Below are 234,673 nucleotides of genomic sequence, written 5' to 3'. Positions count from 1 at the left end.
TCATGGCTCGTCAGCTTCCCAGCTGTGCTGCGACCCACCTCCACCCCTTCTCCGCCTCTTCTGTCCATGCTTCACACTGCATGAAAGACATCCTTAACGCTAGCTATAATCCATATATCGATTTCTACTGCCGCAGCCCAAAATATTTATGTCAATAAATCTTTCCAATCACTGCTTTTGTCTATCCAGATTGAAATATCCACACAACTGAAACCTCCAAAACCCATCTTTCATTGTGAGACAGATTTGGCATTGAGGTTCCGAAGCAAAAATAAAGGTATTGAGAACGTTTTAAGCCTCTCTTAAGTGCGTCCATTGGATGTTTTTCATTATAATCTACAGAATGGCAGCACTTGTGTTTCGAGTCTCCAGTGGCGCTCCGACTGACAAGCTATTTAGTTCTGGCATGGAAAAAATGCTGAATATTTTCACATTTAGAAAAATAAAATGTTAAGCCTGTTCTAATTGCCCATGTGCACACATGAACCAAATTGTTCTAAGAGACCACTTTTTATTGAAAGATTCTGTGGCAATTGCGTGGTTTTTGGACGGATATGGGTTTGGCTGTTGGTCATGTAAAGCTTTCAGAGATCCCACCGTCTGTTTCCACTTATCTGCCAACACAGTCCAAATCGCCCCACATTTTATGGTAGCCTATTGAGTGGTGGTTCCTTTAAATGCACCGCTTGCTTATCATTGCAGATTACAATACTTTTTAATAAAGCAAATAAAGCACATTTAGTTAGGTTTTCTTTTTTTCCTTCCCATGTCTGTTTCTTTGATGATAAGGGGCAGACTAATGGACGCTATATAGTGAGCTAAAGCTGATTACATATACTAGGGCTGCCAAAATTCACTTCACAGTCAAATGTTTCAGGAAATGAGTGTTGCTTATAGGCAGTGTTTAAAGCCACACTGCACAACATTATAGATTATATAAAGCTAAGAGCAAATCAACAATAGTAAACATACAAACATGCCCGCAGCGTATTTCTTTAATTTTACAGGGTGTAATAAAAGTAAAGCATTTGGAAGAGTACCTGATGTATTGAAGGCTAATGATCGAGTCATGCAGCACCATCTCCTTGGAGACGAGCAGATGACTTCACACCCCCACAAAAGTTACGAGTCAGTTCTGAGGAGAGGCGAGCCTGCTCACAAATGACAGATTATTCAGGTGCTTTTCTACAAACAACCCTGACAATTAAATCAATCCCTGTATTTTATTGTATATTTGCTTAAAATGTGTTAAGCAGTATGGCTTTAAGAGTCTTCTCCAGTGAGCCATTGATTGTGCAAACAGCATTTTGCCAATTTGCGCCACTACAGGTGGGAGGAGTTTGGAAATTGTTTCGAGCAAACAGGCAGCTATAGGAAGAGTTGGGGAGCGTGCTGCAGAAGCATATACTGTGCGTGCGTCCGGAAGCGACACTGTAGTAGGAGACGCGCTAGGGAGGAGAAGAGGATACGAGCAGAAGGGGTGGGGGGCGGGGAAAGGGAGAGAGGATGCGAGGAAAGTTGTGAATGTTTCGCCTCGCTGCCAGGAGCTTCGCGCGCGCAACTTGGGACCATCACCATGAACTCATCGGCCGGAGCTGGCAACTACCGCCGGGGGTCTACCAAAGGCGACAGGGTAATGTCAAAAATCCATGCTCTCTCTCTCTCTCTCTCTCTTTTTTTTCTCCCTTTTTTTTGGAAGGGAGGGCTGCTTTACGCTGTGTCTTATGTTGCAGAAAAACGACAGCAGAGTTGTGTTACGCGCAGTTGTTTCACCGGTTTTAAGTTCTGTCACATCAGATCATATTATTCCCGACCACGATTGGACAAAGGAAAATGGTGTGCAATGTGCATGTTGGATTGTAAAATGTCAGTGGGAGTGTTGGTTGTGATGTCATATCTTTTAACCCTCTGGAGTGATTGCTAAATGTGTTTTAGGAACCTGCAAAAGGCTAAACTTTCGGCTCTTCAGATTATGAGAGTTAAGGCACTTCCTTTTGGCAACACATCATTAGTACAGCACCATCTCCGGCAAAAGCTTTATAGAAAGTGAAAAGAGTCCTTAACTTTGTAAAGATTAGGCTTTATGCATGGCTCTATCATTGTGCGTCTTTGGGGTAGTGCACTTTGCAGAGTCCCTTGACTTTTCCTCCTCTCTTTTCCTGTGTATCGCCCTTTCTTTTTTTTTTTTTTTTTAGACCCACCCATAATAGAGTTAGTTTGCCCTCTGCTGGACGCCTGAAGTCCTGCAGTGACCATACATTGAGCTTCGATTCAAGGTCCTCTTGGCACCGCATTGTTATATAGAGTGTATTGAATAGACTTAACATATTCAGACATTCACACTTCATTTTTCATGGACACGTCTGAGGCGGACTATGGCACGAACTCAAAATCTTGCCTAAAGCCTGCAATATTTACAGAGAAATTTACCTGCATATGTGCCGCCTGCTCTACCAACTGGGACATACCTGCCTGGCATTCTGCATTTAGTTAGCAAAGTAATTAATTACAGTGTCATGAAAAGATGAAGCTTTCCACTGGAATTTGTTGCATGTTGCTTTTAAAGGTGGCATATCGGAATAGCTTTGCCGAGTCCTCTCTCAAACTTTCTGAAAAACATATATACAATTTATGAGGATATCTTGACAGCAGGAAGTGTTCGAGTGTACAAAACAACAGTGGCGCGGACGTGTCACTTGCGGTTGTGCCTCATTAGCTTATATGGCACTTGGTGCACGATAGCAGTCGTTATCATCTTAAAACCTGTTTTCTTGTGCTATTCCTTTCCCCCCTGGCTCGCCTCAGGCATTGCCACCAGGAACCGTCTGCCTCTACCCATTTTCACCACATTTTGTCGCTGTGTGTGGATGACATGATTTGGCATACATAGGGTTTGATTCCTTTTTAACCCGCTTCCATGTACACAGGCTTTTGTCCAGCACTAAAGGAATATTGGCCAGTGAGCCCTTGTGATGGGGGCCCAAGTAAAACAAAAAAAAAGAGGGCCGTTTCCATGGCGATAACAATTCGAAACAAAATATGGAATCTTTTCAATAGTAAAAAGCACTCCAAGTGGCATCCATAGCAGGTAAAGGTCATGCAATTGAAACCCATAGATTAATAACAAAAACAATAGTCAATTCCATTCCGTTTTATGTCCAAGCAGTAAAGGCTAAGTGGACTTCCTCTGTGTGCTTACTCAAGCACTGCTCACTTCCTGATACAATGTAGATCCGTCCCTTGCAAGTGGACAGTACACAATGTCTTGACCTTTTCAAACTACTGTGCAGTAATAAGCAATTAGTATGATCAATATCCAGCTGAAACCAGCGCAAACAACTGCGGCACATTCGGGAAAAAAAGCTATAAGCTCAATTACCAAACTTTATGCGCGCCTAAGGTATAGTGCCATGTTTTCACACCCGTCTTAGCCATTTCTCCTTTTATTTGATTAGCGCGGTGACCAGTGTGTGTGTGTGTGTGTGTGTGTGTGCGGAGAGGAGATAGAGGGATTGAAGCAGACAGGAGCCGCAGGGCAACTGCCGCAGCCAGTCTAGAGGGCTTAAGCGTCTGTGACCAAAAGTTGGACTTTTCGAGCACTCCCCGACACGACCTATTAAATTAAACCCTAATCTGGAAGTAATTTGCATAGAAAAGAATTCATTAGGTCCAGCAGTGGATATTGGCTCTGCTCATCCTTCTCTGGGAAAATGCGGACCTGACCTTCCCCTCCCTTAGACCCAAGCTTGTTATGATACGCTCCAAAATTCATAATTATAATTTTATCCACTGTGAACTTCATGTGTGCGTCAAGACAGACCAGACGGTGGGTGGTCCAAAGAAAACTTTTGCTGAACTTTGTGCGTCTTTGTGAAATAATAAGTGGGAGGCAGACAGTCAAATCCAATAATGTAATTCCTTTAGATACTACAATCACGGCTGTAATGTGAGATGTTTCAAACCCGATACAGCTGGCTTAGTGCTGCTGTGTAAGTGGGAATTGTAAGACTTGTTTTTTGTAGGCTTACTGAAACATCAAAGTAATCAAGACTGGTTATCCACTTACCCTGATCCATTCCAGTTCCAGCTATCACTGTTGTACGCTTCATCCACCTTTGCTGCTTGTGTGGATGTCGTGCGGGTGCGTGATTGATTGAGGTCCAAGAGGCTGCTCGAGCAGTTGGGGCGGCATAGTTAATCGCAAGCAAATCAAAAGCACTGTTTGAATGGCTGCTATTAGCAAATGACAGAAACGGCGATGATAAAGTTGAGTATTCTTTGCAGAACATCAGATGATCTTGTCGCTGTGAGGTCTTGTGATGTAAATAAATCTGCTGATCCCATATTTTTGACCAGGGGTTTCCAACAGGCGGTCTGCGGGCTACTTCCAGCCTGCGAGATGATTTAATCCGGCCCATGACTTGACTTGTAGAGCACAAAGTTCTGAGTATGTAAAGCAAAAGTGTAAGTCTCAAGCCCATACCTGTGTAGAGTTATGCTTTTTCTAACCTCTTAACCAAGTGCATTTTCCATATCTAAAAGCTTCTCCACTGGAGTGTACAGTCTATAGTCCAGGGTACCGCCTCATTTGAAAACTAAGACTGACAAAAGTGATCGTGACATTTTTGTTGCGTTGTTGCTGCATTTTTTTAGTATTTTTTCATGTCTTTTGTCATGTTTTCATCACATTTTTGTCACTTTTTAGTCGTGTTTTTGTCTCTTTAAAGGGTCTAGATGCAAGTTGGCCATTTTACACTCACTACTGCCACCTCAGGTCATACGTGTAACTGCACCTTCTATGGACCCGAAGTAACAACTTTTTGAGTGACAGTGCAGGATTTTAGAGACAATTGTGGTGAACAGGTCTGGGCTCATCCTACACATTAGGGCATTGCTGGAACATGTAGGGGAGGAAAATTCTTAATTTTTTGTATAGTCCCTTTAAAATTGTGTTATTGTTGCTTTAACGGCACATTTTGTTGCTTCTTTTTTGTGGCTCTTATTTGTCTTTCTTTGTTGTATTTTCATCCTCGTTTTCTTCGCAGTTTTGACACTTTTTTCAAGCTTTTAGATTTGGGTAAAGCCGAACTGGAGAAAATGTGCTCGGTTAAGGTGGGGGTTAAGAGGTTTAGAAATAACCCAAATTCTCACTCCAGCCACTAGGGGGCAGCTTAAATTAAAAAAAGGAAAGAATTTCACACGTGTCCAGCAGAGGGAACTGACATAAGAGATTGGGATATAAACAACACATTATAGCCACATGGTAAATGGACAGTCTGCCCTAGGGCGGCTGTGGCTACAATAGCAGCTTACCACCACCAAGTGTGGAGTGAATGAATAAAGACTAAACTTGTGACACAGTTTTGAAAAGTGCAATACAAGTGTAAGCCGTTATTATGAGGTTACAATCCTGACAGGCTCATTATTATTCATTTATTAAGTTTCCTCAACAGTATTTTCCCAATCAAAACATATTTTACTGGAGTTTTGTTTATGGACCCCGGCAATACACTCCTGATATAGTTTGGCTCCCAGGGAAATTTACTTGGAGACCCCTGGTTTAGACCTTTGAAAAACCGATTCCTGTATTACTTTTGCGGTTCAGGTTTGTCTTCCTCAAACGTTAATGCTCCTAGAATTGTTTCAAAGGCGCACAGGAAGGGAACCGAAGCTTGACTTTGAAACATAAATCGCAATCGCCGCACAATCCCACCTTGATTCAAGTCAGCTTTCGAAAGGCTCTATGTAGGTGTCAGGCATTGTTTGTTTTTTATTATATTGTATTAATTGCATTTGTCTCACTCATCATCATTGGTATGTATTTATGCGTAGCCGAGATTAAATCATTGCCATTCACTGCAGCTCCACTGACACCAGCGAGCAGAAAATGTGCTTCTTTCTTATTAGGAACGTCTTGTCTCATCTTTAGTTTGATGTTCCCAAGGCCAGCTTCCCTCGCGAGTCGCCTTTTCCATCATTTATTGGCATTCATCTGACAACACGCCCCGTTTCTGAGATACAAAATGTACTTTATGTTAACTACAGAGCGCACTGAAGATAGAAATTCCAGATATTTGGGAGCCGCTGAGATGTTTGTTCATCATCAAGAAGTATCTTTTTTTTTCATCCAGCAGGTGATCTTCCAAGTTAAACTCCGCTGAAGATCTTGAAAGCGTGTGAAGGTTTCTCTGACTCTCCGAGCTGAATGTTAAGTGGTATTGTACAGACAAACTTTGACTGAAATGATCTGTATGCAGCGGGAACATATACAGATAAAATGTCTTTCAAAGGCACTCTGTATTCATCTGGCGAGCCCCTGTGTTTTTCAGAATTGAACTATTGCTCTGCTCCAAATGCTCCATAGCCACTATTAACCTACACTCAATGACTTTCTTCTGTTCCCGTCCACAACCGTCCCGTGCACGTGTGTCGATACCGTCTGTTTACTTTATCTGCGCGCCACAACGAGGCTGACAATGCGGCGTCAAACAATGCCGCATTGTGGAGCGAAATGAAATTTTAGAGACGGTGGAAGCAACCTGGGAGCGCTCGGCAAGGGACCGTTGAGCGGCAGTCATTTGTCAGCGCTAACTGCCGTGCTGAGGTTTCAACTCTCAGGTTTATGAAGTCAGTCTGTGTCTGCGCAGCTGCGGGACATCCCAGAACACACCCGGAGATGTTCATTGTGGCAGGTTGTTGCGTTGCTCCCTTGGGTTTAGAAAGGCATCCAAACTGTTCACGCTGTATGTAACATATGGCTATGTGAAGCCTCGCGTTGCGGATATTCCGGGAAAATCTCTCTAGCTTTGGCTCCAGGGAGATCCCCGCCTTTAGGGCAATGCTATACAAGATGGGATTGTCTGACAAATGCTCAGAAGCGTGCCTGGGATATTGCATTTGTTGCTTCTATGGGTGAATTTATTTGGATTTGGAAAAGTAATGAACAGCTTCAGATCCAAATCTCTCCATCTTCTTCAGAAAGTCGTACATTTTTTCGGAAAATGGGAAAAATAAGAGAGAAAGAAGTAGCTTTAACAAACCCTTCTCCCATCCACAATCATTAACTGTATAGCAGTGTACGGAGACACAACAGTACACACTAGCAGCACTCAGAATTGATCCATCAACCTTGAGATCAGCAGGCGAAACTTGCCTGGTCAAAGTTATAAATATACATTTCGCACAGTAAAATGCACCGTCCGAAGAAAGGCAAATCAAAAAACATCATATGGCATGTCGAAAAACCTGTTGATAAAATGTCTCGACATGAAACATGGACCGGTCTCATTCCCATTTCATCTTCTCGGCTCGACCCGCGCACCGGTGCTCTCAGCTGAACCGAGGGGCATACCAAATCAAGTGCTTGGATCTTCGAGAGCAGATGGAGGAGGATGTTAGTCCCAGCGAGTCCATTAGGGGCAGCGGCTTGGCTCAAGGTTGGCGCTAAAGCTCAGGACACGAGCGTTTGTGAGGAGGGGGGGGGGGGACTGGGAGTAGAATTGATTTGGAGTTTGTTATATACACAGAGGTCTTTTCCACGGCAGCTCAAAAAGAAGCGGGTGTCACGAAAACCCTGGTGATCTTGCCTCCATCTGGGGGCTCCACACAGGCCCGCCACTTTGATCTGTGTGATGGAGCTGTTGGCTGAATGAAAGAGAGTGAGGTCCTACTTGGCTCAGAACGATATTTGATTTCTTTATCGCTGTTGCTACTGCGTCTCTCCACTCAGGAGCAGCACGGAAAACCTTTTTCTTGAAGAGTGACATTGGTTTGGTCCTGGTTTTTGATTTTGAATTTGCAAACAATACTGCCTGAGCTTAACTGGACTTGTCAACATTTACTCTATTAATCTCATCTAATCTTGAAGGGAAGGAAAGTATAACCGGGTCTAGTATTTTATTAGTTCTTGACTCAATCATCAATTGTTTATACATCGATGGATAAGATGAGATACGATTTTCTGATCGTGCCGATGAAAGGAGCTGAATTTTCTTTCACTGTTGTGGGAAAATCTTAACGCTCTGGTCATGCACCGAATCCCCCCCCATTCCTCACCAACTTTATTGATGATATTGTTTTGACAGCGACTCCTAAATGGTTTAATGGTGGCTCACCTTCTGCAAGATCAGCAGCGAATGACAAATGGAGGGAATTAGCAAGCCACGGAGACAACCCCGGTGCCGGGAAAACTATTGTTAGGAAGCGGCGCACATTGTTAAAACCTCCAGCATTTTGGGGAGGAAAAAAAAAAATACAGCATCATCTCACGCCTCAAACGCAAGCGATGGCTGCGACCTTTAAACTGTGATTGCAATTACTCTGAGTTACGGTGCCCTCGCGTAGCTCCCAATCATTGCGGAGTTCGCCACGACTGTAAAATGTGACAAAAACGGAATACCTGAGGCGTCCAATCAGGGGCATCTTTCCCGGGGAGATGTCACTGTGTAAAAATCAGCTTGTTAAAAGCGTAGCGAGAAACTACACCGCCCCTATATGTAGTGAGCGCTAAACGAGTCGACACTAGACAGCCATTAAGACATAGTGCATTGTGGTGTTTCTCAAACTGTGGCAGAGGGACCATTGGGGGAAGGTGGGCGGCTTCATGTGGTATGCACTATTGACACTCCGCTGTAGTGTTTGTTTTATTCATGTTTTGGTCGTCTTTTAGGCTCGTCCTTGTTTAGCACTACTTCAGTCACACTGTTTTTGACCTAGTGTGGCCCTCATTCAGCCTTGGGTTTGATCATAGCCCTGTTAGAGACCGGATGTCGAGCCACTTCTTGTTCTTTTTATTGGAATAGAAGATTGTAGACCCGCTGATATACTGTGGCGTTTAAATCAAATGCTGATCATCGGAAATGAGCTGTCAGCTGCTTTTTGAGTAACAGTATTGCCGTCTTCCAAATTGACTGGAGAGAAACCAGTTTTCCTGAATCGTGATAAACCACCTGGAAACAAGAAAGGCTTTTTTTTTTTATGTTTGCATCAATGGCCAATTTTCCACACAAAATAAACACATTTTTACTTTTACAGCCAGAGTAAATATCCACGGGGTGAAGTAACTACTGACAGGAATGCACCTCGGATTTTTTCGAGTTAAGATTTCATTCCATCCTAGTTGTTTTTGACCTTCTTCATTCTTCATGCAACTTGGGCACTTTGATTCCACACGCAAGACACATACCAGTGGCAATTTAAATCCTCTCCCTCCATCTGACCAAGGATTGACGCCCGGCAGCCTTGAGATTCAGTGCTCTCTCCCAGACCCTTGATGCATCATTTTTAATGAATGTTCCCAGTCAGCTGAACAAATCACGTCCAGCCTCGCCACAAAGGGAGCAGCCTGTGTTTGTATTTGAAGGGGGAAAAAAAAAGAAAAACATCCATACTTCTTTCATTCTCATTCTCCCGTGTGCTTGCCTGGCTTCGCTGGGGGAAAACAGTTGCTGTGTCTCAGCTCTGGGATGCAATAGGCACAAATAGCCGTGCAAGCCAGTGCCAGGCTTCTGTCCTGTTAGCGCCGCTTGATGGCTGTGTGAGCGATTGTTAGTGATGGTTGGGGGTTGTATTTTATGATGCGGGAGACAGGGAACATAAATATTGCGTGTGCTTAATCACAACCGGGCCCGCAAAGCTGACTCAATTGATCCATTTCTTGGTAATAAGTTTATCCACTTGAAGTTGACACACACTCACTCGCGGGCACAGGAACCTGAGTGGGAAGATTGAAAAAAAAAAAAAAAAAATGCCCCGCCAGCACTATTGGTATGGATAAAGTTTACAGTAGTTTATATAAGACATGGCTTAAGTGTTTATTTGTGTGCATTTCTGGAGCGTTTAGCATCTCATTTGCCTGAACTCTTTTGGCCTGTGTAAACTCCTGCTGAGTGAGTGCGCGGGTGAGCGAGCCAAAGAGGCAGGGCGCGAGGACAGGGGAGATAAGTAGCATTTGGAGGAGGCTGAGTGGAGGAGATGGACCCCCCTCCAAACGTATAACACCCCCCCCCCCCCCCCCCACACACACACACACACACGCAGGCACACACACCCCTCCTGCGGATTTGATGCCAGCGCCTTGTATGATTGATTCAGCCTGTACGGAGAGAGGAGAGAGAGAGAGAGAGAGAGAGAGAGAGAGAGGTAGAGAAGTGGGAGGCGGTCCGGTCGGGGCTCTCCTCGGACCCTGGGGTCAGCCTCTCCTCTGCTGCTGCTGCAAAGGGAGGGGAGGGAAGGGAAGGGGAGGGGAGAGAGGCAAGTTCCTCAGGCGGACACCTCCAGCTAAAACTTCACAAAGGTGCGAGGCAGGCAGGCAGGAAGGCAGGAGGAAGAAGAGGAAGAAGAAGAAGAAGAAGAAGAAGAAGAAGAAGAAGAAGAAGAAGAAGAAGAAGAAGAAGAAGAAGAAGAAGAAGAAGAAGTGGCACCCTCTCCTCAGCATGTCAGTGTTCATAGCCACCCAGCTGAAGATAGACACCAGCGCTTCCACCAGACGGGTAAGCGGGCCTGTTTTGTATGCATGGCACGTGTCAGGGGGTTGGGGGGGGTGTCTGTGTTTATGGCTAAGGCTCCCCGCTCCTGATGCAAAAGCCTGCTGGCGCTTTGCGATAGCAGCACGACAGGCGAGAATGAACTGACTGCTTCAGGTACGATTTCATCAGCTTCAAGTAGTCTCTTAGCGTGTTCTAGAATGTATCTGAATTTTGACATTGTTTATGAAAGATTGCTTGGAATGTCTCAGTTGCTTTGGGATAAGGTCATGCAGCATGTAGACTCAATGTGGAACTTTCTGTCTCGGTACAAATGACCACAAAAGTTGAATTCGGGACACAAGAACTTTTTGTTCCAAGACGGTGGATGAAATAATTGGGCTTAAACACTTAATCTTATTACTGACTGAATAATGCCCAACTCTGTGTCTGTGCAGTTTATTGTCAGGAAAGAAATCCCGGGGCAAATAAGAATGATTAATTTGACATTTCTGAGAAGCTGAGGTCCAGGCTGTCTTTTAGATTGAATAAATGAATGTAGCAGTGGCTTGTGGAATAATAAATTAGCTAAAAGGGTGTTAGTACTTTGTAAGGAAAGCCATCAAAAATGATTGAATGCGAGGAGCTCGTGTGTGTGTCTCTGTGTGTGACGGGGGTATTCTAGGACTCCGGGCTTGCTTTTGCGCCTCAGATATCTCGACAAAAACATCATGGGTCCGACAGGGATTTTTGGCACTCGCCTAGTTTCTTTACCCCGCGCAACTATCCCACCACAGTCTCTTCTCCCACATCAGCCAGCATTAAACTCCATTTCCTCACTGACTTATCTGCTGCCATTTCAATTTGGGCTCACTACATAGCGTCCCTTCATCCCTAATGTAGTGGAAGATTCAGCACTTTACTCAGCATGGACGATAATATGCAAACTCCAGTGGGGGGACATGCTAGTTCAAGGAAGTGGAATCTCATGCCTTGGCTGTTTGAAAAACACGCTCAAAGAAGTTTGGTTTTATGTGAATTGAAAGTTAATAAAACATTTTCTACTTGTTGAAAGAGTAAAGTGTATTGAGTGGCTTTCTGAATTGGTGTTGATTTTAAATAGTTTGTTTTCTCAATTTTGTCTAAATTTCAATTTTTGTCTAAATTTACTCTTTGCACCTTTCAGAAAATAGAGTGTTTAGGATTAAAACCGCTGTAGACCACACTGATGTCTCTTTTGGCTCTACATTTTTGTGTTTATTGTAGAGGTCGACTGATATGGGTTTTTCTAAGGCCGATGTCGATTTCTTGGGAGTTTTATTGGCTGTTGCCGATATGCTTGGCCGATATTTTTAGCCGCTTTTTTCAAAAGGCCTATAATCCAGTACACTGCCGCTTCAGTAGTTGCCTATTTAATTGTATTACTTTAGGTGATTCAATCATAGTTCTGTCCCAGCTTTGATTAGTTGCCGTTAGCATTAGCATTCTGCTGTTAGCATTAGTATACTGTTGCTAGCCGTGGCATTTTGCGTATCGATCAAAAATAGGTTTGATCGATACAAGTTCCACTGAGGTTTAGTGGAACTTGTAGCTATTTAACAAACTTGAAGCTAACCAATTTTCATTGTGATGTTTCTCTGTTCCCCTGAGGCCTAGGCAGTTGTGGGAGGACTCGTTTTAAAGCCCTGACATTGCTCTTTCACCTTTGGTTCTCGATGATATTGTAATATTGTAAACTCCCCAAATATCGGCCCGATATATCGGCTGTTTGATGTATCAGTCGGCCTCTAGTTTATTGTGCAAAAACGACTGAACTACTGCCCCTTTCAGTAAATGTTTCTGATGATCCTGATTTCGGCTGGTTCTGGTTCTGCCCGTTGGGTTCATGCGAATGCGAAAAGTGCCTCAATGACACACGGAGCTGCTCTGCTTTGTGCACCAGACCACCGCCGTAATAAAATGCTGTGACTTGCAGCACACAGTAATTGAATCCGCCATCGTTACACAGGCTGAAATGAGCCGGGCGTTGTAACGTAGCGTCGGGGTGCAGCGCCGAGATAAGGCACGCGTTCTCCCACTCTGTCCCATTGACTTCTGGCGTCGGTGGGGCATAATTAAATTTTGATAAACACTGACAGAGGAAGATGTTTCTTTGCCAGGATGAATGGGCGTTATATCTGCGCACCCGGCATTAGGAAAATATCAGACTGTAGTCTCCCCATCTCTACGTAGCCGCCTGTCAACTTTCATCTGCACTGGCTATAAAGTTGGTTAATTGGTTATGCTTGCAGTTTGCTGGGTGGCTATGTTGTCATTCAGATGGTTGGTCTCAAAGTATAGTGTTTCTTCTTAGCCCTTTTAGCTACTGTTATTAAAGAATTCTTCCTGGTGCAGCTACAACTCATGCACACCCATTTTGGATATAACATAAATCACTTTTGTACATTATCAGCAAAAAAAGGATAGAAGTAGCTCATTTATGGACCTAGTTTTTGCTTGATAGTGTCTGCAAACACTATCTGCGTGTTGGCTCTAAACATTGAAAGGGTTTTATAGCCAAGTGTTAGCGCGATGCCTATCGGATTACAAAGCCGTCAGATTGAATAACAGAATAATGGTCTAAATAAACAAGTGTGGGATAATGTGATATTCTAACTACGAAGGGGGAGGCGTTTGCTGCTGTTGGAAAAAAAATAGTGACTCTTGCATTGAATTCAAATTAAGCTCTATACAGCTACCTCAAGTTACACGGTAATAGCTTATGGCCTAATTGGGTATTCAGGTAGCTTGTTTCGAGCGCAATTAGCTTGTCGGCTCTTAAACTGGTCGGCTCTTTGGTTACATAGGTTACACCACAACAGGTGGTCAGTGTGTGTAAGGATTTGAAAAGAAGAAGAAAAGAAACATTTGCTGCTTCATGATGCAGTTATTAATCAGCTTTACTTTTCTATAAACCGAAGAACATCTGTCTGAGAGCAATGGCAAAGAATGAGAAAGCGACTTTATTCAAATCAAGGCACAACGACAATAACAACTTGAAAGCTGTGATAGCTGTGTCCGCTAACAAAACTAACCAGCGTGTGTGTAGCACATTTGGACTGACTGTAATTATTCAACATAATGATATTTGGAGGAAATTAGATATTACATCGATCCCAATCTGTGGCATTGACTGACTGATGACTCTGCGCTTCTATCTAATTACTCTGTGTCGTTTGGATGCAGTGTATAGGACGCTGATGGAAACAAGCCCTTTAATATGGATAAATAAATCTGCGCATTGTGATGGTAAGCTATTACATCATTTATAAGCATTATGAATCATACATGAGTGGCACACTCAACATGACCCAGTGGGGCTTACCTGACAGAAAACAGTTATGAATTTAGATGATGGTTAATTCAATACTTCCGCACATAGGATCATTAGTGACGACAACTGGGCAAGCGGAAAAACGTTTTTTTTTTGTTTTTGTTTTTTACGCATCAGTAATTTCCAGGTGGAAGCATTATATAGTGGCAGGCACTAGGGGAAAGAAATGTTGCAAGCATTCATTACAAAGTGGACACACTAATAGGTTTACATTAAATAGGTGTTTTTTTTTTTTTTTTTTTAAGAAGTTAAGTTCTTGTGAGCCTTTCTAATTAGGATGTGATGTAATGTTTTGTATTGCCAAACTGGAGCATAGGCATTGAAAGTAAAATGTAAAACTCTGCCAAGACCAAGTGCTGCCATTAAAAAAAAAAAAAAAAAGACATAATTGGAGCCACATCAGAAGCTGTTGACAAGGTTGTTCATTAAAATTCCTGCACTGGTCCCGGCTCTAAAAGCAAAACGAAACTTTTCCGTCTTAGTCCAATTGACCTTGTGTGAACATCTTACAGTTTTCTTGGTGAAATATTTTTCATACTGCACATAGAAGTGGAAGGGAATAAGATTTGAACATGCCTTGCCTTCTTTCACTGCCTCCCTCATTCCTTACACAATGTGTGAAATGCTGCTTTTGTGCTTCCATCACTTCTATGTTTCAGCAGCATGTACAGTACCTACAGTGCATTTGAAGGTGCCGGTGGCTTTACCCCAGAGGTTTCGGGCATGCGCCACATATCATCATCATTACACTGGTTATTACACGGCTTTTCACACTTCTCCACCTCCTACAACACGGCGCCGTGATGCAGTGATGTCTGTGACAGCGCTCCAGTCAGCCACTGTATCTGCGAGCGGGCGATAGGGGGGAAGTCAAGCTGAGCCCGAGCTCCCGGGCATGCTCCTGTGGGGGACGTTAAAGCAGCCAGCCGATTCACAATAGCTAGCCCAACAAGGTGACGGAGATTGGGAGGCATCTATCAAAGCGGCCTGGATGGTTGTCAAGCTCCTCGGACCTATTTCCCTCGAGCGCGCACACCCAGCAAAAGGCATTTATGAACTAGAGAAACAAATGATGACAGGGACCGCGGCTGGCCTCGGCGGAAGAGGAAGCTGTCCGTGCAATGGTAGGCAACCGCCATAAATCTCATTGGAAATTAAATTGCAAGTGAAAACTTCAAAGAAAAGCAGTACAACTAATTCATGAATCATTTCCCAAAGCCACGGAAAATTGATTTGAAGTGCGGAGTGGAAGCACACACAGACAGCTTTAATTAAAAGTAGTAATGGTCTGCGCTTTTGTTTTCCAATGAATGTCCGAAACCTTTTGAAATCAATATTTGGTATTCCAGATACACATCCCATTATGGAATCGGTAACATTTATAATTCATGACGTGAATCATTGCGCCGCGGCCCTTTTCAAAGACTTAACACTATGGAAAAACCTTATATTGTTTGCGGTTTTACACAGTCTATATCTGTACCCATCTTGTGATTACTTTTTGAACTGCACTCTACAGAATGGCTGTTTGTGGCTGTACTTTCGCGCTGTGCTTTGAAGTTCCAGCCCCAGTGAAGATGACCCATTTCCCACAATTCAACACGGTGCCCCAGCGGAGTGATAGTTCGACTTGTCACCGTGAGATGGCGAGGGAGGGTTCGCCACCAGCGGCATTCGGGACAAAAGACGGCAGCGACTTGGATACAGAGCGTCCATTTGCACCATATAAGCCAATATTGTGCCATTTCAAGATAGCTGCACTGCCCTGGCCTCGGTAGATGTGCCGTGCTTGAAATCAGTTGGTAATGCGGTGCTGAATGAGAAGGGTTGTGGAAGTGGAGGTAATGGCACGATTTAGGTCAGCGCTGGCTTTTGGTTGAGATGAGAAATCTGGTTAAAACATGCAGAAAGACTTAAATTTGTAAGTACTGGGAGCCTTGGGATGGGAGCTTTAATATGCTTTCAGCTCACAGTGGAATGTCCAGTTCTTTCTTGTTCTTTTTATTGGCACAGTGGAGAGGGCGGCACGGTGGCACTGCAGTTAGCATGCCTGTTTGTTTTTGAATGAATTCATGGACTTGTATCTTCTTATTTATGTGAACTGCTCATTGCACATCAGCCCAGTAGAGCGTTGGGGTCTGCAGGACAACACCTGCTGCTGGTCCGAGGCTCTGGAACTCTCTGCCTCTTGAGTTACGAGCCATCACTGACCTGACACCTGGTTGAAAACATGCCTGTCTAGATCTGCGTTTGACTGCTAATTGCACATGTGAAATGCATATGTTGTTTATATTTTGTGTTGAAACTGTTGTGCTATACAAATAAAGGTTGACTGATTGATTAGCGCAGCTAGAAGGTCCCGGGTTCGATCCACTTCTGTGTGGAGTTTGCATGTTCTCTCCGGGTGCTCCAGTTTCCCCACCACTAAAAACATGTATAACAGGTTAATCCTTCTGCCAGATGTTTCTGACGATTAGCCTGGCTCTACATCTGGAGATGGCTCCCCGAGTGCCGGCCCACACTGGCAGCTCACTGCTCTTACAGGTCGCCCCAGCGGCATTGAGGATGGGTCAAATGCAGAGAGCAAATGTCCCTACAGGGATTAGTATAGTAAACCTAATAGACAAGTGAGTGCTATACATATTATGGGTTTTCAAAAAGCTTTAACGAAGAAGCTTTTACCATGTTGTAGCATTTTCGCCAGCATAAACAGAGTGGTCTGTCTTGCTTCATGTGTGTATGTTTAAATAATTCTACTACTTGATTTGTTGATCTGCAGAGCTGTGTCTAGTATTTTTTAATATCTGGAATGAAGTTGTGATTTTGGCTATAGCTACTAAGCTTCTTTTAGTGCCATCTCTAAAGATCTACACATGGGTGTCTAAACTTATTTCCGCATATTGAAGTGTACAGTATGGAGGGCCACAGATCGGTGGTCAGTGTAGTCAAATATTCAACTGGGTGCATTTAAGAGCAGTTTAAAACCTCCACGCCTTTATTTAGGCTTAGAACCTTGAAAACAACTCTGTCTCACAATGAAATTTTAGTTTTTGAGGTTTTAATCATGTTGAACATTAAACTTGCAGTAAAAAATGCCATCTGTAGGGATGTGTGTTTGGTTAATAAGAAAGCTGAGGGCCAGCACAAATTGGTCTGAGGGCCATATTTGACCCCGGGGCCGCACTTTGGGCACCATTGATCTATCCATATTTAGTGTGCAATACACTGAAAATGTTGTTACATTTTCAGTGTATTGCACATGCCTTTTAGACACCCACCGTTTTCTATAATTGTGTGTTAAAAATGCGTCTTAGGAGAGAAAGAATAACATAAAAAATCACTAAAGTGACTTTGATCATGATTATTAATACATTTGTCAGGGTTTAGATTAAAGTCAAGCCTCAAGCCTAATTGAATATACATCTAATACACATCCTATTGCGCGCCTGCAACACAGAGGTCAGCTTGCCCTTATTCAAGACGCCACAGAGAGGCACTCGAGCGCCGTCCTGGGGGCGCATCTCTATATCCTAGTCAAAATGTCATGGCCTTTCTCAAGACATCAGACGGATACGGATACAGCCTCTGTGTGAACAATAGCTGTTCAGGTGTGGTTGGTGTTTAGTGCGTAGAGCGCGAAGGTGACAGCGCCTCCGTAAGGCTCGGTCACTTCACATGCACAGCGCGTCTGCTCACACATCAGCGGTCTCTCCCTCTCTTCCTCCTTCCTCTCTGCGTCCTTCACACTCTCTCTGCGCGTGAGGACAGCCGGCCAAAACAAACGCCCAAAGTGTTGAAACATTATCTGCCGCGCTTTTGTCTTACGCGGACAATCACAGCCGGAGTCCGACGGGGACCGGTTGGATCTGATCGGAAACTCATCCGCCTGCTATCTCTGTGCGAGCAGACACCGGGAAACTGAAGAGGAGAGACAACGTGTTATGAATACTGACGAGACAACTATTGACATCTAGCTGTGCCCCACCGTTGTGCCGCGCGTCAGGACGAAGCTGAACGGAAACTATCTTTGTGTCGTTTACAGAGGGAGTCATTATCTTTGCCAGATGCTTATTTACTAACTGTCAGCTCATCTTTGCGCTGAGAAGAGACTGAGAGAGAACTGTCCGTGTGCCAGCGCTCCCCACAGATAAGACCAGATCGCGCCCGCTCGGCTCTGTCATGCTCTAAGTTATTTTATCCGGACTATTATGGCTTCTTTGTACCAGAGATTCAGCGGGAAGATCAATACCGCCAATTCGTTCCCGCACCCACCTGAGGCCAGCCACCTCCTGGGAGGACAGGTCGTGGACGAGGACAACGCAACCAAGACCTCTCAGCCTCACGCCGACGGCCGACCTCACGTGCAATACCGCAAGAAATGCGTCAGAGAGGACGAGGATGTAAGGCTAATATCACACCTAAATAATACACATTCACACTATATACACCTCTGCTTACAACTCTTGTATTTTGATGTTTTATTTAGTCTGTTTTACTGAGATTGACATGTGACATTTATAAGACAAACATGACCTGACATAAAGTGGTGCTAAAATCCTTCAAGCTTCTCTATTGCCTAAATTTGCCATTTTAAGCCGGGTTCAATATTACTTGTCTATTGCCAATACCTTCATACTGTGCAATTCGTCATGATTACCGATATTGACAATGGGGAACTCTGACTTCATTTGACAAAGATGAACTGTGTGCCCTTTGAATTGATGTCAAAACATTACAAGACCATATTGTCGCTCCAAGGATGTATCAGGCAGTCTAAAAATACATCACTATTTAGACAGGTGTGTGTTTGTGTTGGTTTAGGTTGCTGGCTCTCCTGTCGTCCTGTGATCTGCTTTGATCAAGTTGCATCACAAACACAATACCAGCCTTATAACTTTCCCTGGAATTGCAGTTGGAAGCACTGGTACAGGTCCACTGCTCACTGTCATCTTGGCAGCCAGAGGAAACCAGAACTCTACGTATAGAGTGGGTGTGTACTTTTCCGCTGGCTTGAAAATGGCACGCCCAGGCTTTTTAGGTAGATTCACTTTCAAAGGCATCGAAAGATCACATGTTGGTATCCGTGATTTGCGTTTTTTGTATAGTTGACCGTTTACAGCTCCATCTATTGTGCAGCAGCTGCCTTAAGTCTGTCCAAGTGCTTGAGCTCGATTAGTTATGCATGTTGTTTACAGACACGATTTCAAAAATGTCTTCGGGGTTGAGCCTTGGCTGCCAACGCCGCGATGTTCCCTTGAATTATTGATGCTAGTCACATTGAGAATTGACGGATGAGGTTGGCAACAGGCTGCACGCGCCGACAGCAACACCTTGGATAGACGCACCGAGGAGAGCCTCTCAGTGCTATCATATGGCGCCCCTTAAAAAAAGAAAAAAAAGAAAAAAACCCATATGCTCATGTAGTTGGCTGTGAAATTTTGGAAATCACTGCCGTGTGCGCTGGCCCCAGAGCTCCAGCCACTGTGTACTCCGATTGCCACCGCTGTTTCTTTTTCTATTTACGAGGTTTGCGGTGTTAACCTTGGGGTCACCTCCAGTCCTGATGTCCCCCGGAGTCGTGCTCGAGCATGAAATTGCCTTTTTGCCTCAGGAGATGGGGGGGAGACCAATTCGAGAAATATCCACTTGGAGCCACCGGGTGTAAAAGTTTCCACAAGCTATTCTTGTTTATTTGGCTTTCGGGGGTGGGGGGGGGGAAGGAAAAAGGCACAAAAGAAAATTGACTTGTTTAATTCCGTCCTTCCCAGATATTTACCTATATGATTATGCGGTTTGTTTGGCCAATCCCTCGGCTCTCAGAGGACGCAGGCCGAGCGCTGCATTATCCGGCGCTGCGAAAATGGAAGGACTTTCTGAATGAGATTTTTGTAAACACTGTTTAATTTGTTTACCGCGTCTCTCGGGCTCTTTGTTTACTTGGAGGGGACTCTATATAAATCTGCGCATATTGGATTAGTTAATAGTTGCCGAGCTCAGAGTGTGTACCTTTTTCCTTTACGACTTTGCGGACTTCCCAGGAGATAGCAACAGTAATTCCTATTCGCTGCAAATAGAAACCCCCTTAATTATTTGTTGCAAGGGTTTCTCACGGTGTTGAGGGATGACATTTCGCACACACTTGGGACTTGAGGTTGTGCTTTTTTTCTGAACCGAACTGCATCGATATTTACTTTCCACTGTATTTTCTGTAGCCTAATGAATGTAGTTAACAGTGAAGAGCTTAGGGGCAGGTCACGGGCAAAGCTAAGCAAGCAAAGTGATTATTCAGCCTTTGTCTAAAAAAAGTCATAGCTGGCAGTCAATTTGTGAAGCGTAAGTTTAACTAATTTGCACTTTGAGGCTTCCCGGTGTAGAAATTATCATTCCAAATGTACTTATACATGCATGGAAGACCTAAGTCACATTTTTGCTTGCCTAGGTACAACTGTAGTGACAGGGTAGGAGCTGCTGTCTGTGCTGAAAAGTCTCACTTTCCCCATATTAGGAGAACAGCAAGTTTCGCTTTCAAATTAATATTTACACATGCTATTTTTTCGCACGCTGACTACATTTCATCGTTGTTTGCTCAAATTATTTGTTGTCATTACTTTTGAGTCACTGATGAGTCATTGAGTAATCAGGATGTGTGACTGCCATTAAAATGAAAGCAAATTAGTCAGACAGACTGCTATCTGTTAATGACTTTTTTACAATGGAATACACAAGCTTATGCTAAAAATCCACACTATCTGTTTTGTGACCACAAAAGCTAGGCCTGCACCATGTATCGCCGAAATCGTTATTGTGATATCGACTGAGATTTATATGTTTTAAGAAGAATGTGGAAAAAGTTGTTTGAAATTAATTGAACTCACTGTGTTGACGTGGTTTGGTAAAATATTGCAATAATATATCTATCTATCGATCTTCGAGAAGATGGCAATGGCAACTTTATTTATAATGTGCATTGAATCTTTGAATCTTTGAAAAAGATTCATACTGTCTTCTTAGATTAAGCTACTACTGGTGGAGGTGACGTGTTGTAAGCTGCTTACATGGATTTTCTATGTATGAACCGGGACGACCGAGCGTACGCCTTATCCCACACCTGGGATGCCGTCCTGGAGAAGGCGTCAGACAGTAGGGGGCGTAAGCTCTCCCTACTGACTGAAAAATCCATGTAAGCAGCAGCCTACGACACGTCACCTCCACCACCAGGTGATGCTTCTGAGGAAGATCACAGGAAGTCATCGTAACTATTAAAGCAGGAAAACAAACCTTCAGTCTTACTAAAAGAACCATCAGTAGAGATAGCACATACTAGTAGTTGAATTGAATGTTGCCGTTTTTCACATGTTGTGCAGTCCTAGAAGTTATCCACGTATCAGAAATAAAACTAAGTAAAATCCAGTTTAACCTTGAAGCAGAGGGTCACATGTTTATTTGGAAGTAACCGGCTAATGCAGATTTATTACAATCCATGTTGGGTGTGCAGGCATGTTGTTCACAGTCATAAAACCCATTATACTGCATTCTGAATCCATTAGCCACTGGATCTGCTGGCCTTTGAGTAACCATTTAACTTTTTTAACAGTAGAGTGGCGAGCCGTTGCAACCCATTGCAGCCATAATTGCTTTTCTCTCCAGTTGTTTATTTTCACACAGGCTCAATTTGCCAAATTGTGCCCCTTTGTCCTGGCAACTGCTGTTTTTTTTTGTTTGTTTTTTGTTTTTGCTTCTATTACATTTCAAACCTTCTCTCTCGCGTACTGATTGACTGACTGGTCACAGTGCATATATTGGAAGCTTTTAATGTTTTTATTTTCCTGAGCAGGTCTGAAATGCCACATGAGAAGCCGCTGTAATAGATCATTGACACTTGTGCGTGCGGATGGCAGCTGTGGGTTCATATTTTATACGGAGTCGTTAGTGCAAAGCCTCTTTCCCACAGGGCCACCTTAATCTGGAACTGGCATCCTGCTCAGTGATGTATTAGTCATTCTCCCTCCTCCTAGGCTACATATCTTTTGATTAAAAGTATAGCGGCTTTTAATATTACTTTTGATGTGCTTCTTGCTTGAAATTTACACAGCCAACGGCGGTGTTCCAACGGACAAGGTGCTGTTTCATTGTTTGTGCCAAAAAGCCGGAATTACGAATCTTCATCATCAAAAGAGTTTATTATTTAACTACCGACGCCGAATATAATAAATGTGTAGCAGTTCATCTTTATCATTGCAAAAGGGTCACCGCTTTTGTTGCTTTTTTCCCCGTATAATACCATTTAAACCATTTCTGCTATTCTTATCTGCATTTGCCTGTCCTCATTTGATCTTCCCTATCCGCCGTTTTACTCCAAATCTGGGCAAGTCTCCCTGGCCCGTTTCCCAAGTTTGAGCTCAATGTGTTTTCTTTCGGGGGTCCCAAACTTGATAGATGAGCTAGACAAAACTCAGTAGGAGCTGGCACATACGAGTAAGAAATGTGATTTGAATGTGACACACTGTGGTAATGGTGTTCTGGATGACAAGTGCTCTCCATAGGCTGGCTGCAGTTCAATATGTTGCAGAGAAGATGACTTACATGATTTGAGAAAAACACCAGAGCAACGTGTTGACATTGATATCTTCGCTTGCATCCTCCGTGGGAAGTGTTGCATTCTCACTTCAAGCAGATGTGAAGGAACGGCAATTAACGTGTGGGAAGAATGGTCAAAATCAGCCTTGTTTTAGAGTCTGCTTGATCAGAGTGGAGCCGCTGTGAAAATATAGTATTACAATCTTTTACATGATAATTATTGGCACCAATTAAAGAGATGATGAAAGAGTACATAAGCTCCATGAACATTTCACACCTTATTTTTAGATGTGAAGGGCCCAGCTTTATTTACTTTTTTTTATATGTATACTGTATATTCATTTGTCTTATATTACTGCATTATGTTCAAGATTTTTAAAAGGGTTTGTTATGCAAAATCGACTTGTTTGCTTTTCACCAATGTTTTAATGTAGTTCCTTAATCAATAACCAACTTGCAAATCACCTCCAGTGATGCCTGCTCCTAAAAAGCTCCTCCTTTTCCCAAACATTTCCTCCTGAGGTCCTACGTACCCAGGAAACACTTTCCTCACCTCTCCATCGCTAAGCTTAATCCTTACAAACACTTGCCATAACTTCCACGGCTGCACGAGCCACAAGATCTTTTTTTCCCTCTATGTTGAAACAGCTGTGCAGCGAAGGGGAGCTGGAGCGTGGGAAGGGCTTATGGGGACTGCATGGAAACCAGGAAGTGAAACAACTGGATATTTTTGTTTCATCTGTTTTTGATCAAAATGGCATTTTCAAACCAACAGCATGTAAAATAGTGATAAAGATTTGTCTGAAATCTTAGCCCAATACCTGCAAAAAGCAAGAAACCCTATCTGTGTTTAGTTTTGATTCTGACACTGATTGTATTTCAACAACCATTACATCTATTTTGTTTAAATCATTGTATAATAATGTACTGCTTGGAGTATATCCAGTGCTCCTATTCCTTGCCTGTCTCATATCAAATTTAGTGTGTCCTCTTCACATTGGCCACATCTTCACAGTGCAATCATGCAATCGATGACCTAGCGTATTTTCTCCAGCTTTCATGTTTAAGTGTAAGAAGAACTCATGGTTGTATACAACATATCATCCACATATTTTATTTTTGTGATAATGTCGCACTATACAAAACCACTGGAGACGAATGATTCATCAGCATCATTACACAGCATCTCTAAGTGTCCCCAAGGGTTTATTGGGCTTACGCAGCGTGTGAGTGAGCGCCACTGAGCACAGCAGCAGTGCCAGATGCCAGTGCAAACCAAGGGGAAATGCAGCCCACTGCAATACAGGATTATTTACGGTTCTTGTTGTTGTCCATACCTGGAACTGGCGCGTCAATATGTTGTTTATGTGTAGTTTGTTGAGGGTGAAGTAAATAAGTCCTCGCTCCAGGACAGAATGACACTGAGGCAGCTGCAGTTCTGTTGGTGCATTGCAAGCATAATCCATTTTGCCTTTGTTCCGCACAGTCCATTTACTGAACTTGTGCTAGTTCAGCTATGGGGAAGTTCTTTGGGTTCACAACGAGAATGACGACATGTTGAAAACGCAGTGTTATGAGTGGACTGTGACGCAGCATGAGGCAGCTCAATGGCATAATGATCCCTTCTCACAGCAGGAAGGTCGCCTGTTCAATTCCCAGGTTGTGAAGTTTTGTCTGAAGCAATTACATCCCAGCAGAAATAAACTGTTGATATGTCTCCAACTCATATTATCTTCATTTTCTGTTTTCGAACCAGTTTTGCAAGGCCACTCGTGCAAATGAATAGAGCCCTCAACGCACCTTTGCACTATGTTGTGTTATGAAAAAACAGGAAACGGTTTCCTCTCTCCACGAAACAAGCTCCAATAAACCACCAAACTGAATGCTATCGGAGTAAACAGCCATTAAGGGGCACACAAAGCCGACGCGCACCACCCAGCCCCAGCGCCACTCACCCCTCCCCTCCAGACGGCCCCAGCATCATCCTCGGCAGGACCTCTGTGGCTCTTCGTTGCCATGGTTGCAAAGGTGGAGCGGGCGAGGCTGTGTACGAGAGTGACGCACACACACTGGTGCCTCTGACCGCCATCTGGAGATAGGCCGCTGTGGCTACACTCTAATCTATGAGGAAAAAAAAGATATGTAAAGAAATATTAGAGCCACCAGTAACAAAACAAATGCTCACAATTTCAGTGATAGCTTTTTCGATAATTGACCCTATTACCCTGCATGTGTCGCGCAGCGTGCGGGCTCGAGCGTCACGGGACCTGCCCACTAATTGAAGATTGTGTTGTATTGAAAGCTGCTTATTGCTCCCAGTGTAATATCGACCTGTTGTTTTGCCCAGCCTGTCCGTGTTGCGTTGGGTAAATCTCAACAGGTCGTCCCCTCCACCCCCAACTGTGTATTGTGTGGACACGCCATCGATCATCCCACTCACCACTGTCTCCACCTGTCAGCAGCCTGCCATTCCACTTACCGACGCGCTGACTCTGTGATGATTTACAGGAACACACAGCGGACATTAGTCACCGGTTAGGGACAGTATGCTACAAAAAATGGTCGCTTCAAAATGGGTGGAGACAAGAGGCAGCAGGACAAATCAGTTTATTTCTGCGTACATATTCGCCTTCTCTGTTGCATGTTTGGATTCGCTTTCAGGCATTCAAGCGCGTTCCGTCATAGCAAAAAGTTTTGAAAACGTCACCTGGGCTTGGTTGTTTTGTTCAGTGGTAGCGGTGTAGGGTCCTGGATGTGTGTACGTGAAAGTGGATTTTAGTGACATGAGGATTAAAATGTCAAACCAATCATTGTCTAATTCATTTGGGGGAAACTAACCTAATTTCTATGATTACACATGTGGGCAGTGAGCAGACAAGGAGCCACTGGTCAATGCACAACTTGCCAGAGAAGACTCAAACATTGAGCAATTCTTACATTCTTTACACTTTTTTTTCATCATTTTGTAGAGTTGTGTTAAGTTTGTCTGGAGTGTTTTAATTAGAACAATACAAAAAGTTGTTTAAGCACTCGCCTTTAGTGCCTGTAAAGCCACAGTTTTACAGTTTCAAAGCAATGATCATTGTGAAAAAGGCTTCACATTCACCATAGTTACTAATCACAATGAAAATATACAAGAAAAATATAAAGTCACACTGCATGCCGTCAAACATCAACCTGTGTATCCTATCTGAGGGATTGTCAGGGTGTCACTGCTTCTTTCAGTCATTTTATGCCTAATTTCATTTGCTATTGTTGTATTCCCCTGTCACGAGCAAACATGTGGCCTGCCAAAAATCAAAATGGTTTGAAAACAGTGGTCTGATCTATTACTTTTTTTTTGTCTGTGTCGGTGGCGCAGTTGATAGAGCGGGTCGTCTCGTGGTCAGAGGGTTGGGGGTTCAAATCCAAGTTCATGAATATGCATGCTGACACCAATGCATGCAGTGTCTGTGTGCATAGGTGTATGAATGAGAGAGTGAATGGGTGACTGGTTCCTTCGCTTTGGGTAGAAAAGTGCTGTGGATGGATAATCCTGCATTTATCAGTGCACAGACATGAATGTATTAACCTGTGTGAAGCATCGGTATAGCTCTGTCTTGCATGTCGAAATGGGCCATGCTGCTGTAATATATTTATATGGATTTAATGCTCTGGGTAAACATACTGCATACCAACCAGCAATGAAAGTCTGATTCAAAATGATGCTAACAGCTAATATCCATTCCTGAAGGCCAACCCAAGTTAAATATTTAGACCTCGCAGTTTTAATATCATTTAGAGTGAGCTGCTTTAGTTTGCAGTCAAATCTAATCCAATCTGTGGATAGGAATTGAGCTGGTAAAATATTAAATAATATTCCTCAGTGAGAGTTCATTTTAGTTCACTTAGCTGTATTATTTTCAATGCTACCACTTTTAAACCACTTACAGAAAATCAAAAATGTACAACTCTTTAAACCCTTGGAGCAAAAAAAAACAACCCAAAACAATAGATTGCATTATGCACAGTGCGTTGTCAAATATGTCCAGAATGAGGGCAGCCTGGAGGAATGAAGCTGCGTCCTTCAGACAGCTGGACCTGGCACAGATTGAGACTCCGTCGTCTTCTCGCCGATGGCAGGACAGAAGAGGCTGTACGTTGCTATTCTCAAACTTTCATCCTGTTTTTGATCCAGCGTCTGCGTGGCTATTTATAACGGCTTTAAGACGGCTTTTGTCTCAGCACCTCGGTTTTATTTTTAACTTCAAACATTCTTTTTTAGAGATTTCCTTTTAAGACAAGCTTTCTTTGCTTGTCACACTGATACGGTCGAAAGAAAGAAATCATTTCACGTTTCCTCAACTCTGGGTTCATTAGCAGTGAGAGCCAATCAAAGTTTTTTTCCCCCTTCATTGGATTTTTGGACTGTGGGTGGTGGTTGTATGCGACAAAGCGCGGGTTCACTTTGTGTTACCGAAACCAGCTTACATCATCCACGATCTCCGGCAGACGCGGACAATGTCACTTCTCATTAAATTTAGAAGGATCCAGACTCTTGCTTGACAAAGTGAGCGTAAGAAGAGCGATTCTCTGCAGAGTCGCCTTGAAGGGCTTCTAAGACAAAAAGTAATGTTTGGAGGAAAAAACACTAGACTTATGTTAGCTGTTTAAGACAGTGGAAAACTGAGTAACAGGCATACAGCAGCCAGCAGGACGACCATATAAGGAAGCGGTTAAGTTGTAATTGAATTATTGAGTGATGGATTTACAGGTGCTCGTCATATAATTAGAATATCATGAAAAAGTGCATTTACTTCTGTTATTCAACTGAAAATGTGAAACTATTATATGATATAGACTCATTACATTCAAAGTGACATATGTCAAGCCTTTGTTATAATTTTCATGATTATGGCTTACAGTCCATTTCCAAAATATTCAAATTTTCTGAGATTTTTAATTAGAGGTTTTTGCAAGCTGTGACCATAATAATCAAAATGATAACACATAAAGGCTACTACCTGAAAATAAAATCAGCAAAAACAAGCTGACCGGGTTGTTGTTAATTTGATGGAATGGTTTTGTACTTCAACGCCATGGGAGCAATTTGAGTTCACACGGTCATGCTCCAAAGGAAGATTAAAAACACAGAAAACACTACAGGCACAATAAAACTAAACTAAATCACTACAAGGACACAATCCTGTGCAAGTAAGCCATAATGCAAAGTGTTCTAAAAATGCCATTGAGGTGGAGAGATGAGGAGCTGTAGAAATGAAATTACATTCCTGTTTCCCTCCCACACCCAGGAGCTCTGTAACGCCACCTACAGGACAAAAGGTTGAACTGTGCTCCAGGAGGATGGTCCGGACTAATATATTCTTGTACCTATTTATTCTTTCTACCTGCCCCACCTCATGACCGTGGCAGAGCAGAGCATGTTGTTCTACATTACAATACAAACCATAGTGAGACCGATCCTTCAGGGGTGAGCGAATGAAAGAAACATAAAAGTGTTTTCCATTCAAACTATATATGCCTCCCATATGCTATAGCGACCACTCCCATGGGGTCCCGACCCACAGATTGAGAAACTGTGGGTAAATCCTAAATTCATAATGTTTCCCAAAATTGCAATACAGAAGCTTCACATTGTTTTAAAAAGTGGTCGTCTCAAAGAGCAAACAAATCAATACAAGCCTTAAGAAAGTGAAGGATATTTGCTGTAGCGCTCGTGTCACCCTGTATTAGCCCAGCCGAGCGGAGCTGCCACTATCTTTGATTCCTGCGTATTTTGTGTGAGTGCAGGCGGCAGTAATGCGTTATGACACAGCGGGCAGATTCTGTTATCGACCCCGCCATGATCCAGCCGAGACACGCCCTCGGCCTCTCTCTCTCTCTCACACCATCACAACATCTCGCCGGCGCCCGCATGGACAAGCGCGCAAACAGCAGATGTGAGAGGCAGCGCGGCAGAGTCAACAGGGCTCTGTTAGAGCAGGGTAAACACGAGGACAGCAACAGGTGAAGAGAGAGAGGATGTAGGGCTCTCAGGGGCGACATAAAGCAATGGGGCATGAGAAGTGGAGGTAGTAAACCAAATAAGATGCTCAAGGGAGGGGAATGGGTGAATTTATTGAATACTTACAGAGGGTTCAGGAAGAAGTTCTACTGCTATGAATCATGTCTGTTTCATTATGTTAAAGTTTCATCTGGAAAAAAAAAATAGCCCTGGGTTTCAAGATGGACAAATGGACTGATTTCAATCACGCAAAAATCCATCTTGTACTAGACTTTTTCCGATACCTATACTAAAATATATTAGTTCATTATTTTATTTGTTTGAGGTGAAACAACAAAGAAACTTCCTTTAACTACAAAAAGGCACGTTTTTCATATTTCCCCCCCCCTATTTTCAACCAATCTGTCCCCCCCCGACCCCCCAAATTTTCCAACAAATTTTACAAATTGTTTTTCAATTTGTTCTTGTACTTTAATGAATTTTCCCCCCACCAATTTTTCCCCCAAATCTTCCCACTGTTTCCCCCCCCAATTTTCCCTCTTTTTTCCTCACTTCTTCCTTTCACTTTTTTTTTCTTTTAACTTTTGATTCAACCACATCAAAGCTTGAATATAAAGATGCTATATTTCTTTTCGCTACTTGCTTTCGATGCTTTTATTTTTCCGATACCAGTAGTAACTAAACATTTTTTCTGATACCAGACTGATATCGTTTAACTGTAATCAGCCCTATAGTCTCGACTCCAGTCGTCTGGTGTTTCTGACCAATTGCCGAATGTGGCCAAGAATATGAATATTATAAAACAAGGTGTGCTGCTACATAGTTGCAAACAAAATACAATTTATAAAACTAATTAGTAATTGCTTTACTGTGTTGTAGCAGTATGAGTGAACAAAGACACAGTATTATACTTCAACAAAATAAAGAAATAGGAATATTACTTAGTTAACCCGCTGTAACGAAGTACCGGTATGTGCGACCACCATTGTCCAAGCTTGAAATTTGGATCAGATTCAGAATAGATTTATTTCCATTATCAGTGAACATGTTATTTAAAATATTTCTCTCAAAGTAGTTTATAACAATGGTTACGTCATTTTTATTTTAAACAGAAGCTTCAACAAATGTGCTTTTGTGAAATCAAAGAACACATTTTACCTCACTGTTGACACTCATTTGGGACATACCCTTTATGTAGAATTGATAAAATGTCTAATATCAACTACAGCCTTTTGCAATAGACTCCAAAAATATATGAGGCAAAGAATTTTCACCAGTGAACGTTTAAATAAAGGTCCCGGCAGACACTGGGTAGATTTACACACTGCCGTGCTCTAGTGGAGCAGAAAAGAGCCACCGAGGCACATGCAGTAGAAATGTTACTCATGAGGTTGTCCGTGGCAACCATAGTCCCCTTAGCTGACTCCGTGTCCTTTGTGAGGTTAATGATAAGAGCCTTTTACAGGTACATTGGGAAAGTGGCTTTTCAGACCTTTTCAGCTTCAGCTCAAGTGAAAGGAGGATTACATATCGCTCCTCTTCCGTAATAGCCGCCATTAAAAAGACATTTTATCAAGTACCTGATGACGTATGGTATAATGTGCTTGGCAACTGTGTACCGCTCTTGCCGGAGACTCAAAGTTGCGTAAAGACACCGCAGCAGCAGCAGGTTTACCTCGCTGTGCAAACCCTTAAAAAGTTGATTCACCCAACAGTTACAATAAGCACAGAAAGCCAGCTGTGACCAAGGTGCATAAGCTTCTCTCTTTTCACCCGCAAAACGGTGGCGCGACTCCGCTGGGCCCTGTGCCGCCTCTTCCTCCCGCGTGTCCCCAGGCTCTGGTTTAGTCTTCTGATGCATTATGGATGAGTTAGGTTTTCATGTTGCATCCCCAGCCTAGACCTTTGTGCGCACTCGCTTTGTAGTCTCGGCAAGAAGCTACGGGGAGGCAAGAAGAAAAAAGTTTTCTGCTATGAAGGTGGGTTGTTTTGAAGCATGTTACCTGGTCGGGCCTTTCCTTTCCTTGCTGGAGGTTTTGAATGAGACAGTTCGGGAGACAGTTCGGGAGGGGGATAGGAGCGAGTAAAATAAGATTGCCTCTCCAGGATTATGGCGCCGTCTTTTGTGATGAGAACAGAGTTTTTAGGGGAGAGATAATGATTGTTTGGATGTGGCGGAGGTGGGGAAAAAAATGAATGGGGGGGGGAACGCTATTGAGTGATGCAGTGTTGTGAAGCAGCCTGTCAGATTGTAGCCTTTGAATCCGACATGGAAAGAAAAACGAAGAAAAAAAAAGATGAGCTGTTGGTGATTGATGTTCCCTCATTGGCTTAGGCTGGCGGAGCTGGCGCTTTGTGGAAATACAGGGAGGAGATTGGCAGATGTGTTCAGCAAGGAAAGTTGCTTGTCTTTGTGTTAAAAATACAACAGCTTCTATTTTCAAAGTGATCTGAAAGACCTAATACAGGGCCTCTGAATATTTAATTAAAGTTATTTTCAGCCTACCTTGGCCAACCTTGCCACCAAAAAGAGATTTGCTCACTTATTTTTATCACAAAGTTAGCTTTTTCTTATTAGACTGTTGCATAAAAAGGTCTGTTTTTGAGCTGCACAATTACCAAATGGCTTAATACCTCGCCGTGTGCCCTGTGGCTGTAGTCATGCCTGTTGTCCCGGCCGTCCGATATTTATGAGTGAAACAGTTACAATAGTTCAGCAATTTTTCCTTTGGATTTTGGCTCTTTTTTAACGGTTGTGTGAGTAGTGACTCAGCTGGTGCAATGTGGGGTTGGGTGTCACATGACTGACACAAAGTGATAGAGCCTATTACTTAATGGCTTCTCTTTTTTATTTTGTGCAACCATTAAAGATCTAACAGTTCAGGATCAGTGTGATTAATTGTGTTTGATTTTCGTGTCCCATTGAGTGCATAGTGTTTATTGTCGCTCTCGTTTACACTTCAGAATAGGCTATATATCACTAAAACAAATAGGCTGCCTGTCACTGGTGCTGGACCTGTGTAAATCATTCACAGTGAAGGTGTTGGTGTTGTTTGACAAGCCCATAATGTAACAGCACTCTTCATTTGAGCCCCATCTGACGGACACTTTCAGGTAGTATCTCTTTCTCATGGTCCGAGCCTCATGGCCTCTTTTGACCTTTTGTGACCTGAGGAAATTCTATCCCTCCGTTGTCTACATACTTCTAAATGTATCCAAAGCTTTTATCAATCTATAAATGTGTGGTTGTTGGGTATTTACAGCAAGATGCCGGATAAACAAGTAAAAAGCTTCATAATGTACCCTAACTGTGTGGCGGGGAATGCTGATGTGGCTGTTAGTGTAGCTAAGTGCTGTGGGATCTTCCCTGATACACTCTGTATGGGTTGAATTTCACAGAGCAAAGCAGCTGTAAAACATCTGTCAGACACTTTTAAATGGCCACGTTGTGAAAGCTCAATGACCCCCTGCTACGGTCAGCAGTGTGGTAAACCGTGTCATGTTCTCCAAGACATCCCGCGGTCTATTGGATAACAATGTCTCTACCTGAGAAAGCAGGGCAAAGTTTCAGTTTGGAAAACGATCATGTAAACATTTTGATTTAAAAACAAAAGAGAGAAAGAAAGATTTTATTTGCCCTGTGAGGCAACTCCTGTTGTGATTTTGGGCTATACAAAACCATGGATTGATTGATTGATTGATTGATTGATTGATTGATTGATTGATTGATTATTTGATTGATTAAGGAATGTATAGAGCTTGATACAATGATATAGGAGAAGTCTATTTTTAGTAATATGTGACTTAAAATGTCAAAACAGCACTGTATACTTTTGCACTATAGTATATACACAGTCACTAGCCTGGCTAACGCCAGACTAAAATCACAAGTGATATGTAGTCTGGGGGCCACCAATTCATTTTCTCGTAGGAGAGGTGTGGTTAGCCGTTCATTGGGCACTACGAATTTCTATCATGTGTCTGCACGTAGCCACAGCCAATCGTATCATCATGTCTGATGACGTATGACATACCCGCTGTAAACTTTCGAGCTAAACTATTTAGAACACAAGCTAAAGCTTGATCTTGATCGAAAGATGGCGTTGCTTCTGCTGCTGTCATGTTGGATTCGAAAATAAACTTGCATTTTTTTTTAATCCGTAAACAAACTACAAGCTTCCATATATCGAATAGTACATCATCATCTTCCCATCCCTCCTCGTTCTGTGATTGGTCCCCAAATCCATGCGAAGATTTCGGCCATGCTCCCCAGACTGCTGTGCTGTTCGAAATGATTCGAGCGCACACAGCAGCATGGTGTTAGCCAGGCTACACAGAGCAAACCTATTTAAAAGTTTGGGAGCCTAGACTTTCCAGTTTGGTCCAAACTCAAGTTTCTTTGTTGTTTCACCTCAAACAAATAAAATAATAAATAATAATAAACTAATATATTTTAGTATAGGTATCGGAAAAAGTCGAGTACAAGATGGATTTTTGCGTGATTGAAATCAGGCCATTTGTCCATCTTGAAACCCAGGGCTATTTTTTTTTCCAGATGAAACTTTAACATAATGAAATAGACATGATTCATAGCAGTAGAACTGGTTATTTTATGCTTGTGTTGCTATTTTTGTCTGCACTGCTTCAGCTGTCATGTACATCTGTTATTGTTTTTTTTTTTTTGTGAAAATTGAGGAACCCCTTGAAAACATGCTTGAAAAGACACATTTTAGATGCATTTACTTTTCTTTCTGAATTTGTTAAACACACTTTCCAAACATTTAAGAGGAAACCTATGCCATTGTAAATGTTGTCTATATAGTATCCTGTAGTGCATTATACTTGATGCATTCCTGTAAACATCCACAAAACTTGGACGTGTCACTACCTAAGCACTCCAACACAGCCCCTCTTCCTCTTACCACTCAAACTGAACTTAATGCGTGCGGTCGTGGAAGTTGGTCCAGTTGTGCTGACTCTGGCGTTATATGGCGAGGTGTGTCTAATAGTTGATGACTTCACTCAGCCTCCTCACTCCTCACTCAGCTCTTTTCCAACGTGGGACATGACACACGCGCTGCGGTCGCCGCCGGGGTCGGTCAGGATGAAAACACGCAAGCTCTCCCGAGTGGAGCGCCTCTGGAAGGTGAGCCATCCCGGCTGGAAAACAAAACAACGCCGCTCTTTTCAGCGTTTTAATTAATGCATGCCCTGATCAATGTGTAAGTGAGCGACTGACAGGGAAATTACAGGCTGTTCGCGGGAAGTGTCAGTGTGGATATTTATTCATTTATTTATTCACCTTTCAACCTGTCTCTGGCTTGAATTAGTGCTGTTGAAACTATGTTGTCACTTTTGAGGAAATACTATGTTGTCTCATGATGCTAACAGCTTTAATAACATGGCATTTCATATTTCTACTTTAAGATATGTCTACTGGCCAGAACATACAACATGCAGTATTGTAACTTAATTGTGTTGGTGGGATGCATGGGACAACTTTCACTTTGTCACTAGATTTGCAATTTACGCATTAAAACTCACTTTTTAAACATGTCCGGTGGCATTAACAATGGTGTGCAGGGTTTACACATAATGACTCCCTATATGGAGACTTGGATATTCAGTTTTTTGCAATGTTCTTTCCTCAATAATTGCAATTTGCAGTCATAATTTGATTGCAATCCATTGTGCGGCCTTCCTTTGAACAGGTTTGATAAGAGTCAAACTATAATAGTTGTGGAATGGGTTTGAAGAAGGAGGAGAAGTTCATTCCCAAAAAAGATGTGAAAAATCAAAGCGTCCTGTGCTTTGTGTACGATCCTAATAAGCATATGGAAGGTGGAATAATAAGGTGCTGTTGATGTGAAAATGCAAGCTTTCTTGTTTTTTTATGATTTGGTATGTGTTGCAAATTCTTAATGCACCCGCTCATGTGCTCCTCTGTGCAATAATTGTGGTTAAGCAGTGGCCGTCCTCTAAGTGCTTCCCCAGCCACATAATGCGCTATCAGCTTCTTTTTTTTCCTTCTCTCTACCTTGATGCATATTTCATATTCTATAAACTCAGCATGACAAAGTTAGAAAACAGCAAAGCCAGGTTTTTCAACACATTTGGGTAAATAGTGTGGACTATGAATAGGATTAACATAATGAGAGGAAAATAGTTGTGAGTGCCGGGATACTGCAGAATCCCTGCTCGGACCTTTTATGCTTTGGTGAGGGAAGTGGGTCTGCCGTCCTAACCTCTTTGACGATAATGGACACACTTAATAGTATTACTGTCATATCTAGACCAGCTGGATCCCTTTGTTTTGACAGGCGCGGGGCTGAAGGGTTAGCTGCTCGCCCTGATCGAGCGGCGCGTCCTGGGGTTTGCTCTCATGGCTGCCGTGATGCCTCAAATCTGCATCAGTTTGATGGAATACGAGCGTGACACGAGCGGTCTGAGAAACAGAGCCCACTGCACTCGAGAGGGGCCGTTGTAGAGAACTGAGGCTTTGCAAGCTGTCACTTTGCATTTCGCAACATGTTATTACAGTGCTATTGTCAAATGTCTCAGTAATAGGTTTAAAATGACTCTGGGATACCTGAGAAAGTATTCAGTTTGAACTGCCAGTGGATCTGCTCATTTGAACATTGCCATCAGCAAACTGCATAAATCTGCAAATATTTTGTCCATTGCAACCAACAAATGACCTCTGCAGACATATTTTGAAATGCATGGGATTCTTGTACTTAGTCGTGCATGTTTGTTTACACGGGACAGGTGAGGGGTGCGGTGGAGTGTACTGCGAGGCGGGGAAGGTGCTTTGCTCGTCTCATCTTTGGCTGGACAGAAAGCACACAGTTGCAACGATGGCATAACTAGTGTGGTGTAATAATACAACAGGGATGCTGGAAGTGTTTCAAATGCGCACAATGAAATTAATCTTGATTTTAAAATATAAATCACAAATCTAATTGCAATAACAAAAATCGCAAGTGGAATTGTCATAATTGTTAAATCCCACTTGCATGGGACACCATATTGCACTATGTGTTGTGTCCACCCTTAATGCACCTGCACATCACACTGTTGTTCTATGTCAAACTGTTGTTGTCTTTATCATATTTTGATTTATTTTTATCTTATTTATGCATGCCCTTATAGCCTTATAGTTTTATGGTTTATTTTTATCTAAACTATGTGTTATATGTTTTGCATTTCATGTTGCATGATTGAACTGAGAAAAATTCATAGTTTGTGAACCTCTTCTCAAACAATGGCAATAAACTATTCTGATCCTGATCCTGATAAACCTGGAGAAAGGATGAAAGCTGTGCACACTGCAAGCCAGCATTCGAGAGAACTGGATTAAAAATGATTCTGCCTATGTAGGCATTCACATTTTTAGATGAATTTGGATCCAATTACAAAAATGAAGTAACTTGGGGACATTTTTGGTATCTGATATTGCCGCATTTACAGATAAGATAAGATAAGATAAGATAAGATAAACCTTTATTGATCTCACAAAGGAGAAATTCACTTGTTACAGTCGGCGTTACTTCACAGTCTTATTGTACAGTCTGACAGCAGTGGGGATGAAGGCTTTGCGGTAGCGCTCCGTCCTGCACTGAGGGTGTCTCAGTCTGCCACTGAGAGAGCTGCTCAGCTCTTCTACAGTCCCGTGCAGTGGGTGGGAGGTGTTGTCCATGATGGAGGTGAGCTTGGCTAACACCCTCCTGTCCCTCACCTCCTCCACAGAGTCCAGGGGGCAGCCCAGGACGGAGCTGGCCCTCCTGACCAGCTTGTTCAGTCTGTTCTTGTCCCGCTCTGTGCTGCCCGGGGCCCAGCACACGGCAGCGTAGTGGAGAGCAGAGGCCACCACAGAGTCATAAAAAGATGTAAAGTTGATTACTTTTTTCCCCAATGTTTTGCATTTTTTGTTTTGAAATAAATGAAATACATATAATATTTTAGCCTATTGTCTTATGAAAACATTTTTGATGAATAATTGTTTATTCATTGGGATTCCACAATGGCTGAAATACAGTGCCGAGAAAAAGTAAGTACACCGTCTGGGATTTCTCACATTTCTGCCTAAATTGGTCATAAAATGTGGTCTGATCTTCATCAAAATCACAGGAATGATTAAACAGTGCCTGCCTGAAGTAGTAACACCCAAAGATTTACATTTTATCATATTTTTATTGGCCACAACATGTAAACATTCACATGGGAGCGTGGAATAAGTGAGTACACCGCCTGAATCTCACTGAACTGAAACTGTTCAACTTTGGGTCCATCAGTCCACTGAATATTTTTCCAGTAGTGCTATGGAGCATTCAAGTGCTCTTTCACAAACCAAAGTTGAATAGTTTGGGAGGAACACAGAATGTCATGTGTGGAGGAAAAATGGAACAGCACATCAACAACAAAGCCTTGTCCTCACTGTGAAGTCTGGAGCAGGAGAGTCATGGTGTGGGGCTGATGCCATGCCTCAGGGCCTGAGATTCAGGTGGTGTACTTACTTATTCCACGCTCCCCTGTGAATGTTTACATGTTGTGGCCAATAGAAAAATTATCCAATGTAAATGTTTGGGTGGTATTAGTTTATGAAGACACTGTTTACTCATTCCGGTGATTGTGATGAAGATCAGACCACATTTAGTGACCAATTTAGGCAGAAATGTGAGAAATTCCACACAGTGTACTTGATTTTCTCGATTGTTTTGTTACTGGATGTAAAATTTTAACTTTTGATAATAAAATTCCAGCTACTGTTCTTGAATTCTTACTTTCAATGGCAGCAATAATTGTGAATATCATCATAATCTATTTTTTAGTTTTTACTATTATCGAGCAGGTCATTGAACAGCACAGTCTTACTCACGTTGCTCTCCTTCCTAGCGGATTTCTAGTTTGTAATCGACTAAACTAAATAATTATCCTCTGAGAGATCTATCGCAGCTCTATCTCATAATCCATGCGAAACCGTTGATTCACATTTAAGCCTATAGTAACACCTTGATCTGTGCTTGCACTTAAGCATCAAGCCTATCACCTTATTTCTCACTCGCAAAGCAAAGCGCGATGTCGAAAGCCTGTTTTCCCTCTCCTGTGTGTGTGACCTTGCATGTAATAAGCCTGATTTGGGCCTCAAGTGCAATTAGCCACAAAACAACATTATTAAGCCAGAGTTCGGGATGGAAATGTTGCTTCTGGCTGCAGCCCCTTCACGCCCCTGCCTCCATCACACAGCCCACTCCTCTCCTCACCATCTCTCTCTGCAATCAACTCTTTAATTGCTATCTCCGTCCTTAAGAGAAAACATCATCGCTGCTATTTGATCCTTTTATGAGATTAATTATGAGCTCAGCTCGCCCCACTAAATCATACATTTAGACTCTGATTACTCGCAGCCAAATAATGGGGAATTTTAAGTCCATAATCGTAAACATTTGGCTTTTGTTTATTTTACGAGGCACTTGTATGGGCTCTTGATGAGTGCGCATAAAGTGTAGAGGGGTAATAAGTCTGTCACCGGGGGACAGCGTCAGCAGATGGGTTAGTGCTCTGTAAAGATCGTATATACATCTGCAGGACCTAATGAATATGTGTATAATGTGTTTCTCCTTCACACCGTTTGTCCGCTTTGGCACTTTTCAGCAGATGCACTGAAGTTAAAATGCCTCGGGACCTGGTGATTGGAAGTCAGTTTACACATTGTTATTAGTATGTTTTTGCACTGGAGGAGCACGGAAACAAACAAACGGCAAACGTACAGTAACCTACTATTGCACACCGGGATTGAAACTTTGAATTCTCTTGTTGTTGTACAGGCCACAAAACATGTCATTGAGACAAAGGTAAAACATCTCAACTGAAGCGACATTCCTGAATAGAGTGTTCAAAACTGACCTTTTTCTTTTGAGTTATCCAGCTGAGAAGTAGACAAGAAAAACATGACACTTGACAAAGGAACTGCTTTCCGAGTTTGATGGCTGCTAAAGCATTTCATTTCTATTTCGAATATTGAGACACTTTTCACTTTCACGATTTTTTTTTTCTTTTTAAGATTTTTTGGCTAACAGGTTTTGATGAGCAAAGTGCTGTGAGATTGAGGGTGAAAACTGTGAAGAGTCAGCATTTTTTTCCGTAGCCAGAAGTCGGAGCAGTGCCCAGAATGCAAGGTTAAGGTGTAACTTTACTGTCCTTGTAGGAAAATCTGTCCCCTGCTTTTGACCCACCTTCAGCCCTGGGATACATCTTCAGATCATGAGCTAGGCCCGTGGTTAGGTACAGTACCTAGCTGGAGGATGTTAGCTTATACTGTGCATCTTTTGGGCATTTTCAAATCAGTTTTTATTTTCTAAGCAGTTTTTACATCATGTGTCCACATTTGATGTTAAATTGCTTTTTAAAATACTAACTGCCTTTTGCCTTTACTGTAAGGTTTTACTTTGGGCAAAGGGTTGTGGATACCTGGTGTCTTCTATCCATCTACCATTTGTTGCCGGGCAGCTTCCTGCTGGGCTGAGCATGGTCTTTTATTCTCCGTCCTCCTCCATCATTTTCTCCCAGCGGGCACTTTCTTAGGGAGCAGTCACAAAGTGGCCAAGGGATCGCTCACTTTCTGTCAGATAAAAATCCATATATTTTCCGTCCTATTTGAGTTTCTGAAGGCTGAAATATCCATTTGCCGCTTGTCTGTGGTGTGTCTGTGCACATAATCGGCTTTCCCCAGAAGGCGCGGCAGCTTTGATACAAGTGATAATACTGTTGAGCTGCTGAAAAGTTGTACTTTTGAGCAAAAATAACTTTATTTGTAGAGTGATTAAACTTCCAAAATATAACTGTTGTTCAAGGGTCAACCTTTACACAAATATAATAATTATGCCTGAGAGTGTGTATAAAAGCAGTTTCTATTTAATGAAATATTTGAAAATAAAACTTTTCATTCTGCAGTGAATCAGGTCAGCTAGTGGGAGGCTTTTACTTATTAGATTTAGTGCAAATGTCAAAATGCAGACAGGAGACGTCAGATCGCTGCAGGTAATTAGAAGCTGAGAAATGCACACAGAGCTATGCAAAAGGCACATAACAAAAATAATTGAATAATGAAAAAAGGCGAGCTTGGGTCATCTTGGTTTATCAAGTGCTTGTGGCAATTTTAAGAAATATGTTTAGTGTAGCAATGTCAGTGTACTCTTTGGGTCAATACAGAACTAATATTCTTTTCCAAAGTACTTGGGCATCTTGGCTTAGGGACTTTCTGTTTTGTTTTTCATTTAGAATAATGCAAATATGTATATAGAAAAAAGGGCCTGACCAACATGGATTTTTGTGGTCTGATACCAACATGAAATTTTCTCCAGTTTGTCATGACCCAAATCTAAAAGCCTCTCCACTGGAGAGCTATAGGCCGATGTAACGCCTCATTTGAAAGCTAAGACTAACAAAACTGATCTAAACGGATCTCTTTGCTTGCGTTGTTGCCGTGTTATTGTCATTGTTTAGAATTTTTGTGCCACTTTTTCCATTGCTTGCGTTTTTGTTGTGTTTTTGTCACATTTTTGCCACTTATTCCATGTCATTTCTTTGGTCACATTTTTGATGTTTTTTTCAAGAAGCTTTTAGATTTGGGTAATGACAAACTGGAGAAAATGTGCTCGGTTCAGGCGGGGGTTAAGAGGTTAATTTGATGTCATTTTTCAATCATAGAAATATAGAAGAAATAGAGGTCAAGCCGATGCAGGTTTTTCTAAGGCTGATGCCGATATGCATATTGTTAATTCAATTATTTTTAAAGTAGTGTCTTGTCTAAAATCCTGTGTATGAAGCTAAACGTTGTCAGTGTTGAAGTGTGACAGCAGGGGGCGCTGTGGGGGGTATAGGTCTTCAGTAGGTACTTCAGAGGGAGCTTGTTTGACAGTCAAAAAACAGTAGATTCTAAAACAAAATGGTAAGTCTCCATCTCTTATGGTTCTGAAATTAAACGGAAAAAAAGTCTGCAACATAAAATATCTCAAATAGGTTCAAACTGGTGACCGATTTTCACCGCAATGTTTCTCCGTTCCCAAATACCCAAATACCAGCCTGCCGATACATCGGTCAGGCCCTGATAGAAAACAGGGGAAAGTGTTATCTGAGCTTTCAACAATCCAGCTCAGAAGCAATGCATGAGTGAATCAAAACACGGCTCAAGTATGCAGCTTAATAGCATGTTTAGTTTGACAAAAACGATCCTGTGGAATCAGGGCCCTTTCACATGTGCAGCGATAGTCTGCAATTGTGGTAAACATTACATTCAGTAAGTGCTTTTAAGATTTTGAGCAGGTGTGAAAACCGCTTCCAAACACAAAATTATACTCAGCTAGTCAGATTGCTTTTCCTTTTTTCATCGTTGCAAGTACGTAAGTAAGTCTACAAGCCTGTTTGTGAAATGTCCTTGTCCTGAAATGACCACTCGCTACTTTTCCGACCCTAGTGCAACTCCCTATACCTTAGAGGGCATTGCCACTCCAACAGCGTGCATGTTCGCTCCTGATTGGACAACACTAGATTAATAGTTGCCCCTCTAAAGTCCTCTCTGTGTAGAAGCCCAATAATGAGTTTGATTAAAGACTGGCTCACTTGTTAATTACCTTTCTGTTCTGTCCCAACAGTGAGAAAGTGCTCTCCGCCTCTCATCATGCCACAAAGCGCGGGGCGTGTTCCCTGGCTTTATCGACGACCGCAAAAAAAGTACATCGCGGCTGATTTGATGAAGTAGAAAAACCTCACCCTCTGATCTTTCGCAGTTGTTTCGGACACGGACCTTTCCCCTCCCCCCGGGCCCTCCCCCTCCCCGTGTCGGGCTCGTTGTGCATTTCCGCGTTAGGCCAAAGGGGAATGAGTGCGATGACGATGATTGAGATGGCAGGACTTGCAGATGGCGCCATGGCTGAAGGGAAACAGCTTGTTCCTAAACAGGCAGATTGATTGAGGGTTTTGCGAATGCCAACTCATTTGAATTTCAGGCTCGATGCATGCGTTTCCATCGCAAAGTAAAGTCATATTTGAAACATCGATGGAGAATGTAGGTCGTGTTGCCTCGGAGATTTGGAGAAATGGCGAGGAGTTTGACCGGCAGCTGTTTACCGCTCTGACCTGCCAAATGTACAAGCTCAATAAATGTTAGAAGCGTGTTAACATCTGTTCTACTTCATTTAGATACTGTAGGTCTTGTGTTTTGTCAGGACTATACTTGTCAGAAAAATACAAAGATGTACAAAGATGACATCAATCAAAACATTGAAATTGTAAAGTTGTATCATTTATTGGACTGCTTTTGTGTTTTAGTCTGCTTTGAACTCTGTTTGTAAGTGGTGTGTGAGTGATTAGTGGTAGTGTCAGTCTACCCAAGGGCAGCCTTGGCTACATACATAGCTCGCACCACTGAGTATGGAGCAGTGTTGGGCAAGTTATTTTAAAACTGTAATATATTCTGTATTAGTAGTTACAGCTATAAAAATGTAATATGTTTGTACTACACATTACCGTTTCAAAAATGTAGCTGAGTTACACTACTTTGAGTTACTTTTGATTTACTTTTGGCCAAATCCATCTATCCATTGGGGCAGCAGTCTCAGTAGAAATACCCAGACTTCCCGATCCACGCACACCTCCTCCAGCTGTTCTGGGGGGACCCCGAGGCGACACCCGGCCAGCTCGGAGACATAGTCCCACCAGCGTGTCCTGGGTCTTCCACGAGGCCTTGTCCCACTAGGACATGCCTGGAACACCTCCCACGGGAGGCGACCAGGAGGCATCTGAAACAGATGCCCGAGCCACCTCAGCTGGCTCCTTTCGACGTGAAGGAGCAGCGACTCCACTCCGAGCTCCTCCCGGGTAACTGAGCTCCTCACCCGATCTCGAAGCCACCCTGCGAAGGAAACTCATTTTGGCCGCTTGTATTCGCGATCTTGTCCTTTCAGTCATTACCCAAATCTCATGACCATAGGTGAGGGTGGGAATGTAGATCGATCGGAAAATTGAGAGCTTTGCCCCAGTCAAAGGTTTCCTTTAGGGCTGAAACAACTAATCGATTATTGAAAGCACCAAGAGCCTCCAACAAAGATTCACTTTAAGTTTACTCCATCACCATGTCCTCAAGTGATGCCACTTTAGCGTTATATGATTAAAAAAAAAAAATAAAAAAAAAAAAAAAAAAAAATATATATATATATATATATCTATAATGTTCATACACCATTCAGAGCCAAGCGATTAATCGTGAAAGTAATCGGTAGATTAATCGATTAACTTGTTACTTTTTACCCCCAACACTGGTATTGAGCGAGTGGAAAGGAATAAAGTTCGAAAATGTGATTCAAATATACCAGATGAATAGAAATAAGTCCGTCTCGTATCTCCATTGTTTACCGTCCTGAATTGGATGCTTCCATTCATTTGATTACACAAAGACAGCTTTCATTTAACACAGTTTGTCTTCTATTAATTGATTGCTCCACTGAGTGCCGTATTGACTGCTTTTCTGCTGAATCTAAACTCTGTCAGACAGGAGTAGAGACACTGAACCCCCATTCCTAAGTGGTGAGCGCCCAGTGGTGCCAAATGATGGACTTGTGTAATTAATGGTACGTATTGACACTGAAAGAAAGAGAACAATGAAAGAGAAATTGCTATTTGAATAGTTGCGATTGGCAAAACTAAAAGCCTCTTGGCTCGATGTTTTGTGTCAGCTGTGTTGGTCTATGGACAATGTTTGATAATTCACACTAAAATGCTATAACAACTTTCAATTCATAAAGCTTCAGCAAAAAACGTTCTTTCCTTTTTAGGCCGACAAACAGATAAATAAAACATCATTTGGAATAGAGCGGTTTTGCAGCTTAATAAACACGGCCAAGCTGAAGTAATCCAGGTGCTCTGGCCTTTACTACCATCATCTTTAATCTTTTACACTGCTTGTGAAACAACTGCACTTGAATGACGCAGATGTTCGCACTTTGTACACATTTCACTTGATCACCGTGTCCATATGTGGCTGAGAGAATCCCCAGGGGTGCTTTTATCGCAGAATAACACGGATAATGGCGCTATGTCTGGCTTTGTGTGATTTAAGTGGCTACGTGAGGCACTTCTGACTTGGCTGTTTCGCCCGTGAAGAGACAAATAGTGAATAGTCGCTAAACGAGGGTGTCCATATATAGACATGCATTTCCTTCAATTCAATTTCAATTCAATCGTTATGCTCTGTGTTGTAATTGTGTTAACCACTTCATGTGACTTTTTCCTCCTGTTTGTGTGGCATCTGTGTGTGGAGATGCAGGACAGTTGTTGATCACTGGGGGGAGCTAGTAAGCAGTTCTAGACTTTCACTGTGTTCAAAAAGTGGCAATTTTGTGATCACGTATTAGCAATGTGATGTAGAATGTTGACGTCTCATAGCTTTTATGATTTTATCTGATACATGCTGTCCTAATGCATACAACCATATATAATGTGTTCAAAGAGCTTAAAGATATATATTTTGTATCTCTGTCTCTGCTCTTAAGCTGCTCTTTAGTTCCACTCAGTCTGTTTATCCTACATTATGCTCGTGTTCTTTCTGCTAATTGTCAGGAGCTTCAATTCACTGACGGCCTCGTGATCAATTTGCTGAAGGACTACAGAAGCATTGTGGATGATAAGGAGAAGGGAGACAGGTAAAGGGTTTAAGATTTTAGTCACAGATACAGTAAAGCCTCTCTTAGCTCCAGTGCAGAGACTACAGTGGCAGAGGAGCTGTCCACGGTGGTGGTGCTGAAATGAGTTGTGGCAGAGAGTTGGCTGTGCGTCTGCCTCAGGCCGTGTGAGGAGCCGCTCGGTGACAGAGGTGCCAATTGCTGCGTCTGCTCTGCTTCATGGCCTTTTAAAGTCCTTTGTGCTTTTGTGTCGCTCTGAAAGGATCATAAAGCAGAACTTTTGTTTTCAACTTTAAAGTTCATTTGGTGTCATACAAGTGCAGAAAACCTCTATGTGACTTTGACTTTTATATAGTGGGGGATAAAAACTTTCAACTTGAAGTCTTTATCTATGTGCTTTATAACGGTGAACATACAATGACGCGGAATAAAGCTGTAATAAAGCTGTTTCATATATTATATTTTGAGGTATAGTCCATACATATGGTGTACTTTCAGAAACGTATAGTGTGTATTCTTACATCTATTTAGCAGTATTGCATTACCTTATATGGTAAATGCTCTCAACTTATATAGCGCTTTTCCACCTACACTAGGCACTCAAAGCGCTTTACAACAAGGAACCACTCACCCAGTTACACTCTCATTCATACCCCAATGTACGCAGACACTGGAGGCAAGGAAGGTGTCTTGCCCAAGGACACAACGATCAAACTCCCGATCTTCTGATCATGACACGACCCGCTCCCATCTGCCATCTGTGCCAGCGTCGCCCATATCCTTAACAAGATCAAAGAGCCGGTCAATGATTGGTTTGGTAGTTGCTTTTGGTGTGTGATTTCAAGTATTATGAAAAAACAAACACACAAAACAAAATCAGCAGTTTCACGAAGATATCATTAATTATGTAGTTCAAGATTTGAGAAGCAAAAAAAGTTGAAGATACAATCAAAATGATTCCCTGCAACGTTGTGTCCAGTCACCAAGGGTTGACTGAAGTTGAATTTTTAACACTTCTAGTGCTTGGCCTCAGGCCAAAAGCAACTGTGGCACAGAGTTTCACCTCCAAACAGTGGGACTGTGAGGTCGGTTTCCCATTAATATTTTAGCTTTTGTTAGCAGCAAAAGTGCCTTAAAGTTGTCCAGATTATACAATGTGTTTTCTATCAGGGACAAATTTGTCACTTGGCCACTCACTGTGAGGCAGCACAAGACCAGATGCCTTTATTTTAGCTTCCTCTGTGTGTATGCTTAATTACATGAACAAACATGCTCTCTACGTCTCATTATAACACCACTTTTCCTTGCTCTGTTTCACAAAATATTTTGACTGTGTGTTTTATATCTGAATACTCACCATGACCTGTTGAGCTAAGTTGCAGATACTGCAACACTCTTTGTAGCCGATTTTCTTGTGCCGAATCTTTCTGCGCTCTATCTGTGGCTTCACAGACTTTTGCCTCTGTCTCATCAGACATTGTCAGGTCGATTCTCCTTCAGCAGCTGACTGGTTCAAAAGGCCAGGAGCCGCACTGAGGTTGTGCATGACTTCTGAAGACACGCTCCGCATCCCGCATGTTTCCTTATATACCGGTGTGTACGCCGCTCAAATAGGCACACAAGCTGTGCTAACAAGAATAGAGATTGTGACACATGGTGAGAGAGTTAAGGCACAAACAATGTTTTGTTATAGGAACTGCACTATTTCTGCTCTATGTGGGAGGACGATTCTTCTCCAGCGCAGGGCTAGCACACAGCCTTTGTTTTATTTGCTGATTCTTCAGCATTATAGACATATGTCTGAGTCAATACTGCATCCATGGGTTCCTGTATAGATTCACTATGCAAATCTCCATATTCTTACTCCCAAAAACTGCCATTGTTTGTCCTGAATGCATTCCAACTTGAGACAGATAAAGCCAAAATCCCATCCAAAAAGAGGTGCACTGATTCTTCAAAGTATTTTGTTCTTCTCCCATTGATTCTCCTCTCCATTTCCTGTCTAATGGACTCGCCCGTAATGAGTGCCCACAGTGATCTGATCCAAACTGACAGGTCTCCATATTATCAGTTGCTCCAAGCTCAGCAGTGGGATGTGGAGCTGGCTACACCTAAATATAGGAGCAGGTGGGAAAGGACAGACCTTGAGCTCTCCTTTATGCTATGGTGCGGAGGGTGCAAAGCCGTAAAAAATGTATAAAAAGAGCTTGCAGTGGCACAGTGGGCTGCAGAAGAGTGTGAGAAACTGTATATTGACAGGCACAAAGAGCATACCCATTAGAGGAGTTAGACAGCCCCTAATGCTACTTAAGCTAATCTCTTGTTGAATAGGCGTTTTCTATAGTTGCTTAATAGGTACATGAAGGCACACGGGGATTACAAGCAAAACACGAAATGTCAGTTTTGTTACTTACAGCTTTGTGTTGTATTTCTTCTGGGGCTTCAGTCTCGCCGGAAATGCAACTGAGTCTCATTAGGTTGTTGCTTGTCAAACTATGAAGACTAGACTGGAATTTGAAATCAAACTAGGCTAGGACTTTTGAGATTTTAATGTGTTCCCACCCTGTTTTTCTCCTGAGACTGAATGTCCAACTTGTCTTCCATCCACAGTATTTTTGTTCTTGCTTGTTTCCTTTCTTTCCTTTCTTCTACTCAAAGTTTTTAAACAGACTTAGGTTTAGTTTATACATCTCCTAGAATTGTGAAGAGCATTCGGTTAGCTGCCAATCATAGCTGTTCTCAACTGTGTTAGGAGAAGACCCACCCTCAACCAATATAAACAACCCGAGACAACAACTATAACAAACATTAACCTCTCCTGAACCGAGCACATTTTCTCCAGTTCAGTTTTACCCAAATCTAAAAGCTCGACTGGAGAGCAACAGTGTAATGCTTTATTTGAAAGCTAATACCTACAAAAGTGATCGTAACTTTTTTTGTTACATTTTATTGCTTTTTTGTATGTGTGTTGCGCATGCAGACCAGGTCGCCGAGGCACCCGGCCTCGACTGCCACCCGACCCCTATGGATCCCTCTGCGGGTGGTGAGTCCACAGGAGGGCGGGCCCACGTCGTCCCTTCGGGCTGTGCCAGACGCTTGCGTTCGGGCCCCAACCCCAGGTCTGGCTCCAGGGTGGGGCCCCGGCTGTGCCATGCCGGGCGACGTCACGGTCCTTGTGTAGTGTACATCCATAAGAGTCTTCTGAGCTGCTCTTCGTCTGACCCCCGACCCCGTGTTTATGGGGTCCGGGGCCCTCTGCTAAGGGCTGTCCGTTCCCTGTATGACCGCAGCAGGAGCTTGGTTCGCATTGCCGGCAGTAAGTCAGACCTGTTCCCGGTGCGTGTTGGTCTCCACCAGGGCTGCCCTTTGTCACCGGTTCTGTTCATTACTTTTATGGACAGAATTTCTAGGCGCAGCCAGGGGCCGGAGGGTGTCCGGTTTGGGAGCCTCAGGATCTCATCTCTGCTGTTTGCGGATGATGTTGTTCTGTTGGCTTCAACAAACCAGGACCTTCAGCTGCTCTGGGGCAGTTTGCAGCCGAGTGTGTAGCGGCCGGGATGAGGATCAGCACCTCCAAATCTGAGGCCATGGTTCTCCACCGGAAAAAGGTGGTATCCCCTCTTCAGGTCGGTGGGGAGTCCTTACCTCAAGTGGAGGAGTTCAAGTATCTCGGGGTCTTGTTCACGAGTGAGGGACGGATGGAGCGGGAGATCGACAGACGGATCGGTGCGGCGTCAGCAGTGATGCAGTCGCTGTATCGGTCTGTCGTGGTGAAGGGTCATGACCGAAAGGACAAGATCGCGAATACAAGCGGCCGAAATGGGTTTCCTTCGCAGGGTGGCTGGGCGCACCCTCCGAGATCGGGTGAGGAGCTCAGTTACCCGGGAGGAGCTCGGAGTAGAGTCGCTGCTCCTTCACGTCGAAAGGAGCCAGCTGAGGTGGCTCGGGCATCTGTTCCGGATGCCTCCTGGTTCCAGGCATGTCCTAGTGGGACAAGGCCTCGTGGAAGACCCAGGACACGGTGGTGGGACTATGTCTCCGAGCTGGCCTGGTGTTGCCTCGGGGTCCCCCCAGAACAGCTGGAGGAGGTGTGTGTGGACCGGGAAGTTTGGGCATCTCTGCTGAGACTGCTGCCCCCGCCACCCGGCCCCGGATAAAGCGGAAGAAAATGGATGGATGGATGTGTGTGTGTTTTTGTCACTTTTTGTGTCTTTTTTGTTGCTTTCATGTCAGGTTTTTTGTCACTTTTTTGTTGGGTTTTCATTCTCTATTTTGTTGCTATTTTGATGCTCGTTTTTTCTTAAGCTTGTAGATTTAGGTAAAGCCAAACTAGAGAAAATACACCCGGTTCAGGTGGGGGTTAATAGGTTAATTATGTGATATCAAAATCTAACTTTTCATCACAAAATTTCATTAGGCTATTTTTCGCATTGATCAATATATGATATAATGATCAATTCGTTGGGTAAACCCACGTGTTTATGTAGATCTCGAGTCACCCAATTGTGTCTAGTTGCCAACGACTATAAAAACAAATAAATAAATAAATTAATAAGCCAATATTTTCCCTTCTTTACCCCCTCCCTTCATCCCCTCCTTATTTGCTCTTCGACCTGGTCAGGGCAATAAACGGGACGCACGCGCCTCCCACGTTGCCGCTCTGGTTGAACTCGCTCGTCTTCCCACGGACGCTGACGGTCTCCATCATTTACCGACTTTTTTCTCCCCAACTCCGTTCGTGCGTTCGCGTCTCTCCTCCTCCTCCCTCCCTCTCTCTCTCTCTCTCTCCTTTCCCCTGTCTCTCCCTCCCTTTCTTCGCTTTATTTCACCGCCTGCACCTGACTAGAGGCGGAAGCGGCAGACGAGCGCTTCTCTCCTCTCTCTCTCTCTCTCGTTTTCCTTTCTCTGTCGTTTCTTTTATTTACCGTAATGACTTCCGCCAAAGACGCGAACGGCCCCGTCAAAGCGGCGCCACAGCAGGATCAGGTAAGACGTTTTGTTCGGGTAAAAGATGTGCCATTGCGCATCGTTAATGCGAGTGTTTTTATTTAGCATCACGACGCAAAAAAGAAGAAGAAAAGAAACATCAAACCAAGACCTTTGCTTGTGCGTTGCATGATTTGTTGTTGTTGTTGTTGGGCTCTTCGTGGCGCTTATTAGACCCACGCACGTGCCAGGAACTGCACGCAACTTCCAAACTTGTTGCATTAATATTTCATGAAGTTCATTGTAATCCCAGCCCTCAGTTATACAGCACTTATGCCTCCGCGGTTTCTTTGTTGGACTTAACGCACAAAAAGCCTCCAGCCTTGCATGAGATTAGGATTTGAGAACATGTTTTTTTTTTTTTGCAGTAAACTTCACTTAAAACGTAAAAGGCGTGACTGTGAAAGGAGGTGGGCGCGTATTGCTGCGTGTTCTTGTGCGTGAAACTTGCCAAGAGATACTGTGTTGACCAACCAGATACACGATACTTTTAGACATTATGTAACGAGTCTCATGGCTTCACCAAAATGCTGGTTTACTCTTAATGGAAAAAAAAAGAAGAACAAAACTCTTAACAGATAGATATTAAGCCTATTTGGCCACTTGAGATAACAACCCTCTTCCCTTGCATACATATTTATGAAATCGAATGACCGGTGTGAAGTCATTGTCCATGGTGTTAATATGCCACACAATGCATCTTGCTCATTTCACCGTGTCCTTTTCTTCTCACAGTGAACGCAGCCTGTTCTTTTGAATATTTTAAGTGTAAAATGTTTACTTTCATGCCCTATTCAAGCCAGAGTGCAGACTTGACAGCGTAACAGTCTCCCTTTAGCCACGCTCGGAGCCAAGTGGGGCATTTCTTTAAAAAGCTAAAAGCAAAATGGAAGGCGGTGAAATTCGCATTTTTCCTTCCTCGTCCGATAAGCGGCACAATGTCCCCCACACCATTGAGTTATAATTTGATAAAGCGTGTCTCCTTTCGCCTTCTCCTTGGATTATATACGGGCAGCCTCTTCCTGATTGGATATTCTTCATCTTCTCATGTACTGACAGGCGAGGCTCATCTCTCCCTGCTCATATCAGTTTCAGACGCAAACACCCGCAGTAATGGAAGGAGACTTTCAGTACAGGAAGTAACTCGCATCCCAGACGTGAACTCTGCACAGGGGTTTTAAGGCTTCGAGGCAAAGTCTATTGCATTTAGACTCTATATGGGTTGATGCGATATCAGAAATTGCAGCTATTACTGAAACACAGTATTATGGAATTCATTCTAAGCTCAGAGAATCCATATCACACACTTTATTGGTGACTGTCATGTGCATTAGTTCAGCACCACTGCAAACAGTCTTCAAAGCGTGAATGATCATAATGCTTGAAGGCAAACATAAATTGCCTTCATGCTTTGAAGATGCAAGCGGAGACTGGATTTGTTGTCTCAGATAATATCTCTCCACGGCTAAATCAACTGTGCTGCTACTTCAGGTGTGTTCTTTTATAGCTACATTGTTCCTTCAGCTATTGTCACATTGACTAGCCTTAAAAGATTTAGTAAAGCAGGAAGCAGAGTGAACTTGCTCCAACATGCTACACCTAAACCGATGGGACCAACTGTTTTTTGTTTGTTCTTTCAGTTCAACAAAAATTTGAATTGTTAAAGGCAATAAAACAAAACTATTAAGAAAAAATAATTGGCTTTCAATGTAGGCTCTATAAAGTACAATTGCACTTTGACAATCATAACGTAATAAAAACCACACGTGTCATGCGTGCATGGACTGGCTTCTTACTTCTGCCAAGAACACTATTATTTGTATATGTAGCAAGCGTCTGTAATGTTCAGGGGCAGAGATAAAAATGGTTTTAGGTTAAATTTGTATTGTCCCTGATAGCAAACCCCCAAACAGTGCAAACTAGTCATATCCTGTAGAGGCATATGATGCCATTTCTGTCATTATATTGCTTTGCATTTCAACAGACAGAGAATTTTCCCATAGACGAGATGAAACTTTAGAATCTGAACAGTACAGTCAAATCATTTTATGACGTCCAATATTGCATGCATAGTTATGCTTCCAACTGTATTTTAATTTAACTGATCAGTTACAGTTACTTGTTTGATTTAACAGCAGTAATGTTGTGCTACACTGACAAAATCTGTCTCAGGTGTGGGCTCGATGCTGTCATTTAATACATAATAATAAGCTGCTGGCTGCACTTATCACAGGTGAGTCATGCAAAGAGCTCCACAAAGGACTCGTACTGCACTTGCACATATTCCTCCTGATTAGACGTGCTGGTTTTTGTCTGCTTCCTGTGTAATTATACTGAAAGGATAATAGCACTCTTGCTTTTTACTTTACTTTAAATTTGACTTCAATCTGAGGAACTTTTTACAGACGAGTTGCAATTAGGACTAAGAACAGCGGGGGTCACCTCAGCCTCATCTGTGCTTCTCCCACATTGTTTGTTTGAATTACATTTCGGTGATTAAAAGATACTGTAGAGAGCCTGGTGCTAACTCATTTCCTCAGAGAAAACACGTTCATAGAGTCAGCGGGAGTTAACAATTTATTATTTTTTTCTTTCATTTTTAAAAGTAAAACTCCATCCAATACAACACATGATTAATTCTTACAAAGCAGCACAAAGCTGCAGGAAATATCGCTTCATAACTTTGGGTGTTGTTCGCCGTTGTTATGGATGTCTCCCCATAGCCATTTTCTTATTATCTCTCGAGCATATGCTCTGATATTTATTAAGACTATCCAGATCAAGGCGGATTTCTTACCCATCTGCTTTTTAATTTCTACTTCCATTTGGCCCACATAGGAAATCAATATGCTTTTAATTACGGTCACATACTCCGCAAAGCCCCAACTCTTTCAATGCAAAGCTCTGCTCCCTAATGGCACCGACGCAAGTATTACTATCTTACACACACATATGTTTAGACTTTGTTGACTTCATTACCTCTGTCTGTCGCACTGACCACAGTGCAGTGCCGGCAACTACATTCTTGATATTGTAAGTGTCTTGATAATATTATTGCAGCGTTACAAAATGCAACATTGATCTAAAAGTAACAAAATATTAAGTTCAGGAAGTAGTTTAACTTCATGAATTTTGCACAATCTCCCCATTATTTACGATGCTACCATGACATTACTGGATGATACCTATGCTGACATTAAAGAGCATTTAGAAGATCTTTATTTATATAGCGCCTTTCACAGACATGGTCACAAAGCGCTTTACATGAGACAATTGTACATTCACTCCATACTCGGTGGTGTAAACTACGTTTTGTAGCTTCAGTTCCCCTGGGGGAGACTGTCAGAAGCGCTTTCGCGACTACACACGTCTGCGCCAACGGACCCTCTGACCACCACCATACAATCACTCACACACATCATTCATCCTGGCCTATTGTGCATGTTTTTAGTGGAAAACGTTTGTACTACTATGATAACTTTCTGTTGCGTCACCCATTAGGCATCTCATCAAAAGGTGTTTTTTTTTTTTTTCAATACGACTTTAAAGGGACTGTACGGAGTTTAAAAATGTTAAAATTATGTATTTTCCTCCTCCTACATGTTCCAGCCCTGTCCTAAGGTGTAGAATGAGCCCAGACCTGTTCACCACAACTGTCTCTAAAATCCTGCACTGTCACTCAAAAAGTTGTTACTTCGGGTCCGAAGTGCCGTCATGCACGAGCTTAATATAGAAGGTGCAGCTACACATATGACCTAAGGTGGCAGTAGTGAGTAAAAATGGCCAAGTTGCGTCCAGCCCCTTTAAGGTACCAATTTTTTCCCGTACCAGAAATGTGTGATGTGTCTTGCCTGACAAAAGTACGTACTTGACAACGTTGGGCTTGAACTGGGAAAGCTATAAACAACCACCCCACCTGAGCCAACGTCCCACTCGAGGCTTGCAGTAATAGATAGCACTTCTGTAGTAATATTACTTTAATTACTTCTATAGTGTGAGATTTACATGTTCTATCCCTATTGGCCCTAGAGAGTGGGATTTCTGCTTTGTTATTTTGCCGGAACAAACAGAGCTCTCCACCTGCTGCTTAATGTTGAGGGCAAAACTGTTCAGCAAATGAGTAACATTTAGTTCTAAGGCCATAAAAAGGCCTCACACGGAGCAAAGGCAGTGGATGGCATGGCTTTGTCGGTCCGCAGCTGTAATTGCTACTATAAAATGTAATGTTTATAATGTTTGCCTTTAGATATTCTCATTATATGAACTTGATACGGCTACTTTGGTTAGTATGTGCTTCGCTCTGTGTGCTGTTGTTGATGCCCGTCTTTATCTCGTTAAATTTCTCTCTTATTTGAGAGTGAGAGGCACCTCCAAGATCCACTGGCTCTGAAGCTACTAGAGGCAACAGAAGCTCCTCTGCGGCTTTGCAATAATGTACCCTCTCTGACAAACGAGACGAGATGCTGCCCATACGGACTTTTTAAAAAGAGACACTGAATGGATTTAATTTACTTTAAAAGTGACAACGCTCATGATACCATAGGGCCCTGGAAGAATTTAGTCCAACTCAGGGCTGAGAAAACATTTTATTCAACACTGAATGATTTAATCCCAAAGGGCAATCATCATGGCTTAAACGTATTGCTTTAAATCACTAAAGAGTATTAGGAGCTGGTGTTTTGCTGGTACTTTCAGCAGCACACCTTTGACCTCCTCCAGAAAGTGGAAAGTTAGTACTTGCACTAATCAATGTTTTATCAAGATACTCAGGCAGTGCATTTTGCAGGTCATATGAGAATATGAATGAACTCGTAATATCTTTACTTAAGAAACATGTTTTAACTCCCACGACCATGTGTTTTATTTCTACCAGTAGCACTACTAACATTTTTTAATTTGTGCTTGTTATGTGGCTTTTTATAGAAAGGAAGTGGCTCTGGGGTGAGAGCGTTCCTTCATGAATCCACGGCTAATGCATTATTAGTGTGTGCTTGGGGTCACACAGCATTTCCCTATTTCAATTCACTTACAAAGTCATTTATTTACCTGGTGGTGACTTTAGCTGTTATTAGGCAGATCAAGTTTAGAACTTGGACACCATTGCACAGAGAGACAAGTCAATTAGTTCAATATATTTATATTGAATTGGAAAAAACACACTTGGAATCACGCAACCATCACACATTCTCATTCTCCTAACTTCAACATAAAATGTCAACTGCAAACTTTTTGGGGGTCTGGAATAGTTTAACTCATGTTTGTGATATTTCTGGGCACATTTAGTCTCCTCATAGGGCTGCAATGGTTTTGGGGATAGGACTGTGGTAGTAGTAGTAGTAGTAGTAATAGTAGTAGAAGTAGTAATATTAGAACATTGTCAGAGCCCTGTCTCACATCCTCATGAAGACCGTTTCAGATTTTAGCTGCATGAAACTGAAGCGTGTTTAGTCCTGACTCTGGGATCCACCAGGAGACCCCTTCCTGAAGTTCTCAGGGCACGAGATGGTTCAAATGGGTCTAACATGTCAGACATGTATTTTTGTGGTAAACCATGAAAAGCAGAGCGGTTTTAAAGTATGTTCTCTGAGCGACTGGAAGCCAGTGCAGAGACCGGAGCACTGGAATAATATGGTCGTATTACCTGGTTGTTGTCAGGACCTAAAGTAATGTGTGATGTGGGAAAATACAAGCTTAAGTGGTGCTGCTCCATATGGAAAGACCGTAAGTGAACAGGGCTACATTTTAATAGCATTGCTCATAGGTGCTGCTGTGTTATTATGACCATTGCTATTTCTTATATATCTGAGTGTCCGAGTCAAAATAGCTAACGATACGGTTTCCTCCAAAAGGAAAAAAAGCTAAAAATCAATCAAGTCTGTATGTGAATGCTAAATTACTTTTTACCAGTAACATTAGCATTTTTTTTTTATCCATACTGGCATCCGTTGGAATCAGTTAATGATTTGGAAAGACACCTCCTGTCAAACATTTGGAGAGGAGGGACATTGAGGCCCCATTGCTTCTATGAACCAAAAGACAGCTTGCATTAATTCTTAATCTCTGTGATGAATGGCCATGACTTATTGATGCACGTCTACAGTGGAGGAGGAAGTTCAGCCCAATGGTGCAACAGCGTCAGGGTCTGGCATTGTCTCTTACCACATTACAGTGAGCTGACGTATTATATTTCAGATGTTCTCTCTCTTAACAGCAGAGCCTGAACTCGACAGCTCCTTGGAAGTTTCCCTTGGATCATAATTTGAGAGCCAAGGTCTTGATATATGAATTTGTAATCTGGCGGCAAATACCCTCCATGTGGCGCTCAATGGGGATTCAACGGCCGCATTAGTTCCTTTACTGTACCGCGCACCACCGAGCACCATCGCCACCGCAAATCTGACTCAAATGACTCTCTGGGTTCCCTTGGAAACCAGGTGCTCAGAGATCAGGAAAGATCCATTTCACACTCTAGCAGCGAGCAGACGAAAAGGAAAAAAAAAAACGATTCGGCAAAAGGGGGAAAGGGGGAGGAAAATGCGGCTAATCTGCACGGAAAGTGAGGGGGACACGGAAAGGGTGACCTTAAAAGATGGCCCGTTGTGACCAGGATGATTTCCCTGAAAGAGAATCGAAATGTGTCGTGTATAGATTTTGTTTGGATGTGGTGCGTGCGTTATCATTTATTGAAGCAGCTTTTATTGTTATCAGGCAAGTCAGGCGTGGATGCCAGATCACAACAAGAGAAGACGAGCCTAACTCAATACATCATGGTGTCTTGGGGAGTTAATCCAGGTCGACAGGGCTATAGTGGAACTGTGTAGTTCTTCAGAAAGGTCAGGTTTACTGATGTCGCGATGCACATGGGTGGGTAAACATCAGAAGAAGGTAGAATTATGTGGACATTTTTAACCCGATTTTTCCATGTGCGTGAATTTAGTCCAGCCCAGTAGCTCAGTGTTCATTTGTGGTTTGAGTAGGTGGATAAAACGCTCCTCATTTTACACAGGAGTGATGTCGGTAAAAGATTGGAGCACTCAGCACATTGAGCGCATTAGAAAACAGCGTGTTGTGGGGATAATGGCGCCCGTCTTGACCCTCAGTTTTCAAGCCTGGGTGATTGTCGCTAAGCTGTGCCGCCTTCAGTCTCACAAACTCATACAAACGAATGAAAATATGTACAATGTTGTAGAACCTGTTTTCATGATGCACTTAGAACTTGTTCCCCTTTGTCAAACAACTTTTAATTCAAAGCATTTGAAATACAATGGCAATGGAAATACATCTCTTTTTCAGCTGTAGACATCTGCCCAAATTTTAGTCTAACTTTAATCATTAAAAATTAAAATTAAAAGTCTGCAATGCTAAAAATGAAAGCACTACTACAAAAGCAAGTGCTTGAAACAGCTGTGGTATTCCCCCAGCATTTTTTTGTATCGCTTGAAAAGAATAGAATTATTTCTCCAAACAAAGCAACGCTGGAAGTCGTCTTGTTCGCCCTTCCTCTGCGGGCTATTTCAATAAGAATTTTACAGCAATTGCTGTAATTACCTTGATATACTGTCAATCTGCAAAAGCTTTCTGACCGTCGGTGCCCTGCTCACTTTACATTCACCAGAACTAGACCAATGATAAAAACGGTGAAAAAAGTATTGTGCCTATGTTTGAAATCACAAGCTGTTGTTTTAGGAACAAAGGAGAATTGCTTAACACGTCTTCCAGATAAGGCTGGGTACCGTTTTTCTATGCTTTAACAATACTTGTTTACGATACTGATATTATCAATACCTTTCCTAGGTACCTTTCGATACCTATACTAAAATGTTTGTCATGTAGAACCAGACAACAGAAGAGATAAAACAACTTCCTTTAATGATGTCGCTGGTCCGACAGGCATATAAAGATATATTTTTTCTGTACCTGCTTTTGATACTTTGATTTTTTCGATACCAGTAATCCCAACAAACAAAAACCTTAATAAACAGACCTTGATAAAAAATAAAAATAAAAACAGCAAATGTATCCTTTCCAGTCCAGTGCCAGTTTACATAAATGTAATCTGCCTCAAATTGATGAAAATTCAATAACGTGCACACCCCTACTTCACAGCTTTATGTCACGAAAACCCCCTGTACAATTTTGACACAAGTCAGCATTGACAGACAAACGCCTCCTCCTCTTAGTCTGAATTGACGGCGACAGTGAAGTGGCCATGTTGGGTATGGAGTGGTACTTTTCTCTCGGGCATGATTCAGCTCCCCGTACACTTATGGATTTGTACCTTTCAGTCGAGAACAGCCTGCTCCCGACGAGATACTTAAGCCTTTATTGCACGTTTGCCATTTTTATGCTGCGTATGCAAACAGCAAGAAACACAATGCCGGAATGACAACAAGGGAGGTGCCTTTTAATACGTAGTTACATATCAATGTGCCAGAGGGTTAATAGATTGTGTTTACATTTTATATGTAACAGTCAGAAAGAGGGCAGGTGGCTACAACTTTGTGGCCGATTCACTATTTTGAGCAAAATGTCGGTACTGATGTCAAGACTGATATTTTGTTGTATGATTAGCTCTACAAACTGCAAAAATCGCGTTTGAATAATCCTAGTTTTAAGGTTTCTTATGTTAATTTCAGTCTTACTTCAATTGTAAGTAAGTACTAAGTAAGTACTTTATTTGTTATTGTACAACCTTACAACAAAATATTGTTCAGGTGTTCGTCCTGAGCACGACTGGGCCGCGCTGACATTGTGGGCCAACCTGATCAACATGGTTTTGGAGGTAGTGGAAACTGTAGCACCCAGAGGAAGGGTGATGACCTGGCAAAAAATCCACCGATCCCCACAAAAACACAAAGACATACAAAAGCGTCCAGTAAAACAATGTGGAACACAAACCACAAATGCAGTTCGCAGAAAAAAGGCAAAATAAAAGCAGCTGTACCTTGAGAGGGAGGTAGCTGCTTGTTTACACGTCATGACGCATGATAAAAAAAATCGAGATGGCAGAGAAGACTTTTGACAATGAGCCAGTGTTTGCTTGATGTGGATTGACCAAGTATTTACAGAGATATTAAAGCTACTCTAAAGCGGTCGGTCCACATAGCACAACCCGACCCCGCGATGAGAACAAATGTGGACAAATGCTGCCTTCTGGTGGGACTTATGGAATCATTCAGAGGTGCCAAGCTGTATTAAAACAGAAAATAAACCGCTAAATACAACTATGAAGGTAAGCTACATGCAAATTTGGCCACAGCCAGAGGTCGGTCCCAAAACCTATAACTGGTCAGACCGGTTTGGCACTGGCCTTTGTAATGGAAAAGCTCAACAAAGCAGGTGAAAGAACCATTCGGCTGACACGCGCCTGCATGTGGAAAACCACCATAAGCTATCCCGTTTTGCCGGACCAGCATTGTTGAACTCACCTCACCTGCCCCGCACCATGTAAACACTAACACGTGTAGACATCGCAAATGTTTGAAGCAGCAGACACAGCAACAGTTAGCGGCTAGCAGCTTAGCGTTATGGCAAAAGTTTACAAAAAGATCATGAACAAACATCTGACCGACCTGCTCTGATTCAGCTGAAATCCTCATGAAATATCCATCCATCCATCCATTTTCTTCCGCTTTATCCGGGGCCGGGTCGCGGGGGCAGCAGTCTCAGCAGAGATGCCCAAACTTCCCGATACACACACACCTCCTCCAGCTGTTCTGGGGGGACCCCGAGGCGACACCAGGCCAGCTCGGAGACATAGTCCCACCACCGTGTCCTGGGCCTTCCACGAGGCCTTGTCCCACTAGGACATGCCTGGAAACCTCCCGCGGGAGGCAACCAGAGGCATCCGAAACAGATGCCCGAGCCACCTCAGCTGGCTCCTTTCGACGTGAAGGAGCAGCGACTCTACTCCGAGCTCCTCCCGGGTAACTGAGCTCCTCACCCGATCTCGGAGGGTGCGCCCAGCCACCCTGCGAAGGAAACTCATTTCGGCCGCTTGTATTCGCAATCTTGTCCTTTCGGTCATGACCCAAATCTCATGACCATAGGTGAGGGTGGGAACGTAGATCGATCGGTAAATCGAGAGCTTTGCCCCGACTCAGCTCCCTCTTCACCACGACAGACCGATACAGCGACTGCATCTCTGCTGACGCCGCACCGATCCGTCTGTCGATCTCACGCTCCTTCCGTCCCTCACTCGGAAGATCCCGAGATACTTGAACTCCTCCACTTGAGGTAAGGACTCCCCACCGACCTGTAGAGGGGAAGCCACCTTTTTCCGGTGGAGAACCATGGCCTCGGATTTGGAGGTGCTGATCCTCATCCCGGCCGCTACACACTCGGCTGCAAACCGCCCCAGTGCGCGCTGAAGGTCCTGGTTCGTTGAAGCCATCAGAACAACATCATCCGCAAACAGCAGAGATGAGATCCTGAGGCTCCCAAACCGGACACCCTCATGAAATATCCATTCGTTTAATAATCCAACATCTACAGGAGCCGGCAGGTCCTTTTTTCCCCTCATGATCACAGCAGCACCGAGAGGCTGTGAGGGGTTCAAGGGTTGCGGAGTAAAAAAGTTCTGTAATGTAAACTTAGTTCTTAATGGAAGTATTACATTCTAAATGCCAAAAAAAAGAGACTTTCATGAAAGTTGCACTTTAGCAAATAAATGTAAGTCTCAAAATGTTTTATGCTGATAAAGCCAGGTGAGGGGAGGGAGGTTGTGGTGGAGCAGAGTAGGGTTCACTGCTCCACCTACTGACAAAAACAAACCTAAAAGACATCGCTTAGGGCAGCTTTAATCCTAAACCAGGTCAAAGCATCTGTTAATCAAAAGGAAAATTCTACCATGGAATTCTTTGCTGTACAGCACCTGTATATCACTCTATGGGACGGTCAGAAGCAGCCAGTAGCCTAGCGGGATAATACCCTACTGTGAATATTGAATAAAGCCTTACTAATCTTATGGCCAAGGGTTGTCGTCAATAGCAGTAACCCCCCACAGCGTGTCTTTGTTTTGGAAGAAAGCGGTGATTAGAGCTGGATTTTGTCATAGCGGCGCAAACATGGCGATTCTTATTCCTAACATTGGCTATAAATCACTCAACCGAGGGCCCTGCTGTTTTTCCGATGTGTGCTCACCGGCTTCAGCATCGATCGCCTTCGCTGCCCGACTGTAGCTATATGACACCCCACCGCCACATAGAAAGCAGCAATTGGAAGTCTTTTAAGAAACCAGCAATCTCGTTATGTTCCTCGCTTTTCTGTCTTGTGCACACGCATATCCCCCTCATTAACTCGCCGATGGTTCACTGAGCAGCCGTGCACTTTGTAAGCCCTCGCAGTGGGCAGAGCGAAACAGGGTCTAATTGCTTACAGCCAGCTCCGCGCAGGTGGCTGATCATGGACACATTTCTTTGACTTGGGGAGATGATTGTGTCGTGGAGCGGCGTGGACACACCAAGGTCTAAGGCTATTAATTAGAGAGGGGCGGTACCTGAGCGGTGACCTTTATCTTCCTAAGGGGCTCCCAATGCAGATTTTGTCTATTCATAGCAATGACAGGTGCAGCGCCTTTCCCCAAACTCTCTTTAAAATAACATTGGGAGGAATGAGAGGATTAGAACGACCGGTGGGGAAACGGAACCTGCCCACCAGTTCTCAAACTTAGAGTTAGTATTTTAATCTGAAGTAGCAGCGAGAGGTTTTCTCTCAGGGATATTCAAGGATACACACTGAAAATGAAACAGGCATTTAGAATATTGCTCTTGACGTTTTAATATTTAATATAATGTTTTCAATGTGGTGGTTTCCATGGACACAGTTCATTGTCTAGCTGAATAAATAGAATAGGCTCAATTGTGGGTCCTTTGCAATGATTAATAATTGTTAAGAAGGCACTGGTACTGTTGCATTATAAAAATAGAGTTGGCTGCATGAGCATAGACTAGTGTTTCACATCCACAAATGGCCAGCGAAGTGCAGTCTACTTGACACTACTTGGTGCCACAGGAGTTATCATTTTCAGTTTGTCAATCTAATGTGGAACAAAATTTCCAAATATTTTCCAAAATAAAACCACATAATCTAGAACGGAATTTAAATACCTTGGATTGATCCTCGACTTAAACTAGAAAATCTCAAAAACAATACACAACCTGCAATCTAAATTGTTTCAAACTTATTAGACGCTACATCCCAAATCAGGCCGCTCTTCTGTACATGCACACTATAAACTATAACACAAGCTAAAAAAAAAAATTATGGACCAAAAGCCAATGCAATATCATCAGTGCAATATTCTTGAGAAGTATAAATTGCTAAGTTTTGACATTATATGCTTTCTCAAACTAACATCCAAATGTTTCAATAATCTAGCACCTCAGCCGCTCAGTTCATTTATCCAGAGACAAAACAGCAACAGAATCACACACTGCAGGATTTCATATGGTCAATCTGCCTTTTCCAACAAAAGTGCAAAGCTGTGGAACTCCTTACTGAGGGAACGTAAGACTACGCACTTATAGATCTGAATTAAAACATTTCAGTTTTAGGGTTTAAGTAATAGTCTGTATGTAAAAATGGTTGCTGCCTCTTGACCCAGGACACTCTTGTAAAACAGATTTTCAATCTCAATGATCTCAATTTCCTGGTTAAATTAAGGTTTAAATTAAAAAATATTTTACAGATTTTATAGAATGCATATGATTGACCGTCTGGGCCAACAATTTGTTGTAACATAAGCAATATTAATGAATTATATTTTTTTCTGAAGTCCCTCCACTCCTGGGTGATACTATTCTAGTTTTGGCTGAATATGAACCAGAACTGTACCCATTTAAAGTGTAGTGTAGGAAGGCCACACCAGGAACAGGGGTTGAAAATCAGCACCAGCTATGCACTCTTTTTGCTTAGCATGAAGTACAACTTAAGTAAGCAGGTAAGTACTTTATTTGTCATTGTACAAACGTACAACAAAATTGTGGTCAGGTGTTAGTCCTGAGCCACTGTGACTGACCAGCATGTTTTTGGAGGTAGAGGAAACTATAGCACCGGGGGAAACTTGGCCGGCTGCCTTCACTATGTTGTTCTCTGTTGAATTGCAACGTCCCTGTCAAATAAATCTATAAATAAATAAAAAATGTAACAAACATAAATCACAACTGCAATTTTTCCACCCCAAAATGGCCAGCCCTAGTTTGCCCTCAAGCTGGAGGCACCTATCCGGTTATCCAGGGTTCCTACATGTTGTACCCTGATGTTTTGTACATGCTAGTTTAACATGAGGGATATATAAAATGTCCATATGCAGTAAAAGGTAATGTGAAGCGTCTGTTATTGTTTTCACCATTGCCCCTAGAATGCACATTCCGCTTACAGGGGTCCATTTTTGCTAAGCACTTCTCTTGTTTTATGGACTGTGCAGTCCTCTGAGGCCGCCTGATGACCAGCGAGCAGCCCCACAGTTAAAATGTTGTGCGTGTCCTGTGGATTTCTTGCAGTGTCGGCTTCACACAGCACTGATTAGCCATCTACCATCTGCTGGGCCGGGCGGAGGAGAGGCCCTCATTATTCTGTGGGCTGTGCGCTTGAGTTAGGGCCATGTCTTCCCACTCACTCTCTCCCCTCTCTCTCCCCCCCCGTCTACCCGCTTTCCTGAAATCAGTGAACACGGCAGGGTGCGAGGCTTGGCATGGAGCAGCCGGAGGACGAGGTGGTGATGTTTAAGTGGCCGAAAGGTTGACGTTGGAGTGATAGAGAATAAGCTGTGCCATGTTCAGCTGCCCGTGCTTCTACAAAATGTATCTGTCATGAAACTAATGCATTTTTAAGCCTTAACAGCACTTGAAGGTCGAGCAGCAGTCTGTGTACACGTGAACAAGTTTTCCAGCTTCTTAGAAATGATAGAAAATGGTACGTTGCGATTTAATGCCTCATGTGGTCTTTTAAAATATATTGTTCTTGGTGCAAAAATGGATAGTTTTGTTGCTATGTTTTGAAGGAAAACAGCATAGACCTTAAATCCTTATATCTTGTTTTGAAACATCGCTCTGCTCAAAATTTGCCATGGATTTTCTTTGGGAGTAATAATGTTATGCCATTCATACTATTTTGATTATTTGAATCACAAAATAAGTAAATCTCTTGAGCCTAATGTGTCTAATGTAATGTGTTGTTTGACAGGACCTGGTGGGGAGCGCGCCGCCTCAGAGGAACTGGAAGGGCATCGCCATAGCTCTGCTGGTCATCCTCATCATCTGCTCACTCATCGTCACCTCTGTCATCCTGCTGACCCCTCGTGAGTACACACGAGCTTAGCTGTGACAAAAACAAACTGCTTTTTAACTTCTTGTATCAACATTGATTGTTTTTTGTCATTCACTCTGTACGAAGTATTATCGTTATACAACACTTAATATTTTTATTTATTTATTTTTTATTTGAATAGGGACAAGTATGCTATATAAGCTCATGTTACATACTACAACATTTTAGCCAAAGCTAATTCTCAATGTCTGCCCCTAGTTGGGCCATAATATTAAACAATACATAGTTAAAACAAACATATAATGTATAATAATACAGTACAGGGCCGTGCAGAGAGCTACAAAGGGGCAGGGGCTCAAAAATCAAAGGGGCACTACACAGCCCCTCACTTTTAGTGAGTGGGGCACCTTGCATGGGGCATCTTCCCAAGGCCACAAGTGTCACATCGTTTTAAGAGAACATAAAGCTGAGGATGCGGCGTTGAGCCACGGTAAACTGCGCTCGCGTCTGACACGAGGTTTATTTTTAGATTGTACAAAACTGTCGACTTGTTGACCTCATTGGTCCGTGATTATGAGGCCAACACACATTGTTTGCAAGATTTTAAAGGTGAAATAAATGCTAATGCAGTCGCTCAGTGACAGGATTCTCAAGGTTCTGAGCTTTCAAATGACATATAGTGAGAGTAATTCTGTATAACTTGATTTTGTGTCCTCAATATTAGGGCTGCACGATATTGAAGTAACTTGCGATATGCGATACCCCTTTGCAATATCGCGAAAACAACATTATTGCAATATTTCAACTCCATATGCTCCATTATACTTAAACACAAATTGGAAGTAACTTGTTTTTCAGCAAATTGTCTCAAAACAAGACCTAAAAAAACAGCATCAGCACCACAACAAGACTAAAATGTAGCAAATTAGGAAATGTTTAACTAAAACTTGAACTCGAACTTGGCTGAGTTGAATAAAAGTCAGATGAAGACGTAAGTAATGTTGCGATAAGTGATGTTGTTGGCCCTAATATCATGATACGATATTTATACGATATATGGCGCAGCTCTACTCAACATGTAATTTAAGGAACACGTGTTTTTTATGTATATCTTTCTTTTTACATACAGTAGAAATAATGTAAATACGTTTCTCATCAAGAAATCACCACAATGCGAATTACGTGCATACAGTATAAACAAATTGATTTTTGCATTTAACACTTAGCAAACAAAACACCATCACTGGAATATATCATTAAAATGAATGAGTTGGTTATTTGAAAAGGCAGCACAGGAACCATCTGTTATCACTGTAGCTTAGTGAGACTTACAATAAAGAGCAATAAAGGGAACAAAGTAGCTGCCAATAAAGCGCTTTCTTCATTCGACCTTCAAAAACATGAAACTTGTACTGACAGCTACATGTTAACGGCAGCCTACATAAATCTATCTGCTACCGTGCAGGTTTTCTGTATGTTTTTGAACAGCCTCAGCTGCAGGTGTGGGAAGAAAACCTTTTTATTATGTACTTTGAAAAGGGGAATTGCGAAAGAATGTCCCAGCAAGGCAGCTCTGCGAACGCGCTGTGTGGCATTTGGCCCTGTGGCGGAGAGTGCGGTCCTAAACATAAGGTGACATTTAGCGAGTGGTTTGGAGTGATATTTTTGATGAGAAAAAATAGATCTCTATTGGAGCAGAAGGTTAGACAGAGACTCCGTCAGCCATTGGTTCTGACGCTGGCTGCATTCATTTGTGTTGCGTGTGCATTTATCCAGGGTCACGCTGACGACAAACCACCGCAGTGACACGTTTATCTTTGTAGCGTTTTGTATTTTGAAAATGGATATGCACATTTGTAATTATATTGTGATTATGTAGTGCTTCATCATAATAGGATATGATTTGTTGAGTGGCGTATTGTCTCTTATAAGTAAGATCAGAAGTAGCTGAAGAGAAAAGCAGACAGAGCCTCCAGTTTGATGTAGAAAGTCCTCCTTAATTTTATACGTTCCCATCATTCTTTAGACCTTAAGATTTACTATAAAGGGTTTTATAGACCGTGAGCTTTCTTTGGTCGCTCATTGTTTAATACAGAATTGTCAGTGGTTGACAGAGGAAAGACTTTTGAATAACACTTACTGCGCAATTTAATTATTTTTAGTTGGCATAGTGTTGATAGCAAACTTGTGTATATTATAAAAAATGTAATGAACATAAATCAAGAAATGACAGAAATTATGCTGTATGAACAAATGAAATAATAACAACTCTGTAGTGGTGGGCGGAGTTCAGCTGATTTGCCAACCAAAATGACAGAGACTGAGAGTGGTCTATAGAATGTTGTGGTCAGTGGCTTACCAGAGATGAATGCATTACATTGTAAACCCACTCAGTGCTGTTCAATGTAGATTGTTATGCAGCATCACTTTCCGCCATTTGTCAGACTGGCTCGATATCAGAAATTCAATTTTGCTCATGTAGGAAATAAGCTCCCTCCTGTCACCGTGTAGCTCTGCGCCAAAGAGAATCTGTCCAATACTTTTCAAGTCGATAAACACTTGACAATGTCTGACGTGGTATTTACACATTCACATCTCGGCACTCAGTCGCAACGTGAAGCCTGTTTTAAAAACTGTCATGTCGGTGACTGGAGCGGACCGGCTGTCACACTGACGGCTCGTGTTGTTTCCCCGAGTTCAGGTGCACAACACGCCACGTTTTAAAGTCTTCCACGCACCTGCTCCAGGTCGCCGCGCTGTTGTCTGCTCCACCTGCAGCTGCATGACCTGCTTCAGAGCTCATTTAAAGTTTGAGAAACGGAGGGAGCCTGAGCCCCGCTGTTCAAAACGAGGCTGGCAGATGTGAACCGATGCTTTTAGATCAATAGAGCAATACCTGGGGCTCGGTGCGGGTTTGTATCTGGCTCCAAATTGCTTTACCTAAAGTGAGGAGAGCTGTTGGAGATGGTATCTCAGGACAACGCATCTGTGACAGGACGCGCTGTGAGTGTTAGGCCCCCTGAGTGAAGCAATACTGGAAAAGTCACCTAAACAAGTCACTCACTACACTAGAAGATATAAAAAAGGATGTCTCTAAAGATTCTATGCAGAATTAGATGAAATAACTCGGCACAAACATATCTAAAAGATCTTGGCACACTGTATTTCGGTGGGATACATTTATTTTTTTCCATTCCAGTTTGGAAGTATCTATTAAAGGAATGGAAAGAGAAAAATGGGTTATTCAACAGAAATAGACAGCACTAAAGAAGACACAATATTGTAATTTGGTCCAAAGGTCCAAAGTCGTGACCCAACATAACCTCAAAATATCCTGACGTTTATCTTTTTTTTTCTCAAACACAGTAGATTACACATTCTATTGAGCTTATCTGAGGGAACTTTTGAAAATTCAATAGTAAGGTAAATGTATTCAGCCCTGAAGCCCTTTAAAAAGATAATGATGTGGTTCCAACAACCAGACAACCAGGACACAAACAATATATTAAAGACGCATTGCTCAAAAAGCATCATCTGGTTATTTTCAGTGGAAGGCATTTCACTTTCCCAAGATTTACAGATTTTGTCTTTTGCTCAAATGCATACAGAATGTAAAAGCCGTTGCTGATATTTTCCCCGTTTGATGTGGCTGACAGGGGAAGATGACAGCCTTGCCCTTAAGAAGAAAGTGACTGTGGAAGACGTGTTTGGCCCCGACCTGCGGATCCATGACCCAGATGCTAAGTGGCTGAGCGGTGAGTGCACGGTCGGCTTCTGGCATTTAGCGCCTGTCTCTCTCTGGAGAAAAGTGGGCATTTTCTGACACCACCGGACAGGTGAGGCTGCCCATAACTCAGAGTGAGGAGGTGGTATTTATGAATCAGACGCACTCCATGTAAAAGCTTCCATACATCTTCTGCCACAATGGGGTTTGTTACCACAGGAATAAGGATTTTCTATAGTATAATAAACAGTTACATTTTTATACCAATAAGGTGCTCCAAAGTACAAGTAAAATCTTACACTTTGTTGGTCAGAAAATATTCATCGAAAACAGCTGAAATAAAATAGCCAGTACATTGACTTCCTAGTCATCACATGAAATCCCCACACGTTTTATGAGTGGAAGATGAATTTACTGAGTGTCCTTTACTATAGGAAAAGAAAGTGTTCAAATGCGTGTAAAATAGATGTTTTTTATGAGGTATTTCTGTTGTAAAGGCCAGCTTTGATTAAAGATATGGTTGGTGTCTTGGTTTATTTGATCTCACTCACCAACAGAATACTAACTGTCCTTGTAACATTTTATACTTGATTGGAGGATCTATACAACAGATTATGAATTCAAAGTGCAGGGTCACTGAAGTACATTCAGTAGACGAAAAGAGAGTTTTGAAATGACTCGAGTGGGGGAAAATAAAATGTACATTACAGAAATATAAAATATCCAATAGTACATTCACTCTCATAGCTGGGCTTTTCTGTATTGTAACGTATGCATTATTCATTCGACATACAATTTTCATTTGAGGCTGTAAACAAACAAGGCTGGAAAAAATGCAATTTACTCTATGTTCTTATTAAATATTCATCCTAACAGCACAGAACAGTGTTTGTACTTAAGTATAGGCTTTAATGTATTTGATGAATGTATGTATGCTACTGTTACTCACCATCATAAGGGACAATCTAGTAATGAACATGTTTTTTCATCGATTGGCCCTTCATTTGAAGACGACGATGGTTTTAATGAAGGCTCCTCTGATAATGAGGGCTTTTTGCACAAGACACTCATTTAACGCTTACAATGTGGCGTGTCGGAGACTCTTATAGCACAGTGAGAGGAGTTGCAGTATTCACTTATAAAGAATTGTGCACTGCCTGACCTTGTTCTGATATGGAGTTGCTGCAGTCGATCAGGTCTTCGTTCAGCAACGCTATGTTCCCAAAGATCAGAACATCCTGAATGACCAGGTTATTCCATCAGTGGATTTCTTCTTCCCTGATGGCACGGGCATCTTCCAAGATGACAATTCATGGGGCTCGCTTTGTGAAAAGAGTGGTCCAGGGAGCAGGAGACGTCCCTGGACTCGTCTCCTTTCACACTTGGATTGGCCATCAGAGTCAGAGTTATTCACCCCATTGAGAATCTTTGGGATGTGCTGAAGAAGGCTTTGCACAGTGGTCACACTCTCCCATCATCAATACAAGATCTTAGTGGAAAAATAATGCAACACTGGATCTTTTGAAATTGCAGAAGCTGATGACACAGCAAATGTGTGCAACAAAATATTAGATTGTGTGACTATTTTGGGGGTCATCATCATGCAGTGTATATGGCGGTAATGTTGTGCTTCTGATTTTAATTAATTGCAAACAGCCTTTACGGCACAGTGGAATGTTTTCCCCAACCATACCCATAAAAATGTGACATTTGTCTTGTTCATTTTACTCTGAAATTTGTCTTTTTCATTTTACTCTTAGCGACATTTGACGTTCAGTAATATAACAAACCATCAATGGGATATCAATTGTTGTAGATCAGTCGCAACCAGCCACTTTACTTGTTATTGTGATGATGTGTTTTCCCCAGATACAAATCCATGCACTTCAGGGGAAATTTAATCGGCCACCAAAGATCGAAATCTAACTCTGCCGCTGTCACCCCGGCTAGTTTTACAGTCAGGAGTTCATAAATGTTTTGGAGAAGTCGTAAAAGTCTGAACTTGTACTGCCCAGCTCCAACTTCACTGGCAGAAACTCTTTGCCCTTCCTGCTGTCCGTCTATCATATTCCTTGCGCTGATTATACGTACATTAGTGCCCAATTAACATGTAATTAGTAAAGTTCCTCCGTTGCTCTCGTGCCCTTCACTTTACGAGTGACTGTGATGAAATTGTCCTCAGCATCTGACGAAAGCTGCGCAATCAATCGTGTGACTTTGTGCTTCTTGTCAGTCGTGCTAATATAATCAAGTCCCACTTGGAGCTAATGACCTTCCGATAAGGATTCCGACGGGACGACCCGACTCTCCACTGGTCCTCATCAATATTTCGTGGGCTTCATTCACAGCGATGTGTAATTGATCCCCTCTGCTCTTTGATCACCGCTCGCCTCAGTAGTCTGTGGACTCACCTCACACTTTCTCACGCGTTCAGATTCAAAGGGTTTGACCTTCAAACATAAAAAAAGTGCTGCTGACAGCCCAGTAAATCCGGTGTTGGTGATGAAACAAATCAATGCTCAACTAAGTATAGTTTCAAATGCATTCATGTGTATTACAGTAAGCTTATTATTACTTAAGGTTTGCCCAAAAACATTATTTAAATTCAACCTGAAATGACTCACAGAAACAGAGTGGCGTTAGGAAATTTGGAGATGAATCGTAATTGGGGCTCAGACCTTGACGATATGAAATACATGGCAATGATGAATGATAGACAGAGGCTTACCCCGGAGCCTGGACACTGGTGGTTGTAGAGGATGAGACCCGGGGCGGCCAGTTGACAACGACGAGCTGCTGAGGAGAGGCCAGGCGGAGGGGGGCGGAAGAGGGGCCGAGGCGGGTCGCATCATGGCTAGGAAGCGACCGAATGACGGACGAGAAAGCTTAAGAAGGGGATCCTGGGTGATGAATGGCTGAAGCAGGAATGAGCAGCTGCAGTGATTGGCTGTCGCAAAGGTGCGGCTTGAGATGGGACTGTGATTGGATGATTGGTGAAGAGCTGCCGGTGATGAGGCAATGAATGAATGCTCCAGGTAGGTCTTCTAGGTTGAATTTGCGCTGAAGCTTAATTTCATTTTTACAGTGTTGCATCAATATGTTTATATATGTTAACATTTCAATTAGTATTTACCTCTGCTTCCAATCTGTGCCGTGTGTAATGCTTTTGAATTTGTACTTGGATAAATTTAGCAGTCTCAGCCAATCCAATCTCAGTGTTTTGGGTTCAGGTTCAGACAGTTTGATTTAACCAGTAAGACCTGGCTCTAAATCAATGACGAATTCAGCCATATTGGGCAAAATCTTGGACATACAAATAATGTGGCCTTTTTGAGAAAAATACAAGTCTAAAAGTATCTTGGACAAGATACGTCTCACTAAGATGAACCCAGTGCAACATTTGTGGACACTACCTAAAAACAATGATATATAATCCACCAATTCATCTCAAGTTTAGACCGGTATAGTCCTAACGTGATGAATTTGCTTAAAACGTCCTGAGTTTATTATGAACGTAGTCATAATGTGGCTTTTTCCCCTTGACGCTCTAATTTTGGCAGTGCATTTCAACAAACAGTGTCAAAATGAAAACATTTTGCGTCTCACAGGTGGCAGCAAATGGATTTGGCTCAAGGAGACTTATGCTGTTAATTTCACATTCCCATTTGATTATTTGTACAAAGACCATTTTGTCACGGCTGTTTAAAGCTTTCAAAATGTAAACCTCCAAAAGGAAAGTTGTGCGATGTGCAGTTTGCAGTAAGTGAATGTGTTTAGTTGTTTTGTTTGCTAATAGCCTTCCCCAGAGAACAAGCTAAAGGAGCAAGGGCATTACGCTGTTTTACGGAGTTATTGGTAACGCAAACCTAAGCGCCCGTTTAACACTCTTTAATGTTTATATTTGAGGAAGGTAACTCTGCTGGTGTAATGTTGTATGAGGCTGGATAAAACTTTAACATCTAACGCTGCATTTCAACATCAACCAGGGAGACGCGAGGCGAGCGCCAACTTTCACTGCAAGGGGAATTTTAATGCTTTAGTTTGTTTTATCTAAGCCTGTGATGTAGAAGTCATGTCCCTTAATAAAAACATGACTGGTATAACAAGAACCTGTCTGATGCTCTTTCACTTTTATGCCGCAGACTCTGAAGTGCTGTACCGAACCAGAGTCGGGGATGTTGTCAAGCTCAATGTCGCCACCAAAGAGACAACTATTGTGGTGCCCAGTCAGCTCTTTGTAAGTTTAATCAGTTTGAATAGACTGTCACTACGTTGATGCAAACTGCCACTAATGTCATTGTCGCGTGTGTTCAGGACAGATCCCGGGCCGCCAAGTACCAAGTGTCTCCGGATATGCGACATGTGCTTTTTGCGTTCGACGTGAAGCCTGTAAGAACGTCTGTCAACTGTCATGCTTCATTTTCCGAGGATTGTTGCTCACATCGACAAAACTTGATTTGTGTCTGTCTCGCTTGCAGATTTACCAGTACTCGTTCCTGGCAAAGTACATCATCTACAGTCTGGACACGCAGTGAGTTGTGCTCTGTTTTGGTCGCTTTAGTTCCCCTTGAGGCTTCAGTCCGAACATTACACCCTCAGCTTGACCGAATGTGGCCACTTATGTGACTCTGGCCGTATTTACCCGGCTTTGCTGCCACTTTGTTGAATTGCATTTAGGCCTGTTTTTAGCCTTTCATCCATCTATGCCTGCTTATATCCCTACTGCTGTGTCTGTGGTGCGCACAGCAAAGTCAGCCGGTGCTAAAAATGGCCTTGGATGATTGATGAAGGCTACAGTTCAGGAACAAGCCAAAAACATGACTTTTATTGCTTGAGTGCATTTGTTTGCTGATATGTAGTGTACTGTAGTGTCGAGAAATATTGAGACAGCTTGTGATGTTTTGCCTCCACAGGGAAACTTGGCCCCTGAATCCCTCTGAAGTGCAAGATGCTGTCCTGCAGTATGCTGCGTGGGGGCCGCTGGACCAGCAGCTGGTAAGGAGCTTGTACTGTGAGATTACACTCGCCAGAGCTGGCACACTGCGCCACCATGTCACAGCCAGTCTGGCATCGCAGGGAGGCTGCGGCTGATTTATGGTTTGTCACGGCACAGCGCAGAAATGTTGTAGCGATAAGAGGTTTACAACAGTAGAACTGTTATGACCCGATAAGTAGCTGCCTTTGTGCTGACCCCAGTGGCAACAGCAGCCCAAATAATTTTAAAGTGTGAACTTTGAGATAAAAAGGAAGCTTCAGGGAGCCTCAGAGCCAGATGGCATCTCGATGGCACAGGCTGTGGCCTGGCCAGTGTGGGGCAGAACACACCCCATGACATTCTTCTATTGTGGTCAAATGTCAGATCCATCACTGCTGTCAGAAATGTTGTTTAGGACTGAGAAATGTGCGTAGTTTCTCAATGCTGTTTCTGCCAGAATATTACAATACAATAATTACATTACCAATGTTCATTAGACTTCCAGATATATGTGTCTAAATATTAAACAGTTCTGTAAATAACATGGAAATACTGCTGATAAAAATGCTATTGTTAAATTTTCTGACAAACCTGATGGCCTGCTGTAAATAGTCATTAACAAACTTGGCACAAAGAGGATAGGATAGAAAGAAGATTGTTGAAGCATCTCTGTTTAATGACACCAACCAAACACATTTAAATTGGTCAGATTGTCTTGAGTTTCATATTGGCATATCATTTCTCACTATCTTATAATGAGCTACACACAATAATCCTTTGTTCTAATGTTCTACACTTTTACTTAATCTAACTATCAGTTCTGTCTTTGTTCCACTGTGCTTTTATCGGCTTACCATAAAACTTTGGTGTCTTACTAATTGCTCCTATTTGCTTAAATTATACATACTTTGTTGAGAGGAAACATTTGAAGTGCACTGCCAGACAGCGAGTGGGATTATGATGCCTAATTTGCATATGGTAATAGCGCACCTTTTGAGAGGCTTCTACTGTAAATCCAGTTTGATTAAATGAACAGTTTAGCACTTTCGATGTCGATGATTATTTTGTTATTGTCGGATGTAATTGTTATCCATCAGGAGCGGAGCAATTTATCTGAGACGTTTTGATCTGCACGTTAAAGTGGCTCCTTTCAGCTATACAGCCTACAGTTCGAGCAATGCCACGCTACTGTCATTAAGCGGCGAGCAATTACTCAAGCGTGTCACAGCTATGAGCTTGCCTGGGTCAACAAATGCAGAGCACGGTGCCAGAATAAAATAACATGAGGAGAATTTACAAAACCAAATTGAGGCGCCTATTGTTTGAACGAGAAATTGGCAAAATTCTATAAAACAAAACACAGGCTATTAGCACACAGCGTCACCGTTTGGACTCCACAGGTGTCTTTGAAGCAGCAGCTTTCATGTCTTTCCAAATGACTTTTCGCTTTCCAGCAGCCGTTTTATTCTCTTAATGCTTTGACAAACAGAGAACGGCCTTTCAAATGGGTAATTTACTCCTGCGCACACAAAATAAATTGTGTATTAAACTGGTTCAAGTCAAACTGAAGGTTGATTGTCGATCCTTTTTTGTCTTTGTTGATGTTTCTGCAACCCCTTTGTCTGCCTTCTTACAACCACAGAACGGATCGAATTGTTTCTACTCTATAAGAATTTGCATTTACTCCCAACGAGGTCATACCCAGCATGTTGCGAGTTTCTGGCTCTTTTGCTGGCTCACATTGAACTCAAGGATTTTTCCGCACACCCCACACGCACCACACGGCACTTCAGCCACAAGAGATGTCAGTCTGTCTTTTTCTATCATTGTTTTCAACAGCCAAAGACCTTCCCACTGCGAAGACCTTGCTTTGTTCACAGGTACACAGGGGCAGAAACACTAAACACCTAAAATAAAATGGTAGTACTTGTGACATTCCTTTTCAGTCTGACTCCACTGCTTCTCTATGTTTTCAAAGTCACACAAAAAGACACTTGATATGGTTCGCGCTCAAACTGCCTTCACTACAGAGCAAATGTTAATCATTGGCAGATATATAACTGTAAACTACTTCACACAAGTTGATGCGCCCTCTGCTGGCAATAATTATGTCTTAATCACTCCTACCTCATACCTATTCATATTTAGTAAAAGGGATATATGTAACAACTACAAAGAAATCCTATACCTGTCATGTTCTATCTCTATCTTTGGCCTTGCTGTTTGTAGTTCCAATCAAACGCACCCAACACTTCATCCAGCCGACACCAGCGCGTCTCAATAGGCGCGGCGGAGAGAAAATAGCATCTTATAAAGATCCGTATTCACGCTGGGCCTGCGCAACTTCAGCATTTTGATCATCATCAGAAACACTTCAGACTTTGGAGAGGAAGCCAGCGTCGACTGTAATGAGGCAAGAATGTGCCAATGTAACGCTCAAGGCGAGTGTTGATAGACTTTATTAGCTTTTAAGTGTCTTCCAGTGGGAAGCCGGACCCATATCTGGATAAAGATAGAGTCAAGTTGCGGCGGAGCGCTGCGAAATGAAGAGAAGGGGGAGACATTAGTAGCAGGAAGTCAGGTGTAGATCTGGTAGCTACATCAGTAATGGGTGTTTTTCGTCTTTTGTCTCATCAGATTTTTATCTTTGAAAACAACATTTACTACAGAGCCAGATTGGAGAAGTCGCCCATCCGCCTGGTCTCCACTGGCAAAGAGAGGGTGGTCTTCAACGGCTTGGCAGACTGGCTCTATGAAGGTAAGACTACAGGGAAAGAAACACATTGATCACTTCCTGACAAAGTTATCTTATTCGTCAGGTGTTGCTTTTGTAAAACACTGCGCTGGATTCAGTGTTGTGCTCCCGTATCTTTGTATTCCTTGAAGGCTCTACCTGGAATGAAATTTGTTATGTACTGTATATTGTAAAAACAGACATTGGTGAAAAAGACCTTTGTCTCTTGAGCGTCTGATTATGAAGCCGTTTTATTGATTGTGAACTAGCGGCTGTAGTTGTTGCTCATAAACTCATCTCTGTGTTGTATTGGGATGTTAAAAATGTGTCCAAATGAATGGGTTTGTTCCACAACTAACACGTCCTAAGAGTCAAGATGAAATTGAATCTTGGCATCAAAACCAAGGTACATGTAACGATGTATGAATATTTACCATTGAAATTGGTAATTCAGGCAATTTTATTGAAAAATTGTCTCAAAATGATATGCCACCCTAAGTGGGGATAGGGATGGGAATCGAGCAACCCTTCAGAATCGTATGTCTCCTTCATTAACTGTTCCTCTCATCGATGGCTAGAGCCTTTCTATACACTTACAATGCACTGAAGAATCTTTACAATGTGCATGTGCTGATACATGTGCATCAGAGGAGCTGACAAGATTATCCCAGGACCATCTTAAAAAAATAGAAGAAGGAAGAGATAGTTTACACAAATCACAAACCACTTAATGCTCTTCTCTGCGTCATTGTCAACAATGGCTGTCGCAAGTTGAAGGTAAGATAAGTGTTTTAAACAAACAAGTGTCTCCTGCTCCTCTGTAATAAACTTTTCTTTTAGCTCTGTGCAAATATAAAACCACATGAGCATGCACATACATGACTACATGGCCTATATTTTTTGTTTTTTTGGAATGAAAGAACCAGAGCATATTATCGATGGCAAAAACTCAATCAATTCCCATTCCTAATATATATAATGCTACCTTGTGGGTCCCCACGTACAATAACCCACCAATGTTCTTATGGCTGTGGGTACATTTCCAACTACTGCTGAACCAGAGCACCACGTCCTGCCCTTAAATTAGCTGCAGACAGCACAGTGTGTGTGTGCGCGCCGCGACTGGTATTGTGATTTCCAAGCGATTTTTTTTTTCTAAAAAGCCAAGCACACATTGTTTTGTACAAGGCGCACATTAGGGCTTCGTTCAGCTCATTTCAGGGGAAGTTTTGGGCACCATCCAATTCTCCAGTCCATTAGTTCAGGTTGATGTGCTCTGCTACAGGAGGACAGCGGTTTACAATGCCCTAATGAAGAATTTCGCATCAAGCACCATTTCAAATATTTAGTAATTGACACACACATGGGATAGAAAATGGGCAAAGAGGTACTTGTGCTTTCAGGATGCTTGAGTTACTATGGGGCTTAAGGGAAGTATACCCCGGACAGTCAGTAGCTAAGAGTATATTTCAAGCTTTCTTAAAAGAAGAGCACAGCTGATAACCAAGTGGGTAAGGCTCCTGCGCATGTACAAAATAATTTAACTTCCCCTATATACTTATTATATTTACCGAGCGTTTGCAGTTGATTCATGTTGCGAGTTGTTTTGCTAAGACAGTAATCGAATTTGTTGAAATGGAGAAAACCTAAGTACTTAACGCCAGATCCCCAGACGAACCCCTGCTGTAGATGATATTGAGAATGCTCGTCCTTTTAGGAATTTCCATGTGAGACCAATTACACGTCGTGTTTACAGCTTTGTTCAACATCCGTAAACTTTTTTTCTTTTCTTTTTTTTTTTTGAGCACGATTACAAAGTAGAATAAAAATGGAGCCGTCATGTCGAGCCTGTAATATAGTAAATGCTGGTTATTAGGACTTGCCTCAGCGCCGCCTGCTAATTGGTTTTTCATTAATGGGATTATTTCTTTGTAAAAGAAACAGAACGCGACATGAAAGGAGTAATCCCTTCTACACAAAGATTAGTCCTGCTGCGATTTCCTCTCTTGGATTTATCACCCGATGCAAACAGCTGCTCAAATATAGCGAGAGCTGCTCAGTGGTGACTCGGTTAAAGCAGGTCAAAGAGAGGCAGTTTGTCATTGGATTTAGTGGATTTCAGTGTGCAGCAGCTAAATATTTTGTCCCCGAGACGCTGTTTTTTTTTTTCATAAAGAACACTTAGCCCTGAATAAATTGCTTGTTAATCTTTCCCTGGATCATATTTTAGAGATATGTCCTCACTAATGTGGCCCTGTAACTGCTTGCATGTAACCCGAAATCATCTCAAAATACCTGAATATTAGCACCTCAACATCTGTGCCACATGTAAATCCTGTCCTCCATCTCCCTTAAATGAATGCAAACTATGCAAGCATATGTAGTGCTGACATTGTTGTGTCTGACTTGAATTTCCTTTTAAACGTGGCCTTGACTGCTCAGTGGACTCCTTTATCAGACCATCTCCTTTATTTGAAAAGTCTATTGTCTGGTCTCACATTTACTGTAGACAGCTTGGTGGTGGAGTGTGTGTTTTGGGTGAGGCTCGTGTGCCCCCTGCTGGAGAAGAGGTGTCACTGAACAGCGCTTCAGTGCCAAATTGATAAATTGCGTAGGGGAAAAAAATGTAATTGGACACTGCCTCTGACCGTACAGTGATACAGAGGGTACAATTCTATCACTGTCTGAAGATCAGGATTATGAAAGAAGATAAGGCTGTAGTGCCTGAACGCAGTGTAAAGGGAGGAAAGATTGTTAAAAGAAACAACATTTTGATATTTGTACAAGAATGTTGAACATACATTATTAAGGAGGTGACAATATTTTATTTCTTTTGTTTTTTCTTAAAAAAATAAAAATAAAAAAAATAATGAAATGTTACGTTTTATACTGAAAGAGGAATGAGACCTTTAAGATTGATAATAGGTTGTGTTCATGTTATAGGATTCTATTTCTGTTAAAGGCCAGGTGCTAATACAACTCTATGGAAACCGTTTTTGACAGAAATTTCCAAAAAGATAAAATCCCAGAAATTCCCTGATCATCATTTGATAGTGATTGGATTCACAAACCTGCCACATTATTTTTAAAGCTGAGAGTCCTTTCTACTGAAAAAATAATTAGACCATAGTTCATATGTGACAGTTTGTGATGGTTTTGGTACATGTGATTTGGCCGGATTTACAGAGAAATAAGCAATAAACTCAGACTTAACCTGTGTTTTGAGTGTTACTATGGTTACCGCAATGGAATTTTCAGCTGCCCTCCACCTCAATGTTGTGATGTTGCGTGAACGCAACCTACTGGCCTGTTGTCTTAATATGATGAAAGGAGGGTTCCCAAAGTGGGGGTCGTGATGCACTGGTTTTGGGGGTTGCGGGATTATTTGAAGATGCCCATTTTCAAAAACAGTGTCATTATTCATTCATATATTTTGTACTTTAACATCATCTACAGAGGTTTATGATGCAGTACCTATGATGGTCAAGCTGAAGACGTTAAACTGGTATATTTAAATATAACAGCTAAAATAAATATTATGAAACCAGTGTCAAAGCAGTGTCAGTAGCAGCTCACTTACAGCTCCGGTGTGTTTCTTTGCAGAGGAGATCTTGCAGACTCACGTAGCGCACTGGTGGTCTCCTGACGGTCTGCGCCTGGCCTACATGACCATCAATGACACCATGGTGCCCAAAATGGAGGTCCCCTTTTTCACTGGGACACCATACCCCAGCAGTTGGGAGTATCACTATCCCAAGGTAACAAATGTTCTGTTGTAGAGGCCCAATATTGTGTCTGAAGACGTTTTACCAATAGGATAGACAAGTATATACATAATAAAGAGGTTTGAATGTTTGACTCTGCTTATTGCAAAGTGCTATAGAACACCATCTAAACATTCTGTGGCTGATATCCTCCTTGTCCTCTATCCTGCTTCGTTCAGGCTGGGGAGGAGAACCCCGTGGTGCACCTGTCAGTGGTGAACGTTAACGGTCCCCTGCACACGGTGCTGATGAAGAAACCTGATGACCCCCGAATTGGGTGAGTGATGGGACTGACGCACCTCGAGTAACCAGCTCCCAGATACTATACTTTAGACTCTCTCATGATCTCTCCCTGTTCCTTATGAAGGCGCGAATACTACATCACCTCCGTCAAGTGGGCCACCAGCACCAAACTGGCCGTCAACTGGCTCAACAGAGGCCAGAACAACTCGATTCTTACCCTGTGCGTGGCCACCACTGGAGTCTGCATTAAGGTGGGCTAAAACTTGAATGTATACATAGTTTTATCATATCGCCCATGGATTTAGCAATTATTTACCCCACAAACATTGAGATAGCCACACTGGATGTATGAATTGATATAATGCTACAGAAATAAAGCATTGGCACATAATTTATTTATGTGCTTATGTTTGTTTGTTGGTTCGCAGAAACATGAAGATGAGAGTGAGAGCTGGCTGCACCGACAGGTAAGGGTTGCTTCTGCGTATGTGACTCAGAGGAGTAAACACTGCAGCCTCACAGCCCTAAAGCTACGTTTGGGGACATACTTCTTACTATTTCTCTCCTTCTCTTTCGTCCAGAATGAAGCGCCGCTCTTTTCCCAAGACGGACACAGATTCTTCTTCACCAGGGCCATTCCTCAGGGCGGGAGAGGGAAGTTTTTCCACATCTCTATGGCCACTTCTATGGTGAGCTATGGGTCCAAAACTTTCTCGTGTTTTTTTTTTGCCCTCCGGGAGAGCTGATGTGACTAAGTTTCTTGCTTGCGCCGCAGCCGAACAGCAGCGCAGACATTCTTCAGTCCCTGACTTCCGGAGACTGGGACGTCACCAAAATCCTGGCCCACAACCACGAGAGAAACCTCATGTACGATACTCAGTCGTTTATGCACCATAAAATCCCTTACACTGTTTTCTTGGCTGCAGAAGTTGGTAGCTTCTAAGTTCAGGCTCTGTGAAGAGGGTGGCCACGTCTCTTTGCTGAAACTTGTTTTGCATTCGCAGATACTTTCTAAGCACTGAAGATGACCCGAAAACTCGACACTTGTACAGGTACTTCATCTGACTTTGAGAGACTTTTAGTGAGAAGCTTCTTTAAGTGGTGCTCACAGTGTGCCCTGTGCTGCAGTGCGGACACGATCCCTCCATTCAACCGCTGCTGCCTCTCGTGCGAGTTCAAATGTGGCTACGTGGACGTCGCCTTCAGCCACGACATGAGCTACTTCTTACTCAACTGTAAAGGTGAGCTGCCGTGGCCGAGGATTAAAGCAGAACTAAGTAACTCATGCCCCTAGAGGCCATAAGCGCCACTGTAGTTGTCGTAGCATATTGCGTTTTTTTTATTATTAATTGTCCGTGAGAGTAAATACAACTCAATGACACAATGGAGATAACCTTTTTTCACTCAAACTTGGCTGTAAATACTGTTTAAGTGGAGCTAGCCACAGTTAGCTTTGCACGTCTGCCTGTTAGCTTCTTTTTCGTGATTTTATTAGAGTGTATTGCACCTCCGACCTGGCGCAGGGAAGTTGCAAGTGTGGTTGTCTAGCCAGAGACTCCCCCAATCATCCCATTAACACTTGTATTACTCCCAGAGGGACTACAAAAAGGATGTATTAAGGTAAACAAGTTACTTAGTTCATCTTTAAGATTTATGGCCTTAAATTAAGATCAATGAAGTGACCGCATTCAATACTAGATGAAAAATATTTGTATAATTAATAATTTACTTGAAATAAAACAGTTGTAATTGTTTTATCTTTATTTGAAAACATAAAATTAGTAATTTGTCACGATCCGATACGTATCACGTTACTCGGGCTGATTTGATTGATATGGCGATACGTAAAAAAGATAAAATACGCTGTAAAAAGAAAACAGTCATGTGTTCAAAGTTTATCAACCCAATGCCATTTGACAGTTGTGTCAGTGTTAAGATCAAAAAGTGCATTAACACATAATGTAACAAAGTGCTGCTACTGCAAAACAAAGGAGTGCAGGATAAAAATGGCACCAAACACAAGTATTGAAAGTATTGCGATACTTGAAAAAGTATCAATATTTGGTATTGCAGCACAAAGTATTGCGATCCAAATCCGATCTGATGTTTTGTCCCAGCCCTATAAATTAATAGGGATGCACTGATCCGATACTGGTATCTGATATCGGAGCCAATATTGGAAAAAATACGATAACAGGCATCAGCTGCAAATATCCGATACTGAAGGGATACTAGTTTTGGCTCTTAACGCCTTAAAAACACAACTTTCACAGATTAAATCTAAGTGAATATGAACATGCTGTATGTCATATTGAAGCTAAGAACCTGGAGTATTCGGTCAATGAGTTAGTTTTGCCAATGCTAGCGGGAGCATGCTAATGCTAGCAGCAATTAATCAAAGCTGGGTCAGAAATTATAATAGTAATACCCAAAAAATTAAATAAAATCAGCCACAAGCGTTTGTATTTAGTTTATGAAATGATGTTTTTCTATTTGTTTATTAATAGATATAATTGATGACAACTGATCTGTAACATGATGGCAAGACGAGAATCTCACAATGGAGATAAGAGGATCATTCACTTTTTCACTCAGAGAAACACACTTTTAAGAAAGTCTATTTGTTTGGAATAAATAATTGCAAATTGAAGTGCAACAAATGCCAATAGATGCTGTTCTTAAATCTAAATCAGCTTTTTAATTATTATTTTTTTCCCTCCATTTTTGGAAATGTTATTGTCAGAAAATCGTCGAAGAGCATCCCCAAGAGTGTAGCAAGGGGTACTAGTTCAACAATTGTTTTATAAGATTGAATTATGAGTGAACAAGGACAGAGCAAGTTTCTTAATAATTGGATTAGTGCTCTGAGTTGGATCGAGGGGCTTATATTGAGCTGGACATTAGCAGCTACCCTCAGACCTCTAAGGGACGGGCCGCGCTGTAACTTTGTCCTACGCGGCCTCCCGCTTTAAGTATTCAATGACAGATGATCGGAGAGCCGAGCCTGTGGTTGTTATTGTGGTTCGGTTCTGTGTTATTACCGCTGTTCCTCATGAGACTACACTGTCGACACCCCGGGAGCGCAAAAAAGCAGCGTTCCCATGGAAGTTGATTTGTTTAGGGGCTCGCTCGCAGAGAGCTGCAGCGCCACTGGCTCTCCCCATTAATTGGATCTTTGGAGAGTTGATCCGCTGTGAAATAATGGCAAGGCAGCACTCCTCCAGGGACAGAAAGTAGATTAGAAACATTAGAAAAAGCACCCATGAAATCCTGCTGCTAACATGTTTTTGGGAGTTGTTGTCAATGACCACTAACTGTGATGTCTCTTCTAGGTCCGGATATTCCGAGTGTGGCCATTTATAAGACCCAAGACAAACAAAGTGAGTTGTTTTAATGAAGGAAGTTGAGGAGGAAATGTTATTCAAAAGGGAACCACTTAAAGGCACTTTACACCTGATTTTTCTTTTTCTCTCGTAGTGGTACAACATTGGTTTTGTCCTTCTTTAGTATTCAGTGTTACAAACTCAGACATTTGTGGAAAGAACACTGTGCCTCTAATTATAAAGCATTAGTGTTCATTTCATGAACTTGAAGGCTAGTTTTTGAGCATTTCCTCCTGTTCGGCCTTACCCAGATCGAAAAGCTTCTCGGAAAAAAAGTGTCAAAATAGGGACAAGGAGGAAATAGCAACAACAAGTGCCAGAAAAGCAAACACAATAAAACAAGTGACAAAAACACGTCAAAAATGCGATGAAAAAGCAACAAAAACACAACAAAAAAGGTTAAAAAATGTGATCAAAACATGGCGACAAAAACGTATACGATCACTTTAATAGGTCTTAGCAAATGAGGCATTACGCTGTTGCTCTCCAGTCGAGAAGCTTTTAGAATTGGGTAAAGCTAATTAACAATTTAATTTAGTGGCTTCCTCTTTAATGGTTTGTTTAGAATAAAGTTGAGTAAAAGTCTGTGATGCGCAGAGTATGAGTACATGTTGCTTCTAATACTACAACTGCTACTATGTCCACTACTATTAGAAGTAATAAACTTTGTCCTAAAATTCAGCCACTGCTACTGCTCCTATCACCAAAATAACTACTATTTGTTCGAAATATTCTTCTAGATAAAGAATTACTTGTGTGTAAAATCTAAATGGCCTACTATTCCTGCTGGGGGGGCGGCTTACTACCACCACTGCTCATAATAACCTCACCCCACATTTCTACATTTGATTAACGTCTTGGTAAAAACCACTCATACTGCGTCAAGTCACATTTGAAGATGCGTTTCTCTTCGTGCACCAAAGAATTGATAACTTGTTGAACACAAGATGTAAACAGTTAGGTGAAAGGAGTATGAGTAACAGAAAACTGAATAAACGTGATTATTTTTGTGCTTAAAGTGATCTGGAGGTCTAGGTTTTTTACAAATGTTATACAATGTGCAAAATCAACCACCTGGTTTTGCATTTTGATATAAAGTAAGTACAAATATACCTACATTATTTTTTTGTAAAGTCCCTCCTTCCCAGATTTCTTAATCAGAGTCAAGCATCCTCCCGCGTTGACCAATGAGAAGAGCTTTTCCTGTGAACCGGCCTATCAGATCCAATCAGGAGGGGAGGGAGCTTGATCATTTAATTTTGAAAATTCTGTTCCCGCTCGCCTCATTTTGCAAACAAAGAAGGGCTTTCTGGTCCAAGTTTCCGGAGTTTCCATTCAAATTTCACTCCATCTCTCCTCACTTTGCAAACTTACAGACTATCACTTTAAGTATCATCTTCTGCTCTTAAATGTTCAGGCTGTACTGCAAGTTTCATAGTTACTCAAGCATCCTCAAAACATAATCGAGCTGTGTTATTCTATCTATGCTTTTCAATCCAATCCAGTTTATTTATGAAGCACTAGAAACGTAAGCAACTAGAAACACTAAATGGCTCCATTCACATATCGAACATAAATGCATTACAAACTGCAATTTCTGACCTTGTTTTTTTTTTTATTCTCACCTGCGTGTTTGTCATTTCCACAGAGGTGATGGACATAGAGACCAACGAGAAGCTGAACGTGACGTACAACAACATGCAGATGCCCCTAGTGGAATACAAAACCATCACCATCGACGACTACAGTACGTTGGGTCAGACCGGGACCTTGGCCTCAGCGCTGAGTCTGTCTCTAACTGTGCTCTGTGTCTGTTGAAGCGCTGACCATGCAGATCCTGAAGCCGGCCGGGTTTGTGGTTACGGCCCATTACCCCTTACTGCTGCTGGTGTGAGTAACTGTTCAGGGAGAGGTGCTGTTTGTGACCTCTTAACCCCCACCTGAACCGAGCACACTTTCTCCAGTTTGGCTTTACCCAAATCTAAAAGCTTCTTGGAAATAAGTGTCAAAATAGTGATGGAAATGTACGGAGCCCCTAAAGTTCCCCACAGAGAGGAAGAAATGTATTGTGTGCTCAAAAGTTTCTTTTTTTTTTTTTTTTTTTTTTTAATTAGCTTTTGAGCACATTTTGTTTTGTTCTCTCTTTTGGGAACTTTAGGGTCTCCGTAAAAATGAGACGTAAACAGGGATGAAAATGCAACTAAAGAGCTACAAAAGATTGACAAAAAAGTGACAACAGTGCGTTGAAAAAATGACAAAGGAGTGACAAAAATGCGACAATAATGCAACAAAAAATGCCACAAGAAAGTGTCAAAAAAGAGAAACAAAAAAGAACATAAAAGTGACATAAATTCAAAAACCCAGACGGCAACAACACAAGGGGAAGGTTCCGTTTAGATCAGTTTTGTAGGTCTTAGCTTTCAAATGAGGCGCTATGCTGGCCTAGAGGCTGTAAGCTTTTAGATTTGGGTAAAGCTGAACTGGAGAAAATGCACTCGATTAGGCGGGGCTAAGAAGTACAAGGTAAAAGAAGGCACATCAAGAAATGTACTTTAAAAAAAAAAATTCATCACAAAATACTAATGCTATAGAATACAAAATAAAATGCAACATTATGATTATGTTGTTTCATGCCTAGTTTGACAGATATTCGCTTGATATTATTTGGGGAGTTGGGTTTGGAGAAAGATAATAGATACTGCCGTATTTCTGTCCCGTTGCTGTAGCTGAAAATTGCTCAGCTTGAAAGGGGCTCACGGCTGTTTTTTCCCCGTCAAAATCAATTTGATGGTGTAATATTATGCAATGGTTTCGAGAGCCTTGCAATAGAAATCAATGCTGTTCTTTGCTTTGGGAAACGTCCTTGAGACTCTGGGTTCTTAACTCTATATATAAAAACAATGCCGAGACAGTTTAAAAAAACAAAAACATCTTACTTTGCAGGGATGGCACCCCCGGTGGTCAGATGGTGACAGAGCAGTTCCAGGTGGACTGGGCCACGGTTCTGGTCAGCAGCTTCAGCACCATCGTGATCCGCTTCGACGGACACGGCAGCGGCTTCCAGGGAACCAACCTCCTGCACAAAGTCCGCAGGCGGCTGGGCAAGCTGGAGGAGCTGGACCAGCTGGAGGCGCTCAGGTTTAACAACAATCACTCATACTTAATGCAGCGTCAAAATGTAAAAATGATTTGGGGATGAATTCAGATGTTTTTACTTGTTAGATCTGAGTAAATTGGCAGTGTCCAATATCACGTTCCACACAATGAGAACAAATTTCACTCAACTGGTGAATACATTTGCTTAAATATATCCTAAAATCATATACTCAAACAGGTTAAATAGTCTAGGCTTGGTAAGGTCTGCTCGTTTATGTGGATTCATTGTTGTTTTATTTTGGGAGTTCAGACCTAATATCATTGTTTTTTGTTTTTAGATTCATATCGAAGGACCCATTTATAGACAAGAGTCGGATGGGTGTTTATGGAAAAGTAAGTTCAACGTGTTTCACACACTGTATTCTAAAGTACTCTCTGTACTTTAGAATACAGTGTGTGATTAATGCTTTGTTAACCTTTTCTCATTCAGGCCTACGGTGGATACTTGGCCACGCTTCTGTTGAGCGCCACTGAATTCACTCAGCTCAAATGTGGAACAGCGGTGTCCCCGATCACAGACTTCGAACTCTATGGTAAGAATGAGCAACAAAAGAAGAGAGAGAGGGGACATGGCCAGGTTTTTAAGCCCTGTGGAAGGGCTTTAGATATCAATTAGTCCGAAGGATCACGGTTGTAGAGAAAACAATTGAACACAGCTAGAACAAAGTCACCTGCTTAATCAGAGCAGGTGCTGGTCGCAATGACACTTTTTACATTTTTTGTGGTTTTTAAGGATTTTTTTTTTTTTGTTGCCACGAGGGGCGCACATTTTATTCAACTGTTCATCGCCATTTTACATTACATTTCCTTCCTGTACAATTATGATCATTAACCTCTTACCCCCCGCCTGAACCGAGCACATTTTCTGCAGTTCGGCTTGACTCAAATCTACAAGCTTCTCGACTGGAGAGTTTATAGCCTATTTGAAAGCTAAGACCTCTCCTAAGAACTGATCTCGAGTTTTTTGTCGCGTTGTCGCCACATTTATGTCACTTTTTTTTTAAACGTTTTTTGTCATGTTTTCATCTCTTTTTTGGCGCGTCCTTGTCCTGTTCTCGTCGTTTTTATGTTATGTTTTTGTAGGGTTTTTATTATTGCTTTTGTTGCGTTTTCTTCCTCGTTTTTGACGCTATTTTGACGCTTTTTTCAAGAAGATTTTAGATTTGAGTAATGCCACACTGGAGAAAATGTGCTCTGTTCAGGTGGAGGTGCTAATTCTTATTGCTTAAAGACATATTGACTTGTATACCCTAAAAATCAGTGGCTAAATTGTATTTGTTTGCCCATAACTCTAATGTTACCCATCCATACAGCATAACGATAGTCAGTGTTTCCTTTAATCTCTCATGCCCATGATTGTGATTTATTTACTGATTTATTCCGAACAGCTCTAGGTGCTACATGTGAGGGTTTGGTGCTGGTCAGGGTAGTGCTGTATATTACACACATTACATCTGGCTGGTAGCAGTTTGTGATGAACTGTTCTCCTGCTCTGAAGTTATGGCTTTCAGGAAGTTGTGGTTACTACGCTATGCCCTATGCCAAGGGGTCTGCATTAGTATGTTTACTCATATTGTGAAGACTGACCCAGCACTGACCCAGGACTATAGTAGTTCAAATGTGGACTGACTTCATATAGCTACTTCCACAGCTGCCCTTTGCTGACCCTGCCCACAGATAACAGTGTTTTGAATTACCCTGTGTGTGCAACCCGATTTAAAATCATCCTCTGAAGAAACTTTTTTTCCCCCTCTTCTTCACAGCCTCTGCATTTTCAGAAAGATATCTCGGCTCAAAGACAGATTCCAGGGTCTACTCGGTAAAGTTATAGCCATTTAATGTCTCTAAATCATTGCCGGCTTTTCTTAATGCTCATTTAGATGGTAATTGGGGCCATTTAAAAAGCTGTGTTGTTGGATTCTGTCTCCCCCCCTGTCAGATGTCCAATTTAGCGCACAGAGCGGGTCAGCTTGTGGAGAAGCAGTACCTGATTGTTCACCCCACTGCTGACGGTGAGAGATTTACAGCACGTCTGGCAGCGCATTACCGCTTTAACGACGCCATCAGTGAAACGCTATCAGCCTAATGCCTTTGTCCACTCTCATCCTTCACAGAAAAGGTTCACTTTCAGCACACGGCCAAGTTTATCAACCATTTGATCAACCAGAACGCTAATTACACACTACAGGTGGGTGAATGTCACTATCGCTTCAGAGGAATGGCACTCAGTTCAGCTCACACTCCTTTTCCAAACGTCGGGAAAGTGTGAAATGTTGTTGTTTATTTTGTTGTTTGCAAACAATATTGCACTGATTTCAATGTGGTATTATATAATTGAAACAAATCACGATTCTGGTTTGATTGGGATTGTTGTGGTGCTTGATGTTGGTTGGATATCCACGTACGCAGTGGGCGGTTAAAGTATCTGCTTGTTTGTAACAGATACTTCAAATATTGCTCCAATACAAGCAAAAGTTGCACTATAAAATTATTACTTAAGTGAAAGCATTTGCTGTAGAAAATACTTAAGTAAAAGTAGAAAGTACAAATCCATTCATCATGTTAGGAAAAGTAACTTTGCAGCTTCTGAAACAAAAACATTGCGCCCAAATTCACCCACTGTACGGCAACACCACAGGGTCAAGACTTCGCTCTTGTTTTCAGTGGCATTTGACAGTGCATCTGCACAGCGCCACCTACTGTTCATCGAGTGTGCAACGCTAGGCTTTTAGAATGAGCAAAAACACGTGGTCAAATTAACTTTTTACTTCGGAGCCTTTTTAGAAATGTGAGTATAAAGTGTCTAGCTGTCAAGTGCAAAAAAAATGTATTTTGTTACTGAGCACCTCTGCACGTACGGCCAGTGCTTAATTTGTAAATGTGTAGTTTCAGGAACACTTTTGGCCTGATTCTGGGAACAGGCCAAAACATTTGCCGGAACACTCTCATTAACCACCATTATATCAGATCAAATCTTTGGTAGATGCTCCTAAATATTTCCCGGATCCTGAAAAAATGAAAATTGGGGATCAAATTAAGCACTGCGCACGGCATGCGCAAGGTGGTACTGCTGTGCAAAAAACGAGGTCCGGTTGGATTGAATATGTGGGAAAAAATACAAATAAAAATGCAAACTTACCGATTTCAGTTGGTTCAGTAACACCTACAACAAACTGCCCGTGCAACACGGTTTATTGGTTTATTGGCACTATACCTACATATATATTTTATTTATATTTTTACCGTCACGGTTGTCCTTCAGAGTCAAAATGTGACGACAAAGGTAATCCCCTTTTTGTCTATTTGAGTTGACCAAACAAATCAGCAACAAATCAAACAGTGCAGACTTACAAACTCACAAATGACTACTTTTATGGACCAAATTGAATGTCACCCCACTCGAGCCACTCCAGAGCGCCCCCAAATGGCTCCTCCAGTGAGTAATCGTGCTGTCCCTGAAAGGTATTGATCTGTTTTTTTTGGGAGACATTTTAGTGTAGGTAATTGATTTATACCTCCTCAATATAGAATGGGTTTAAGTCATGGCTGTAGCACTCATTTGTTTTGTGGTCCTTCACAGATCTACCCCGATGAGGGACACTTCTTGCACAGCGAGGGGACACAGCAGCACTTGAGCCAGTCGCTGGTGAACTTCTTTGGGGAGTGTTTCCGGGAGCCAGAGCTCCCAACAGAAGACCAACAGGAGGAGGAGGACAGCTAAGCCCCAGGGAGCAGCTGCAGCCAGCCCCCCACAGCACAATATGCAACATCCCTACACCTCTGCGGCTGTCCAGACTGCTTCACCGTTCACTCACAGGGGCAGAGTTGCATGTGCAAAGTGACCTTGACTACAGCCTTTTCCTCTCCTTGTGCTGGCTGCTGGCAGAGAATGGGGGCAAACAGTCGGAATGCCCTGAAATGACCATGAAACCATTGGATAAGTGGAAATCATGTAAAGGAAAAGTGCTCCCTCTTGTGGACAAACACAGATCAACATGTCTCAGTCGAGCCATGTGACTTAATACAACTGTGGCACATTAACCAAGCTCTTTGCAGCACAATATATCCCAATCACTTATGTTGACATACAACTTTGTGAAAGGCTGCCAGTATCTGATAACCTGCCAATTTACTGATATGCTCATGATTACTCCCAGTTTCTCGGTCATGTTGCTCTATGTGGATGAGTGAATGTCTGGCTGCATCGATCCATAATTGCTTTCCAAATCAAGGGCACACTGTAAACATGATTCAACTCATAACTCTCTGTACGAAAGATCATCAGTGTATTTTCCCTCTGCGTACTATGAATCTGTCACTGTGCCTTACTACTGTGGGTGAAGGTTCCTCAAAGAGCCCACTTTCAATGAGTTCATATAAATAGGCATCGTCCGAAACTTGTCAGCGATCAGAAAGACAGATCACATTTTTTTTTTTTTTTTTACGGATGCCCGGTTTGAAACTTGACACTATTTTGAAGAAATAGATTTTATTTGCTGGACAGATTAAGTGATATTTTGTGGATTATAGCCTGAGATGTACCTCTGAACTGGCACAATAGTTAACAAAGCTGAGCGACCGTTACTGTACTGAGTTTTTCCCGTCAGTGTTTCTGATGTACAGTGTATAAAACTTATATTGTTTAGGTCTTTATGTTGTATGTGCAACTTGTATAAAGCATTTTGAAATGTAAAAGTGTGGGTTTGCTGTGACATTTAAAAGTTGACGCAGGTATTGCACCCTCTGGTGGACAAGGAGAGCATTGCAACCTTAACCCACGCATAATAAACCAGGGGTCTCCAACCTGTTTCTCCAGAAGAACCTATAGCTCCTCAAAGATTTTCTACATTTCCACCTAAATGTGGATCAAAGGAATAAAGACGCCGGAGGCCCGAGCATTACAAATTTTACAGACACACAAAAGATTTGCCATTGACAAAATTTATTTCCAGTGTTTCAGGAATCCTGGTCCCTCTCACAATCAGAGGAACAAATGACCGGGCTCAATGACAGTTTTCCTTGAGCCTGGACATCAACAAAGTACCAAACCGCCCGTGCCGCCTGAGGGCTGCACGGAGTCGCCTTACAATACTGTACTTAAACCTGCAATCGTATGGGAAATAAAAACAAAAGCAGCTAAAACATGGCGCTTATATACAGTTAAGTTACTTTTCTCACAAGGAATATTTTAAAATTCAAGTTCTGTTAAAACCAACGACTGAAAAAAATGGGGAAAGTATAAAACATGTTAAGACCAAAATGGAATGCCTAAGGAATGGAAGCTCGGCATTTGATACAGAAAACTGTCGAACGGCTGTGAAAATTAACAATAAAAATGTCATTCACAGTAACAATATGGCACCCTTTACATTTCATTGTTAGGCACTTCCTGAAAAAAATAATAAAACATGATTCTGATTTACCCATTTCTTTTTGTCTCTGCAATAAAACAGTCCCCGACAAAGCGAGGGATGTTGTTCACTGCTCTTGGACCACCTCACTGATGCACAGTAACCGGTTTGGATTTGCACTGTGTTTCCAGACAGTTTTACTCTACTCTGTACCTTTGGAAAGATCCCAGCAGAGCTTGTCCACTCGCGGGCTGTACCAACACACATTTCAAGTACACAGAAAAATAGCCTCTCTACTCCTTTGAATCAACACAAGCACCTAAAGCTTTTACTTTACGGCAAGCAGTCTGTACATTCTTCATTTGGTTACCGAGACTCTGAACACTAGAACTTTCTTTGCACAAAAATAGCTCCTCTGCAAAACTAGAAAATCTGTCTATAACTGTGTCCTATTCATTCTATTTCAGTTCATCTTTAAAGCCACTTGACTAAACCTTTACACTTTTAAAATGGCACCTCCTCGTACACACTTTACTGGCTCAGGTGAATGAGCACTAGGTCCTCTCACTCTTATCAGGAATCTGAAGCAGGAGGAAGTCCTCCTGCTAAATATGTCAAACTCACAGAAAAGGAAAAAAAATATGAACAACTTTTGGATTTGTGCCTGAAACTTGAACATGACCAACAATCCCCGTGTGCGTTAAGTCAGATTTTCACACACTCCAAACATTTGTACAGCAACATGCTCACTCACATGTACTACACAGACACACAACAGTCCACATGTCCTACACAGAGACGCACTGTCCCACGCCGCTCACAGGTACTGGTAGAAGCGCGAGTGCACCACTTGGGAGCTGGTCAGTTTATGGGGGTGAGCGGTGGCGGCCAGGCTGAGGTTCTTAGTCAGGGGATGGTCTCCATTTACAGCCTCCGCCGGACGAGAGGCGGCGCTCTCCCCCAGCCCCTCCCCCTGTCCCTCTCCCTGCTCCAGGCTGACCTCTGGGTTGCTGGTGCGGTGACGCTCACGGGCAAGCCAGTCCCCAATGGAGAAGTCCTGAGAGCTGCACTTAGGCTTGAGCCGGTCCACAGCTGACAGCTCTGACCGAGGGCCGATGGCGACCGGCTGAGACCAGTCCAACACAGACAGCTCTGCAAAGTCCCTCTGCCCCCCCATCGTGTGCCGCCGCCGGATGTTCTTCTTCTTCTTACTGCGCCCCTCCGGCGTGCGCTGGCTGCCCACCCCAAACATGTCGTCCACAGACATGCGCAGGCGCACTTTGAGGCGATCAGTGATCTTCAGCCTCCATGCAGGCTCAGACTTGTCGAGCTCAGTGCGGGACGAGGAGCTGAGGCTGCCACTGGAGCGCCCTTTGGTAGAGCCCATGGCCCGGGACAGCCTGTTGGAGTCCTTATCACTGCGGCCTTCCAGAGAGGACTCACTGGTAGTCTTCTTCTTGCGGGACAGCGTGTCCCCTTCAATGAGCCTGTGGGACTGCAGCGGTCTGAGGACCACACTGTCCCTGCCCACAGTGAAGACAGACAGGTCACTCTCACTGTCAGTCTCAGCGGGACGTCCCTCACTGATGAGCTCACTGCGCTCATCGTCAGCGTCGTCCCCTCTGCTCTCAGATACAGATTGCACCTCAGGGCTCATCGCGCTGAGCTCTGCTCCGGTCAGGAAGGTCATGGAGGAGGTGGTGGAGTAATCTGAGGTGATGGAGCACACGTCTGTGCCCACACTGCCCAGTGTGCCCTCATGTCCTGCGGGCTGGTTCCGGCAGCGCCTGGCTCTGGGCACAGAGGCCTGGGAGCTGGTGCTGTTCATGGTGCCCAGGTCGGACACGGTGTCGTCATAGTGACCGGGCGGGTCACACAGAGTGGACTGGTGAGTCATGGACATGCGCTCACTCAGGCTGGGCGAGTGTGGGGGCGAGGGGGTCTGGACCTCAGGGCACATGGGCTCTTTGTCTGGGCCGTCCAGCTGATCCTCTGAGCTCAGCCTGCTCCTGCTCTGGTCCTCTTCCTCCTCCTCCTCGGCCCGACTGTCAGGTGACCACACGGGCTGCTGCAGGCACCCCTCCTCCCCAGGGGCGCGGGCCCCAGAGTCCAGGTCATCGTCCGAGCTGCTGGGTTGGCCTTTGTCCTTGGGCTTCTTGCGTTTGCGGCTGACGAAGAAAGACGAGCGCAGCATCTCTTTACTGCACTGGTCCTTCCCTGCGCTCCATAAGCCCTGCACAGAACAACGCGTTACACAAGGCTCCAGAGACAAGCCACACGTGCATCAAATGTGATCACCGTTACCTTTGATTTCGAAGAGTCACTACATGCTGAATCTGCGTTTAAGAAAAGAACACATTAGTGAGAGTTTGCCACATGATTGACGGACAGTAAACAAGATCTAGGGGAAAGCAAAGTTTGCTCAGATTTAAAGACACAACATGAGAATGAGAGCAGCTGAATGAGGAGACAGACGACATGTGACCACAGTGAGCAGAACAGGAGGAGAGGCAGAGGAGGCCCCGCAGCGGACACCAAGCAGCTCATGCTCATGTTCAGATGGAGACGACGGCACATCACGGAGATTGGACGGAGCGACAGAGCAGCTGTAGTAGATATTGAAAAGCTCACGTTACTTTCAGATGACGTTGATGCGTCCTGAGAACATTATGTGTTTTGTCTCACAATAGCACCCAAAAAAAAGTGTACTTTACTGCTTGCTATATTTAGTCCAGTCACTGTCAACAACCAAAGTTATCCAAAAACGTTTACCCTACATAAAAGGAGCATGAAAATCCCCCAACCGCAGCTAACGCTGAACTGTTCCAGGAACTATGGAGCCACTGAAACAACTTTCCCAAACAAAACAACAGTGCAAACAAAAAAGCTAAGTCTGGATGTACGTGTGCAGTGAGGCAGATGCAGGCTCAGTCTCTCTACAGAAGGCGATTGGTGAAAACAAAAGCACACTTCTACTCTCTCTAAATGGAAAGTTCCAGACTCCCTGTGAACCTTTATGTGTTATTCAAGTCAGATGGTGCACATAGAAAAAGTGAATAATGGTAACTTAAAGAATAGAACATAATAGGATACGATGTAGTGTAATGCTTGCCATAAACAGACACAGAAGCACAGAAAGACCAAGGACCACTGGAAACAGAGGTGATACATGTGTCCTTTCCACTGCCTGCGCTGGCTGTGTGGGTGTGGCCTGCTCGTGTGTAATCACATGAGTGGGAGGGGCCGCGGCGCTCGGACCCCGCCCTCAGACACAGACAGCGCCACGAGAGGTTAACCGTACCATGCTACTTGTCCTTGCGGTCAGCTTTAGAGACAACAAGAGACAGCAGAAGGGCTTTGAGACAAAGTACAGCGGCATTGCTCTGTATCCCCTCTTATCGGGGTTTGAAATATGAGACGTGCACAACCACAGGAATAAAATGACAAACATCGACTTCTCTTTCTTTCGTTTTTAGCGTTTTTCTTCCGTTTGGCCCAATTTTAAAAGAGCTGCGGGTGTAGGCAGCTACAGTGGGCACAACACTCTTCCTTCTTCCTACAGTCCCAGCTGTCCATGACTGACAGGACAGAGCCCATCAGCGACATCATGGAGTGATAGACGCCGCCCACTTGGCCTGTGTCAAGAGTGGGGCACCAGTGAATCAGGGAGAGAAACAGCACACTACACACAAAAGGGCACAGGTTACAACGTCCGGCTCGGCTCTTGGGTGTGTTTGATTGGTCTTTGGGGGGAAGAACATGCCGGGATTATGTGACACAAGGAGGAGGAAGAAAACAACGGAAAGAAAAGGAGTCGTCGTCTCAACACAAGTAAAGCACAGGGAGAAATCAACGTGAGCAAGAAAGGAAATGTAGAACGGAGAAATGAACACAAACATTTTTTTTCATTGTTGGCCAAAAGAAATGAACAAACCAGACTTTTAGACAAAATAAGTTAAGTCAAAACAATAGTAAAACAAATTTAAAAAAGGATAAAATAATACAAAATAGTGAACGTTTGAAGCATGTCTTAAAACATGCTTGTTATTTGGCGTGTAATGGTGTTGCAGGTGAGATTTAAATGATCGTCTATAGTATTTATACCAACACGGACATAATTCAGATCATTTTGTTTACACTGCGGGAAAATCCATAATAGCTTACCCGACACTTCACCCGGTGAAGCTGTGGTTCGCCCGATATTGGAGAGCAGGTGGTCAATATTTGGCACAGGCTGAGACTGCACTGTGCTCTCCTGCTCAGCTGTGGTCTGTCGATGAAACACGTTACAATACAGTAAGTGGACACAAAACAGAAACTGGGAACTGAACAATGCAATAGGTTGCGTTCACATGTCATTATATTTTAGAGAGCCTACCACAGTATACTTATTGGCCGATGATTAAAAATCCTCATGGCTATAACATGATAATAGAAAAAGATGCTATTTCAATTGCACAGCTCTAGCTTTTGCCAAAAAATAGCAAAAGTAAAACATTAACAACAACCTGTCCTCGATACAAAGTCATCAAAATCTAAACTGTTGTGTACGCCATCACGATAAAGACTCACCACAGGCTCCTCGTCGCCGTCCTCATTGAAGAACCAGTCGTATTGCTGGATCAGGTTTTCCACAATCTTGCACTGGTCGGGCATGTGGTTCACCATGTTGGTCATGTTGTCTTCAGAGGTTCTGACCAGGGTGGGACCAAACACGATCGCCAAGTTACGGGGCTCCATCTGAACACAACACCGGCCACGTTATTTAAAGTGGCGGCAGACAACAAGCCAGCTGGTTTACGAGTAATACCTTGTTCTTGTCGCAATTCTCAGAAACTCTCTTGAGATGGGCACACAGGAATTTCAGGGTTTCAAAATGGTGATCTGGTAATTCTTGGATCTGCAAAACAATGAACAGTGCTTACAACAGGAAATGACATGGTCATTTAAGTAAAGGTAGACACTCACCAGCCTTCTCAACTCTTTTAATCTTTCAACTGAATCTTCTATTCTACTTGCCTCAATGAAGTCACCGTACTTTTCTGTTGAATGCAAGAAACAAAATGTTGTAAGAATGCGCTGTGATCTGTTGTCTATTTTATCACAGACAAGACCTCACCGTTTGTAAACAAAGGTTCAGGAAGTTTACGGAAAAAAGATTTGAGTAGGCTACTGATGACATTAAGGTCCCGCCATTTCTGCAACAGATATAAAGGGAGAAGGTTAAAGCGGTCTGTGGACATGTTTATCTGCAGCTGTCACTGAGTAGCGCGCGGTGCCTCACATCCTCCTGAATGTCGATGTCCGTCATGCCTTTGGTGTTGAGCTCTTCCTGCATGTTTGAAATGGCCGCGTTGTTTCCTGGTACCCTGTAGATGCCGGTGTACTCCAGCCCCCTCTCCTCCACCACATTGCAGCACACCTCCACGATCAGAGGGACAAACTGCACAAACAAACCACTTAGAAGAGCTTTCGACATCAAAACAAGCTGTTAACTACACGGATCAATCACCCTGTTGGTCTGAGCAGGTGGACAGTCGTCAAGTCGCACGCCAAATGTGACCCCAGCAGGAGTTTTCTTCTCAAAAGGCTTCCTCATGATCCCAGCGATTCCGATCTTCCAGGCTGCTCTGTCCCGCGGTGGAGAGTCATCTGTGAGACACAAACATGAGGAATTAGAACGACCCACGTATTTGATGCACATGTAGCATAGTTACACACACAGGAAGAAAAGCTGACTCTCGTATTATCTATAAAGTAGTAACTTTTTTTTATAGTTTGGCTGGGGGTGTGACTTATACTCAGGTGTGACTTATATTTCAAAATAAATAATTCCAAATGTTTGTTCTTTTCACACTGGTAGCGCTGCAGGCTTGTGTACCAGTATCTGTTACTCCTGTACCACTGAAGATTTAAAAAACGGTAATCGAGCAGTAGAAAGAATGTTTGGAAAGAACATGAAACTTATGACGGACTGGCGAAAAGCAGAGGTTACTCTTACTGCAAAGAAGAAAACAAAAAAAGCAAAAAGCTAGATGGCCATAGCAAGAGGAACAAGTGCGCAAATGAGAGCTTGAACAATGTGATGCGGTGAGAGGCTTATAAACGGTGCAGTTATGCCTCCATGCCCAGGTAGTTGCAAAGGCTGGTGCGGCTTGTACTCCGGAGCGACTTAAATATGTATTTTTTCTTCTTCATTATGCATCTTTTGGCTGGTGCGACTTATACTCTGTAGCAACTTATAGTCCAAAAAATCTGGTACCTTTGAGGGCGCGCCGCTCCTCTCCTGTTTTCGGTGAATGGGGACTATGGCCCCTGCTCTCGGTCTTAGAGCCCAGGAAGGCCTGCTTGATGCTGAGGGACTGTCGAGACGGCTTGGGGGAAGGTTCAGACCTGCTGCTGGATGTGCTGCGTACAAGATTCACATCATTAGGATATTAAAAATCCTGGGTTCTCAAGAGGGCCGTGTGGGGGCGTGCATACCTCATCATGTTGTACTCTTTGATCTTTCGACTGATCAAGTCTTGGCTTGTTACATCAGCGTTCTGGGAAGTAAAAAAAAAAGCTTATTGGTTACAGAAATCACTGCTCTTCCACAAGCATTGTCTTAATCAGTGATTAGTCATCATGAATAATAACATGACTCCAGAAGAGCCCACACTATGACTAAAAGGAGCGTTATCTGATATGTGCGAACAGTGTTTCAAATTATTCCCGCTATTATCAAGGAATTTATCGCCAAAGCACACGAAAAACGTCATTTACTTTAAGCAGTAAATAGATGCTTAAAGGATGGGTGCGCCAGTGGTAGCCATGTAATTATGACAAAACGAATACAGAAAACTACGATTGTCTATGTCTAAACCGCACCTCTTCGTCCAAGTTGCCATTTTCCTGAATGACTTTGATCCAGGTCAGCATGTCCTCTCTTCCTTCAGCCTGGAACAGATACTCGCAGTTGGACGTCGTGAGGCGCAGCACATTTTTGCGCCTTGTGTCGCTGTAGGAAATGTCGATGAGACAGGCCTTAATACTGATTTGCAACGGGTCCTCTTCAGACTGTCCCGAAGCGTGACAAAGTGCATCCTTCCTGTCCTTGAACATGCTCAGAGTGTGGCACCGTAACACCGCATACATCTGTTTCCAGGATCTCATGCCTCCTCCGACACGCTGCCAGGGACAGGAGAGAGAAGACAAGATAAGCACAGCCGTAATCAAGTTGAACATTTTAAAACAGCCTTACCTTATTTTTATCTGTACTAAGCTGCCTAAAGTTGAGCATCCCTTCTTTGGAAGAATTTGCAAAGATGTCTGCAGAGGAATCCCTCCGAGATCCTGAGTCGCCTGAGGATTTATGACCATCCAGGGCCTAATACACACAGAAACACATTTACCACCACTAAACACAATGGCCCTCATTTATCAACAATGCGTACAAAAACGGTGTACGTGTAGGTGTATTTGCGATATACGCCAGAGTGCGCGTGGCATTTATGAACCCGTACGCAAAAGGAGCTGATGGTAAACGTCACGGAGAAATCCTAGCGTCATTTGAATGAAACGCCCCAAAATATTCATAATCAGGAGGCCTCACCCACGGGTTTTACGGCACGCACGCACGAAACACGGCAAAAAAGGAACATTTCTCCAACCAGGAAATGATTAAGAATTGTTTTAAACACAACAAATATGATATTTTTGCGCTCAGATTGATAAATGCCAAAACAGGCGGTAATTTTTCGTACACCCCACATACGCTCTCATTTCACCGTACGCAAGTTTGATGAATGGGGGCCAATGAGATTTGAGCAAGAGAAATTACACATGCGGTTATATAAGGCCTCTTCTACAATGTGTCAGCATATTTTAGCATCTACTATTCAGTGAACAAAGCTGTTTGATAATGAAGCATGTTTGTTTCCTTACCCTTCGTAATCCCCTGAGACTAGGCATATGCTTAGATGCTGATGATGTTCTCCTGGAGGAAATTAAAAAAAGAAAGCAATAAATATCAAATATTTGAATGCTAACGAAATAATAATGTCCTCATTTGACACTAACCCCCTTTGCTCCTCCTGGTAGCTGTCCAAACCTTCATCGTAAGATTTGGACCTTTCCGTTTTGTTAGAGTCTGAGTCCAACAAAGCGCTTCTCAAAGATTCTGAAATAAAGATGGAAGGAAATAACGTCAAGATCTCAGATGACGGGCAGGGGGCAATGATTTTAAAAACAGCCGTGAGTTGCAATACATCTAGAGTGTTTTCTGTGCCAGTTGTGAAATATTAACTTCCACGCTGCTTGGGTTACCTGGGCCAGTATCTGTTACCTTGGTCATGTGACAGTTGGCGGCGCATGGGGGGGCACGTGGAGGTCGGGCTGGAGGGGCCCGTGGTTATGGAAGGTGCCACGGATATGACGGCGGACGGGGGGATAGGAGCAGCCTCGCGATCCACACTGGGGCTGACCGGCTCGTCTGTAAAGAAAGTTCAAAAGACAGTCAGCGTAAGGAATGAAGAAAAGATACAAAGCTGCTCTGCGTGAACATGGGTCTTTTGGAGCTAAATTTAAAAGATGTCCTAGTTTGAGCCGACTTTAAAACAGGACAGCTGAAAAACGATGCCATGAGATTATTCTGCATTGTTATATTCGGCAATAATGAGAAGCATGAAATCAACTCCCCCACGTTGAGCTGGATAAGAGTGCGGTAGGGCCAGAAAGAACTTGATAAAACCACACGGGGCACAGTAAAGAGGAGGATGTTCTTTACCTGATATCCATCCTTTACTGTCTTAAAGGTTAATAGAAGCATAAGTTAAACCAGTTGTGTTAGAGCTGCAGGATATGACAACATACTGAGATTCTTGATAATTGTCTTCAATGTTATATTGATATGATCACAATAAAATAAAATGTAAAAACAAGTCACCCTTGTCTGGCCTGTCTAATAAAGCCAACAGGCCAAACATCCTGTGTGAATCCGTCAAGATGGAAGATCTTGGTGATTTGGGGATGCATTGTGTCTTCTGGCAGCTATATGGAAACACTGTCACCTAATAATCTAATAAGAATCATTTTGGCGATAAATAGTGCAGCCCTAATTTGTATTCAGACAAACACTTTCTTCTGACCCAGTTTCTCTGTGAAGCAGCCCTGCAAAATCAGTTGTGTTTAAGTCAATCTACCAGTATCTGAGAATGTAACAGGATGACTGGAGACGTAAAACAACTGCAGAAGATTCAAATACTTAGCATTAAAGAGAGCAACATCTAGTACTCCACTGACCAAATGTGCAAATAAAAACACATGTGCATTACTTTTGCATTTCTATTCCAAACACAAACCCACCTGTGGCCTCTCTGGCCTCCTGCATTGTAACTATAGCAATGTCCTCAGTGGGGGATATTTACAGGCTTATGACTAGCAGTAAATTATTAATAGCCTTCAGTTCTGAACTGACTCTAAGTGATTCTTTTCACTTGAGTGGATTTACGAGAGTCCCTGATGCCTTTTACTGAACCTGTTACTACGATGAGTCCAGATGACTGGCAGCAAAACCACTATGACATACGTTTCTGTAAATCCTACGCATAATGCATTGGAAAAATATAAAAGGTCAACATAATGAAGCATTTCTGTTTCTCTTCAGGCACCCAAACCCTGTTCTATATCAACATGTGAAGAATTTCTCCAGCCTTACGACTGGTTTTCAACACTGTCAGTCCCCCCATGCTTAGTGCCGACTGTTGTTGCCATGACAACAACACGGTGAGGCTGCCGGCAGAGTCTTACCGATGAATGGGATGGAGTCGAGGGATTCGTCCAGGTTGCTGGAGCAGGAGGCGTGGTGCTGTTCCCCGAGGCGCCTCATTTGCATTTCCCGCCGTGCGTCATTGGGAAGCCAACAGGCCACCACATCTGCGGCGGGGTCTGCACCATCATCGTTTACAGCCAGAATGTAGGAGGGGTGGCGCAGGGGGCTGGGGTTCTTTCCGGAAGGGGGCTTCTCTCGTAAAACCACGGCACTGTCTGTCGGACTGCGTCCATTCACTTGTGCCTGTAGCTCTGGGGGGAGGCTTGGTCTCTGAGACATTAGTTTTGGTGTGGAGCAGGATGCCGACCTGTGTGCTACCAACGCTGGCTCTTTTCTGGCCTCCACTGGCTGCATGGACTCTGCCCGGGTCCTGCTGTGGCCATGCTGTGAGGGGTGTCCTTTGTGGGAAGCTTTGATGGCAGCTCTTTGGTCAGCAAGAGACTGTTCAGCACTTGTGCTCTTCCCAAAGTGTTGCGGTCTTTCCGAGAGCATCGGTGAGGAACGGAACTTATGAGAGTCTGGCCCTTTATTGAACACAGGAGCATTTGGAGCCCCCCTCATCCCCCCGCTGTACCCGACAGAGGGCCTGTAGAGTAGGGCTTGTCTGGGCATGGACTGTCTGCTGGCCCTAGTACCTTGGTCTGCTCGCCCATAGCCTGCCATCCTGTCCATTGGCCTGGGGAGCTCTGCAGGGTCCACGTAGTCTGTGGAGTGAGCCCGCGCTTTGCTGAGAGGACCGTCCTGAGACACGCTTCGAGGGGGCCAGTTCCTCGCGTGTACAATCCTGTCTGAACTCATGCGGTCCTGTGAGGCACTGCGGGGGGGCATTTGGAAGTGGGGCGGAGGACCTGGGAACGAGCGTTCGTGTGATGTGCTTCTGCGCCGCATGCCCTTAGAGCACCAGTCTCCTCTGGCAATGTGCTGGGGAACGCTGAAGGAGTTCGGATTGGCTCGCAAACTGTCCAACCTCTCCTGGATAGTCCTGCTACCATGAGAATGGATTCCTTTGTTGTCAATGTATTCCCTGTATGTTTGGTAAGTACGCCAATCGATATTCTGATGACTTGGCTGGTAATGTGGGGGTGGCCCCCCATATGCAACCATTCCTGGTCCACTGGGATAAACATCAGCCTTACGGGGGTGGGGATACTGGGCTAAAGACCCAGGCCTCCCCCTGATGAAGCCTGGGTCCACGTAATCCATGCGGTGTGCTGGTCCCATGCGCCCCATTTGGGCTTCAGGAGGTATGACCACCGTCCTCACGGCATCATTGCGCATGCACACGGCTGTCTGGCTTTTCGGATACAGTGGTGGAGGCGGAGATGGAGGCACAGTGATTTCCTTTCTATACCCATGGTCAGCAGATGGCCCTCGGCAGACCAGGCCTGCAGAGTCCGTGGCCTGGGCCATGCCCGGGGGCTTACAGTCTACTCTGGGGTAGCATACTGAAGGCGGCTCGGGAATGTGGCAGGCGTTTCCACTGTAGCTACTGTGGCCTCGGAGGTAGGCATCCTGCGAGTAGGCCTGGGGACAGCACAGACAGTCCGGTTAATATAGCGCAGCACAAACACACATAATGAAGATGTACAAGAGCTGCAAAGCAGGAGAAGTCATACTACAACAAATGCTCAAATGTGTGGGCTGTCGATGTTGCAGTTTGAGTGAGCGGAGGCGTTAGCAGTTCATGGCTGTCGATGGACATCCTTCAGCCTGTAGTTTGAGCCTCTACAATAGTTATAGTCCAAACTTGAGCTGAACAAATTAGGAAAGACAATTGCCACTTTTCTGACGGGAAGAATTGCACTTGTGATTAGATTTCTGACTCCAAAAACTGCTATTTCAATTAAATAACAATTAAACTTGCCCACATCCACATTTGTAGTGAACTGAAAATAATGTCACTGACAAACAGCATTTTTAAGACACATTTTGACAGTAAAAAATAATATATGTTGCCAGCCAAATATTTAACTTCGACAGAAGGCTACATGCCCGGTTTTGAAATGACTTATGGACCATGGTTTTCCTGCATTACTTGTAACAGAGTGTACTAACTGACTCAGACAGTTAGGGTGGGAGAACTTTGTGCATGCTACACCTGCTGGTAATTTACTATGAGATAAAACTGTATGTGGCAGCTACATTCCTCCCGCTGCAGGCATTGGTGTGCAATTGGCTCAGGGGTCACTGGCCCTTATCACAGTAATCATACTAGGCATGGAGGAGGAAGTAGGGGCGAGGCTTCACTGAGATGCCAGCTGTACCACTCGAGAACTAAATCAAACAGGTACTGCAGCCATCATCACAATCTTCATAATCACCCACTGTAACTGCTTGTTATCACAATCTCAGCACTGAGGAAGAGCTGTTGTAAAACATCCATGTTATGACATCGCTGGCATGCATGACATCTGCACGACGAGACACCGAGCACAACATGTCAACGTCAGGCGACAGTTTTCTGTTTGCTTACCAGATGAGCCGTTTCCAGTGAAAAAGGCTGCCATTACAGCATGTGAAAATGAGAGCATTAGGAAAAGAAGAAAGAGATGATGCACGAGAAAGAGATGGCAGCAGAGAAAAATACACACACAAGGAAAACAGGAGAGAAGATGAAACAGCCACAGAGGAGCTTGGACTTGACATGCTAAAAATACACCGAGCTGCAGCGGCAGCACACAGGGATGAGGCGCAGTGATGTAGCTGGGGTTGCCACGTTACAACCTGCTGGTGTCAGTGTGTCCGGGCTGAGGTGGCAGCAGTGGAAGCGTGCCTCTCATGATGCTCTCAAAGTCTCCATGGTTCTATCCATCTGCGGCCACAATATTACGCTAAATGAACAAGGTGCTCCCTGCTCCGGTGTCTCCCTCCCTCTCTCCCTCTCTCCCTCACTGCTCACATGACACAAGCAGCAGCTGCTCATTATACATTTAGCTGTGATGGTACAGCTCCACTCCCACTCATCCCTCCTCTCTCGTTTCCTCTTCCACTAGAACAACCTGTTCAGATCACAGCTCTGTATCCCATTATATATTATCGTTATTCCTCAGTCTAAGTAGTGCCTCTGCTTCTCTGGTCAACTGTTCCCTGCCTTCTCTGCCATCTCAATGTGCACGCTGCCTTTGCTAAGCAACTGCTGCTGTCTCTAAGCACTCAGTGTGTTCCGCCTCCTACAGTGTAATGTCACTCTGCACAGATTCTAACCAACCTCTCAAGTCCATTTATTGTAGTGGTATGTTCAAGGACAACACACAAACGTAAGAATGAAACAGGAGGGGGAAAACAAACGGTGAGACTATTAGCAGATTAAAAGGGAGTAAATGGAGCAGAAAACAGAAAATGTTGGCTTCGCAATTACTGTCCCTTTAAGAGTCACTTGGGGCGGCAGCGGCTTGTGTTTGAGCTGCAAAAAATGTCTTGTTTGTAGTTGCTGTTGTAACTCATCATTTAAACAGATCATGAACATCTCTTGTAGACTTTACTTTAGCTTCTTCATTGTGCAGCAATAGCGTCATTAAATAAACATGTTTCTTTATGATATAAAACACTGGTTATCCAGCTGAAAAAGAGTTGAAGGTAGACTAATGAAAGTGCCGCTGCCAATCAGCACCATCGGCCTCTGACCACCTCCGTTAACACACACACACACAAGTCACCCAAGTTACCTGGTCTTCCCTCTGTCTACCATGCAAATCCATGCCTGCTTAGCCTCTGAGGTCTGACAGGATGGGACAGGACACCTCACACTTGCCTATGTATGACTGTTTGAGGAACTGTGTGCTGGATGAGGATTGGAGAGGCCATTGCTGCAGATTGGCAGCCACATTTTTGCTAATAAGCCCCAGGGCAGTAGCATGTGTTTGAAGAATAAAGCAAGTTATATTAAAAAGGCAATGACCATGTCCTGATTAAGAGACCCAAATAGAGCCCCCAATGGGACTGTGAGTCTGCACTTTCTGAACTAGAGCAGCACAGCCCACGTGAATGAGAGAAACTATGAGTTGCTGCAGCGTGTGAAAAGACTTATGAAGAACAACTTACAAGTTGCAGTATATCCTCATCTTTTGGCATCACACAAAGTTCGAGGAAATCACCGCTGAAGAGAAACAACATTTTAATGACAATAAAAGTTTGCTTTGCTGAATTAAAAGAAAGTACAACCTACCTCTCCTGAATTAAGGCTATAACTTCTCCATAGGCTTTGCCAATGATACTCGCTCCATTCACCTTGACAATGCGATCACCTGTGATTTCAAATGAGCAGGACCTGGTATTAAAAAGCTGTATAAAATAAAAGGGTCTATGCTTTGTATTAAGAGGCCTTACCTGTGCACAGCCCTGCCCCATGGGCAGGACCACCTTCCTTTACCTGCTTCACAAAAATGGTGTCCATAGGCTCCAGCCTATTCTTCTGTCTCCCTGATGATAAAATAACTATTACACAATGTATATTTGTGCTGCTTTACATGAAAAGCACAGATGTATTGCCTTAACAGTAAGTGTTTGTATGTGCAGCAATGCAAGTGTATCACCAAATGTGTGAATGAACCAAGTGCTAAAAGAACAGGCTGTTCTAGCCAATCCTGTGTCACTTTTAAATAGTAAGGTAATTAACAGTTTTAAAGGCATCAAAGAAACGACAAACTGAGGGGTTTAAAAAAGGCAAAAAACAGGAAACCTGTTTGCTCATGCTATACTCGTCTCCTAGCAGCTGCAGGACTGCAGAAAAGCTAAGGCTAAAATGAAGGAAAGAGAGAAGGTGGAGTGACAGTGAGCTCAGCTGCAACTCCCACTCTTCCCTTATAAAGTGAGAAACAGCTCTGGGCAGTGCCAAAGAGCGGCTCTGAGCCTGTCACATTCTGCTAGTGAGTCAGATCACGACTGTGCACTGCACTGAGAAGAGGCCTGTGTACAATCACGCTCTGTATCAGCTCCACGCCAGCACTGGTCTTCATACTGTTCATACGTCTTATGAGCATTTCTATCTCTTCGGCACAGATTACTCATCCCTACACATTATGTAATGTATTGACAGGAGCTTCAAAGGGTTGCTCCCTCTAACGGCTAACTGTGAAGATGCAGCTCTATGCTCAGTCTAGTAATGCTAAAGAGATGGTCTGGACTTTAAAACTGATAATGGGTAACAATACTCAGCAACTACTGTCTAAAATAACTCTATATAGTCCACTTTAACCGGGAACTATCCGGATTACTTAATAATAAATCCTATTGGAAGAATCCAGTCATCATTTTCGGGAAAATCCCAAGTTCAGCTGCATCTGCAACTGTTAAATGGATCATTTTTCAGAATGATGATGGCTCAAAGAACATAATGAAAATCAAGTTTGCAGCTTTGCGTAAATTATATTTAAGCCACAAACTTGAGTCGTGGACTTCACTCATGTTTACTCTGCATTATAGAAAGAAAACAGTTGTGTTAAGCTATCACGAAAAAAGCGGTTCAAACATGCCCAACAAAGTAAAAAATGAGGCCATCCCAACAGAGAAAAACAGCAAGAGTAACAAAGTAAAACAATATGAAGAGCTGGGTCTGCTGCTCTCCAAAAACCTTTTATGTGTCCACAAAGGTCAGTGACACGAGGGAGCAGCATTGTTCTCAGCACAAGGAAGCAGAGAGCATGAGAGGGATGGATTAAGAGTCATTAGAAGTCAGGGGCACTGCCTGACTCAGCAGTGCTGAAGAGACTGCTCGGTGCTCACCTCTGTGACCATGATCTTCCTCCTGTAACAGAACAAATTCAGTCACTTCAATGTTTGAGATACAAACTATCCAGTCATGTTTTAACGCTACACGTGGCATTTACCGGGAATGGATAGTGCATGGAGGACTCTGGCGGGTACACGATGAAGTGCCGCAGAGTAAAACCGAAACCTTGGGAAGTGCGGCGTAAATGGACTGTTTTTGGTCTGGGCCACGAGAAGGCCTCCTCTTCAGGAGAATACAGCCCGCCCAGAGAATCCGCAAAGTTCCTCCACTCCGCAGAGTCATTCTATAAAACACAAAACCACATGAAATCTCTACACAAATAACACACATTCACAACAAATAATACACAGTATTTTGTGTTTTGCATAGCCAATAAAAATGGAAAATCAAAAAGCACATTTTCATTCACGAATTAATCATTAATTTGGTGGGAAAAGGTAGCCTGGCTAACACCAGACTAAAATCACAAGTGATATTTAGTCTGGGGACCACCAATTCATTTTCTCGTAGGAGAGGTGTGGTTTACGAGCGTCCATAGTCGTTTATTGGGCGATACGAAAAAAAGAAAAAAAAAGTCTCATGCGTCTGCACGTAGCCCCAGCCAATCATATCATCGTATGAGATGACGTATGACGTACCCGCTGTAAACTTTTGAGCTAAATTATTTAGAACAAGGTCTAAAGCTTGATCAAAAAATACCATCGTGTCTGCTGCTGTCATGTTGGATCCGTAAATAAACTTTTTTTTTAATTATCCGTAAATAAACTACAAGCTTCCATATATCGAATAGCGCGTCATCGTCTTGCCGTCCCTCCTCGCTCTGTGATTGGTTCCCAAATCCACCGGAGATTTGGCCATGGTCCCCAGGCTGTTGTGCAGTTCGAAATAATTCGAGCGCACACAGCAGCCTGGTGTTAGCCAGGTTAGGGAAAAGGTGCTTATTCATCAACATATAAAACATACAGTGCATAATAATGCATTGTGGTTAAAAAGTGAACTCTGTATGCGTGGTTTACATCGCCCTAATGGTGTCTGTAACAGTTCAGCTCAGGACGGTGGACCTCCAGTTACTATAGCATCATACCTTTGTGACTCTGTGCTCTTGTGCAATACTACAATATCCAGGTGCTCCTCAATCTGTTTGGGATTTCCTGAGTATTTCCCGTGGCTCGGACTGTGACAGACCCTCCCCCTCGCAAACAAGGAACAGACCTTCAGCTACAATGTCAGGAATCTGATGAGCTTGCATCCACGCTACTTCTGCCTCTGCTCATTTATGTTAAAATATCACCTGTATGTCATTATGAGGATTGAGGATGTGAGACAGGCCTCAACTCTGACAATGTTCAAATCCAGGCTGAAAACTGTTCTTTTTGCCCATGACTGAAAATATTTTATCTGCACTCTTGCTTTTTACTGTAATTGATTAATTTTATGTTGATGTTTTGTTTTTATGATTCTATTTGCTTTCTTGTATTTATGCAACTGTGAAGCACTTTGAATTGCCTTCTACAAATAAACTTGCCTTGCCTAATTACTAAACTGCTATGACGACATTTAGGGAAATGCACTCAAACATGGTTCTCTATCTCCACTCCTCAAAGCATCAAAATGACACATCCGGTGCCAAAACAAAAATGTTTTACTGCGCCACAGGTAGTTGTGATTTTATCATAATAATTGGCTGGAAAAATAAAACACAGCAATAATGAATAATTTAAGAATAGAAACACATTTTTTGACATTTTTTGTACCACTGAGGTAACGTTCAATAGAACCAAAAATAGTGGTTGCCTTTCTTATCCAGTATCAAGTCTACAGTTTTGTTACAACAAGAAATATCAAGCTTTATGATTCATGTAAACTTACAAAACTGGTGTTTAAGTCCAGGTGAAAGGTAATCCTCACTTTCGGTGGAACTAAACCAAAAGCCTCAGGTGTAAACCAAGTTAAAGCATGTTTCAGTACAGCCTTTGCTTGTTGCTTTTTAGCCAAAAATATTTTTTTCTGTTAACCGCACTGGTGAAGAGTTGTCTCACAGCAGCAGCAGCAGCTCCCGGGGCTCACAGAAAGAGTTTAGACTCGACTGGGAACACTGCCGCTGCCTGCAGGTGCAGCTGACACCCATGATTTTGATAAAACAAGCAAAACAGGTTTTCCAGTGCATTAGGTGTTCTGTTATTGAACTATACAGCGTGGAAGTGTATTGAGGCTGTTTGACCCCCAGCACCTGCACAACACCTGAATTATTTAAATGTATGAGGCTTTGAACGGGGATAGTGTGGCTCATGAGAAGTAAATCCTTTTCAGACCGTCGTTTGTAGCACGAGAGAATAAACAGTAAATGATTAGTGCCAAGCTGCCACGGAAAACACACCTCTGCTCCGTGTGCCACAGTCATTACTCAGCCACTTCAGTGTTGACACAGCACCAACATGTGAAGAATCAGGTCAGCTGAGGTGCATAAGCCTTTGTTATTACTCCGTTTTATTCACACATTTCACTTGTCACATGGATTCTCCCTTCAAAATGCTGTGTGCTTTCCATCACCTGGTTAGTGTCCGGCTGTGCCAAAGTGCAACGAGACAGTGTAACGCCATTTACTTCATTTTGATAAAGACAAAGGATCAGAATGTTCTAAATGCCTGCATGGCTCCCCTCTCATCTTCAGGGTGAACCCTTCCCAGAGAGCTGGATGTGATTTCAACGTCTGTGCCCTGGGCCACTTCTGCAAGGCCTGTGATCTCAACATGTGGCAGACAGAAGGACGGTCGCCTCTTGACAGACACATGCCAGGAAGTGTTATCACTGCCATTTCAATACTTGAACCCACAGTGACATTCCACTTCCAAACTCTTTCATTTCTTCTCTTTAAAGTAGGATAGACAACAACAAAGCGTCATTGTAGTGTAAACCTGACAAACCAGGATATTTGTGCTTTCAAAACGCTAAAGAATTTACACAAAGGAAAAAATTATGAGATTATATGTGGTCAGAGGAAGAATGGCCACATCACAAACACACACCTTTGGTTTCCAGCCACAAATGTCCGCTCTCACCCACTTATGATTCACCAGAACGGCAGACTGATATTTGCCCTGGGTGAGGCGGCTGGGAAAAAAGGCACAGAGTAGGCATTTGTTCCTGTGCTGAAAATCCTTTGGAAATAAGCAGAGTAGACGGCTATCTCAGGGTGGCACGCTGACTTCTGCTCTGTGTCTGATGTTAACACCGAGTGAAGGCCAAATGTTAGTGACAAGAAACATCACATACACTAACTAGAGAGCTTTGCTATAGAACTGTTCAGCTGTCAGAAATGCACCCTTAATGTAACATTTCTATAATTATTGCGGGTGCTGACAGATCAAACCAGTTCAACAGAAGAGATCAAACAGCGTGTTTTCTGAACTTACTTACTTTACATTTAGGATTAGCTTGTTTATGACAATCCTCTAAAAAGTACAATTTGTAACAGAATGGTCCTCAACAAACTCAATCTTTTATAATTTGCTACTCGTCACTAATACTTAAGAGAGAGATTAGCTAAAAGCCTCTTGACATTAGCTCATTTCCATAGGATTTAACATGACCGCTTCAGCGGTTTCCTTAAGATTACCAGAGAGCACTAACATTAACCATTGGTGGAAAACTTGAATCCACTCAGGTTTATAAACACATGACACAAGGATGTGTGGCTAAAAAACTGGACTTTCCACTTGGTCCATTTTAAGCACATAATGAAACAAGTGTATTTTAAAAGCCTGCCGCGCTGACATCACCCAGTGACACATCATAAGTGCCACATGACATCAGCTCCGAAAACATCTGACAAGTACACGGCCTTAAAATGTGAAGGAACCTACTTCTCTGTGGACTGCTAAATTCTACACCAGGTCTCGGCCAAACCAAGCACTTAGCTGTGAAAACCCAGAGGTAATGACACCGCTGCTGGTGGTGAACCCTGGGAGTTTCAGCTGTGGAAGGACTGTGAATCTATCAGTACAGAGCATACGGCATCATGTGATTCATTCATTCCATAGGGCTTATTGTAACATACAGATGTGACACACTACCGGCCCTGGAGCTCGTAAAAGTAAAGAAAAAATTAAATATTAATGGGCCCATAACAGGTCCTTGAGGTGTCCATAAAATAAAAAGGCTTAAAGAACATCACTTGTTGAAAAGGTCTAATTATTAACCACTCAACAAAGCACATATTTAAAGAAACAACAATCCAGGGTTTATGGCACCGATTAGATTCAAAAGTGAAATATCTTTAGAAACAACCTAAATGGGTCAGTGGAGGTCAAAGGTAAGATAAATTCAGATGTTCAAAAAGCTCTATGCAACAAATTTGTTGTTTTTTTACTAAGTTGTTGGTTTTCAATGAAATCTTCAATTGCAAACAACAAGCTATACCCCGATCAAACCGACTAAATCACACATCATATGGCGACATTTCCTGGGAGACGGCGCAGACACAACCGTACAGCGAAAGGAAGCATCAGCCTCTTTCTATCCAATTGAGGGTTAATTTTCCTTCCGATTGCCATCAGTTAGGCATGTGATGTCTGTGCAGAGCTTCTGTGAACGGCAGACAGCCCAAATGAGATGAACAGCGAGCTTTAACGAGAGCGAGCTTGTTCGGGCTGGGAGGTCTGTTTGTCAATAAGTCCCTGCTGAGATGAATATGGATCATGTTTATCATAAAGCAACCCCCCCAAAAAAAAAAAAAACGATTTAATGCCACACCGTGTTACATTTACATCACTAATAGGAATTCAATAAAAGCATTCATTTTATTGCAGGTTTTCTTTTAATAACAATATAATAATGCATTGTTTTTATATTGCTCTTTCAGGACGCTTTACATTGCATCATTCATTCACTCCATTCTTGTTGTTGCTACACTAGGTGAAAATTACCTCAAAAAACATTAAATTGTGACTGACTCATAAACTAAAAAAGCACTATTAATTTTGGCTTGTTTTCTTTGGTTTAGTTGATCTTATAACGTATAAACCTGAACATTTTTCACAGTGTAGCTTCAAGTAAACCGTGCATTAAAAGGAGAAAAAAACTCTTCTCAAATGTGACCTTTGCACTTATGACCAGACACCCGGCATCGACACCATCAAATGATTGCGGAGTTGCCGAGGCATAATCAAACAGAGGAATCCCTGCCAAGGAAAGTGGCTCTGTCGCTGTTTGGCTTTGGACTGGGTATGCACCACTGAACTGATAGCAGCTTCAAAAGTACAATGTAAACAACAACTGCAAGAAAGCCCTCTGAAATTCTTGAAAACTTGCTACTTGCTCTGAGATAAACCCTTTTCAAACAAATCCTTTAGCCATTTCCACTGTGCATTCAGTAAGAACCGTATCTTATATCAGTTCCTGCTCTTTATTCACAACTGCTTTCTCTGAATGACAACAGCACACCTATTTCATTAGAATCTTCTGCTTATGATACACAGCATATTACAATGTCACAAGTTTTCCTTTCTTATCTGAGAAGGCACGACTTACAGCCTCCTCAAAGCTGCAGTCAGAAGTCAGTAGAACCTACATTCACAGTCACCATTTCCAGCAAATCTTCGGAGCAGACTCTGGGGGGTTTCCGGATCTAAATTAGCACATGAATTGGTTTGTGTGGTCAGCCCAATATAAGGATTGCTGAAAGAGGGTTCTCCACTGGTGGTGCTCCCACCGCACTACACGACATTGCAGCGTTTCTCATGAGAGGTGCTGCTCTCAATTAAACAAACCAGAGATGTAAACTCAAACATTAAGCTGTAACCATATTGTGCAACTTATTTACATACCATTCCTTTACACTGGAGGCAGTTTAATTACAGCTTCACTGGCTACAACGCTACGTGTCCGTAATTCAATATAGATTAAAAATTAATTTGGCAGAAAGCTTCTTAGATACAACAACAGGCAGCTATATTATTTACGAGCTAAACATAAAGATGCTGAGAAAGATATGAGGCTATACAAATATTATATAAGATAAACAGGAGTATTGCAGTAAAGACTAAGTAGAAAATTAGATGCATACCAGATAACAGTAAAGAGCTTCATTTTAACTAATGAAAGAGCAGATGGCGTCTCGTCTGGTGGTAACACAAGGGTCATGACTTTAAATGCATAGGATTAAGTTAGCATTAACAACAAGCCACTCAATCGCCCCCCTCCCACTACAACTAGATTTAAACACTTAAAGACAAATCTGAAATCTTATTACACGCTTATGTAACTGTGGCCTGTCTTTTCATAATGTCTCCACCTAAAAATGATCAACCCCGTCCTCCCACTTGGACAAAAAAAGTTCTGGGATAAAGAGAATACCACAACATTCAACAAGTGTTATTTTACAAGTGAGGACGACAGCTGGTAAAACTCACTACACCCCCCCCCCCCCTCAAAGCAAACTGAAAAACATGGGGTACACTCAAACAAACTCCCCATCAGTCGCTTTGAACCAATAAAGATGAACAGATAAAAAAAATGATGAAGACTAACCTCACAGAATGATGATCTGGCTTGTTGTCTGTCGCCATCCTCGTAAGAATGCGCCCAGCGTGATGCCATTATTTCACTTGACTTAAAATCCAGTTATCTGTGATGGGCCACATTGAATAGGTAGTTCCAGTACGATGCACAACACATTGGTTCTTCTGTCACGTTTTGCGCACGCTGAACCCCGTCTGCAAAACAAAAATGGAGAAGTTAATGTGACTAAAAATAAATATACGTGATTAGTGAGATAAAAACACAGCATGACGAGAATATCTAAGTTGAGCATAAACAGTCAACCATGCCTGCCTAATTCTGAATATTATGCAACAGGTTTCGGCACAACGCCTGTACTTAAGCTTCATGCATTCACGGTGGCTGGAGTGTTGCAGTGTTAATTTTGACAACATATTTTAATTTAGTTTTAGTCTTAGTCTTTTGACGAAAATGTAATTCGATTTTAGTCTAGTTTTAGTCGACTAAAATTGCAAGTCGACTAAATTTAAGACGAATTTAGTCGACTTTGCATTGATAATATTAATTATAATCATGTTTAATCTTGTCCCTCTGCTTCATGGAGCTGCTCCACATGAACAAAGCTGATCCTTTTGCAGTGAATTTACATGATCTGAGGATATTTCAGACGGTCAATAGAAGTTAGGATGATTTTAGTCTCTCTCTTTCATTTTTATTTAGTCTTATTTTAGTCGACTAAAATATCTGGACATTTTAGTCATAGTTTTAGTCTCATGAAAAACATTTAATTTAGTTTTAGTCAAATTTTAGTCGTCAAAAACATCACTTTGACTAAAATTAAGACTAAATATTTTAGTCGACGAAATTAACACTGGAGTATTGACGCTAAAACCTATAAGAAACAGGTCTATTGTTAGTGTTAGTACCTTTGTATTATAACCTATATCACAACCCACAGGCATACACTGGGGGGCTGCCCGTGCTCCACAATAGGCACTGCATTATTCACAAAACAACAATTTGAGCTTGTCACCAACAGGCAGGGCCACAACAACGTGGAGAGTCAACACTACATAATGAATGGCAGGCAACAAGTGGATCACAGACACAGGGAGGCAGGGCGAGCGACGTCCGTCACGTTTGTAGTACGACGCGCACAACAAAAACACAGTGTAAATACGTGTGACACAAAAACAAGTAATGACTGGGTATTGATAGACGAAACACTTCACTTTGCGGTCCACAAAAGCGATCATTTCTCGTTTGGGACCGACCGTGAATACGCACACAGCGCAGCGCCCTGTTGTTCTCAAGCGAGCAACAAAAGTATCTCTTCGAAACCAAAATACTACAGAGTAAAAACGCGAAAAGGGGGGAGCTGGTCCCATTTTGTTTTCTTTACATCCAAAGGGTTGAGCGAACTTCATAAAGTCGATAAACAAAGCGGTGAGTAGTGGGAAAGCGCTATCACTGCGGGTGTAGTTAGCATTAATGCTAGCCAATGGAGTTTAAACAAAGTTACCTGTGTAGTTTAGGAGGCGTCATTACTCTGGGCTCGAGCGGTAATAATTATCCATGAAAAAAAAAAGACCCCAAAAAGTGGGCTCATTCCGTGTAAACTCCCGAGCGACCTGGCGTCTTCATTGTGTGGATATATCTCCGCGTACAAACTTCCCGGTGGTTACTCCAAACCCACTCATGGGAGGCGCATGGTGCAGTTTGTAGCAGGAATTTTTTGCTTCCAGCGATCCCTGCTCTCTGGGAGTCCACCTTCGGTCAACAGGACACGCGCAGCCAATCACAGGCCGCGTTCTATTTGAGCGGACCAATCGCGTTAGGGGTTACAAACCAGCCGCTACACCGCTCGGTTAAAAGGTGGTGTGTTTAGGCTTTTTTTTTTTTTTTTCCCGATACTAGGCTTTCAAAAGTTCTGCCGAGTTCGCACCGAGTGTTAACGTGAAGTGGGACGAGATGTGTGTGATCAATTAACATTCCGCTCCACGGCGCTGCTCACTTTCGATTTATAAACAAGCAGAACAGGAGTCACATGTTTCAGTTCAGAGTGAGGTCGAGTGGTTGTTGGCATGCTGCTGCTGTCCCTCAAAACATAATAGATGTTTACTGATCATCATGAAAAAAGGAAAATAGAAAAAAAAAGAAAAGGAGGGAAAAGACCACACCTAGTGGTCTACATTACCAAGGGGATGACCAAAGAATATTTTTATTATTATTCTCACGCCTTAACAAATAGCATACTCTTAAAATAGCCAAAGTGTTGGGCTGCATAAACAAAGTCTACCACTGCAGACCGATAAAGATTTTCCCAGGGCTCCCTCAGACAAATGCCTCCTTTATTCCCCTCCCAACATAAGGAGCCACCTGTTCCTGGGATTGGCAGTTTTTGTTACAGAGGTCATTTTAGGGAGATGACTTTCACAACCCTGTACAGTCTAGTAGTTACAACCTTTACCACTAAATAACTTCAATTTGGATCATTGTTTGTTATTTGTTTGCATAGTAGTACGAGATATAGGCAATGGTAAAGTTATAATTACAGAATTGTACTTTGCCTAGAAAGTTACTCACACTACACTAAAATTCTAAAGTTCTTCTCATTTTTAAACACAGTACTCAAGTGGCACTGTGTTGATCTTAACGTGTCTCAGTTGTTTCAAAGAACAGTGCCCAACTTTCACATAAAATAAGGCTTATACACTGCACATAACCAATCCGGTCCACCTTTTCCTTGACATGAGGCAGCCTGTGGCCTGCCCTACGTGGTTGCACTGAGCTCCATAATAGCATCTTTGTATGGGCAATTTCAGTTGAAAGGTCACCGAGTCAATTTAATGTAATCCCTGGTACTCTCAGGAGAAAGGTGGTTTTGTTGTCGCTGTTCTCTCCGTTCCTTGCTTAAAGTCTGGGGGAGTCATGTGTCAGGTATATACAAAGAACGCTGCAGCTTTAAACAAGCGTCTCCATCCATTGTTTACCGGATCAAGTTCATTTTTTCCGTTAACCTATTTTATATCATCAGAATAGTTACATGAGGTTCAAATGTTTTTGCGTGATGCTATTTTGGCCCAGGAACTGTTGGAAATGTTATTCAATCTGATAAGTGGAGAAATGTAATACAGTGAAACCCCTATGGACAAGAGAGTCAGAGCAAAACCTGTTTCTATACTTGGAAGAATGCCATTTTTAAGTAGCAGCATGAAAAATATAGACAGCTTATCAAAACTTCAATTTATTATCTAAAATGTAAACATAGAAACGCAGAATGGACCACATACAGTATTATGCAAAACCCACCCACCCTTTAGAAAACATGGTTCCTGAGTTAAACTTATGGAATGACGACAGAAAGGTCTGTTTCTATAGTAAAAAAAAGAAAAATCTCCCATAAAAAAGGAAAAAGAGGAATAAAACTCCTGTGGTGTTAGTCAAATTCCAGTTTAAGTCCTATGCCTATTGTTGAGCCATAAGCCAAAAGGAATGTTAAATCAAAACAGAAATGCTTTGAGATCAAGTGTCTCGATAGCAGCTGTAAGGCAGTGGCATCTCGTGTGGCGTGTCCCGGCCTGGCTGTTCGGCGACATCTGTGTGGCAGTCTCATCTTCTGCTTGATCCCCCGTTTTAAATCTTGTACTTCAACTTTCCACTCTCACTGATGACGCAAATGTGCTGAAAGGCAGAAATAAGCAATATTACAAAATCCCCGCACAGCACTAGTTCTCAAGTTGTGGCATGAGAAGACGGAAGGAACACGGGCTGCTTCTGGCAAAACAGGATTTTTGGTTCTGATACATTCTTGGTCGACTGTTAAAATACTGGACATAAAGCCAAGTCCTAAGTTAAAGAAAATCAATCATTGTGGTAGTAAAAGCAGAGGTAAAAACAGTCAATAAATATATTATATTGGCTGAGCTCTACTTTAAAGCACTTACACTAGAATACTTTTACTTGAATGTAGATATTTTTGATTTAATTGGGAACAAATTGCAATACTGTTGGTTTTGGATGTTTAGAGCTGGTTCAGCGTAAATTGGGCCTGGGTTTGATCGTTGCTAACTCCCGGTTTTAGGTCTTGTAATCCTGGATTAGACACAAACTGGTTTTGTCCTGGATTATTCAATTAAAACGATATATTTTGGCTTTACTCCTTGTTTAAAACTAAATGTATCCACACTAGCCCAGGTGTAGTCTTGGATTAGTTAACAGTATGATATATTTAAGGATGAACTAAAAGTAAATAGCTGAGAAACACTGATTTTGCCTGTATCTTTACCTTTTTAGAGATCCTTCTAATTTAATCACACTTACATTGAGGTCTCTGAAATACTCATTGTAGTCTAAGGCGTAGCCGACCACAAAACGATTTGGAATTTCAAAACCGACATCTGAAAGATAAGAGAAATAAATCATCAAGTAATGATTCACCGAGTTTATTGTATGAACTGAGCAAAGCCCTGACTAATAAACAATAAAGTCCCAATGATACGTACAATCAGGAAGCCATGACGAGATTTTTGTAACTCGTTTGACCAGCAGTCTGTGAAAAATAAACAAAGAAAGTGCCACATGCTGTATATTATCTGAGGGCAATTTAATACAACTTCTTTTTTTTTTTTTTGCCTTTGTCTAGACTACAAAGCGGAAATGGAGTCACAAAAGCAAGCCAGTCTGGTTTTGTTTAAAATATTTTTGCAGCCGTAATTTACCCTGCAACTTTGATCATGTTGGGCTTGAAGGCTTCCACGTGCTTCAAGAGAGTTTGCATTGTCTTCCCAGTTCCTATTATGGCCTAGAAAAAATTGAGAAAGCAGCCATGTAGACGTGTAAACAAGAGCGTTTATCTCATCTGTGATAAGAAAGGTTAGTGATGGATTGCAACAACATAGTGAAGTCAGACTGATAAGTGTCCAAAATGCACAGACAGCTCAGCTTATTAGGCATTTCCGTTAGTTCAATAAAAAAAACTCCAAATGGTTAGAGACATAAAACATGCCTGAGAAACAAAATGCAGTCTTTGACGTACCTCCACAATCAGGACATTCTTTAGACAGAGCGGAGGGAAGAAAGCAGAGTTTTTATTCAGAGTTGTAAACACAAATCATTGATATCTTCACTCATCAACTCTAAACAAACAGCAATGGAAAAAAAAGGAGCATTAAAGTAATGTAGCGCACCGCGCCGTGGCCGCAGGCAGGTGGAGTGAATAGCTCATGTTATGCCTTCACTGCGGCATATAGTGGACAGAATAATAGACTAACATTTTGTCATTAAAATCTACATGTTAGAGAAGTAGGAAAATGGTCGTCTGAATTGGAGCTTGTTTGAGAAGGATTGTCAACTCAGAGTCCACTATCACTCGATCAGAACTGACCACAACACAGATTAAAATATTTAGCCCAAATCCACAAAACACTGTGCAGTTTGAATATGTTGATTCAAGGTAAACCTAGATTTTCCCACAGATTTAAGCAGTGAGTAAGACCATGAAAACTGAAATCATCAAAACAACACATTTTAACAGTTGGGTAGTGAAAGATTAGTAAAAGAAATGCCTTGCAACCCACTGAAAATGGGTTCTGTGAGGACCCATCAGTTGAGAAACACTGGCATAGAGTACCTGTATGTTTTAGGTGGATGGAGGTAAACCATTATTATTATTCATTTTACTAGGGGCCATGCACAGATGTGATAATAAGGAGTCCCCAAAAACCGGTGATCAAAATTATTTTGTTGGTTTAAATCATGTAAATATTATGTTCTCTTCACATGAAGTGCAAATGCCAAGTTTCCCATTGCTTTCTATAATCTATTTTTGCTACCAATGACACAAGGAAGTAAACGACCTCAACCATCCGCTCTGGGAATCCTATATAGCTCTAGGAAAGGGACAAAGAAATAGTTTCAATTCTGCAAATGCTTCTCTAATCAACTAGAGACAACTGTGTACTATTTATATGGAGGGCTACAGTCCATTTCTTTGCTTGGGATACTCTGTTCTGCAGCTGTATCACTCATGTATGTGCTATTTAAACAATAGATTCAGTCAAGCATGAAGGCATGCATTGTTATGCTCACTGTGAGCCCATAAAACATTATCAAAGAATAGACTTGAACTCCCTACTACCCTGAGTAACACACATCAATCTCTCTCTTTAATTTATTTTTAATATTGGGTTAATATAGAGGAAGTATCTGAAATTGTTTGAATGTTACATCATAAGAGCAATTCAAGGATTTCACAAGCGCAAAAATAGTGAAGTATGTGAGACCTTTTCTTTTCTTTTTCATTTCCTTGTACTTTTATTTAGTATTGTGTCACTTACAGTCCTTTTATTTTCATGTTCCTGGCATTTACACCCAGTGCACGAGGCATAGCTGTGTAGGATCAGGAGTATTCAAATCAGCTGATCTTTAATAACTACAAAAATGTTCGCCTTAAGAATCCTGCAAGGCTACTTATGTAATGGATCCCTGTGTGTACATGCGCGCTTAATGTATACAAATCCCTTGAGAAAAAACAGTGCATAAGCAAGGTCTAAGCACATGGGTGAGAACTGTACAATGTAAAGATTAGGTTCTTTTAGTCATTATTCTAAAAAAATAAATAAATCGTAGGAAAAAAAATAAATTTAGGGGACGGTATCTTAACGTATCAGCTTGATTTTAAACATTAATGTATTTTGGGGATTGACTACTTCAGAACTAGTAAAGCGTATTATGATGCTGACTAACTCTTAACCTGTGTGAATCTTAATTACCATAAATGTCAATAGGTTGAATAATCTTTGGGTGTTGGCTACATCTCATTATTTCATTTGAAGATGAGTAATCTGACCTACCTTTCAATAAAGACACCATCAACACGTAACAAGAAGCCTGGATGAACATGGCGCAGTGTGTGAACATAGAGAGCCTGCCCTCTTCAGGCCAAACTGTCTCACTACTGCTCTTTCAGTGACAAAACTTCAGTAAACAGCCCCTGTCTGTGTCACATCTGTTTCACGTTTTGTCTTATGTAACATGTCATTTTACCTTTCCGGTTAGAAATGACAGATCCTCCGCTCCAACTATGTGCAGATCCTCTGTGGACTGGTCATTCTGAAGAAAATCAACAAACAATCAATAATAAGCACTAGCAGTCGCCCGTATGTCAGTACGGTGCATACATTTGAGTCAATTTGAGAACATGAAGCACTGCAATGTGTAAATATAAATACAAAATACAATTTAATGTAGTGTATGAGATTTGAAGACGCAACATAGCAATTAAAATAAATCAATGAATTTCAATAGCAATAGAAACAATTAAAGGTACACTGCGTAACATTATGGACTATACTGTTGTGGCAAAACAAAAACATGCCCCTAATGACCAGCTCAACACAGAAAATGCAGCTACGGCAGTGAATAATAAAAGAGTGGATTTGGATGAAAAACTAACCTGTTTAAATCTCAAATTCTACTGTCTTTCGTCACGTCTCCATGGAGACGAGCTGGAGACGTACCCACTGCCAGTAAAGTTTACAGTCATGTCTTAGGAGGGGTGAGCCTCATAAATGTTTGTTTGTACATTTATGAGGTGTTTTTCAATGATGAAAATATCTGTCATAAAATTAATGCTTGTATTTAAATTGTATGTATTGGGTAAAATTCTACGCAGTGTGGCTTTAATACAGAACCATGTAAAAGCAGTAACCGCAAAACTACTAGTACTAAAACTAAGCTAGTAGTTTACAAGTAGTAGAACTAACACTGTCCAAATTCAATTGTTTCTTCAAAATTCAGTTGATATTTTGTCAGGAGTAACTGCACGGCTTTAGCAGTAAAATCTAAAAAACATATTTAAAGGAATAGGCCACAGTTTTTACATACTGAGATATGTTCTTGCCTTAGCTTAGATGAGTTCTTTAGTAACTGTCTGGTACCAGGAGTAGTTCGAAATCCGCGCAGTAATATCTTCACTTTACTGTGCGGACGCCGAACTACTCCTGGTATTATTACTCCTTACAATATAGTTCCCCCTTTTATCCGCTTAGAAAATCCACATTGTTTAATTTTGTGTAATTATACTTTGTAGTGTAACACTACACAACACATGTGGAGGGAGCTGTGCAGGAGGAAGAGGAAGGACGAGGTGGAGCTGACCAGTGCAGGACACCACGCTCTGAGACGGGGACAAGCCCAGGAGGCGGTGCACCGTTTCAGATGATCAGAGGAGACAGAGGGCAGCTACAGTTTCTCCATCCTCCAAGGTCATGCGGGTGGAGTGGCTGAAGGACAACGAGATCATCGACCCGGCCGAGGACAGGAACTTCTACATCACCGTGGACCACAACCTGATCATCAAGCAGGCGCGTCTGTCCGACACGGCCAACTACACCTGTGTGGCCAAGAACATCGTGGCCAAGCGCAAGAGCTCCACCGCCGTGGTCATCGTCTACGGATTTCCCATCAACCAGTGCTCCTCCTGTGACCAAAACAGTGAAGATGGCGGCCGCGACACAACGATCTTTCACCAAAGAAAAAAAAGAGTGGTGCGCACTGAATGGGTGCTGCTGCCGGATGCTCTCTCATCGAATGCAATTTCTCCATCTGTGAGATCAATAAAGTATCATCTTATCTTATCTTCACGTAACCATAAATAGGGAAAACGTGGAAGAGCTCGGTAGCTTCTATCTTGACCTTGTTTGAAGCTATAGTGGAAAGGAGGAGAGGCTGAATGCTAACGCCTTCTGCGCTGTGTTTACGTGATAGAAGGCACGGGGGAAGACCAGACAGGTCCTAAATGTCTAAGCTAAGGTAAGAACATATCTCAGTATGTAAAAACGGTGGCCTATTCCTTTAAGTCATGAGCCTCTGACCCAGGCTACACTGATGAAAGCTGTGCTCATTATGTTGAAGCATAACTTTCCATTATTATTATTGCATCCTGTTTTCTGATCTGCCAGAGACAACAGATAAAGAAGATGAAAGACAGTTTCATCCACCAGACTGAACCGCTGAACTCTCCCCTTACTCACACTGCTGCCCTCTATTGGACACATGTTTATATATTGCTCTGTACAAAGTCTTAACTATATTGTTGTTGTTGCATCAAGGGGCTTAGAGTAACACAATTTTTACAGGATTTTCATGTGGTCGAATTGACAAAAAAACGAAGCTGAACTGACATGAGTTGTTTCTTCAAATAAATAAATAAATCTAAAAGTCTTTTCAGCGTCCCCACGAGGGCCCTCACCAGGTAGCTCTTCAGCCGGATGAAGTGCACTCTCATGGGGATGGAGCGGTTGGAGTTGCAGCTCAGGTCCTTAATCCTGTCCACAAGGTCCACACTGAACTGGTATCCACCCTTCAGCACACACAGCACCACAATGTCATGGTTCCCCAGGTCGTCCATGATGTTACGGGCCAGGCGTTCCGTCCTGAGAAAGTAAAACAACACAGCATATGATGTCAGTGCCACAGGTGTTGGAAATTATACAGAAAACTTGAGGGAATGGAGAAGAAATCAGTCATTATTTATGAATGAATGGGCATTTTTGATGATAATATATGTACTGACAGACTGGCTGCAATACCACTACCAATCATATTGATGAGGGGTGAAGGGTCCATTTACTTTGTTGCATTTAAACATGGAGGAATCCTCAACTTAATCACTGGCTTGAATTCAAAAAAAGATCACTTCTTGTTTGGAAAAGTGGAGAGCATTATTTACATGCTGCTGCTAAATTAGGGACAATAATGACACATTTTACAAGCCGGGCTATTCATTATGCATATCATCTTCTGTATTTTTACATTTTATTATCTTATTTTGAAGCGAATTTGGATGCAGACAAACACATAACTATAGTGTGATTCTGTCTCCAAATTACAGACTCCGAGGAACATCTGTTGTTGTTGTTTTTTTTGTTTTTTTCCAAACTCCAAATTATAGAATATAAACTTTGAAATCCCTATAACTTGTGCGAAGAAGCAGCAGAAACATCTGGGGGACACATGTCATTGATGGGAAGGGGGGGGGGGCTCCAAAATTACCTGTCCATGATGACTCCATGCGGGATGATGACACAGTCTAAATCCCCAGAGTAGTGCGCAGGGTAGTTGAACAAGTCTAAACTGTAACCTTGCCAGTCATCCCCAATCTGAGGGGGGAGAAAAAAGTAGTAATGTTAGTTTGCAACTGACTCCCTTTATACGTCACGCTTTTTTGGTGCGTAAAGCTACAAGTGGCCATTACGGCTCGCACGTAGCGCTATTTTGAGAGCGCACGGATGCGACGACTTTCCCTTTGAGGTTTTCGCGCATTCGTTTCATGTAATTACCACAATCCCGTCGCGTCTTTGGGAAGATCGGTCGCCATCGTCTGCCATGTTGTTGTTTTCCGACGGCGCACGCACACACAGGGTTCGAGTATGGCTACTGGCCTGAAATGACTGGAATGGCAGGTTTTCGCATGAGTGTGCCAGCGGGACAAGGCTCTACGGGAGGAGGAGAGGAGGAGCATCGGGGGTGAAGGAATTTCTCCCTGTTTGTGAGAGACCGCCGCTAAATAGTAGCACCCCTTTTAGTAGTGCGATGACCACGTGCTGACAGTGGGGGCGCCAGAGCATCATAAATCAGAGCAATTTCATACATCAAGCAAAACCACCAGTCTTATAATAGATCCATGATACAGGGCTCTACTCTTTTAAGAGGTATCAATGTCCTTAAACATGATCTTAGGAATGAGAAAAGTGAAAAGGTAGAGAGAAAAAAGGACCAGTCGCTCTGATGTTTTTGTCCAAATTGTAGTTTATGCATGGTTCCCAAATGGTAGTTGTCTAAAGATGACAAAAGTGACATTGGCTTTTTAAAATGTGGGATGTGGGAGCAGGTTATATTTAAGGTGTGGTTAGATGTACTACTTCCTGTCACTTATTCAATAAAAATGATTAGTCTAAAAGTGCCGAGAATAGATCTAAATTGGATTATGTCCAAACTGGGTGTAAATGTCTAACCAGAACAACATCGAATGCAATACTGAAGCGTAAATACAATTATTTTTTAATAAAAAACACAAAAACAATAAAGTCTAATATTGTGGATGACCCGAGTACCACCTGAAGAAGCCCCAGTACCACCAGTAGTAGTAGTAGTAATAGTAGTAGTACACATGTGACATGTTTTCAAGATCTTGTACATTATACAATAAGTAAATGTGTACTTTCAGTATTTTAAGTGCTAAATGATGCCTGATTGAAATGGTTTAGGCTGAAATCAAGACTTTTACTGCCTAACCCCATTTACAACTGTGACACTATGACCAAAGATGACACACATAATATAGTTTCTCTAACGATTGTATCACATAAGCACAAAACTTCAACTTCATGAATCAAAATGATGTTTCTTTAAATCTTTAAATGCATTAATAGGTTTGAAGCCCTTAAGTTGAATAGGTAAACCTCCTCTTTGTCTTCGTCCTCGCCATGGGTTTTTGTCCAGTTCCTCTGAGGTTGTATCTAGATTCTCTTTTTTGATACATCTCTTGTAAACAGTGAGGAAGCATGAGGTTGTGAGCCTTGTACATCACAACTGCTGTGCAAACATGCAATTTTAATATATTTAAACAAATAAAAAGTGGATTTGTCGGAGCAAGTGGTACATGTATCACTCTTTGTGAACCACTGCCCCACAAAAAATGGTTAAATGTACTCGTAACTATACAGGCTAAACAGGCTATTGTTCTTTTTGAGACTAAAATATTTCTGAATGGTCTTTTCATGCATTTGTTGTGTCCTGGGGCAAGACACTACAGTATGGAAAGTCTTTTAGGCCCTTTTATAGACAAAGAAAGCCTGTATTTTTCCCGTGCGTATTCTTACACATGTGGCAATTTGCAGCCGCCACACCCGAGCCTTGATGACAGCGTGTGAATGGGTAAATTTGGGACACTCTCTGTAAGGGGGCTGCGATGGTCAGCTGGTTGGGGGTCAGAGCAGCAGGCAGCGGTATGGCGTGTCAGTGCGCATTAAAGCCGCGCGCCGTTTGCCGTGGCCGGGCGAGGACAAGGTGTCTGGGCCACCCACCCGTGCCTCTGCTCGGCGGCTGTAATTACAAGCAGCGCAGTGGTGACAGCTGGGGAGGCAGATGTCAACAGAAACATTAGATTTCAATCAGCCTGCACAGTGCCACACCTCTGAAGAGCACAGAGGTGTTAAGACTTAAGATTTAAAAAAAAAAAAAGAGGAACAAAATGACACAAGACACACAAGTGAGAGAAATAATGCAGGGATAAAGCTGTAGAGTTGGTAGACTCTGTTGCTGCTTTTTCATTTCAAATTGAATCACACTATTTTAAGGCAGTGGTTTAACCTTGCATTTGTAAATATATTATTATATATCTGTCTGGGCCTGCCTGTGTCTTCCTTTAGCGAGTAAATTCAATCTCAAAATGATAAAGAATTCCCTAAAAAACAAGCATTTCTTCCCACAGCGCTCTTCAACTTGTGCCAGTGTGACCCGCTGTACTGTATTTTTCCACATTGTTTTGATGGCACAGTGAAGGCAGCAGCAGCAGACCCACTTCTCCATGCCCCCAGGGGTTGGAAGAGGAGCAGTCTAACGCTGGCATTTCGCACTCAGTCAGCAGTCAAGGCCCTCGTCGTACCCTCCACCCTCAAAACCCCTGCGCTGGCCAATTATGAATATTCGGCCCGCTCTGAAAGTAATTCCGTCGGACACGCCACTGTCCACCCAGATATTGTCATTGGTCTAGTTTGCCGTGTTTGGATTGTACAAGGACACACTTCATCCCTCTCTCAATCAGATTCCATTTGTGTAAACTATGAACTGTCCCGGAGTATTACGGAGGACGTGGATTTTTACAAACAGCGAATGGCCATCTTGTTTTTGCCGTTTATTAACCTAAATGTGTTGGACAGATGCCATTTGAAGATACAGGATAATAATTCTCCAAGCTGTGATTGTAACCTTGAATGACTTTTAAAACTATGGCGGCAGAGAAAGAGACATGATCACAATAGATACTAATAATAGATAATAGATGCTAAGATTTGAGTTGATTTCAAACAGTTCGGGTTGATTTCATTCATGTTTATTCCTTCTCCACTGAAGAGCTCCAAACACATGGCCACACCTTATGATGTCATGAGGTGGTGTTCCTCTGTGTTTTAAAGTCCAGTATCTTTACCTCTCTGTCTTGCTCAAAGCTAACAGCTAGTCTTCATTCTTCATTATTTGTTAATCATAACACTACATAACAATTACACAGTACGCTAAAATGTCCAAGTATGTGCATGGAAATATGGTGGCCATGCTCTTCCTTTACATTTTAAAGCACAGGGCTTCAATAACTGTATTTATTATGGCATCTGCGTCCACTGCACAAGTAAAACTCTATTAAGATAATTGGCTTCCTGTTTAAGTGGATTGCTGTAATGTATTAGAAAACAAAGTGGGTTACGGAGCTCGTTGATAAACTTTGTTTTCTGCACAAAGTGATACACAGTGTCTAGTGATGCGTCTCGCTGGTGAACGCATCCTGAGGCCGATTAGAATATATTACACTGCAATAACGATAAGTTTAATTCATTGTTCCGATTAGCAATTTTTCAGCTAAAATCGACCTAAATCTACCCTCAAACAGTCCTTCAAATAAGTGAGGAACACCCAATATGTCCTCACTTTCCAAAAATATCCCCACTCTGTTGGTTAAAAACTCACACTGGTCCTCACAATGTTGTAAGTACAAGAACACACACACACAAGTTCGGTACTTTAAGAGTATTCTTAAGTTTACATAGTAGCCTATTTGTCTTCACTGTGCAGCAATAGAGAGATTGCTAAAGATTTAGAGAAACGTAACAAGACCTTGGGAAAACAGAGAATAGGCTACATCAGCGTTGAGAGACAATGACATATTAAATGTATTTATACCTACAATCTTTAGAGTGACTTATTAAAGTGTTGTAGTATTAGGCCAAACACAATGAGAACTCTTTTTTCCCCCTCTCCACGTTATCATCAGTGAATGGAGCAGCCTGTCAAGTGAAGCAGTTTGAGCCTGACTCTGGACAAATTCCAAAGTAAGCAGGGAAACTATAATAACTAGTGCTTAAAGAACCAGAACTGAATATTCTGTCTGTATGAGATCAGCTTCTGTATTTAAATAGTATCGTTTGGGTTTTTCAGCTGAATGAATGAGGCCAGGCGTGTCCACTTGGATGACAAGTATTTCTTTATTGTTTTACAGATAACATACTTCACAGGGTTACCTTAGAGCTCACGTCTCCTGACAACAGGAGACAGAGGGGGGGAGGGGGGGATGGACAGACTTTATCAAGCACACATTGTAAACAACTGAGCAATATTTAAGTCTAAATGGCGTACCATAGAATAAGTGAGAGACAACAAAATGTACGTAAGTAAGAAGATGTGCCTCTTGCTTGCAAAGACAAAAAAGTTTTCATTTTTACAAAACAAATAATGGTCACTGACATTTTCGTATGTTTCCATGTGGCTGAGAGGTAGAATGGAGAATGGTTGGATTTCTTTGTCATAACATTGTATCATGATTTTGTGTGAAAACATTATGAGTGAGTAAGTAACCCCAGCCCTCTGAATAGAATGTGAAATCTGTACAAACATTTCCATTGATTACAATTTGTAACGTTTTTGTATTTTTGTATCCCAAATGTCCAACTGTAGAGAAGAAGAAGTGTTTTGGAGTGGCGGGGGGATTTTTGGCTGTACCTCTCCACGAGGCGGGACAGCAAACCCCTCGGTATAATACTGTGGATAGCAAGATCAGTCCATGTTTCCTGTGTGGGGATGGGGCGAAGAGATGGACGGGATTCAGTTGGAAGTATCCGAATGGACGCTCCCGGGACCTTCTGTGGGCGATGTCACTGACGAAGGAGTCGGGGCATCCTGCCAGCCTCCGTTTGTCTGTGGACACATGACACGCAAAGTTAGCATGGGCAGAGAAAAGGACGAGGAAGACAACCGTTAACTATTGCATGCACAAGAACATTAGCAGGGGGATAATTTGAAAGTTTTGTTATTATCAAATCAGGACAATAAACTATTATATATTATATAATACTTATAGGTGTCTTCTTTCTCGGTCTAGTATCCTAAAAAATCCTAAAAAAAAGCTGTTTACATTGTTGGAAGGAGTCATATTAATGAATCTACAAAATGAAGTTATCTGTTTAGATATGAAACCGTCTTTACGTAAATGGCCAAACATTCTTTTGACTAAATCATCGGACAGTCTTATTTGTGGTGCTGACTGAGACTTTATCATTTTGTGATGAATCACAATATGCTTTTTTTGTATCATTTTGAAGTAGACATTGCAATATTTTATTGACATCATGCAGATGAATGAGGCAGCAGAGCTCCACTGCTTTCACATTCTTGTCTAGTATTTCATTTCAGATTAACATTTGGTTTAAATATTTTGGAAATTCAACTTGGAGCTTTACGGTAAAGCTTATTATTATTCACTGTACCACTATATACTTAAATCAACATATACATTATATCTGCACCCATGTGCTGTGATACATGCTGTGTGCCGATAGAACTGATTATGATTTTTTTAATCATTGACCTCATAAAAGCCGCATCACGTAACATTTCACCCACTATATAGAATAAAATACAAGCTTTTATTTTATTACAGATGTTTTTTATTGTTGAAAAAAAGGAGATTTAAATAGGTGAGGTCCCCATCCAAATCCACTCTTTGATTTCTCTTTTCTGTGTCTAGCTGGTCATTAGGAGCATGCTTTGTATTGCTAGCAACAATACAATAATATGTTCCTATGTAGTGCGCCTCTAAGGACGATGCTGCATCATTTACTGATTTAGAATCACTATTGTAAATGGTGGCGATCATTGGTAATTAGTAACTGTGGAGCTCAGTCTTGTTTCCTGAACGTCATTATTGAGAAACAAGTTTTGATCCACTGAGATCCGGTTGTCCCCATTGTTTATGTGAATAAACAATAAATACCTTTTAATAGCTATTGTAACAAAGCTATTGTAATTTACCTTTACATGTTTTTAAATATATAGAAGTTTGTGTGACAGTGTCCGCGTAGCAATTGCTTTTAACCGTTATCAAGTTTCTTAGTTTAAAATTGCTTTTGTGTCTTTGAATCATGGCAGAAAAATAACTACCGCAGCTGTCTACAGTTTCACTTCTAATGACAGATAAACAGCCTTGAATGTTCCTTTTCAAAATCCTATTTTGTTTTTCTGCTTCAAAGTGGGGACAGACTCCCACACATTTTCGAATATACACCCGCAATGGCTGATAAAAAGAATACATTATCACAATAAAAAAAAATAGCTCTTTAAAATGAAAGCCTTCTCAAATTGCAGTAAAAAGGTTGACTAAAGACCATTACGGACATTAATTGCAATTTCCATGCTATTAGTGCGAGCAGCGAACGTGCCGTGGCAGCCTCTCATTTTCAAACCCTGTTATTTTGCGTAAAGACTGTCTGTCATCTTATTCAGAAGCACAAGTGAAGGAAAAAAAATGAAAGAAGAGGGAGAGAGAAAAAAAACATTTCTCTGGGAAATGGCAACACCCACCAGCAATTTCAGGGGTGTAATTGCCGTTCAAGGATAAAAAGAGAAGAGGTGAACCGTGCAAGTTCAGTGAGTGGATCTCGGTGAGGAAAAAATACTAGCGAGAGTAAATAAATATAAAATGCAAGACGCAGAGGTGCCGCACTTCATTCACCGCGCATTCAGGGAAAAAGGATTTTATAAAGAGGACAATGAAGCCGATATTACAGTAATTATGAGCTATATTTTCACTTTTGTGTGCTTTTACTCGGAGAGAAATCGTCCGCTCAGTGGGGTTTCTGAAAAAACTGCGATGGCTGAGGAAAATACAAAGGCAATGATGAGTTATATGTGTGGTCGTTTTAAATACGCTGGTCCATATAAAGTGCGGGCTGCATTGACAGTGGTACACTATGTGAGGATGGGCATATTAGTGCACGGCCAGGCACACTTTTTTATAAAAGTTCTCACGTGTGTTACTGTAATTGGGAAAATGTATGTACTAAGTAACTTGTTTACCTTAATAAATCCTTTTCATAGTCCCTCTGGGAGTAATACAAGTGTTAATGGGATGATTGGGGGGTCTTTCATCTCCCCCTGGTGTCTCTGGCCAGAAAACCACACTTGCAACTTCGCTGCCTCCGGGTCGGAGCCACCAATACACACTAATAAAATCACAAAGAAGCTAACAGGCTAACTGGCAATGCTAACTGCGGGCTAGCGCCACTTAAACAGTATTTACAGCCAAGTTTGAGTGAAAAAAAATATCTCCCTTGTTTAACTGGATGTACAATATCCCTCTCTCCCTTTGTCTTTTCTGTCAGCGTAGTATTTACTCTCACGGACAATTAATGAGTAAAAAACTTAACATGCTACGACACCCGCAGTGGCACTTATGGCCACTAGGGTCATGAGTTACTTAGCACTGCTTTAAAATGAGTAGGTTTTAAGCATGATAGAGGCTTTGTTAATTGCAAAAATCTAATTGCAATTTGAATTCTATTGCGATTTATTGTCAACCCAAGAAGCAGTGTCATTGTCGTCAGTAATCAGGGAAACCTAACTTGTTTTGAGTATAACAGAAAGTCGTAATATAACTTTGAAGCCAAAGTAAGTCAATAAATGTACAGGTCTATTGTTGCAGATTGTCCATGTACAACTACTCGACTTCTTTTTTAGTGCAGGGGGTGTTGGCGCTGCCTGTCAGTGTGGCTGTCCCTGTGGATGAATGATCTGACCAATGTGCTTGGACTGCAGGCCCCAAAGCCGCGCTCTCTCTGTCCCCGTGACTGTCGTATCGATTCTGCTCAGCCCGGCGCCGCCTGTCTGCGCGAATCTACATACGAACCCGCCTCCAGTGTGTCCCGCCCTGACAGCTACACCTAGGACCCGCCCCCTTACAACCCTCCCCCGCGCACTTATTTTTAGCAATTAGCAACTTTATTTTAAGTGTGTGCGGCGAGGGGAAAGAGAGGTGCGATCGCCGGTCGCGTGGCGCCATTGCCGGGGCGGGCTTTTTTGGATGCAGGATGACATCTGTGTCCTTGTTGCTGTCGACTGCAGGTGCCTCGCTAACGCTAATATCCCGCGACAGCCTCGGAGCATGTCCAGATCCTGCCTCATTGCCTGCCACCCAGGGCACGACCGAGACAGGAGGGGCAAGAGGCTGGACGTACGCCCAACACAAACTCGCTGCTAAGTGGCATCACAAAAACATAGTCTTGTATGGGGTTTGTACTATGTGACTTTTCTGTCCACGGATAGAAAAGTTACAAAGCTGTGACCTAGTTAAAATGGTGTTTAAAAATAATCTAATTAAAAATCTAGTGAACAAAGTCATCATAATAGCAAACTAGGGCTATATCGAGATCAGTGCAATATTTTACTAAACCATTTCAGTGTGATCCAATAGATTTATACAAGATACAAAGAAAAAATAAATATACAAAGCAAAAAGGGAACTAAATTAGGCAAATTATATGATTAAAACGTAACTTTTACCCATTTTCTGAGAACATATGTTTTTTGTTTGAGGCTCTGTGAGCAAAAAATGTAAATCTCGGATTGGAAGACCTGAGCGACTTGATATTGTGCCTCCTAATATTGTGAGAATGAGAATTTGTTGTGAAGATAGTAGAACAAATAAATGCTACAAACACTGCATACATACTTTTTCGGAAAAAAATTAAAAGATGAAAGTGCTCACTTGCCTAAGTCATCTGAACCCTTTTCATAATAAAAAACATGCATTGTCTTTAAAGGCCGATGTATCTTTTTAGCAACTAATGTAAACTACATTTACCTAACTTAAACTGGATCTAAGAATATTCGTATTGGTCCACAACAAGTAGGGCTTCAAAAAAGTTTCAGTATTGTCAAATGGAAGCCTTCTGAAGAGCAGTAAGAGCCTGATGCATAAAGTCTGAAATGTATCGCAAAATTAGCTTTTACTTCTCTTTGGTTGAGTTTGCACAGATAGCAATGTGCATGACTATTGCAGCTGTTGTCTGTTGTACAACACTGAACTAGCCCAGCTCTAAGCATAGGAAGTGTGGTGCGTGTTTAGCCGCGAGGAAGCGTGTTTACAGCTCTTACGTTGATGCCCTGTGGACTGTACATCTGGCTGGCCGCGAGGCTGTCACTGTATCCGCCGGTCTGGCTGATAACATGGCGAAGGGTATCCACCTGGAACAAGAGGGACACAGAAAACAAAAGGGTCTGGTCACACCAGCGGTCCAGCTCAACAAAGACCGCCACGCACGGGGAAAGGTCAGTCTGATAGAGAAAGGGTGCCATAAACAGGAAAAGGTTACCAAACACAATCCACAATGATTTGGCCCCATATACAAGCGTGATAACAGGCAACGCAAAATAACACAATGAATATAATTAGGGAAATGCTGTCCATGTTTATGAATGAGGAAAACAACGTTTTTTTGTTTGAGTAGCTAAAAAAACATTTAAAAGAGAGATATTTTTTATCACAGCGAGAAAATCGGTTCAAAAATGAGCTCTAAAAACACATCCGCGATACTGTTTTCATAGCAATTTAAACAATCAAGTCACTACTTTGAATCTTACAACATTAGAGCGAGGTCACGTCAATTTGAAACTAGCCCCTTAGAGACAAACTTTAAATAATTGAGGCCCAACCCTGAGGACCTCTCTCCCTCTTATGCATTGTCCCTGCTCCATATTTATGAAGCCTCCTAAAGTGTTTGGAGAGCTGATCGGAATAGAAAGAGGGATGGAGGGCTCAAAGACATGACCAGGGGAGATGATTCCTTAACGTTTGGTGTGAGTTTTAACACTCGGTATCGCGGCTCCGGCCAACACTGTCCACCGGGGCAAGGTCACAGGAGTGCGGCGCACCAGTGGCTATGTGAAAGCCCGTCACCGCCGCGGATAAGTGCTGTACCGCTTCCAAAAGTGTCCGCCGACGTCTACTCGGGGATTTGACAATGGTGTAATAATGGGAGGCTTAAGGCGCTCTTTACCCTTTTTTTTGACTGCGGAGGTCAACTTAACTGTGTTTATCTCGCTTCCCAGACTGACCAAAGCCGAGGCGCTTTTACACACGCTATGAATATTAGGGTGGATTGGACAGTGAGCCCCAAGTGCGGACCCAAGTGACATTTTGGATAATATGTAAGGAAATTGTAGAACATTTTTGGTCTCTTAAAGCAGTACTAAGTAAGTCATGCCCCTCGAGGCCATAAGGACAACTGCAGGTGTTGTAGCATGTTACGTTTTTTTACTCATTAATTGTCCGTGAGAGTAAATACAACACTGACAGAAAAGACAAAGGGAGAGAGGGAAATTGTACATCCAAGTACACCATGAAGATATTTTTTTTCACTCAAACTTGGCTGTAAATACTGTGAAGTGGTGCTAGCCCGCAGTTAGCTTTGCCCCTTAGCCTGTTAGCTTCTTCTTCGTGATTCTATTAGTGTGTATTGGTGGCTCTGACCCAGTGCAGGGAAAGTTGCAAGGGTGGTTTTCTGGCCAGAGACACCAGAGGGCGATGAAAGACCCCCCCCAATCATCCCATCAACACTTGTATTACTACGAAAAGGATTTATTAAGGTCAATGAGTTACTTAGTACTGCTTTAACAAGTGTCATTGATTTGTACTACTTGCTATTTGTTTCTCTGTATGTGCTTTGCATATGGTGGCGCTAACTGAACTGAACTGAAATGCTGTTCAGACAATGAAACACATCATGTGAATTAGGCAACTGGGCAATCGTACCTGGGATTGAATGTTGGCCCCCACCTGCCCCCCTTGGTACGAGTCCCCATTGAGGGACTGCACACTCATGAACAAGTCTCCGGAGTTTGACATGTTAAAAGAGCCAGCAGAACCTGAAAAGACATGGAGGAAGTTCGGAAGAGGAGGGGACAGAAGAGGGACAGAGTTAGAAAAAGTCATGCAAAGCCAAGGGGTTAGTTAAATACTGGCGATACAAGATTGTAAACTTTCCTGATCGTACTGTGGGTTCGGAAAGTTCTCGAATATCTAATTATTTCCTTTATTATGTAGCAGTCTGTTACAAAAATCAGGTAAATGTGTCCTTTTGAAAGTAAGTGAATAATAATATATAATAACATAGGAATAAACAAGAGAGCTGTGAATACTGCTGCTGATCGTTTGGTTAAAGCTCCACGTGGCTAGGAGATATAGTAAATTGATTTGCAGGAAAGGCCCAAAGAATTGTCTTAGTCCTTTAATGTTCCCCAGCTGCCCAGATGTAAAGAAAAGCACGGTTAACCTGATTTCAACACCCGCTTCCTAATCCAATCGTGTCGAAGAAGTCTCTATATGACAGAAGACTTCGCTTGCCCTCAGCGCGGCTTAATGGCATGCACGAGGTCAACCGGACAAGAGGCAGGAAAAATTAGCGTCCACAAGAGCAAAGGGTCAATAAACCAGAGAGAGAGAGAGAGAGAAATGGAACAAGGAAACGGAAAAAAAATATATGTAAGAGGTACAGGGGGAGAGGTACTGCGGAAGCGTTTAGCGGTTACTGAGGAGCATTTGAGACCGTTTGTGAGTCGAGTCCCAAAAATGACAACGCAATACAAGTCAAGTTTTAAAAAATCCTCAATGGTGTGGTCATGTTCATATTGTAGCATTTAAGACTTTCTTATGCCAAGACCCAACCACAGTTTTCCAAGTATTCTGTGTAAATTTGAAGCTATACTAACTTTCGTCTGTGGTGGAAAAGTCCTGTTCGACAAGGAGCCTACACAAACAAGAAGAGGAAGTGGTGGCAGTCATGCATTAAGCTCAGGTTTCACGCCCACCTGCTGAATTGGGGGTGGAGGGGGAGTTGGCCTGGCTGCCGTGGGCCGACACGTTGGTTGCGTTCACCGCGGTCCTCGCTGCGTACATGTTGGCCTCCTCTTGGAACTTGCCAATGTTTTTCTTGTACCGGATTCTCTTGTTCCCAAACCAGTTGGATACCTGGACAAACAGAAATTACATAACTGTCGGCACGTAATGCATTTGCACACAGCTCTCTATGGCCAGACTTATTATAATCCATACTGTGCACTTAATGTGTGCACCATTTCAGCACTTGGGCTTGATGAGGATAATGCCATATTCTCTATTCTGACTTTATCTGCTGTCTGAAAGATGATTTCTCTTGTGCAGATAACCTTTTGTATCATCTTATCATCTTATCATTGTGGCATTTATATTTATCTCTGCAAAGCTGGAACACATGAGTGTATGAGGAAATGGGTAGACACTACCTACAATCTTGATATTTGCCGTCACTAATGTTATTAGAAAGGAGTAAAATACACACCATCCATTTTTTTTCCATCCATCCATCCATCCATCCATCCATCCATCCATCCATCCATCCATCCATCCAAAATTATATTTACTAATGCTCTCTTTCTGTGTACAGTTTCCCACCTGTGAGACGGTGATGCTGCACTTCTTGGCCAGCTCCTCTTTGGCCTCCTCGCTGGGGTAAGGGTTACTGAGGTGTGAGTAAAAGTACTCGTTTAGGATCTCTGTTGCTTGTTTGTTGAAGTTCCTCCTCTTTCGTCTGGAAAATATAAAAGAAAGAACATATTCATGATATTTCAAAGAATATTCTAAACGTGAGAGAAATGTGAATATTGTCAACATTATATTATTGCAGGCTGAAACAACAACACAATAAAAAAGAACCAAATCTTCAGATATTTTTGTCGACTAATACAAATTAAATAAACCAGATCCAAGCTCCTGATGAAAGAATTTGAATATCTTCCATTTTAAGAAAAGGTCCCCATATCATATAAACATCCTATGGTCAAGTCTGATCCTTTGAACATTCACCAAAAAGGCCCTGAAGCCATGCAATATGACGACGAGTACTCAGTTTATTACATTTCTGATTGACTACAGGTAAATGTCATTTAGATAGTATTGTCAACTAAATGAAGAGAACACTTTGTTGACTGGCACTGAACTGTAATGAAAAATAGAACCATGTCATTATTATCATTTCTTTCTTTCTTTCTTTCTTTCTTTCTTTCTTTCTTTCTTTCTTTCTTTCTTTCTTTCTTTCTTTCTTTCTTTCTTTCTTTCTTTCCTTTCCTTATGTCCTTCCTCCTTTTCTTCTTTGTTTCTTTCCTTGTTTCTTTCTTTCTTCCATGCAAAGTATTGCTACCTTCTCAAATGAGTATCGAGTTCAGATACAGTGTTTAGTGTAGATTTGTATCTGCATCGATTTTCTTTGAAAACCCAGTTCAAAGTTCTGTCTGTGATCTTTTCTTGTTGATTAGTCATTGTTTGTGCTGTTCGTCTATATATATATATTCGAAAAAGTAAAAAAAGAAAACAACATTAAAATAAAAAACTAAACTGATCTCAAATTGACTTGAACACAGATGTCCCTCCTCCCCCTCCCACAGACCTGGCGTCGAGGAAGCGTGAGCGCAGGATCATGACGGCCTCGCAGGTGCTCTGCTTCAGCTGCATCTGGATGGAGCTGAACTTGCGGTGGATGATGCTGACCATGCGCTCGATCTCTTTGGGCGAGATGGGCCGTGTTCGCGACTGCTCCCTCAGCAGGTTCATCACATGGGTGGTGAACTCATTGCACGCCTGGAAGCACACATAGACATGACTCATGCGAGGAATATAACTATCACGCCGCGCTCGACAGCTTGGGAGAGAACAAAGGGGTGAAATTAGATTGTGGCCAGCGGTCGGCTTGGTCTGGTACATGGTATATGCTCACAGCATCGCGGAGTTTGGAGTAATAAGCAGTGGGGCGGGCCGCCGTAGCCCAAACGCTAAAGCAGTTTTTCTCTTGAAAGTGGAATGTAATCTTTGAATCTGTGAAATGAAAGAACTCAACACGTCATCTACGCTGGAGGCTTTGGCCAATCACATGCTCAGCCAACCCAGTTATAAGATCAACACAGGCCACACTGAAGACATTAAGATAGCTGGCGATACAGAACAGTCTGCAAATAGAATAACAATACAGGGATGTGGATTCATGTTGAGAATGCACTTTCAGAGTGTGTCGTGTTTAATGAGGCAGGGATTTTTTTTACAGATGTGATACTAAATACAACGCTGAACTCGCAGCCAGAAGTGTAACGTAAGCAAAGAAAGTGCAACTAAGTGACGAAAACAGTGAGCATATGACCATGCACAAGACTACAATGTTGAGGAACTGGGGTTTCTAGCCATGCTGTCAATAACAAGACAAACCTTCATTTAATTTTACAGCTTTGCAGGCGCCCTTAATAATAAATACTACGTTGAGTTTAATGTGACTTGATGGTGATGAGAATATACTAGAGTCTGTTTTGCATTTTATGTCCTAAAGGTGAATGCTCTTGGCTGGTGGCTACATGGGATGTCTATTTGATGATATCACGGGTGCTACACAGTGGTTAATCCGGACACAATGGCCTATTCCTATGACTGTGGCAAGAGCCGGGATGGAGGTTTGATTTACAGACATTTACGGCCAGGTCCGTTCTCGTGCGAACACCAAGCCTCGGCAATAAGAGCAGTCTAAATGGAAGCGGCAGACGGCAGCGTGTGACACCAAACAAATGGCGCCGGTGTCACACGAGGAGGCAGCGCGGCTCACTACGCTCTGAATATTAAAGACGGCTCTTCAATAGAAACCGAAAATGTGACAAGTGAGGAGGAATCGAAAATGACAGGCAGCTTTCAGCCCCGCTCACGTTCAAGAGGTTTAAACTGTCTTCTCACTCCATCTCTCAGTCGAGCTCATTCTCCCCGCGTCTGAATCAGTCACCAGATATGACTGCATTCGGAGTCAAGGTGTCTGTTGCTTGTCAACACCAGGGTTACGTCAGTCAAAGTGATGCAGCGCCGTTCTGCTTGTACACACCGGCGGCAGCGGCGGCGGCGGTGGCGGCAGACACCACTCACTCTCTTTCTCGGAAGGTGTGCCGGAGCGGTGACACACAAATGCTCAGGTGTGTACTGACGCTGACAGTTAGCGATGGCTGGCCTTCCCCGCCGCCCGGGATGACAAAACCCGGGGAACGCCGTCGCTGCCGCCACTTCCGACGGAATGGCGAGGCGTTTACAGTGTTTGGGAACGAGCCGAGTGTGACTGAGATAATGGCTGATCGCTCGCGGGAGATGCTATCGCTGGGGAAAGTCGGATTGTGTCGAGTTGGCCTTTGAGAGCTTAAAAAATGCGGAGCCAGGGAATCATAGTCAAATATTTAGTAGAAAGTAGCTGTTTTTTTTGTTTCTTTTTCTAATATTCCGAAAATGCGGTTAATACAAATGTAGCCTTTATTGGACAAGACTGTATAGAATGAAGAGAGAGGGGAAACGCCAGGACAGGACAGGCTTTAGCTGTTTGCTTGTGAGTCGTGTTGGTCCCTAAATAAACCACTTGTTTGATTCCCCTGAACTATTCTACATTTAACCTCTTAACCCCCACTTTTATAGAGCACATTTTCTCTGTTTTGGCTTACTTGTAACGCCTCATTTGAAAGCTAAGACCAACAAAACTCATCTGATTTCACTTCTTTGTTGTGTTTTTGCTTCTTTTTTACCGTCCCTTTTTTGTGATCTTTTTGAAACGTTTTTGTAACTTCTTTGTGTCACGTTTTTTGTTGCTTTTTCATCTTCATTTACGCCTCGTTTATTGTTGCTATTTTGGCGCTTTTTTCCCCCGGCAGATTATAAATTTGGGTAATGCCTGGATAATAACTGGAGAGAATGTGCTTGTGTAGGTAGGGGTTAAAGGAACAGGCCACCGTTTTTACATACTGAGGTATGTTCTTACCTGAGCTTAGACGAGTTGATGCGCGAAGTTAGAAGCTACCAAGCTGTTCCACGTTTTCCCTATTTAAATACAGTTACGTGAAAAGTTACACGATCCAAGTAAAGTCACACAAAATTAAACATGGCCGATTTTCTAAGCGGATGAAAGGGGTACTATATTATGAGGCGTAATAATACCTTAGGAGCACTTCGACTAGACTAGGATTTCTAGTAATTGTATTTAAATAGGGAAGACATGGAACAGCTTGGTAGCTTCTAACTTCACTCCAGTTTGTAGCAATAGGAATGTGCTGGGAGAGGCTAAATGCTAACAACGTCTTTAGTCTTTGAGCACATGCACAAAGACCAGACAGTTACGCATCAACTCATCTAAGCTCAGGTAAGAACATATCTCAGTATGGAAAACGGTGGCTTGTTCCTTAAAGAGGTTAACAGCAAACTGCATATTTCTCTGACTTTGTGGAGGTGCACAGTGCCGCCCTAAGTCGCTCTCTTCATCTGTTTCTCTATGGCTCTATGGTTGACAGATGTTTTATAAGTTGTTAACCATCATACGACAATGCACAGGGTCTCAGTTACGCATAAATAATATGCACAGAACATTTTTGTGAGTCTAAAAGATAAATAATAATAAATTTTACATGAGTGAAGACCTGCTCATATTTCTCCAGCTCCGTGTGGTAGATCTGCCGGATCTGCGACAGCTTGGCCCTGTAGTCCGAGTGCTCTGCCGAGTTGTCTGCGCCCACTCCGCCGGTGGCAGCCGCCGCGGCCGCCGCAGCCGCCGACCCGCCCCCTTTCTCCGGCCCGGCCACGCCCTCTGCCAGAAGCATGTTGTCCAGTCTCATCAGCTGAGGGTCTGGAGGCTCCTCCTCCTGGGCGCCGCGAATACTGAGCACTGGAAGAGACAGAAGAGGAGAGAGGGATTCAACATAGAGGATAGGACAAAACAAGCATTGACCCGTATCCATCTTTTTTACTGTAACAGTGTTGGACTGCCACAAACAAAATTTCAACATAAGCTAAAGCAGTAGCAGTTAAAAGCAATGCAGTCTTCCTTCCTTCCTTCCTTCCTTAAGACATTGAAACAAAAAAAAATCGTCTCGTTCCAAATTTAGCACCCTCTCCAAGTTTCTCCAAATCCACACCAGAGCCTTTTCTCCCCGCAGAAATATTCACAATCCTGTCATCTTAATTTAGCGCGCCTGCGGATCCCTTTACTCCTGACAAAGAGCTGTTCCTGTAATGTTTAGAGGGTTTAAACGCACACTGCCTCGCACACACAGCCCACAGGCACCGGGCTGCACACTCCCTTCGCTCACTTCCCATCAGCCGCAAAACGACGTCTAAACGGCGCCGAGACAGGCCTGACGGAGGAGGGTTTCAAGCCCACTGTGCGTCATTGTCAACCAAAAAAGTGGGCATTGTGGTGCTTGATCGAACTTGAGCGATTATTTCAAGTTTATTTTGAGAAACGACGCGCCCAGGTGATTTGTCCAGTGACGATAGGATATAAAGGATACTGTATTAACTGCGATGGAAATCTCAATTTGAATAGTTAGTGTGTGCACTTGTTGTAAAGACTGGGATGTCCTGCTGTTTCCTGCCACCAGAAGGCTCTCTTGGTGCAACGGGATGGGAGAGCCAAAGGTGGAGGACTGAGAAGCGTTCACTGTCTTCAAGGGCAAATGCAAAGCTCAGTCACTTGAGCAACAAACAAATTCCTAATACAATTTATGACAGCCATATTAGACCAATGCCTTATATCGAATCAGCATGTAAGGTTGAACTGGCTCGTGACCTTTCCGCCGAGGTCCGGATGGATTCTTGTACACTCCGCCACTCTGCCATTTTTTTTCTCTCCAATGTTTCCATTCTATTCCGCCTCCTTCCTCTCCTCCAGCAATAACATCATCCATTCCCATCAGCCCCCCCTTCTCAACACGTGAGCAAGTGCAGCTCAAGAGAGGCAAATGTCAATGGCTATCAGACGGCTGGAAAAGGTCAGAAGTTCACATGGGGGGGGGGTTGAAGGAGGAGGTATGGGGAGGTTAGATATTTGCAAGGCATGGGCGTCTATACTGCCACGGGAGAATCTGTCTTTCACCGGTGAGAAATGATGACGCCTACAGTGGGTTCAGGAAGTGTTTAGAAACCACAGATTTATTCCTATGTTGTAATGTTGAAGTATGGTACTGACAAAGTTCATATTATTCACATCAACTATAAATACAACTCAACTACATAGACTTAAATTTCATAAGAGTTAACGATGATTAAGAGCAGGGACTGGGTTTGCAGTTATTATATAGGGTGTAAATGTATTGTTGTATGGCAATATGAGAAAACCTTGCGATATTTCATGATAACTGTCCTGAATATTGCAATATATATTATGATTATTATTGTGATATTTTACATTCCTAAACTATTCTTAACCCCCACCTTAACTGAGTGCATTTTCTCCAGTTTGACTTTACCCAAATCTCTTCTTGACAAAAAGTGTCAAAATAGCAACAGAAATTAGATGTAAACGAGGATGAAAATGCAACAAAAATTTGACAAAAAAAGCAGCAAAAAATGTGACAAAAGAACAACGGAAAAGTGATGGAAATGTGACAAAAATGTGACAAAAAAGTGACACAAACTTGTGACGAAAAAGCAGCAAAAACGCTTCAAAAGAGCAACAATAAAACCCTGAAAGGAAATGTCCAAAAAGTGACGACAATGTGGCAACAACGCAAGGTTTTGTAGGTCTTAGCGTTCAAATGAGATGTTACACAGGCCTATAGGCTGTAAGCTTTTAGATTTGGGTAATGCTGAACTGGAGAAAATGAATAATAGGTTAAAGCGGGGGTTATGAGGTTAAGCTGTGTATCATATTGGATGATACTGTTGCCATCATTTCAAAACGTGCTCCTAATGAATGGGTTTGGATGAGGACCAAACAAACCTCTTTAAATCTCCTATTTGGCTGCAACATCTCCATGGAGACGACCCGGAGACGTCCCGCTCCCAATAAAGTAACAGGTCAGGTCTTTCGGCATTTTTGCTTGCATTTCATTCCATTCATTGGGTGAAATGTTAATTTTGCGATACCATATTAAGTGCATTGCGATATACTGTGCTGGCCTACTAGTGTCTGAGCACTTCTTAAACTCACTGCGTTTGATTCTAGAGAAAGAGTGGCACGTTCCTCGACTGGGGAGAAGTCTAATGAGCCCGAGCTTGATTTATTCATCTAGCGGCGAGTCCCCGGGTGCACAACTAAAAGCATGAAATGGATTAAATAAATACAATTAATAAGGAAAATCAGACAATTCAGTGCGCCGGTGGCATAATTACCCTGAACCGCAGCCATCAGCTTTTATTTATTTGTGTAGGGTAATGGCAATGAAATCGATTGGACCTTCCATGCCAGTCCGAGCGCTCATTGTGAACTCTGCAACCGACGCCTATACATTACCATAATAACCTGACAGACCAAAGTGCCCCCTATTACTATTCATCTGCTCATACACGCTAGCATAACACCGGCTTTGATGAAAAAAAAAAAAAAAAACACTTTCCCTGCTCTATTGTTGCAACAGACAAGCTCATGCGGGCTTCTCTTACAGCGTAGACACTCACAGATTAGTATCTATAAAAGGAAGACGGCCATCATCTCATCTTGATCATTACTGACAGGCTTAATTGAACAATGAGAGGACGCTTCTCCCCCCCCCCCCCTTTGTCGCTTCCTCCCTCCTCCATCCTTCCCTCTTGCCTTTTTGAACAATTTATCGGCAAAAAATGTGGTCCAAAAAAAAAACTGAATACATTTCCCTGCGCTTCAATAATGAATGGACATCTAAGAACACGCTCTTGTTTGCTTATTGGGAAGATTAATTTTGCGTGTTACTTCCTTAAGGGCTGGCTGATGCCCATAGCTGCTGCCTGCTGTTTGCAGACAACAGGAGTGTAAATAAACATGACGATTAAGCCACCCACTCATCGAAGGAGGAATCAAGGTGCACACACGCGCGCCGACACAATGCAAGGCAGCCAGGCGTGTGCACAGATAGGCAGGGAACCGCGCATTGGCAGGATACCCCGAGCACCCAGCCTGGCGCCCTGCGAGTGCTTTAAATGAAAACATGTTTAATTAATGATGTTGAAGTATTCTGTCACAATTAGGGAGATTTACGGACAAACAAGGCAGCGGTGATATCCCTGACAGCCCCGATGAAAGTTTAGCCCTCCTGCCTCTGACTGGCAGCTCGCAGGCTGAGCTGGACTGGATCCATTTGCCGTCAATACAGTAATGCAATCCACTGTGCGGCAGTAGCTGCACTAGCCCCAGCCCCGGCGGTGTGTCCTTCCTGTCGCCGGCGTCCACATCACATGACCCCTGAGAGGGCCAAGCAGCGGCTGCACTCCCTATTGATTGTGTGGGCACACGTCATCTAGGATTTCAGCAGTTAATAAATCAGGCCTGCTCCGACAGCGGCGTGTGTGCCGGCGTGCGAGTGTGTATGGGGGGCCTGTCAGGGAGCAGTCAGCGCGAGTGAAAGCGACAGCCACATGATAATGTAACATCACCACCATTCATCCCTGCCACGCAGCATTCTCCGACAAAACAACAACAACCCAGGAACCTGAGAAAGAAAAAAAAGCAGTGTGATTTACAGCAGACATGACAAGTATCAGTAAAACAAGAGCCTCCCAGCGCCTTCACAGGGGCCCCGGCTTCCAGTCCTCATCTGCATGTAAGGAGCAGGCTTTCAGTTCACCGTGACCCAAACAGTCGAGCTACAGCAAGGCCATAACCATTACAACAACACATGAGCATTATTATAGTGGTAGATCCAATTTCATTTAGGTGCCCATTTCTGGTGAATGGAGTTTAGACTGTAATGACATCATTATGACATTTCTAATCACAGCTCACAATAAAACCAGCACCATCAAATCTATTGTTATATTCTCAGACACGCTATGTGCAGCTGCGAGTAAAACACTACAGATTTTAGCTACAACCTGACATATTAGTATTAAACAACAAAAAAACTAAAACACAATGCGGCTAAACAATGATTTAAGCTTTACTGCATCAATTCAGAAACAAATAGCACGAAATAATCAGAAAGGAATAGCATGCTTATGTGAATGTTCTATTCTAAGCTTAATTTAAAAAGTAAAAAAAAAGGGCATGGGCGGCACATGCTGACAGCAGGAAGCCAGATTTGTGTCATATATATCCAAACTCTGGGGAAACTTTGTGCGTCCCAAAACGTTTCCTTCCATCAGCGGATAATGGGCCGCTGTAGCGCCCCAACACACAAGGGCATAGCCATAAACCTGCTTCAAAACAGCTTTATGTTTTTTATCAGGCTCTGCAAATATTACGTGAGGAAAGAGCGCGCCGTGTTGTAAGCGACGGGGATTCGCGAGGGAGGGAGGTGGGGGGGGGGGTGGTTGTACACCAAGGACAAGGAGAAAAACACCAAAGGAATACAGGAGGGACATGGGAGCCGCACGACATGTGGATGGCTCAGGCGGCAGCGGGGAGAGTGATGGAGGCAGAATGAAAGGCGAAAAATAGAAGTGGAATGGGAAAGCGAGGTGTCAATTAAAAAAATGAACCCGGGTGCATTTGGGCGGTGACAGCTGGTGGGAGACGAGCTGACAGGCTTCACATTAGGCGGATTTGGTGGCCGCTCCCCTCGTCCCCTCCTTCTCCTCCCGCTCTCTCCGGCTTCTTCTCCACTGGCGACTTTCTCATGCGGCCGCGGCGGCGAAGAAAGCCCAGGCAAGGAGGAACTCAGCTTGGTGTTTTTCAGAACAAGTTCCCCCCGCAGCTACTCCTAATAACGGTAATTATCGTCATCATTGGAGGCTTAAGCAGGCCAGTTTGCGGCCCGAGGGTCTGGCCTGATAATGAGGCAAAGCCAGCGCCAGAGGAGAAGACCATTCCGAGCACCGCCCCACCACCAACGCACAGCAATCCCCCGGTTCAAAAGCTTCATTAAAATGATTCATTATTCAAAATAGGCAATACATTAGCCCCTGGCTGTCAGTCTTTCTTAAGGTGTCCTAAAAATATATACGTCTTTGTGATTGAATAAAACTCCAGCATCGCCTGTACAATTTCACTAGCTCCAGGCAGCAGCAGCGGTGGGACTGTGGAGGAAGTCATGAGCCGGCAGTGAAGAGAGATATTTAGTGTTCATGTGGAAAGGAACCAAAATAACACATCACAAAGGAGGGACATAATTAGAGGATACAATAATTAACTGAAAAGCATCATAAAAATCATTAATTTTTGAATAATGTGTAGTTTGGAAGCAAAATTACAGGACATTTCCTTCACTGTTTGTAAAGTGTAGCATCCATTTTTTTGTAATAGATATAAGTTTATGAGCAGGTTTTACAGCATTCAGGGTCACTTTTCAGGGCCACTTTCACACTATGCCTTCACTACTTGTCTACTATTTTTGAGCGAGTTTTAAGATTCATAATTAGATTTTCACAAATCAATACACTGGAGGAGGAGAAAACTACTACTATCAAGTACCGAGTCTTTAACGTACTGTGATTAAAATACCATATGTAAAGGATCTGTTGTTATTCTCAAGTTTAGAAATCCTTTGAAGCATAGATTTCAGCTGTTTCAAGATAATTCATAGCCCATAGAGTCCACTAAATGGACACAGCTGGGCATTTCTGTACGCGGACCAAGAGAAAAGGATGATTCTCGAAACGTTGGCCGTCCCAGTACAGTAAGTGTCCAGCTGTGTCCGTTTAGTGGACCGTTAGAAATGCTGACCCCGCCAATACTCGTAGCAGAAATATATTGTGCATGTTATATGTCATAGGATAATGAAGGGGGGAAACAGAGTGCCCAAACGATAATCATAGGAAAATAAATTCATCTGAGCTTAACAACATTTCCACAGCCTGTTAAACCAAATGACTGTACTTTCCCCTAATAGAGCCACTGGCAGATGACAGGCTTAGCGTTGTTGTCCCGTGCAACAGTTGGCGGGGACGTGATGTGTGAAGCTTTCCGGAGAGGGGGGGGGGAGGCTGGGGAAGAGGAGGAGGAGGAGACGGTCGATGGTCCATGACAGTTAGCACGCCGCCTGGCCCTATACACGCGCCCCCACTGCACCGGGACAAGCCCGGAGAACACAAGGTCCAGCTCGTAGCACGCCGCTCCTCCTCCGCCGCTGCTCCCCGCGCTGTGTGTTCCTGAGCATGGCACGTTTCATAAGGCGCCGCTCTTTGACTGCTGACGAGTTTATGCTGTGGTAATTAACAGTAATTAATCCTTAATTACAGCAATTAGCAGAGTCGCAGTAAATTAAGCCACATCTGGAAGCGGGGGAGAAGGCGAGTGGGGTATGTGTGTGTGTGTGTGTGGGGGGGGTGTTGTGTATGGAGATTGTTTGGGGCTACATGGGACGCGTGGCCGGTGGCGTATCCTTGGCTTTCGGGACGCTGCGTTGGGATATGGGGGTTAGAGCGGAGGCCGCGGGACGGGGGCGAAGGATGAGGGCAATGCAATACGGGGTCGGTTTGGGGACTAAGTGGTTCTGTCGGAGAAAGGGTCCCTTAAGCTACTATGCAAGGACAGCCACCATATGGCAGAGACAATAGCGCCCGTGGTTCTGCCTGGCTGTGCACGGCTATACTCCACAACACGCTTTTCACACCGCAAAGCTGGATTACGGATAGAAGAAAATAGACACACACACACACACACAAAACACAAAACAGGGGAGCTTGTTATCCCTTTTAAATCATGTAACCATTAAAAAATAAAAAAAAACAAAGTTGTGAGTGTAGCCTCCACTCAGCTGATCATTGCACGGCGTTTCCATACTTTCCATACTGTAAATATTCTGAGCTATCATTTTGAGCCATAAAAGGTCACATGCTAAAATCCTGCCCCATCCTCTGCTATTAACAAGACGTTACATAGATCTCCCCATGATGCATTGGCCTCCGCTGGGAGCAGCAGGTTTGCCGATGACAGTGCCTCTCTTGTAGGGCTCAAGTGGTCAGTGAGTGCTTTGAATGGCATGATAATGATGTTAGCTATATGCCCAAGCCTTTTCTCTAAATAGATATGATCCTATTGTCTTGTCTAAATATAGAAGTGGGCTAAAGTAAGCATCTATAAACGCAGTCTCCAAGCGGGTCAGCGATACGTGAGCGGAACGGAGGTATAGGCTTTTAAACAGGCATCTAATTCAATTGTGAGCCTCCTCAAGCCTAATAGTCATCCTTATAGCAACCATATAGGTATAGATTTGTCAAAAGGGGAACGAGGTGGCCCAACCACAACGCCAACTTTTCCCATTTCAACACGCAGGCAAACCACACAGCTCACTTCCCGGGGGCCCGTCACAAGTTCAGATCACACAGCGCAGCAACCACATAAAGCACTTGGTGTAGTCCCATGACACATGAAAATAAAGGGAGAGACAGACTTTGCACAGATGCGGAAAAGTAGACAATTATTCTGCCTCTTAATGCATTTTCTAAAGCGAACCGATTTGATGTGATTTACTGCCAGAGAGAACGACAGAAGCGTTTACCACAGCAGTCAACCACAAGGCAAAGCTTCCTTTCTCACATGGGAAACTCTGGGCCAGGATCCTAAAACAGTCAGATACAGATATGTGACAGTACAGTGTGTGCATATAATAATGAAATAAATTTAAAACGTAACGCAAAAATCTATTTTTATGCACTGATCCTTGAGAGTCCAGCGTACTCCCGCCCGCCCAGGTTCAGAGTTGCGGTGCAGAAGTTGGCAGCTCCTAATGTTTGATAGTGTATGAGGTGCCATTAATATTGTAACACTTGAGAGACTTGCTCCAGCAGGAAATATTGTCTCCCCGCACATTTATCAGCGAGCTCCCCATCAGCTCGCGGAGAGTCAAACTGCCGCTGCCTTTTTGTTTTTGCTGCGTGTGCACTTTGTTTGGACGCCGTCACGGCCACAGAATTCCCACCGAGTCCCCGCTGTTTTGCCAAGCCCGGGCCGCCGCTCCGGAGAGACTCGGGCAATTCCGGATCCGTGTCCATTAGAGTTGTGTTTTATTCATTCCGAGATATTCCCAGGTCACGCGTCAGGCTTTTAACCTCCGCGCGGTGCCAGGCAGGTGGCGGCTTTGGCTTCGGACTCAAAAACGGTAGAAGGCGGGAACACAAATGGAGCGCTTTAAATGACAGATGAAGGTAGTTTCTTATGCATAATGGTGCCTCTACTGACAAGACTAGAGCGAACGCAGCGCTGATGCAAATTACACCTGACTAATGCTCACTATGAGAAGACGCAGCTCCTTGCTCGACAATAGCAGAACATTACTGTGGTGTTTTATGTATGACAATCAGTAGGTAAAGAGGTTAGCTTAGGATACAGGGCAAAGAGCTGTGGATTAAAGACATGATTCTTTGGATCAGGGGAGAAAAAATAGCAGAACACTCCCTTCATGACAGATCATATTTGTCATTGCATGCAGTTACTGTATAAACTAGTATTTGGTCCAGGTTTCAGCCTAGGTGCCATTTTTAACACAGTATTTGTGTAATCAACTAGAACTTAATTTATATGGTACACTCTGATCACATCACTTTTAAGTGTTACTCCTTTTATTGACTGTTATATGGGTGAGGAATAGCATACCTCTTCTATGACTGATGACGGACTGGAAATTGAACTTTGGAAATTTATAGCACAAGCTAAATGGCTATTTTTTTGTCACCACTCCTACTATTCCATTATGGCTGACACATATTATGAAATTATATATATATATATTAAAAAAAAGATAAAACACCAAGATATTGACAATGTTTGATCAAAATCCACAAATGAAAAACTTCCAGTGCCTTTCATGTGCCTAAACCCACTCATATCCCAATCTGATGAATACAATAGTGCTGTGTTATTATGCATGACTATCCGCATAGAGATGAGGTTAGCTTAGGACAAAGCGCTTTAACAATGGCACCCAGCGTAGGCAGACAGGAAAAAAAGATTTTCAAAAAAAAAGCGTGCAGTCGGGTGATTGGAGCTAGCTAGTCCAGGCCCGTCTAAGTGGTCCGGGCCCACCACACGATAACGCCTGAGTCATTAATCACGCGCCGCCGGGACGGTCCCACAGTAGCACAATAGTGGGTCAGACGGCGCTCCTGCTGTCAATCAAACCCCGCAGTACAGCGTGTGGGGCCGAGGCAGGGCTGAGGCAGGCTGAGCGTCAGCGAGCTGTGATGGGAATGTGTCACCAAACGCTTCCAACTTCAAAGCACATGTGTAATAAGAGCAGATCGGAGAAATTAATGGGTTTAACGCAAACACCAGAGTGCTGGTGCTGAATGGGGTTTACATGAAACAGCATCTCGGCTCATCCAGAGGGAATAAGAGAAGCTGCATTTTGTGGCCTTAATAGAGACACGACTACCATTTGTAAAAGAAAGAAAACTAAAGACACGAAGCTGATATAGCATGCACAGCCCCTTGGCATCAAGATTATAAATAGTTCAGGGCTTTTTTCAGAAGCTTTGAGAATCACATACAGTCTGTGCCAGTTGCATTTACACACAGAATTCATATTTCCATTTTCAGAATAAAAAATAACCAGCATAATGTAAGAAGAGTGATTTTAACATAAGAAAAAGATGTCCATTGATAAACTGTTTTGATATATACAGTAGTACAATAAGATCTGGGGTGGCCCATATGCCAAAACAATGAATATCACAATTTTGTTCCAAGATTTGATCAAGATTCATATTCACTTAAATCCCCCAGTCACTCTCTCTGAACATGGAGAGATTGACTGATAGAGGTGGGTGGCAAAAGGGTGGCCATTTAAGTGAAGGGAAAAGACTGTTTCCTGTCTGTGTTATATTCCTATTGAGACTTAGCCGTGCCTCGCTGAAATATATTTAAACGGTACGTGGCAGAAATCACAATCACTTACGACATGTTAAAAACTTTACTAATGATGTAAACACTTCGCCAGGGGAGACTTCAGTGCTTAAGTGTTTTAGCCTAAAAGCTAAAGGCTAATGCTACTTTAATGCTAACATGTAGAAGAAAATAGCACCACCATCAGAATTTTTTTTTCATAAAACACATTCGGTTTTGAACTAAGTAACTTGTTAACCTTGATAAATCCTTTTTGTAGTCCCTCTGGGGGTATTACGAGTGTAAATGGGATGATTGGGGGCTCTTTCATCTCCCCCCGTTATCTCTGTCCAGAAAACCACCCTTGCAACTTCCCTGCCTCCAGGTCAGAGGCACAATACACACTAATAGAATCACGAAGAAGACGCTAACAGGCTAACGGGCAAAGCTAACTGCGGGCTGGTGCCACTTTTGCAGTATTTACAGCCAAGCTTGAGCGGAAAAAAAAAAAAAGATCTCCATTGTCTCATTGAGTAAAAAAGTAAGTAAAGAAAAACGTAACATGCTGTGACACCTGTTTATAGCCTCTAGGGGCATGAGTTACTTAGTTCTGCTTCAAGTTTTCTTGTCTTGTAAATCTTATGTCATTTAAATTTTACGTCGAATGTTTACAGGAAGTAGTCTTTACCCTATAGTGGCTAACAGGAAGTTATTGGAGTATTAAACTGAACACCAAAATGGCAACATATAATCAATATAAATCAAAAGAACTTGGAGAAGAAATACTGCATTTTTGGCATTATACGGAAGAGAACAAAACATTTCGATATTATATTTCAAATCCTACTTTAAGAAAATTTTAAAACTCTAAGCATGTCTCCGAATAACATTGTCCTGTGTCATCCATTCTGCGGATGAAATCTTGGTGCGCTGATGTGTCCACTTTTAAAAAACCTCCGCGGGTTGAATCTGGGTCATTGTCGTCTAAAAGGGGGCTGAAGGAGCATTAAAGGACAGGCCTGCACAGTGGAGAGACGTAACAGGACACACACGCAGCAGCCACCTCGACTCCCCCAGCTCCCCTCTGAGTACACCCCCCACCCCCCCACTCTACGGCGGGACGAGAAAACGCACCGCGCGGTAATATTAATCCTGAGACACCACATCCCCTGATCCTCTGCAGGTGGTTGACATTTCAGTTCCACTAACATCAGCTCTTTCTCCTGCACAGACAGCTGGGGGAAATAGCAAAAGATGCATAAAACAGAGCTTTACATTTTACGCCGATTTAATTTTCTTGTAGTCTAATTGTCTGGCGCTCGTAAATCAAGTGAGGAGGGCCGCTTTGGTTGCGAGCCAGTGGTATTTGGATTGGGGAAGAGAGAGAAAAAAAAAAAAGGACAGACAGAGAGGCAGGGGAGGCAGGAGCGGGAAAGCTCAACAGTCGGATCGCCGTAGCCATGGAAACAGCGTCAAACGTTCCAGAGGGATTCACCCAGAGACCACCTTTATCGTTTCGACAAAGCAGGGCTCGGATCAGAATGCTAAATTACAGGCGGTGCGTTTAATGCTCTGGCAGAGGTATGGGCTTCCTAATAATCTGAAAATAGTCTATGAAACTGTGTAACAGGGGCTTTTTTGGCAATCAAAATGTTGTGGAACTATTTCTTCTGGACCAAAAAAAAGGAAGATTTTATTCATCTTCAGTGTTCTTGAGGTGACCTATAATCAGGATTACTTTTAAAAATACTTTCCAACCGTTTAACCAACCAACCTGTGGAAAAGGATTAGATAGACCGCCATGAATAAGAGTCCATCCAAGTAGCCTTCATCAACAAAATGATGAAAATACTATCATCTTGAATATGTTTACTTTTATCGTTACTTTAACGCATGATAAAAGTCACCATTTTTCATTGGACAACCATCAAACATCCGATAATATTTAATTTATGGAAAAGCAGTGTCTAGCTCTAGCGCAGTTTCCCGAAGCTAATACGATAATACTTGTTTTATTCTTATATGTGCATACCAACAAGATTCCCCAGTATTTGTTTATTTGTTTACTAAACTTAAAGGCCCTGTACATGATTTTCTTCTATATATTAGTACAACAGAATTTGTCCTCCTTCAGTATATTCTAAACTCAGTCATCTTTAGAAAAGTATAATATAAAGCATTCTTTCTGAACTTGTAGGCTAGTTACACTATACAAATTCATCCCAGTGAAGAATGTGTAGGAATGAGTGAAGACACAAGTATAAATAAAGTATAAACACAATAAAAATCAGGTACAGGGCCTTTAAGGCAAAGTTTGGAGTCCTGTAGTTCACTTTCAGAGTGTAATTCAGTAACCTGCTCTTTTTGAGCATAAGGTCAAAAACCCAGTGATACATGTTGCCTTATTAAAGAAACAGATTGCCAGCACAGATCAGGTTTTTAGACAGTTGCAACTGAATCCATAGGAGCCCATCTGTCAGTCACAGAAACAGACGAGGCTACAAACTAGGGCTGTGCAATTAGTCACATTTGTATCTCATTGTGATCAAATCTATACCCGATCAGAATTTTTGGCACTTTTTTTGACAGGTCTTCAGTGACAGCTCATTGCCTGGAGTTTGGAGGATCAAAAACAACATTGTGTTAAAATCAATCAGTATTCCTTAGTTTATGTATTATTTATGTATTAGCTTATATACCACAGGCCAACGCAACAATGTCAGTACCGGCGAAGTTTAAAAACGCGTAGAAATGTGCAAGAGTTCAGCCAAGCACTTTTCCAAAGTAGAGCGGCCCCTGCACGCCACGGCCCCCTGGGTGATCCTATTCCGACGGTCAGCCTCTTCCACACCTGCATCCCCCAGCTGGACCTATACCCCCCCCCCTCCACACACTGCACCCCTCCAAATACCCCTCCAACCACCACCACCCCACCATCACCACAGTGCGCTCCACTCCCCAGCTGCCGGCCCGCTATTTATAGAGCGTGTTTCATTTCCACACCTGCAGGGAGCCCGGAGTTGTCACCGCTGGGTCCCCTCTCTCTCTCTCTCTCTCTCTCTCTCTCTTCCTTTCTCTCTCTCTCTCTCTCTCTCTCTCTGGAATACTGCATGGGAATGAAAATGCACCTTGCTGATGCTGGAACTTATTCTTGTCACTCGCTCTTCCCCCAGCGCACTCGCATGGTTCTGTTGTCGGGAGGATGTGTGGTGCAAAGAGGTGTGCGCCGCAAAGATAACACGGGGAGCAATGGGAAGCCGTGTCGATACGCTTTGCAAAAAAATATATACATAGTCACAAATTTAGACTTGATGATTTTTGCATGCTTGGATATTTCTGCACGGACATCACTTCGTTGCGAAAGCTGATTAAACACGTTTGGCCATTTTACGCCATCAACGCGATAAAAGTCCCCATTTCCCCTACGTTTCCTTGTCATGTTTTGGGTGGATGGTAGTGGGCGCGGGATCCAGTCAGCGGATTACATTATCAGTCTGACCTAGTTGCCAGCTCTCTCCGGAGACCTGAGGAAGCCAGGCTTTCTGCACAAGCCTTCCGCCGCTGCAGCACGCACACGGTGTAACTTTAATTTATCAGGGGGAAGAGGAGGGAGAAATGTGACAGGTTGACAGTTCTCTTTGCCTGCCACTCTGAGCGGTGCCTCTCCTCCCCGCAGCGTCGAGTTAAGGGTCCTGGCTGTACAACACTGAATTACCCAGAGAGACTTAGGACTCATCGGTGGAGTCTGTTTAGGAAGGGTTAGCTTTGGGAAAAAGACAAGATGGAAATACAGAATCCATTCCATATTGTACTTTTTTTTATACAATGTATTAATATGATATTCACAGCTTTATTACTAAGTTGGTCAGTTTGAAAAGGATATAATACTGTCCTATATCATAACATAACAAGATTGTATGTGAGCTTACCTGTAAAGCAGCCCAAAATTAGGCCTACCTCACACTTACTTACTTACTTACTTACTTACTTACTTACTTACTTACTTACTTACTTACTTACTTACTCACTCACTAACTTTACTGGTAGTTTCCATTCACTTAATAATACAATATGTAGATTTCACTCACACAGGAAAGAAATAACTCTTGGATGTTTTACTAATAGATATAGATGCATGTAAAATCCCCATTGATTCAACAATGAGATGTGATTAGATTACAGACTGTAGCACGATACAAGACAATTCCAAATACTTGGAAAATATGGCTAAATTCTTCTATAACTTTGTATTTAATATGTATAAAGTGTCAGATAAATGATCAAATTACAAGTGAATGTTTTAACTCGAGTTACCGACACAGCTGATTAGTTTCCATTATCCTTTTAAATTTAAAGGGGGTGTTATTCAAAATCGACTTTTTAAAGCTTTCCACACACACTGTTGCTCTCCCATCAAAAACATATCTGGACCTGTGTTTCGACCCACTCTCACATCTTTGAGTAATCTTTGAATCTTGTCCAATGGCGCTACGGCAGCAGCTCCCCAAAAAAGATCCTCCTCAGGACCTACATATCCAGGAAATGCTTTCCTCACCTCTCCATCTAAAAAGTAAAAACACTTACCATAGCTTCACTGCTGAGCTGCACTGACTTTTCTTATATCTTATTGGCTTACAAGAAGATTGTGTGAAAACCTGGAAGTGAAGCTACAGGATGTTGTCAATTTTAAAGACATATTGACGGCGAGCTGCTGTGCGCTTGATATTGCTAATGGAAGTCTCACAATGCCTATAATGACCATTGCGTTGCTACTACTGCTCAAACATTGGATAAAACGTTCATAAATCAATAATAAAGTCACACTGCTCCGTTGGAGAGTAATTATGTTGGAAATAAGGAACGCAGCATCCGCTCTCCATACAGGACTTTTTCAATGGTGACACGTACGACATCGGCCCAGCGCACAATTAGTCCCATTGCTGCTATAGTCAAAAGGAAACGTCTAATTTTCAAGAAACAATACGCCGCACAAAAGAGCCCGAGACACAAAGCGTACTGCGAAAATCCAATGATGAAATAGTAGTGGGGGAAAAAAAAAAGACCCGATGAATATGCGCTGAGGAGGTGATGTAAAAATAAGTAAGCGGATTCAATCCAATCCAATGTGAAAATCCAATATGTCAGAATAGCAAAGTATAACTGGACTAATTTTAACTGTTATCGCCAACATGGATTACTCCGACTGTCACTTTTAATTTCGTGTCCCGGCGTCAAAAATCAACATGATCGACAAGCGAACACGAGATATATCGGTATAGCATATAGGCGTAATTTTTGGGCCATGCCTGTTCCCCTGTTTGGGACTGGAAAAAGCCAATATGTTTTGGAAGGGGGGGGGGGGTGGTTGGGGTAAAGGGAGGGGTGTAGATGTGCGTCTGCCAGATTAAGCCCCGGTCTGTGCCAAGGTTATAAACAGGCTGTTATCAGGCTTCCAAACAGAATAATCCTCCCTGTATCAGCGCCCAAACATATGGGGCCACACAATACAGCAGGCGCCCCTGACAGACACCCCTTTTTAATTACACGGAGGGGAGGGGGAGGGGGGGGTGCGTGATGGTGGGCGGGGGACACGACCCGCCATGCTCCCAGCCTCGGCTTTTGGCCCATCGCACACTTTGGAAGTACACACTGTAGAAAACAGATACAGTAGCTCACAGAGTGCTTAGTTCAGGTGAGTGGTTAAAGTTGCAAATGATCTCACAACTATTTGCTATGATGATTAACAAGGAAGTGAAGCCCACTCTTTTCCAGTACCATTATGAAGCGCAAAGCATCAAACAACAGCCAATCTATGTCATTCTGCCCCACGGCGAATTCAAATGTCGCACCATCCGGAGAAGAAATAAACCCCTCGATCTTTTATATACTGCCTACAGATTTTAAAGTCTTGTTCAATAAAGTTTAAATGTCACAGAGGTGTAATAACATTGGCTCACGTAAACGACAGCCGCAGAAACGCTATGCAAAAACGGCGTCCCCTCTTCCGCGCGTGCCATAAAGTTTTATTTGGCGGAATCGGCCAATAAACGGGCGCTTTGAAGGTTGTCAATGGGGAGTAATTGGTCCATTTTACGCAAGTGATCATATTTCTCTCAAGGCTCTCTGTTTCTGGGAACCAAAAGACTTGACAGGAGCGGGTGCGCAACGGATTCAGAAAGTTTTCAGACCTCTTTTACTTATTTGTACTCTGCTATACCGCTATTACTACTATTCAATTATTTCTATAAATAAATAGAGGGGTGTGAATGTTTCCAGTTAAACTTTAATACACTACAGGTATAAGTGACAGTACCAGATGAATATGCAGCTCCCTGGCCTGTTCTCCAGTCAGTGATACACCAAGAAAAAAAACAACAACAGAGAGCGTTTGGCAGCAGGAGAAGCCATTTCACGCACACGGCAGCAGTGGCAGACGAGCGCGGGGAGAGAGAGAGAGAGAGAGAGCAGGCCCCTAATGACGTCCAATCTTCTCTGTCACGCCGCGCTGGACACTCACCGGGGCAAAAATCGAGCGGCGCCTCAAAGTGCTGCTAACCGCCTTCTGAGGACTCTCCGCTCATGCACACTGTGATTCTAAAACACAGGTCGGTTTGCGAGAGCGCCGCGCTCTCTTACGGCAATTAAAGTTTAAAGGCTTCATGTAAACAAATACAGACTCGGAGCGACTTGAAGGTTAATGCTGGGCTATATACTATACTACCGCTACTTTACCTGCGAAGGGTAGAGGGATGTGGAGAGGATTTGTGAGTTTCAAATCCAGTGACAGTTTCATCACAGCTTAAAGGTAGGATTTGTAGGAATTTAAGTAGTATTTCATAAACAATATCGTATGATGCTTTAAATATACTGTATGACAGGTTTAGGCAGCGCAGCTTTGTTGTAATCTTTGGAGCGCCATTTTTAGAAAAAGAAGTGCCCATGTTTCATACCCTGCCTGTAAAGCCAGGCGCCCCACTTTAAATGATCAATAATTTGTGGGGAAATACAGTATTTAAAGTGCAGGTTTTAACGCTTTTGGAAAAAAATGACTTATTTAGATCGATAACATCTGTTGTAAGTAATAATTTGCATTTTATTTCAGAGAAGCAGTAGTTTAATGAAGTTATTTTTATTAGAAGTTTTAAGCTGCTGACAGGAAGTGACATAGATAGAGGTAAAGTGTCACAGCAGTTTGAGTCATTTCCCATTGAAGCAACATGGTTGGTATGGCAACATTTTAAAGCAGAATTAAGTAACTCATGCCCCTAGAGGCCATAAGTACCACTGCAGGTGTCGTAGCATGTTGCGTTTTTTCACTCATTAATTGTCCCTGAGAGTAAATACTACGCTGACGGAAAAGACAAAGGGATATTGCACATCCAGTTACACAATGGAGATTTTTTTTTTCACTTGGCTGTAAATACTGTTTAAGTGGTGCTGGCCCGGAGTTAGCTTTGCCCGTTAGCCTGTTAGCTTCTTCTTCGTGATTCCATTGGTGTGTATTGGTGGCTCCGACCCGGTGCAGGGAAGTTGCAATTGTGGTTTTCTGGCCAGAGACACCAGGAGGAGATGAAAGACCCCCCAATCATCTCATTGACACTTGTATTACCCCCTGACGGACTACAAAAAGGTTTATTATGGTAAACAAGTTACTTAGTACTGTTTTAAAATTGCCTTTATCTACATCACTTCCTGTTCGTGTCTAATAAGGAAGTTAAACTATAAACATCACAAAAAATGGTCAAACTAAGAAAGCTGGACACAATTTTTAGCAAAAGGTTAAATATATTTGTATTAAGTATGATTTAGCAAAAAATGTGTCTAATGGGTCAAATGCACTTTAAAACTAAGAACTAAACTAGAACAAATATTTATATTCAAAACTGCCACACAAGCAAACAGGCACTTTCACTACAATATAGGTCTGACAAATTGAACTCTTGTTATCTTAAATATATAAGTATAAGAAAAGTACAAGTATATGAAAAATGCCAAGAAATATAAAAATACAACAGCTCTGTAGCATGAGATAAGCTCCAAGCACAGTCGTGGTAATCAACACTAATATGCCTATAGCATGCATCTTAAAGGCCCAAAATGCAACAGAATGTAAAAGAATTTTGCTGGGGACAGACTCGCACCACAATTAAAATTGAGAGGACGGTTGTCGCATAATTCTAAACAGGAATAAACAATAAAGCTCTAAATTTAGCCGCGCGCTCCATGCTAGCACCATGTAAACAAGCAGCGCCTGTCAATCATCTCTTCCCATGCAATTACAAAACAACGGCAGGACCTCCAATAAGAATATGCGACAGTCTGAACAAGTCCAAACATTACATTTTGATGACGCTATTTTAGCTTACTTGGAGCCATTTTTCCCTATTAGTTATTTTAGTTTAAAGCGTGTGTCTTTGGCGTTGTTCTTTCGACATCCCCATCGTGTAAATCACTCGTCAAACCAAAGCAAAGCGGTAACCCTTCAGAAAATAAAAAGCCACACGTCTATGTTCCACCATAGACATTTTCCCTTTGAGATCTGAGGGCCGTTTTGTCTACAAGCTCTTCAAACTATCCGCTTCTGAAGTCGCTGGGTCTTTGATTACTGCAGCGCAAGAAAGCCAAGTGGTAGCATGTAGCATAACACTGCCGACTGGAGCTGTGATCCTTCTAATTATTTACAAATTGCTTTTGTTATTTTGCGCTTTGAATCGAATGGGATCAGAGGGAAGCCAGGGTTAAAGGATGTTTGCGGCTGTCGTCGGGTCTCCGCTGGCGACTTGATTTGATTTCACAGCTGGAGAAGCATTTGGTAAGGAAATATCCGCTGTAACTCAGGGTGTCAGGGGCTATCCTGAGTCCTGAAAATAATCATCAAACACGATAAGACTGCTTTGGAGCGGCACAGCCTCAACTGAAGGGAACACATAGATGAATGGACAAACAGCATGTTCCCTCCTGCCTATTCTGCTATAGAAGTAGAAAAAAACAAGCGCTCTATGTAAATTTCCGGGATGCAGAGTCTGTTCAGTTTCGATTACCGGTGAGCTCTTAACCAGTGGCTGTATTTCAACATATAGTAGATTTAATAAAAGAGACGTTCTTCAGAAATAACTATAACTTAAAAAAAACGTAGAATTATTAACTCAAGACAATTTCTAGATGTGTATGCGGAAAATTACATTTATTTGCCCTTAATTCTGTTAGATCCAGGGCCGGTCATAGCCAATTTGGTTCCCTAGGCAAGATTTTAATTTTGCGCCCACAATTTTATTATGATCATCTATTAATTAAAAAAAAAATCTGAACATGTGTGAAACGTGCACACAAAAGTTTGGAGGAGGAACCTCTGCTTCTGAAGTAAATGTACGAATTTTCACCGCGTGGCCCCCCGGAGGCGTAGAAGCACCAGGCGGGGGTCATTTGAAAGCTTGAAATTTAGTTTTGAACAAAAAATACCTAAGTCTCTATCACTGTCGGTTCCAAATCAGCCATGTTGTAGGTGGCAGGAGCATGGACCTCCCGGGATTAAAAAATGTAAGCACAATTCAGCGCCCCCTCCAGCAGATGGCACGTTAGGCAGCCGCCTGGGTTGCCTATGCCCAGAGCCGGTGTTGGTTAGATCTCAGATGGTACTTCATCTTCTTTTTAGCATTATTAGCACTACTCTCCCCTTTATATCACCAGATTTCAATAGACCCCAGGTACCAGCGGACATGGACAGACTCAATGAAACATAATTTAATACGGCACAATTGTTCAAGTATTACAAAACAGGCTAAAAATAAGGAAAAATGTAAATAAATATACTAAATATTGAGCACATAATTGTATTGTTTATCTGACATTTATTGAACGATAAGTCGATATAGTGATTTTCGTGACAGGCCTAGAGTCGGATGTGGTTGATTTACGTTCAATAGATAATTTTTTATATATTGATCGTCTCAAGGGTCACTGGGTAAAGCGGTCCATGTGTCTATAGGACCTGATTTATTAAATTACAAGTACTACATAAAATTTTACCACATGTTATTTTATAGCGTGTTGCACCATCATCGAAACTGTTTATATTGTTACTGTCGCGTATGTATGTATTAGACAAACACAAATCGCAACTGCACCAGCTTGTTGCACCACTTTAGCACGCATCAACTACTACTTACAGACCCACAGTGTGTGCGCATCTCATCTAGCAAAGACAAATAACTACATAGAAATTATATTTTCAGCACCTGATATTTGGGCTGAACTGACACAACCAAAAAAATAGAACCACCACCTCTCCAAAAAGCCATTACGTCGGCCACACCACCCCTCCATCCCTCACACACCTCTCTCTCTCTCTGTTTCTCTTTCTCTCATCCTCCCATTTTCTCCCTCCCTCCCCCTCTCTCTCCCATGAGCACCTTGTTGCAGTCATGGCTGCCAATGCTCTTCTACACTCCTCCTCCTTTCTCTTCCCCTTTTTCCTCCTTTCTGAAAGCCCCAGCCCTATACATCACATTTAACACCGTGACACTAACAGTCTATAATGTTTCTATTCTACAAAATCACTTCTGCCAACTCCAGGAAAGCGGAGCACACACTGAGGGAAACAAATACCACTTCAAGCCACCGGCAGTAAATTCTAAAAGGAGAAAAAAGGGGATTTTTTTTTTTTTGCTGGCTTTTTTGGCCTGAAACGTGAACCATATTGAGAGATCATTTGCGTACGAAGGGGTGCATTTCTTTTGCAAAGGACGTCAACTGCACACACGCAAAGCACTTTACGGAGAAAAGAAGCACACATTGAATTATTAAAATAAAAAAAGTGACATGAATAAATAAAAGCGGCGTGAATAAGTCATGCGACGAGGCAGACTTGAGGCATTGACCTTTTGGAAGTGGCGCGCGGCCGTCACAAAAGAAACAGCTGAGATATAGGCTGAGCCGTTCGTGGAGACAACAGAAAATCGCTGCAATTTGTTCCTTTGAGTTCTAATCTCTTCGCCGGCTAAATTAAATCATTTTATTGTGTACATAAACAAACATTTGCCGGACCCCGCTGGTTCTATTAGCTTTAATGTAGCGTCAGCAGGCGCGGCTTTGAGAGGGCATTAATTTCAATTCGCCCGACTTAAACACTCCAGTTTGTCGCAATCCTTCATCGCACTACCCCACCAAGTCAACGCGCACAATGAGCCAATTTTTCAATCTAATGGTGGAAGCTTACTTGCCATTAAAAAACATGCTCTAGTCTATCAACAAAACAAGCCACTCAAAATGCACCGTGAAGTTGAATAATTAATTGCGTGTTAAAGCAGATAGGCACCAAGAAACAAGCAAAAGGGAACGGGAGATGGATTTTTTCTTTTTTCCCCCTCCTTTGCCCCCAGGCCAAAAGATCTCTCATCTCAGAAAGCTGGAAAATGTGCTCTTTGAGGATGGAGTGTGTAATCTCCAGTGGATCTAATGAAACAAAGTAAAAGATAACGCCACGTTTCATCACGGCACAGAGCGGGTTCCTCCTCGGGCTCGCCCTTGAGGTGGCACGAATCCATAATCCGAGGAAATCATTCTTTTATGTAGTTGAGGTGTCACGAGCCCCTGTTTGACCCCGCTCTTAAGACAATTGATTTATGGGCACTGGTGATGCTTCCAGACATAAGTCCCACGGCCCGATTCAAATGCTGTGCTCGAGGATACAGGGGTGTTTTCAATTACACCTGTCACACAGGCACAGGGGCGCTAGCTGTGCCTTTAAAGGATCGGTGTGGACTGTTGTGCCTCTTAAACCTATAATAGCTCAATACTGTATGTACACACAAAGGGATCTAAGGTTTGAAGTGTCTTTACTGTAAGTGCAGAAGACATGACTGAATATTAGTATTTTGTTTATCTCCTGCACCATGTATGCAGCCTCTGATATGAGCTGTATTTACTAATGTTGCACTTTTATCTATTTGACACCACGGTTTATGATAAACTAAGAACTCCAGTCAATAAATGGCTTCTTGTATGTGAGCCTGGATACAATATTTGATAAGGCAGATTTTATGACACAACATTATTGCGCCCAACACCAGTACATCCTTGTATATGTCACAATAAGACATTTGCAGAGGCTGCCTTCCTTTCGGACACGTCCTTGCCCATTCCTCTGCAGTGAGCTTGTCTTTATTATTTAATTAAGCCAGTCCGGCCGTTACATTAATAATTGAGTGTGAGAGGAGACCCGGGCAGCCGCGGGCTCCAGCGCATTGGGCTTCCTGGCGTGGAGTGTATTAAAAATGTGTGTGTTTATGTCCCCAGGGCGTCTGTCCTGGCTGCATAAAATTGAATTGGTTATATCTAATATATCATCCCCTAAGGGTGGTGTGTGTGAGCGGGAGAGGCGAGATGGTCGCATCCTGCCAGCAGGGAATGAGAGGGATCTTCAGACTCACAGACGAGACACATGAGGCCGTGTGACGTTAATGTCCCTCAGAATCAAATCGATGCCTGTCCAAATTCTCAATGTGCATGGCCTTAAGCTAGCAGCGAGTCAGACAGGGCCACAACCAGATTAAAGCCACTCGTTACCACTCTCTTTGTTCACTTGTGCTGTCTGGGCAGCTCCTGATGCATTCAGGAGACACGGGTGGAGGATTTCTTATGAAAACGGATTACACAAAAACAACAGCTACAAAACAAGAAGAGGAAAAGCTTATGGCATTCACATACAGTGTAAGAGGATGAATGTTGTGACAATGTGGAACGAGGGGGAAATATCTTGTGCACAGAGCACTCCTGCCTGTCTGTCTCCCTGGGCTCTTCTCCCCATCCCCCACCCCCACCTCCACCCGCCCACCTTTATCCCACCGCTGCACCTTTAAGGCCCGCGGACTCCCGAGGAATGAGCATTTTAACACCACCATTAAGGTCAGGGCCTAAATTATTGATCTGCCACCTCCATCAGCATAACGGTCACGTAGCCAGTATCACAATCTAACCCCGCTCGCCCCCGGCCAGCACGCCGCAGCTCCTTCAATTAGACACACACTCTCATTACAAAGGAGACAGGCAGAGTGGTGGAAGGTAGCAGAAAGAAAGGTCCATTTTTTTTTTTCCAGACAGGGAGGGGGCAGAACAGGGGAACGGCAGGCATTCTTCCCGCCACCTCCTCCCTCCCCTTTTCTAAGCCATCATCTCTGCAGACAAGACCCAAAGATGACAGGTTTTATCCGCGCCAAAATGCGTCCGATAAGGCAGCTGTAAAAGAATAATAAAAGAATAATGCATTGTGGATGAGAGAGCCGGAGCGGGCAGGCAGAGCAGAGCAGGAGCGGCCGGAGAGGAGAAAGGGGAGAGAGTGAGGAGGCAGCAACATAAATAAAGATGCAGCACAGTTGAGCTGGATCTCCTAATGAATTCGGAAGGTCCTGGATCAATAACATCAGCGCACTGACGACACATCACAAATGCCAATGCAGTGCAAGTTGTCTCTCTCTCTCCTTCTCTGAGCAAAGGGCTGGGGGAACCACACAATGTTAATGGTGAAAATGGCCTGAAGTTTTCGTGGTTGCTTTTATATGTGCATTGGGGTTGAAAGCCGTAGGTTGGTCCACCACAATAACAAAATACTTGGAATATTTTATCATTCTAGCAGTAGTACGTAGCAGAAGTAGCAGCAGCATTTTGAAGCCAACGTTAACACCAGTGTGCGAAAAGGTAACTTGTCTAATGGTTGGTTGGCCGTGTCAACAAAGGTCAACTGAAAAGGGTTCACCTATATCAGTGGAGTGTAGCCAAGACTACAGCAGATTTGGGCATACTTGGGTCAATAAATCAATCCCCTCTTGTGCTTGTGTACCGGGACAAGGACAGCAGAGCAGTCCAATTAAACGGCTGAGTGCAGCTATGACCGCTGCTCAACTAAAGTGAGCTTATGCTGTATGAATGTGTATGTTTCACTGCGGTGGATATCAGTAGCATGTGCTGACGCACATGTTGTTTGCCCTACATATTTTATCCATGTTATGAAGATTTTGTTACACTTAGTTAGGGAGTTGCAGAGTCCGCCTTGATGCCTGCTAATGGGAATGATTTCCACCTAAGATGTTCTGATAGAAGCGCTACTATCAGTGCTATTAAACATGCTGATGACAGATGCTTCTTTGTGTCCGTTCAGATGTGTTTTGCGGCTGTCACACCAGAGTACATCATTACCCAAAACGAACCCCCGGCTGACATCTTGGTCAAACTGTTTTTGCTTTAATGAATTACATGAATGGGTGAAAAAAGGGAAATGTTTTGGCACTGAGTCTCCTCAAAGTAGATCAAAGCAGACTTGAGGAACGTGCCCTCGCTCCCTGTTCGCTCATACACAATCATGGCCTAATGGCATCCCATTAACATAATTGCCAACATAACTGGTGTTCCGTGTCTCGGAGCCGTTCCCCAACTACACGCAAAGAAGCATGCGAGATGAGAGCAGATGAAACTGAGCCAAACTGGGACCATCCCCAAAAACATATTGTGGGCGTTTGAGCAGCTCGCTCGGCCTCTTTTCAAAGCACTGGCGCTCTGCAGACCCCCTGGGAGGCAGCTGGCATCTGAAGGAATGTGATGCCGGAGCGCGTTTGTATGCAACGCAGATAGCACCAGGAAGAGCAGCTTCCTTCACATGTTGGATCCAGCCCCCTGTTCAAAAGGCAGGCCCGCTGCATGGCAGGCTTCACACCAAACTGCCAGACGGAATGAAATTCCCATTATTTTTAATTAATCCCTAATTAAAATATATTACTCCACAGATTCCACAAATCTCTCTTAATATGCAAATGTGACCAATTGAAGGATATTTACATATCATTAATTAAGGCAGGCACATTCTCGTGGTGTAATGAGCTGTGGCTTGGGTCTGCCAGGGAAAACTAAACGGCGGCTCAGAGTGAGTAAGCAGAGCCACGAGGGATCGCTGTGTTGAGTCAGGACTATCAGGCGTTAACAACAGCTCTGCCCCGATCAGGAAAACACACACACACTTCAACATCATCAGGACTCCTGCAGGCCACGCGGCACAGCCCATTCATCTGACTGGGTTTTCTGACTGAGTTAGAGCTGGCCAAAACAGGGACAACATCACCATTCAGCGAATCCATTAATGTCATTGAATTGGAAACAAGGACCATATCTGTCATAATGAAAGGAACTTTTCTTTCAAAATAAGCATGGACATACTGAGAACGTCAAACAGGGGCTTTTTAGGGTCTTCACGCTTTTGTTTGTGAAGTGGCACCATCTCTGTGTGTTGTTTATTATTCCCCACATGATGCAAGCCCTGCACACTGTGTTCTCTGATGGATTCGTCTAACAACAAGCGCTCCTCCAAAAACCATATCAAAAGTTTTAGCAAAATAAAACCATAAAACTGAATCCCCTATCCTCCCATTTATCACAAATATCATCATTATTATTATTATTTTGAACATGAGCCACAAGGCAGTGCACAGAGAACATTTACTGAGGTTAACAGCAGTGTATGAAGTGGGCCACGTTGAAAACAATAAAATGGGGATAATGTATGACATGAAAATCAAAGGAGGCAGTTTTACCTCCATTAGAGACACTTTCACTTAATACTTTATGTTAATCTTTCTAAGTTAATGATATGAATACTCTCCCGCCACAGACTGCAGACAAATGTGTGAAAGCACCTGAGGCTGGCTTTTTCTTTGAGCGTTTCTTTTTATTAACTTCAGCAGCACTCTCCAGTCATTAAAGTGGAGATGTGGAGTGCATCCAAGCATTTTGCATAGTAGTTACATGGCCCTCCTCGTGACTCCATGTTGGATTAGGTGATTTGAAGGAGAGCGGGCGGCGCAGGGCACCGGGTGGGGTATGAGCGTACCTTGGCCGTCTCCTTGTACTCGCCTCTTCCAGCTGTTCTAATTTGACACCTTGAGCATTGGAGGGGGTAGGGTTAACTAGGTGGGGGAGTGCACAGACACAGCGGAATTCATTAAGAATAGCAGGCCAAGCTCTCGCCTCAAACTCTGTCCAACGCTAATGACATCAGAGGTTAGTGCGAGCAGGCAGCCAGCTACTGAGAAGACAAGGCGCAAGGAGGGGCACCAAGGTAACATTAGAAATGCTCTCATAAAAATAAGTTTACTACTGTTTGAATGGAACATGAATGGAGTGGCGTGCAGAGAGACTGAAGCCTGGACTCATATTTTTGATGCTTGAACAATCACAGAGGGACTTGTTTCCTCGCTTTGGTGGGAGTGTATTTCTGCATCCTTTTAATCATTCGCATGAAATGAAAGAGGTTTCAAAAACTGCCATTCTGTCTTTGACAGTCCTAATGCACTATAATGACACACCAACAACCCACAGCAGACCTTCGAAAACCCATTTGTGCCACACTTCGTAGGTTGGATGGAGTGCAATCAGACCTTTTCCAACATTGTGATAACCACGTAGTGGCACAGTAATCTGTGGCTGAGGAATTGGCTGGCTAATGGCAGCTTCACATCAGCCATCTATAGGGACCTCCAGACAAGTAAAGTGCTAGTTGTAGATATTGAAATGGCCAGGCCACCTGGGATGAAAGGCCTTTTAAAAAGTATTAAGATCTTCATTTTTTTTTCAGCAGCGGCTGCTGTGTGTGAGATGAACAGTTTTATCTTAGCAGTCACTTCAAACTTCAAACCACTTTCCTCCAGCGCTCAGAGACTGGTGCAGAGGAATATATATTCTCAGGCTGAGCCCAAATCCTCACTCAAACACTGTCCCGAGCCCTTTAGATGCTCATTTCCATTTATCTAGCTCTGACATTTTTCATGACGTACTCTCTGGCAAACTATCTCACTCATAAATCCAATTTCAGCCTATTACAGGAGAACTTTTAAAGCTATCCTTCATTAATGTTAATGGGCTTTTTTAGTGGAGGCCAGTGGTGGTTAGGACTACATGGCTGCTTTCCCAAGCTTGTTTAACAGGCTTCAGACAGAGATGGATGCTGTGTGCAGTCCGATAGGCTCTCAGAGCCATCTATCACCCACAAGTCCCGCCCACAGAGCTGGTCTTCCATAACAAAGGGCAGGCAGGAAAGCTCCTGATTGACAGCTTTATGTGTGTGGCGGAGAGTCAGACAGCACGGACCAGACATGTTGCTATCTGTTTCTGGCCCTAGTGCCACGGCTCCTTCTGAAAATGAGTTGTGAAGAACAGAAGAAAATAATGAGTGAGCGAGGGAATCAATCAATATGCCGACACACCAGATAAATGAGAGGATCAAAGGCACGAAAACATCCTACTGCTGCTGAGGAGGTCCAAAACTAATGGCCACAGCCACTCACTGTGAGCAGAGGAACACTGGGACATAAACACTGATTATCATAAAGATTATTACCGCACACCTCCAGACTTCCTCATTTCCATAATAAACAGCTATAGTCTACAATGTGCTCCTGAACCTGCTGTAGGAACATGTAAATCTGCACACAAATAAAGACACATGCCACCGCTAGAATCCTGTAGTCACTAACCTCCACTTCAGCAGCATTAAATGTATAATAATAAAACAGACGTGGGAGAAAACGCCGGCTAAAGTGCTTTGCTGCTGCCATGGCGGTAATGACTTTAGGAGAGGCCACTCTTCCTCTGGGGCTGTATATACTCTCCAAAGGCTGAGGGAAAGGGAGAAGGAGGGGGGGGCTGTGTTTCAGAAGAGACACACTAAATTTGGACAGTAAGTAGTATCACCCCGTCGGCGCGCTACACCGCACATTCGCAACGGCCCATTTCCCCGCACACGGCGCTTCCCTCTGCTGCCTTCATTTGCATACTTCAGCGGGGCCCTGACGGATGAAGACGGATGGGGCCAAATCAGCCTCACTGAAACAACTGTTTTATCAAGGTTAAACTATCCAAGAAGCTCTTAACCCCGCGCCTTTATCACACTACAGCGTTCCCCAATATCTATCTATCAATATGATCTTATCGGCAGCGGCATGGGGGGAGCGGGGGGGCGCAGCAAGACGCTCCTCATAAAGCCAAGTAATAGGAGCATAAAGGCATTTTATGCGTTTAGGGGAGGAGACTGCTAAACATGGTGCTGAAGGACATGTCCAATAAAGTGGGCTACAAGGTGGTGCCAGCGGCCAAATAAAAATAATAGAAGAAGAAGGAGCAGGAGAGAGAGAGAGAGAGTGCCCGGAGGGGGTGACAGGCAGAAGCAGAGGTCAAGGGGTCGGTGGGTGAAATCAAGTGGAGCTCGGACGTGTGTGAGCATGAAGAAGCGTAACGCAAGACATGACTATTCACTGACTTCCAACAGTCACTCAACGCCAGCCAATAAATGTACTAATTGTGCTTGTAAACGCCTTTGTTTAGGTCACTGACTGGACAATAAACAAGAAATGTGCCAAAATACACCTCTTATCCCCCGCCTTAAACCCAGCGCATTCTCTCCAGTTCGGCTAATTTGAAAGCTAAGGCCTACGAAACTGATCCTAACTTTTTAGTTGTGTTGTCGCCGCATTTTTGTCTCATTTGGGAAGAGTCTTTGTTGCGTTTTCATCCCTTTGTAGTCACATGCGCAGACTGGTTGCCTCGCTTCCGTCAGTCTACCCCAGGGCAGCTGTGGCTACAATAGTAGCTTGCCACCACCGAGTATGGAGTGAACGAATAGTGCAATGTAAAGCGTCTTTGAGTGTCCAAAAAAGCGCAATATAAAACCAATGCAATATTATTATTATTACATTTTTGCAGCGTTTTCATCATTTTTTTGTTGTTGCTTTTGTGTCGTTCTTTTTGTCACTTATTTGCTTTGTGTTTTTTGCCGCTTTTTGTTGTGGTATTTTCATTGTTTTTTTTTGCACTTTTGTTGCTTTTTCATCGTTTTTCCTGTTGCCTTTTTGTCATGTTTCGCCACATTGTTGTCACTTTTTGGGCGTTTTTTCTGTTGTGTTTTCATCAAGTGTTCGTCACCTTTTTGTAGCTCTTAAAGTGATAGTCTGTAAGTTTGCAAAGTGAGGAAAGATGGAGTGAAATTTGAAAGTACACAATCAAATTCCTCGTCTCTTTAATCAGAAAGCCCCTCTTCATTGAGGAGAGCAGGATCAGAATTTTCAAAAACAAACTATCAAGCTCCTCCCCCCACCTCTCCTGATTGGTCCTGACAGGCTGGTTCACAGGAAAAGCTCGTCTCATTGGTCAACATGGGAGGATACCAGACTATGATTAGTTGCTGAGATCCGGGAAGGAGGGACTGTACAAAAAATATTACTTTACTTACTTAACATCAAAAAGCAAGACCAGGTGACCATTTTTGCACATTTTCTACAATTTGTAATACATTTAGACTTCCAGACTATCACTTTAAGTCACTTTTTGGTTGTAATATTGTGGTTTTAGAAGCTCTTTTATTGCTTCTATGGCTTTTTGGACACATTTTTGTGTCATCCTCATTTTCGTTGCTGTATTGACGGTTTGTTTTTCCCAATAAGTTCTAAGATATGGTTAAAGCCAAACTGGAGACAATGTGCTCAGTTCAGTTGCGGGTTAAATAGTATCACTGCAAGTATACTGTATTTCTTATCTCTATTATTCGTCATCGTCTTTGCAGCTTTTTAAGGGCTTCTTGACAATACTGTAATTTAGAATTTCTTCCAATGAACTATTCAAGTAACAACTGAATTCCTTACCGTTTTCAGACTAACAATAACTGTAGACCCAAGTCTCCTATCATTCATTTTCGTTCACATGTAAAACTCGGAGCAGGTCGTTCGAGTCTGACCCTTCTAACGAGAAAACTCATCGCGGCAGTCTGTAAGCTGTGGTAGGGCTAACAAACAAAAATATGAAGATGTGAAAACACCTGCCAATCAAAGTCGACGTGCGCACAACAGTAAAACACAAACAGAGGAGATTGTGCAGCTGTCACACAGAAAAATCATATCTCCGGAGATGGAGATTCTTTCATCAGGCGTTAAGTGTGTATATTGCACGTTCATGCTCGGAGTATGAAATGTCCATGGGCAAAAAGAACAAAGCTAAGACAAAAATAGGATTTGGGTTCTTGTAGTGTAAATATATATATCTGGAGGCTGCATGCCAAGATGTTTGTGTGAAAATACTTAGGGGTAGGTGAAATGCTAACAACAAAATATATGTAATGGGAGACTATGTAGTTTGGAAAGGTCTGACTAGGGCTGGGTACTGTTTAATTTTTTTAGATACTGGTATGTTAACGATACCTATGCTAAATGATTTGTCACATAGAACCATAAAATAAAGTAATAATGTTAATTTATTCATTTTCCTTCCATTTCTTTTGCATTTGTATCATTTGTTTGATGTGAAACAACCAAGAAACTTTCTTTAACTACAAAAGGGCAGAATTGTTCTTCCCAAGTCTCTTATTTCCCCCCCAATTTGTCCCAAATTTACCCCAATATTCCCACTTATTTTTCCAATTTTTCTAGATTTATTTTGCTTTTAAAGAAGAACTAAGTAACTTGTCTACCTTAATAAATCCCTGTCCTAGCCTCTCTGGGGGTAATAGTGTTAATGGGATGATTGGGGGGTCTAAAATCTCCCCCTGGTGTCTCTGGACAGAAAACTACAATAGCAACTTCAATGCCTCTGGGTCGGAGCCACCAATACACACTAATGGAATCACAAAGAAGAAGCTAACAGGCTAACGGGCAAAGCCAACTGCGGGCTAGCGCCACTTAAACAGTATTTACACCACAAAATTACAAAAATATCTCTATATATCTCTTATTGCTTCTAGGGGCATGAGTTATTTGGTACTGCTTTAAATTTTGAGGACCAATAGCATTAAAACTTGAATATATTGTATTCTTTTCGGTACCTGCTATTGATACTATTGAATCTTTTTATCGATACCAGACTGATATCGTTTAACAATACACTATCGTAGGTCGGACAAACTGCATTGGATACAGATGAGAGGCAAGGATTGTGGAGGCGATCTCAAACAAAAAGAACAGCCAGAAGATGAAAAAGTAAATGTTTCATGCAGATGATGTTTTTTGTATGTATTCACAGTCTAGTTTTTTCTTCTTTCCCCCAGGAAAAAGTAGGTGGAGCTGCCTAAAAGGTGAATGCTGTGTCCAACCTTCCCTGATTGGATTGGGTGTAATTAGCTGATTGCTTATAACCCCACCCCTCACCCTGCGCGCCAAGGTCCTGGCTTCCCCCCATCTCTAAGCCCCGCCCCTTTCCCCACAGTCGCCAAGGTTTACTACATTTAATTACCTTTATTCCAATTTCCTCTTTACATGTTAACTTTCATACCCCATACCTGTCAGGGAGCGCTCGTGACGAGAGGAGGAATGTCGTAAATTACTGGGCCAGCGTTGCGAGCGGGGCGTGTTCTTATGGAGATGAGAGCTTTCACTATCATTGTCTTCCCGTATTAGCGGCTGGAATGCATCAAGAAGTGTTGTAAATTTGAATTGCTAATACGTGAATTTTAATCGGGCGGCGAGGCGAGTGAGGATTCTCACCTCGTCACTGGCAGCCATAGTTTATAGGCTTAATATGATCGAATATGGGGACGTGGAAAAGCAGTTCAAAAAACAGCCCCAATAAACCGAGGATATTTTTTTGTTTTTTTTGGTTTGTAAATAAGGATCATGCAAAATGTGTCAACCTCTTAGCCCCCACCTGAACCAACCACATTTTACCCAAATCTAAAAACTTCTAGAAAAAGGTGTCAAAATAGCCACAAAAATGAGACAAAAACAAGGATAAAAATGCAACAAAAGAGCGACAAAAACTCAAAGAAAAAGCCAAAAAAGAGCAACAGAAAAGCGACAAAAAAGTGACAAAAAGCGATGAAGATGCGTCAAAAATGTGATGAAAACCCAACAAAAAAAGAGATGGGAAAACAATGTCAAAAAAAGTGACGACAATGCAAGTAAAAAGATCAATTTAGATTAGTTCAGTAGTAAATGAGGCGTTACTCTGGCCTATAGGCTGTGACCTTATGGATTTGGGTAAAGCTGAACTAGAGAAAATGCACTCGGTTAAGGCGGGTTTGAAGAGGTTAAGTATTAATATTCAAATTAGTACTTTATTCAATCACACGTGGTCACCAAAGAGAACGAAATGGTGACATCAGCATAATAGAACTGGCAATAAGGCATTTGTTCAAAAAAATAACAATATGGATGTTATAATCATTCTTGTACACTTAATTGCATAATATTGACTTATGAGAGGTGATAGAAGCTTATTCTGAGAGTTTACATTGGTAATAATCCATCAGAGGAGATAATATCGCCCACTCTGAGCGTTATTAATGGGCGCAAAGGTCTTCTTCTCATGCGTTTTTGGCAGTTGGCAACCAGTTTAAAGGATAATTACCGACAGCTACTGTTTTGGACTATGGGTCAGACTATTGGGGGGAAAAAATAATTTAAATCTGGAGCATTTTCCCCTGAACTAAAGGGATTGCCACTTTGAGACTAACCACTTTATTCTTACTACCGAAAGCACTCTAGTTATGCATTCAAACTCCTTAAATCAAGCATGCTGCGCTGATAACCAATTAGGCAATAAACATCATGCATTTCAATATATGCTAATATCTAAAAAGTAACTTCTGACTTGCAATCTCTGAAGGGTAAAATCGCCGTTAAAAGTGGCCTGGTAATAAATGAACACAAGTATATAATTTGCTGATTATGCTTGAGTCGGGGAAAAAAAAAAAAAAAAAAAAAAAAGAGAGCGAAAATGACAGCAATTAACATAATTTCAGTAGGAGTTAACTGTCCAGAACTAACATCGCCAAAGGCAAGCTGGCAGACAGACGGCGCGGAGGAAACCCAGCGTTTTCTCTCTTTGAGTTTGGATATCAACAGTCTACATTGTACAGCAGAGCAGCAGCAGCCGAGCCGGAGCCTGGCTGTGTTATCAATCCTCATTGCTGGAGCTGAGAAACCCTGCTTGATTGTGGCAACTTGTTAGAAATCCACAATAGAGATGTCTGCCTGCTTTTTTTTTTTTTTTGTCTTACGCGAGTAAAGCCTGATAGTCGGAGACATTCTAGGTCAAGACTATAGCGTCCACAGCTGCAGTGATAATTGTGAAAGAAGCAGCTCATCTTTCAGTGTGATTTTAAAGAGAAGAAGTCATTTCCAAAAAACTGTGCAGGCCTACTTTTGAAATGTCACAATCTGTGCTAATTTCAATACAATATATCAATAGCCACTTAAAACAAATAAAGGGACTGTGTGACCCCCCCAGGCTGTTTATACTAATAACACTATTTTCTAACCCTTTATGGACTATTTGATTAAGTGACAAAATAACTGGTGGGTTAATCAATACAGACAAACAGTTCGGCTGTGATTTTTGAGGGAAGAATGAAGTAGAACTTTGTGATGTTGAGTGCTGTTGGTGTTCCTTTTTTACGAATCATGGACATCGAGTGCGGCACAACTAATGGCAGATTTCCACACGCCATCAATTTTGATTTTTGAGCCTTGTTAAATTAGTTCATAGACTGGAACCAGCCTATTTGGGGTTTTTTTTTTACTGGATGCTATTTCCAGGGAGCTTCCGTCAGCCTGTAATAAAACGTTTTGTGTTTTACCGTTACCATAACTACCCTTGTCAAGATACGATAGCCTTATACACAAGTGAAGTTGTATACAAAGACTCTTAAAACCTGCACAATCTATATCCACTGTGTGTAGCTTTAGCTGGAGTTGGTAATGGTTTCCAAGTTGACACCAAATCCCTCTTGCTCTTTGGCTGACAAATACGCAAAAATAACATGTTTGTGGCCATGTGGGAAAACCTACTGCGCACAAATGCTGCTCAGACAGTCCCTCTCATTGCCAAATCCACAGTCTAACGCCTGACCTCTGCTGACACCAGTGCTCCATCCCCACGGAGCTAAACACTACCCACCGTGACACATCTGCCCCGGGACACTATTGCAGAGCCTCCCCCCACCCCAGCACCTCGTGTGTGCCTTGTGCCTCCACAGGCCTCGCCGAATTAGCAACAACAATCCCAAGACACTTCCTCCTCTTAGCTACACCGGCAGCGCACAGCGGAGAGACGGCTTGGCGACGAGAGGCTGTTTGATTTCGCGGGCCGCAAAAAAGCAAGTCTTTGTGTGGCTAAATTTATCACCGCTCGCCCCGCCGCCGCTATCCGTGTCTTTTCTCTACAGTTCAACATCGCGCTCCCCTCGTCTCTTTCGCCCGAGCATTGTTCTTTGTCTCTTCCCCTCCCGCGAAGGTGGCGAGGTTACCAAGGCTCATCTGTGGCCTCCTTTGTCTCTCACGGCAACGGCGAGGTTTATTAACATAAATTAGAATAGCTCAGCGCGAGAGTACCTTGTCGCTACGCGTTACCCACGGCAACCTCTCCTCCGCTCTCAATCCACCTGTGTGTGTGTGTGTGTGTGTGGGTATGTGTGTGAAATAAAGAACAGAGCGGAAAAGGGAGAGAGAGAGAGAGAGAGAGAGACTGCTCCTGAATCTTAAATGTGCAAGTCTGAAGCGGAGGAGACGCGTCCACACCCATCGCTCCTCGGCCCTGATTAAAATAAATGGTGCTATCTGCGCGGCATGACTCACTACACCATGGCATTACTATCAGTAATTGAAACATCCAATCAGTGTGGAGCCATCAGCCCCAGCGCGCTTCCCCATCGCACCGGCGGCACCTGATTGAACAGCCTGCCGTATGGAAAGTAATACAGGATTAGGCCGCAACTTTATACCCAGGGAGCTCCGGCTATGACCATTATCATCTTTTTTATGTTGGAGCACATTACACTGGCATCGTCGGGTCGGTACAGGCGACCACTCTGGGCTTTCAGGTACATGCAGGCCAAATATACAGGACGCAAAGTATTGGATTTAGTAATAGGGGACAAAGTCAATAAAGATGATTTGTTGTTTTATAAGAAGCTTGTACGTTATCAATTACTTATTTGTTAACTTGTAACTCTTTTTTGCCTCTTATAAGTCAGTCACGCTGTTAAGATTGATCTCATTAAAGGTACACTGCGCAACATGCGTGGACAGCTAACCAGAAAATGCTATTTAAACCTAACCTAAACTAATCTATTTAAATCTCATATTTGGCTGCCTTTAGTCAACATCTCCATGGAGACGAGCTGGAGACGTCCCGCTCCCAGGAAAGCTACATCTGTGATCAAATAAATACTTTGGGTGAAATGCTAAGCTCTATTATTAAGATCATTCTTAGTACTTCATCTCTATTTCAATAGGGTCTTTTTAAAGACCCATGCCAGTCCCTACGAAACTATTCTGTGACTGGAGGAGACAATGTGGGTGACTTTTGCCCGGGGAAACAACACATCATTGATAATATAGACTATTTTCTGGTTCAGTTATGTTCGCAGAAGCCTGATAAACACCAGAGTATCCTTGATAACCTGCTGTCTTTTATGTGCAGTCCTCAAAATGCCATTGAACGCCTACCCAGCCTCCAGTCTTGCATTCTAAACGGATAAAGATGCACTGTATTCCCTTCTCCTCCCATAAAACAACTTCAACTGTTACATTAGTGTCACCAAAGCCAAACCCCTGACATCTGTACGTTATAATACGCCCTGTTCAGCATCCTTAGCAGCGTATCCGCGCAGAGCCGGGCAGCTGCATTGATTGGTGTTGATTCCATCTGGGCAGCGAGCGGGGACTGACAGTGGATCTAAGCTGCAGCGAAAGGCAACCATTAATCTTGGTCCTGTTTAAGCAGCATGTATTAATTTATGTCAATTTTACTAAGTCAGCCAGGGAAGAGCGCGCGCCGGTGTATGCCTGACTGTTCATCGAAGTCAGGAGCAGAGGAAGGGCGAGGGGAAGCGGGGGTAAGTGAAGGAGAGAAGGGTAGGTGCAGTAGTAGTTGTGATGGGGGAAAGGGGGGGGGGGTTGTTCCTTTTGTACAACCCCAGCAGGCTGCCAACACACCACTTACATCCCAGCAGGCAGGGTGCCAGAAGAATGAGATCTCACACCTCGAATTAAAGGTTATCAACTGCCAACGCAACCACGTCTACTCAAGGAAATCAACGGAGGGTATTAATGCAGGAGTATGTCGGGGTAAAAAAGGTTACATACATGTGTAAAACCATGCATTGTGTTGTTACGTGTAGTTGAAGCAATTCAAAGCAGTGAATAATGACAAATAGATTGTTTGGTTACAATGGCTGAAAGAAAACCTGTTTATCAGTTGGTTTGGTCTATTGAACAGTACAACAAAGGTTCTTGTGCATTTGGACAACAAAGCTCTGTTTTTGCATTGGAGTTAAGTTTAGGTGTCACCATATTGATAAATTATAATATTAGGTGTCGCAAGAAGCCTCGATATATTGCACTGACACAGCCAAAAAACAAAAATGCATCTTACCTTAAAAAAATTAAACATTTAAGTCCAAATTTAGTTCCACTTTAGCCTTGTTTTGGTGCTGATTTACTTTTTTAAGTCTTGTATTTAGACTGTATTAAAATGGTAATAATGCAATAATATACTTATTCAAGACAGTTATCGTATATCAAATTTCTTAAAAAAAAAAAAAAATTACTGAGTCAGAAGCCAATTTAAGAGGACTTTGAATAAAAATGTAAACACTTCAGAAACAGAACAAAGCTTTTTTTTTGCTTTAAACAAATTTAGAAGCACTTTAAGCACTATTGGCCAGTCCTTACAAACCACCTCTGCCACAAGTGCTCAACAACAACAACAACAAGAAAAAGCTATATCCATACTACATGTAGGTGATGCTATTGGTAAATACAGCGTGATGGAACTATTACCATTTCCGTAGAGGTCTGATGTTTGGACAAAGTTAGCAATGCTATGGCAAAATCTTTAATCGAAGACCCAAGTTTCAGCGCACCGTGAGAACCCATGTAACCATCAAGTTGAACAGTACATAAAATCTAACAGTATGTGACGCGACGGTGTGAGTGAGTCGGTAATGAGATCTCCAAAGGTGTTCCAGATCTAAACCGTATGAAGATATATACGCCGGTCCGACAGCAGCAGAAGCAATTCCACAAGACTGTAGAAAATCCAATCAAATCCCAAACTGCGCCAATAAGAAAAACAATGGATTCTGCAATCGCCAGTGCAATAATGTCACCCGGCCTGTTTTGTAGACACTAAAAGCGGCTTCGGAGACAAACATCTGATAAAAAAAAAAAGAAGGAAATCTAAGAAACTCCGCCATCGAAAGCAAATTTCCTCTCTAAAGCAATTTTATGTTCGATAAGTGGGAAGGCATTCTTAGAGTAATGGATCAGAATAGGATCGCTAAGAGCATGTAAAAGGAAAAGCCGGGGTGCATAAATTGAGCACAGCACAGGAAGCACTGGCAATTGGAGAAGTATTCATATCGCTTCTAAACAAGTGCCGCTTCCATAAATGGTGAAGAGGTTAATGCTTGCGAAGGAGAAACAGCTTAAAAGCATTAGGTACAGATTTAGGGGAATATTTAGAGGTGACAGGCGTAATAGTCCTCTGAGGCACAAGGCAATTTTTTCCCCCCAGTTTGGTTTCCCTTGGTACGTTCAAAGAAATGCTTTCAGACAGAATCAAGGCAAACACTAGTAAACAATCCTTATGCGACAGTGTGGGACGCTACAAGCTTTGTCCATCAGGGGGAAGTAAAGGGGTATTATCATTAATATGCTGTGACTTAAAGCAGAACCAAGTAACTTTTGCCCCTAGAGGCAGCAAGCGCAGCTGTCATGGCATGTTGCATTTTTTTCATAAAGGGATATTGTACATTGTGCCACAACCCAATCATACAATGGAGACAATTTTTTTTCCACTCAAACTTGGCTGCAAATACTGCTAAAGTGGCGTTAGCCCACAGTTAGCTTTGCCCGCTAGCCTGTTAGCTTCTTCTGATCATGATAAACCAAATAACAACTTTTCGCAAAATGTTCATCAACAAACTGAAAGCTGTAGACAGAATACAGTCAGGACTTTTAGACAACCGAGAGCAGCGAGGGAGAGGTTTTCCATTAGTGTGTACTGGGGCTGCCGGGTCAGAGGCAGGGAAAGTTGCAAGTGTGGTTTTCTGGCCAGAGACGCCGGGGGAGATGAAAGACCCCCGAATCATCCCATTAACACTTGTATTACCCTCACGAAAAGGATTTATTAAGGTAAAAAAAGTTACTCAGTTCTGCTTTAAGGTGAACTAGCTTAATTTCGATGCTACCTCCGGCCACCAGGGATCAGTAAAGGGAGAAATCGTTACCATTGATGCTACAACAGGTACAAAACCTTCATCAATATTTAAACCCAATAGTTTATATCCGTTGTTATGTCTGGCTCACAGTGTCTTATTAGTTGTTCGTAAACATAAGAGAATATTCTGAAAAATGTTGATAATACTTTTATTTGTAAGAATGCCAACCCGTATTCGAACAGCACCCAAATCTATTTATTGTGTGTCTTTATTTATGCGAGGTGGTTGTGGTTTCATGTACGTACATTCCTTCTGGTACAAAGCCATTACACACAACGGTGCTCTCAGCGTGAGGGAACCAGCATGCTGCCAGTCATGTGACATTGTTTAGGACATAATGTAGCAGCCTTAGCGACATGATTTCACGCTCAGATAATAAAAGTGACTTTTCTTTTTAGTAGGGGAAACAACAGGCAAAGACGTACAGCGCAAATGTTTTCGCGGGGTGCGGAGAGCATTCATTTCAGTAGATTATCCAGTTAATGTAACGCACTATTTTGTGAACAACATTTCAGCACAGATACGGTATGTCTCTCAGAGGGGGCATGCTAGTAGTTTTTGCTTGCTCTGGACATATTTTACATATTGTGGGTGAGTCGCACACTCACTCTTTCATGACTAGGAGTATGTGGACTTTGAATGCCCTCATGGGAAGATCACAATTGAAAGCTACAGGTTCCCCATATCAATCTGAAGCATGCAAAGTGAGCTAATCCAAGCAATGAGGTCATTCTTGCTTAGTTTCTGACTCAACATCTGAAGACGGGTCACTCAGTGTGCCTGACAGTGGCACTGGCAGAAGGCTGGGTAAAATACAAAGGAGATTTTGCATAAGACTATACCTTGACTATAACTTTTACAAACAGAAAGTAAATATACCAATAACTAACAGTCACAGCCAGGTTGTGTGGGTATCCAAAACACGTGTTGCAGGGAAAAAAAGCATGCCGTAATCTCTATGACTATTACCATCGAGTTCCCTGTTTAGATTTGCCCTCAAGGGAGCCATTCATCCCGGTGCAAGTGTGTAAACAAACGTACGTCCCCGCCGTAACATAAGCAAAACTTCTCGTAAAACGCCCCGCACCATATGCAGCTCCCTCCGAATATGACCATTCTGCAGCCAGATCTGTTATCACGGCTAATTACTACTCCCACCTCAGATATACAGGCCTGTGATTAGCCTCTTAAAACATGATTAACACGTCTCAATTAAGCCAGTCAACATTTGCATAATATATTAGCCGTCCTAATTGGCAGCCAGTTTATAGCGGAGGACAGGGAACAGCTTAACAAAAAAAAAAAAGAAGAGGAAAAACGCCCGCTGTATTTCCCAGAAAAAAGCTCAAGCAAATAACATAAGAAAGATGCAGAATTTAGTTAAGAATGAAATGTGATTTGTTCTGGCGTGACTAGTTTTTAAGCCTCATCTTTGCGCCTTTTTGTGTTGCAGACCGATAAATCTTGGGAACGCACTTAAGCTTCCATGACAAAAGATCAGAAACTTTAGTAGAGTTTTAAAATATGTAGTCTAGTATAACAAAGCAGTATTCACGCTAGAACACATGAAAATTGTACAAGTCCAAGCAACATTTTCCTCTATAACTTTTGCAGCGAGTAATTTATGAGTACACAGACAAGAGTCCCGTTCAGCCTTATTTCCGTGGAAACTAAAACATGTTGGGGGGGGGGGGGTTGAAGAAGGAAGGGGGTGGTGGGGGTAAACTGCTGCTTCTGCACTTCCAAAGCCGGGGACAGATATACTACTAGTACCCCGGCTCGAGCGCGGCGGAGAGTGGGGGGAAAGCCAAGGACATAGCCATTAGTTTCAGGACAGCGCCACATTGGAGACTAATGCCTCCATCTGTCAGCGGAGATGAGAGGAGGGTAACAAAGAGAGGCAACACTAACCCCTGAACTCATCATGGACAGCCGTGTCAATTAAATACTGAAAAACAGCAGCACTGGGAGCTGTAGTGATGGGCCGGTGATGTCCAGGCCAGAAAACGCCACTGCAACCACCAGAGCGCCATCGGAGCGCGGGCTTAATGTGGCCCAATCGCGCACAACTTGACTTCAGGGTCACTTGGACATTTGGACGTTTTTTTCCTCTTCTTTTTTCAGAGATCTGCAAGTAAAAATTCGAATTGTGTTTAACCAGAAACAACAGCTTGTGCCCCTGGCGTCACATAACAACAGCCCAAAACATTAACAGTCTCAAAGCGAAGGGGTAAATAAAAAAAAAAACAAGCAGAGAAGATAACCGCATTGGCCACATGTTGAATGTTTCTTCCTTTTTCATGTTCCCTTCAACTAATGACTGACATATTTGTCATTCAAATAATCTTCCACAGTGTTGAACATTGAAACAACAAGTGTACAACGCCAGTCATCATGCGCACTACACAGTAATAAGAACAATGTAAAGGAATTTCTCGGTAATCAATAGCACCATTTGGAGTCAGATATCCACATTAATGGTGATGTTGTGTGAGGATGCGTATGAAACCTAATCAATTAGACAGGTATAAATAAATGATAGGCAAGTGGAGATGAAAATGAGCCCTAGTTAGTTAAGGGCTCATTTTAGGTCGAACAAGTCGCTTTAAATCCTAACGCTGTGTAAACAACTCACTGCCCAGTCCACCTTAAAAAGCCAGCGGTGTCATTTCTAACACGTTCTCACAGGGCAGTGCACAAGGGCTCCGGCTGAAGTGGTGCCGTTAACGCCGCTCTGAGCCCGCTGAATTTGGGCGACGTGTTTATGTGGCTAATTAGCGGGCGTGAGCGCGAGGGGCCGGCCACTGATTCAGCAGGTCTGCGCTCCCACACGCTCCCGAGAAGTTCAAGCAGCGTAATGCATTATCCGTCTGATCGTATTAGTCATGCAGCAAGCTCTCCATCTGACCCCGTCCCGCGATGGGGGTAATATGAGGCTGCTGACTCCGGAGTGGCCTGAACCCGAAGTAGTCCCGGCCAGGCCGATAGTGGTGCAGCGCTGCACACAGACACATGCGCGGGAAGGCTGAGAGAGAGAGAGTTTGAAATTTGACACCAGAAGCACGGAGTTGGTGTCTGACTTGTCTTACTTTGGCAAAGGTAGAAATGTGTTCGGTTAACTCCGGAAAGGACGATTTTAGAGTAGGTTTACTTCTTTTAGACAATTTGAATTTGTGATTTTATTACAGGCCTGGACTGGTCCTGGTTTAGAACTGGCTTGATCTGTGTTTTGTCCTTATTCAGCCCTGGATCAGACTGATTTAAGTCTGGTCTGAGATGAGACTTAACACAACTTTTATTTTTCTAAACAGCAATGTGTGACTAACACATGTTAGATCTGCTGTTCTCAAACAGCTCAAACACCAATTACCACCTCTTAACATATGTGACCTTACAAGTACCATCACATAAAATATTTGACCTTCCAAGAACCAGCAGGCCTAGACCAAAAGAGATCTAAGATAAAACCTAAAGTGGTTCAAATCTTATTTAAGACCTAACTTAAATGCATTACTAAAGGGAAAATAATACATTGAATAAAATCCAAAATTGCAGATGACCCTGGGAACCACCTGAAGAAGCCAAAGTACCACAGTTGTTATAGTGCTACTTAGTAAATATTAATTAGATGCTGGATAAAAAAAATATGAAAAGTGATTGTAGCACTGACTGTTGCTTCATGAAATAAAATAAAAGAGAACCACTGCCTTGTACTATGTTATAATGTATTAGACACACAGGGACTTCAATGCAGTGTGTTGTCATGAACCTGTACGTGTCAGCCGCCCACATTGTGAAGGCAAACAAAGATTTTTTTGTTCTTCAGGATGTTAAGCAAGTGCAGGAAGACTAGTCAGGAACTTGCTGAAACAATGAGAGGAGTTTGAAGTGGGGCCGCGGGATGGGTGCAAGTGTTTTTAGTGAAATACAACACTCGTGGCGGCCCAAGCGGTGTCTGAGTGGTAACACAAGCCGGCGGTTTTCCATGGGGCGGTGTGCAAAGCTGAGCCTGTTTAAGCTTGCTAAACACTCGGACGCACTGACACCGGGGCGACCCTGACATAGATACACAGTCAACAGGGTGGGGACAGCGGTTAAAGGGACACGTCCAACTTTATACCCATGCATTTGAGGAATATCACCCGGTGAATGGTTACGTTATTAAGGATTTCATACGGTGGTATTGTATAGCCCAGCAGTATTTGTCAAATCAAAGCTCTCCAAGGCTAATTCTAGTCTTTGCCAGCCTCTATATAAGTTTAGACCATTTACCATAGTGCTGCCTTTCAAGTATAAATATTACAGAAATACTTTAACCCACTACACGACATCACAGCAGCCTTATCCACTGGTTCACTGGACCAATGGTTCCCAAAGTGAGGGTCGGGTCATGAGCGCTGAGCTGGGGTTCTCAAAATGATTTCAAGATACAAAAATATTGATAGTGTGTTTAATTTGATTTCTAATTGCATATTATGTGTGAATTGAACAAAAAGGTGTGAATTGAAGTCAAAAAAGGTAATAAATGTAAATACAAATGACTAAACAAGGTGTTAAATGTTAATTAGTTATTACAGTGGGGGTCCTGGACTGCCATCATGGTTCAACTTTAGTACAAAGTTTAAAGCACTGGTTCTCAAACTGTAGGACAGGTACTATTGGTGGTACATGGTACAAGTTCAGTCCAGTTATAGACACTATGTAAGTAAGTAGGTAAGTTTATTTGTACAAACGTACAACAAAATTGTGTTCAGGTGTTAGTACTGTGGGCCAACCTGACCAGTATGTTTTTGGAGGTCGGGGAAACCGTGCCTGCCTTTGATCCTTTGATGATGGGTTAAATGCAGAGGACAAATTTCCCTACGGGGACAATAAAGTATACAAACAAACAAACAAACAAACAAACAAACAAACAAACAAACAAACAAACAAACAAACAAACAAACAAACAAACAAACAAACATCCTCTTAAGCGGTGCAGCGCCTCCTGGGTTTGTCCCTGTTTCAGAGCGTGGTGTCCTGCACTGGTCAATTCCACCTCCTCCTTCTTCTTCCTCCTGCGCAGCTCCCTCCACTCCACAACAGTCTTTCACCATCTTCTGGGAAGATGTATTACATCTAGTGGTACTCAAAGAGCTATTGTTTTTGTTAGGTAGTGTTTGGTCTTATTAGGTGGCGTTAAAAGGTTGAGCACCATTGATTTTGTAGTCAGGCCAAAGCATTTTGCCATATTGTTCTCGTAAGATGTAAGTTTTTTTGATAGTGCACCTTTAATGCTTGCCCTTTACAACATGCACTTTCACCTTGTTTGTCTGCTACTCTCTTCACTGTCCCCCTTTACACCTATCACCGCTCTGACAACTCAAAGGAACACACAACGCACCTCACCGCATGCAACATTTATATATAGTGCGCCGAAATGTAGAAAGCATGGGGTCAAGGAGCGCAGCTCGCAGCAGCAGAAGCAGCACTCTCCCCTGTCTGAGACATTGACTGCAACAATGTAGGAGAAGCAAAAGAGGAGCTGACTCTTTGTAAAGAATATTTAAAAAAAGGCCTGACAAATTGCAGGCTGTACGGTGCGCCGATATACACTGCACTCAGCAAATTCGGCTGTAAATGCCATGGTGAAGTCTTCCAGTCATTTTGTCTGTCACTGCACTGAAAGGATTTCTCAGCTTCGGTCTGCACAATACGGGCCGCGGCAGCTCATCTCCAACAGAGGAAGAGGCAGCCATTAAAGTCCTTCTCGTAAAGCGCCCCGGTAATTCTCAACTTTTACATGGTAATCTAGCCTCATAAAAAACAATCACTTAGAGGAAGCCGATTCGTGGTGCGCAATTTTCTTTTCTTTTTTCTTTTCGGTTTTTCAGCTGTAAACATAAATCAGCGGGATGCACTTAAGGCAAGACGCGATGTATATTTTGTCATTTCCAAACTCGGAAAAATTGAAGCGGGCTGCCAAGAACGATGGGAAGAGGAGGGGAGGGGGGGCGGGGGGGATACTGAGGGGAGGGAAGGAGCCAGGAAAAGGTCCAAGTCATTTAGTCTTTTTGGAAACGAACTTTGCGTGAACTCCCACAGACGCCAGACGGTTTACAAAAAGACTAAGCATAACTCTCCTGGACTTTTTATTATTTTAGTTTCTTTCTCCTAAAGCTGTGCCATTTAGGAACCGGGGCCTCAGCTTCTTCCTCTACAAAGAAATCTAAAAACAGAAGAAGAAAAAAAAAAATTCTAAAAGTGACAGCGTTGCCAAGTTCTTAGTCATACAGGATAGGGTTACAGAGTTCAAGAGAAGCATGTTGTCTGAGTGTTTATTTCTTGCAAAGTGGCTCAAATGAAAGAGTCCGGTCTATGAGAGCATTCTGTCACCTTCCAGGGCAGTGTCAGACAGCACATTTATCTCCTGCACCTATCCTGTCTGTCTGTCTGTCTGTCTGTCTATCAGTCAGTTTCAAAGCTGCAATCGCAAATTAAAAAAAAGTTCTTTAATCCGCTCTCAACCGACTAATGATTCACACCAGTCAGTTTCACCGCGTTGACCCCGGTTTGCGAACACATAAACAATCCCTCTCTCACCTGCCCGTGCATGCAAAACACAAGCCTCGCTTTACCAAGAGCTCCATCCCCAGAAAAAAAAAACCCAGGCCAAAGAAAACATAACACACATGAAGAAGTGAGCGGGAGCCAAGCCCTGACAGCGAGAGAGAGATGCCCAAATGACGGCAGCAAAACACTATCAACCAATCACAAAACAGCATTCCAGTGGGGTGGGCGGGCAGGGTAGGTGACCACAATTTGACTATTATAATAAATTGACAATGCAGCGCAAAGTTTCAGACAGCCGTGGAAAAGATGTAAATAACTTGTGAGACAAATATGGCTGGTCGATGTAAGTGCTCCAAGATTTGTTTCTTTTTCTTTACATCTTTATGCCAGCGTTGCACGTTTTCGTACACCGATCCAACTCTTGTGTCATTGACTTATCATAAACGAAATACATCCCGGGCTTTTGCCAATGAAAACATCCAGCAAAAACAAGAAAAAGGGCCACAACACTCACCGGTTTTCTCTTTGATTTCGCACAGGACGTTGAAAAGAGCTGGTTTCATTCTGTGGCAGTTCAGTGCATGCTTCCTACGGGAAAAGAAACACAAAACGTCACCAACAAAAAAAAAAACAAGCAAGTGACAACATCACCAAACACACTTCTTCAAAATTTCAACCAATGCAATCTCTTCTGGAGGGATTTGTGGGATTTTTTTTTTTTTTTTACGCTAAAATAAATCACAGCTCAAGTCCAACCCGTGGAGTCTAATCTGCCTTCTGACATCAGTGATCCGAGAGCCATTTTTTTTTGTTGCCATTTTTCCCCTCACAGCCCCATAACCAGCTGTTTTCCATTTATCGCAAAAAAACACGCTTCTTGATTTCATGAAATGCTAGTTGACCCAAATAAAATCTACACACATCCCTCCTGGGTCCACACCCCCTGCTTGGAACACACAAGCTGAAATCGAGGGGAAACAAATAAAACTGCTGGAGACGACTCTTTGACAGCTCCAGTGTTCAGTGGCAATGTGAAATATCTTCCTCTGGTACATTTATACCATATGCAGAAAATTATGAAGTGAATAATCAAGTATTATTATTAACATCGCAGGAATGGCAAATGACTTCTTAAGAATTCACTTTTTTGTAGATTGTTTGCTTTTTTTCCCCTTTTTTTTTCTAGACTACAGCACACTTAAGGTAACTGATGCTTTGTGTGTGTGTGTGTGTGTGTGTGTGTGTGTGTGTGTGTGTGTGTGTGTGTGTGTGTGTGTGTGTGTGTGTGTGTGTGTGTGTGTGTGTGTGTGTGTGTGTGTGTGTGTGTGTGTGTGTGTGTGTGTGTGTGCATAGTGAAAGTAGATGAGGTGATCTGCAACATGTTATTATGGCAGGATTACACTGTAAGCTCCTTTGGAACACGTATACAATTGGCCACTCATCTTTGCGAGATTGAACCAGGCAAACTTGAATCGTGACAAGTTTGTGAGCTGTTTTCTTCAGTAGGCGTTTGCTTTTATTTAGACAACCCCCCCCCCTAAAGGTCCCTTGGTTCCCACATGCTTTCACATCCCCCGTGGTTAAGATGCTTAGGCGCTCACCTCGCTTGCGCTTCGTCCAAGCTTTGGTCTGTGATGGTCATGATCTGCTGTAATATGTCTCCAATGTCCTGCTTCCTGCCCTCTGCGTCCGTCCCCGCTGTACCGTCCTGCATGTGCTGCGCCAGGCCGGGGTGTCCGGCCATGCCAACCCCGTGGGAGTGCATCAACCGCGGCTGCTCGTCCATCCTCGACCACGGCTCCGGCTGCCTCACCTCCAACTTTGTTTCAAACGTGCGTGGTTGATTTTTTTTTCTTTCTTCTTCTTCTTCTCCTTCTTCTCCTTCTTCTTCAACAACAGCGAAAGAGAAAAATATCCCGTGGAAATTCCTGTGGATCCCTCAGCGCCTCTCTCTCGCAGCAGCAGCAGCAGCGCGACACTCCTTTTCCTTGGTAAGCTTTTCTAGATTCGGGAGGAGGGAAGCACTCTCGGTCTCTCTTCCAGCTGGTTTAGGTGAAATCTGATCTGAATCGCTGCTTTTGGCTCTGGCCACTCCTGCACCGCTACTGTAGGGAAGAGAGAGGAGAGAGAGAGAGAGAAAAAACAGCATTGAACATTACAGGCGCGTAATGTGATTAAAAGTGCAAGGCGCCGTTCCGCTAGCCCCTAATTACGCGCCGTGCCCCCCCTCCCCTGAACGACGCGCTGAACTTGCCTGTGAGGAGGGTTTTCGCGTCCAAAGTGCCACCAAGTGTTATTGTTCCGCTTATGTCTGGTAACTGACTCATAATCGGAGTATGGATGGAAAGCCTCCGCCCCTCGCGCCGCGATTGGAGAAGAAGCCAGCGCGCAAGTCCCACCTCGTGCCTCTCCGAAAACGTCAATCATCCGGCTTCGGGAAGGTGGGACACTGTAATAAACATAAAGAGATGTGACCGGACCGGGTGGCAATACAGTGATGGATAGAGAGTGAATATGTAGCCTAATAAATAATGGTGAGTGGCAGTGGAGCGCTGACCCAACAGGACAGCGCAGCGTGCCGCTCGGGAGAGACGCCCTGTCACACTCGCTGTATATTTTCCCCGGCAATATTTACATCCGCGCAATCAGTCAACGCTATAATAAATCAGCAATGGATTTATTAGCACATGCTGCACTTTGCGGGAGGCCCTGTTGTAGTAGTAACACACAACTGTCTGCAAGTGATTCCTCAAGTGCTCCAGCGTCCAGGATCCAACCACTGCTTGAACAACAGTTGGGGCAAACCAAATTGTTTCCTTTTTTTTGTATGGAGTTACAAAAGTAAGTAGGGTGTTTATTTTATATAACCCAACCCTTTTCTTCCCTTTTCATATCTGTGCATACTATCTAATTACAGAAGCAATAATTACTATGTGAGGTGTGTGATCTCTGTCAAATTAAAGCCACGCTGCGGAACATCGCTACTGCGTCACAAGAGAAACAAAACTGCAGTTCATGTGCTTCTGTGGCCTTAGCAAAGTTGAAAAAACACATATGAATGCTCTGTAAATTAAATGCATGCGAGAAAATTGTCTACACACCGCTGGTCGGTAAACCATATCACATTTGTCTTTTTCTTGGCACGACACAAAGTGGAAAGAGTGATGACTTATGTGTACTGAACAAATAGCTAAAGGCTAAAAGGCATATAAACACATTATCACTGCTCTCTGTCGTAGTGAAAGGTCAAAAGGTTATCTTGAGTATCAACATTATTTCCAAGTTCTCCAGTGAAAAAATAGAGATGAGCTGCTGTTCATGTGCAATATTCTACTCCACAAGTACAGCATTCAGAAAAAACTCAAATGTGTTTAAGCCTCATGTTTGTCTACCTGTAGCCTATCGTCAAAGTAAAGCAGCAACAGCTTCAAGGAGTAGAGCTGGTGATGTAGCACTCTCTGAACTTACAAGTCAGGACTCTGGAGAGTCTCCAAACTTATTTCTAGGATAGCCAAACAACAGTTATGCTTCACATCGCAATGTCACAGTGGCACAAGTTAATATAATGCAAAAGGCACCCCTTGTGTCTCATTATAAAAGTCTATACTGCGTCAATACATTGCACATTGGGAGCAATGGCCACACCACTGTTTTATTAGCTCCAGATGAAAGACAGTTCTCTTATCAGCTGTGGATGAAGGACACATATCGATCTGTAACCGTTTGGGGATTATGCTCTCAATCAAGAAGTAGCTGACAATCTGTACGGACCAGCGCTCGGGGTATGACTAATGTCAAACTGATAAATGTTATACAGTTTTATGGCAAACAACTGAGGGTGTGAGACAAATTGTTTTAAACTGTAAGTTGTCCAGATGTTTGCATGTTCTCCTCATGCTCTGGTTTTACCCCATCGCCCCCAAAATAACGTACAATAGGCCAGGATGAATGAGAAGTGAGGGGCAACAGACGGATATAAGCCCATGACTTCAATCCAGTGTGGTGTGTTTACTTGCATGTCTAATGTGTGGTCAATAACATCCACTGTCCCACCCAAATAAACAAACTGCTTTTGACCCATCCTCACCCATCCAGGTGCTGGGGCAACCTGTCAGAATCAGTGTGGCTGACACCAGTGCAGTTTATGTGAAACTGGTGCAGAAAACACACACAGACACAAGGAGAAATGTGAAATCTTCTTGATGTTAGCTATAGCCTGTGTCTGGATGATAGCATCAGCAGGAAGGGCATCAGGCTAAAATTCCATGTGACTCGTTTGCTGTAGTGATACTCCATGAATAAAGGTATTGGCAAATATACAAAATACTCCAGTTCATTAACACAATATAGACTAGTCAGGGACAACAGGAGCAAATGGCACTTTATAGGATCCACTCAATTATTATTGGAAATACAGGATGTTCATAATTAGTCCATGGGCCAGACCAAATATCGGTACCGAAAAGGTGGCAAAAGCTATCGTTGATTTTTAAGTAGGTCCATGTCTGAGGTTTATATTTTTGTATGATAGCCTTTTCAGAGTTACAGCTTTATCATAGTTTTCAGCTGTTGAAGTGAACCACCCCCATGTCAAAAAAGTCGCTTTTGACACTGGTCCTTTTTTTGGTTGAGGCCATTTCCAGCCCATTAGATACTGATTTACACCATTGTATTTGGTATCATTGTAAAGAAGACATTTTCATGTTTCATTTGAGCCCAAATGTACTACTCTGTGACTATTACCATGGTAACCATAGCTCCTCAAACTCAAACCTGAGGACATTTTTTCACCATTTTCATAAAAACAGTTTTACTATGTTTAACGCTGTTTCTTCAAAGAACATCACTAAGACAAATGTTTGATATTGGGCAACTCTCTAGACTCTGAGGATTCAGGAAATGTACAACATGTCAGTACTTTCTCAGCTTAAGGCCTCACAGTGAGCCCTGAAGTAAAAGAATGTCCACCTCACATGAGCCTCTCCCATTGAAATAAGCCTATATCTGCCATTCTGAGGTTGGAACAGCTGGTGAGACTTTCTGTCCAGGACAGGCCAATGCAACTTGAAATTACATTTGTGGAGAAGAACAGTTCTGTATTTTCAGCAAAAAGTTATTTATCTATTTTATATATTGTAGATATTTATCATATAATATGCTATATACACACAATGCCATTCTGTTTCTTTACTATACGTAGTCCTGTACATATGTCTAAAATGTCTCAATAATCCAAGATAATTCCAAAAGTGTGTCTTTGTAGACACCACATGGTTGTGCCAAAAAATACCATATTTTACACTAGATACTAACTTAGTTGTTAATGTATTTGCTGTAGAAAGTTTGTTCTGAAGTTGAATTTGAATTTGAAGTTGAAGTTGAATTTGAAATTGAAGTTGAATTTGAAGTTGAATTTGAATTTTTCATAAACCACACGTTTGAACAACATCCTTTTTTACTGATTAGTAAGTTAATAAAGTAAAACATATTTAAGGTCATTTCAGTAAAGTTGTTTTATTTCATTACAAATAATAAAATATAGTAGTATGGAGATGGTGAGGTGTGAGGTGTTAAAACCAGGACATGAAGAGTCAACTCAAAACTAAAGCTTAGCCTCATCCAGAACTAAATCACAGAGGAATTTCTCCAGCTTTTCTGTTTTTTTGTGTATGTGCTGTATTAATGTATTTGAGTTTTTTTATGTTGTGTAATTTATTTATTTTCTTCCCAGGCATATTGAGTCTGTGCGCATGAAATATGCTGTATAAATTAATAAACAAAAGTTTACTTATTAGTTTTATGGACAGAACTTAAAGACACAGCCAGGAACCGGAGGGTGTCCGGTTTGGGAACCCCAGGATCTCAGGTGTTGTTCTGTTGGTTTCATCAAATCAGGACCTTCAGCTGCCCTGGGGCAGTTTGCAGCCAAGTGTGAAGTGGGATGAGTATCAGCACCTCCAAATCCGAGGCCATGGGTGGCTTTCCCTCTCCAGGTCGGTGGAGAGGCCTTGCCTCAAGTGGAGTTCAAGTATCTCAGGGTTGTGTTCACGAGTAAGGGACGGATGGAGCGTGAGATCGATAGACAGATCAGTGCGAACATTGGTAGTGATCGGACTGTTGTGGCGAAGAGGGAGCTGATTTACTGATCGATCTATGTTTTACCCTCACCTATGGTGATAAGATCTGGGTAATGACCGAAAGGACAAGGTTGCAGATGCAGGCGGCCGAAAGGAGTTTTCTCAGTCACCTAAGAGGAGCTTGGAATAGAGCCGCTGCTTCTTCCCATTTAAGAAAAAGAGGCCGACTGAGGCGTGGTTCATTATAAGCAGCACTCACGCTGCTCTTCTATGGCAACCTTCACATTATGTTCCTCTTTACATCGCGCTGCCTTGTCTTCTTCTACGTCAAATTGAAAACAAAAGCGAAATTGCCTTGAAAAGTCTGTTTGAGCGTAGGTTACGCACGGCCTACTTTGATACAGTAGATCAACACACACACCCCAACACCAAACACACCCCTACCACCAAAACAACAACAGTTTTCCACAAATAAACCACTCATGCCTCAAGTGCCACAATTCCAGGTCTGATCTGAGTTTTAAGGAGACATTTCCATCGTGTGTCAGTGTTTACCTCCTGATGATGCTCCTTGTGGAGCCACAGCTCAGTCCAAAAGAAATTCAGCCGCTCCAAGAATCCTGCAGCTGTAGCGCAAATGTTCCAATACGCTACAGTTTTCTTGCAACTGCTGCATAACTCTGACCCCTCTGCAGCCGATATGATAGTTTCTGATCAATTAAATCCTGTACATTTCGTAACTTTGCGCATTCGAACGGTGTCCAACGTGAGGCTGCTGCCTCTCTGTCCCGCTCGCTCAGCTTGGATCTGCAGTGAGTGGCTGCAGCAGCGGAGGAACACTTTTATTTCTTTAATCTTTATTAAACATTGCACGCTGCATCATGGATGTTACTCGTTTACAAGAGAACCCTCCCCTCGCTGAGCCACCTCTGCAGGGCTCAGCATCACCTCGGGCTGACAATAGTTATATTGAGCTCAGTCAAATGCAACTAGAAAACTGTCTCTTGGGAGCTCAGCAGGCACCACCTCTGAAAGCTCTTGTTGCCTCTTGTGCACATTTTATCTCAATACCAGCATCTTTTATGTTAATGGAAGAAACCTAAGCACCCAAAGAAAATCTGTCCACACAGACAGAGGATGTAAACTCCACACAAAAACACCGACATTGAGCTTCATACTGAGAGGCAAGACAACGCTAAGCACTAAGACTAACCACTGAGGGCATGCAATCTCTCGCATTCAATAATTTTTGGGCCAGATCTTACACCTGGTGCAAGGACAGCGCTGCTCCAAACAAGACAAGACCCACATTATTTTCCTAGCTTACATCGTGCTGCCTCATGTTCTTCCTTTAGTGTTATGGGCTTCTATAAGCTCTATCAGGTCAAACTAAAAACTTGAGCTAACCACTGTCCGTGTCTGAGAGAAAAATATGTAAAGCCGGTCCTGCTGTGGTTCCAGTCTGTACTCAGCCGAATTTCACCCCCACTTCTCCCTTGCCCCTTCACAGTCGCAGAGTCTGGTTGGAAGAAAACATAACATTGCTATTGGCCACAGATCACCATTGTCAACTGTTGCAGGAAAAGCTTGGTTCTTGCATAACCAACTGTCTAACCAACTACAGTTTGTGTCTCTAGGAGACAGCTCTCCCAGATCTCCCTCAGCTGCAGGAGTTATGCAGGACACAGACATAAAGGCATTCCCTTCACCCTTTTCTATCAGCATAATGTTTTTTGTACAAGGGGATTCAAGAGTGACTGAATGTCTAGCTGTCACCTCACAGCAAGACGTTCCTGGGTTGGATATCCCAAGCCATGGGGACCTTTCTGCATAGAGTTTGCATGTTCTTCTTTTTGTTTCATGTCCCCTGAGTCAATTTTCTGTAGAATCCACTTCTAGTACGGTAGAACACCTTGGTACTTCTAACCTAGCTTTTGGCTCAAAATCTAGCAATAGTTAACCCCCTTTTGTCTTTGTCCCGAGGGCTATTCGACTGCACAACTCTCTGGAAGCAAAAGACAATGGTGTCTGCAATGTTATATTGCTAGAAACTTTATTTATTTGCCAATTACCAATGTAGAATTATGTGGTTTCAGTAGTGAATGAGTGAAAGTGATTGAGTGAGTGCATAAACAGTGTATAGGCTACATAATATGTTTTTTTTTATTTTTTTATTTTACAATTTAGTATACAGGTTATATAATACAGAATAACTGTAATTTTTATAAATGTAATTTCAAGTTGCATTGGCCTGTCCAGGACAGGAAGTCTCACCAGCTGTTCCAACCTTAGAATGGCAGATATAGGCTTATTTCAATGGGAGAGGCTCATGTGAGGTGGACATTCTTTTACTTCAGGGCTCACTGTGAGGCCTTAAGTTGAGAAAGTACTGCCATGTTATACATTTCCTGAATCCTCAGAGTCTAGAGAGTTGCCCAATATCAAACATTTGTCTTAGTGATGTTCTTTGAAGAAACAGCGTTAAACATAGTAAAACTGTTTTCATGAAAATGGTGAAAAAATGTCCTCAGGTTTGAGTTTGAGGAGCTATGGTTACCACGGTAATAGTCACAGCGTAGTACATTTGGGCTCAAATGAAACATGAAAATGTCTTCTTTACAATGATACCAAATACAATGGTGTAAATCAGTATCTAATGGGCTGGAAATGGCCTCAACCAAAATATGGACCAGTGTCAAAAGCAACTTTTTTGACATGGGGGTGGTTCACTTCAACAGCTGAAAACTATGATAAAGCTGTAACTCTGAAAAGGCTATCATACAAAAATATAAACCTCAGACATGGACCTACTTAAAAATCAACGATAGCTTTTGCCACCTTTTCGGTACCGATTTGCCAGATTTTGGGGTTTGGCCCATGGACTAAATCTTCACATCATGGATAGATGTGGGTAAAGTCAAATAAATGCTATAAAATAAAGTGGCTCAAACATTGGTGTTCTGAATAGTATTATATGTCTATTTTTGTATAGGGTTTGCATTTCCTTTCAAGTTAATCAAAAATGACAAACCTTACAAACAGCAAATCCATTTTGTTGACAGTGTGGATCTCTTACCGCATTATTTGACACACTGCAGTCGTGCACACTTTCCCCCTTTGCCTTCCCGTTTTACTGGCTGGACACAATCGATCAGTCAGTTTTCTCATTACGGCCTGAATAGGGAGGTAGGCCAGTAATTGTCACAAGGGGCAGGGAGAGGTTGAGGGTATATAGCGCTGCTGATAATGTCGGGCGGCCACACTGCACAGCACAGCAGCCCCCGAAATGGAAGTCTAAGCAGTACCGCCGGCCATTCTCCCTGATTTTATTTCCCTGTTGAAGAGGGTCATAACACCAGGGCCGGCATTATCTGTGTCATGTGCACCTCGGAGGAGACGGCCGAGCAGCGCTTAACATGCAGGCGGCTGCGGAGGTCAGAAAATTAACATGGGTAATCGAATTATATATCAAGGTTTATTACAATGTGGGGTAACAACAAAGACATACAATCTATAATGGAAATTGGCTATACCCGTGTTTTCAAAATTGTGATCCCATTTGGCCATGTAAGTTATTATTTTTTTAACCCAAATATTAAAGATCCTATTTATGCCTTTTAAAATAGTTTAAGACACCTTAGCCCAAAGTGCGGCACGGGAGCCAAATGTTGGCCCTCAGGCTACTCGGTGAGTTGGCAGGATTGTACCTTTTAAGGCAAGTTTAATCATTCTACATGATTATAACACCAATAGCTATGAGCTAAAGACGCTTGAGACCTACAAATTCCTTCATCTTTACCAATGAAGAGGCACCAAGAGCCCCCCACAGCTGCAGCACAGTGGAGCTACAGGAAACAGAAACAGAAAAGGGACAAACGAGGAGGTGTCTGGGCAAGACTCACAGCTAAGCCATCCCTACTGTTCTGGCTAATGAACATTCACTGGAGAATAAAACAGATTAATTGCTCAGCTTTTCCCAGAAGATGATGAAAGTATGTTGTGGCGCGGGGTGAGCTGCACAGGAGGAAGAGGAAGAAGGGGGTGGAGTGGTGTCCTGATCAGTGCAGGACACCACGCTCTGAAACAGGGACAAAGCCAGGGGGTGGTGCACCGTTTCAGAGGTTCAGAGGAGACTGACGGCGGTCAGCCAGGTTTCCTCCGGGTGCTACGGTTTCCTCTACCTCCAAAAACATGCTGGTCAGGTTGACCCACTGTGGCTACGCGCTCAGTCGCAGTGGCTCAGGACGAACACCTGAACACAATTTTGTTGTACAATTGTACAATGACAAATAATGCACTTACTTACTTACTAACAACCATTATAGTTTAAGACAGCTGTATTATTGTTCCAATCCTAATAAAAGTGTGGTTGAAGGGTCAAAGTTGAATTTTTTACTGAACTGACTCTGTGGCCCTCCAGACTGAACACACCCTTGAACATGTGGCCCTCAATAAAAAAAAAGCCTGGACACTCCTGAACATGATAGAGCAGCCAAAAATACTTTGCTTAAATAGAAGTAGTATTACTTTGTGTTAAAAAAAACAAGAAACAAAACAAAAAAAGAACAATAATCTCTTCAAAAAGTTGTAATGAGAAATGTACAATGAGAAATTAATATAACTCATTAGTACTGTACCTTACCTGTGATATTTTTCACTTAAAATACCAAATAAGTTTTATAAACAAGTTGTTTATAAAATGTATTATTGTTTAAAACAACACATAATTCAGCTCTAACTTCTGAGTGTTCAAAATGCGTGGACATCCTCTACTGGCACAGCAGGGAGTGCAACAGAGAACGGCAATAAACTATAGCTGCTAGCTCCAATAGCTAACAGTTATTGTTTATTGCTCCTAATGTTTAGTGGTGCAAGCAATGGAAGGATCAGAAGGTGGAGTTTGAGCTTTTTTGAGGGAAATATGGAAAATGCAGTATATGAAACTAAGCAACATGATGGTTTGTGCAAACAACGCTATGATATATACATATTTATACATTTTGAAACATCTAATGACTACTTTTGCTTTGTTTTTTACTGTTGTATTGCCAGATACCACTTGCTCTATCACAACTTCTCATTCATGGCACATAGCTCCGGTCTAATCTTAAAAATCAAGGCTGCTGATTAAACATAAGACCTAAAAAGCTCATTGTTTTTGCTCTAAATTCAAATGTATTCCGCTCCGGGCAATGGTGCTTGTGTGCTGGGATACTTTTGGGAAAATCTGGAAAGAATAAATAAATCCTTGTTTGGGGCTCTGATCGCTCTACTGAGAAACGCCGTATTTTTGAGCCTCCTAATGAAAGAGCGCAGAAAAAAATCATCTGACATGGCATATTCCAAATGTGTTGTTGCCGCATTAATAACCCTGCGTGAAAGAATAACTGGGATTTGATTAGACTTGCAAATGAACAGGGAAGGAAAAATATTCGTATAAATACTAGATGTTTTTCTGCCGACTTGTTTTTCCAGGACTGGAAATGTTAATGCTGCGTAGATCTGTATTCCCCATAGATAGTGATGCGTGCACTAGTTGGATTTGTGGAGTTGGATGTTGTTTACCCATGGTCCTCTTTCCCGTGAGCTGGCTGCTCCCAATACGACCAACTGTGCAATACATTAAACAGTGTTCTGATTGGAAACGTGATGCAGTCTTAGCTATTTGCACGGACACAGACTGATGACATAGAAATAAGAAAAGACATTAAATGTATATGTTGTTTTTTGATGCAGCCCCTTAATATACTGTATGCATGTCAGCAGAAGTTGTGAAACAAAACTACATTTGATCTTTTTTTAAGATGAGATTCATTGAATAGGTGTTTAAGTAGTCATCTTGCCTCTTATCAGAAAAGCTTCCTCAATGTACCTGTTCTTCAGGTTGCAAACTGGACTTTTGTCACAGAGAGGAGTTAGACTTGCCATTGGCTGCACCTCTCACCTTGTAAAATGGCCTGATTGTTCAGCCAGCGTCCTATCCCAGACAAGTCCAACTCCCAGCTGGAGAGATATACAAGCCCACTTTGCAACCGAAAGCAAAGTTGAACTGAAGAAGTTTTTCAGATGAGCCCTTTTGATGCTTTTGATACATTAAAAAAAAAAGTTAGTACAGATGATGATTACTTGAAAAAACTTTTTCAATGAATGAGAACTCCTTTACAGCTGAGACCTTACACAAAAATGTCAGATTATAAATTAGTTTCTGTTGTACATAAGACCTTTCATTTGAAAAGTAGGTTACTTATGAGCTTTTGGTTTCAGAAAGAGAGAAGTGCATTAGTTGCAGCTGAACAACAGACAGACCAGCCATGGACGCAGAAGAGATAAATGATTCAAAATCCTGCCTGATAACAAGGTGCACTGTGTGTGCATCACAAGATCAAAAATAACTTGCATAAGTTGTGTATTAGCACATTTTTAGGTACATTATTTGTCAAATAATAATAAATAGGTCGCCTAAATTATACAAACCCATTAAAGAGCGACTGTCCAATTGCTTGTCCATTGTCCATAAGAAAAGGAGTCACTTAAGTTTTACAATCTCAGCTACTAAAAAGCATACCGTGACTACAATGTGGGATACTTGCTAAGAAATGACTAGTAATAATTGTTCCATATCACTGTACTGACTTGTACAAAGAAATCCAAAACAAATTTGATAAAATGGTTTTTTATACAGTCAATCTTATAACTTGTTTTTATTGTTTTTCTGTTGTTGTTGTTGGCAGGCTTTGCTTTGAGTATGAACTCACTCCAAACCGGTCTGTTGTAGTCTGTTTGCACACGATCTTGTCTTGATTGCACATTTTTCCTGTCTATTTGCACATGAGTGTTTCTTGAGAGCTGCTGTAATAAGTGTATTTCCCCACTGTGAGATTAATAAAGGCTTATCTTATCTTGTTGTTCTTACTTATGTTAACACGTAACGACTATCCCACTATAAAAACTGCATTCTCGTGGTACTAGCCCGAACAGTTGCACCGACACTGGGTAAGTCTGTAACAAACTCCCCAGTACCGTGTTGCAGAGGGTCGAGAAAGTCAGTGCCCCACCCCGCTCCCCAAGAAGGCTGCTGCGGGTCAGAGCAGGCTAAGTTATGTATGAGCTAGAGCAACAACAACAGTGGAAAGGGGGAAGAAAGCACCGGCAACTGCACGGCACATCTCTCCAGGAAGTAACCTTGATGAAAAATTCAGTTGTTTGCAGCTCCTGGCGTCCCTCAGGCATGAATAAAGTGAGGCACAGACACACAGACAGAGAGAGAGAGAGAGAGGGAGAGAAGACCATGGAACCAGCTCACCAGCCCGCTGCGGAGAGAACACACAGGGACTAGCATTAGGAGATGGGCACGAATTAAAGTTTAATCACAGCCTCAGATAGATTAAGCGACAGGCGCACAGTCAGCTGTTTCAGAGGGCCTGGCTCGCGCTGCCTCTGTTGACCGCGGCGCTTTGAACTGCCGGTAAATTAAATACCTGCGAGTTCGGCAGACACATCAGACCTCACGTTTGGCTGCTTCACAGAGGTAAACAAGGGGAAAGCACACAAGTGGTGTGTACATAGAAGTGGTTAAAAATCTTTAAGCAAAGCGCTTTAGAGGGATGTAAGAGCATAAAAGAACATAAGATGAAGTAAAGCAGTGGGTTTAGGACTTGTGCATAAAGCCTTATTCTATTTGCTGAAGTCTGATACTGAAAATGTATTTATATGCTGCACCATTCTGTATAACAGTCAGTGTACAACAGTGGTCACTTCTCAGATTTTTATAAAACTGTTAAATGTTGATTAGTAATAGCATAGCATTTATGAGGTGATATACAGACAAATTAGGCTTTTTGTATGGGTTGTTCTGCTGTGTTACTGAGTATAGCATAAGTCAAATGGTAAATCTAAATTGTCCCCAGTTCATAATGAGAGTGGAAGTCAATGATAATAACAGGCCCCTGCTCAAACTGAAGCTGTTTCCTCGCTCAGTACAGCTACAAAAATGTTCAACCACCTGTGACTAGTCAAGACTGGTCAAAAAATAAAATAAAGAGGATTTCAATGAAAATTATGACATGTTATGCCAATTGAAGGGAAGGTTGCAAAAGTAGAACATGTTCTAAAAACTACATACACTTCATACTGGATTTCCTCTGCAGAATCCCATGCTGACCTACTGATCTCAAGTCTGTATTTACCTCTTCTCTTTTTTCTCATAGTTTTCTCCTTTCTCATGTTTTTGTTTTAAATATATACATCCATTACACAGCCAGCTGTTAAGTGGCACATCTGCCTATACGCACACGTTCCTTCCCTGTAATGTAATGTGAGCCATTGTTCATTGTCTTGTATTGTGTGTTGTGCTTCAGATGGCACCTGTTAGTTGGGCACCCTCTGATCTCACAACTGATATCACAGAACATAGGGCAACTATCACGCCTTTTTATGCACTGAAAAAGTAACGATAAATATGAAGATTTACCAGGTGTCATTGTCATCAGTATAAATGCATATTGATCCTTATTCATCTTAAATACTTCCGATTGTGAGTAATCTTAATCTCAAACATGTACCTTCAAAACTGTGCTCTCAGATTGCTATGTTTCCATTCTTTCTCATTTGCATTTGTTGTGTTTGCACTCCCATAAAGCCTGATCGCAGCATGTTTGTGTGTGTATGGAATGGACTGGTTAGGATGGAGATTTTATGCACTGTTGCCTTGTTAGTTTGAATAAACAGCTTCCTGCCTTTAGCACAGCGGGACGCGGCCGTAGCTCGTAGCTAATGATCATTTCCAGCGTGCGGCGTCTTTGTGCAGCTGCGGCTGGGTCAGGGTGAAGGATGACTGATATGAGAGGCCGACCTGTCACACAGCATTTGACTTACTATCCTTGGAAGCGGATAAAAGGGGAGCCAAATGTCAAGTGATACGAGTGACGCATCCTCAAAACACACATGCACACACACAAGGAGCGGTTTGGTGGAAAACGGAAAGCTAAGCTGCATTTTCTGGGATTATTAGTTGCATATGCCCAAATGCTACAATCTAAACAGTGACATGTTTGCAGTGAAGCATTCCAAGTAGAAATGATATGCACATTTCAATAGCTTACACTCACATGATGTCACATCCTGCTGTCTAGCCTTTGCTGGGAGAATAAGATTGATCAAGTTTATATTATATATACTTTGTATTAACTTTGTACTATGGAGTAAGTCATTTTTGTTGCTTCATGACACATTCTAAACATTATCTAAGTACTACAAATTAATTGCAATCAAAATCTCAATTTGAATGGCTAAAGAAAGCCTAAAGGGAGTTTGGCGGTACAATACTCTTTGCCAATGACAAACATATTGGATTTATGGGGTCAAAACCTTCTGACCTTGTGCTTTAGACCTGTGCAAACGCATGTAATTCTTGTAGGTCGACTGGTTTCGCAGTCCTTATTTCAGTCTTCTCTGAAATGGTAATGTTCCTCAGCATATTCCAAATGTGCACATGAACTGCACATGCAACTGCAAATCTAATCACCAAAATTGTGCAAAACCAAGGCAAGAAAACCATGTCATAAGCTTTGGCAACACGTATACTCCACCTACTATTTAATAACACTATCCTGATCAGCAAGACGCATTCATTTAGTTCACGTTTTTATTCCCAAAGTCTACATGTTTCCCTGATTTGTTCTCGACATCTGACAGCGCAGGTGTTTTTGTGGAAAGGTGAAGCGAACCCAAAGTCTGGGGGAGTGTGATTTTGTGTTGGTTGGAGGTCAGGGTCGCGGCGGCTGACCGTGGGAGGAATGCACCGCGCGCGCTCCTTTCCACGGGCCAGGTATGTGGAGGGTGAAGAGGTTGGATATTAATTGCGTTTAATGGCATGTTTGTGTTGGCCCGCTGTTTCACGGAGTGATGAATAAACAGTATCCACAAATAGGCCACGTGTGTAATTATAGGAGTGGCTAAAATTTAGATGTGTTTATTTGCCTTTGGATCGACAGTCGGACAGCTCCGCTCCATCTGTCATCGCCGCCACACACACTCGCAGCGCGGATTCATTCGTCTTGTAGTCTCTGACAGTTGGATTTTCCCGCCGCACTCCCACCACAAGTCGCACGGGATTTCGGGGGGAGAGAGGACTCAAAAAAGAAAACAGGCAGTGACAAGGAGTAAAGGCTCTTTATGAATGCTAATGAGTCCTGGAAAATCAGTAGCTAGCATGTGGCGCGGATCCGGCAGCCGTCATGCGTCGCCCTTCGCCAGGCTCGGCCCACGCACTGCCAAAGAGGGCAATGAAAGGGCTTTCAGGAATAAATGGCCTGCAAAGTATATGGGACCACCGTGAGATAAGTTTTGTTTCTGTAATATAAAGCATTCATAAAGGAAGGAAACACAATAGAAACAAAGAATTCAAGTTCCAACCACACCAGTGATTGATTGAAGTGGAAGTGTTGTAGTGAGTTTACTTTGCAGTACTGAAAGTAGGAATTAGGAGTGTATCAGTGGCTAAGGTCCACCGACTACAATGACAATGTTCCAGTCCAGGCTGAAAAAGGTTAGTAGGGCTGGGAAGATACACTTTTGTCCTGATCCGATGCGTATCATGATAGTCAGGGGCCGATCCAATACGTATCATGATACTCAGGGGCCGATCCGATCCGTATCATGATACTCAGGAGCCGATCCGATGCGTATCATGACAGACAGGAGCCGATCCGATACGTATCATGATAGTCAGGGGCCGATCCGATACGTATTTTGATACTCAGGGGCCGATCCGATACGTATCATGATACTCAGGGGCAGATCCGATACGTATCATGACAGTCAGGAGCCGATCCGATACGTATCATGACAGACAGGAGCCGATCCGATACGTATCATGATACTCAGGGGCCGATCCGATACGTATTTTGATACTCAGGGGCCGATCCGATACGTATCATGACAGTCAGGAGCCGATCCGATACATATCATGATAGTCAGGGGCCGATCCGATACGTATTTTGATACTCAGGGGCCGATCCGATACGTATCATGATGCTCAGGGGCAGATCCGATACGTATCATGACAGTCAGGAGCCGATCCGATACGTATCATGACAGACAGGAGCCGATCCGATACGTATCATGATACTCAGGGGCCGATCCGATACGTATTTTGATACTCAGGGGCCGATCCGATACGTATCATGACAGTCAGGAGCCGATCCGATACATATCATGATAGTCAGGGGCCGATCCGATACGTATCATGACAGTCAGGAGCCGATCCGATACGTATCATGATACTCAGGGGCCGATCCGATCCGTATCATGATAGTCAGGAGCCGATCCGATACGTATCATGACAGTCAGGAGCCGATCCGATACGTATCATGATACTCAGGGGCCGATCCGATACGTATCATGATACTCAGGAGCCGATCCGATACGTATCATGATAGTCAGGAGCCGATCCGATACGTATCATGATAGTCAGGGGCCGATCCGATACGTATCATGATACTCAGGGGCCGATCCGATCCGTATCATGATACTCAGGGGCCGATCCGATACGTATCATGATAGTCAGGGGCTGATCCGATACGTATCATGATAGTCAGGGGCCGATCCGAGACGTATTTTGATACTCAGGGGCCGATCCGATACGTATCATGATACTCAGGGGCCGATCCGATACGTATCATGATAGTCAGGGGCCGATCCGATACGTATTTTGATACTCAGGGGCCGATCCGATACGTATTTTGATACTCAGGGGCCGATCCGATACGTATCATGATACTCAGGGGCTGATCCAATACGTATCATGACAGTCAGGATCCGATCCGATACGTATCATGACAGTCAGGGGCCGATCCGATACGTATTTTGATACTCAGGGGCCAATCCAATATGTATCATGACACTCAGGGGCTGATCCGACACGTATCATGACACTCGGGCTGATCCAATACGTATCATGATAGTCAGGGGCTGATCCGACACGTATCATGACACTCGGGCTGATCCAATACGTATCATGACACTCAGGGGCTGATCCAATACGTATCATGACACTCAGGGGCCGATCCGATACGTATCATGACAGTCAGGGGCCAATCTGATATGTATCATGACACTCAGGGACAGGCCCATACGTATCATGACACTCAGGGGCTGATCCAATACGTATCATGACAGTCAGGGGCCAATCTGATATGTATCATGACACTCAGGGACAGGCCCATACGTATCATGATACTCAGGGGCTGATCCGATACATATCATGACAGTCAGGGGCCGATCCATCTCTGTTTCATCCAATCAGAAAGCAGAATTGGCACTAAAAGCCTCCAAAAACACTTGCTTTAAGTTTACTCCAGCGACACGTCCTCAAGCTTGTTCTGGAGTGTGCATCCCAGGCTTCTAAATCGGACAAAGTATGATGCCACATGTAAAGTTTTCCTTTTGAGTCTTTATGGAAATTTCATGGAGAAGAAAAAACTGAACTTAAGTGGAGTACTTATAGTCCTTATAGGCCACCTCTGCTGTGAGCAATCTTCTGTCACTAATTCGCCTAACGCCTGCAGGTCTATAGGCAGTGAGCTTATTCTAATGCTATTCCAAATGTTATAAATATCTTGGTTTAAAAATCCTTTACAGACTATTGGGAAAACTGCCAATCACAAATAGGGGTGTCCAGAACATGAGTCAAACTATAACTCGAAAATGTATTGCATTTTGTGACATTGTTTGACTAGGATTCGGTGGAAATCAGCCTGTTTTGTGCAGAACTATGCTAAACTATACGAATGAGAAAATAGCTGTAAGGTGCCACAGGTAACAAATGCCAAGCCGCCGTGTGAATTAGCAATTAACAATACGAAAAACAGAAACGCAGTAATTACTAACTGTAATTCATTTTATTCGAAGTGCTCTGAGAAGCCCTGTTTACGGAGGAGGTCCATTCAAAGACATTACCCCCGGCTTTAGCGCCTTCAAAAAGGAGCTTGTTCTCGCACAAAAAACACACACAGATTCTCTCAACCTCAAAGAACACGGCGCGGAGTGGAGGCTGATAAAAAGGAGAACATCTGGTGGAGCGAGCGCGGTGCCAGGACAAGACAAAGCCATGTGTCTGGCAAAGCGGCACCTCCGCACACACACACGCTGGAACACTTATTCATGCGTGCACACTCCAATCCGAAACCGCCTGCCCCCGAACCTGCAAACAAGCAAAAATCGGCACGTTTTTTGCCGACATTAAAGTCATTGTCCCCGCACTCATGCACAGCGGGGAGCATTTGGAGACGGAAAAAAAATAATAAAATAGTGGGATGTGATAGGACAGTCCAGTGTTCAGACAGCTCTAATCTGCATATACTCTGAGGCTTAGCAAGTGAATATGCATGAGAATATAAAGCGATATGCCTAGGAGCAGACCACCCGCTCTCTTTGGATTACTGTACCCACCACCTCCGAGTCTTTTATCTCGGTTTTGGCACGCAATCAAGTGGATTTAGAGATGTTTTTGAATCCACAATGGATTGGACTTACTTAGGAGATGTTAACCTGTTGAGAAAATAAGGAGAAAGAGGCAGAAGCGTTAGGGGTTTTTGTCTCCAAAACGCATCCAAGGCAAGTAACTAAGCCAGAAGATGTGCATATTTTGGATTTGGTTAAGAAGATTTAACCAAGAGAGAGGAAAAGAGAGGGAGTACTGAGCTGGAGAGAATATTAGACATCAAACGTAAAAAAAATATATCCACAGGGGAAGATGGTACTGGCATTGCTACACTGAAAAACTGCGCAAAAGGCCTCACAAGCAGCATAAATCTAATACAAGTTTTACATTAATTCTCATCTACATAGTCATCATAATACGCCGCCTATGTTAAGGTCCTATGTGCTAACAATCAAGCGCTGAGTTATGAAATTTGAGGACTCTGTTTAGAGTGAAAAAGATGTACTGTAAGTGCATACTCTCTATTGAGCACTAACTGATGTTTTCTTTACAATCCACGCTTACAGCTGGTCTTTTTGTGCCTGCTTTGGCTTTGAAGATTTAAGCAAGGGAAGGAAAAGTGTGAAAGCGACACAGTGAGTGTTCATACGAGGAGAGCAATATTAGACACACAGCTCTGATGACCCATCAAATATTGAAGAAATGTCTGCTGGAACCATGAATTCACATTTCAGACAGACTTCCTCTAAGACTGTCCTCGCCAATGAATGAATATTTCATTTCAGAAAATAGAGTGGCCCTGAAAGGCACCATTACCAAAGCCTAATGTCAGGGGAAAAACATTCGGCACATTTAGCTCAAAGTTGGGCCGAAATGATAAGAGGCGCCCATGCAGAACGCAATCTGATGGCCTAATGCATTGGCATCACATTAGCAGCCCTGTGTTTGACTATGCCACACGACTGTAGGTTTTCCCAAATGACTGAGATGAGGAGCTGGGGAGCACAGAGCACAGGGGTTCATAATTTATCATTTTACTCATCTAGAGGGAGGCACAAGTCAAAACAATGAACAAACATCCCACATGCAGACTGTAACACATTATGATAGGCATAGAAGCCATACGTTTGTGTAAGCTCTCCGTCATGCAGGAGTTTCCATCGTAGTGAAGGTTTTCAAAGTTGTCAACTGCACTGGGTTGATTGAGTTGAGGATGTTTCGTCAAACAAAAAAACAACTCTTCCCAGAATCTTTCCTTTGTTACACACATGGAGGCTATATTTCTATACTATATGAAGAAACAAGTGTCAGGACAAACATTATTTCAAGATTGTGAACATCCACTAATCAAAGTAAGATAAAAAGAAAAGCCATCACCTCTCAAAAAAGTGAAATGATGAATCTGTGGCTGAGTGCTCTGTTGTGTCGTTCATTCAGATTTGTTGGTGGTCGACACTTTTCTTCAGTCAATGGATTTGAAGTTACACATAAGCACAAAGCCTTGTAACTAGATAAGAGGAGTAAGCAGGTAAAACAGTTTACTGGGAATTGTCACATAAAAATAGATAGCTCCTTCCTCAATCTCCACCAGTTCCACCCGTTGGGATTGAATTGCCAATGTCTGGTTAGTGGGCAAATGTAAAAAAAAAAAAAAAGAGCCTCATTGCATCCCTTCAGTTTGATTATATAGGTGACACTGACACAAAAAAGAAATGCTTATATGAATAATAAAGAAATAGAATAACAAACATACAGTGTTTCAATAAAGCTAATAGATCAGAAAGATGATAGCCCATGCATCTCATGTACCCTGTTGTGTTGTTTTGTCATTCCCTTTCCTTTCCACCAGACCTCTTTGATTGTGCACATAATCCCTGTCACACAGATAAAAACCATCAAACAGCATGGGGTACAGGAATTAGATTATGCGGAATATTTCCTTGGCAATAAAAACAAAAACACTAATTTAATGGGAAAAAATTCTCCATTTCACCCTGTGAGATGCTTAATGTCATTATCTGCTAATGTGGCGTCATCATAGCCTTTGTTTGCTAGCATGATGGTTGTGTCAATATGGGCCCGTGCCGTGCTTGAGTGCGGCGGAGGTGAGTGATTCTTAATGTTGTCATACTAATAACCCTGGGAGCGGACTGACAGGGAATTACCAATAAGCACGAGCAGCTTCAGCCTTGAGCCGCGCTGAGTGATGGAGACAGATAGACTGTGCCGCAAAAACTGAAAGATAATGAAGAAATGCATTTTGCATTCTGCGGGAGGAGGAACACAATCCAAGTCATTTGAGTTTCTGCTTTTAATATTAGAACATGTGGCATACTCGATATTGTCCCAAGCAGGTGTAGGAACAGGTAGGCAAATTGTGGACAAAGGCAATATTGGACGACAAACTACTTTACCAACAAGTCATAACAGCCAAATGTCATAAAATATCAAATCAAAATTTCAACATTCAACATCGACATGTATCATTTCAAGCGTTCATTAATGTCATTCCAATTATTAGTATAGTTATGGTAATAGAAACATTGGAATCATGCAAATAGGCTCTGTGCACGTATTGTTTTGGGCTAACTTCCTGTTGGCCAGCAAGGGGAAAGATGACTTCCTGTCCACATTTTAACATAAATACAAAATAAAATAAGATAAAATGACAGAACAAAGCTTAAATAAACATCAAGCTGAGTGTGTTTCACAAAAATGTGTTCAGATGATGGTGCTATTTGACCATTTGTTTGCATTAAATTAACGTTAGCCTTTAGCTTCAAGGCTAAAACACAGTTATAAACAGAGAAGTCTCCTCCCGTGAAGAATTTACTTCCTGTGTAAAGATTTTAACTTTGTAATTATCCAACAGCTGCTTGTTTTCTGCCAGGTACTGGTGAAATATATTCATATATATTTAAATATATTCATTTAGCGAGACACGGCTAACTCTCCATAGGAATAAAACACAGACAGGAAAAAGTTGTTACCCTGTAGGAAGTTGCCAAATTCCAACAATAACAAATCATCAGTGCACTTGGAAATTCATGTTGTCAAGTTCAGACTACAGTTTTTGACCAAGTTCACTGGGTTTGTCTCTCTCAAATGGAGGCTCACTGAGTGTCACCAACAACTAGGAGAAATTGCATCCTCTTTTGAAACATTGCTAAAACAAAGCTCGCCAGCGGCAGATGGAGCAGTGTGCAGTGTATAAACAGTTAAAGCCATAAAGACGTACAGTGGCTCAGCCTTGACCCCGCGCCCTCTTAGGTATCCCCCTGCGCAGAATTCTTATTCCCCACCAAACTGACAAAGTGTTTTTAATCTTTCCTTCCCCTCTCTCCTGGAGATTGGGGAAACAAAAATCAATAGCTCCTGGCAGGCGATCTAGCAGGCCGGTGAATTACAGGGTGTGCGGCGGCGCGAGCGGAGGGCCGTACAATGAGGAGACCTTGGACAGAGGCAGGGGAGACGCGGCGAGGTTGCAAGGGTCACTCTGGGTCCGCAGTCTGAGGAGAGGGGTATTTACTGCCCCGCCACAGATACTGCTGCGGCGAAGAAATAACTGCTCGGCACACGGGAGGAGAGGGGCCGGGAAGGAGCACCAGACAGACACCATCAATGCAGAGGAGAGTTTTTTTCTTTTTTGTTAGCAGCAAGGAATGGTGTACAAGCATTTACATAAATACTTGGATTGTCATTAAGCCAAAGTGAAATCTTTATGGGTATTATTGCATGTTGTCTGTCTGTCTGTCACACAAATCCACATTCCGTTTACAAAAATCCAAATTTTTCTAACTTAAAGGGACAATACAGAGTTTAAAAATGTTAAAACCAAGTATTTTCATCCCCCTACATGTTCCAGCCATGTCCTAAGGTGTAGAATGAGCCCAGACCTGTTCACCTATTTACTAATTTGGGTCCAAAGTGCTGTCATGCACGAGCTTAATATAGAACCTGCAGTTACGCGTAAGACCTGAGGTGGCAGTAGTGAGCATAAACTGACCAACTTGCATCTAGTCTCTCAGTCAGCTTCTGCAAGATCTAGTATCGATGATGGGAGAGTGTGACCACCGTGCAAAGCCGTCTCCAGCACATCCCAAAGATTCTCGATGGGGATAGATCTGGACTCTGTGGTGGCCAATCCATGTGTAATAATTATGTTTTGTCACAGTGTGAGCCTGATGAATCCTGGCATCTTGGAGTCTTCCATCCATTCCACTCTCCATTGATGGAGTAACCTGGTCATTCAGAGCTGAACCTAGACCTGACAACGGCACAGACCCAGATCATAACGGCTAGTTAATTCCAAGTGGCAGTGATGGTGACAGTGGTTCAGCGATTAAAGCACTATTTTGTCGATGCTTAGAAAAGTCAGCAGTTTGAATCCTTCAGACAAGACACTTCACCCGTCTTGTCTATGCGAATGAGGTGAACGAGTAGCTGGTGGCATTCAGTCTAACTGAACCTATACGATTGTTTATTTCACAACTGTTTTGTTTCCGTACCTAAAATCTGCGACACCTCAGAGTCAAGTGCATACTGTATTTCCCAGCCATTGTGATTTGTGCTCAGGTATAACGTCAAAGCGAGCGACTAATGTGTTTTTCACCCCCCTCCACCTACTTCTCCCCTCTCTCTCTCTCAAATGGGAAATGATTCATTAGCGTTTGGTGATTTAGAACGTGGCAGTAGCGGCCGATCAATATGCAAGGGGCCCCCGACTGTCAATACGTGATTTCTGCTGGTAATTAGCTGATGTGGGCCAGTGGTTGTGAATATTGCCTGGCAACTGACATCCGCCGCTTGTTTCTGTCATCAAAAATGGAAGGGGGCGGGGGGCGGGGGCACGCAGGTGGTAGTAGCTCACCACTGCGATCGATACGTGCCGGCGCTTCAAGGCTCCAACCAGGTTCATAAAGACGTGCGGCGCAGTAAAATATGGGCTACGAAAAGGAACAATGTCCGAGTCATTTTTGAGGTAGTTTTATGTAATGTGGTTTGAGTAGACATACATGGGAGGCAGCATCATAGGCGCTATAGTGAAAAATGTGTCAGATCACTCAATTATAGAGAGACAGCTGGCAGTGAAACAATTAGGACTGTGCGAATGATAATGATGATTATGATGAACCAAATTTCTAATGGTTTTGTTTTTGAAGCTTTCATCTCTGTCGATGTTTTTGCAATGCTTTAGAGGTCTGCAGCATCTGAACATTTTCAACGCAATGTTGAGTAATATTGCTGAATGCGAGTTTAAAGTTATATTCTATGATTGCTGTCAAATCAAAGAAGTTCACTTCAGAACATTTGGCTCCATTCCATTGTTCCATTAATTTTTCTGGTCACACAAAGAATAATTCAAGCCTCATTTGATTTAAATACCAACATGCAGAGATTGTCAGCCAATGTAATATCAGCCCAATATAAGTCTTATAAATATAAGACAAGATATTGATATTGACTTAAGGATATTGGCAATGGTCAACATTTTGTTTTGACTGACTGACGGAGATACAGAAAGTTCTAGATGAACATCTGGTTTTGTCTTCTGTTTTTTCCCCGTCAGAAGTATAACTTAAGATGTTGAGTATGGTTGACTTATTTTAACCAGCAGTAATAGTTGAAGAGTGGGTCAAATGCAGAGGATAATGGTGCATTTGTTTACAATTCCAAAAGTCAGTGATTCCAATCCAACAATTCCCCCACCTTGTCTAAGCATGGGTGAGGGATATCACTCCCACTGTTTTCAGTCTACCTGAACTGAACCTATAAATGAACCTGAACATGAACAGTTTTAGTTAAATCTCAATGTAGTTATAACGGATGGAAGTTGTGTTGCATCATTGTTAAACTTTTCACTTATTGAGCAGTGCATTGGACTGACTGACAGTAACTGAGTAAAGAAACATCAAAGAATAAAACATGAGACAAATATATAAAAGGGTCCTTCCTATTGGCAAAAACATAATCAATGGAGTCAATAAGTCAATGGATTTTTGAAATTACACTGATCTCACTGAACAACTCACTACCAACTGTTTCATCTGGTAATATAGGCTACAGTAATGAATGACTGAGATTAACATATTGAGTTGGCATGGATTTATAGCACTTGTAGTACTTTCTGACATAACTGCCTCACTTAAATCAGGCTTGTGACAGGCATAAAGAACAGACAAGTCTGATAGTCATACACTAGATTTACCACACGACAGGAATACACACGCTTACATCTTTAGTGAACCATTTATATTGCTGATAATATCTTGCCTCATCAGCTGTTTCGACTGACCAAATAAAACTCATTTGGTGATCTCCATATGACTCTGATAGCACTCATTTAACTGTACATAAAATCACAAATGCTTTTCCTATCCCTCTCTTCCTCCTGGCGTTCACACCTAAGCTGTCATATGTGTTACATGTTTTCATTTCCTTATAAACAGTGGTGCAGGCAGAGAGAGCTGCCGATGCAAGGTGCAGGAGGCTGCCTCTGCCTCTCATTGGCATTTGCATATTAGAGTGTTTTCTGGGGAAAATGAGCTGTAGAAATTAATTCAGGATTAATTGGTGCCTTTATCTCGTTAGGACAATCTAATTTAGGGGATGATGGAATTGTTTAGACTCCCTTTTGCATAATTGGATTGCGGTGAATGGCTGTCATTACCGTCTTTTTAGCATCGTCTGCGGGCCCCCTCTCTCTCCCTCTCTCTCTCCGAGTGCAGTGCAGGCCCCAGCCTCATAAAGAGCCATCATGTGTTACAGCAGTGTTTTGCTAACCCCTGGAACACGGCACTAATGCTGCAGGAGCTGAGCATGTGGCTAACGTGCAGCGGTGATTAACTCTCTACTTGGAGCCATTAGCGCTGTGCATAGATCTCACCCAGGCACATGCGGCTAACAACCCTGCCATGACGGGCTGGCAAACCGCACAAAAGTGGACAAGACGGGAGAATCTCTCAATGCTGTTAAACTGGATTCTCTTTTCTTTCCCGTTCGCCACGTTTCCGACACACTGCGCCCTCTTATTACCTCCACCATATCTCCAAGACAGTTCGCAGTGGTCTGTTTCTTCTGCTTTTAGGGCGAAAATCAATAGGAGAGGGGTATGGGGTGTAAAGGATCACTCACTGGAATACCTGATCTACTCCCTTCAACAACATTGATGTAACTATGGAAACAAGTTGGTGAGGGGAGCGCGCATCGGGTCTATATCTCCTGACAAAGGGCTTCCTTGTATCTCCGACAGCCGATAGCACAACACAGCAGACGGCTCTTCACCCCGATACCATCATCATTTTTTCTGAAAGCACAAATTGTATAGATATTATTCCGCCGGTCGCTCTCTGGTAAACAAGGCCGAGCTGAAATCTAATCTATGGTGCTGATACTCAGGCTGCGCGGGGCTAATTGAGTTGGTGTTGTCTGTCCCTCGAGGAGCTGGACATACTGTAAAGGCAGACTCGATCAAGTCATATATGTGCCGTACTTACTGGAAGTGAGTCTTTCAGATCTTCACACAATAGGTTTACAAGCGTCATTGACTTGGACCAGTTTTCTCTTTAAAGTGCTTTTCAGTGGAACAAGGTCAGTGTGTTCCTGCACGATCTCGCACTCAACACTAACTTTTGGTTTCTCTTCCAACACTGATAGTTTGTTGGGATAGTACACAGGGCCCAACATGTTGAAATGGCATCAATTTACTTTAGAATCTCCATTTTACTTATTCGTTTTATTGGACAGAAATGAAAAGAAAAAAAAAGCTTTTAATTAAGCATAGTCTAAGCACTTGGTGAAATTAGGCATATTGACAGTTGCTGACACCAGAACAAGTGCCTTCTCCAAAACTACAATCGGATTACCCCTACATCTTGTCTGCACCCCACATGCCTTTATCACGCCACTCCATGTTCACGAGGCATACAGTGTCATGTATTTGATGCATTTTTCCTCCCACCCCTCGCTCTCCTCTCTCCTCTCCTCCTCCTCTCTCCCAGTGCCATTTCCATTCTTTGCATAAATGCAGTCTAACAGTATTAAGTATTCATGCGTGTTGGGGAAGGTGGTGCCTGTCCTTCAGGGTAAGTGTCAGGCTTGCGTGCGGCACAAGAAAAGCCCCGGGGAGAGGAGAACATTAGGATCCATCAGGCTGACAGACAAATCATTCTCTCATGTAAACATAAATATGAGGGTATGTTTCCAGCGCCATCCCACTATCTGTTGCTAGGCTACCTTGCATTAAGCAGTGTAGCTGTCCCTGTTCATTTTGCTCCAGGGATTCCAGCAATACCATCATATAACCTGCTGAGTCTTAATGAGAAGGCCTGCCCGAGTGAGAGTGGATATGAGCGCGGCCACCGTCTGAAATTTATTCTGAGCGCGGGATTTCAGCTGTCTGTCAGCCGCTCCGCCACCCCGATGTTTATGAATCTGAAGCATTTTGATGGCAGAAAAAATAAGCTTTGAGGGGAATATTTCAGTCTAGGCACAAGCGCGGCTGACAAACGGAAAGGTCACGGTGGATCACACACTCTGCAATGTAAAAGTACTAGGAATGGATGACATGGACTCAAATCACCCAGAGACTACCACACCAAGGAAATATGATTACATTTCAAAGCCATACAGCGCAAGTGTTCACCCAATGAATATAATTTAAAAAAAAGAAAGAATTCATTTTATTACAGGTGATTTTATTGGTGAAAAAAAAAAACATGCGTCTTTAAAGTGAGTGGTGAGTAGTTTAGTTTAGTTTATTTGTTCATTTGAGCAGTTAAAATTCTGCTCAAAAGGAGTGGGCCGAAGCAAAAGCTTATAAACGCCCACCCCGAAATGGGGGGCTGGGTACCCGTTAATCTTTTTTTGATACCGGTACTTTGACGATACTTGGTTTTCGATACCGATACCTGAACAATACTTTTTTTGATACCTATGCTAAATTTTTTGAAATATAGAACCATATAACAGAGTGATAATATTTAATTTATTTAACATTTGTATCGCTTGTTTGAGGTGAAACAACCAACAAACTACAAAAGGGCAGAAAAAACACTTTCCGTGTTCTTCTTATTCCCCCCCCCCCCCCCCCCCCCCTCCCCATTTTTAATCTTTTTTTTTTTTACATGTTTTATCCCCAATTTTCCCCCAAAATAATTTTTTCCCCCTAATTTTTCCCATTTTTTTATTTTTTGCCCCAAATTTTCCATTTTTTTCCCCCACGGGTTTTCTCTTTTCTAACCTTTTTTTTTTTTTTTTTTTTTCAACAACTTGCGTTTCACTTTTTTTTCTTTTAAAGCCACACCGCGTTAGCCTGGCTAACACCAGACTAAAATCACAAGTGATATTTAGTCTGGGGACCACCAATTCATTTTCTCGTAGGAGAGGTGTGGTTTACGATCGTCCATACTCGTTTATTGGGCGATACGGAAAAAAAAAAAAAAATTCTCATGCGTCTGCACGTAGCCACAGCCAATCGTATCGTCGTATGAGATGACGTATGACGTACCCGCTGTAAACTTTTGAGCTAAATTATTTAGAACAAGGTCTAAAGCTTGATCAAAAAATACCATCGTGTCTGCTGCTGTCACGTTGGATCCGTAAATAAACTTTTTTTTTATTATCCGTAAATAAACTACAAGCTTCCGTATATCGAATAGCGCGTCATCGTCTTGCCGTCCCTCCTCGCTCTGTGATTGGTTCCCAAACCACCGGAGATTTCGGCCATGGTCCCCAGGCTGTTGTGCAGTTCGAAATAATTCGAGTGCACACAGCAGCATGGTGTTAGCCAGGTTAACACCGCGTAAGATTTCACCCAAAAAACAAAACTGAAATACAAGCATTTATTTTATGATAGATATTCTCACCATTGAAAAATAGCTCAAACAAATAAGTGCTTTTGCTCTGAGCAGCTCACCTTTGCTAAAACATGACTATAACTTTACCAGGAGTGGGTACGTCTCCTGCTCGTTTCCATGGATATATTGACTAAAGTCAGCAGAATTGAGAGTTAAACAGGTTAGGCCATCTTCTAGATCCATTCTTCACTGCAAAAATATCATTTTCTGTGTCGAGCTGGTCATTGAGAGCATGTTTTGTGTTGATGGTAGAGTATAGTCCAAAATGTTACGCAGTGTAACTTTAAGTTGTGAGGACCAACAGCATCAGAACTTGAACATACAGATTTTATATTTCTTTTTGGTACCTGCTTTCGATAATTTTCACTCTTTCGATACTTTTATTATTTCAATACTGTTGGAGAAAAAACAATGGTGTTCGTCCTACCATTCAAGTCTGTCTATGCTTCCACAGAAAAGGGATAAATACCCTCTCGAGCATCTGGGGGCAAGTGGGCGCCTGAACACCACAGTCAAGGCTATGACGGAGATAGTACGATTTTACAGCTTGACCGATTTAATGTTATCCTCTAACAGATACCAGTAGTACCATAACTTTTTTTTCAATACCAAACTGTAATCGTTTATGGCAGCAACTGTTGCTCTGTTTACTAATTTAACAATCCGTATTCCGTTATCAGCGTCTTGTGATGCAGAATGTAGCATTAAATGAAAGCCTAAAACAATTCAAAACTGTGGATCACTTTGTGACAAAAAACAATTTACAAAAATGGCTAAGTTTTGCTTAATTGCTCGGGCTGGTCTAAAGTCATTAAGTCTTCAATTGGAGGTTATTGGGTCGAAAAAGGAACATTAGACATTTTGGCAAACAAAGACAATGAGGCCTTGCCAACGAACTACATGACTTGCCAAAACTCATAATACAACAACAGTTTGGACATTAACTGCACCGGTATGTGTGCATGTCAGGAACAAAAGCTCCTTTCTAAGTGGTTGTTTCAAGTCCATACTTTACGGACAGCAGTCTCTTTCTGCTCACAAAGTATAAAGCCCATAAGGCCTTATTTCATGGGTAACAAGTTGGAAGGAAAGCGAGGTTGTATTAGGTGTACAAAATGTCCAGTTTGTGGATACATTTCCTTGGCATAATTTGTACTAATACGACAACCGCACAATAAACAATATGAGGTGCTCCCTGTAAAGGTCATTTGTTGTTGAGGGATCACTAATTCCCAAATGCATTAACAAAGTCAATTAACCATTCTGCACCACAGAAGAAAAGGAGCCATCTCCAATAAAAATAGAAGGCAGAGTGGCGTCCAGAGCCACCCCACAATTACAACAACTGCGCGTCCCCAGATAATTATGTGAGCCATAAATGGAGCGCGGCAGAGAAAGACAGAGGAGCCAATGGTCACTGAGAAGAAAGAGCCCAGAGATGAGGGAGAGCAGCGCCAACAGCTGCTTCCAATAGATTGTGTGTGGGATGAATTAAAAAGTTGAACCTTTCCCTGGCCGTATTCAGATGTCTGCCTCTGGGTGATTAATCACGGCCGTCAGGACCTGTAATCCCTTTCACAGAAACAAACGCAGCTACTGTCCGTTCCTCTCCAAGAGCCCAGGGCCACCAGCCCACCTGCCTGCTCACAATACCTGCAGCACAAGAGCGGACGCCCATGGGAGCGCACATGTAATCTGCTCCAAACATGATGGCACCAACAAAAACACAGGGTTTCTACTACATTTCATGGCAGGCTTTTATTGCTTTCCGTTTTGTATTGTGCTCAAAAGAGTGTTCCAGGGTCCAACAGGAACTGAGGGCTTCACAAAGATCATAGAAGCAGTAGAGTTGATATCATAAAAGTCAGGACTGGGATGCAGTGCAGGAAAGTTTTAAATCTGTAGAGCAGTCTGGTAAATTTCCACTAAGCAAAAATAATCTAATCAAATAAATAGGATGGTTTGGTAGTATCACTCTGGTCTACCATATTAATGAATGGTTTATTAGTTGATGATGCGCAGCTTTAAGAGATCATGAATAAAGTATAAAGTAGACCGTCTTGTACTACACATTTGGCAGCACAGTGTCTGGCTAGCATTAGCAGTCTGGTCATCCTGAGATTGGGTCAATCTACGTCAGGAGCATTGAAGGACATTTCAAATACAGAGAGTCCAATGAGGTGGAGGACAGGTCAGAATCCTATGGCGGAATTGCCTTTGCATTGTCAAAACAGTGATGTTTTCCATCCCTGGTGTGGTGCCTTATCACACTGAACAAAAACTGGCACAAAGTTGAATGTCTTTGCTACAAAGTCAGCCTCTGCACCAAACTTCTGCAACAACCTGACCTGGGCCACAGTTCGTGGAGAAAGAATGTTATTCGAAGCTAAAACTAGAGGCTAGAAAGACCATGATAGGGGAAGTAGGGCATGGCAATGTGACAACAAGCACTATTTTTTCCTCATATTGACAAATCATTAATATATGGTTCATGAGCGTTAACTGCCACAGGTGTGGCATTAGATCTGTCGAATTGAAAGCCTTAAAGGAACAGGTCACCGTTTTTCCATACTGAGATATGTTCTTTCTTGAACTTAGACGAGTTGATACGTACCTGTCTGGTCTTTGTGCGTGTGCTCATTCACGCACAAAGAACAAAGATGTTGTTAGCATTTGGCCTCTCCCAGTATATTCCTATAGCTCCAAACGGGGGTAAAGTTGGAAGCTACCTCACTCTTCCACAGGCACGCACAAAGACCAGACATGTACGCATCAACTCGTCTAAGCTCAGGTAAAAACATATCTCAGTATGGAAAAACAGTGGCCTGTTCCTTTAAGCCAATCATCGAGATAGACCATCAATGTCATTAATGTCACTGCAGTATCGGGGAGTATCTTCAAAACAGGCCGCCTTGGAGCCCTGAGTCCCACATACATGCAAAGCTTGGTGCATGTGGCTGTAAGCAGTTCCCCTCCTGTTTGATCAAAGTCGCGGCGCCGCGGCAGCCTCAGTCGGTGCACAACACGTCACGTTCTTTCGCCGTGGTAAACAGCTGATCTAGTTCAGAAAAGACAGTGAGAAAGTCAAGAGCCAGCACAGCATGCAGCGCCCGGGAGAAGAAAGTGTGTCATCAGCATAAAAATAGAAGCCTACTAACGAATTCCTAATCATATCCTGCGTTTCCTCCGGGGGCTATGCTAAAGAGGTTAAAACACCAGCCAGCTAGATGAGAATATGTGGCGCGTTGGCCCTGGAGATTACGGCATGGCATTTGGCATTTATTGATTGTAAAATTCACCATTATACACGCACGACTGCAAAACATAACCACTCTCTGTGTGGCCATATTTCCTATTACTGCAAATGTTAAAAGTGCCATAATGGAGAGTGATTCCTCCCAAACACTATTAGGGACAATGATGCTGCTTCACACCTTTACTGTCAATCGATCACGGGATATCGTAATATGTTAAAAGCGGTACATCAATGGAAGCGGATCGCTCTCGACTTTAAGCGCGACTGAATAAAGTGAAAGGCCTTTTCCAAAGAGAGCCCCCGCACTAGTACTAATGGCATATATGACCTTAACATAAACATGCCGCAAAAAAGTTAGTATTAAAAAATCCTTTGTACCGAACAAAAGGCAAATGTCAGGCCCCCTGCTGTGGCAAAGAGTGCTTTTATAAGTGAAAGGTTGCGAGGGTGGTAATTCACAAGGTGCCGAATGCTGGCAGCACGGCGGCCCGAGGAGAATGGGCCACGGCTGACCGTTTCCAGCGCTTTTGTGTGTCTCTGTTTGACCAAGAACAAAGCAGCCATTATCAGCCATATCTCTTTCACACCGGGCCCTGCCTCGGCTACGCTGCCACTGACACCAGGGACAATCGAGCGGCAGCGCGGGCCCGGTCGGTCGCGCAGCTCCGCCTGGGGGTGGGGGGGGGTGGGGGGGACGATACACCGCAGCAAGGCCCGGACACCGAGGTGATCTGGGAGGTCTATTAAACACACACGGGCGACACCTTAGCCGCGGACAAACACCGGCACAAAAGGCGCGCAGCAGCGGTTGCCATGGCGACGGGGGGGAAAACAAGGAGCGCGCGGAGAGAGCCGGCGGTGACAAAACGGAGGGAGGGGTCAGGGCCAGGCATCATGGGCCACTGGCAACTGAAAAGCCCTCAGCAAACTGGCCCCCGGAAAACACAGGCGTCATTTACTTTGTGTCAGCGTTTGTGTACTTAAAGCTTTGAGGATCTGGAGGAGAATACCAGCGACACGTCAGCCACAAGAGACCGGATCACTCTCACACATGCACACATAAATTCTACTCGGACACAGTGTACTCAGGCTGGGTCACACAAAACACTTTGGCAGGATTACGCATTCTAAAACAAGATATGAACACTGCAGATTATTACATGTAGTTCTATTAACACGCCATGTAATTTGATTCTATTTGTTGTAACCCTGCAGCCAATTAAACTCATATTGCTCTGAACTGGAGTTAAACCATGGGTCATTGGGTACTTACAACTTGCATGCATTACCGAGGCCGTTGTTACTGTGATTTCCATCTGAGACCGTTATATTTCGCACACATTATGTCTAAAGCCTGTTTAATGACAGATAAGCTCAGGAAAAGAGCTTAAGACCAACTTGAGGGTGAGACCTGAAACATATCCAACTCAAACAACCCAGTCCAGGTGACAAGTTTTTCCAATAAATAGTAAATGATCTGACCACCATAGGCGACTTTAATATACATTTAACAAAAAGTGTGTGTTAAAATGGGCTATTTCACGTTAAAAACAATGTAATAGCCTAAACATATATCTGTTTGTGTTACGTAACTTTTAAAATATTCATAAATGTCTGATTCTAATTAGCTGATGATGATGTTTAGTTTCATATACACTTGCTAATACGCAGCAATCAATCTTTCACCAGTTGTTTTTGTTTATCAATGATAAATGACTTTCTCAGGACTGTCAGTTTGTGCTTTGCAAAGTAGGAAGCTTAGCAACAGCCACCAAAAAGGTAAGTAGCCCTGTGTTTTAAAATGCATACGAATAATGGATTTTCACACAAAAAAAACTAGCATTTGACTAGAAAAATGTCAGTCTTCAATAAGTTTGTAATGCATTCAATTGTCACTCATTGAAATACTTATCACTTAAAATTTCAATCTTTTCCATATGCCCTATTTTTTATTTTATTTCACACAATATGAGATAGGAATGGGTGCAGGGAGTCCTGAATAATTGGCATAGTTCATTCAGTGTGATGTCCCAATGTGCATCTGATCGCTTATAGTAGGTCAGGGGTGTCCAAAGTGCGGCCCGGGGGCCAAATGCGGCCCTCAGACCAATTTTTGGTGGCCCTCTGCCTTTTTGCTGAATCGTGACACATCATCAGAGATAGTCCTTTATATTTGAAATGTAATCATTCTATACAATTCTAACCTAACAACTAACCTTTTACTGTGAGACAGAGCTGGCATGAAGGTTTTGAGCATAAATAAAGGTGTGGGGCACAATTTAAACCTCTGCTAGTCAAAGGTTTTGCGGCATTAACTACCGATCTATGGCCCTTCACCCTGTGTACGCTTCAGAGTGCAGCCCCCCATGAAAAAAGTTTGGACACCCCTGTAGTAGGTGGTTACCAAACCCTTTGGCCTGCAACCCCCAAAATCAACTTGGGGCTATCCAGTGTAAAATGTAATTAGCATTTATAATAATTTCAGGTACCAAATATATCAAACTGGGTTATTTTAGTTTGTTTGAATAATATAATTTGACGTTGATTCCTACGTATAGCATAATATAGTATAGTGTAGTGACGTGAAGTGGTGCTGTGTCATGTAGTGTAATGTTCTTCACCTAAGCAAGCCAAAACAAACCAGAACAAGATTTTGCTTTGCCACACAGACATTGTTTTACATTGAATGTCCTTCCTGTTGTTGCTCTAACTGGCATGAGCAAGGGTTTGAGTGTCTGAGTGTATTCTGGGACACAATATTTGAACCAGTTAGCATTTGGATGATGGGCAAACATTCGATCCCCTGCTCCTGCTCCACTTGAGCCCTCTAAAAAAGATCTAAAAAAATAACGGCTCATTTTCAGGACGGATGCATTAGCCAGACAAACTGAATTATCAGTATTGTGCAGAATCTGACCACATCTCCCATCGTTTGTGTCTCATTCTCATTCAGCCCGAGCGCTCGGCATGTGCTGATTTCTGCCGCCTCTCTGCATCTCAAACTCCTCACAGCTCCAGCCTGCTTCCTGTCTGCCTCCCACCAGCGAATACAACCCATCGATACACCGCTCCCCTTTGACCCGGCAATCTGACAGCATGTCTGCTAAACACTTCACTCAGTCAGTCAGCCTCTCTCCCTCTCCCCACGTCTGCAGCTCCCTCTCTCTTCTCTCCACCTGCTCGAGCTGCTGTGGCCTTGTCGGAGTCCAAGGAATTCCCAGTCCACTGCAGTGTATCCGCCTGGAAACGCCGCAGATGCCAGCACACACTTGGTAAGTAGCACAACAACTTAAAAAAAAAAAAAAAAGAAGAAGAAGAAGAAAAAAGGAAAACACGGGAAAGTGGTAGGATGAAGATGTCAGTTATGGCAAATAGCACTCTGTCACACAGTCCTAAAACATCTCTGTCATTGGTTATCGGAGCGAAGAAGCACACACTGTCGGCAGGAGGAACAAAAGGAGAGGCAGAAACAGTCGCGGGACAAATGTGAGTTCAGGCTGTAGTCTGTTGGAGACTTCCTGGTTCAAAGAGTTGGGGCGAGGGAGTGTCCTGCAGACCTTGTTTTACTGAGACACTGAACTACTGCTGTCACGTGCTTCGCTTCACTTGGTTTCGTGGTGGAGATTTTTACATACCCTCGCTATACCTCGTGTGCTCATCAGTCCTACAATTTGAAGAGCAGGAAGCAGCCTCTGAAGAACGAAGCGAAACGTCCTCAATCAACCCACTCCAGATGACACTATTGTTTGAAAATCAAATGCAAAATAGCTTATAAATACTGCTGTTATTGTCTGCTGTTGCGTGGAGGTTGCAATACAGCTATGTAAGTTTCAAGAACTTTTTAGTGAAACACATCTTCATCACTTTGTTAATTAGAAAATATTGATCTAACACCGATCTAAACAAAATATCCAGTAGTTTCACTTCCAGGCTTTCACTTGAAGCTCCTATTCGCTGCACAGTTCTCTAAATAAGGAGTATAAAAGAAAGAACAAAATACTGTGTTGCTTGTGTGGCTGTAGTGAAGCCATGGCGAGTGTTTTTTACTGGGCGATGAGAGGATTAAGCTTCGAAGTGAGGAAAGCATATCCTGGACACATAGGACCTACAGAGGAGGGGTTTGGGAAAAGGAGGAGCAGAAGATTCAAAGATTACTCAAACATGCGTGAGGGGGTCAAAGCACAGCCCTGGGTATGTTTTTGATGAGAGAACAGCATTGTGATACGGTAAAAGGGTCTAAAAAGTTGATTTTGCATAATGCCCCCCTTTGAGTTTACATAACAGTGCTAGAAAGAATGAAAGAAAACATGTAAACACAGCACATGAAAGGTGATTTAGAGGTTTCAGAAAGACTTTATTCATACCAACTACACTGTTGACCAGTCTGAATTCTGTCTCAACTTGTTCATGTTTAGATTACAAATTTGGAGCAACATAGAGTCTGGACTCATGGCGGGTTGTTTTCCCAGCGTCCTCTGGGGCAGCGCAGGGGATTGCCGGGGTGAAGGGTGAAGGGGAGGACAAGGTGACTGATTGAGCAGAGGCATTAGGTCAGCGCGGCAAAACTGAATCAAACTGGCTCTGCGCTCCCTCCCTGTCCGGCTAACTACCATCAAATACATCACACAACTCTGTCAACACATGTGTCCAGCTGGGCTCCATATCACTACCACATGTGCAAGTATACACACACTGGAGCAGAGGTGGGAAAAGTAGCTAAAATATTCACTCACACAAGAGTACTGTTATACTTTTCCACAAGCAGAAGTTTAAAAAAAGTCAAAATAATAAGTCAGGTAAAGGAACTTGGCCAAGAATACTAAAGGCCCTATACGTGATTTCTGTTTGTTTCTTTACAACAATGACAGAGAGAGTGAAAGTTTAAACTGTTAGTAGTGGTCTAAACTTATTCTCAATGTTTACAAAAACTAGCCTGCATGCTCACAACTGATACAAATGTTTTATAATTACATGCATATTGAATATACTCAAAAGAGAAAAAAATAATTATATTTTACCACAAGTTAGGCACAGAACGTTTAAGTAACTTTCAAATGAGTGTTAATGTTTTCCTTTTTTTTTAGTATTGGCTTAATTTCTGAAGGCCTAAGTGGTGGGACTGTAAAGCGAAATAGGTAAAAAGAACTAAATTGAAACAAATCTTCAAAGTACATACATGCATCAGTTCTGTACTAAATATATATCGAACGATAGTTTCCGATACGAGTCAATATGTGCCAATATTTGTAATGTTTCAAGGCATCAGTGGCGACAGTGGCCCAGTTGGTAGAGCAGGTCGTCACACTGTTGTTGTGCCCTAGGGCAAGACACGTCACAATCCTTGCCTCCAGTGTCTGCGAACATTGGTGTATGAATGAGAGAGTGAATGGGGGAGTGGTGGAAAAAAAAGGTGGAAAAGCGCTATATAAGTTGACCCTTTACCATTTATCTGTATCGTGACGAGCAAATATGTTTATCTCAACATGGACTCGAACTACTCCAATAAAAGGCATAAGTTGCACGCTGAGCTTATTCAGCACAACGAAAACCTCCATTTTGTGCACCGATAAGATCCTTTTTTCTTAAAATTGTATTATGAACACTACACAATTGCAATATGTATCGCTTCATGAACTCTGCATCGGGATATGCATCGTATCATGAACTCTGCATCGGGATATGCATCGTATCATGAACTCTGTATCGGGATATGCATCGTATCATGAACTCTGCATCGGGATATGCATCGTATCATGAACTCTGCATCGGGATATGCATCGTATCATGAACTCTGCATCGGGATATGCATCGTATCATGAACTCTGCATCGGGATATGCATCGCACCATGAACTCTGTATCGGGATATGCATCATATCGTGAAGTTACCCAGCCCTACTATTCATCAGCAGCATATTGGTCACTTAGTGTAAGCAAAATCCCAAATCCACAAATGGTTTATGCTTTTACTGCTGGTAATGCACAATAAACCACTCCTCTCAGGATGTTTCATTATATGTCCATGTTTTACAACAGTTTAGTTGTCTCTTTTTCTCTTACTTTTCATCCACACTTTCTCGAAACTTGTTAATGTAACTGATTACTACCCCCCCTGTCCCTTATCAGAACGCAGCTCACGACAAAAGCACGGTTTCATAGGAATAATTGATGCACAGAATCAATGTGTGGGTTTCAAAAGGTCATCATGCGCAAAAAGCTCTGGGTCCTTGGGCAACAAGAGGGAAAGCATATCATCTCCAAACGCTCGCAGCATTTAACAAGAGGGCATTAATTGAAAACGTCTGAATGGGGAGTTGAAATTCCAAACGTGTGCGCCGGGATAATTAATGCGCTGCAATCATCACCACTCACTATTGGGATGAAAACTAATCTACGCCGATCGGCCCGTTTCAAAGGAAAAATGTATTACAAAGTACGTGCCGCTTTTCAGTATTCTCTCCAACATTCGAGCACACTATTTTCAATACAGGATTCAATTATGCAGAACACCTGAACAAACAATATCTCACAGCCAATTATTCGGCACCGTGGAAACCATCGGCAAACAAATTAGCAATGTTAATGTGGAGAGAAGTCTTGATATTTTTGGCGGCGCGTGCTACAAAGACTCGAGATCCGGGGCTATTGTTGACTGGGAATTAAACAGGCCCCAGTTGATTTGAAAGGAGAGATTTCTCCCATTCTGCAGCCACACTCTTTATCAGGAAGTTATTTCATGTTATTACCACTTATTACCATTTAGTTTGTTCAAATAAGTTCTGGTAAGAAAAGCATAACAATAAATTAACAATTTCCAAAAGATATAAATCTGCTTAGAAATGTATGGGGCACATTACTGCTTCTCATTAATATTGCATCAACATCCTAGCATACTGGAACCACTCATTTTTACTCCAGTTTATACTACATAGGCCTACTTACATTCAGATGCTGTACACCAGGGGTGGGCAATTTAATTTTACAAAGAGTAACCTGAATTGATATAGAGGGCTGCACCAACAATAATTTTCACTTTCTTCTATGGAAAAATGTGATTAATTATACCAGAAACTTGCTTGATGGTAATTGTAAATATTGTCAAAATAACAAGACTGATGTAAAGTTAATAAAGGGTAGATATCATCAGACACTCTTCTCTCGGCTCATTGTCATTGAAATTACATTGACTCAGCAGTTTTGTTGTATTTGAAGGTCAATTTTGAATGAAATATATAAATAAAATGTACAAAATTAAAATGTTTGCCGACCTCTGCTCTATAGTCTACTGGAAAAGGCAAAGTGGAGGCAAAGACGCCAATGGTTTAGTCTACGTTGTATTTTCATTCATCTTTTAATTGCCACTGTGGGTTGTGAGTGGTTGGAGTCTACCTCACCAAAGTGACATCTGTGGGCTGATAAGCAGCTCAAACATCTCTTACTTTCTAATGTTAAAATAATCATTTTGATGGTCACTCAGGGGTTGTTTTAAGGTAACACTGCTTTTACCTGGAACCCTGGCCATAGCCTCCTCTGCACTTCATTCATTTCAGTACCTCATAAAAACGACGGCTCTGAAGCACCATATTTCAAGATCACTTTGAGCATTGCTATTGGGCTTGACATTTGGGCTCGCAGACAGAACAATGAAAAGCTACCAGGAGATATCTTGGCACGGCTATTGCCCAGTGTATTGATTGGGCAAAAGGCCCAACATCCCCTCACTAAAAAGAGATTAAAATATCAGACTTGTCTCAGACATTTATGGAGTGTGTGACCTCAGCCAATGCTAAAGTAGAGTACATACATCATAGTCCATCTCTGTGAGCTGCACACAGGCTGAGCAGCTCCGACACAGAGGAGCAGGCACTGGCTCAGTGCACTGCAAAACACTAAGGGCTGCACAAAACAGGCTCAGTCTGATGCCACATTTCATCACTTCTCATATCTGTCCAGAGGACACCAGCTCCATACTCAAACATGTTTAATACACTATTATGCAATCTTCTGTTGAGACAACGCACTGACTGACTGACATGAAAAGAAAATGTTTTTCCTTAAGCGTTCATCAAAACAATTGTCTGAGCTCCCACTGGGTCACAACATGCTCACAAAAAAAAGTATCATCAATTTGTTCAGGTTGTTCCATTGGTTGATTTTTATGGTTCTCAACCTTTTCTTATACTGTGTTATACTTCAATATTATTATTATAATTTCTCAATTTAACACTGTTATATTCAGTATTCTCCTACAAAACATTCTTAGGCATTAAATACAAAGAGCTTTCACCATATTTTTCAATCTTAAATAAGGCCAAGTACTCCGTTCTGAGAGTAACCTCACCTGCAATGTCCTGAATTCTCACGTTATTTGTGACTTCACACACAAACACTATCCTTCTGGTGCTGCTCCCACCGATCTGTTTGAGTCCAAACCAAAAGTGGTTTGGACTAAATGGATACTACTTAACAACACAGTGAAACAGAGAAACACAAAGTGCTGCTACATACTTTACAAGCACATAACCTTTTTCAAAACTAAATATGTAATGGATTTGCAAAGTGCTTGATCCAATCATCAGCAAAGAGCAAATGCTGCTCGAAAAGTGCGTCATCTCCTGATTTAAGTCTGAGCGATCCCAGATTGATACCAGTGCTAATGTTATTGGCACTGCAATATCAATCTGGTATTCTCAGAGCTCACTCCCAGGGGTCCCCGTACCCCTGGTTAGTCTATGAAACTTGTCGGCATTCAATCATTGATGGAAGGAAATGTACTGGGAAAGAAACTAAACTGAAGCACCATAATCTTAAATAAACCCTCCAAAAATGAATTAATTTTGCACTGTTCATTGGCTATAGGGTTTGGCGTAAGTTCAATGATGCATGTCTCTCCCCACTCTACACCCCTTTGCTGTGCTGTCCTGTCTGGTGAGGCCTGCAGCATGAATCTTGCTACACTGTGTTAGTATTTCATGGTCAGAAATAGGTTTTGACTTGGGTCATTCATCCTCTGCCTATTCTCACTGGAGCTTCACAAAGAGCAGCGGCTCCTTCAAAGCTTGAGACTGTTCATGATGATGAACTTTGTATGTGTTCAAGCAGTTAAAGGAATGGAAATGCATGCTATTGGTTAATAAACAAAGGTAAAATACATACTTAATGCCCCAAGTGTGAACACTTGACACTTGATATACTATACGAGGAAATATATTTGACTGAATTAGATTACAGTCTTACATTTCCTTCCATGTCAGAATATAACCGTCTGATAGTTGTCTACTCATTCAGATGAATGGAAATGGATTCTGGGAAACTGTGTGGAGACAAAGGCCTGTGCGCTGTGTGTGTGTGTCCGTTCTCAGCTCCAGAGGACCTTCATTACAGAGCGAGCAGGTCCTGTCAGCGTCTTTTCATTTCATGCTCCCATATATCCCGTGCTGGTGTCCAAACGGCCCGCTCCGTCGCCTGTCAGGGAGAAGGCACTCTTGGGGGTGGAGGAGTCCTCGTATCTCCCCTCTCTCTGGGCGTCGAGACGGGAGAGGCCAGGCAGAAAAAAAACAGGGAAGAATCGTGTTTGCCATCAACAGCTCAAGAGAGTCGCATGGCAGCAAGATTGATGACACCCTCCCCGAAAGTAACAAAAGAACTCCTGTGCACGAGGGCCCGCTTATGGGGCTTGATAGAGTTGTCATCCTCTTAATAAACAGCTCTGATATGTCAGCGGCCAGGACCACCCACTGGCACCGGCGCGCTCCGCAGGAGGCCCACTGTGGGCGTGAGCGCTGCAATTACAACAGCAAGAGGAGGAAGAGCAAAAAACACAGACATTTGGGTTTAACCATAAAACAAGTGCACCGGACTATTTAAGGATGCAGTTCTCAAAAACTACATGCTTCACACTTCAAACCCCCACAAGAATATGAAAACTTTCTTTCCTCATGAAGTGAAACTAGAACAATTTGCCACTCAGAACCATTATAATATGACATCACAACAATCAAAAAGCATTATGAGCATCTTTTAGTGAAGCACACTCGTAGTAAACTTTGAAATCAAAAATTTAAATTGTGTTCATCAAGTGCACTGATTTTTTTTTATTTTTTTCGTGAAACTAACCATAGACTTTAACTTAAGTTTCAAGGCAACCTCACTGTCCAGAAAGTCAAATATCAAAGTTCCCGGAAAGTTTTTGTGCTTTATGGTGTTTGGAGAGAATAAAGAAGAAAACACACAGATTCTCAGTCATCCAGGTGGTTAATTCAATCTTCTATGATTAAACAGAACTGAAACTTTCAGCTAATAGGCCGGTACAGGTGGGATAAATTAACCCCCAGCAATCAATATATTGAAAGATTTCAAATTTATAATGTTTTTTTGTTTGATTTTTTTGCTTTTGAGTAAATAGATAAATTTGATGCTGGAACCTTTTTATCTTTTCTTTCATACTAAGAATCTAACTATTCTACTGTCTGCTTTATTGATAACCACAAGGTAATTACATTTCTGTACGTAACTGCAGACCACAAAGGACATGTGAGGCTGTTTGAAGCACAGTTTTCATGCTTGCCGTTGCTGGTGGGAGGTTTTTTTTTGCACTTAGTACGTTATGAGTCAGAGTCTATTGACAAACTATAAAGGGAACAATGGATTTGTGTTTTGTTTGTACAGCCTTGAGTCTGTGATCCAAAACAACATGATGTACAAAGATACGTAAGATGCTACTCTGAATAATGTCTTTAGAAAACTAGTCTATTGTTTCGGCATATAATCTTTTAGGCCGAGACATTAGCATTATTATTAAAAGATGTATGTTTTTGGAATTGATTAGAAATACATTTTACAACAGGAACATCTCCCTCTTTGCCACTATCGCGTGCTTTTTCCTGTTCTTTATTCACAAGTGAATTTAAAAGGCGGAAAACAAAATCAAGGTGGCAAATTTCATCATGCGCCGACATCCCACATGAGTTTGAGCGCGCGGCGATGACAAACACACAAATTCATGCCAAGAAAATGGAGCCAAAAAAATCATTTCATATAGTCTGCCACTTACAATATTCACTTATTTTTCAGGCAGAACCGCTGTTGTCTCTGTCACGATTCAATCTCCCGCGCGCTCCCCTCTCGCTGTATAATACCTAGTTAAAGCCAGCAGGGTGTGAAATGGTATTTGGAAATAAATGAAACTGACTATGAAACAGTGGAGTTGGGAGATATTGCCGTGTCAAGATGACAGACAAGTCCTGGAATGGAGCAAAAAAGTTATTATCCCAAAGAGGAGCGCGGCTGGATTAAATATAACCCGGCGATGGCTCACGCTGCTCTGCCTTCATCCTCTCACACGGCACTCCCACAGCAGCCAAGCGTGCACAGGGCAGACATGGAGACCCGGCCGCAACCAGGACTAGGGCTTAAATCATGGGGTTCAAATTTGGGACTCAATACAGTGTTCGACTCCATGGACTTTACAAATAGACTGAGACTTGGATTACTTTTGGGGTTTGGATTTTGAACTTTGGATTTTCACACTAGGCTTACACCCTTAGCTAGATTTAGTCTGGCTCAGTAGTAAGTAGTTAGTAACTTGACTTAAACTAGTGAAAAACCGGCTCACTTTTCTCTGGACATAACACTGACTTTTGAACTGTTGACCAAAACTGACATCTTTACACTGAATTCACACAGACTTGTAATAATTGTTATGGCAAGTGTTTTGGTGTTATTGATGCATTGTATTAGGGAATTTTAAAAGGAGCAGATATCCCACAGGCGTGCTGTGAGCGTGATTTACCGCACACACAGGACACGCAGGTCATTCAAATGGCCACAAGTATGTTGAGCGGCTTGTTAATTTTTAAAGGGAACTGTGGTCGTGTGGTTTACGCACTGGAGGAAGTAGAAGATATATACGGCGGTATAGGGCAGGCCGGGGTTAGGGCCCAAGTGTGCAAAGGTTGACAGGGTGAAGGGGTAAAATGTGGAGAGATCTTTAGATGACAAAAAAAAGTAGTATTATGCAACATCTAATATTAATACTGTTTATTTGAATGAGAAGCTTGTTCTGTTAAGATGTTGTTACTGAACTGATTGAAAATTATCAAAATCAGGCTTATGACAAAGAATACATTCTGTAATTATTAACAATATTTTCCAGAGAATAATCTATAAAGTGAATCTACATAATTGTGGTGGTGAGGACTTAGACAAATATGATCAAGCCAGAGTCTGTTATAGATCAGGGGCTCCTAAACTTTTCATTCCGCGACCCCCATACTATCCTTCTGTAAAACGTAATTAGTAATTACAATAATTTAAAGTGCAAAACATTTAAAATCTGGTTTAATGATATTCGTTAGAATACTGTATTTTTATATTTGTCTTAATTTCTCTAAAATATTAAGTTTTCAATCCAAAATACATAAAGGTAAAGAAACAATGTCTCAAAATCAGCTTGTAACCCCCACTCTAGTGTATATGATGACTGTCTAGTTTGTTACAGGAGTTTTCCATCGTAGACAAAGGTTGTTAAAGTGGCCATACCGCCTATGCTATGCCCGATCCCGTCAGACCTTGGAAGCTAAGCAGGGAAGGGCCTGGTCGTTACTTGGATGGGAGACCGTTCGGTAACACCAGGAAGCCTAGCGAATGTAGTGAATGAGTGAGTGGGTGGTGGTGGTCGGAGGGGCCGATGGCGCAGACTGGTTGCCTCGCTTCCGTCAGTCTACCCCAGGGCAGCTGTGGCTACAATAGTAGCTTACCACCACCGAGTATGGAGTGAATGAATAGTGCAATGTAAAGCGTCTTTGAGTGTCCAGAAAAGCGCTATATAAAACCAAGGCATTATTATTATTATTATTATTATTATTATTATTATTATTATTATAGCTGTCATCTGCACTTGGTAGTTAAACACTTAAATTGGCAAGTAGGTACAGATGACAGCTTAAAAACCTTCTATCATACTACGATACTTAAATAAACATCGTTCCAATGCCTGACTCTATATGTCATGACACCTATTACATATTTAATACATTAAAAGCTATTCATTTCCCAATTACAAGCAAATTTAGAGACACTGAACATGTGTTTATCCACGCAAGTAATCCAAGCAAAATGGAGCCCTGTATTAGAAAAATAAATGTACAGTACTGTGTGTTGTTCAGAACAGTGGTATTCAACCAGACTCATTGCGGGACACACATTACACCATGATTAACATATATTAAGTTTGCAGAACCTTCCCGAAATGCTTATACCAATAATCATTTGAATTTTATACTTTTCTTACGTTCAAATAGGTTAATCGGGGAACATAAATAGCAAAAAAAAAAAAGTAAATGGTCAAAAACATTATGATTGGACAGTGAATTTTGATCCAATGTACATTAAGAAAATTATTTAAAAAATGATCCGAGTGAGAGCAAGAATTACAGATGTGACTCTCAAGGAAAACAAAAAACTTATGACAAAACGGCAACAAAAGGGGGGATTTTTGAGCTTGTTGTCGCTGTGCTACTTTGACAACAAGTGTATACTGCTCTCTGCTGGGCCTTCTGAGAACTACCATCACATGCGATATTTGATGAGCCTGTTAAAATGTTACACCGTATCAGACAGTTACTATGATTGATGAGCCATTTGCCTTTGTCTGTTCGCTGTACTTAGATGATGCTGAATTCAATGCTTCTGTTCAAGATAACAAAAAAGCTATTTCCTCTCTAAACATAAAAGCCTGCACCTTATTCACCTCATATGACTGTCGAACTAATCAGCGGCTGGAGTGAGACACAGTGGAGATGTGTAAACAAGGGTTTCTACATCAGTCGGTGTGTGATAAGCCTGAATAATGCTGAAGTAGACTCGTTACACTTTGTAAACAAAAGTTTAGGGAGTTTGCAGTTGCACTCTCAACTGTAAACTCAATCAAATGTCACATGTTCTCCGCTGAAACCACACATGATGAACAACCAGATCAAATGTGCAATCAAATTTGGCTTATTTGCAATGGAACATGATAGTTCAAAGTACTGGGGGAAAAAATAGGTCTGATACATGCAAACAGGATTGTATTTTTTTTTAAATTCATCTGAAACAGCGTACATTATTTAAATTTTGTTTATTTTGCATCGACCAGTGAAGGGATTTAAGCATTTTCAGTTGCTACTTAGGCACTTAAGCATTTGCAATCAATCAATCAATTTTAGACTATATTTTATTTACACAATATTTCATTCAGTTTTTTTAAGACATAGTTTACACCATGTTTAGACATAGTTTAGTACTACTTTAGACCCTTTTTAGACTCTGCTTAGTCCTGATTTGATCATGATAAGCCTGGTATTTGGAAGGTGCAATATTGTGTGAGGGGAAAAGTTTGAGAACCACTGGTACAGCCAACTCCAGGGGTGTCAAACTCATTGTGGGTCGAAAATTTAACTCCCATTAAGGGTCGCGGGCCACATATAACATAAACACGAAAATACACTGAGAATGTATTTTTTAAATAAATTTATAATAATGAGCACTGAGCAGTGATTTTAAAATCGTGCCGATTTGGTCAAAAGCCCGAAAGGGCTGTAGCCTCACAAATAATAACGGCTTACACTTGCATTGTGCTGTACAAGTCTATGTGACACGTTTTACTTTTTTTTTCCTACTTTTTTTACATAGGCTACTCATGAATTTAGGCTCTACATGTCACAGGCCAGATTACATCATCTTGCAGGTCGGATCCGGCCCTAGGGCCTTGTGTTTGACACATGTGGCCAACTCTCAATGTGACTGCCATGAATAAATAAATAAAATATAAATTATATGAGCAAGTTAGTAAGCTAGCTACTACTAGTTTAGTTCAGGTAAAGGCATAGGATATATATCAATAAAAATCACAATGAACTATGTGAAGAATTAGCAATATGTCAATATACAAGGTAAACATAGGCACAACAAGCAAACATGGTTATTTTGCTTGCTTGTTAATTGAGCCCACAATTACAGACTGTGGAATGAACGTCCATAAGCAGATAGTTACTTTTTCACAGTGCAAATATTTTAAGCAAAGAGGCTATGGAAATACAAAGTTACGGCAAAATAAATGTTATTGTTCTTTAGTTATTTTGTTCTAAATTGGGCTTACCTATTTGGATTTTAGAGGCCGATGCATAGACTGTAAATTTAACTTAAGAATGTACTTGAACACAGCCTTGTCATTCTGACCTCCACGTGTTTGTCTTAACATGTGCAACATCGTCCTAGAATGAACGATCTTCAGCTGCCCATGCCGAAAGCTTTGGGGAAGCCACGCAATTCTTAATATTACACAATATATCTGTGTAGGTTCTCAGTCGTACAGGAGTTGTCCATCTTGATTCATTCTCTGTATTTTGGAGTTTAAGTGTAGGACGTCCTACACTTCAACTAGAGACTACAGAAGATGACTCAAGAACCTTCATCTAAGACTGCAGAATATGGGCCCAGAGCAATAATAGGCCGTTAGAAATACTAGTTACTAGTGACTACATGCTTTTGTAGCCAGACCAGTGTGTTATTTCATACCTGACAGTTTGATCAGAGGTGTCATCTGATGTTGCTGTGACGTATGTGGTCAGCTGATTTAAACAGTTCTTGGCTTGGTCTTCCTGCTTGTTGCAGCAGGCTGACGGCGCCATCTGCTGTCAGACTTCTTCAGAACTGTGTCCCAGGTGTGAGAAAGTTGGTATGCTCCGGTTCACAGTCCGGGAGCGCACTTCTGGATCTCGATGGCTTTTCTGATCCAACAGTGGTGCTTGTTGCTCTCTGTGCCGATAACATGGGCATTGTCCCAGACAGTCCATGAGGTGGTTCTCCCTCTTGGTCTGATATAGTAGACTTTAGTTGTTCTTCTTCTGCTTGGAGGCTTTTGATGTTTCCTTTTCTAAGTCTGTCGTAAGACACACAGGTCTGTGTACAAGAACGTATTGTCATTATTACTTGAAGACCTAATAAATCTATAGTAACTGGTTTAAGTTATATGAACAAGAATAATATTACTTGCTATTTTTTTTTTAAATCACCTTACATTGATAAGTAGTTTTTCAAAGTTTAAGTTTTTCAAATCAATCCATCAAACAGAGGGATGAGGACAAAATTGGATATACATTGAGAAAAACGATATATTGGCCAATAACCTTATCAAAGTGCTATATCATCTAACAATATCGGTTTGCTGAATGTGCTGATATATAAGTCGGGCCATAGACTCCAGTATAAAAAAGTATTTTAGCTTAAGTTGATGTTTTATGTGGGTGTACAGTTGTATAGTTTTGGGCTGGGCATTGCTACTCACTGTTCGATTATTCCATGAGGTGGCGCTGTTGTCCAAGTAATCTACAAAACAAAAAAGATGGCTCTTTAGATGTGTATTTCATAATTGTTGAGCAGGCTACCTCTGAAAAAAACAGTCCATCAAAACAATTTTCAGTCCAGCTATATTCAGTGTTGTGAGGTATTCTGAAATTGTCTCTCTGAGGTGCATGATTTAAATGAAATGCTGCATCTCTCCATGAAATGTATTGCTCAGCTGTTTGTATTCAGGTCATGTCTGTTAAGAGGCAGCACGCTCATATGTTGCACATTAGAGGCTTTCTCTACTGTTTCAAAGCATTTCCTCCAAATTGAAACACAGTGAAATTATACTCCAGCAGTATTTCTTTATATTAAAGTTGAGCCTGTATTTTGGCCTGGAGCACATGAGTGGACCTCCAGCTGAAGCACAAGCAGATGTGCTCATGCTCATTCTGTCCCAAGCTGGAACGATAGAAAACAATGGCCAGTGGAAGACAACATGGGCTACAAGCAAAAATGTCCTTGTTTTGTTAACTGCTCAATTCAGTCATAGTTGAAGATCCTTTATGTTTGTAGTTATTATGTATACATGAGCAAAAATAAGATATTCAAATTCACCTTTCAACGTAACGCACTGCCATGCAATAATAGTTTGGCAGTTGTGTCAGTGATATGTCCTTTCCCATAATAAAAAGTCAATGATTTCTCAATATGTGGAAATAAATCTGCACTGTGATTACGTCATCATTCTGTGTAACTTATTAAGCTGGTGTGTATAATTTTCCCATTTAGAAACGGCCTACAAATAATAAAAACATAATCAGAAAATATCTGCATGATTTTATTTTATTTTGTTTAACCCTGAACAGACCTCTCCACAGAATCAGCCCACTAAACGGTTAAGGTTCAGGATGTAAGACTAGGAGGGATCACATCTGATAAAATGCATGTTAACTTTCCTTGTTTGCAGTAAAAGATGATTCAATCAGCTACTGTAGATATAAATGTTTGCTGAAGTGATTGATAATATCTTTTAAGGGCAATGGTTAGTATGAGAAGCAGTAATTTACATTCAATGAGCTTTGCATTGACAGCACCAGCCACCTTGATGAGGAGAGATCACTAATAGAAACCAGAGCCAAAATGAAAAAATGTCACGTATGAACGAATGACCTGAATATGGAGGCTTATTGGATTTATAATTGATCATAGCCCAATTATTCCTGGTCTGCACGAATCACGTGGACAACCAGCGGACAACCGGAATGTACCAACTTTTCTCGGTGAATTATATAATGGTTCCCAGTGAAACCAGTGCACTGTGGGATCCCCGAAACGCAACACACGGGGGCGCCTCGGGACGAATTAAACCATAGTGCTTGAGATGACAGGCTTG

At 42.5% G+C, this 234,673-nt stretch overlaps 4 protein-coding genes across 12 annotated transcripts; 1 reads left to right on the top strand and 3 right to left on the bottom strand.

Annotated features, from left to right (window-relative positions):
• The first annotated feature begins 1,496 nt into the window (after nucleotides 1-1,496).
• Nucleotides 1,497-90,084, top strand: LOC306972308 (A-type potassium channel modulatory protein DPP6-like). Of its 4 annotated transcripts, none has more exons than XM_079568887.1 (26): nucleotides 1,497-1,633; nucleotides 63,265-63,379; nucleotides 67,005-67,103; nucleotides 71,215-71,309; nucleotides 71,387-71,461; nucleotides 71,551-71,603; nucleotides 71,986-72,067; nucleotides 74,685-74,805; nucleotides 78,385-78,539; nucleotides 78,725-78,822; nucleotides 78,913-79,039; nucleotides 79,217-79,255; nucleotides 79,370-79,477; nucleotides 79,564-79,655; nucleotides 79,793-79,840; nucleotides 79,917-80,029; nucleotides 82,121-82,168; nucleotides 83,820-83,918; nucleotides 83,992-84,061; nucleotides 85,115-85,309; nucleotides 85,606-85,660; nucleotides 85,758-85,860; nucleotides 87,091-87,146; nucleotides 87,267-87,339; nucleotides 87,442-87,515; nucleotides 88,908-90,084. In XM_079568887.1, the coding sequence occupies exons 1-26, from the start codon at nucleotides 1,577-1,579 to the stop codon at nucleotides 89,046-89,048; spliced, it is 2,391 nt and encodes a 796-aa protein (XP_079425013.1). In that variant the 5' UTR covers nucleotides 1,497-1,576; the 3' UTR covers nucleotides 89,049-90,084. The 4 variants fall into 4 exon arrangements, with proteins under 4 accessions (XP_079425013.1, XP_079425012.1, XP_079425010.1 ...); XM_079568886.1 differs by lacking the exon at nucleotides 1,497-1,633 and adding an exon at nucleotides 10,374-10,490; XM_079568884.1 differs by lacking the exon at nucleotides 1,497-1,633 and adding an exon at nucleotides 17,425-18,236.
• A 168-nt stretch (nucleotides 90,085-90,252) lies between these two features.
• arhgap21b (Rho GTPase activating protein 21b) lies at nucleotides 90,253-112,890 on the bottom strand. Its single transcript, XM_079568943.1, has 23 exons — nucleotides 112,746-112,890; nucleotides 106,315-106,500; nucleotides 106,211-106,232; nucleotides 104,816-104,908; nucleotides 104,655-104,733; nucleotides 104,531-104,585; nucleotides 100,468-102,013; nucleotides 99,005-99,151; nucleotides 98,740-98,839; nucleotides 98,605-98,656; nucleotides 97,922-98,047; nucleotides 97,549-97,848; nucleotides 97,162-97,223; nucleotides 96,941-97,086; nucleotides 96,191-96,330; nucleotides 95,963-96,121; nucleotides 95,798-95,876; nucleotides 95,647-95,720; nucleotides 95,489-95,578; nucleotides 95,251-95,418; nucleotides 94,843-94,948; nucleotides 92,983-93,014; nucleotides 90,253-92,911 (listed from the first exon to the last, which is right to left on the bottom strand). The coding sequence occupies exons 1-23, from the start codon at nucleotides 112,812-112,814 to the stop codon at nucleotides 91,496-91,498; spliced, it is 5,247 nt and encodes a 1,748-aa protein (XP_079425069.1). The 5' UTR covers nucleotides 112,815-112,890; the 3' UTR covers nucleotides 90,253-91,495.
• Nucleotides 112,891-116,029: 3,139 nt separating this feature from the next.
• On the bottom strand, nucleotides 116,030-123,308 carry prtfdc1b (phosphoribosyl transferase domain containing 1b). 2 transcript variants are annotated; one of them, XM_079568889.1, is made up of 9 exons: nucleotides 123,059-123,308; nucleotides 122,772-122,878; nucleotides 121,969-122,152; nucleotides 119,763-119,828; nucleotides 117,754-117,771; nucleotides 117,437-117,519; nucleotides 117,221-117,267; nucleotides 117,039-117,115; nucleotides 116,030-116,399 (listed from the first exon to the last, which is right to left on the bottom strand). In XM_079568889.1, exons 1-9 carry the CDS (start codon nucleotides 123,104-123,106, stop codon nucleotides 116,352-116,354), a joined length of 678 nt encoding a protein of 225 aa, XP_079425015.1. In that variant the 5' UTR covers nucleotides 123,107-123,308; the 3' UTR covers nucleotides 116,030-116,351. The 2 variants fall into 2 exon arrangements, with proteins under 2 accessions (XP_079425015.1, XP_079425014.1); XM_079568888.1 differs by lacking the exon at nucleotides 122,772-122,878.
• Nucleotides 123,309-127,027: 3,719 nt separating this feature from the next.
• Nucleotides 127,028-186,779, bottom strand: pbx1a (pre-B-cell leukemia homeobox 1a). 5 transcript variants are annotated; one of them, XM_079568673.1, is made up of 10 exons: nucleotides 186,577-186,779; nucleotides 185,924-186,427; nucleotides 184,837-184,910; nucleotides 139,263-139,519; nucleotides 136,244-136,434; nucleotides 135,253-135,388; nucleotides 134,631-134,790; nucleotides 133,576-133,688; nucleotides 131,919-132,008; nucleotides 127,028-127,685 (listed from the first exon to the last, which is right to left on the bottom strand). In XM_079568673.1, the coding sequence occupies exons 2-10, from the start codon at nucleotides 186,106-186,108 to the stop codon at nucleotides 127,593-127,595; spliced, it is 1,299 nt and encodes a 432-aa protein (XP_079424799.1). In that variant the 5' UTR covers nucleotides 186,109-186,427; nucleotides 186,577-186,779; the 3' UTR covers nucleotides 127,028-127,592. The 5 variants fall into 5 exon arrangements, with proteins under 5 accessions (XP_079424799.1, XP_079424800.1, XP_079424801.1 ...); XM_079568674.1 differs by having other exon boundaries at nucleotides 185,924-186,424; nucleotides 186,577-186,749; XM_079568675.1 differs by having other exon boundaries at nucleotides 139,275-139,519; nucleotides 186,577-186,745.
• Between the last annotated feature and the right edge of the window lie 47,894 nt (nucleotides 186,780-234,673).

This window comes from Gobius niger (genome assembly GCF_951799975.1).
Source record: "Gobius niger genome assembly, chromosome: 13".
Taxonomy (NCBI): Eukaryota; Metazoa; Chordata; class Actinopteri; order Gobiiformes; family Gobiidae; genus Gobius; species Gobius niger.
The sequence above is the reverse complement of the archived record's forward strand: the minus strand, read 5'-3'. Positions and strand labels throughout refer to the sequence as shown.

Bases quoted from the DNA above. Each gene is read 5' to 3' on its own strand.
- prtfdc1b (XM_079568888.1), bottom strand. From the start codon at position 123,240: ATGCTCCTCCTCTCCTCCTCCCGTAGAGCCTTGTCCCGCTGGCACACT. The intron at 122,153-123,058 runs GTAATTACATGA...TTACTTTCTCAG, and splicing joins AAAGACGCGACGGGATTGTG to GACGGAACGCCTGGCCCGTA. The intron at 119,829-121,968 runs GTGAGGGCCCTC...GATTTTCTTCAG, and splicing joins TCCGGCTGAAGAGCTACCTG to AATGACCAGTCCACAGAGGA.
- arhgap21b (XM_079568943.1), bottom strand. From the start codon at position 112,814: ATGGCATCACGCTGGGCGCATTCTTACGAGGATGGCGACAGACAACAA. The intron at 102,014-104,530 runs GTAAGTTGTTCT...TGCTGTCCCCAG, and splicing joins ATGAGGATATACTGCAACTT to GCCTACTCGCAGGATGCCTA. The intron at 94,949-95,250 runs GTGAGTCTTTAT...TTTCATCGACAG, and splicing joins ACGGCGACGAGGAGCCTGTG to ACCACAGCTGAGCAGGAGAG.
- LOC306972308 (XM_079568884.1), top strand. From the start codon at position 18,045: ATGGCTTCTTTGTACCAGAGATTCAGCGGGAAGATCAATACCGCCAAT. The intron at 78,540-78,724 runs GTAACAAATGTT...TGCTTCGTTCAG, and splicing joins GGGAGTATCACTATCCCAAG to GCTGGGGAGGAGAACCCCGT. The intron at 85,861-87,090 runs GTAAGAATGAGC...TCTTCTTCACAG, and splicing joins CACAGACTTCGAACTCTATG to CCTCTGCATTTTCAGAAAGA.
- pbx1a (XM_079568673.1), bottom strand. From the start codon at position 186,108: ATGGACGAGCAGCCGCGGTTGATGCACTCCCACGGGGTTGGCATGGCC. The intron at 133,689-134,630 runs GTGGGCGTGAAA...ATGTCTTTTCAG, and splicing joins CTCCACCCCCAATTCAGCAG to GTTCTGCTGGCTCTTTTAAC. The intron at 132,009-133,575 runs GTACGATTGCCC...CTCTTGTTCCAG, and splicing joins GGGCCAACATTCAATCCCAG to GTGGATACCCTTCGCCATGT.